Source organism: Cavia porcellus, unplaced genomic scaffold (assembly GCF_034190915.1).
Source record: "Cavia porcellus strain 051 isolate PalLab524CR breed Dunkin Hartley unplaced genomic scaffold, mCavPor4.1 scaffold_6, whole genome shotgun sequence".
NCBI classification, from domain to species: Eukaryota; Metazoa; Chordata; class Mammalia; order Rodentia; family Caviidae; genus Cavia; species Cavia porcellus.
This window is the reverse complement of record NW_026947489.1, coordinates 17,442,217-17,686,009: the sequence shown is the minus strand read 5'-3', so window position 1 is coordinate 17,686,009 and position 243,793 is coordinate 17,442,217. Positions and strand designations below refer to the sequence as shown.

The window sequence follows — 243,793 nt, the reverse complement described above, 5'->3', positions numbered from 1 at the left end:
CACAAGGCAGAGAAGAGGATATTCCAGGCAGAAGGAGCACATGTACAATTCCCAGAGGTGCAGTAGTGAGGTACCTTTAAGGAGTTCAAAGCGTTGCCCAGGCAGAGCTCAGACTTGCAAGCCTCCTGCCTCAGTCTCCCAGAGTGCACCATCACACCCCTTGCAGGGGCTAATCCTTGATCACCCTCTTCTAAGGCCTCGGGCAGGCCAGGGCACTTTCAGGTAGGAAGCAGTCAAGAGCAGACATTTCCTGGTCTTAAAGAAAGGACCCCGAGTTTGAGGAGGTGAAACCTTGCAAGGCGGTGGGTGGTCCAGTGGGGAAGACTCAGCCAGGAAGAGGCCAGGAGCTGGAGAGCAGCTCAAGGGAACAGCCAGGAAGCTGGGAGGCCAGAAGCGCTGGATGGGGAAGAGGGAAGAGAGGTTTCTGCCCTGCGGGGAGAGGAGCACAGTTCAGACCCTGAAAAAGGCCTGCAGTGTTAGGGGCTTCGCCTGCTCCTCCTTTCCTCTTAAAAGGCACCTTAGGCTCCAAAAAGAGGCTTTCAATGCTCCGTGAGCCTTAGCAGCCTGAGTTGCCGAATCCTTTTGAATGGCGTTGGGGGCCCTGGCAGGAAGGGGACAGAAGTGGATCCTGGCTGAAGGCACCAGGTCTCAGTTTTCCGGTTGGTCCCATTGACCACGAAGGCCCCTCTCATTTACTGAGGAGTAAGGACAGAGAAGTTTGCCAGCGTGCATTGCAAAGACACGGTGGGGATGGCACAAGCAGAGGACTCCCTCCCCAGGAGTTAGGGTCTCTTGCTCCGACATCACCAGGTTTGGAGTCGCAGAAGGGATTGTGGCCCCGACAGCACCACCTCGTCCTGGGCAGGGTGGGTGACGATTAGACCTGGATAACCAAGAAGTTTGCAGATGATCGCTCCGCACAACCAGAGAGCTTGGAACTCCTCTGTCCCCGCTTTCCTCTGAGCTACCCCAGACATCTGTTCTCCAGGAAGAAGGGGAGTTAGAAGCACAGACCTGCCGGCAGCCCACACCTTTCATGCCCGGGTTAGGATCGGATCCTGCAGAGTAGAGGCCCCGGAGGCTCCCGCCCCGCCTGCTCCGTGTGTGTGCGTGCGTGTGTGTGCGTGTGTGTGAGTGTGTGTATGCGCGCGCGCGCGGGAGGTGGGAGCCGCTGCGTCTGGACGCGTGGCGGCGGCGTGGGCGCGGCGCTGCAGGTGTGAGTGACACGGCCGGGATCGCCGGGACCCGCAGAGCCCGAGCTGCCTGCGGGCTGCCGAGGAGGACGCCGCTCGGCCGGCGCCGGGTCCCCACCCAGGTAGGAGAGGGCGACGCGCGCTGCGGTGGGCGCAGCCCTGGCCGAAACGCGCTCGCCGGTACCGCGGAGCGGGGTTCCTAGCGCGCGGCACAAAGACCGAGCAGAGTCCGGGAAAGCGCGCAGAGAAGCCAGCGCCTGCCGGCTGCCAGGCTGCGCGCTCCTCGGAAGTGGCCTCCCCAAGGGCCGTTTGTGAAACCATTTGAACTATTAGCGCCCTAAATACTTGTGCAACTTAGCTTCTGACATTTATAGCTCCGTTCCCCTGAGCTTCCCGAGCCACTGCCGTTCTTTTCAGTTCTGTTCCCGTTGGATGGGTTTTGTTGTTGTTGGGCTGTTCTTGAGATTAAAATCATGCTTTGCACCTGGTTGCTCTGAGTCGGGGTTCGTGTGTGTTTCTGGATGTGGAACCCCCTCACCCCCACTCACCCCGCGGGCATGGGAGCAATGGCTTAGGCACGCCGAGGATTTGTTTATAGATGGGTTTTAGCGCATGGAAAACAACACGATTTGTTTTGCAGGGATGGGCGAGCAAATGCGTTTAGCCAGGGAGGAGCGAGGCAGGGCTGTTTCTTCCGCAGACAGACGCGAGCTCTCCGCTGCCCAGCGCTCAGCAGCAGGGCGGTGAAGCGCTACTCTTGATCCAGAAACCGCAGCTGAAAACCAGCTCGGTTTAAAGGTAACTTAACGTCCGCGTCTTGGGCTCTGATGAGAGGAGCCCGGTGAGGCGGGGTGGGGAGGTGAGCGACGCTTGCTGGATTTCTAAGCCTGTTTGGAAGTTGAATGTGAGGGCTCTGGGGGCGCAGGGAGTGGTGGGTGAGCATTAGGCGTTGTCATCAGCTCGGGGGCGCGCTGGTCTGCAGGGTCTCTTCTGGCCTCTACTTTCTGCCCTTTCCAGGGGAGGTGACTGATCCTGTTGGCGTTAGTGCATGCAGTAGGTGCAGCGAGCTTCATTCTGAGTCAGCAGATTCTCAGGCAGCACCTAATATGTGTCAGAGGTGGGATTAATCCTGGGGGTGCAACTGTGATGAGTCCCGGCTCCCCGCAATTTCCCACCTGCTGGGGGGAAGCAGCTGTAGTGATGTATGTGACATGTTCTGTAAGGGAGGTGTGAAAATGGTGCAGTGGTTGTAGAGAGAACCGTTCAAAAAGGAAGCCCCCACTGAGTTCAGCAGGGGTTCGTTTGCTCTCTTGGTCCCTTGGCCTGGGCATGACCCACATCACCTTACCAGGAAGGGCAGAGCAGAGCAGGCATCCTCAGTACTGACCAGAGGGCTGGCACTAAGAGGAGGGCACGCCCATTGCAGGTCACTCTGTAGTTCAGGCTGGCCTTGAACTCACTATGTAGCCCAGCCTGGCCTTGAACTCCTGGTGATCCTCCTGCCTCAGCCTCCCAAGTGCTGGGATTATAAGCATATGCCACCGCGCCCTGGCATGTACTTTTCTATATTTTTAGTAGATGATTTTCTGTGGTTCCAGATGCAGGGGCTCTGGAAAATTCTGAGGGAGTTTCGGAGCAGATAACGTCTGCTTCCTTCTTCCCAGGTCTCTGACCTGTCTGTTCTTGTGCTAGCCTGATTCAAAAAGAAAATTCAGAACTAAGATTTTCCTACATGAGAGGGATAAGGGAAAGCTAATGTTATTACTACCAGTCTGCTCTGGGAGAGGAAAATCCAGTCTCAAGGATGTAACTTCCTGCACAAAAGCTGTGGCAGATGATGCAAAATGATAGAATGGAGATCTGCACATTTGCCAGGTATGTGCGTGTTTGTGCCCCTCACCACCTAAACCATCATGCGGGTGCTTGGAGGGCAACCTGGAGCCCCCCAGGGAGCCCGGGCTTGGATGAGGTGGGTCACCTGATCCGTATACCTGTGACAATGGTAGGGCTGTTCTGATAATGACATAAAAGATACTTGAACTATGTCCGTTGCTGGTGATAATCACGTACACATTGCCTAGTACAAGGGGTTGCCCCTTGGCACCTCTAGCATGAGTTAGGCACGGCTGTATACATAAGGAATGCAGAATTGAACCAAAGAAAGCCCCTACCCTCACGGAGCTTTAGTTAATGTCTGCATATGTATATGTGTGCATATAATGGACGTACAGTAAAGTGCACACATAGCGTATTCACTAAGGAGACACTGTAAGGCAGACAAATAAAGCCGGGTAAGAGGCATGGGGAGTGTTGCCAAAGGGAGGAGAGGAGTGGGGCTTGCTATTTATTTTTATTTATTTATTTTTATGCAGCTCAGCTAGGGTGGTGTGCTGGTAAGTAATATTTGACCAGATCAGAGGAAAAGCAAGAGGAAGCCAGGCATTCTGGGCAGAGGACAAACATCTGCCAGTTCTGAGGTACAAGAAGGGTCTGCTTATAAGAGAGCCGGAAAGGAGGCCAAGGAGGCCATACTGGGTGAGGTGGGGGACAGTGTTAAGAGTGGCAGTCAGAGAGACAACACAGCAAAGTCACTGAGGTAGTCCCTATTATACTTTATGCTTGTCACTAACCTGTATGTACTGAGTTCTCGCTTAATGAATTAGCTGATATCTGAAGCCCCATATTTAGAGGAAGAGCGTTGGGTACCTGTAGACACCCCAGGTACACTCTGCCAGCACACAGGGGGCCCAGGTCTCTGTGAGGCAGTGGGAATGAGGGAGATCACCTGGTGAGCCACAGTGATCAGATCTCCTTCATTGTCGAGGACTGTGATTTTGGGTCCTTTGCTTTCCCCACTGAAGGAAAGGGTCACCTGTAGTGAACAGTTCAGTTGCTTTTGTTCTTGCTAGTTTTTATGCTTTTGTCTTGGAGGATGAGAAGAGTTTCCATGGTTTGGGAAGGTGTTGGGATCGTCTGGAAATAGATTGACCTTCCAGGTACGATAGATGGCATTTACGTAATGCCACATGGCAAGTTTATATGGGGCTTCCGTATTGTAGGCTTAATATAAACATTGCCATTTGCTGTTCCGTCCATTGTGACATCAGTCCTCTGGAGAAAGCATTGTTTTGGCACACAGCTGTCCTTGGTGCACTGCAGTGTGTGCCAGGGACAGAGTGGGGCTGGAACCTTGTGGAAGTGTCTGTGAAATAGGATGTGGCTGGGCTGGGTCCAGGTCAGGGTGTTTAGCTGGGTATCCCCCAAGTGACACCTCAGAGGGCACCATTTACTTCTGTAACATTTACTTCTCCCACATCCAAGCTCTGGTTTTGCTGTGTCTGAAACCTGGTCTGGTCTCTGATCTCTGTAGACCATTCTGTTGCTTTGAAATGGCTGAGACACTGTGTGACATGGCCAGCATGTCTTGTTCCTGCAGCACCCAGGCCATGAGACTCAAACCACAAAGAAGAGGGTCCCTGACGCACATTTATGCAGAGCAAAGCAGCTTAGTAGCCCCACACACATTAGAGGTGATTTTGTCAATGCCGTGTAGAACAAAGCCACACCCAAGCTTTGTGGCTTAAAACTACAACCACTTATTAATTTACTGATTTCTCCCATACCAGAGAGTAGTTTTCTCCCATACCAGTGGGGTGGCTGGACAGTTGTGCATGTTCAGTCTCAGCAGTGCTTGCTCTTGTGGTTTGGGCCTGCCTTCAGAGATGAAGTTGGCTGCTTTAGGATGGTCTGAGCTGGAAGGACTTGGCTCTGGTCCATGGGGTCCCCCACCCTCCCTAAGGTTGACCCAGCATGTTCGATGTAGTAGCAGTGGACCAGGACAAAGGGGTCTAAGCTTGAAACAGCTCGCCATCCATTCATCCTGTTTATTCACAAAAGTAAGATGCAGGCATCCAGAGGGAAAGGGCAAAAACATACTCAACTTTTTTGCTGGGAGGAGTTACATAAACACATTGTAAAAAGAATGAATATAGATATTTTGGATTTTTTTTGCATCTATAATGAGGACCTTGATATTTAAAGTTCCCTTGGCTCAGTTCTTTTTCTCTGTAGTTGTCCTTGTGACTTTTTGCTGTGTTTTCATGGCTGCCCATCTATAGACATACATATCCTTAGAAAACCTAATATTTGAGTGTTTTCTATGTGCCAAGCATGTTAGAGGTAGGGGACATAAGACAAAGAAAACAACCAACCAACCTACTAACTAGCCAACCAACAGACCAGTTAACCAATCACCCAACCAACCGCCCAATCAGCCAACCTCCAACCAACAAGTCAACCAGTCAACCAAGCAGCCAGTCACCCAACCATCCCCCATCCACCAAGATCTTATTTCATGAAGCATTCATCCTAGTTGGGGAGACAAAGTATATATAAATAAATGAGTAAATGTGCAATGTATCAGGTGATTAAGGAACACCGAGCAAGTAAGGGAGGTTGAGTGAACGTGGGAGGGGAGGAGAGAAGGTAAGGATTGGGTTTGTAAGGTGGCAGGGGAGACATGAAGGAAATGTAAGAGTGAGCCAGATGATAACTTGGGAAAGTTCTTTTAGGTAGGAAGAACCGTGAGTGCAAAGACCTTGAGGCCACAGAGCACTGGTGCATTCCAGGAACAGTAAGAAACCTCATGGAGGAGATCTGAATGGCCAGGGTGTGCATGGCAGAAGGTAAGATACAAAAAGTACTAGAAAGCCAGGTAACCTAGGGTGTTGCAGAAGCTTTGGTGGACTTAAGTTTTCACTTTGAGTGGGGTGAGAACCCACTGAAGAATCTTAAGCCCAGGATGTCCGTGCCTGATTTATGTTTTACAGTGATCGCTTGAGCTTGAGAACTTAGAATAGACTCGGATGTGTGTGTTGGGGGGAGTGTTGAACATGGGAGATTGGCCAGGAGGCTACTGAAGCGATTCAGGTGAGAGACGCTGGCAGTCTGGACCAGGTGGGAGACTGGTTGAGACGGAAAAAGTTGCTACATTGTGGATATAGTCGATGGTAGATGTAGACTGGTTGATAGGAGTCAAAGACGACCCCATATTTTGGCTTGAGCAATTGGATGAATCCTTTATTCCTGAAGAAGGAACCATTATGGGTTCAGTTGGATACCCCGACAGAGCTGTTGGGTACATAGCTAAGCATAAGACTGTCAAGTCCAGGGGTGAGGTCCAAGTTTGATATGCTGTGTTATTACTTGTCCTTTTAATGAGCCAAGGAACTCCTGTATCACCAGTGCTCAGAATATTGCCTGGCACATAGTATATGCTCAGTGAATGCTGACAGAATGAGTGCAGGAAGAATTTAATTACCACAGGAGACTGCAAGTGTTTGCTTTGGTGGATCTTGGAATCTCAATTCCTAAAGTTACTCCTTTCTTCCCAAGTCCCAAGCCCTATTGTGAATCTTGTGGAATAAAACCAGATTTTGAATGTGAAGACTCCAATTTATGCCTTACAGAAAGCAATGTGCGGTGACAAGTAAGAAAGAGGAACATGTGGAAACCGAAAAATAGCTTATACTTTCAAAAAAGGAAAAAGATCCTTCGGAGAGAAGTGGCTGAAATTCAGGGGTGCGATGTTCTTGGATTATTATTGTACTGCTTTTAATTTAAGACGAACCAGAGCAAGGAAGGATCCTGAAGAGGGGAGAAATTTATTTAAATCAGTTTATGCTGAGTGAAAGAGTGTCACCAGCTTGCTTGAAAAAAATCTCACTTTTGTAGTATCTTGCATAATGCAATGTTTACAAGGAGAGAGAAAAGCAACAGGGCTGGGCTAAGTTCAGACTCCCACTGGGTGTGCTCCTTCCCTCCCCACAGTGTGAGTGATTATGTGTGCCTGTGAGTTTTGTTTGCATTGAAATTTGGGGTGAGGGCTCACACATATGCACAAAACCACTTTCTAACAAGAAAAAGCAGATACAGTAATTGAAAAGTCCTCTTCTTCCTCCTCCTCTTCCCCCTTTCCTCTTCCTTTTTCCTCCTCCTCCTTTTCCTCTTCTTCTTCTTCTTCTTCTTCTTCTTCTTCTTCTTCTTCTTCTTCTTCTTCTTCTTCTTCTTCTTCTTCTTCTTCTCCTCCTCCTCCTCCTCCTCCTCCTCCTCCTCCTCTTCCTCCTCCTCCTCCTTCTTCTCCTTCTCCTTGTCCTCCTCCTCCTCCTCCTTCTCCTTCTTCTCCTTGTCCTCCTCCTCCTCCTCTTCCTCTTCCTCTTCCTCCTCCTCCTCCTCCTCCTTGTGGTACTTGAGCTCAATCCCAAGGGCATCTAGCCTGAGCTACAGGGTCTCCCTAAGTTGCTCAGGTGGGATTTGAACTCACTCAACCTCTCTGAGTGCCAGGATTACAGGAGTGTGCTACCATACTTGGCTTTGAAAATGGTTTTGTTCATGCATGGTTGTGTGTGTGCATGTGTGTGTGCGTACGTGCGTGTGCGTGTGCGTGTGCGTGTGCGTGTGCGTGTGTGTGTGTGTGTGTGTGTGTGTGTGTGTTGTATTGAAAGAAAAGAACCGGAGCCTTCAATGGTTTGGATTTGGTTTGAGTTTGTCCCCCCAAAGTTCACATTCTTGATTCTCAGCATGGCAGTGTTGAGGTGGAAGAACCTTTTAAAGTTGTGACCCAGTGCAGGACAGTGAGCTCACAAGAGGTCATCAGTCATCCTCATAAGGAATTAATGCTAGTCTTATGGAATAAGTTAGCACTGATGACACAGGACCTTACAGAGTGAGGCTTCCTGCACATGGCTGGTTCCTTTCCTGCTTCTCTCTCTGTGGTGATATAGCCCACAGGTCCTCACTGGAGGGGAACGGATGGTTCACGCAATCTTGGACACTCTGCCTCCCAAACTGTAGGCGAAATCAACCTCGTGTACAAAATACCCAGCCTCAGGTATTTTGTTATAACAACACAGAATGGAAAGATACAAAGCTCAGAAGAAAATATGAGGAAGAGATAGAAGGGTGGCTTTTACTTTTATGTGTGGGTCTAAGCCTGACTATAAGCTGAATAGCCTGGTGCAGTGTGCTGCGGTACCAGACAGAACTGAGTTGGCACTCAATTCACTGTTTTCTAATTGTTGTAATGTGAGCAGGTTACTTAATTTCTTAGGAGTTTTGGTCTTTTCAGCTATTAAATAATAGCTGTGGTGGTCATGATGATGATAATGATGACAATTAATACTGAAGTGCTCTGCAGTTCCCTTCATATTTCTGTACTTGGAAATCTGTTGGTATGAATGTTGATTTAAGGATTACCGTGCTGTCCAAGAGACTTAGAGATTCTGTGATGGGAGAACCTATCAATTAACATTGGCAGTGCAGGTTAGAAGAGTATTTGCATTAGCCCATGATGTCCAAAATTAGACAATGGATAATAATTAACCTTATCAAAGATTTTCAACATGACTCAGAGAGGAAATAACCTTTTATTTTCTGTAGTAAACCAGCTTTCTTAGCTCAGTTCTTCTGGGTCCCATGGTTTGTTGGAATTGTATGATGAAAATTTCTGAGTCACTTGGATTATGTAGAAATGGCCCTCCTATCAGATTTCTCTGAGCTCTGGTGATTCAAATCTGCCCTGCTGGGATACTTCATTTCTCCCTATACGAAGAACACAGTAGGCATGCAGTGTGTACAGTCCTTATTTATTGGGTGCATGAATGAGTTAAATCTGTGGGTGCTTTGTTGGCTGAGGCTTTTCATGGTTGCTCCTTACTGATCTGGGCAAGAAATGAAAGCGTAAGTGGTTGTGATGAGCTCGGTATTTAGTACCTAGTAGGTACTTAGTAGTTTGTAGGTCTCCCTCCATGTCTTTGCTGTCATCCTGGCCTTTTATGGATCAAGTATCACATGCTTAGCTTTTCCTCTGGATTTCCTGATACCGTGAGCAGAGTCCTGACCATTGATTATAGCTTACCCAAGAATGTCTTCTACTCCCCTGTGCTAGTCTGCTTTGTGTTGCTATAACAAAATACCAGAGGCTGGATACTTAAGAAAAAAAAGATTTATTTAGCTCACATTTCTAGCCATCCAACAGTGTGGTCCCAGCATCAACTTTCGATGACAGTATCAGGTAGAAGACAGTATCAGATAACAGGAGTCTCTGGGGTGGGGGGGGGGGAAAGAGAGAGAGAGAGAGAGAGAGATCACTGACAGGAGAGGAAGCAGAGGCGTAAGCCAAGAGAGCAGAACTCACTTTATGACAACCTGTACTTGCAGTAGCTAATGCAGTCCTATGAGACTTCATCAGTCTCAAGAGAACTCATCCAGTTTCTCAAAAAAAAAAAAAAAAAATTAACCCATCATGAGAGTTGATTCTGTGTGTCTCCCAAACCTATTTAAAGGTTTTATCACTTTAGTAGTGCTACTCTGGAGAGTTAAACCTCAAAATAAGTCTTGGTGGGAACAAACTGCGTTCAAACCATAGGCTTCCCAACAGAGATGCACACCGTGGATGTCCCCTTTCAGCTTCATACAGCAGCTTGTGCTCTTCGAGTCTTCCTGTTTTCTATGGAAATTTCTCGCCTGCCCACTTCCCAGCCCCATTAGTCTGTAGTCAGGAAGAGCGCGCAGCATCAGCCCTCTTTCCCCCAGGGAACAAAAAGCAATAAAAACATTCTCCCTTGATTATTGACCGCTTGACCCTTGCTCTTGAAACTGAACTTCTTTTAGGAGTGGAGCTGTTTAGGTCACATTTTTCCTGTGGCATCCATTTTACAGATGAGAAATTTGAGACTGACCTCACAGATAAAAGCATCTTTAGAGAGGTGGACACACCGCGTTTCTTTCTCTGCCAGCTCTGCATAGATGTAAGAAGGGGTGATTTTGTCAGGTGTCTGAATCTTCTTGAATCACAGTTTTGGTTTTCAGTCCGGTTGGTAGCTGGGTGCCATTAAGAGCTTTCTATGTTATCCCCATGTGATGCCTGCATTAGCAGGAACTCTGGGTTTCCAGAGCTGATGTGCATAGAGGTAGGTGGAATGTACAATTCTGTTTTCCTGGATCTTCTGGACAGAATGCTGCAAATGGACATGTTGAGAGGACAGGCCAACGGATCAGTCCACAGATAACTGAGCTGTCCATCGTGAATATTTTATGAGCAAGTTCAGAATAAGTCCAAGTAACTGGAAGACCTAAACTGAGCTGTAGGATCTTTAGTGGTTCAGAATGAAGAGAATTTAGAAAGCAGAAAATCTGAAGTCCTTATTGGACCGTGGAGAGAGTTGCATTTGGATAAGGAAATAACTTATTTCAGGCCACACATTAAGTAAATGATAGAGTTAAGACCAGAGCTCAGATTTAGGCTGGGCAGCATAAGTTAATGTGGAAGGTCCAGAAAGAATGGGAACAAGGGGTTGGGCTGAGTTCATTGTTGTGCTCAGAAACCATCTGGTGTGGTACAGCTCATTTTCTCTGACAGTCTCAGCAGCTTCCTTCAAATTCTTGAATCCTCTGGGAGTTTCCCTATCTGGCTCCCAGAGCTCAGGTCCACCTCGGGCTGCTCTTGCTTTGCCTGCAGCCCCTGCTTGCTTGCCAAGTGCACAATCTGACCCTGGCCTCTTGCCTGATCTGGGGTGCCCAGCTGGCACGTGGGAGGCTCTGAGGAGAGGAAAGGCCCTGTGGGGTGAGGCCCGCTTCAGGCAGAGTCTTGGGGTGGGAGACCGGACTGAAGAGGTCACAGCAATTCAGGAGCTCCTGGCCTTGACCCCCAACCTATGACGGTGATGAACTCAACCCTTATGCTGTGATGAGTGATGAACACATCGCACACAGGTCACCTGATGGTCCACAGATTAAATGTAACCAGTTTCCTTTTTTAAAGCCAGAGCATAAACATTAGCCTCTAAAGAAAGGAAATCTAAAGGAAAGCAATGAGAAAAGAGTAGCTTAAAGCAGTAGACGATAACCTCAGGTAGAACAATGAATGAGAAAGAGAAGCAATGTGAAAATCAGGCTGCGTGCTGGGCCAAGGTCTCCCCTTTCCTTTCCCATGAAGAATGAGTTTTTCATTTTTTAATTTTTTGGTGGTTACGGCTGCACCTCTGGCAGAAAATCTGGGCCGGCCTCTAGCTGTCACATCATAGCGCCTTCAATGGTCCAGTGTACTGAATCTCGGGGTACCAGAGGGCTGCCAGAGCCCAAGGTGGGTCCTCTCAGATTTCTCAGTTTTACTCATGTAACTTCCGGTTAATATCTTGTTACTTCCGGCCTATTTTCTGTAGACAAGGAAGGTCCCGTCTGGTGGCTTTGACTTTCTGCCCATTCCCAGCTTCTTGGGTAATTCTGCTTTTTTTTCATTCTTTGAAATGTGAGTCAAAGAGTCCCAGAGCTAGTCTGCTCAGGTTCTTAGCTGGGACCTGCTTCTTACTAACACAAGTCATTTAACAGCCCTGAGACTCAGTTTCCTGGTCAGTGAAATGCAACTGATGATAAGATTCCGTCTCTGTAGAGTTGTGGGGAAGAAGACAGGAGTTAATTGGCCTAGAACACTGCCTGCCTCCTAGTGAGTGTTCTCTGCAGGTGGTGATATTTAATGTCACATCCTGAGTGAACATTCACACTGGCTGCAGCCCCAGATTACATGTCCTGTCCGCTTTCCTGGAGCACACTCAGGGTGCTGGTCTTTCTCTCTTGCTGTCACCTCGGAGAGATGAGAGGCTATTTTGAACCTGCCCACCTGGAACCTGAGGAAAAGTTACCTTTAGATTATAAGGATCAGCTCCAGCATTTGCTCCGTACTTGTGTCTTTTAAAGTACAAAATTCTCACAACCACCATGGGATAGATATCTTGCCCATCTGTTTTGTTTGCATTTTACAGTAAAACAAGAACAAGAGGAGGTTTAATTTTACAGCAAACATTAATTTCTAGAGACATAGTAGTAATTATTATACAGTATTATAAATAAATACCAGGGACACCATATGCATTAAATATTGTTCATCTAGGTGCTTTCAGTCTAACCAAACAACAATACTAATTATTTTGCATATGCAATTTCATTTAATCTTTACAGTCCCTGTGTAGTAAGATTATCTTTAGAGTGGAGCAAATTGATGTTGAGAGAAATTAAGTAACTTGCCCAAAGCTTAGCATGACCAGATTCCACAGAGAAGGTATCTAAAGCCCTAAAATATGTTCTTTCACTGTTGTTACGTTGTGCCCAAGTCCACTATGGATTTTTAGGTGTGGCTCTAGTCTTCAACTCAGAATTTCTGACTCTAATCTGAGCCACTGCTGGTACTACAACTTGCTGTCTTCCAGAGGGAGTTTGTAGATGTCTATCTAGTACTTAATAGGTTAAACCAGGTACTGGCATCAACCTACTTTCCAGACTCTGGGTCTATTTTTCCACTTTAGCTACAAAAAGGACCAAATATCAAGTATCTTCGAAGGTAGTGGGACCTGACTCAGGGACCCATGTCTTACAAGCAAATTTCCTCTATAACTTTGACGCCAATTCCCTGTCTTGCCCAAGGATAAATAGAAATACCTTCGTGTACCTCTGCTTACTCTGACTTCATTTGTTCCAGACTCTAAGGCTGAGTTGGGGCCACACTCAAACTAAATATTCTGCAAGTATGTGTCGAGCCATGGTGTGATAGTAGGCCTTCTGTGCAGAATTTCAGGCCCTGCTCCAGAGTTGCCGAATCAGGGTCTGCATTTTAAAAAGATCCCCAAGTCATTTGTAAGCACAGTCAAGTAGGACGCAGGTCATGATCTCTTCAGGCTGTTGCCTCTGAGTGTGGGAGCTCACATGGTCACATAGTCTGGGATTCACACCTTTGGCTCAGTTGGGAAGCTGAACCATGGCTGGGACGGGGGCAAACTTCCTTATTGTCCCTGCTCTAATGGGGCCGCAGTGCTTGGGTCCACCCTAGGGGGCTTACTCCTTAGTATTGGACTACAAAGTGAGGCACTATCACAGAAGAATACAGAGTGAGTGTCTAGCTAAAATCAGTTGTACTTCTTGCACCAGAAGACAGAGACCCCAAGTCAGAGCTAGTGGAGGAGATAGGAGTGTTTGTTGTCCACTTGAACCTTGAAGATGATTAAGGAATTTTCTAGTTGGTCAGTGGGAAGAAGAGTATTCCTGACTAAGAAAACAGCTTAAGGAAAAACAGACAGACCTGAACGTGCATGGTTGCCTCCGGAATGGCAGGTGGTCTGCGGTAGTTAAAAGATGGGGTCTGAGGTGGTGTTAGACAGAGACAGGGAAGGAGAAGTCTGGTGAGAAGTCAGCAGCACATCCACTGGGGTCCCTTGTGGGTTTAAAAGTTATCATTAAGCGTGTCTTAGTCACTTTCTTGTCTCTGGAGCGCGATACCTGACACCTGCACCTTAAAGAAGGAGGGATTTATTTCCCTCACACTTCAGTTCATAGTCAGCTGGCTCTGGGACAGGGTAGAGAAAAGCTGCTCACCTCATGGCAAACAGGAAGCTGAGAGGAAAGGGAGGCGTGGGGAAGGAGATGCACTCTCCCAGGCCACATCCCCAGTGACCCAATATGGCCCGGTCTCTAACAGCACATTTACCTATAAACTCATCAATGGACGAATCCACTGATGAACAGATTGCTCTCCCATGCAATTGCCCCCCAAAAGCTCTGCTTATGAATGTGTGAAGCTTTGGGGGTAATAAACTATAAACCATAACAAGGTGTAGGAAGAAAGGAAGAACTTAGGGGCCCTGTGATACACAGAGTCGATCCTCAATCGCCCTGTGACGTGAGGTAGCCACTGGGCTGTACATCAGCCTTGGCTGTGTGTGACTGGAGTTGGTCAGAATTTTTATTTGGCCATGATCACAGATAACCATCTAAATGGAGAAACAGCAGCCTTGGAAAGTGTGATCAATAACCTTTCCAAGCTGTAAGGTATGGAAAAGCCCAAGGCAGTGCAGAAAACATTTGAGAAGAAAAAGAAGCCCTTTGACTACAGCTGCTCAGAATAAATGGAGCAGAAAGTTCTGTGTTTTTCAAAATTGATGAGGGAGGGATGAAAGGAGGGAAGGAGGGAGAGAGAGAGAGAGAGAGGAGAGAGGCAGGTAAGTAGTTCAGGATTATTTCTCAGGCAGTTATCTGAATGACATGGTTCCACCCTAGCTACTCAATGATTTATTAATTAAGGAACCCCTCCTCTAGCCATTTTGGGTTTATTAAAACCATAATATAAGTAATTCAGAAAATCGAGGAAAGGAAAACCTATCTGTAATTCTCAGTCTCCCTGTAAGAATTTTGAATTATTTTATTTAGAAATAACCACAATAAGCATGCAGTTTTGTAGCTGTTCATCAGAATCCTTTCTTTCTCTTCCGGGAATCTCAGACTACATCTCCCAGCCGCCCTTGCAGGTGGGTGTGGCCATGTGACGTCCCCAGTGCGCTGGTTTGGGTGTGAGCTCCATAAAAGCCCTGTGCATCTGCATCTGGACAACATGGTGCTGTCTCCAGTGCTAGAAATAAACTGCAGGTTAAACCATTGGCATCTTGGAGTTTGCTCTGTGGTTAGTTTACCTTCAGTTCAGAGCCTGCGATTGCAGCGAGCGGTTTCTTTCAGTGCAGAGAAGTACAGGGTTGAGCATCCGGTCGGGCATCCAGTGATGACTATTCCAGGAGCACATGCCCTCTTCGGAGACAGAAGCTCAGTATTTTCCCTTTCCTTCCCTTGATGTTTCTGACGGCTACAAACCGATAGGAACATCACCCGGCATTTGTGTCCTTAAGAAAGCAAAAGGCTCATTTTGATACAAGTTGCAATATCTCCAGCAGATTCTTTAACATCTCAGGCCTCAGTTCCCGCCTACGTGTAATGATCATTATAAGATCTACTTTCTGGGATTCTTTAGGGAAATTGAAGGAGATCCGAGTGATCAAGGGCATTGAAGGTTACGTGCACATGATAGGTGCTTTCCTACTGGATTGAGTGCTCCCTGAGAGCCAAGACTCCTGTGGCTCAGGTGTCTAACACAGGCCCTGGCACACAGGTGCTCAGTGGCTGGTTATTTAGAAACTTCAAAAACCTTAAAGAAGCTTGAATATTTCAAAGGAGCAGCAATGGACCCTGGATTGGAGAACTCAGAAAGGCAGTGGAAGGTAGTACTTGGAGAAGGTGCCACCATCTGACATCATAGCCGGGAGGAGCTGCTGGCTTAATCTGCTGGTTCACCATCAGCGTTAGGGGACAAGAGTGTGTGGGAGAAGGTGGGGGCCTGTTAACTCCAGAGTTTGGGGTTGCTCTATATTTGGATGATGGCTCTTTTGTCTGAGGTTAATCCTCTTTGTCTGAATCATCCAGCCAGCAGATTAAGTGCTTTACACTACAGGCCTCACCGGCCCAACAATGTGAGCTCTGTGCTGCTAAGGCCCAGGGATTCCAGGGTCAATTTCTATTGACCCAACATATGAGGCTCCTTTGTGGTCATTTAATCCCAGCCCTTTAATAGTTTGGAGAAAGAGAATGAGGCCCCCAGAGAGGAGGTGACTTATTTCTTGTGGTAGATTTGTGACCAGAGTCTCTGTTTCTCGCTTGGATTTTTCAGCTCTGCTTTGTCCTGGTCTCCAGCAAAGGAGTCAGGAAAAGGACTTATCTAAACGAGGAGGAGGACTTGTGTGGATGTGAATCCTGAACTGGATTTTGGGGCATCCCCAGTCTGTCTGCAAAGTTCAGACTTGCTGTTCGGGCCCTTTGGAAACGTCCTTGTGGGGCTGTGTTTTGGCCTGGTGTGCTCAGCTCAAGATTCAGATTCTAGGAGGTGAGAACTCCCCCCAGCCCAGCTGGGGTCCCTTCTACTTCCCAAAGGAGGCGCCATAATGGTGAATCACAAGATAACATGTAGTTAGGGGAGAGAAATTCCTTACAGGAAAATTGGGGAATTTTTAAAAAATTAATTAAATTTATTGGTACAGTTTCAGTGCACAGAATGATCATATTTGTCATGGGAAATCTCTATGTGTACATGGTCTACCTTGATTTTTTTTTTCCCTATTCCCTTCCCTTCTTCCCCTCCTTATTTACATTTTCATCTTCTCCCTTATTTTCTCATTTTTAAATTTTCTCTTCCTTTCTACCCCCTCCCTCTGCCCTGGGTCCCCTTCCCATTTGAACATTTTCTTCCTATTTTGCAATATCTATCTACATTTTGACCTTCATTTATACTTTCGGTTTCTAATACCAGAGAAACTGCAGTATTCACATGTGTCTGATTTATTTCATTAAAGAATGTAGACTTTTCATTGTTTTTATTCTTTTTCATTTTAAAATTTAAAAAAACAAATGTGGCCTCAAGATTCATCTTCTTACCTAGCAATATCTCAAACTTATCCTTATTTATGGCTGAGTAGTACTTCACGGTGTAAAAGAACCACATTGTCTTTGTCATTCATCAGTTGAGGGCATTTGGACTGTTTCTAAGATTTTGTTATTACAAACTATGCCACCATAAACATGGGTATATGCGTATTGCTGTGGTATGGTGCTTTTAATTCTTTTGGGAAGATACCAAGAAGGGGAGCTGGGCCAAATAGAACCTCTAGCCTAGTTTTTGAGGACTCTCCACCCTGATTTCTACAGTGGTTGTACAAGAAGGTTGGGGGCGATTTTGATGAAAGAAAAGGATATGGTGGTTAGTCATCCATCCGCTGGCTGGATGATTTGGACAAAGAGGATTAATCTCAGACAAGAGAGCCATCATCCAAATATAGAGCAACCCCAAACTCTCGAGTTAACAGGTCCCCCCTTCTCTCTCACACACTTGGTCTGGCTTCTCTTGTTAAAATATAAAGATCACACAGCGTTAGCTTTGTAGGTGACTACTGAAGACAGTGAAAGTCTGACTGTAGGCTGGGGATTTAGCTCAGCGGCGTAAGTGCCTGTCTTGCAAGTATGTGGTCATGAGTTCGATCCCTGGTACCAATAAAAATGAAAGTCTGTTTGTCCATCTGCCTTTCCTTTTCTAAGGCATTCGGATTTTTACCACCATCTCCTTGTTTGCAGTAACTTTGCATCTTAAGAATTAAAATACACAAAATTTAAAGATGGATGTGTCCCCTTTAAATCCTTTTTGCATGGATGGACTTATTGAAAAGTGCTTATTGATTGTCTGTTGTGGCAGGCACTGGAGCTGGTGAGAGGCATGGAAGATACGATCTCCACTCTCAGAAGGGATATGGCCTAGCAATTTGTAAGGGACCCGCATAAGTATATTAATTACACCCAGCCTTAAAGATACAACCGTGCACTTTTATCATGTAGTTTAGAATTGCAGGCTTATTTTTAATGCAAAGACCCAGCAGGTCCCTGCTGCTCATGAGGAATACTAACTTGGTCCAGGTAAAGGGTTCCTCTGCGAGGTGTTTTGCTAAAGTAAATGACTGTGCATTCTCCTTGTGCATAGGACATCTTGCAAGCTGAAGAATAGAAAATCCATCTCGAGACAGAACTGCCTGCTACTCTGTTCCCCCGAGGCTGGGAGGGAGTGGGCGGCCTTCTTTGTGCAGCTTCTGTTTTCAGGCTGTGAATGGGAACTGGCACCACAGGGTGCTTTGTTGTCCTGTGGCGGTGTTTGAACACGGGACAGCATATTGCTGTGCTATTATCAAGCTATTTGTATAACCCCAGCAGCTGGCAATGGCGTAGTGGTTTTTAAGAGAAAAAGCCTGGAGATGTTTGCTTACAGAGAATAAAAATAGGCAGAGAATGAGGTGTGCTGGCTTCCTTGAGCAGAGGACAGGATTGATCCTTGGTTAGAATTCCTCATGGGACTTCCCTTGCCCGGAGTTCAGAGAAGGGTCAGATGTTCTAGGAGGGCTGGCTGTGCTATCCTTTTTGCATGCACTGACGGGATTAGAGAAGTCACCTCTGCCCCTGAAATCTGGTCTGGAGCTCCTACACAGTCATTGTGGCTTTGGGTTCAAGATCAGCACCAGAGCACAGACTGAAACAGTGAAAGGGCACACTTCTTTTGCTCTTTCTTCTACTCTTTTGTTCTGTGGTGGTGAGTCTGGAGTCAGACTAAAGCTTGTTTCCTTTACTTACTAATTGTGCTTCAGTGCTTTGTGCCTGTTTCCTTCCCTGTAAAACAAAGTTAATACTAAAGAATGCTTTATCTCGTGTAGTAGTTAAGGAGAGTGGATTAGAGACAGTACAATGCTCCGTAAAATGTTGAACATACACAAAATGTAGTAGTTAGCTTTTATTATACGGTAATAATGCTGCTTAACAAACATCCCCAATTATCTCAGTGGCTCATCCAACAGTCATTATTTGTATCATTTACAAATTTAGCAGTCAGCTGGGATGGCTTTCTTTTGTTTCAGCTCAAGCTTAGGTCTACTTCATGTATTGTTCATGAAGCTGGATGTTGCTAGTATCTACCAGGGACTTATTTTTCCCATGCTGGATGGGAAAATGGTAGGAAAGACAGAGGCAAACCAAATTATCTTAGGACATTTAAAGTCTCTGCACATGTCATATTTGCTAATATTTCGTTGTCCAAAACAAATGACATGACCAAACCCAAACCTGTATCAGTGACACAGGAAAGGATATACTTCTCACAGTGGAAGATATTGCAAATTTGCATGGCTAATTATGTGAATGGTATTTATATTAAGGGAGAGAAAAGAATTGAGGAATAAAATTTGAAAGCAAGTTACCTATTACGGGACATTGAACCAGACTTTTATCTTGCCTCCAAATGAGTATTCAGAGTTGCAAAGCTGGGGATAAGGACTTTTACGCTGTGTTTGAAAGCACTGGGCTCCTTTGTGATTTTCTAAGAGGTCTTTGTGATTTTCTAAGAGGTCTCACAGCTGGCCTTGATGCCCTGACTCTTGAGTCCTAAGTCTCTCTAAGCATAGAGATGGGAAAGGAAGGCGGAATCTTGGAATGTTGGCCTATAGCAAGTATTGAGATGACAGAAATTTTGCTTCCCACAAAGCCAAGTGAACGGCCTTGGTAGACCCTTATAGAGGCTGAGAGTGTCCCTGTGTGAGTGAGTGTTTGCTGTCCTGTGATACTGGAGAGAACCATGCAAAAGAGCTCCTCAGAGGCCACAAGTCCTCTGGATCCTGGGCCACATGAAGACCTAAGAGTCTACCTCTGAGCATCTGGAGATTTTGGCAGGCAGGAGGCTTGATGGAGAGCCCATGCCGGCGGAGAAAATGGGGATAGCGCAGTGCTAAGATATAAGAGGACATTTTTCTATTGCATTTGATAGGGGCTTGGGAGCCTGCAGGAGGTGCTGCAGGAAAAAAAGCTTGCTAATTTGGGGAGGAGCAGGAGCCCAGGGCCAGCCTTTGCAATAGCTGAGTCACAAGAAGGGGAAATCTGGCTGGAGCTGGCCAACTGTATGGGTAGCTGGTGGGCTTGAAGCAGTACCTTGCTGAGAAGGCTCTTCTGCACCAAGGAGAGGCCGGGCACTGTCCATGGGGAACTACATACACGGAGAGTCCAGTCCAGGCCATGGTGATATCAGCGAGGGGCATCTCGCTGTCAGTCAGAGTTCTTGTTGCTGTTGTTATTACGTCTACCCATGCTCTGGTTTAAATGAATGGGATTCATCTACCGTCTTCTCCACCTCTGGATGCTCTTCACAGCATCTTCCCTCCTCCCTCTAGCTCTGTTTGGGGCCACACACTGTGTTACCCTCTGGCTAATGAGCTCTCTCCTCACAAGAGGCAGCCCCGGGGGCGTGGGCACGCTGACTGATCCGCTTGAGGCTCCCAGCTTTTATTCTTAATCCACGGCTTCTGTCTGGCCTGCAGCAGATGGAATCTGCTGAAGGATGCCTGGCCAGTTGTTCCACTTTTTTGAATACGGTGGAGTCCAAAACCACATAGATAAAAATGCAAGCCGGGGATGTTGCTTTGCAAAGAGCAGAGGGTTGACATTTCTTGGGGAAAGAGATTTTCCCAATGGTAAGAGCTGTCTTTGAACAGATAAATGTGTTCCCAACTTGACAATCTTTCAGCTTTCAAGGGGAGATTAAATGGCTGAAGTGGACAAGGAAGGAATTTAAGATGTGGCTAATGTACTCTGTCATTTGAGATGCGGTTAGGGGGTGGAATTCATTTGGTCTCATGCTTAGGTCTAAGGTTGTTTGGTGACCTGTCTGAATTTAGTTACAGACCCGGGATCTGATTGTTATAATCTAAAGTAATATCCCTACTGTGATTTGTTCCAATTCTTGTGTTTGCAAGGGAATTGCAAATTGCATCTATTGCCAAAATTGGTGAATAATCAAGGTTTTCATCCAGCTAATTGATTTCCTTGTGCTCATGAATATTTTTTCCTGATTAGAAAAGTGATACTTGCTACAGAGTAAGATTCAGAAAATAGGAACACTTATAAAGCTCTTCACTCCCGTGGATAAGCTGCTTTCCAGAAGGGTTGTTTTAATTTACCCTGCAGCTCGCAGCGCATGAGTGCCCCTTGTGCATCCTTGTGGAATGAGTGTGATCATTAAAAGGAAAAGCAAGCACTGTCAGTTTGTTAGATGAGGTAATATCTCAGGCACGTCTTCATTTGCTTGCTTGCTTACGAGAGTAAGTACTTTTGTTTATTGACTGTCCTTCCACTTATACACGTTTTCCCCATATTCTGTGTTCGTTTTAAAAGTGAGTGAGCTGGGCACGGTGCCACATGCCTATCTCCTTCAGGAGACTGAGGGAGGTGGGTCATTGCAAGTTCGAGACCAGCCTGGAAGCTCAAGGCCAGCCTGAACTGCATAGTGAGATCCTGTCTCAAAAAGACAAACAAAACAAAACAAAACAAAACAAAAAAAAAAAACAAAAAAACCAAAAAAACCCCAAAACAAACAAACAAAAAAAACAGAAAAAAAGAAGTAAGTGTTCGTGTTTTTCATGTGTCAGTAATTGCTTTGTGTATTTGAGAACATTGTCAATATTTTCACAATATATTTGACTTTAACGTTGTGTTTCTATGTCCTTTTTACCATTTAAAAATCTCGTTTTTATATATATTCATATTGGGGGCTGGGGATTTAGCTCAGCAGCATAAGCGCCTGACTTGCAAGTGCACGGTTGTGAGTTCGATCCCTGGTACCAAAAAAAGAAAAGAAAAAAATATATATCCATATTACTAATACCAGTGATATATTTATATTAATAATGTGAACTATTTATTGTTTTCTGGAAAACTCTCTTCCTTTCCATGCATTCTTCTTTATCTTAAAGTCAGGAAATTATTTACTGAAAAATTTTGATTATTGTTTAATTTTTTTAGTACTGGGGATTGAGTCAGGGCCTTCACACTGAGCTACGTTCTTAGTGTGTTTTTACTTTTTTGTTTTTTCCTGCATTTTTAATTTTGGAACAGGGTTTTGCTAAATTGCCACACTGATCATACGGGGATGGAACTTGGAATCCTCCTGCCTCAACCTCCCACTGTGCTGGAATTATGAGGGAGCCCCACCAGCCCGGTTTAGTACTTTAATTTTATGTATGATCTTTTAATCTGTTTGTGCTTTATTATGACTTAGCATGAGGTAAGGACTTATATTTTAGTTCATTTTAGCTACTGTTAATCAGTTTTTTCAGTACCACTTAATGAACAGTTCTTTTCTCAGTGAATTGAAAAGCTATTTGTATAATTTTGTTCCATTTATCTGTTGTATCAACACTAGCTTTGTATTTAAAAAATGATAAAAATAATCAATAGAAATGAACCTTATCGAGCGCTTAATATGTACTAAGCTTTAGGCTTTTTAATTTTAGTATTTCATTTAATCCTCTCTATTTACCCCGGATGATTCAGGTAGTGGCTGACAGATCTGGGCACTCACCACAGGCTTTCTGATTCTGAAATCTGAGCTATTAAATTGTGTAGTCTTTCCCTTCTCTACTGACCCCTGCAAACTGCCTCTGTGGGTTGAAGTGAGGGGGAGTCCAGCCTACCAATATGGAAGTTTTGTTCTTATGTGAGTAGCTTATTTTGTTCTTTGTTCCTTGGAACACAGAGTTCCACGGTTGGTCCCAGCCAATCTAGAGGCAGTGGCTGCCGAAGACCGCTGAGAAGATGTTGCAGAGACACGGGCCCTTGTCGTTGCTGTTCGGCCCCCGTGTCGCCCAACAGTGTTTGAGTGAGACTAACTTTGCTTGAGAGTTAGTGAGCATTCTGTATTTAAGAGCCCAAGTGTCCACCACATTAGGTAAGCTTTTATATACTACTCTGGTTCTGGAGCCTATTAAACGATGACCTTAATGACAGCAACCTTCCTAAACCTCTTGAAGATGCTTAATCTAGACTCTAGGCACCGGGATGGGAAACTGCATTTTTAAAGTAAGCTACCCTGTGACCCTAAGGTGCCACTGGGACACAGTGACAGAGTAAATCTTTAATTATGATTTCTGTTTCTATTACTTCTGTTTTCCTTCTAGAGTCACCCATAATTCTTATAGAATCTTGTGCCTTTGCTTTTCATGTCTCTCGTATTTCTTTCTTTTTTTTTTTTTTTTTTTTTTTGCCTTTTTATATATTTCTCTTTTTCTTTTAAAGGTGGGCTCAGAAGTTGGGCAAAACTAAATAGGACACCCACTAGCTGGAAGGGAGGAAAGAGGTGTTAGCTTAGAGAAAAGAGCATGTAAGACCTGAGCTTCAGTCACCGGCCTCATCCCAGTTGGGAGATTGGTTGCTGTCTGTCACTACTTTTTCTTTCTGTGCATACCTCAAAGAGGCATCTATGCATTGTTCATCCTAGTCAGAAAATCTGAATTTCCAAATACTGCAAAATCTGAAGCTTTTTGAACTGCACCATGATATCACCTGATCTCAGGTGTGACAGGCCACAGTCAAAATGCAAGGGCACTAAAAATATGCAGTTATGCAATTGCCATCGGGCTGTGTGTGTGTAAGGTGTGTATGAAACAGAGAATTTTGTATGCTTTTCCCAAGATATCTCATTATGTACACCTCAGTTCGTGAACTTTATTGTTCTGCAATTTTGGGAAAGATGGCCACATTTGTGTCTGTGTGGGAGAGATGACCTTGGTCATGTTTGTCATCTGATACAGAGTTTGCAAACACAACAAAATTTTGACAAATGCTTCACTGTTCATGAACTGTTCATGAACAAAGAAAGGTGCCACTGTACCTGTAAATATTCCAGGACCTGAAAAAAATATTTGAAACTCCTCTGGTCCCAAGCATTTTAGATAAGGGCTGCTCAACCTGTATTTATATTAACAATATTTTGAAAAGAAATGCTTGGCTGTTGATTCCAGGAGTCTGACCCGTGACTGTTCTCCCACAGGGTCCCTCATTTGGTAAGCATCGCTGTTTCCTGTTAACGTGCTGAGTTTGTCCTATAAATCCAGGGTGTTTTGTATACAGATACCATGAGCACAGCATCAGCTTCAAAGATGCCCTCCGATCCATCAAGAGCTGTCATGCTGTGCACAGAGGGGTCCCTGACGTCCTCCCTGGAGCTCAGTCTGGAAAACTGGGGCACCTAAGGTTGGTACCCCTGTCTGAGTCATCTTTAATGGCTCAGCTTTCTCCTGCCGAGTCGGCTCCCTGTGCTGTGGCATTTGGGCACCACTGGCTTCCTCCACTTCTTTGCCAGCACTTGCAGACTTGGCTCCCCAGTTCTGGGTCCCTCTCCATCTTTTCTGTTGCCAGTTTTCTCTCTATGTGTGATTTAGCAAAACTGCACGTCCTAGTTAAGATGCTTTGCACCTGGGGCTCATTTTCTTGAACATTTTGTCTGTTCTCAATCCTCAATTTCCCAAGTTATCTATGAAATAAGAGCCAGGATCTCCTGGAGACCTTAGATTAAGTGAAACAAGCCAGGCCCAGAAAGACAAATACCACACTGCAATTCAACCTGGATACTGAGGTTTTAGGTTAGAAAAATCAACTCATACGTTAATAATCTTTTGTCTTAAAAGAAAAACACAGTAGCACGCATGTCATAGGTTTGCAGCTACTACCGTAGAGCCTGCAGTGGGTGTTCAGAAATAAACAAGAGTGGAGATGTGGTTTGTCCCACGGATTAAATAGTCCTTGGACAGTGTGTTATCTGTAGGACAGGAATGAAGTATACGTGTGTCCAGGGTCTGCATTTTCTCTAATCCAGTTATTTGTGCAGTGTTTCCAAAGAGTTGATCTCTTTTGTTCTTTACAACAAATTTGTGCAAGGAGTGTTACTCCTGCTGGACAGAGAGATTAAGTCACTTTCCACATGGTCACAGTGGTGGGTGGTAGAGCAGTGACCCAGGTCGTGGCACTTTTTGGTGCTGTTGTGAGCAGATCTTCTCGGAGGGTCTCCAGAGATAGCAAGCAGGGACTAACTGGCAAGGCGTGGATTTGATAGTTTGGAGAAAGTAGGAGTGATCTCCAGGAGGGATCATCCTGGGCTCTGAGAACCCTTGGTCTGTGGACCTGCATGCCTGTCTATAAATTCATCTCTTCTTCAAAGTTACCTGGCCTGTGCTGAGGGCTGGTGCCTTGCAGAGGGCACGGGGAGAACTGAGTGCGCTGCATTGCCCTGGATGTCACCCGACTGCGAGGTATTTAAAGGGATGCTGTGAAGCCCTCCAGAAATATTTTGTCCATGTAACCCAGTTGTGCTCCTCCTGGGAAAATTACCCTGTGGTTAATTAGCAGCAGAGGGGCAGGCCGTGTTTTAGCTTGCCATTCTTTTCTCGCCACATTCATTAAGTTATCAAAGTTCTATTAAGATTTAAATGAAAAAATTCCAGCCTCGTGGTCCATCTGTTCACTCTATTTATTCCCCAGGGAAGTCACGATTCTGTCATTTTCGATTTCACAGCTTTTCATCTGCGCGGTGCCAGTGGTGTTTCCTCTGCGAGGCGCTGATGCACGACTCTCCCAGGGGGCCTGGGGGGTGGTCTTGAGGCTCGGCATCTCCTTCCTCAGGAAGTGAAACGCCTTCCCCTAGGGGGAGGGACAGCAGCCAAGCTGGTGAGGAGAGAGTCCTTGCCAGTCGTGGGGTGCCCACTCTGCAAAACAGTTTTAGACCCGGGGGACAGGGATTTCTTGTAAATTGCACTGCAACTTTCTGCCCTCCAGCGATGCAGGGATGGAACCCAGGACTTGAAATGCTAGGCAAGCACTCTTCCATCGTGCTGCAACTGCAGGAGATATTCATTCTTTTTCTTTCTTTCTGCGTTCTTGAAAAGGGGTTTCTTTTGCTGTGGTTTCCATAACAGAAAAACAGTGACTAGGGGCGTTAAACAGTAGCAATCAGTTTTCTCACCAGATCTGTCTCCAAGTCTTCACATGGTCTTCCCGCAGTATCCCTGCATCCGAATCCTCATCTTATGGAGACTGCAGCCACAGATCAGCTTCATTTCAATGACCTCTTTAAGGACCCCCATCTCCTAATCCAATCACAGATCACCATCAGGAGTCCTTGGGTTAGGAATTCATCCCTTGAAGTTCTTTTTTTTTCTTTTTGGAGACAGGATCTCACAATGTAATTCAGGCTGGATTTGTACTCACTATGTAGTCCAGGCTGACCTTGAGTGATTCTCCTGCCTCGGCCTCCGGAGTACTGGAATTACAGGCCTGTCTCACCATGCTCTCCTCAGTGCTTCAATTTTGAGGAAACACAGGCCCTCAGTCCATAACGGGGTGCGTGTATGAGATCAAAACTAAAGTTAGTTTCTGTTCTATGCCAGGCAACATACACTGGTCTTTACAGAGTATTGCTGCTATCACAAGCGTCTTACAGACCATCCAGCCATGATCCTGGGCCTTTATGTGACTATTACTGTGCTGTCTGTGCAAGACAAGAGCTTTCCTGAAGAACTCGTACACTGGAGATCAGGGCAGGAAGAGCAGCATGGGAAAAGGAAGTTACCATAGACAGGAAAGGACTCCCCGTCCCTCTCTACTTGGACATGTTTACAGTGTGTATGTTAATAGCACCCATGGCAATAATAATAATGTCAGTTGACATTTGTTAAGTGATTACTTGAGCCTAAGTTCTTTGAAATATATTACTTTCTTTTTCAGTAATGGGCATGGAACCTGAGGATGCTCTACTACTGAGCTACACCCCTAGTCCTTTTATTTATTTAGCTTTAAACTTTGAGACAGGGTCTCATTAAGTTGCCCATGCAAGACTTGGAGCTTGCAATTCTCCTGCTTCAGCCTCCCTTGGTGCTGGGATTACAGCCATGTGACACCATGTCTGGTTTAGGTTACTTATTTAATAGTCTCAACTCTAGAGAGAGATACATGTAATCCATTTGAAAAGTTGTTCAGCCAAGCTTACTCATAAAAAGAGGCCTCAGATGGCAATCTTGGTGACAACATTCTAAATGCTGCCAATGGAAGAGAATGTTCTAGCCAAGGAGGTCTGGGTTCCTTGGCAAAGCAGTGCTTTCCGTGGGCACAGCAGAGGGCTTAGAGCCAGAGACCTTGGAGGTGGCTCAGCTCTTCTCCTTTCTCCTGTGGTCCTCGCTGTCTTCCCGTGTTGGTGTGATTAGAGTGGGGAAGGTGCTGATCATACCAAGATGAGGGTTCTGTTTTGTATGTAGATCTGTCCTTGCAAATAAGTAGAGTGGCATTCTGGCGGGTGTCGCCATCTGGAATGCTTGGATCATGGGAGAGAGACCTGTGGTTACGGGGCTGATGCATCATGTTTCTGGGGCTGACTTGGGCTTAATGCTGGACCTTAGCTTGGGCTCTTATATTTGTTTACTATAGATACTGTCACAAATGATGATAGGTTTGTTTTATAGTTCTGGGAGTCAGAAGTCTGAATAAGATCATGGGGTGAACAGGACTGTGTTCCTGTGGAGGCTTTGGGAGTGAATCTGATCCTTTGGCTCATCCATCTTCTTGAGGACTAATTCTTGTAGGGTTTTGTTTTCCTCTAGTGTAAATACCTGAGTGTTTCCAAGTGTTTCCAAGTCTCTTTTCCACTTGGCTTCCTCTTTCACTTGCAAGGACCCTTGTGATTGGTCACCCTGGGTTTTTACTACTCAATGTCTTTAACTTAATCATGACTTCAAAGTAACCATACCATGTAAGACAAATATTCACAAGTTCTTGGGTTAAGATGTGGATGTACTTTTGGGTTAAGATGTGGATGTACTTCGGTAGCTGTTATTTTTTCTACCATCACTACCTAGTTACACCAGCATCCTCATCAAAAACTGTCAATAACTAAAGCCAAACACAGGCATCATGAGAAGAAAAATCCATAAATGAACTCCTCTAATGCAGAGATGCAAAAATCACCACAGAGTATCAGCAAACACGTAAAAAGGGTTAGATACTCTGCTTAATGGCATTTATCCTAGGGATGCAAAATTGGCCTACAAGCTAGCAAACAGAATGAAAAAAACTCACAATCATCTCCACTGATAGAGAAAAATACTTTGCTGATATATCCCTTTGTTGATAAAAATACTCAACCTAGGCACACAAGTAAATTTCCTCAATCTGTAAAGGGCATCTATGAAGAACCCACAGTGAAAAGCAGCATAGTTTGGGGCAAGACATGGAATGCTTTTTCTTTAGGATCAGGTTGAGAATGTCTACCCTTGTTATTTCTGTAGGACAATATAACATGGGTTTTGGAATCAAAATCCAAGTCCTCTAGTGCTGGTTCCATTAATTTCTAGCTGTGTGGTTTTGGGCTAGGTGCTTAACCTTACCAAGCTTGCCAGAGTGTCCCCTCCTACACGAGGGATGATGACCATATTTACGTTGGAGGTTCTTGCGAGGACAGGATGAATGTCAAGATTCCAGCTTGAGCTGGACAAGGATATGGCAGATTCTCATAAAATGTTCTTTCTCTACCCCCTCTCACCCTGGGTGCTCAGCTTCATCTCAGTGAGGAGAGAAAGGGGTGGGTGAGAGACTCAGGTGGGTGGGACGTGAGCTAAGCATTTCTCAGATATTCTAGTTCAGGGCAGAGGCCAGGCTGGGAAACGGGTCAGAGGCACCCTTGGTCCAGGTGCTCAGAGCCAGCTCACTGTGCTGAGGAGGCCCGACTTGCTTTGCCAATGGAGTGTCCTGTTCTCCACTTCCATGTCCAGCAGTCTTGGCCGGCAGCTGTCTTGTGTCCCCTGGCAAGAAGGCTCAGTAGGTGTTTGGAAAAGATTGTCCATACTCTGCTGATTTTGAAAAAGAACAACTCCTTCACTGCAGCAAAGAGCTTCTTGGATGAGGAAGTGAAGAACACTCCATGCACACAGGAGTCACAGGCAGCCCCAGTGACAGCCCCAAAGAGGGTTTGCGTGCCTAGGAGCACAGAAACCTGTAGGAGGCCAGGCAGGCACAGGAGTGGAAGGAGCCAGGCGCCTCGCCAGTGTCCTGCTGGGCTGGGCCCTGTGGTCTGCAAAGTTGGAGCTCAGGTTTAACTTCTGGAGATTGGGACACAGAAATAATCCTAGGATCTGCCAGGATCCCCACATCAACTCCCTGAAGCCATGCAGACTCAGGAGTTGTTCTCTGAGCTGCTTCTTTTTCTTTTCCTCATTGTAAGCCTGAAAGTGACATGCATTTTATGGGCCACGGACAGACTTGGGAAGAGACAGTGACTAATGAGTGGCATTTGGTGCTCTGTGGAGAGAAACATCCTGCAGTATCTGTGTCCGATCCTCCTGAGGAAGGGAGGGCAGCCCATCTGTGAAGGCTCTTACCATCTCTGTGGGGTTCACCTCAGGCAGAAGCTGCAGCCCCCACACCCCAGGGATGAACCATCATCATTCCTGCCGTGTGGCTGGCAGAGATTCCCAGCCCCTGTGGGAGCTGTTTGCACCCTCTCCCTCCTGAGTCATGCTGGAAGGCTGCTCTCCAGGGAGAGGATGGTGCAAAGGGAGAGCAGGGGGAGGTGTCAGGATGCAAAGGCTGCTCTGTTCTTTCCTTAAAAATTCTCTTTGCAGCTTGTGACAGAGCTTTTGCTGTAGAGTCAGAACACGTGAATGGACCAGGGACTTACTAGGGTCTGTGGCTGGCGGAGGAGGACTGAACCAGGGGAGGCTCAACCATGAGGTCCTTAGGTTGCCACATGCAAACCTCTTTTCCTCTGTTTTTAAATGGGTAAAATTGTCACAGCGACACTGCATGTGTGAGATCCCCGAACCAATATTTAGCATTCCCCAGCACACATGCTTGGCATATTACAGAACTGACACGAGGGGTCTACTACCCTGAAGAAAGGGAGAGTCCACTCAAAATGACCACCTCCAAAGGCAGAGTGAACTGAAGGCTATACCAAGGAGAGAAGTGAAGTCCTGGTTTGCGCTGGGTGGGAGACATCAAGTGTCCTGAGCTGGAATCAGGGAGGGAGAGAGCTTTCAAATGAGCCAAGTCAGAAGAGGGAGCCAGCAAAGGTGTACCTGGTCTGGGAAAAGCCCCAAACTGGGGTGTGGCCTGAGTGTATGGATGTGGGAGCAAAGGTGAGCAGGACCAAGATGGAAGTGAACCACAGGGGTCTAGCACGGTGAGTCCAGCATAGTCGTGTGCTACATGGCTGCCATGGGTGGCCTCGGGGACCATGCCCAGGAAGTGGGGAGGCAGTGAGGAACCACCCAAGGCCTCTTTGCAGAGGATTTTTTTTTTGTCTGATGTGGTCTGTGGAGGGAGGTAGTTTGACTTCCTGGGTTCTGGCCTGTGTCCTGAGGTCAGAGAGCCTGCCGTTTACTAACCCTGGGACCGTTGGCATGCTTTCCTTCAGCCCCTGCTTCCTCATCTTCAAAATAAAGAAGTGAATCGTGGCCATGCAGGGAACTTGGTTGGGAAGGATAAGAGGAGAAGATGTACAAAGAACCTGTATGTGATGGTAAGGGCTCGGCAGAGGTAGCTCTTGCTAACAGCTATTTTAAGGAGGTGGTTGCCCTGGTGGGGTGGGTGGGTTGGAACGAGAAGGGCTGCTAACTAGTTAGGCCGTGCAAGCAGTTGTTGCTGGTGTTGCAGGCAGATGAGCACTGCCAGTGTCGGCATCTGGACCAGCGAGATTGACAGTGACTCACGATGCTGGGATCGAAGGGCCAGGACTTGGTGAAGGTGGGAAGCGGGGCTGCAAGAAGCAAGAGGAATCAAGTCAGGCAGAGAGGCTCCCCGGCTGGGCAGCTGGGAGGAGGATGGAGGAATATGAATTCCATGTTGAACACTTCCTGAGTGGGCAGGCTCAGGCCTTGGTTTGCAAGTTCAGGGTCAAGGTTGGGGCTGGAGTGATGGACTTGGCTAGGGCAGAGCATGATGTGGTGCAAGTGACTGAAATCATCCAGAGAGACAGAGTAGAGGCGGCAGGGGAAAAAGAGGTGCATGGAATCACGGGGAGGAACAAGGAGAATTGTGAGAGGGCACAGTCACCAAAGTGGGAGATGTCTGACCAAGGAAGGGTCAAGAAAGACGGTGATCAAGGGACAAGGGCAGGGCCAGTGAGCCTCAAGGATGCTGCTGGCAGAGTGGGAGAAGGAGCTGCAGAGCCAGGAACAAAGAAAGGCACAAGCATGTGGGACAACAGGTCTGTGACTTTTTTTAGCTTTTGGTACTGGGGATCGAGCCCAGGGCCTTGGCACTGAGCTACATCCCCAGTCATTTTATTTTGAAAAATTAATTAAAATTAGAGACAAGATCTTCCAAATGCACTAAGTTGCCCAGCTCTGTTCAAACTTATGATCCTCCTGCCTCAGCCTCCTGGAATGCTGGGATTACAGATAGATGGCATTAAATCCGGCCCACCCAGACACTCTTTAAGATGTTTGCTGAAAGGAAGGAGTGATTGTAGAGTGAGGTTGTAAGAGGATTGAAAGAAATATTTGCAGGGCGTGGGTCTCAGAGCAGTAGGAGTGTGAGGAGAAGGGGCCTAAAGATGCAGATGGAGGGGACAGGGCTCAGGAAGGAATGGGAGGGGCTGGGGCTGTGATGCGGGGCGCAGCATAGCCTTGCAAACAAGGAGTCATGCTGTGGAGGTGCAAGCAGGAGGCGAAGAGATCAGAGTGGATGCTAGGTGATGATCTCAGAGAAGGTGTCCAGAGAGCTGGGTTGTAAGGTCAGAAAGTTCAAGAGAGAGCTTTAAAGTGGGGTGAAATTCATGGAAAAGTTTGGACCAGGAGAATAAAGCTAGGCACAGTCTAGGGGCACTGACAAGCGGGATTGGGGCTCAACTGATTTGAATATATTTCCTTTTTGGTTGAGCTCTTGAGCATGCAGATATGTGTGTATGTCTCTCTCTGTGTGTGTGTGTGTGTGTGTGTGTGTGTGTGTGTGTGTGTGTGTGTGTGTGTGTTAGTTTTCCCATGAGTGTTTTGCAGCCCACACAGTAAGAAGAAAGGAGTGGCTTATGTAGAGCTGGAAACTAGTCCTGTCTGTGTCTTCATTTTTATTTTATTTTTATCTTTTTTGAGAAAGAATCTCGCTATGCAGTTCAGGCTGGGCCTTGAGCTCACTTTGTGACTCAGCCTGCTCTCAAACTCCCAACGATCCTCCTACCTCAGCCTCCTGAATACTGGGATTACAGGTGTGTGCCACCCCGCCCAGCTGTATCTGGATCTTTAAAGGGCAAGTTTTACTTAACTCCTGTGTGCAGTAAGGGACCGAAGACAAGAGCCTGTGAAATGTGCATTATTCCTCTAATGTGTTTAATCCTCTAACAGCCTGCGAAGGAGGCCACATTAATACTCACATTTTGCAGATGGAGAAACTGAGTGTCATGAAGGTTAAGTGACTTGAATGCCGTTACACACAGAATAAGGCAGAGGTGGGAGCTCACATCAGTACATTTGTGAGACCCGAGGGTTTTCTCCTGCAGGTCAGGCATGCAGTGCAGACTCAGTCTCAGGACTAATTAAGCAAGAAAGGACAGCGTTGATTGTTGCATTAGATGTGTTCATGAGTAAAGAGTCTCTCTCTCTTTCTCTCTCTCTCTCTCTCTCTCTCACACACACACACACACACACACACATACACACACACACACGGAACACAATCGTGCCACCACCTGTCTCTTCCACTACTCGGAGGTAAGTTGCGTGGGAACTTTCCCTTCCGTTTTCTTTTTTTGAGGTTGCCTGCTCAAATGCATAGGAACTGACAATTTCTAATGAAAGTCTATTTTGGAGATAGTGTTAAATTATTCAGAGGCAGGCACAAATAGACTGTCTCCAGCAGCCCCAGCTTCCTGCTTGAACCTGCAGATGTCAATTTGTGGAGTCCTGGAAGGATGTGCAGACGAGACCCAGGGTCAGGCAGGGGGCAGGTGGCCAGGCTTCTGTCCACGGTCCAGGAAGCAGGTGCCAGCTAGATGCTGTGTGGAGGCGGGAACTCCAAATCCTTCACCCTCTGCATGCCATAGTAACAAAGCCCCTGGCTGGGGCTTCTTCTGATTCCTTTTGTCCATTTTCCTGTGGGTGTCAGCTTTGCATATAGCCCACAGGAAGCTGGAATAACTGCCGTGGTGATGCCAAGCCCAGAAAGGTGCACTTGTGCATGGAGGATGATTAAAAAATTGAGACATGGCTAGGTGTGGTGGTGCATGTCTGTAACCCCAGCATTCTGGAAGGCTGGGGCAGGAGGGTCACAGGTTCAAGTCCACTCTGAGCCACTTAGTGAGACTCTGTCTCAAAATAAAAATGGAAAATGTGCTTTGAATGTAGTTGAATGTGAGAGCCTGGGGTTCAATATTCTGTACAGGAAAAAGTAAAAGGGAGTCATATTAAAATTTTTCAAAACGTGTTTTCCATACCTGTCTGCTACTTTCTTTTCATTGTTCATTCTATTCTCTGCCAGAATCCTTCTTTCCTTGATGAGAATGTTGTTTCCAATTCAATCCAACCAATACAATTCAACACAACTGATCCGGTTGGAGGCTTTCTCTGTTGGAATAGCTTCAAGGGTGGTCAGAACAGCAGGCTGTTGCAGTGTAGTATGAGCTAAACCAGTGCACGTTAGGGAGTGCAAAGGGATGTTCTTTTTTAAATTTATTTTTTGTTTGTGTGTGTTCATAATACACAATTACATTTGTTTTTGGGAGCCAGTACATACACATTTTGCATCTTAGTCATTTTTACTCAGAAGAGCATGTTCTTTCACAAGGATTCCAGAACACCAGGCATTGTCAGGCTCTGTCTGGAGCAATCTGGGAGTAAGGCTGATCTAGAAATAATAAGGCTTTGCAATGGAGTGTTTTGGTTGCTAATTTTTAAAAAATTTAATTAATTGGTACAATCTAGATACATACAATGATCACATTTATCATAGGGGATTTGTACCTGTACATAATATACCTTGATTTGTCTTTTTTTTGGTTGCTAATTCAAAGAATTTGTTTTTTTGTTGGTTAAAATGAAACTTACCCTTCACAATCATACAGCCATGTTGGATCATACGTAAACTGTGCCAAGCACAATTCCTAGCATATCAATGTTCAGTATCTCAATATATATTAGTTCCATTTCTTTCTTTTTTTTCTCTTTCTTTCTTTTTATTTTATTTTAAAGAGAACTAAAGCAAAACAAAACAGAACAAAGCAGATCAGAGCAAAACAGTGAAAGCAATAAAGGATTTCAGAACAAGACAACAGGAAATCAACAGTGACTACCATAATGTCTCTTGTTTTCCTTGAAATAGTTATCCGTATCTCCACATACAATAAATTTAAACAAAACACAATAGTATAAAACCGATGAAGCTGGGCATTTAGCTTAGCGGCACAAGCACCTGCCTGGTAAGCATGAAGTTGTGAGTTCGATCCCTGGTACCAGAAACAAAACAAAACAAAACAAAACCCTCCCACCCCCCCCCCCAAAGCTAGTTAAAACAAAAGAATGAAAGCATTACAGGCCTTTGAAACCAGACAATATGAAAACCAAAACCAAGGTTTGCTACTATAATATCTCTTGTTCTTTTCAAAATAGCTGTCCATACCTCCAATACATATTGAAATCAAATAATAGGAAGTGACAAAACCATTCAAAACAAAGAATAGAAGCATCATTGGACTTCAAAACAAGATGATAGATAATCAGCAATGGCTACCATAATGTGTCGTTTTCTTCAAAGTAGCTGATCATACCATTACACGTAATAAAATCAATTCTTTTTTTTTTTTTGTCTTTTTCGTTTTTATCGGTACCAGGGATTGAACTCACAACTGCCTGCTTGCAAGGCAGGCGCTTATGCCGCTGAGCTAAATCCCCAGCCCCTCTTGTAAATTCTTTAGGAGAAATTCTAGGCATATATAAGCCTATACAAGTACATCTATCCTTTCTGTATTAGAGGGAAAAATGAAATGAAGCAAAACAAAATACAAGAAAAATAAGAAACAAAAGAGATAAATAAATAACAATAATAAAGAGCCCAAAATAATAACAATATAGGCTTTCAAAAAAAGGAACATAGCTAAGCTTGTTATTTTGCATAGTTATCTTCAAAAGAGTTAATTTCACTTATGAGTATGGTCTCAAGTCACATCCATTTACCTATAAAAGTTTCAGTGTGATCATTCTTTATAGCTGAGTAGTTCTCCATTGTATAAAAATACCACATCTATTTATCCATTCCTCATTTGATGGACACTTAGGTTATTTCCAAGATCTGGCTATTACAAATTGTGCTGCTATAAACATGGGTGCACATATATCACAGTGGTATGATGCTTTCAGTTCTTCTGGGAATATGCCCAGAAGTGGACTAGCTGGGTCAAATGGGACTTCCAATCCCAACTTTTTGAGAAATCTCCAGCCTGACCTCCACAATGGTTGCACCAGTCTACACTCCCACCAATAGTGCAGAAGAGTTCCTTTGTTCCCCGCAGCCTCTCCAGCATTTGTTATTGGTGGTTTTCTTGATTCTGGCCATTCTTTCTGGAGTGATGGAATCTCAGTATGGTTTTAATTTGCATTTCTCTACTGACCAATGTTGTTGAACATTTTTTCATGTATTTTATTTACCATTTGTATTTCTTCAGCTGAGAAGTGTATAATATTCATTTCAGATGTCTATTTTTGGGTTGGATCTTTGAATTTTGGGGACATGATTTTTTAAAATTCTTTATATGTTCTAGATAGAGGTCTTTTGTCTGAGGGACTCTTAACTAAGTTTTTTTAAAAATGAATTTGTAAGCTTTCTTTTCACTCTGTTGGAGATTTCTTTTGATATGCAAAAACTTTAACAAGAAAGGATCCCAGTTGTTGATTTTGGGAACTATTTCCCATGCAGTTTGATTTTTGTTCATGAATTCTCTGCCTAGTCCTATGTTTACAAGATTTCTACGTATTTTATCTTCCAGCAGATTTAGTGTTTCTGTTTTAATATTTAGATCTTTGATCCATTTTGACTTTAGTGCATAGTGATAGGTATTGGTCAGTTTTAGATTTTGGCATATGGAAAGCAAGATTTTCCACACCACTTATTATTAAAGAGGCTATCTTTCTTCCAGTGAATATGCTTGATGCCTTTGTCAAAGATAAGGTGGCTGTTGTAGTTCTGGTTATGTCTTCTGATCTATTGCATTGATCATTAGGTCTGTTTTGATTCCAGTACCATGTTGATTTTACTACAGTTGCTTTGTAGTATAACTTCAAGTCAGAGATTGTGATGCCTCCTGCCTTGTCTTTGTTGCCTGGGATTGCCTTTGCTATTCTAGGTCTCTTCTGGTTCCAGATGAATTTTAGGAGTGATTTCTCTAAATCTGTGAGGTATGTTGATGGTATTTTGATTGGAATTGCAGCGAATCTGTATAACAATTTTGGGAGAATAGCCATTTTTACAATGCTCATTCTTCCTATCCACGAACAAGGAATATCTTTCCATTTTCTAAGATCCTCTTCCATTTCACTTTTCAGGGTATTATAATTTTCACTGAATAGAACTTTTACTTCTTTGTTCCTACGTATTGCATTTTTTGGACTATTGTGAAGGGTGTTCTTTTATTTCTCTCTCAGTGAGTTTGTTTGAATATAGGAATGCTATTGATTTTTGAGTGTTGACTTTGTATTGCTGAATTTGTTTGTTACATCTAGAAGTCTTTCAATGAGTTTTAGGGTCTTCTGTGCAGAGTATCATATCATCTGCAAATAATGATAATTTAACTTTTTCCTCTCCTATCCTTATTCCTTTTATTTCTCTCTTGTCTAATTGCTCTGGCTAATCTTTCCAGGACTATATTGAACAGGAGCGGTGATAATGGACATTCTTGTCTTGTTCCCAATTTTAGAGTAAAAACTTGCAGTTTTTGATGATTTTAATATGATACTGACTGTTGGTTTGACATAGAACGATTTTATCAGATTGAGGTAAACACCGTCTTTTCCAATTTTCTGTGATTCTTGATTCTTATCATGAATGAGTGTTGGACTTTATCAAAAGCTTTTGATAATGTGATTCTTATATTTGACTCTATTGATATAGTGTATTACATTTATTGATTTGTGTATGTTGTCCCATTCCTGCATTCCTGGGATGAATCCCACTTGGTTGTGGTGTATAATCTTCTTGATGATTTGCTGCATCTTTTTTGTCAGTATTTTACTGACGATTTTTGTGTTGATGTTCATTAGGGAGATTGGCCTATGGTTCTCTTTTTTTGGTTGGTTCTTTCTCTGGTTTTGGTATTAGGGTGATACTTGCTTCCAGGAATGAGTTAGGGAGAATTGCTTCCCTTTCAATTTCATTGAAGAATATGAAGAGTGTAGACATTAGGTCTTCCTTGAATTTCTTGTAAAATTCAACTATAAATCCATCGGGCCCTGGGCTTTGCTTTGTTAGTAAGGTTCTAATCACATTTTCAATTTCATTAACTGAAAATGGATTATTCAGCAGCTTTACATCATCTTGATTCAGTTTTGGTAATTCGTGTGTTTCTAGGAATCTGTCCATTTTTTTCTGTGTTATCGAACCTATGAGAGTATAGGTTTTCAAAGTAGGTATTGATAATTTTCTGTATTTCCACAGGATCTGTAGTGATTTTGCCCTTTTCATTCCTTATTGTATGAACTTGACTTTTTTCTTTCTTTTTTAAAATAAACTTGGCTAGGTGCTTATCAATTTTATTTATTCTTTCAAAGAACCAACTCTTTGATTCGTTAATTCTTTGTATTGTTTTCTTAGCTCTATTGTGTTAATTTCTGCTCTGATCTTTATAATTTCCTCCCTTCTTTTGGCTTGATTTTGTCTTCTTTTTCTAGATGTTTAAGGTGTGGCATTAGGTTGTTTATTTGTGTTTGTTCTGTTTTCCTGATGTGGGAATTCACAATAAATTTCCCTCTGAGAACCGCTTTCATTGCATCCCACACATTCCAGTAAGATGTATTTGTATTTTTGTTTGTGTGTACATATTGTTTAATTTCTTCTTTAATTTCCTCTGTGACTCATTGATTGTTTGGGAGTGTATTATCTAGTTTCCCTGTGTTTATAGAGTTTTTGCAGGTTTTTTGGCATTAATTTCTAGTTTCATGGCAATATGACCAGATAATATGCTTGGGATAGTTTGATTCTTTTGCATTTACTTAAGCATGTTCTATTGGCTAATATATGGTCTATTTTAGAGAATGTCCCATGTTAAGCTGAGAAGAATGTGTATTCTGATGATGTTGGGTGGAACATTCTGTACATGTCTGCTCAGTCCATTTGTTCACAAGCTTGATTCAGTTCTGTTATTTCTTTGCTGGTTTTCTGTCTAGTTGATATGTCTCTTTGTGTCAGTGGGGTATTAAGGTCTCCCATTATAGTTATGTTATTGCTTATTTGATTTTTTATTTCTATTATTATTTGTTTTATTTAGCTAGGTGCTCCTATATTTGGTGCATGTATATTTAGGATTAGTATCTCTTCCTCTAGAAGTTTTTCTCTAACTAGTAGTGACATTCTTTATCTCTTCTCATCATTCTTGGCTTGAAGTTCACATTGTCTGCAAACAGAATAGCTACCCCTGCTTTTTTTTTGGTTCTTGTTGCATGAAATATTGTTTTCCATCTTCTGACTTTCAGTCTATGAATTTCCTTTTGGGTTAGATGGGTTTCCTGTATACAGCATATGGTTGGATGTTGTTTCTCGATCCATTCTGCCAGTCTGTTACTTTTAATTGGTGAATTGAGGCCATTTACATTAATGGTTATAACTGATACATATTGGCTTATTTTTGTGATATTATCTTTCTGCTGTTGATTCTTTACCTCTGTTTAATTGTTTGCCTTGCTTAGTGGTTTTTTTTGGTTAGTGTTCTTGAAGTCATAGCTATTTTTATGTCTATTTAGAGTATCTTTCGGTATTATTTTCAGGATTGGTTTGGTGGTCATGAAGGTCGTCAGCTGTTTTTTGACATGGAAGTATCTTATTGCTCCATCAATTTTGAAGGACAGTTTTATAGAGTATATCAGTCTGGGTTGGAAGTCATTTTCATTTAGGATTTGAAATATTTCACCCCATGATCTTCTTCACTTCATTGTTTGTATTGAGAAGTCTGCTTTGATTCTGATAGGTTTTCCTTTATAGGTGATCTGTCTCTTTTTTTCTAACAGCTTTTAATATTCCATTCTTATGTTGAATTTCTGGGATGTTGGTTATTATATGTCTGGGTGTAGATTTATTTTGGTTATGGCTAATTTGAGTTCTGTATGCGTCATTTATCTGTATGTCAGTTTCCATTCTCATGTTTGGGAAATTTTTGGCTATTACTTATGTAAATAGTCTTTTTATATCATTTGTGTTGTCACCTTTTTCGCTTATACCTATCAGACTTATATTTTTTTCTTTGTATCATCTTGCAGCTGTTGAATTGTTATTTCCTGATTCCTTGTTATTTTTAAAAGATCTTTCCTTTCTTGTTCACTAGCTGCAATCTTGTCTGAAAGTTTATCTTCACATTCATTGAGGTGTTTTTGCCAGCTTTTGATGGAATTTTTGATTTCCTGAATATATCTTTGAATCTGTTATATGCATTCTATTTCTTTCTTATATTGTTCATTCAAGATTTCCATCTTTTTGCAGTGCTCTTCAATTTTTTTAAACTGTGTGTTCTTTAGATATGTTCAACATTTATTACATTTATCATTTCTTCATTTACCTGGGAGATTATTTCTGATTTGAGTCCTTTACAGCTTCATGGAGTTATTTCTTTACTTCAGGTGCTATCATTGCACAAGGTTCGGGTGTGTGGCTTACACTGTCTTTTGTGTCCATGTCTCCTAGGCTTGTTTGGGATGGGCTGGAGGTCTGAGATTGCAATTTGCTTTTTTGTTTTGTCGTTTTCCTGTATTCCCCTGTGGAAGCTGAATGCGAGGTCTCAGTTGCTTCCTGAGTTGAGGATGTCTGTCTGTACTTTACGGTGTTTCCTTGTTGAGTGGGTGTTGTTAGGTAGTCCTTCCCAGCTCCCTTGTGGTAGTTTGAGGCTCCTGAAATGGGGAAGTACACTGGGTGAGCCTTGAGTACACCCACATGGTACTCTGAAGCTCCCCGGTTGCTTGAGGTGACTGGGCAGGACTCTCCCAGGTTCTGAGTGGTGTGCTAAGGCTGAACAGCTAGATGGAGTATGCAGTACAGGCCAGCTCGTGCCACACAGTACACCAAAGCTCCCCAGCTGTTTGGGGTCTCTAGGTGGGGCCCTACCAGGTTCTGAGCGAGGTGCTGCATTTGCACGGCTAGGTGAGGCCTTCCGCTCCTGCCACTCAGTGCAGGAGGGTCTCCTGCCACTTGGGGTTGCTGGAAAGGGCTTCTTTTTTTATTTAAAAAGCAAAAAGTAAAGCAGACAAAACAACCAACAAAATCTAAGTTAAAAACAAACAAAAAACTGCCGTTTCCCTCACCATTCTTTGTAATCTGGAGGTAAACTATTTCCCTATGGAGTATTTACTTTTCTTTTGTTTTAATTTTTAATTTTTTTTTGAGTATTTACTTTTCTATTCAGATGTTTTTGGGCTCCATAGAGTGTGGATCTCAATCTTGTTTCTTTCTTTATTGCCGTCTAAGAAGCAGTTTTAGACACCTTTCACCCCTAATTGCCAAAAATCTTCCCTATCATAAAATTTTAATTCCTACCTGGGTGTAGGGTGCACACACCTGTAGTCCTGCTCTGGAGACTGAGGCAGAAGGATCACTCGAGCCCAGGCTTCTAGGCTAGCCTGCACAGCATAGTAAGACCCTGTCTCAAAAATAAAACAAAATAAAACAAAACAACACAGGCGTTTTGGTACTATGATCCCCAGAGAAGCCTCAAACCATTGTGATAGATTTTTTTCACTTTACCCCTTGAAGAATCACTTCTCACCCCTCTGAGACTTGACGTGTGCCCAGCCCTCAGCACCGTGTTCTTTGCTCTTGTCCTCTTTCTCAGATTCTCCCACTAGGGGTTGTTGGGTTGCTCAGAGGAGCTGACCTACATGGTGGGGTGGGGAACATGAAAAAGAAGCAGGGCATGGGGACCACACCTGTAATCCCAGCTCTCTGGGAAGTGTAGGAAGGAAGATTTCAAGTTCGAGCCTAGTCTGCAGGTCCCTGTCACAAAATTGAAACAGGACTGAGGATGTATCTCAGTGTGAAGGACTTGAGCTTAATTGTCAGCATGGGAACGAGAGAGAGAGAGAGAGAGAGAGAGAGAGAGAGAGAGAGAGAGAGAGAGAGAGAAGAAATACAGTAAAATCTTTTATTCTGTTGAGCAAATGCTTGATGGTCTGTTCTTTCTAATCTTCACAGTATCCCTGAAAGAAACTTTTTCACTTGAGAAAGCTTAGGCTTGGAGATGATCCTGGGGGAGTTGAAGACCACACCTGGTATGGAAATCAGAGCCTCAGGGCTCTCCCTCCATGCTTCTTCCTCACCAGGGTGAGGGCGAGGCAGTGGGGGAAGGAGGTTGTGTTCCTGAGCTTCTTTCTGTCTGCCTGTCACCAAGTGCTTTATCTCCTTACCTCATTTAATTTGTACCCTTGCTGTGTGACAGGGAGGGGATGTCCCTAGTTTCAGAAACGAAAGATGGGTTTGCAGCGATTCTCTTGTCAATGTTTACAAGGCCAGCAGTTCATAAAGTCTGGATTATAACCGCAGGCTGCCTCTCCTGAAGCACCTCTGTCCATTAATAGGCTCCTGGCTTCCCCTTGCTAGAGAGAGTGGGGAGGCTCCTAACTGCAGTTTTCTCTTATCGTGTTTGTTGTGCACTAACACCCCTTCCTCTTTTGATTAGTATTTGTTAATTGTACATAGTATTGGGGTTTACTGGACATTTTGGTACATTTGATCAAATCTAGCCTTTATCACTCTCCGTGTTCTTTGTGTTTTCTTCACAGGTATGATGGTAAATAGAAACCACAATGTTTTGAAAACTTTGGGCAGATTACTGTCTTCACCCATTACTGTCTTCACAAACTCCTAGGCATCTGGGAGCCCCAAGTTAGATGCCAGTGGTTTCTGAAATGCCAAGGAGTGACCTGCATTCCCTGGAGATGACTCAGTAGGGTGCCTTTCAGGCAGTCACCCTGGGCATAGTGTAGCTTAGGTATAAGCCTAGGGGGAGAAGGAAAGGATGGGGCTGGTGCAGGCTGCTGGGAGGATCAGTACAGGGTGACAGCATCTGACAGCAGAGCACAGGAGTCAGGTTGTGGGTGGTTCATTCCTCAGGGGCCTTCTTTTCCTGGGGAGAGAACCTTTGTAGTTGTGCTGATCCCAGCCAGCAAAGCACAGTGGGAGGGCCCCACCTCCAGCATGCTTGTCCCAGGCACAGAATGGTGCAGTGGAGCTAAGACCTTGGGAGAAGCTGTCACTGGGTCCCTTATATCTTCCATAATCCCTGACCTGAGAGCCTAGGGCTGGCCCTTCTTTACTTTCCCTGGAGGAAGGATGGTTTGGCTCCAGTGAGAGAATTGCAAACCACTGCTTCGGTTGTCAGCACATCTGTCTCTCAGGAGCAGGAAGGGGTGCTTCCTTCCCCAGGAGAGGCAGGGGTGGTGACAGCTAGGGTTGGCTTGCTTCCTGCCCTGCCAGAGGCATCTAGAGGTTGGCACCTGGGATCTGTGGAGGCCGCAATGGAACAGAGGGCAGTGGCTCTGGCTGAAGAAGCTCCAGGGCTCTGAGAGACCTGTTCCTTCCTCCTCCCTTGTTCTCAGGCTCCTCACCTTGCCTGGGGTTAGCAGATAAAGGAAGAATTCTCTGCTTCTGAAGGAAAAATGCAGAAGACAAAGGCAAAGCAGAAATGCCTGGGAGGATTATGTGTGACCCAACTCAGAAACCAGTAGTTGGGGTGACTTAGGAAAGTCAGGCAGTCACTGAGCCCCAGTTTCCTCAGCTGGGAGATGAGAGGATTGAGACTTATAACCTCCAAATCCCATTAAAAATTCCCCCCTGGGCCTATCAGTCTTAAGATGGTTTTATCAAAAACTTGAACCTGTCCATGGGACGCCCTTCCAGATTCCAGCCACTAAACAGCTCACTTACTAATCAGTGTTTAAGCCATTCTCATAATAGAACTCAGCCAGTTCCGTCTTTTGAAAATTTTATGCTTCTGAATATGAGGTTGGCATGCCATATGAAGGTTACAAAGAAGCTGTAGAAGCTATTATTTATTTTTAGTGTATAATTATATTTATGATGAATAAAGCAGTCAGCAAATAACCAATAACCAACTGTGGGTCAGGCATGAGTTGGTGAAAAAATTACATATGTACTTACGTTTAGGCTCAGAACGCTCACTTCTAAGATTTTATTTCCCAAATTATATTGATAAGGTAGATACACACACATTCATGCAGAGTTATTAATTATTGCTAGTTTCTTCATTGGAACATATCAACTATGTTTAAATTCACAGTGGTATTCAGAATAAAACACATCACTGGTCACATCTAGATTTATTACTTTGAAAACTGATAAATGAGAAAAGATCAGGTGTTTACTTTGCCTTTCTTATAAAACTATATCTCAGGATAACCAAAGAATAGATGAGAGGAAGTTTCTCATTATATAGATATTCAAGCTGATAGAGGAAGGAGTGATACTCAGATTTTTACAATCTAAATTACAGAGTCTAGAAAATGTTTATAATAGCTGTTAACATCACCAGAAGAATGACAATGAGTTTCTGTGCCTTTTGATATAAATACCATAATACTACCTAGTAAGGAGCATGGAACACAACAGAAACAACAACAGCAACCAAAACCTAGCCTGAATCCTAGCAAGACTGTGTTCAGTAAAACTTCCTATAGTGATACAGTGCTCTGTATGTGCGCAGAACATACATACAATCCAATATGGTGGCCACTAGCTAAACATATATTTGTCAGACAGTTGAAATAAGACTTGAGTAGCTTTGGAACTGAGTTTTAAATTTTATTAACTTTTAATTAATTTAAATTTAAATAGACATATGTGGCTGTGGCCTTCAGCATCGCACAGCATAGGCCTAGTGCTACCTGGAAGCCACTGGAGACAAAAGAACATGTTAGATGACACCATAGAAACGCAAATGACAAAATGTAGTCTGTGGAAATTGTGGGGCGAATCATTTGGCTCATCAATAAATAAAACACAATGATAAAAGAGTGTCTGGAGAATATATGAGTTATTGAAGACTAGTGATATCTACTAGTTACAAGGTACAGGAGTCATTTGGGTCCTGATTTGAATAATAATAAAAAAAAAAACCTAAAAACTTAGTGCAGTTGGAAAATCTAAATCCTGACTATAGATTTAAAGGTGCTTCAAAATTATTTTTAGGTGTGATAATGGTACAGTTATTTTGAAAGAATCCTACTCATTTAGACGTTGATTTTTTATACATAAAACCATAGGATGTTGGAATTTGCGTCAGAATTATCCAGTGACTCTGTAAGAGGGCAGGAGGTTGGACAGTTGGGAGAGGGAACAGATGATATAAGATTGGAAAAATTGCTGAAGTTGGTGGGTGGGTATATGGGAGCTCGTTATAAATTATTTTCTATTTGTACAATAAAGTGTGAGCAATAAAAAGTAGTAAGCAAAACTTCCAAGGAACTTTCCAAATAACAGTGTCCATTATAGCAACAGCAGTAAAATCACCATCCTAGAGCCAAAATCGGAGCTGGGATGTGGGGGCAAGGGGCGGTGTGTAATGGTGTCTGAGAGATAAAAGCAGATTCTCCAAGAGCAAGTACTGCTCTTGGCCTGCAATAAGGTAAAAAAAGCCTTAGCCAAAGGTTCAGCTGGGAGCAAGGCTAGGGGTTCTCCATTAGCTGCACCTCCAGTTGAAGTTATCCCATGTCCTTTCCCTCCGATAAAGCAAAAGCAAATTCTCTGGAGGACAGTACCCTCCCTTTAGGCATATGGGGTTCTACAGATGAAGATTAAGCGAAGATGAACAGATAGGATGACTCTAAGAATCGTCATATAAACTGAGACACTTTTTCGGATGAAAGGGAATGCCAGGGTAATTAAAGGAATAAACTGATTGTAAAAGACATAAACTAGACTGCTCTGGAGGACTCAAGCTACGTGGTTTCCCTGACAGACAGGGAGGAAGGAAGATCTGGTCTCTTCAGACTTCAGTACAAAGAGTCTTGTTTCACTCCAGGTCACCTGAAAGTTGATCATGCTCTGGGCCAGTGATTCTCAAAGTGTGAACCAGCAGCATTAGAATCACCTGCAAGGAAACTTGTTAGAGAGTGGAAGGTGTACGATCTACAAGTTGCTTCTGATGCATCAAGTTTGAGAGCCACTTGTGAAAGAAAACATATCTGAAACTACTGAATTCCAGCTAGTGGTCTACCAGAGTCAGGAAACACTTTTGAATTGGTGTCCAACCATTTATTAATGGACCATGATGCCAATGACATTTCTCTTAAAAGTAATAGTGGTAGGAGAACGTTACATCTTTCCAACCACATTTTGATTGTACCAGATAATGTAAAGATACTGTAGTAAAAATCATTTATCAATGAGCCATTAAGAAAGATTTTCAACCAATATACATATCGGTTAGCATTTGATGTAGACATCTTTAATTCCAAAGGTCTTACTGTAATTCCCCCAGAGACATAGAACAGAAGTATCATCTTCTCCAAGGAGGCTTAATTAGGTGTATGTCTGTTCTGTGTGTTAACTGGTGGAGTTCCTGCAGTTGAGTTCTCATGCACTTTTGACTGGAACTGGTCCTGTGCTGGCTGGCAGTAGCTCATTGATTAGGCAGCTCTTGCTCACTGGACTCTGAGAAGAAGTGTGCTACCTACTGTCTGTTCTCTTTAGTTTCCTCCAACAATACAGGGAGCAGGCTGAGATACACCTTCTTTTTGTACAGCAAGCTCCCTGGACCATCCAGGATTGGGTTTGGGCACATGCTGGATATTTTTGTGCTCAAAACACTATCTTCTGCCAAAGGCACACTTGTGCTCATCCCGAGAAGCTCCCGGCAGGCCTCAGTGGCTGTTTATCACTTCTGTATTAAGCGTAATAGGACGGTCCCTTCATTAATCATAGGCTTGCTGAGAGTTGATAAACATACGGAGAGATAGAAGTCTCTCTGCTTTCTGATGGCTGCAGGCACTGAACAAAAAGCTGTATTGCTCAAATGAGCATATGTTAACACTGAGATTCTCCACACTTTCCCCAGCTTCTTTTAAAATAGAACTGTTATTATGATAGAAGCTAAAAGGACTAAGCACTGGGTTGATAGGATTTGTAGCTAGGAGTGGCATATAATCACCATTTTTTTAAAGCCCTACATCTGGAACAGACTACATTATTTGAGGACTTTAAAAAAAGAATTGTAGATTTTTTGCAACCTGCTCCCAAAGAATTTGCTTTCTTAGGTCTGCACTGATGTCTAAAAACCCCAATTTTGGAAGGGTTCTTAGGGGATTCTGATGCCTGAGTTTGGGATTGCAAGAGATGTTAAGTTTGAGCGGTTCTAGCCAGAGCTTGACGTTTTTACAGTTCTTTTGCTGGCATCAGCCAAGGTCTTTTGTGAGGAAGAGCGTGCTTTTCTTCTGGAAGACTTGGAATTTCAGGAGCATTTTTGCAGTTTGCTGTTCCAGCCCCAATCGGTGTGACAAGCAAGTCTGTTAAGGTGGCCAGGTTGAGTACAGACAGGTCCTACTATGAGGAATGTCTGCCACTTAACATCTTGGAGAGACAGACAGCATTGTCAAATTCCTGTGAGCCTCACTTTGCTTATGTTAACTATCCAAGGAGGCTCCAGCTTAGTGCTTGACACACTGTGGATGCTCAATATGGAGATGATGTTACAGTATTATTATTTTTTCCCTGAAGGTTCAAGTGGGCAAATAGTTTTCTTTCAGTGACCAAAGGCCATATTTCGTTAACACTTTTTCTGCTGAAAGAGATTATAGAAAATTCCATTTAATAAGATAGAAGCCTACAAGCATAAGCATGTGTATAAGACTGATACTTTCCTGCAGAAATTTTCAGTAAAGAGCCAAGTGTCCAACAGTGCAAGGGTCCCTCAAATCTCCTGGGCTGAGGAATAGCAGAGATGAAATGTCAGGTGGCTTTTGTAGGAATCCCAGTGCAGGTTAGATGGTAGCTGGTCACTGCAGAGCTGGGTATGATTGAATCCCACACCACGTATAGACCGTGGAAGAGTCTGGTATTTCTCACAGATGCCTTCAAAAGTCCCCTCTGTCTTCCTGCTTCTGCTGGTTCTCCACTGTTTCTCTTCCTGCTGGGACACCCTTCTTCCTGCCTGTTACCCATCGCCTTGCTGTTCTGTGTTTTCTCTCCCTTTCTCTTCCTTTTTATGCTTGGTATATTCAGTTTATTTCAAGTGAAGAGCGGTTTACCTGTCTTGCTTGCTACTTTTTCTCTTGCCGAATCATGTTCTTGGGGTATGTGTTACTCTGTGTGGCATTTCAAGGTATTTTCTAAAGCAGAGACCATAAGTTTCTGCAAGGAATTATGTTGCTCGATCTTAAAGTGGTATTTATTTGCTCTCTCTTTGCAAGCCTAATATTCAAGTAATGAGATGCTGAGCAAATATAGGCATGATAACGTGGGTGGTGATGGCGATGTCAGTAGTAAAATACTAAGTGGATCCAAAAGACGTTTAGAAATGTTGAGAGCCCATGACAAATTGATCATAGAAGAAAAACAAAAGGAAGGAGACAGAAAGGAACCAACATTTATTAAACGCTAGAATCGCATATATTCTCAATAACAACCCTATTCAATTGCTTTTATCCCAATTTTCCTAGAAACTGAAGTTTCAGAGGGGATAATATGCCTAAGACCACTCCGTCAGGATATACGGGTGATCCAGTATCCAAGCCTGTTGTGTTTTAAAAACTCATGTTCTTTGCATGTGTGTTTAACTACTTAATGCCTTTACCATAGAGGACAGTGATGTCCATTCCAAAACTCTTTAGTCCAACTTTTATCTGAATCTCTGAGCAACATAATTTTTGATAAAGTTTCGGATATAATCTTACCGGGGATCGAACTCATGACCTTGTGCTTACCAGGCAAGGACTTGAGCCACTGAGCTAAATCCTCAGCTCATAATCTTATCTTCTTACAGGTTGCACTTTAGATCTCGGTATAAATTCTTGTTTATATGGTTTCTTGGGTGCAGGCAGCAAAAACCTGCTGCGTTTACTGCAAATGAGGCTTCTATTACATGTCAGATCAGGGCCAATGGCTGGAAGATCAGGGAGATTGATGTCCTCAGAGCAGGTGCTGTCCAGGGACACACTGGGCAGCCTTACTTACTTACTCCTGTGGGAGGCATTTAAGCAAGGACTATGGGATGGGTTTGATTGGGATGTTGTTGTGTTCCAAAGCAGACTGGCAGAATCACTTGGGGGAGGCATGAACACAATACAGATGCCTGGGTCTTATTAGAGATGGCTCTGTTTATCAGGGATATTTGAAACAGATTCCCCATTTGATTTTGATGCTTACCTAGCTAGGCCTAAGGACTACTGAACATGTTGCCATTGAGATCCTTGAGTTCTGTCTTCTGTTATGGCAGCAAGACTCTGGGATCCTTCATAGCACAATATCCCACACATTTGGAAAAGAATAAGTGGCCAAACATTTCTGTTTTTCTTTTTTTTTCTGCAGTAGGGTCTCCTTTACATAGGTTAGGTTGGCCCTGAGCTTACTATGTAGACCAGACTGACCTTGAATTCCCAGTGATCCTCCCACTTCAGCCTCCTGAATTCTGGGATTAGAAATACATGCTATCATGCCTGGGTCAAACATTATTTCTATTTGATTTTTGAAGAAGATAGAGTACTGAGCTTCCTTAATCTGTCTGGGTTATACACTCTGTAATAAAAATTTTTATTTACTCTAGTAGTGCTTGTTGCTGACATTAGCAGACCATCTATATTTTACTTTTAAGAAGCTGAATAATGTTTATACACCTGCAGCAACTAGCTAGAGGAATTGAGATTCTTAGCTGATACCATATTTCTTTAAAAAAACATGAAAGAGTAAACACAAGATGATGAGGTTTGGTGACTGCAGCATGGTTGATATACTTTTCCTTGGGGTGATTGGAGCAGAATTTAATAGCAAACATGTTTTTTTTGGCCTTTGGTAGATATGCTGTTCCATATCTCTCTGGCTCTTGAGTTGATGTGTTCACACATTTTTAAGCATTGGTTTATTCTTCCTCAAATAGATAGAGGTTTGTAACATTAATGAAAAAATATTGAAAATTAGAAAATGACATGCAGTTTTTCCTTCCTCTTTGATATAAGCCTTCTTAATAATTCATGCGTACATTTTTTCTAGTAGCTAAGGGCTTTTCTTTAAAAGGAGATAAACATGCGTGAAACTGAGACTTCTTGAGACTTTCTATGGTCAGCGCCGCAGCCTTGATCTGCAGCCTGATTCCCAGCAGAAGGTCAGCTCTCACACAAAGACACACTTCTTTCACCTGACTCTGCTGTAGCCGAGCTTTCTTTGGCTGCTGGTTTCTGTCTTTGTCTGTCTCTCTTTCTCTCCCAACTGGGAAGGTTCCATGATTAACTCCAGCCTATTTCCGCTGTAAATGAGGTTGCTGGTTTTTTAAAGATGTGAACAGCACTGGCTCTCATGGGACACTTAAAGCTTAAAGCAAATGTTGCAGTTGGCTTTGGGAAGCATCCATAGTGAATAGCAAACCTCAGCTACTTCTACTTATGAAGTCTACTTGGAACTAGTGTATAATGTGTCACCCAAAGACCCCAGCTGGGCACTGGAGGATGATGAGCACAGTGGAAATAGTCTGCTAATTTACATTTGTCAGTCTTGAGTCTGATCCTGAATGCCACCTGATGCTTGAGCTCTCTGAATTTACAAGTGGGGCAGAGGATGCTTTTTTTGGTCAGAGTTGACCTCTACTACTATGCCTGGGAAACTTCTGAGGCTTATAACTCAGTTCATGCACCTACGATTTAGCCACGAGCTGTCATTTCATTAGACTGTAAACCCCTTAGGAGGAGACACTGTGCCTTATTTGATTTGTGTCTCCAATGCCTAGCAATAGTAGGACCTTAATTTATTGAAAGAATGAAAAGAGAATTGGCCTCATTTGATCTGTAATCTTTGTAACAGTGCAGTATGGCCAGTGCTGATGCAGACAACATTGTAGCCCTGTCCTGCCTGATCAGGGCTCCCCCAGTGCTGAGGTTACAGGTGCGGGCCACCAGGCCCAGCTTCTTTCCACACTAAAGACACTCAGTGTGTCATTTCTTCCAGAAGGTTATCAGCTTGGGAATGCATAAACCCGAAACATTGTCAGGTGATTTATTTTCCGATTAGTCAGAAACCTTTCCTGGATGTCAACATGAATAACTCACTACTTTATGAAATGGGGGCAGGGAGACTTAATGTCTTTCTTAATATAAAAACAAAGAGAATAAAAGCAATTATACAGAGTTGCAAAACAAAACAATAGATTAACACTTCTTAATATATTGCATATTGTTGTCTTCAAAGTAGTTGTTAAGATTATGAGATAGAAGCAGAAAAATGATCAACAATCTAACAACGCCAGCACAAACTGTGCTTTTTGATAAACTAACAGATTAGTAGTATATTATGAATCTTGTGTATATATATACATATGCACACACATATATATATATAAATATAATTTTCCCTTCTTTCTTTTCTTCTTTCCCCTATCCCAGTTGTTCTTTCCTTTTGAGCAGTTTCTTTCCCTTTCGCAAGATCTATTGCACATTTTGGATCTTATTTACAGTTTTAGTTTTTTATACTAGGGAGACAATATGATATTTACACATGCAAGTCTGAGTTATTTCACTTATGAGTATGGTCTCGAGTCGCAACCATTTACTTATAAAAGCCTCAAGTTGATCCTTCTTTATAATACTCCATTGTATAAAGGTACCATATTTTTCTTTTATCAGTTCCTAGGTTGATGGGCATTTGGATTGTTTCCAAGGTTTAGCTTTTACAAATTGTGCTGGATACACATACATTTCTGGGGCATGATATTTTCAAGTCTCCTGGGGAGATACCCAGGAGAAAAGCTAGATTGAATGGGACTTCCAATGCTAGTTTTTTTGAGAAATCTCCACACTAATTTCCACAGTATTTGTACCAGTCTGCACTCCCACCTGCAGTGGAGAGGGGTTCCTTTATACCCACAGCCTCGTCAGTATTTGATATTGGTTGATTTGTTGATGATAACCATTCTTTCTGGAGTGAGATGGAATCTCAGTGTTGTTTTAATTTACATTTCTTGCGTAATCAGTGATGTTGAATATTTCTTCACATATTTATTCCTCATTTGTGTATTTCACCTGAGAAACACATGTTCATCTCAGATGCCCATTTTTGGATTGGGTCTTTGAATTTGGGAGGCCCGATATTTTTTAGTTTCTTGTATGTCATATATGGAAGTCCTTTGTCTGAGGGAGTGTTGACTTAAAATGTTTTCCCATTCTGTGGGTTTTCTTTTCATTGTTGGTGATTTCTTTTGATGTGCAAACACTTTTTAACAAGATGAAATCCCAGATTCTTTAAGTAGTTTCTGTGCAGTTTGTGTTTTGTTTATGAACTCTTCGCTTAACCCTATGTCTTCAAGATTTTTACCTACCCTTGGGAGACTTACTATCTTAAAATGTTCTATTCATAGAGCCTAGGAGGAAATAGTTGGATTATTGAAGACTGGTCATACCAGGGGTAGCAGATCTTACCAGATTTTAGGGATATTATTTCTTCGGAGTTGTAGGATGATGAAATTCTAGTATCATTACAGCATCAAAGATAGGAGGCATAGAAGGGCAAGAGATTTCCTTTTGTACACCACCCTATGTACATGAAGTAAAAAAGCACTTTAGAGCCTCTTTCCCTCCCATTGGACTTCTTTTTTCAGAATCCCTGTCCAGGATGGCGTCCTGTGGCCACCTCAGCCTGCTCAAGAAGATGGCAAAAATACGTGTTGGGGTTCAGCTTTAGTCCTGGGGACGCAGCAGGGAGAGACAGCTGGCAGTGCTCTGGCCTGAGGCTGGCACCTTAGAGCAGATCCTGAGACAAAGATTCAAATGCAAACAGTTTATTTGGGGGGTGAAGTAAACTTGGTAGAGTAGCAAAATTATGTGTTGCTTCTCCAGAGTCATAGGACCTGTAGGAGACAGATCCATAGTGTATATGATTTAAACATGATATACATGATTTAACATATACACGATTTACGACATCTACATGATTTAAACACATGACATATATAATGAAACCTGTCATTACTATAAGGAATTTGCTCACATAACATTGGAGGCTGACGAACCTGAGATCTGCAGTAGGCAGGCTGGAGACCCAAGAGAGCCTGTGGTGTGGTGAAAGGACTAATCCGAGTCCAAGTCTGCAGGCAGGGAGACTGATGTCCCATTTTGAAAATCATCAGGCAGAGACAGAAAAGTCTCTCCTCTTTTATTTTGTTTTTCTTTTAGACAAGGTCGCTGTATGTTATCCAAACTGGCCTCAAACTCCTGGACTCAAAGGACCTTCCTGCTTCAGCTTCTTGAGTAGCTGGGACAACCGGCATGCACCACTTCATCTAGGCAGAGGGAATCCTTTCTTTCAGTATTTTGTTCTACTCAAGGCTCCAACGGGTTGGGTGAAGTGTACCCACATGGGGTAGGGGAGGGCAATCTGCTTTACTCCATCTACTCATCAAAATGCTAATCTCATTCAGAAACTCCTTCAGAGATATGTCTAGAATGTTTGACCCAATATCTGGGCACCCCAAGGCCTGACCCCACTACCATGAGAAGAGCATGGTCCAGTTCGTTATCAGTGTGGGCAGTTGGAGCTGAGTCCTGTTGGGTGACTCTGGGAGCCAGTGTGAAACACCGTGGTTGGTTCCACTTCCACTGTCTCTGATTGAGGGCTGCTGGGGACTTCTAGTCTTTTATGTTTCTGTGTTGCCCAGCCTGGCAGAGGGGCTTTGGCCAAAGAAAACTTCAGGCAAAGCAGCGCAGGTGCTGGCAGTGGGGAGTCCAGCCCAGGAGTGGGACGGTGAGGCCATAACGTAGATGCTGTTGGCATCATCTCAAGCCCAAAAGGTCTGGTTTCCAGGGTGCGGGTGATGCACTTGCAAGTTCAGTGTATGCTTTTGTATCCTCAGTAATTTTAAAGCTGGAGTTTGTTCTTTGAGACATGATATGTTGACACTGAAGACTTGGTCTCAGAAAAGAACCTGTGCTCTTCTGACATTTTCTCTGGGGATGACCTACAAGAAAAGAATGAGGACCCTGTAAAGAGGATCTCAAGTGACTGAGCTGTTAACATGACAACCCAGAGCCTCTGGCAGCTGAGGCTTTCAGTCTCTCCCAGATCTGAGATGTGGTTTGGAGCCAAGAAAGAAGGAGAAGTCTCACTGCCATATTCAAGTTCAGCCTTGGGCTGCATGTGTGAGCCATTGTTTGTGAGGAAACCAAGGACCCATGTTACAAAGTGGAAAAATAGAGTTGGACACAGGGCCCTGTGGTCATAAAACCAGCGCTCTTTCCTTGATAGCTGATGGGTCTTTGCAGGAAGGTTACCTTTCAATGTGCACATGAATTAATAATGGTATTATATGCTTGAACTAACTTACCCAGCCTCAGCCAGAAGTTGTTTTCTTATGGGGGGATATTTCATACTGACACACTGCATCACCGCTGCTCATCTCATGCAGTATTGCTGTGGTCCTGATCCTACCAAGCCAGTGCCTGCTGGGCTGACCCATACTCTTGATCAGTTGGTGTTTCCCCCTGAAGCACAAAGAAGTCAACTGTAAACATCTGAGTTAGAAAACAAATTGTGAACAAAACGTGGCTCTCTCTTATCCCTTTGTTATTAAAGTTAATACGCAAAGAGAAGTGCAGTGCTTTGGAATCATTTCAGATCCATAGCCCTGCTGAAGGGAGGAATAACTCTCAGTGTGTGCACAGGGATGGACACTTGACCAAAAGGGAACAAATCTGATTATATTTTCTATACTGAGCTTTTAGTTTTGATGTTCTGAGAGGCTGGAATAGTCATGCTGTGGTAAAACGTTCTGCAAAATTAGGTCTGAACCTGAGATATGGGGGCACAGGGGAGCCTGAAGCATGTGGTGAGCAGACAGATGCAGGGAAAAAAGATGAGAAACCAGATGGCTCAGTGGGGCAGCGACTTGGATCCTGCATCCTCATCCCTCTACTCTATGGTTAGACAGTCACAGGTTCATGCTGAAAGACCCCTGCCTTCAACTGGCTTGGGAGGGGATGTGGGTTCCTTTTCATGCACCTGCTCCTCATAAGGATGACTTGGGAGGAGCCTGTGGCTCTGACCAGAAGTGCTGCCTCAGCATGGGCAGGGAACTGCCCAACACCAACGTGAAGCACTAACAGTTAAGCACACCTGGGGAAATCCAAGCCTCACCACTTGATCAGGCCCAGACTCCCAATCGAGCTAAAAGAGAGTCACAACCATGAAAAGGGAGGAACATTAATGGTGGCACAGAAAAGCGGATTCCAATTACCAGGTGGTTTCTGCAGAAGAGACAAGTTGCAGTTTGGTAATTTGGCTCTGATATCCTTAGGGAATTGTGATTTATTTGCTTATTTGAAAAGACAGCACCCCCAAAGCCTTAACGCAATCAGCCTAAATACCAAGGGCAAATCTGTGGCTCAGTCAGATTTATTGGTCTATTTCTGTGATGGAGATGCAACCAGAACTGTGGAGCATCTAACCAAACACAGGACAAGACAGAATTATTGTGGAAATTTTGGGACGGATGAAATACAGGTAAAATGAAAATCAAGTTACAAAGCAAAGCAATGCAGGGTGTAAGGGGCCAATGTCAGTTCCAGTCTACAAACTGAACTCAGCTTTTTGTTTCCTTGGAAACAATGAAGTCAAGATCAGGCAAATGTTGTCTTCAGTTTCAGAAGCCCCATTCTTGAAAGTGTAGTCTTCCTGAATTGAAAATTGAGGCTGCTGCTTTGTGCTAAAGTGACTTAAATCTACTGGGGAAGAGTGAAATGTTTCATTCTTAGCAATAAAATTTCCAACAGAAATGCTGCAGGATGCAGGAAAACAGTAGTTACTCAAACAGGCAATCGTGCAGTGTGTTCTTGGGAGAAATACTGTTTCCTCTTACCTTGCAGTCCATTTTTTCTATGCCTGTTACCCCAGCCTGAAGAATGTCTGGGTGATTTTCCTTTTTTCGGTCTGAACTAATATTTGGTTTCTAAACTGGTGGTGGGGGCTCTTTGGAGGAGAATATGGAGTAAATATTCTTCACTTCTCCAAAACTTATGAAAATTTGCAACTTTCTAAATAAACGTAAGCCATTATCAGTGTTTGGAGGGAAGCTGAAGAGCTGTTGATATTGTGTCCGAGATTTCCCAGTCTTGAGAGGAAACATTTCACAGGGCACGGTCCCTGCCTTTGAGTCTCTTGTGTTCCACTTTCCTGATTTTTTTGTTTTGCTTAATTTACTTAAATTTTAACAAGCATATTCACATCTAGCACTGAAATAAGTTTATTGTATGAAACCTGTGGTCACTATCATAAAAGGGAAAATAGTTTACCTTGCATAATTTCAAAGTAATCACAGAAAACACATAAATCTCACCAGGTTCAGTTTTCTTTCTAGACTATTGCCTGTCAAAATGTCTAAGCTTTGCATCAAAAAAAGGGGCAGGGTATGGAGATTACTAGCCAAAGTCAGGAAAGTGTTATACCATACACCAGCACCAAACCCAGACTTGCTCCATCATACAGTCAGAAAGATGAAAGAGAGTTTAAAAAGCAGCCTCACTCCGGTGTCGTAGTCCATTAGTGCTGCTATAATAAAATGCTTGTTCCTGGGTAATTTATAAGCAATGGAAACTTGTTTTTCCGAGTTCTGGAGGCTGGGAAGTCCAAGATCACAGAGCCGGCAGGTTTAGTGTCTGGTGAGGGATCTCTGCTTCCAAGCTGCTGCCTTGTTTCTGTGTCTTCATGTGACAGAAATAGCAAACCCTGTATCATCTTGTGAAGGGGGACAGATGGAAGTACCAGGCAGGTCTTCTAAGCCTCCTTTATGAGGATATCAGTTCCCTTCCTGAGGATGACTTTAGCATTTTTTCAGAGGACATGTCTTACCTTAGGGGCTAACACGTGTGTTTTGGAGGAGTCCATACATTCAAGCCAGAACATCAGGATTCAGGATTAAGCCTGTTGTGTATTTCCCCAAATCACCTCCAAGGCCCACAGGACTGAGTGTTCCACTCTTGGAAATCAACATTATGGTTCAAGGGTGCTGGCTGTGCAGTGAGCAGCTCAGGATGGAATTAAATGACACCACTGTAGAGCTGTGTGGTCCTGGGGCAGGTAGGTAGGTATTAAGGCTCGCTTTCCCTCAGCCTTACAACAGGGACAGTAATTGTTGCTGTCTCTCATTGTTATTCTCAGGACTTAAAGAATTGATCCATGGGACACCATTAGCCTAAGACCTGTCAGACATGGTTTCCACAGATATAAGCTAGGCTGCCGAGACAAGCTGTGTCATGTCTGTCCCATTGTAAATAAAGGGCATCCATAGCCTTGCTTCCTTCTCTGGAGTGACAGGAGAAGCCTATTGACTCCATGGAGAGAAGTTTTCTTGGATGAGGTCAGAGTGAACGTGCACCTCTGAGAAAGGCTGATGAGACTTGGGACTTCCAATGCCAGAGGAATACGGATCAGTCAGTAGTAAAGGTCCAGAGTTAAAGCCCTTATTCCTTGCTTTTCCAGTGATGTTTCTTAGGGGCTGAGGATGGGTCTGCAGGGATTTTACTCCCCATCGGTTGTAGAGGTTGTACTCAAGACACCCAAAGCCAAATGAACTCTGGAGTTGAAAGTGGGCAAAACATTATAAACATCAGTAAATTAAGAAGAGAAAAATCAAACTAGAAGCTCAAAAAAAAAAACAAAAATGGCAGGCGGGGACTCAGGAGCTGAAACCATGTGGGGAAACAGTGGCAGAATGGGGGAGGTTAGTGATCAAAGGCTGTGCCAGAGACTGGAGCTCATGGCCGCTGGCCTGGCTCAGACCAGCTTTCATCCCTTCCCGGAAGTCTGTGGTTGAGTCAAGGTCAGGCAGGTGGATCAATTCAGAGTGAAAACCAAAACCCCCAGAGTATCTCAGTATCACCTGCGTCAAATCCAGCCTGGAAAACCTCCAGGAGGTAACATCTGTCAGCCCTTTGTTCTCGAGTATCCACTGCCCTGGTGTGTGAGCCACATGGAGAGTTCCCTAGTCCTTCTAGTGGGCTGCAAATTGCAATCTGTATGTTTACATAGAGTGTGGGGACAGATGCAGTATGTGGGAATTAAAGCTTCAGATTAGCAGGCTTACTGCTCAGGGCTCTCTGTGGGCTGTACTTGACCTCAGCTGTAGGCTCAGCTCACATATAGTTAAGTCCTTGTACTCTTCAAAGACTGAACTTGTAAGAGAACATTGGAGACAGAGGAAGTGGGCTTGGAGATGCAGAGTAGGATTCCGAGATTTTTTTCTTTTTTCTCATTTTCATCTCCTTCAAAGTCTGAAAGCATGTCTTAGGGGAGCTGGGTGTAAAATCACTTGGGATGCAGGGAGATGAGTGGTTTTGAGTTTGCTCATCGTTTGAGCATCAAGAAAAAGGCAAGAAACCAAGAGAGACGTGCTAGGTCCTGGAGGGTTGGATTCCGAACCTTGTGGGAGGCCCCATCATTCTGTTCTGTTTTCCTTTTCTCCTCTTCCTGCCTGTCCCACCCGAAGGAAAATGTTAACATTTTCCTCATTTATCCCTGGTTCCAGCATGATTTTGGCCAGAATACCAATCTTAAAAGTTTTCCTTGTGACTTTTATCTTGATTAAAAAAAAAAATTAAAGAAACAGACATTTTGATGCCAGCAATGTGTTAGGCACTGTTCTAGCTCACTTCATTCCTCCTGACAGGCAGCACTGTGATACAGACTCTGTTGTCTTTTTCATCCTACATGGCAGGAACAGCTGTGGGGGAGTTATCCAATGTAATGCTTGATACATCATGTCTACTTGAGAAGTTTAGAAGCTTAACTGGGTGACTCAGCAGTGGGCCAGGTCCTCACTTTGTAAACATCCTCAGTCTGTGCAGGAGGGCTTCGGGGAGATGGTGTGAATGCTTGCAATATAAGGGAGGAAAAGAGGGTTGCTCTCCTCCATTTTTTTGCTGTTGTTGCTTTTGCTGTTTTGTGTCACCATGAGCTGTTGCCTCTCTGCAAATCCACCTTGCCTTGGAACAAGCAGATAATGAACTGAAACCTCCACAGACTGTGAGCTAAATTTGCTCCTTTAATTTTGGGCATCAGGTGTTTTGTCTCAACAACAAGAGAAAAGTAACCAAGATGCTAAATTTGTACCAAGTCATGGAGCTGAGTAGTAGAGGAAGGATTTGAACCAAGAATCTAGATGAACATTCTCAGCTCTCATCCACTCTGCTTGTAGGATGAAGGACAAGTCTTCAATCTAGAATTCAGGGTCATCTACCACCTGGGTGCTATATACCTGGTTCCCAGGGCCTATTTCAGAATATTCTGTGTGCCTTCAACAGACTCAGTGCTTTCTTAAGTATGTTTGGGGTGTCCCTGCTGGCCCTCTAGGTCTGACCAGCTGTGAGAGTACAGGTGGGGAACACTGGTCTCAGATTAGAAGATCCAGTTGAGTTTTCAGTGTGTTGTGACCTCTGTGTGCTCAGGAGTGAATTAACACCCTTCTCTGGCCCGTGATTTAAAAAATTTTTCACCTACGAAAGGTTAAGATTGGACTCTGGTCTTTCTGCTTCTGTGTAGCTCAGACTGGGATCCTATGATACCTGTACAGCACAGTGCGATCTAGGTAAATGGAGAGAAATGACTCTTTTGCCTGACATCCCAGGGCAGCTTGTGTGTGTCGAGTTGTTTCTGAGGAGAGCCTCTGATTGAGTTTGTTGTCATCACTACATGGAGATGGTGCTTGCACTATCATCCTGTGGCAGTTGAGCTCTCTTACGTCTATCTGATGGACCAGATGGTTGCTGGCATAGGCACAGCCCATCGCTGCCCCAGACAACTATGGTCAGCAACACATGTTAAGTTCACCTAATGCATGTGTGCAGCATCTCGAGTGGTGATTTAGAAAAGACTTTTCTTATAAAAGGGTTCTGAGGTTTCAGAGACACTCTCGGCAGCCTGTCCAAAAACAACTGTGTCTCCCTGATTGGATGTGATTGCCTGTGACTTATGAGCACAGACTTGGAGTCAGAGACATGAGTGTGGGCACCTGTCTTCTCCTTTCCAGGTGGGGACTAGTTATTTAGCTCTCCTAATGCAAATTCCACTCTTGAATCTGGGCTGGTAGAGTTCCAGTGGAATTGGGAAACCTTAAATGATCTTTGCTTGGAGAGATCACTTTGGGGTAGAGTCAAGGAAGGTCTGGAAGGAAGCAGTGTTGGAGCAGGGTGGGAAGCAGTGAGGATGCTGTTTAGACACAGTGCATAACGTGGATCTGTAGTCAGTGACCTGCACAGGGTGTTTGGCTGGGCTGGCAAGTGAGTGTGTGTGTCTGTGTGTGTGTTGGGAGTGAAATAGGGTAGTGATTACGGCCTGGAGAGAGGACTTCCTATCTTCCTTCTCTCCTTTCTCTATCTTTCCTTTCCTTTCCCTCCCTCCCTTCCTCCCTGCGTTTTTTCTTGTTCCCTCCTGTTCCCTTCTATCCCTTATCTTCAGATACCTTATGATACCTAATACAATGTAAAAGCTATGTAAATAGTTGTTATGCTGTATTCATGGGATAAAGACAAGAAAAAGTCTGTTCAGCACAGATGCAACCCCTGCGCCCCATGTTTTCCATCCATGGCTGGTTGAAGCAGGATATGCAGATCTGGAGGCAGACTGTACATCTTATCAACAAAAGGGACCTGTGTCACAGCAACGTAGGTGAGCTTCAAAAGAGCGTGCTAAACAAAACCAGCCAAATACAAATGGCTCCAGACTGTCTAGAGAAAGCTCATCCTCTAGAGGTGAGTGGCTTCTTGAGGGCTGGAATGGGAGCCGACAGGAACTGCTGTAGGCTGGGGGAGAGTTTGGGGGTGACTGTTTTAAATCTGGATGATGGCGATGGTTGCACAGTGATGTGAATTTACTACAACTTGTCAAGTCTAGAACTGACTTCGGTGAACTTTTTGAGTCTAAGTTACACCTCAATAAAACTATTTTCAGTTTAGAGTTTTAAAAAGGGAAAGTGCAAAAAATATTGGTGTGATGTCTTTAAAGGTTTTCTTAAGCAAGTTATGAAAAACAAATTAAGAAAAACATATATGACACAGAAATTTTAAAAATTCATGATTTAAGACATTTAGAGTGTAGAAAATTCAAATAATAGACTTGAGAAGCATTTGAGTCCATCTGTGAGCAATTTTAGAATCCATTATGCAGAAACCTCACAAAAACTATAGAAGCCAAAATCTCACCTCAAATTAGCCAAGATATTCACAGACAACAATACAAATAGAAAACAAAGTGAGAAAATTTGCTCATGTAGCTATAGAAATGAAAACTTAAATACAAGATTACCTTATTTGGGGAAAATTCTGATATTTGCACATTGTAGGGGTATGAAGAAATGACCAGTCTGTTTTGGGGCCTGAAAAATCAACCTTTTTGGAGATCCGACTGGATAATAGTTGTTAAAATTAGAAGTGTGCATGCTGTTAGTGAGAGTTCCTCTTTGGACAATCTGTCTTATGGGGGAAAACAGCATAGATACATCAAGGCAAGTGCATCAGGATAGTTTCTGAATTATTTGAAAATAACAAGAAATAGGAGCCGGATGGGTTTCTATAAATAGGAATACGTTTGAATAAATTTTGGTACATTAAAATAATAACAAAGTAAGATAATATTATGCAGTCTTAAAAAAGAATTAGAAATATTTATCTGCATGGCTTTGGAAAGCTGTATGTTATTTATTGAATTCGTTTTCTACTGCTGTGTAACAACTTACCACAAATTTAGGAATTTGAAATAACACCCAGTCATTATTCATGTATCAGAGCTGAGAAGTCTGGAGTGGCATGGTTCTCTGTTCAGGGCATCACCAAGCATGCAACGAGGTGCGGGCTGCACCCAGTTCTCATCTGGAGGCTGAATGCGCTGAGTCTCCATGGTTGGAAGGCGAGGGCCCCATTTCCTGCCCAGCTATCATTAGGTGCTGCCCTCAGCATCTAGAGGCCACTTACCCTTCTAGCTCTCCCTTCTGTCTTTAAGCCAGAATAGTGCATCAGATCCTTCTCATATGTCGACTCTCTGATTTCCTTTGTCTCTGACCTCTAGACCCAAACTAAAAGAGTTGATGGGATTATGTCATTTTTAGTGGAACTGAATTTAGATCTTAATTACACCTGCAAAAGCCTTTCACAGTAACACATTTATTTTCTGTATGATTGTATGAAATTTTATATATGTCTTTGATTTTTAGCAGTTATCATATCTGAGCATAGTTTAAATTTATCTTGTTTGAGGTTCACTGAATCTTTGTGCACATTTATGTGATACAGTAAATTTGGTGAGTGTCTAGTCATTACGGTTTAAATTCTTTTTTCTGTATCAATTTCTTTCTTCAGCCCCTTTGAGACTTCAATGATTGGAATTTTATAATTTTTGATAATTGTGCCACGGGTCCCCAAATCTCTTTAACTTCCCCCCAATTTTTATTACCTCTATTGTTCAGATTAGCTAATTTCCATTGACCTATCTTCAGGTTTATTTGTTCTTTTTTGAATCATCTTTATTCTGTTGTTGAGCCTGTGGGAATTTTAAATTTCGGTTGTTGGAATCTCTAGTTCAAAAATTTTGTTTCTTTTTGTAGCTTCTGTCCTTGTTCTGAGAAGCTCTCTCTTTTCATTCTTTTGTTTACCTTTATTTCATGGAGTATAGGTTGAGGTACTGTTTTGAAATCTTTGACAATCTTAATATCCAAGTTGTATTTGTTTGCTTTTAGCTATTCTAATGAAATGATTGAGTCTGAATGCTTTATAAGGAAAAGAGGTGTTTGTGATTTACAGGTGTGGAGACTAGCGTTGGTCTGGCACTGGCATCGACTTGGCTCTGGAGAGGTCCTGATGGCAGATGGCAGTGTGGAAGAAGGTGTTGTGCAGATGGTGTTTTGGCAGAGTCTTCTGCCCTCCCAGCGTGCTTTCCCTCATGAAGGTTCCACCACTTCCCAGCATCCCCCTTCTAGGACCAAGCTTCCAGCGCATGCACATCTAAACCATCGCATGGATCACCTCAAGGTTGCCATCTCTTGTCTTTTCCCTTGAGAGTTAATGAGATTTTTCCCACTTTTTCTGTTTGAGTAATTTGTAAGAATGACCACAAACATAGTGGTCTAAAACAAATTTACTTATCTCTGGGTCTGGTGGTCAGGGTCTAACATCAAGTGCTGGAAGTCCTGTGCTCTTTCAAGAATCTATGTCTTGAGTTTTCCACTTACATTCTTTGATCTGAGGCTCCTTTCTCTTTCTTCAAAACACATAGCCATCACATCTCCACCTGTCTGATCTGGATCCTCTGTTCCTATTCCCAGTGTGATTTCATTGGGCCCACTTGGACAATCTGGGAATCTCCCCATCTAGAGATCCTTGACAGTGTCACATTTGCAAAGTTCCTTCTACCACATAAGGTAGCATATTCACGGGCTCTGGGAATCAGGTAGTGGATACCTTTGGGGAGGTTATTTTTCAGCCTACTATAGGTTGCATGTTGAACATTTTGAATGTTATATAAATAAGACTTCTAAACTCCATTAAAGTGCTCTGGAGAGAATGGATTTGTTTGTTAAGGAAGTAACCAATTCAGTGATGTTCAGATAGTCCACGTTATGTGGGTTGTAGTTCGGATGGCAATTTAGTTTTCAAGGGTTTTGCAGTGCTCTTTGGGTCTTCTCCCTGGATGTGACCCCTAGAGCCAATGTGGAGGTTGGGGGATGGTATGTCTACTGTAGTTTGGTTCTGAGAGGTTTTACTGTGCTGTGCTGGGTTCACCCTGCAAATGTGCACCTTGAGAGTGGGTCTAGAATTCCATGCTAGGATCCTGGGACAACTTTTGCCTGCACTTTCTAATTTTGTAGTTGTCCCCCAAATTCTTAGTCTTCTGACTAGAAATTTGAGGTTTAACTTTCCTGTGCAGTTCTACACTGTATGTGAATTGATCTGTCTTGAGGCAAAACAGTAAGATAAAAGAAAAAGAAAAATAAAGGGATATCTCTTGTAGCTTGGAACCAATCCTATGGTCAGAAAGCAGAGTTTTCTTTCAGGGTTTTGATGGCTGCATGGCTGACACTGCTGTGGAGATGCAGGGTCATGGCTGGGCTCATCCAGGATGCACTAAGAAGAGATTAAAAAGGGGAAAATTGCAGAGACCACCCACATGCTCTGCTCCCTAGGCATCGGTTTCCAGTGTTTTGAACAGAAGAAGGAAATTTCTCTGGGAGATTTCTCCGTCAGTGCCTGCTGTGCAGTTTTGGGATTTGGGCCCACCCGGAATCTAAGCTGAGAGAATTAAAAGCTAAAGAAAACTGAATCAGGAAGCTGCGATACTGGTTATTATTCTTTGTGTTGTGACTTTTTTTCTCTCCCTAGCACGACCATAATTATTTATTTTTCAAGACTGTCCTATAGTTGCTTTATCTAGTTTGTCTAGAGATTTTAGTTATAATTACCTAGGAGAGAAAGAGAGCAGAGTGTACTCATTCATCCCCCTATTCTAAGCACCACGTAGTGTATTAATGATATAAATGACAGCCAGGCTGTGGCTTTAGATATTAAAGTAAAAGACATCACCAGTTTTGACTTTGGTGATTTTTCTAACCTGTGAAATCCTTAGCTAGAGTGGGGGCAGCTTATTGATAACTTCCTAAGTGATGCCTGCTAATATTTATTCCTTATTTAGTGTCTAGGAGGTTACTTTATCCATCTGAATACAAAGTACTAATCATCATGATCACTGTATTTCTCCTCCTCTTTCTTTTCCGCCGTTATGGGAGTCACTGGCTGCTTCTGTGTCATTAAGTATGGCTGCCTTGGTGCCCTAAATTGATTAGGAACCCTTTTATGGTCATTTTGACTTTGGGGAAGAGCCAGAAGTCACATGCTTTCCAGGTCCAGTGAACCAGGTGGATGAGGACACACTTAGTTTTGGGGAGCTCACCTTTCTATTGAATGGTACTTGACAGCAGCATTCCATATTTTTGATTACATCTCATAAAGATACTTACAGAAGAAGACTTTTGGACTGCTGGGATAATGGGATAAATGTGTTTGACATGAGGGCAAATATCTGGAAGAAGATTAATGCCAGTGTGTCTTTTATTATAATAAGGTTTTTATTTGTTTAATTTAAAGATGATAAAACAGAATAAAATCAATCAAAACAAACCAGTGTGATACAGGACTTCAAAATATTATGAAATCAACAATAGTTACCATAATGCTTTTTGGTGTCTTCAAAATAGCAGCAGATAATTTTGGACACAGTAAAAATCAAACAGAACAGAACAGAATAGAAACAATAAAAACAAAACAATGAATGCAATAAAGGACTTGAAAATAAGCTAATAGCAAATCCAAAATTGCTACCATAATATGTCTTGCTATCTTTGAAACAGCTGCTCCTGACATCAGATTTAACATAATCAAACAAAACAAAGAGAATAAAACCCAACCCATCAAAACAATGGAAATGATGTAGGACTTCAAAACAAGACCATAAGGAATCAACAATGGCTGCAGCCCTCAGAAGGAGCTCCCCCTAGATGTCACACTGCATACTGCTGTCCTCTGAACCTATGATCAGGCCACTGGCCCAAGACCTGCAAGGTCAGTGAAACACCAAACCATCATAGGCATCCAATTGCATTTCACCTTGATAGCTATCATCACAACCTGTGTTTCTCAGGATAAGCTGGTTGCTTGGGGGTGGGGGACTGGTACTTCTTGTTTGCCAGCCTGCACATCAGAAGGGATTGGGGTCTGGCTCTTCCAGTCTGGCGGCAACCCGTGAATGGTGCTGGTTCCCAGACTGGACTTGCTTCCTGGTGTGGCCTTGTTCTCTGTCCCTCCAGTCCGCAAATGATACTATAGTAAGGTATTAAAAATTTAAACAACTACTGTGTATTTGATCATACCTTATGTATCTTTGCAGTAACTTTATCAGGGAATGCTTTGCAGAAGTTCGGGACTTGTGTTTGTGTACAAATAAATGTCTTCTTTCAGAACCTGTGCTAGGTCTATTTCACTCTCTTGCATCGACTCAGCACCTGGCTGGGCACTTGATCCATAGTATACACTTAGTCAACATGTGTTCAATGAATGAATAGAGACCATCTCCACGCCTGTCCTGCTTTGCAGGCTATTTAGGGAGAACCCGGTAGAATGCACCTGCCTCTTTCTTGACTTCAGCTGAAGGAGGAGACCCTGTCACAGGAATGCACCAGCTCTGCTGCCCATTCACCCACGTGGACAGCCACAAGGACAGGCAGTATTTTGGCTGCTGGGGAAACTGTGTGGGAAGACAAATGAGACCCTAGCCCCAAGCAGTTTCATTCCAATGTGAGAGACAGACAAGAAGCAAGTTATTTACAAACGTCTGACATAACTTCAGGTGGTGGTGTTACCTGCAGCTCAGGTCCCTATGCTCAGGTCCATTTGTTTGCTGCTGTCCAAACCAAAGGAGGACTTTTATTTTTGATGAAAAGGCTAAAGGCTTTATGCAAAGAGCCTCAAATTACCATCTGGCCTTGTCCAGATGTGCAGGTCTTTTATAGCACAGAACAGAGAGGAGCAGGAGTGTACGGAGAGCCAGACCTGCTTCATCACTGCCAGCCTCTTCAGCTCGCTCCCTTTCCTGTGGGAAGAAAACTGGGCCCCAGCTCCTGGGGTTTACATCGATATATTGTTTTTTGTTTATCTAGGCTAGGTGAGGAGGGGTATTGGTTATGTGTGGGGGCACAAGGAAGTTTGGAGGAACTGTTATCCCTAAAAGATAAGCTCCCTCCAAAGCAAAGAAAAAAAGCAAACCCCAAAAGCAACATCAACAAGAAACTCCCAAGGAAACAAAACAAAGCAAATACCCCCAAAACCTCAGCTTTAAAGTTCCATGTTGCCATTCTGGCTACTGGGCTGCATGATCTATGGATGGAGAAAAGAAATAGGGTGTATAACAGAGAAAGAGTGGGGGCAAAGGGGCTGCTAAGCAGTTGGTATGATTTTGGTTGAAAGACACAGATACTTGATTTTTTTAAGGTTATTTATAGATTTTTGTTAGAGGCAAACATGCTGTTTTACTACAGTTTTCAAAATTAAAAGGAGCTGTGTGCAAATTTGATTAAAGATTCATTAAAAAAAAAACCCCTAACTATCCCTACTCTGAGATCAGGAATTTTCCTCTTGGGTTTACCATCATACTTTGAGAAACTAGAACAGAGCTTGGCACCAAACAAACACTTAATATTTGTGAAATGAACGAGTGCTTTTAGGGAAGTTTTTTATTCTGATCTCATAAAGTAATAAAGATGTAATTTAAGCCAACAAACTTGTTTAGTGCTCAGCTTTTTGAAGATGGTCGTTTGACGGTGAAGTTTGAATAATGTGTGTTCTGGAATCAGCGGAATTAGTCAGCTGCCTAATAGTATCACATCCATTCTTCACTGGGGATTACTCTGCGCCAAACTTTTTTTGCATGTTTAGATCTTCATATCAGCATTGCCCGTTTTGCAGAGGAGAGCACTGTGGGTCAGGAAAGCTAAGTTCAAGGTCACGCCACTGGCTGCTGACAACACTAGAATGTGGCTCTCCTTCAGAGCCTGTCTCCTGTGACGCTATGAGAAGGCAGCAGGTGACTAGGAGTGGGTCTCTGGAACTGGGTTTCCTAGGCTTTCCACCATAGTTCTGCTGTGTGACCCCAGGCAAATGGCTAGACCTTTCTGCACCTCGGTTTCATTACTCTAAAATGGAGACGTGGATAGTACTTACCTGCTAATAGAGCTGCTAATACGATTAAAGAGATTAATTTATGTAAAGCATGAGGTGTGTAGCTCACAGGAATAACTTCCTGCAAGGCTTCCTAAGCAGAAAGCATTTGGGTTTTTGACCATAAAGCTAGTGGGAGTAGATAGTTGGTGGCATCTGTGCCCTTGGGTGCCTGGGCCAGGCTGCCTTCCTGCAGCAGCAGTGATTCAGAGTGTAGCTGGTGTCACACACTTCACACCTGCCGGGTCTGTTGGCTTGGGTCGTGTGTCAAGTTGGCAGCTAATTTTCTTGGCGCTGTGAGGTCAGTGCGGATCTCAGAGCCTGAGCCCACAGCCATAAAGCACCCGGCTCCGGGGCAGTCGTGGCTGCTTGTGAGCGCGGACCGCTGCAGCTTATGGATCTGGCAGCAGCAGCCTCTTTCTCTCACAGAAACCTTGTCCTTCCCCCACACAAACCAGGCCAGCTTTGCTGCTTCGTGCTCTTTTCTTTGGCATTTTGACAAAGTGTGAATTCACAACGTTCCGGGAGTGTAGGGAAAGTGATCGCTGATGAATCTGTCTTGCCCCGTGAATCATGAGCAGAGATGATTGAAGTTATCACCCCCTCCTCTCCATCCTCCGCCCTTGGCACGCTGTCTGCACGAAGCACCCATCTGATGATGGTGATGCTCTGTGGGTGAAAAATCTCAAGTGACAAGGGTGCTTTTCAGGGTGCTTGTGATTTCACTGAACCTGGCTGCGGTGGTGGATACGTGGATGGTTATGTTTGTCAGCACACATCAAGCACATACTCTGATTTGGTGCACAAAAGTTACACCTGCACAGAATATGCAGAATCAGAAGTTGGGAGGGGCCGGACTCTTGCTGGCCACAGTATCTTCCCAGCCTCTCTTCCCCAACTCTGTGCTCCTGCCCCGTGCACCTCTGCCACACAGTTCTCCTCACACCTTAGCATAGGTGGTGCATCCTGCAGAAAAGTGCTCCAGCCACTTGCAGGGAGGAAGCCTCTGCTTTCTCCCTTTTGAAGTCCCTCCTGGAGCAGAGTCAGTGCTACGTCCTGGAGCTACGAAGATGTAGAAGCCACCGCTCAGCCTCTCGGGATGCCGATGAGCAGCCCCTTTCCTCCCATATGCATCATGTCTGTCCTGGAGAGCTTCTTCCTCTTCTGGCACATGAAATTCTTAAAATAGCGAGAGAGGGAAGGTGTGAGTGTGTAGCAGGGAAGGCAGGGTGATTGTTATCGATTAAAAACTGGTTATCAGCACCAGCTGAATCAAACCAGCATGGTGCTGAGTGTAGATGGCCCACCTGAGGAAAGTTGCCAGCAAAAACAGAAATGTGGAGAGGAAGAGTGGGGCACTGTGGATTCTCCTGAGCGTTGCTGTTTTGAGTCCTTGGTTCTCCTGCAGGAGCTTGTTATAGTTAGCTTCCCCAGTATGCATTCAGCCGTTCTCACTGGAGGAGCTTGGGACCTCATCCGTGAGAGTGGCTGTGGTTCACTTTAGGGGAGCTCTGGTCCTTAGGTTGAGCATCACTTCTTGGCTCTAGAGGGGAATATGTGTTTAATCTACAGGAGAAGTTGTCACAGTGGCTTCCTGACATGTACTCAACTGTTCTCATTGTCAACTTGGGACCTCATTGTCACTGAGGATGGCTGTGGCACTTCTCCAGGGAGCCCTGGTCCTTATCTTTAGTGTCACTTTTTGGCTCCAGAGTAGAACCCTCAACCTACTGGCACAGATCCTTCACCCCACTGGCATAGACTTTGTGGCTTCCACTGATGACTTTTAGACCTTCCTAGCGCAGATCCATAAAACAGCCTTTCATGAGCCATTGTCATGGGCTCTGGGCCTCCAGATGGACTTGTGAAAGGCATTGTCATGCGCTCTAGGTCTTCAGCTGGACTCATGCAGGAAATTGCTGTGGGATCCAGGCCGCTGGCTGAATTTTCTAGGTCTGTAGTGTTGTGGACAGATTTACTGCACTTTTTTGAGTTTAACTCTGGGTGATCATTATAAAATAATATTATAAATTGTGTCCTCTATATAATTTTTTCCTCACAACCTCTGACTACAACAGTGATGTAAGTATAATTCTGACTTTGGGTGTGGTGATGCACACACAGAATCCAGCAGAGTGCTAGGCTGAGGCAGGAGCACTGTGGTTTGAGTCCTGCATGGGCAGCTGAGTGAGTGAGTAGAGTTTCTCTCACAGTGAGTACTGAAGAGCTGCAGATGAAGCTCTGTAGGAAGCTCTTGAGTTTAATACCCAGTATTACGAGAGAAAATCCCAGAATCCCCAAAGTCTCCTTTTGTGCTTTCCTTTAAGCTCCAAGAAGTCTCCTGTGCTCCCTCCAAGTAAAAGCAAGAGCAGTGAAAAGTTTCTGCTTCAGAGACAACTTGTCTGGTTTTCCAGCTCTGGTTCATACTGACCGTGCATCTTAGGGCAAGTTACTTAACCTCTCTGTACTTTAGTTTCATATTATTAAGGAGATGAGGCGAAGAGCAGTTCCTACTCCAAAGGATGAAGTTAAGTATCATGTGTAGTGAACTGAAAATAATATAATGCATAAAACTCATAAAAGTATTGCCACCACCATCATCATCACTTGTCAACTACACTTAGTGAGTAACAGCCAGCTTTCAAAAAGTGTTTTTTCCCTAGTGGAAAGATTCAGACTATAAATAAGTGAATAAATCGATGATGAACTACTGTGAAAGACACCAGAGAATTTTCTGGGATTATTTTGGAGGGAAGAACCTTTTTGGTTGGTGTGGTTGGGTGGACCCGAGGAAACGTAAAGAGAGGCATGCAGACGGGCTGGAGCAGAGGTGGTGAACTTAGGACATGCGTGCCACTGTGGGCTGTGTGTTATCATGGAGAGCTCTAAAAGGTTCGCCATCACTGGGCTAGTGGAAGGGAGAGGATGGGTTTCAGGATTGGAGGGTGAGCGGGATTCTGCAGCTGTGGGAAGAAGCTGGAATTTTACCCCAACTGCTTTGGAGGACCCTGGATACTCTCAGCCAGGACATTGAATGTGTTGCTGTTTCTAATGGAAGCCAAAGCATGAACATTGTCTTCTGGATTGTCACCTGTAAAGGCCCTCCCATGACTGTATTTTGACACTTCTCTTCCATCCAGGGAAGAAGACCGCCCAGGCTTGCCTTGTTCTCAGAGTCTTCTCAGTTTGCTTGTCTGGCTCCATCTCAGCCTACCTGTCCTACGTCCACACACACTCACAGCCTCCCTAAGTGATCCCTTAACTCCACCATGGGAGAAAATATTTCCAGTCTGTTACAAAAGGGTGGAAGTTCTTGGTCAGGAAGCCCCACAGATGGAATGGAGGTTTGTACAGGTGCATATTTCCAGTGTCAGAACTAAAGCCACCTGGCTAATAAGCTGGGGAAAATGCTGGGCAAACGGAACCTTTCCTTGTGATATCTCAGATCTACCTGAGACCTCAATGTCAGTGTGGACATCTCTTTCATTGATCGTATTTCCAGCGCTTTGAAGTGGATTTGCCTTTGTCGAATCCATTTGAGGGCTGCCATGTCATACTTGAAATCTTGGTTTCCATGCATTTTGGAGGTCACTTGCAAAGACCTTCAAATCAAGCCAGCAAGTATCTGAGAAAATACACCTATTCATCATTTCTCCCTATCATTCTGAGCACTCGCCTAAAAGGGCTAATGCTGAACATATTTCAGCAAAGCCAGCGGGTCACTCTAGAGATACAGCCTGTAGCAACTGCAGGCAATGCACCAATGACAGATGAAAAGAACAAGAGCATGAAAAACAGAAGCTTCCTTGGTTAACAAAGCTCACTTGGGAGACAAGAAATCTGACTTTGATTCTAAGCTTCGCTGACTGTCTTTGTGGCTGTATGCAAGTTATTTCAATTCTTTGTGCTTCATTGAGGTTGATAATTAAACTATCACGAATGCGACAGTTCTGCCTGCAATAGTTATGTAAAGTGTTTGAGATGCATAATAGGTACTCTACATATTTTAGGTCCGGTTTTATTTAGGAATTGAATGTTGACTGCTGTGTTATCTGATTTTAGGGGGAAAAGGATTTAACTGGATGCCAAGGATCACTTCTGTTCATAGTTTAGGCCCACTGTACAGTCCTATTCTACTATACTGTGTCTTCACCATTCAATAATTGTCTTCATTCTGGGGGTCCCGCATAAAGGAAGATGCTGGAAAGCTCAGGTGGTTTATGCTTTTGGAAAGAGCCCAGCAAGAGGACTGTAGTTAGGGGACAAGTGGAATCCAGTGTAGCGATGGTAAAGGAAAGCTTTTTCTATAATAGCTCTGGGAATCTGTGACATTTCTATGTAGTTCATTAAAAGATCAGGCTCCTCATGGATGGCACTGTCTCTCAGCACTGAGCTCTCTGAGCCTGGCGGGGTCCCCCTTGGGACTCAGCTTGAACTGTGGGCACTGAATAGAGTGGAAGTGAGCTCAGATTCATCCATCTTGATCTGGGAGTGGGAGAATTTTCCATCTTGATGGTCATAAGAGAGTTGCTGTTTTAATCGGTTTTGTGTTACTGTAATAAAGTACTGAAAACTGGAAAACGTTACAAGACAAGAGCTTTATTTCGGCTCTTGGTTCTGGTGTAAGTTTGAAGGGTTGCATCTGGCAGTCACCTGCTTGCTGGTAGGGACCAAGATGGTGCAGGGCACCAGAGGGCAAGAAGCAGAGATACGTGAATGTATCCCTTGGGTTCTCTCCCTTGTCTCATAAAACCACTGGCATTCAGCTGTGGTGACTCCACTCTGATGACCTCATGTAATCCTAATCACCTCCCAAAGACCCCCCTGTAAATATTATAGTGAGATTAAGTTTCTACCCTCTTAATGCTGCACAATGGAGATTAAATTTCCGCACATTAACCCTTGGAGGGTATTCAGACCATATCTTGCCCATAGCTGGTGCCAAGGGGAAGAGGGACTGCTAGGAGTCGTCAAAGAGTGTAGATATGTAGAGTTCTCTGTCTTAGCCCTTTGCTCAAATAATCAAAGAAAACAAAAAATGTCACAAGCTGATTATGTGGGTGTTTTAAAGGAAAATAAAAGAACAGGAACAAACATTTATTTTCTATACTGTGTTTGCTTGATTAGATTTGCTTCTCATCTTATCCTTGTAGTGTAAATGATCATGATCTCCACTTGATAAAATAATGCATGGTTTAGAAAATATAAGCCATTTTTCAAGGTTATATAGTTGGCAAATAGAGGTCAGAATTCAAAAACCACATCTGTCTTAACTCCAAAGGATTTCCACTTTATGTGTTACCTATCCAAGGAAGATGGGAGCTTTAATTTCATGCTTCAAGGGCTCAGGGGGTCCTGTTTAATAAAGTTTATGCCAGCCTGTGGTAGGAACAGGTGAATGAGATATATATTTTTCAAGTCTTTCCCATGCATGGAATTCATATTGGGAATATTAAATGCTCTAGATATTTCATAAAAAATGAAAGTGCATACAGTGTCTTCATAACAATTCTAGAAATTAAGTAACTCTTGATGATAATGCAGTTGTTATAATTTTTTTGGGCCAAGGCAATTATTTAGAGTGCTACATAAGTTGTGAAAATAAGACACATAGAAATGATGAGCAGATGAAAATGTCAACATTTTCAAAGGCCAAGAAGAAAATTCAATTTATGTTCCATTCTGTCCTTGGCAAATAATCAGTTCCCTTCCTCTCTGTTTTCCTGTTAATCACAAATGAATGTGGATCTGACTTGTTTACTTCTTTGATCTGTTTGCTTATGACATTCACCCAGCTTGGGAAGTGGGATTTTTATTGCCTTTGTCATCTTGATAAATGCCTAGGCAATTATGTCTCAAAATCACTGTATCAATAAAACCAATTCCAGAGTGGAACTTTGTTTAGGGGGAAGTCCAGATGACTTCTTACAATCAAGAAAATAGCCTAGTATGGAGCCAGTGTGCTGTGTGCATGGTGTGGGAGAAATATGCCTCAGAGCTTTAGTTATACAAAGTCATACATCTTAAACTACATGCAAGGGAAGTGGAGAACCCAAGCAGTTGTATGTGCAGTTCCTGTCAAAACTACTTTTCATGAAGTGTCTGTGTAATTAAGGCAGAAATATTTTCGGATCCATTGGCCAATCACTGATTCTCCACTGGGTATTTCAATCGCATACCAAAGACAGTCACATGGCAGAATCCAGGGAATTCAAAAGAAGACTAACTTTCCCTGTAATTCCCTGGGTATTTTAATCCTAATTGATATGTGATCTGGCTTACATGGTAGTCATAATTATTATTTTTTGCTAATTATTCATTCTGTACCTCTCAACTCTAAGACTACCTTATTGGGAAAGTCTCTCTATTTCCCAGACGAGGTAGTCTCATGTTAATTACTCCAAATGATGCCTTCTGCTTTTGCTTTATAGGGTCATCTATTGACAGTGTTAGTCTTTCTCTTGGAATGTGCCATCCATGAAGATGGGACTGACAACTGATTTCTCTAGTTTTGTCACAGTGCCCAGTGCATGCTAGGTGCTCAAAAGAAGCTGTGAACCTGAGCAAATAATAAAAATCCTAAGCACTCCTCGATGTATGGATATATGAAATTCTCTGTAATAGTTTTCAAGCTTGACACTTGTATATACATCTGTGTGCATTTGAGCTTGGTTTATGGGTCACTAACATCCACAGAATCATGAATTCCTTTCACCTCACAAGAAGCATTTTGGAAGGTGATAGGAAAAAGAAAACTTAGTTGAAATCTTCATAATGGAAGATCTACACAGGTGCGCCTGACCTCCACCATGAGAATAGACACTTGGGAGGGCTAGGTGCTTTTTTTCTGGATATAATTTGATCCTGACCCATCTTAGATGTTCCCATGGGCAGTGGCACACATTTGAGAAGTGACCGGCTGGGCCTCCATGATAGTGCCGGGGCTCAGAGTTGCCAGAGCTGCCTGGCTGCTGGGAGGATCAAGGTTGCAAGCTTGGCCGGAGTAGAACCATCGGACAGTCCTCTTCTTGGAACCACACTCGGGGCCATAAACTTATGTCAGAGACTGCATACAGGAATGTCTACATTTTGAGCTTTTTGAACTACTCTTTTCTCCTGTACTAGGGGTTGAACTCAGGGCTTTTGTACTGTGCCACCTCCTCAGAACTTTTCGTATTTTTAAAATTTTTTCTTTAAACAAGATCTTGCTAAATTGTTAAGTTGCCTGGGCTGGGCTTCTACATGTGATTCTCTTGCTTCAGCCTCCCAGCATACTGGAATTACAGGCATGTACCACCATGCCCTGCTCTGAGCTACTTTTTATTTATGTTATTTATTTGTTCATGCATTCCGAAAATATTAGTTGATCACTTGCTGTGTGTCAGCCACCACGTGAAGCTGTACTTCAGTGAAAGCCTGTGGCAGAGCGGGTGCTCAGTCACAGTGCCAGATAGATGGTTACAGGTTAGGCCTTGAGAGGTTTCCAGAAAGGAGAGCAGCATTCCTGCTGGAGTTGGCCTTTGCGTTAAATCAATACAGGGCAAACATGTCTCTCCCCCCGCCCCCACTCTCTGCTCCTTGAGTTTATTTTGAAGTGTCAGTATGCTTTAAATTTGGATGAGCTGAGTGTGGTGGTGCACATCTATAATCCCAGCACTTGGGAGGCTGAGGTGTGAGAATTGCCACAAGTTCAAAATCAAGCCTGGGCCACATAATGAGTTCAAGACTAGCCTGGACTATGTAACAACATTGATGAGGTGACGGTAAGTTCTAAAGTATGACTTGGCTTTGGTTAGACTCTGTAAAGTATTCCCTCCCGCTCGGAGTGTTCCCCAAGGTGGCCTGGGCTGCCTTCTGATTCATCGCCTTGGAACCTTTCTGCTTCCCAGTGTCTTTCTTTTTCAGTTCGTTTTTTTCCATTGCTTGTCAGCTGCTTCTTCCTTTGTGATCTTGAAAAATGCCTACTCATGACTTATCTGTTACATCAAAGCCATATGTTTCATTTTCTCTTTGGCATCCGACTTATTTGTGTGACCTTCCCTACATTATTCAGAACTCAAGCAGTCAGATGGCAATTTCTCTGCACCTCTTCAAATGTCATTTAAAAGCTCTAAGCCCAGGTGTCATCTCAGCGTTTGAAGACTTTTTAGACTATTTTTTCATAAATGTACATAAGAGAATTTATATAAATAATCTACTACTGTTAGTGTGATAAAATTATTATGAATATGCTTCAAGCAAGATAAATATTTATAAAAGTTTCTTTCATTTGTAAAGAGGCATAATGTTGGAAATTACTCCATCCTGTCACCCAGGCTTTTTTCTGAAACAGATGTTCTGTCTCTCCAATTGAATATCAATTAAGAAACACATAAGAAAAACATTAACCCTTCAAAATCAAAAAAATTTTTTTAACTTTTTATCAGTACCTGGGATTGAACTTACCACCGCCTGCTTGCAAGGCAGGTGCTTATGCCACTGAGCTAAATCCCCTGCCCCTCAAAATTAAATTTATTTTAGTTCCTAGTTCACAGAAAGGTGAAGCATATTTCTGTTTTTTTCGTGTTTGTACCTATTTGGAGTTTTGCATATAATTTTTTGACATGATATAGATGGAGTTTTCCTTGCATTTAAATAATTACCAAAGGATATTGTTTTCTGTGTAACCCGGAAAATATGAATCTGTCTCCAGCACATTGATAATAAGGGTCTTAGTCTTGCTGGTCCAGAGCTCACAGCTACATCAGAAACTATTTTGTTTTTCCCAGAAAAGCTTAAGAAGACAAATGGGACAGATGTGTGTCTAGTCTCCCACATCCATAGTCCGTGTCCTTTGGGCTTAGAGGACAGTAGACTGAACAATTTCAAACTGCTGAGTCAGAAAAGTGACATTATGGTGGTTAGGGGAATGATAACAGCTAGGTTAGCATTTATTCAACCATTACTTTGTGCCAAGTAACTCATTAAACTGTTGTAATATCCTGCAAGGAAGATTCCATTATCTCCTTTTTCCAGATCAAAGAATTTAAAGATCAGACGCTAAAGTAACTTGTTCAAAGTCATGACCTGGCTCTGTATCTGAGCTTCAGCAGTCCATGGAGCCACCCAGGGAGCTGAAGCCCCAGTGGGGTGTGATTAGACCCCTCCTTAGAAGTGCTCTGAGGTGGTCTCTGGTCACCTGCTCTTTCTCTCTTTAGTGCTCTTTCTCTCTTTAGAATCTTCATCACTGCAGACAGGAAGATTCTTTACAGATCATTACACCATGCTATTTTTCTTCTCTGAACAAGGGTGAGAAATTTGGCACAGAATTACTTAGGAACTTGCTCCTGATGAAAATAGGCCCTGGTTCATCTGGATGTTTATCAGTGAGCTGGGGAATGAAAAGAAGGCTGAGACTGATTTATTTGACACTTAAAACTGATAATGTCAAGGTTTTGGGGGGGTCTTTTTGGCAGCTCAGTCATAAACATGTTTTATTTTATGTAAATGAAATCAGTGATACAGTTTAATTTTTTTTTGTTTTGCAGAGACATGAATTAGCACATGATAAATAGAAGGTGTTATGCATGAAGTTGACCAAGCTAGTTTCAAAGTTTGCTCTTTAATTTGCTGCTGTGTATTCTCAGCAAGTCCTTTGACCCCTCTGAAACTTGGTTTTCTAATATTTACAAGGAGGCTGTCCTGTCTACCATTAGGATACTTGAACAAATAGCATAAATGTGAGGTGATCCCAGGGGCTTAATGAGCTTTAAAAAGAATAAAAGAGTGTCCCTGTGTTTCTTAGATGTTTCACTTGGAAGCATGATGTTTCAACCGAATACACAAAAAAATTCATATTTAGGACTTATTTATCTTTTAAATACCACATTTTTCCATAATAAAGAGACGATGGTTTCAATATGCTTAGTGTAATCAGTGCAGGCAGTGTTTTGAGTCACTCTAAGAAAAACTGACAAGCAACATTTTATAAACATTTGTCCCTGAATTCATGAACACTGTATTTAAAAAAATTATTGGAATTTGTGGTCTATTGTTGGTGAATAATTTATCTGGTGTGACTATTTGAGGAAATATTTCTCCCTACTTACAAGTGGATTCTTTCTTGTTACTTAGTAGATTTATTGCATGGACCAAATGAATCCTATACTGCTCTTAAATATTTCTCTGTAAGAGATGAATTTCAGAGCCTCAACTTTGATCAATAATTTTCTACTTGACAGCAGAATAGGAGAAGATTCCAGCCAGCCTGCTCACCATCCTCAGAACAGCAGGTAAAGGTCACTGTCAAATGTACCAAAAGTGTACGAAATCAAGTGTGCTTAAGGAATCAGTGGTCTTGGATTTGTTTTCTGGAAGGTATTGCAATTGAAGACATAACCTCATGTTTAAAAATTCTTCAGCACAGAAAGCTTCCTGTGGCTCGTAGGTTAACATCTGTCAAATGATGCTTTGATACCTAGAAAAATAGTGCTAATCCTGAAATCACTTGATTTTAGGTTTTTCTCTTTTGGCAGCATATCAAAATTTTTGTCTTTGCTGCAGAGATAGGAAAATTTGTTAATTTTATTGAGCATAGTTTGAGGCTCATTTTCAGGTCTTTGCTATGCCGGGCAAGTGTTTTACCACTGAGGTAAACGCTCAGTCTTGTTAGTTTAAGTTATGATTAATTTAATAGTTTTTGTATTCATTTATTGGGAAGCAGCATTTGGGATTTGAGGTTTTCAGATGCTGGATATATTTTTCTTAATCATGGTGTTTTGATGCTTAGAGCTTCTGATGAATAACTAAACCACATACTTGAGAATTAATCTAGCCTTGACTCATTACATTTAGATTGTATTTAAAACTGAAATGCCATGGTAAGCAATGATGGTATATTGTATTCATAAAACACCCACGTACATATAACTAAGAAGTTTGGGTTGAAAGCTAAATATATTGCATTAAAACTATATATGAGCTTTCACTGAAGTATTTTGTTAATATTTTCTTACATTCAGCTTTTTTGGTTTAAAGTTAAACTTGAACTTGCTGCATGCTGAGCGCTATGCTGAACCCACTCAAAAGCAGCCTCCCTCTGTGGCTTCACAGGTCCCCAGCTCTGCGGAGCTGGTGGTTTGAACACCGTTGGCTTCGTGTCTCAGTTCCTGCACTGTGCCTTGAGGCCGATGCACCTGTGTGGATCAAGCGTAGATTTTTATTCTTACCATTATTCCCTAAACAATATAACACAACAACTACTTTCCTTTCGTTTACTTTGTGTTACGTATTATAAATAATTTAAATGTGATTTAAAGTATATGGGAAGGTGCACAGAAGTTCAATGTAAAAACTGTACAATTTTAAATAGGAGATTTGGGCAGCTGTGGATTTGGTATCTGCAGTGGTTCTGAAACTAAGCCCTGATTGTTGTTCCTGAGGGATCAGTGTGTGTGTGTGTGTGTGTGTGTGTGTGTATTTCAGTGCTTCTGCATTTATAAAGAAGTCAATTTTATCTGAAAGAACTTGCCAACCCAATTTAATTGTAAGAAAATTCCTCCTTTTCAATGAAGTCATTCCTTCTATGAATATGGTATTTTTTTTTATATGTTTGGGCCACTTAAGTGTTTTTTGACAGAGTTTTAGTTTTTTTTTGGTGCTGGGAATTGAACTCATTACCTTGTGCCTGGCAGGTGCTTTGCCACTGACCTATATCCCTGTGTGTGTGTGTGTTTTTTAAAGGAGTCCTGATAATGTAGCTAGAGTTTTTTTCTGTAAAGGTATTTTATGGTCCTTTAAAAGTAATAACTCTTTGACATTTTAAAGATTTTATGGTTATTGCATATTTTATCTGATTTTACTTTATATTTTGTTTTTAGTTATTGCTGGTAATGGGAGATGCTATTGATTTATACTGATCTTTTATCCATGTATATTGGATTATTATAACTATATAATTGTTATAACATGGTCTATATGGTCATGTCATTCATCAATACTGGTAGTTATGACTTTTTACTTCACATTCTTTCTTAATTTGCCCAATTTTTCTTGCCTAATTGCCTTGGTGAGGACATTATGTTGCACAGTTGTGGTAAGTTACGTTCTTTTCTGGGGGTTCACGTTCTTAAAGTGAATGCATATGCAGTTTCACAGGTATGATGCTTGCTAGAGGCTTTTAGTAGTTAGTATTTATCTGTAGTCATAAATACATGCTTTTCAATTCCTTTATTTTCTAATAACAAAAGCTGGAGTGCCTTTTTTGGTCAACAGCTCCAAGTACCTTCAAATTTCCATTTTCATTTCTTCTTTCTCCCAAAGACAGAATATATCTTGGTTTTCTGACATATGATGTTGATTTCTAAGGTTATTGTTTTATGGTTGGGAACATAATCTTTATAAAGCTTCTCTTGTGGACCAGGAAGTTGTAAATCTTGCAGATAGTTCCTGTGTGTCAATACAGTGATACACACAGACTTTTAGGTTGTCTACAGTATAAATTTTCGGTTTGATTTACCTTCTTGCTGGAAAGCAAGTACTAAAATCTTCAACTATTGTGATTCTGTACTTTTTTTTTAGGGTTTTTTTTTTTTTTTTTTTTTTTTTTTTTTGTACTGGGGATCGAACTTAGGACCTTGCGCTTGCCAGGCGGGTGCTTGTGTCACTGAGCTCAATCCTCGGCTCTCTTTTTAGTTTTATCAGTGATGTTTCCTATGTTTGACATTGTATTATGGAGAGCATTAAGTTCATGATTACTATCTCCATCTAATATACCTTCTACCTGTATATATCATACCTCTCTGCCCTCATGACAATTTTGATTTCAAATTTGACTTTGTCTTACTTAGTCTTTTTTTTTTATTAAGAAGGTTACTGTGGCTTTTATTCTTGTTCATAGTTTTCAATCCTTTATTTTCAAATGACAAAACTTTCTTCTTTCTTCTTGGCCAGACTTTGGTTAGGCCCCTCTTAGCCCTTTTCTTGACTAGGTCTTGACCTTGGCCCGCTGAAACCAGTTCTCACCAAGGTCCTGCTAAGTCACTTCAGCGAAGATCCTCCCGAGTGGCATCAAGCTCTTTGTCTCCCACCATGGGTCCTAGGCCTCCTTTGGCATGAATCCAACTAAGTCAGTTTTAGCAAAAATCCCCCTGCCTTGGATATCTGAGCAAGTTCATCTTGGTAATTTTTCATCCATTAACTTCTTATTCTATTTCTGGGCTATAAAGTCTGTCTTTGCTGTATTTGAAGTTCAGCTTAGGTGAGCATCAAGGTCTTCTTCGTCTCCTGCAGTGGCTCAAATAAAATCATTTTGCCATTTTTACTCAGTGTTTGGTGCAGCCTTTTTTTCCCTAAGACCTTTCTGTGTACTTTCAATTTATAGAAATCTCTTATAGGCGCTGGATTGCTGGATATTTTTTTCAAGATATAGTGTAAAAATATTATTTTTTAGTCTAGTTTAAATTTTTACATTAATTTTTAGCTATTATTTTGTGACTTGTTGCTCAATTAGTTTTGTTTTTAAAAATTTGAGTACCCTTTGGGAGTCGTTTTTCTCTCTCTCCCTGTGAATATTTTGAATTTTATTTTATATATTTTAAACTTACAGTTTTGTTTTCCAGCTAGTTTTCTTTAGATGTTAAAGCTATGCTTATGTTTCCAAAACTTGTGCCAGTTAAAGCAAGTGAAGTGTAACCTGCTGGTCTCAAGCTGGCCTAGTTATGTTCTGCCCACCGCCAGGCCTGTATTTGTCTTTCCTTCTAAGTTTGAGCACACATTTTAAGCGATCGCTTATTTAGAAAATAGGCTTTGTTAACACGCTTACTCACCTTTTCTCCCCTATCTAGTGGTGTCCTTCTGGAATTTAGTTTCTCTTTTTGCAGCACTATTCTTCCTAAAAATAATTTTCAAAGAGTCTTTGTGTATAATAAACCTCCTGGGGGCCTTGAATGTCTCTTGCAAAATTGAAAGTTTCAGTGGCATAAAATCCTAGGCTTTCTTGAATTTGCTTCAGTGTCTAGGCTTTCTGATTCTTTCCTTAATTCTTTCGAAGTTGAAATTTTTGTTTGGTTTGCAGTACTGGGGATCCAACCTAGGGCCTTTGCACTGTGTTCCTCCCCAGCATTGTATGTGTATATGTATGTGTTTATTTTTGAGGCAGGGTCTCTCTAAGTTGTTAAGGTAGCCAGGCTTGACTCAAGTTGGCAGTCTTCTTGCTTCAGCCTCTCAGAGTGCTGAAATTATAGGTATGTCACTGTGCCCAGCTGGAAATTTGAATTCTTGGGTCTAGAGTTTCCACTGCAAAGTCTGAGGTCTGTTTTGGATGCGACCTTTGGCTTCTTTGAATGTTCAGTTCCTCATCTGTACAGTGATTTGATATCAGCATGTATTCCACAAGGGAAATAAATGAAGAACACAGGATATTGTTGATGTATTTGTGGACTAGAGACTAGTTCCCTTTACTATGGCTTTAAAATTTTTGACAAAATTCTTCCTTTTATAAGGATGGAGAAGAAAAGAGAACAAATAACATCAGTGACTTCTACTTTGCAAGGTCGGGGAAATCACTTCAATTTTTCAGATTTTAAAAGCCACAGAAAGTGTTTCTTTCTCTGGAAAGCCTAATGACTTTCAGCAGCTTCTGTGTACTAGGGAGGCCTACAGGGACGGCTGTGTGACTCATAGCTTGACACCAGGCTGTGCCGTTTGCCAGGCACCTGCTGTGCTGGACCTGGGAGCTGGGCAGCTCTGGGCAGTGCGCCCCAGTCACGCCCAGCTTTGTGATGCTCTTGGGCAGGGATCACTTTTCCTTCATTTTTCATTTCTAAAGTGAAACAAAAGCAAATGCGAGCAAACAAACAAACAGTGCCAGAAGAAGGAGAGAAAGGAGAAGGAAGAAAAGGAGGAAGAGGAGAAGGGGAAGAAGAGGAGGATAAATGAACTGATTGCCAACTTGATTTTTGCTAATAGAAGGTATGGTCTAAATATGTTCACCAAAAAATACGGTGAACATACCAATTTTTGAAAATTGTTATGGTAAATGACACATTGCCATTAATTGTCCTTGAAATAGTCCCATTTCGCATCATTCTTGTTACCTTCTGAAGTAGCTCTCGAAGTCCTCTTTTGTGTAGTTGTACTGTTCTGGCTGCCTTGATGTTCCTGAATCAATTCAAAACATTTACCTTGCATGGTTGCTTTGATTTTGGGAAAGAACCAGAAGTCACGTGGTGCCGGGTCCTGTGGGTGAGGCAGATGCAAATACTGTATTTATGAACCTGCCTTTCTTTGGATGACACTTTGCACATCAATCAATCACTGAAGTTTTAATTGTACCTTGTGAAAGAAAAAGGCCTCCAGAACTGCTTCACGAAGGGGCAAGAATGGTGGCGTATGTGCGTTCGAAGTGTGCGTGAAGGTGTTTTGAGGGGATTACTGGCAATGTATCTTTCAATATAATAAAATTTTAATGTAACCATTTACCTTATATTTCAACCACACTTCATGCCTAGTGGTCCCTTTTGCTCAGTGAGGCACTTATTTCTCAGCAATCTGTGTTTGCTCAGTGTCCTGCTCTTGTATCTCCCAGGAATGAATGAGTGGGGGGTATCAGGAAGGGGAGTCCAAGAGAGCACCAGATGGAGAGGGGCCTGGGTGATGTCAGGTGCTGAAGAAGACAAACTTCACAGAAGCGTTTGGCACCAGCCTTTGTGCCCCGGCACATGGCGCTATCTCAGTAAATGTGTTGAAAATGTACCTTGTGGACCTGATCTCTCTGCTGACTCTGTGCTTGGTTCTTGTTTCCAGTAACAAGGGATTGGGGGGCTGCCTTTTCTTGGCCTCAGTATTTTCCCACCTTGCATATTTAAAACAAGAGCAATAAAAACAAAATCAGAGCTAGGAAACCCCATTTGGAAGACGCAGAAGCCTACGTTTCCCCTCCTCTGTTGAGCAGATGGTGACTGCTCTTGCCAGGTCTCAGCAAGAGACAGATCTCAGAGTGGACACACTCCATGCATTTTTAAAATTCTGAGGCCTTTGAAGGCTTCCAAATCTGAGAGAAAAGCACAAGGACGTTTTGCCAATGTAGAATGAAAGCACCTTTCATCTTCTCAATATTGCTTCGCATTCTAGAAAGCACTCAGCCTTCCCATCTGCCCATTTATATTACTACAAGGACTAATTGTCAAGTGAAGTGCTTATAAAATGACCACGGCTATAAGTGATATGAATGTATTTATTTTCTCAAGGACAACAGTGTATAAAATTATTTCCTCATAGTTTTCTCCATATTCCAGCATGTTGAGGGATATCAAATTACATTTTTTTACCCCAAGGACCCTCAAACCCTCCCTCTGCTGCAGTGCAAATGTGAGAATTATAAATCTATGTTTGCATTTGCTAGCTAATCATCAAGGTTGATGAGCGCTTTCTTCTTTTAGGAACCTAGCCAGGACACAGAGGTTTTTGGAGATGGTGGCTGGTGCAAGAGAAAATTGAATTTAGGTGATGTCAACTGACACCAGTCAAGGGCAGCTTGCCTCAGTGTCTTGCACTGGGAAACTGGAGAGAAGGAGATGGTGATTCAGTTAAGCAAAAGTGGTGGGACAGGCATAGAAACAGGGAGCTCAGGCTCTGGTGGCATGGAGTGGGGTGGACAGAGTAAAGGACATGGCACGGGAATGCATGACTCTGCCCTTGGCCTTGCCTTGTGAAGCTGTGACTTTGGGCCAGCCTGCTCATATCTCTGGCCTTCTTGATCTTCATTTCCCTTTTTAATAAAGTTGGGATAGTGTCTTGGGCAGTTAATTTGCTCCCAGTTCGGGACAACTATGATAGAGCAACTGAGAGCATTCTCATACATATCTTTTGGTAGATGCAGGTACTCCTATTTCTTGGGTAAATATCAGGAGTGGATTTGCAGAGTCATAAGTATACACACATTTAGCTTCACTAGCCTTCTATCTGGGGCTGTGCAGAATATACCAGGAATATATTTATGATTGGTATAGAAATCTTGATGAAGTATGCTGGGGTTCTGGAGAATTCATGAGTTAAAGATTCAATCATTCAAGAGAAATTCTGTATTCTGGCAAGTTTCACTGACCTGAAGGGAGGCAGCATGTTTTGGTTCAGGTCCTGGTGTTGATGTTACTCCTTGTTTTTTTTTTTTATTTAAAGAAAGACAAAACAAAATAGAAAACGGGCAGAAATAGTACATACTTTCAAAGAAAAGAAATGAACAATAATAAATCACTAGCTAATGTATACATACTGTCCCCCTATAAATAGTTGTTCAAGGTACACAAGTGGAACATATAAATGGGAATTCAACCAGGGAGACTGCAAACAGTTCTGTTCAACTATCCACCAAAAACTTAAGTATTATGGCTATCAATCCGATACACTTAAACATGTACACATTTATCTATATCTTCATTTATGTTGAGACCTAACACAATTTATTAGATTAAAATCCTTCTGAACAGAGATTAATAATATTGCTGGATTTTACATCATAATACTCTGGAATCAGGATTGGCTACTGCAGTGCCACTTTCTTTCAAAGTTATTGTTCATTTCATCATGTGTCATAAGATCAGTTTTCATAAACTGTTATAGGTTTTACGTACGCATGAGTCTTAACATGTATTTCTATCCTTTCTATATTACAGGGAGAAACAGAACAAAGCAGGACAGAACTAAACTTTTTCCTATAGACATATAAAACTAAAAAGACATCTGAATCTGCTGTATAAGGAGTTCTACCATGGTCACTGTACTGTTTCTTGTTATCAACAGAATTGGCTATATCATCAGATAAAGTATAATTGAACATATCAGTACATAACAAGATTAACAGAAATACAACTTTGTAGATAGTGTAGAGCTACAAAAACAGGTAGTAATCAAATCAAAATGGATATCATAGTGAATCATTGTCATTTTCAGTATAGTTGTCTATATTCCTCAACTTGATGCTAGCAACCTTACAGTTTTCAATAAAATCTGTCAATAAGAAGCAGCAATCAAACAAGTCATTTAACTAAGATCAGTCATGATACAACAGTATAAGTCATACATGGATCCTGATTGAGTTAATAGGAAATTAAAGATGTCCACTGTGCTATGGACAGCTCTCTGTGCCCCTCAGGTCCAGTGCTTGTATACAAACACAGGATGGAACAAGTTCCAACCAAGCAGAGTGGTGCGAGTAATAGGGGTTTTAATTCCTGATACACTATTAGCTACATCTTCTGTTGTTTTTTTTTTTTTTGAAGACTATTCCTCCCCTTTACTCCCCTAGAGTGAACTGTGTATTTTTGGGTCTCCTCAACACTCACGGTTTTGTATCGGGGGGGCCAACCTGCTATTTACCTGTTTCCGAACTTTCTCACTCCTGTGTTGGATTTCTAGTTATATTTCTTCATTTATTAAAGCCTTCATTTATTAAAGCAACCTATCCATAAATACTGGTCTGGTTACCCCTATTACTCTCTGATTCCCTATCACATCAAGTTCTGTTTTCTCAAGTTTGATTTTGGTCCATATTACCTTCTTCAGTCTAATTATATTTCCTTAAAGAGCCTCTCGGTGGACCCTATCTCTTGACCCACTCTGCCTGCAATTCTCTCTTTTTTCCCTTAAGTTAGTGTATCTAGGCCATCCATATTAGAAATTATATCCAACCTTCTCTGCCTTATTTCTGTTGAGCTCTTTTTCTGTCATTAGTTGTCAGTTTGTCTTCTTCATTTTGCTTTCTGCTTCATTCATTGTGACCTCTCTGCCACTGTTTCTGGAATTCTGGTACTTTTCTCTTTTAGAATGTCCTGCAGTATTCTCTGTAGGTTGAATTGGTGGTTGCAAATTCCCCAGTTCCTCTTTATCCTGGAAGCCGCTTATTTCTCCATTAATTTCTAGGGACAGTTGTGCAGGATATATAAAGCTTGGCTGGAGGTTATTGTCTTTCAAAGCTTGGATTATTTTGTCCCACGCTCTTCAAGATTTGATGATTTGTGCTGAGAAGTCTGCTGTAATTTTGATGGGTGTTCCCTTGTAAGTGATCTGTTTCTTGTCTCTGACAGCTTTTAATATTCTGTTCTTATATTGTGTTTCTGGAATTTTAATTATTATATGCCAAGGTGTAGTTCTGTTTGGATTGTAGGTGGCTGGAGTTCTGTATGCCTCATACATCTGAGCATCTTTACCTTTTCCTATATTTGGGAAGTTCTCCTTGATTATTTCTGTGAATAGCCTTTGTAGTTCATTTGTTTGTATCCTTGCTTCTTCCTTTATATTCTTAATTCTTAAGTTATAGATCCTTTTATCATCTTCTAGCCTTTGTATTGTTACTGCTTGTTTCCATATTATTTTTAAGAAGTTTTTCCTTTCATGCTTCCACATTGCAAACCTGTCCTCCAGTTCAGATAATCTATCCTTAGTTTCTTTCAAGCTGTTATGCCAGCTTTCAGTAGAGTTTTTAGTTTCCTAGTGATCTCTTTGAACCTGTTTCATGTATTCTCTGTTTTGTCTATTTTCTCCATCAAATAATTCTCCCCCCTTTTTTTGTTCTTCCATTCTACCCTCTGTTTTTTCTTGAGTGGTGTTTAGCATTTCTTTGACTATTCTACTTATACCTTGCTTTACTTGGTTAAATACTTCACTTTTGAACTTGACTATGAGGTCCCTAAGATATCACTTTATGTCTATTGGTGCCATGTCTGATACTGCATGTTTTCTGTCCTCATTCTCCTTTGCATTTTCCTTTCTTGGATCAATGTTCTCAGGATTGGGGACCGAGGATCCTTTCCTGTTGCCTCCTCTTGTCATATTTTTTGTTCCTTCCATACAGGCGTATGAAAGTTTCTTTCTTTGTCAGTTTCAGTTTGTCTGAAGTGCACTGACTAGGTGGTCCCACCCATTGCAGTATACTAGGAAGTACAGACCTGGGCAGCCTATGCTGGGCCCACCCCTCCAGGTCAACCTACTAAAGGCTTCACTTATTAGGTTGCACTGCCAGGTGCAGGGACTTGGTTAGGGCTAGCCTATTGGGCCTCAGTCCATGGCATCACCCATGTCAAACGTGCCCCACCAATCCCACTTGAGAGGGGAATATGTGACTGAAGTCACTGCAGCGCCCTGTTCTGGCCACTCTGCCCAGTCTCAGAATGTCCTTTGTTGGAGCCGCTTTGACTATGGGAGGGCCCCAGTCCCTCTTATCCACCGGAGGTCAATGCAGGTTCCTCTCACCCACCACAGGTAGATGTAGGGCTCCCTGCCAATTCTGCTCCCAGTTCGGTTTGCTGATTCCTGCTCTTAGAGCGTTCGCGTCTCAGTGAGTTGCAACTAGCAGGCTATCCCAGCTGTGCCAATTCAGGCGCGGCAACCACAGAGTATTCAAACTGTGAGTTTTTTAGGTGTCCCAATCATAGCACTGGGATTGCATTTCCAATCGGTTTCTCTCAGCTTAGTTCATTTCTGGGTCGAGAAAAGATGGCAGATAGATTATGGCTTTGAACCGATGTTACTCCTTGTGCTGGGCTATCCTACTTGGTGCCCTGCTCTGTGGGAGGATCCTGGAGGATTATTCATCTTCCCAAGTTGAATTCAAGCATGGCCATGTGACTAGAACTGGCCAATGAAGTGTGCATGAGAATGACCCATGTCCATGTGGTTGTGGGTTTTTTCCTCAGTACTAAGGATTGATCCCAGGGCCCTTACACTGAGCTACCTTCTCAGCCATGTATCTGTCTGTAACTATCTGTCTATCTCGTAGATCCCTAGTTGCCTAGGCTGTGTTCAGTGCGGGGGTTACAGATGTGCTCCACTACATCTGGCTCATGTGGTTATGATTTTAAGAATGAGCATACAGTTTTCCATGCCTTTGTTCCCCTCTGCTGTGATGACTGACAACATTCAAGATCGAGGCTGCTCCTGCCGTGCTGTGTGAATCTCAGCATGAAGGAGCATGACACAGCCATGAGGATCCCTGGTAGACATGTCATGTGAGGGAAAAATAAGCAATTACAGTTTCAAATCAAGATTTGCAGCCAGGCATAGTGGTGTATGCTTGCAATCCCAGCACTCAGGAGGCTGAGGCAGGGAGATCACTGCGAGTTCAAGGCCAGCTTGGGTTACAAAAGGGAATTTTAGGCCAGTGAAAACTGCATAGTGAAACCCTGTCTCAAAAAGACCAAAAAAAAAGGGGGGGGGGTGTTTGTTACCACCATATGGCCTACCCTATCCTGACTGATACAGCACTATCCAACCACGAGTGTGTTATGTAAATTCTTTGACCTGCAGCTGCTTAACCTTTAAGATGGGGAGATGAGCATCTTTCTTGGCTGATGCAACCAAGAAAGGGGTGGTTGTGAGAGGACTGAAATAAGCCATAGACTGTGAAGTTTGTGTTGCTGCAGTGAAGTACAATGGGGTAAGCAGGTAAAGGTGCAGGCTCTGGAGTTACACAGCTGGGTCCCTTATTAGCTGTGTGACTGCATGAGTTACTTATCTACCCTAATTTCCATTAGCACTAAAACATGGTCTAAGTAGCAGTATCTGCCTTACAGGGTGGTATGCAGATTGATGAACGAAGTACAGTGAAAATATAATATGGAGCCCAGTTAGCAGCCCCTGGCTGAGGCCTGCAATGGTTGTTTCATTGTGTTGTTATTGTTCTCACCTTAGTGTGTCTTCTGTTACCCCACGATCAGAAAATTCCAAAAGGGCTAAGTCCTGGAATTCTATTCTATAGCATATAACCAGAGCAAAATATGTCTGTCTCTTTTAAAAAAAATCTGCAGGTGAGGAAAGCACCCAGGTAGGGAAGCTATTTAAATGCTTTAGATTTTATCTTCATAATAATTTATTAAAGATCTGCTGCTAAAAGAATCTTCTTTCAAAAATAAGCCAATAGTTCACGCAGAGGCCAAGGTACTAAATTCCTTTCTTCTTGCTAGAAGTTAGTCATGGGGGAAAAATTACATTTGATGTATTTGAGGAAAATTTATTTACTCTGTGCAGGGCAAAATTTGGGGAGGATAATACGTAAAACAGGGCCTCATAGTCTAGCAAGGAGAAAGACATCTCTGTGTATAATTAAAATCAGGTACTGTAAAGGTTCTTGATTACAGAGCTATGTAGCAAAGGTGATAGGAACATAGCTGTGGGAGTCATGTGTTGTGTCTAGGTATGTCCTGGCCAAAGCTTTGGAAAGGAAGTGACATTTGAATTGGGTTAGTTAGGCTAACTGGGTTTCTCTATTTCTGATCCGAGTGCTCCTACCTACTTTTATTGAGATGAAATTGAGCTAAAATGAGAAGGTGGCAATTCTAGTCTCTTAATGAGCAGGAGTGTCACTAAAGGGAAGACCCAAAGTACCAACCTCATGGGAAGTCGGGCAGATGATGGTGATTATAATGACTCCTGTATTCAGGTCCTCAGCAGCAGACTCTTTACAAATGGCGCTACGGCAGGAAATGTTTTAGTTAATCCAGGGCCATGGGGTTTTGCCCATCTTTTGCTCAGCCTATTGGCTGTGGCAGCCTTCAGCCAACAGATGTTGATCTGAGGAAGAGAAGTCAGAAAGACCTGTGTGCCCTATTGCTGATGGATGTAGGAGTGAGGCTACTGTACATCTTCCCAGACTATCAATATCTGTTAACATAAAATCACTATTTTTTAATAGAAAAAAACTGAATAACCCCAAAGGAGTGAATGACTAAATAAAGAGAGGTTTACATAAAAATATTGCATGGCAGTTTGTCTCAGTTACTTTCCTCATTGCTCAGGCAAAATACTTGACACCCACAAGTTAAGGGAAGAAAGAGTTTTTGTTCTTGTTTTTTGACTTACAGTTTGTAGAGGTTTCAGTTTGTCATTGGCTGGCTTCAAGGCAGGGTGGCAAGGCAAGGCAAATAGTCCATGGCAGGGTAGGCAGGAGGCAGCCAGCAGGGACCCTTCCTGTCTCTTTTACTCCATTCAGGTTACAAGTCTATTGGTTGGTGTCCCACACCCAGGGTGGGCCTTATCCACAGCCAGAATTATGCTAACCTAGTCAGTGGAATAATCCAGTTATCATGCACTCATAGTCTATATGTTCACACTTACAATCCAACTACCTCCAAAAAGGCCTACCTATGAGTGCATGAGGCTTTAGGGAAACATATAAGCCATGGCACAGTTCAAGTAACTAATCAGAATTGCATATATGTTATGGCTAAATCTCTAAAAAAATGTGCTAAAAAAGCAAGGTTACTTGATGAATGATATTACCAATATAAAATTTAAAGGCAGGTTTAATCCAAGCACTCTGGGAGGCTGAGGTTGTAAAACCACAAGTTCTAGCCCAGTCTCAGCAACTTGGAGATCTAAGGTGATAGTGTCTAAAAATTTAAAAAGTTTTGAAAAAGGCTGGGATGGTAGCATGGCGCTAAAGTCCTGGGTTCAAGCCCTAGTATCACCAGCAAACAAAAACACCAAAGAAAAACAAACCAACAAAACAAAATCTCACACACACACACACAAACATGGCACATTTGACAGATATACTGATATATGGGAAAATATAAAAACTAGTGAATCTCCAGGGAGGAGGAGAGAGGAGTATAATACAAAAGGTTTACACAGGGCCTTCCATTTTATCTGCAGTGTTGACTTTGTTTTGCAAGCAAAAAGGCAAATGTAAAGATTAGATAAAGATGGGCAACGAGTTCATGATGGTTTATTATTTTGTCTTTCTGCATCTGAAATATTTCACAGTAATCTAAAATTTTCAATGGAAGTGCTCCAACAGGACACTCAGACCTATTAGAGCAAACGTACTGTTGGCATTGAATGGATTTTCTAATTGCTTTTTCTTTCCCTGAACAGCATTTGATTTTTATTCACAATGCATGCATATGTGTAGGTGGGTGTTTAGGGGGGACCCGTGCAGTGCATGGCAGAAAGAAAGAACAAGAGCCAAAATGCTGAAGCAGTGGGGATCTGGGTTGGCCAGCTGTTCATGGGGGTCAAAGGAGCACGAGGCAGCCAGCACCTCAGTATTTACTGATCACCTTCAAATTAGGAAAATGGTGGGGCGATTACAGCTCGATGGAAAGTAGGTTGCTAGGTAGGCAAGGCTCGTGAAAGAGGAAGCAAAGTTTCTTGTGAAGGAACCAGAGCAGCCGGATTCAGGTTGTGGTTATCGAACCCGTTTTGTAGTCAGTTTTGAGAAGGGATTTTCTTTGGAGTCACACGGGCCTCAGCGGAGACATTATCCCAGCCTCTCTGCCCCAGGCTCACTGCCTGCTTCTCTGGGCTCAACTACGGCCGTTGGCAGGGAGCAGTGCTAACCCAACATGCCACATGCCTGCTTCCTGAAGACGTGCACACCAGACTCACTATTCAAACCAAAAGTCAGTCTAGGGAGTCACCTCCATACAGCCTGTACTGCTCGGAGGTAAGCACAGTCACACTTGGGGAGGGTGACGCGGTGGTTTCCACAGGTGGTTGGGGGATTTGCCGGAGCTAAGAGAGAGCACATTGGTCAAAACGGAGTGCTTTGTTTGTAGTAGAACTTAAAAGCATATTTTCTGTAAATGAAATGCAAAATGTTACCCTCATGAGTAGAAGGGTTTCTGCTATGGATAACCCCAACCTGGGCCACAAAAGATGAGGTTTGCACAGACTCTGTGGGGTGTGTGAAGGATTTAACTGTAACTTGCAGGGCTGCCTGGCACACTTGGGGCTGAATCAGGCTCGTGTTTCCTTAGGCTCACAGTCAGACCCGGTGGGTGGAGGCGCCACCCCCAGCAGTGACACCCAGTTGTGCAGAGATGGAGATACCTCTGGGGAACTGGCAGAATCTCCTGCGGATTTTAAATGCATATTTAAAGTTTGAAGCAGCATATTCATGAATACAATATGCATTTTTGGTTTTGAATATAAAATCTTTTCTTAAAAAAGCCACGGAACTATCTAGAGTTAACCTCAGCAAATCTCAGGGAATGAAGTTTTGGAATTAATGTGACTCCTCACTGGACTCGTCTCTCCCTGGGGTAACAATGAGGGTGGGAGCAAATGGCCATGAAATTTGTTAAACAGGGCAGATCAGAAAGCTCAGGGGCCCCCTTTTCTTAAAAGCAGTACTCGAGATTGAATCCAGGGCCTTCAACACAAAGCTACATCCCCAATTCAACTTATTTTTATTTTGCTAAATTCCAAAGACTGGATTCCATCTTGCAATCCTCCTTGTTCAGCCTCCAGAGTGACTGGGATTATGGGGTGTGGACCACTGTGCCCGACGTTAATCTTGGTGGGTTCGCTGGGGGTTTTGCAAATAATGTGATGTTTTGCTCCTTGAGATTCCCACTTTCTGGGGCAGAGGTGAGCAGGTCTTGGATTCTGATTGTTAACTGAGCCATACGTCCCTGCAAGTTGTTAGGCCGTATGCTCATGTGGGTTAGGACAAACACTCTGAGAACTCCCATTTGGGGCAGTGGTGTTGAATCATTGAAGCAGAGCCACAGGTAGCAGGAGTGAGAGGAATCACCAAGGGAAATGGAACGGAGGCCCAGGGAACATCTCTGAACATGTCCCTGGGTGTGAGGGCTGCTGAGTTATTGTGGCCCAAAGCGTCTTTATTTCCGGCCTGCCTGATGGGTGGGAAGTGGCACTGAACGCATTACAGTCAGGGTGGTTGGCATCCTGGGTGGTTAAGGTCATTCTTATTGATGGGGGCCACCTGTGACTGAGTCTTTACTGGACTGAAGGCTTTTATTTATTTTTAATTTTAAAAAATTTTATTTGTGCATGTTTGCAGTTCATGTGGTTTACAGTCACCTTGGGGAGTGGTCACATGCACATCTCCCAGCATGCTTTGTGCTTTTTATTTAAACTCCCTTCCCCTTCCCTTCTGCCTCCCTCCTCCTCAGTTCCCCATCCCAGTTTGTGTTCTTGTCAATGTTATTTGTCTTACTCATGCTAAGGTCCATACTGCTCACACTCATTGGGGTTATTAGGGTCCTGTACACAGCGTGTATTCATTCTTCTTATTTCCGCTTCCCCTCCTCCTTACCCCTCTTCTTTTTCCCTTGGACCACTGCCCTATTGCAAGAGATCTATCCCCTAGTCCTTTTCTACCCATCTTTTATCATTTTGTATTTGTACTTGGCCTTTATCAAATGAGTGGTACCGTGTGGTATTTAACCATGTGTGTCTGTTATATTTTCCAGGTGCATCCATTTTTTCCTACTTTGCAGAGTGTCAAATTTGTCACTCTTTGCAGCCTAGTAGTATTCCATTGTGTATGGATACCACATTTTCTTTATTCAGTCATCTGTTGATGGGTGTGTTGGTTGCTTCTAGGATTTAGCTATTGCAAATCATGCTGCTATGAACTTTGGTGTGCAGGTATTCCTGAAGTATGATGACTTAAATTATTTGGGGAAGATACCTAGCAGGGGGATAGCTAGATCATATGAAATTTGTTTTTTTTTTAAATTTTATTTTAAAGAGGGTAAAATTAAACAGAACAAAACAGATCATAAGAAAACAATGTAAGAGACACAGATTTCAAAGCAAGACAACCAGAGATTTTCACTGTCTGTCACATTGTCTGTTGTTTTCTTCCAAATAGTCGTCCATATCTTCATGTACAGTGAATTCATACAAAGCAAAATAGTATAAAACTGATCAGAACAGAATGATGAAGGCATTTTAGGTCTTCAAGATCAGACAATAGGGAAGTCAACAATGGTTGTCATAATGTCTCTCATTCTCTTCAAATTAGCTGTCCATACCTTCACGTATGTTGAAATTAAACAAAACAAAACAGATTAAAATCACTCTGAACAAAGAATAGTAGTATTGCTGGATTTCACAGCATAATGCTATGGAATCAACACTGGATACCTTAGTGTCTCTTTTTCTTCAAAGTGGCTGTTCATTTCATCATGCGTTATATAATAGATTCTCATAAACTGTTTAGAAGTTCTACGCATGCATGAGTCTCTACATGTATACCTATTCTTTCTATATTAGAGGAAAAAACAGAACAAATCAAGGCACAAAACAAATTCCTAGAAAAACTGGAAATGAAAAAGACATATAAACAACAATACCAAAGAGGCCAGAACACTGACACTATGGGGCTTAAAACAAGGTGCTGTGAGCATAACTAGACCTATTTAATCACACGAAATTTCCAATTTCTGTTCTTTCAAAAATCCCCATACTTATTCCATAGTGGTTGTACTAGTTTACATTCCCACCAGCAGTGGCGGACAGTTTGAGCTCTTGATGATGGCCATTCTTCCTGGAATAAGATGGAATCTTAGTGTCGTTTTAATTTGCATTTCTCTAATGGCTAGAGATGTTGAACCGTTTTTCATATATTTGTTGACTATTTGTATTTCTTCCTCGTGATGTGTCTGTTCATTTCTTTTGCTTATTGTGTGCCTGAGTCTTTAGTTTTAGATGTCTTAATTTTTTTGAGTTTTTATATATTCTAGATACTAGTTTTCTGTCTGAGCAGTAGCTGCCAACATTTTTTCCCCATTTTGTAGCTGTCTCTTTACTGATTGATTCCTTTGCTGTACAGGAATTTCTTAGCCTGGTATAATCCAATTTATTGATTCTTGCTGCTATTTCTTATGGGATTGAGGTTCAGTTTAGAAAATCCTTTCCTACACCTCTATCTTGAAGTATTTGACTTATTTTACCTTCTAGTAGGTTTAATGATTGCATTTTAATGTTTAGATCTTTGATCATTTTGGTTTTAGTTTAGTATGTGGTGAGAGATAAGGGTCCAGTTTCATGCTGTTGCAAAGAGATGACTGGTTTCCTCAGCATCACTGGTTGACTAGGTTACCTTTCCTCCAAATATGCTTTGGCTCCTTTGTCAAAGATCAAATGATCCAGGGTGTCCGGGGAGGGTTCTGAGTCCTCAGTTCTTCTCTGCTGACCCATGTAGCTGTTTTTGTCCCTCTATCATGCCAATTTTATCCCCCTTGCTCTGTAGTACAGCTTGAAGTCAGGTATTTCTAGGCCTCCTGCTTTGTTTTTTTGCCCAAAATTACTTTTGCTATTCTGGGTCTCTTTAGGTTCCATATGAACTTTAGGATTGTTTTTTTCTAGATCTATAAAATATGCCGTTGGTGTTTTGATTGGGGCTGTATTGAATCTGTATAACAGTTTTGGAAGTAGCTGAAGGCTTTTAGAAAGACACCCTGGCCAGAGAGGCCTTATCGCTCCAGTAGCTCAGCATCTGCCTCTTTGCTGAACCATCTGTCACTATTGGTGAAATCTTTCTGTATTTAGATATCCAAGGTGCATTTAAAAAAATCCAGGAAGTGCTTTGATCCTCCACAAACTCTAGCCTCTCTGATTGTTTATGTTCAGACACTTGATCATTTACTAAGGGATAAAGTTTCTGTGGAGGGAATCTGATGCTTTATGCAGGGTCTGTCTTTGTACACGGTTTCACGGAGGTTCAGGCAGAATTGCTGTGCTGGAAGCAAGCTCTTTGACCTTTGAAATGTTATTTCTTCAGCAGACCCATTAAGAATGGTAAGACACCATGAGTTTAGGGATGTTTATCAGACCATATGGCCTTGACACACGTTCAAATGTAATTAGAGGAAAGGCAAATGCCAAGTTCCTGGTGGTTACCTTTGAACACACTTACCTGAGGGATGAGAAAGGAAGCCTCAGGGTGCCAGCAGGGGCCACAGAGTGGCAGCTGTAGGAAGCCCCAGTGTGTCTCTGTGGGTTTACTCATGGTTGTAGTCAGCGGTGGTGGCTATGGTCCAATTCAGTGAAGACAAGTGTGTGCAAAGGTCAGGTAGACTGTGCTAGGGCTAATGTATTTTGAATAAATAAATTGAAAACCATGCTCACTGTCTTTGGATACCAAGTGGGTTTAACATTGAAGAGAAGGACTAACGCAAGTGTTCTGAGACAACCGTTTTATGTTTGGTTTTTGTGGCCTTTTGACTATACTGTATTATCAGGAAAAAGACACACTGTTCCCTCTGTCTCAAATGTCCGCCTACCCCTTCCACTTCTCATCCATCTGGCTGCCTCCTGTCCGTCTTTCAAACTGGAGCTTAGCTTTCCCCTCCTCCAGGAAGCAAGTCTTCAGGGACGGTGACTCACCTTTCCTGGGTGTCTCTGGGACCATGTACAAATTCTCAAGTTTCAGGTTGATTGACAGCCTTGTTTTAATTTTTAAATACTAATATGAGACTTGTGTGTGTTCTAAGTGTACACACACACACACACACACACACACACACATTCACTTAAGCTTCACAATAACACTATGAGGTGAGTACAAATGTCCTTCGTATTTTATAGACGTGAATAATGAAGTCCAGCGAGGTGCACCTAGTCTTGCCTAAGGTCACAAAGCTCAGAGTCGTAGAGCTGAGAGTCCCCACTGGTGCACTGGCTGTGGGATCTGTGTTCACACAGCGCGCTCTACCGAACCTCTCTAAGCTCCAAAGGCTGGCACCAGCCGAGTTGCATTTCTCCCCCATCCCATGCCATCTTTTTGCTCCTCCTGCAGGTCTTTTTATCTCAGCCCATGACTCTCCTCTTGCTGCCACACCCTATGTCAGATCCCCGTGCAGATCTGGATGGTTTACCCCAGTGGGGATCTGACAGTTCTCACTACTTCCTCGCTGGCATCTTGGTGTAAACTATTGCCATTGCTGGCCTGGATTACGGCAAAAGGTTCCTATTTGATTTCCCTGCTTCCCTCCTTGCTTCTCACTGGCCCCTTCCCAGGCCATTCTCAACATAGCAGTCTGCAAAATGACCCTGTTACAACTTGCTGGATCACGTGGTAGCTCCGTTTGGTATTTTTCCTTGTTTTTAACACAGAGGGTGCTGGCCTTCTTTGCTGATAGCCTTTTCTCAAATATCTGCATACTTGGTCCCTAATTTTGTTTCATTCTTTACTCAAATGTTGCCTTGTCATTGGGGTCTTCCTGTGCTTCTCTATATACAACACATCCCAGTTACTCTTGTCTCCCTTAATCACTTGATGTTCCCGCCCAGTGCTCAGGTAGCATACATAGTTGCTTGTTTATTTGTGTATTTGTCTGTCAGCTTTTGAGAGCAGGAACTGTGATTTTTTGCTCATTGTTTTATTTAATGCTGAGAATAGTGCTTAGTATGTAGTGGATGCTCAGAAATATTTGTAGAATAAGAAACATGTTAAAGTCGTACTCTGTGTGAGTTGCTATTTTATTTTTGTCTTCACAAACTTAGGTTACTTGGGTGTCTTTGGAAAAGTTATTCGTCTCTATTTAACTTCAGTTTTGTTATTTTCACAGTGAAGATAGCCGTGGTACTTGCTTCTAAAAGGAGGCACATGTGAAAAGCTGAGAGCAGTGCCTGCTACATCCTGCCTGTCTCGGGAAGCAGAGGGAGATTAGCAGCAGGATTAGTGCTTTTGGGATCAGCTCTGCCAGCAGGGGGCTGCAGCAGGATTGTCCAGAGGGAAAGGTGGCTACACATATCACTCCAGGGAATGTGGAGGTGGAAAGGTCTGAAATGGGGCAAGCAGGCTTGGCCTCACTAGCTCCACAGTGGCCAGTGGCTCTCTGATCTCTGAGAGGACACGACCTTTGCCCAGGCAACTCCTGGAAAGCACTGACAGTCATCCTCACTTTGGGCAACTGGGTAGTGACCTTTGATCCAGGGTGTGTAAGTGTGGATGTGTGTGGGTGGTGGTGAACCACTGTAGTGCTCATCAGAGTAAACACTCAGGAGATGATTGGGACAACAACCTACTTCCCAGATTGCCAAAACCCAGCAGGTAGCAGGTAGGTCCCTGCCCAAGAGCCTCTCATAATCCCAGTGCCTGCTGAGTACAGAGCAAATGCATTCTTTAGTGTCTTGACTTCCTGTAAAGGTTTTGATTGGATTTGATCTACAAAACTTTCTCCCCATAGATTTCCACAATTGGAAGCCTTTTCGGGTGCCCAACCACTTAGCTCAGAGCTCAGCATATCCTAAGTCATCCTCTGTGGTCAAGGTGATTCAGAGTAAACTAGGGGGAGCCTCTGGAGTAGTCTAAATGGGCAAGAACGAGTCTTGTACCTTTAGGGATTTCACCTGCCACCTGGAACTCTACCCTTAGAGTACCATTGGGCTCTGGATTGAAGCATTTACAAAAGCACCTGGAGTGTTCTATTTAAATGCAAATAACTAACCACAGCTTAAACCTTTGTGATATAATGCCTTTATATCTCCATTCAAAAGCACTACTAAGTTTTCTATTTTAAAATATTCTAAGTGTGGCAATATTGTTATGGCTTAGCTTGAGTTTCATAGAGTTTAATGAAAATAATCCATCTGAATTCGTTCACTTGGGTATTTCCTTTCCAAAGAGTTGGTGTGTCAGAGGGAGACCTCGAATCTAGTATATGACCTGTCCTGACAAATGAGGACTTCTTCTGGCATAATCTTGGTGCTCCTTTTTCTTTTGGAGGAGGCCAAATCTATACTGGCCCTATCCACCACCAGCCTTCTGTGACTATTTGTTTATAAGTCCAAATTAATTGAAATTCAGTTAGATTCCTCTGTTGCTTTAGCCACAGTTTAAATTCTCAGTAGCTAGGTGGGTTAGTTTGCCATGACAAGTCCCAAAGAAAGTTCTACTGGGTAGCACGTGAAGATGATGCCATCATTTCTTTTGATTTCCACTATTTTAAGATTTTTAACATTTTATTTTGTTTGAGGTGGATCTTGCTTTATTGCCCAAGATGGTCTCAAACTCCTGAATTTAAGTGATTTTTCCTGTCTCCTGATCACCTGGGACTATGGTTGCCCACCAACAAGCTTTATTTCTCTCTGTCTCAAAAGAGTCTCACTAAATTGCCTAGGAAGTTGTGAGCCTCCTGGCTTGGGCTCCAGAGTGCTGGAGTTATAGGCACCATCACACTGGCTGATTTCTAGTATTTTAAGTTTTGGGTAGGGATATTCAGAAGACAAATTAGTCCACATTTGTGATGTATTAAGAGTTAATGTTAGGTAATACTTACTGCAAATTACACACATCCCCCCATGCTCATTTACCTATCTCCTTCCATTTCTGATTACTACTCCATGACCTAATTTTTACAGATGGGAAAACAGAACCTAAGATTGGTTAGTCAAATAATATGCATGAGATCTTCCCTTGGATTCAAACCCAGGGGGTCTGACATGGAAGGTTTTGTTTCCTAAACTAAGCCCATGCTAAAGGTTGTTGACTTACTTTTCTTTAGAAGGAAGTTTGTGGATGCTTTGTGGCCTCTCCGCTTCCCTCTGATTCCTCTTGTAGAACACATTACTAATCTGCCACAGTGCACACAATTCCTCTGTCCTGGAGATGATCAGTATTAACATTCTTGTTCAGCATTTCTTCCTCTGGAAGGTTCTCTATACATACAGCATGTGCGTGCCATTTTCCCGCCGTGGTACACATAGGACTGTAACATATGTAACATATATAGGGGAGGGGGCAGCAGCGACCACCAGGCTTGTGCAAAGGTAACATGGCATCGAATTTGTTGTGCCTGGGTGCTGGCAGGCAGAGAGCACATTACTACCATCTGCCTCCAAACAAAGGGAAGAGAAGCTTGTCTCTTTTCTAGGGATGGAGAGAAGGGGCAGGGGACATTAGGTAGCGTCATGGTTCTTGTCAGGGCTCATGTGTTAGGAAAAGGCAGTATTGGTGAAATCCTAGCATGGACTTTCTGCTGACATCCAGAGGTTACCTGTGCAGTGCCACGTGAAGAGTTAGTATTTTTTTTACTCATTTTTGATAAATAAAAGTGGCCTCCAGGTTACTGAAAAACTGCTTAAACAGTTGTTACCACTGTAACCTCACATCAGCAATGTTACTCATAGCAGAGCCAATGCAGGGTGTTGCTTAGCTACCTGACCTCTAAAATGGGCAGTACAAGCAAGCAGAGGTGGTAAATTCAGGTTTGTCTTTAGTTTCACCTGAGAAAGTCGGTCCAACTGTGCACTTTGCAGGCAATGTTGTCTCAAGAGCTAATAGTCAAAAAATGTTTAGAGTGAGCTTGTGTGTATGTATGTGTGTGTGTGTGTGTGTGTGTGTGTGTGTGTATGTGCATGCATCCATTCTTGCTACTTAAGAAGATAGTATGTTGTCTTCTGATCTTTCAGTTTGTCAACTGACATGCTCATATGTGTATGGATATTAGATCTAGTGCCTGGTATATATCTTCTTGACTTTACATTTTGCAATAGAAAAAGAGCCCATTTAAAGTCAGTGCTATGCAGAGGACAGAAAATGGGTCCTCTGTAGAAGTGTCATAGGCTGGCATTCTGAGGTTAAGAGCTCTTGTTCAAACACATCATCCCAGATAGGGAGCAGACTGTGATCCAACCCTGCATCTCCCAGATAGGATGTGCCTGTGAGGATGAGAAGGGAACATTTTGGTCAAGATCAAGGGCAAAACTCTATGTGAAATTGGATATCAGTCATTTTCTTTATAATATTCTTCTGTTGGAAATTTAAAAAGGTGTGACTGAAAGGGACTTTGTGAAAAGCATCTTGTGTCAAAGGCACAGCACTGCTTCCAGAAGGAACCTTTCTAGTCACTATAACTGGACACATCCCATGCGGTCAGTGTGGTGCCCAGTGAGGAAAGGACTCATCTAGCTCATACAGCTGAAAGGGTCATATCCAGTAGGCCTCTGTGACTGGCTGGATGCTGAATGAGAGAAAAGTGATTTCTTTTTCTCACACTTTTCAAGCTTCATAGCTGAGATACCTTCAACAAAAGACAGATTAACAAGAGAAAAATCTATGCAGTTATTTAATAGAAGGTGACACCGAAGCCTTCAGAAATGGAAGCCCAAAGACCTGGGGAGTCTGCACAATTTTACAGACACTGTTAGAAGACAGAAGGGTGTAATCTCATGGTGGTAAACTTGGGTAGGTGGAGAGCTTAGCCCGTTCTCTCAGTTTCTTCTTGGCATCCTTGAATGTTCCTTTCTGCCAGGTGTAGGGCAGGACGCTATCGCATGAGGTATCAAAGAAAAGGGAAGGAAAAAGTCCTGGCTTTAGGAGTGGCTTCAGAAAAGAAGGAAGAAGAGGAATTTTAATTTCTGTGGCTTACTTCAGGGGAAAATAAGGCAGGAGAAGGTCACAGAACCTTTCCTCCTTCTGCTCTTTCCTCAATTTCCCAGAGTCCATATTTTGGGGCAGTGTTTTCTGTACCCCGTCCACATCCACAGTCTACCCTTGGTTTTGGCCTGGTGGAAGCATCTGGAACTAGTTCAATATAACAGAAACTAGCTGATGTCTAAGCATCTGGTTTCAAATTCCCCAGCAGAGATCACTATGTCTTCCCCCTTTGAAAGCTCCCCGTGCCTGTGCTCCTATTTATATGTACAACAGCTTGCAGTGACCTCTTTTCCCTTTTATTTCCAGAAGGAGTCATGACTGGGTGGTTTATGATGAAGAATAAAATATTTTTTCCCTTTTGAAAAGGAAGCACCATGTTGTTAGTTGATTTCAGAAGTGAAAGTGACTAAAGATCATTTTGCAAATGACAGCCTCATATTTGTGGATCACAGAAAGGCATCGTGTATTTGGTTTCAAGTCTCCCAGCAACAGCAGCAGGCAGCTCTGTGGGTGGACCCTGATGATGCCCAGTGCGGGAATTTTCCTTCATGAGCTTGTTAAAGTGATGAGCCATCTGCTTCCTGGATGATTCCAGTAGCTGCTGAGGAGCCTACAAAAAATAGTCCTGATCAAAGTTCTCTATACCATAAGGCAATTCAGGAATAGGAAGGCAATGAAGATGCATCTTTTAAAAAATCTGCTTTTTGTCACCTAGTTTGGTGGCTCTCTCAGTTTCTGTCTTCTCCTTCTGCTGCCCCCTGAATCCCAGATCGCAGCAATGTCAGCTGTGTTAGTGCCCAAGGACACACTTTGAAGGGTACTGTGATGGGCGTTTGGGTTTTTGCTGCCCTGGGCTTCATCAGGCAAGAGTCTAGTGTTCTATTTTGTAGTAATCTATTTGTTATGTGCCTGTCATTGGTAAGTCCTGCTACCTGCTACATGGGAGACACAGACGAACCTACCCTCAAGATGCTTACCATCTAGCAGTGACTGAAAGATGATTGGCTGGCAGGACTTCTGGTGGCTTTTAGAGTTTTTAAAAATGTTGACATCTTCAGAGACTTTTCCTTGCCAAATATGTAGGAGTCGTTTGAACAGGAAAGTCGAACAGTATAAAGAGACATGCTGAGGAATTGTATCACCCAGTTAGCTGAGCCTGTCAGGTGCCAGACTGAGATCATGTGTGATACTGTGAGATAAAATGGGGGAGCCCCCAGCTTCACAGCCAACTCAGCAAGATGTGGACCTGGCTGTGACTCGGCTCTGCCTCTCTCCAGGTTTGTGATCTGGGGCAAATCTCCTGGCTCTCTGACCCCTTGTTACCTACACCAAATCCCTAGCTCTTTGAAATGATTAATAGATTTTGTGAGAGAAAGCTCCTGATACAGACTATAAACTCTTGAAGGGCTTTCTTTCCCCAACTTTCTTTGTTCCTATAGGGTTTGGAGTGGAGCCTCAAGTGCTAGATTCTAGCATTAACAATGCTTGCATTTTTGACAACATTTTAGCCCTTTCTAATCACAAAGGTTACACATTGCCAAGGATGCATTAAGGTGAGGTTGGAGAGAAGGGGGGACTAATTACTGAGAAGTGGCACACTGGAGTGGGGTGTGTTTCAGGGCAGAAGAGAGCCTCAAGGCCAGTAATACTCAGAGGCTGAGTCCTTTCAGGATGAGTAGGAGATGGAGATGGATTGGGAGGTGTGGAGGTAAGTTTAAAAAATATTATTTCAGGAAAATACATGAGATTATAAGACCAATTGTGAGACCTCTGCTAATAATTTCACTGAGAAATGTGGGGAGGGTTCTAGAGGTCGAGGGGCTTCAGGTTGATGTCTATAGCTACATCTGGGCAGCAGAGATGTGGGACCCTAACCAAGCAGAGGGCAGGAAGCCAGCAGTTCTGAATGCAGAGGGTATCAGTGAGATCATCCTAGAAAAAGGGACATTTCCAGGGCTGGGTAAAGGCAAGGCAGTAGCAAAGGACTGGTTAGTTTCAAGACAGGAAAAAGTAAATGAAGGCTGGGAACCACCCACTGCCCTCAGTCCTGCACTTCCGGTATGCAGGGGACTGATGCTGAGGACCCGTTGGTATCAACGCTGGTCTTCCAGGCTTCTTTCTCCATGACCCATAGATCTGTAGCCACAGAGTCTCTTAAGTCTTTTTAAGAAGAGATCCACCTTTTCAGCCAGTGCCCCCAATGGGACAATAAATCTTTGTGCTACCTCTGGATTTTTGCTTTTGGGAGCATGCTTCTAATATTCCAGCAACTGCGATGATAGAATATATGTTGTCTGCAGAGAGCATCCTTTCCCTACAGAAAGGCTGTCATCCTTTGGTCAGTAAAATTTGTATTCATTAAGGGATATAACAGAGGGAGCTAGTTACATTCTCTTGGGTGTCCCCAGTGCTGGCACAGGCCCTACATGTGCTTCTCAAAATATTGGCAAAACAGATAAATGCTTGCAGTGGTGGAAACCGAAGCAGACCACTGCCCTGAGGAAGGGCTCCCAGAAAAGGAGACCGTGTGGGCTGTTCTGCCAGGACCCTTCATGGCAAGATCAAAACAGTGGCTGGAGGGTTTTGAGCAGCCTTTAAAATAAACAGTCAGGCCCTGTGAATGGGGCTGATGGTATTGGACGATAGTTGCATGAAAGCATTGGTAGATTACATAGATAGCTTGTCCCCAGACCTAACTTCCTGGGCATCACTCAGAATTTAAAAGTGAGAGGCAACAGCAGGCAAAAATCTGCCAGCCACAGGAGAAGGGAATCTCCTTCCTGATCATTTGGTGATAGTCATGGCACTCTTCAAGGTCACATTGAACTGGGGAGTATCTCAGCGACACAGAGCCTGCCTGGTAAGCACCAGGTCCTGACTTCAAGTCCCAGTTCAAAGAAAAAAATTCAAGATCACACTGAATTCTATTATTGGCTTATTAGTTTCAACTATTTGTGCCTTAGGTTTGAGGCTTGACTTTCTACCTGTAGAACTGGCTTTGAATCATCTCTATTTGAGGAAAGAAGAAAAACCTCTATATCTGAAATTCCCAAAAGTTATAATATCTTTTCTTTGCTTGGGGAGATTGAAGTCCACTGGAAATGAGACCTGCTTACCATGACATTGTAGATAAGCCCTGTTGGGTCAGAGGAACGTGCAGGTGGTTTTGTGTAGCAGCAGAGGCTTCCATTTCAGCAGCTCTTAGTTTTCTTTCTAAAGGCTTTTGCAAGCAGCTCTGGATGAGTCTGCTATCTGCTGTGCTGATTTCATCCTCCAGCACTAATCTGTCAATTGGTTGACACCTTCTCTTTTCATTCAAGGCCCTTCCCAGCCAGGGCCTCACTTCTGTGTTTCAAGTGCATTTGGCCATCTTCCCCATGTGAGTCTGGCCCCTGCTGGCCTCACAGCCCCTTTGGTAGATAATTTGGCATCACCCAACTTTGCTAAGATTCACTGTATAGTTCTGTCACTCTAAGAGCTTCCCTATGGTGTAGATGTTCCTAAGTGATGACACAGAGATCTGTTCAGTTGTTGTTCAAGGTGAGTACACCTTGCTGGGCATACTTGATTATTAGGTACAGTGGGGTTGTAGGAGTGTTTTGGTAGAGAGGGAAGGCCAAGATCTTGAGGCTGGGGGCACCAAGCTGTCTGGCAGGCCCTTATGCACATGTAGTGTTTTCTCTACTTCTTGTTAGCATCCAAGAGGTATCTGTCTAGCAGTAAGGATGCCAGGGTGGCATCTTGGTATAGGAGAAGAGTTTGAATCTTAACTGTTGAATTTACTACCTACATGACCTGGCAAGAGAATTAACTTCTCTGACTCTAGTTATCTCATCTATAAAACAGAAATAAAGGCACGAATCTGCTAGTGTGGTAAAACTGAAATTAGAAATTCAACTCTGCTCAGAAAATGTTTTCTGTCCATCTTGATGGCAGCATTTCTTGCCTGGGTGGTGTCTGCAAATTATAACCCATGGATGCTCAAGATTTTTACCTTGTTTCTGACAAAGGTCACTTATCACATGTATTCTTCTTAATTAATTACTTTAAAAAATACAAAGTCACTTTTATTAACTGAGGGTCTTAAGTTAGGAAAGAAAGTATATCATTCCCATAAAGCAAATACAGTGGAGGGTCGGTGTTTGGCAGCATGCCTGTAATCCCTAAAAGAATCACAGGGACTTTGAGGCCAACCTGGCCTCATAGTGAGTTCCAGACCAACCTGAATGCATATTCACAGCAAGACTATCTCCAAAACTCCAGCAAGTGAACAAGCATAGCAACATAACAGCAGCAACAGCAACAAAAACAAACCCAAATACAGAAGAAAGAGTCCATCCAATATTTTGCTACTGTCTCTAAGCTAGACATTGTTTCTTTTAAAGGCTGTGAACCTTTAAATGTTTCCACTTCATTAAAAAGGATGGTTAGCAAATTAGGAAGGAGGTGCAGCTCCTCACTAGCCCTGCAAAGAGACTTTGTCCTTAAATTGTAAGGGATTGAAAGAACATTCAACCAGCAATGACTTCCTCTTTGTTATTTGGTGTTATTTAATGGTGCATTCAAATTCCTTTTGAAATCATGTCAGGTATCATGAAAGGCAGCATCTTCCCTTTGGGAAACATTCACCTTAGGAAACAGTCATTTGGGAACAAAGTATCAGTAGGTGACTGCAGGACAGGGCCACTGAATAAAAAAGCTGGCAGAGGTTGGTGGAGGAAGCTGGAGGTGGATATTCAGGGCAGGCTCCTGAGGCCTGTTGGTGCTAAAAACCCAAAGGGTTTCTTTGGGAGGGCTGCAGATTTGCAGCTGATGGGTAGAAGTTTAGGCTGTTATTGTTGCTTTGGCTCAAGAACGCGATGCTGTAGGGGTTAGTGAATGTATAGAAAGGTGTATCATTATGTGTAGGTTTATAGAATAATAGCTATTTTTGTTGAGTGCTTTCTTGATGACAGGAAGTGTACCAAGCATTTAAAAAACATTAACTTATTTAATTCTCATAGCAACTCAGTGAATAGAAACCATGTTCTTATTTTATGAAGAAAGCGAAGCTTCACAGGTTATCAAGGGCTAAGACTCACAGAACTTGTGAATCTATGGGTGTTCTCTACCTCTCCACATCCAGAGTGTCGTGGGCAGGAGGGGCAGGCTCTGCCTGCTCTCAGGGGCTCACATTCCTCCTTCTGTGGTTCCTCTCTGTGACTGGGCATCTCTATACAGCTAAGCACCAGTCCCTGTTCCCTCCTGCCTTGCTCCTAGCAGGACCTGACTGTCTGCAGACCTGGGTGTCACTCTAGCCCTGCTTTTGAATCCCAAAGAAACTACCATTTGCTTCCTGCAGTAAGAGAATTGGGTTAGAGACGCTTCACTTTAAATGAGCACAAGAATGGCGCAGGGAGCTTGCTAATAAAGCAAATTTCTCTCCTCCTGTTTTAACAAAATTGGAATGGGGTACAGGAGTCATCACTGAAGAGGCACCAAGTGATTGTACTGGAGTTTGAGGACCAGACATGCAAAACACTGACCTGGCTTGAAAACATAGAGGAGCAGAGAGGGAGAAAATTAACTTTGCAAGGAGTATAAAGCAAACATCTAAGATCATCTTGCCAGAAATATTTGCATAAATTACACACATACATATTTATATAATATTATGGATAGCATTGGAGTAACAATATGAATACCACTTACCTGGGATTATAGTGTGATCATTTTTTTCCCCAAAAAAGTCCTTAGCAACAATTATAGCACTATAATATTTAACTGTGTAAATATGTCAAGATTTAATTATCTGGTCCCTGTTGAGCATATGGGTTGTTTTCAAGGTTTGATGTTAAAAACAAAGTTATGGGGACATACTTCTACATGAATTGTTGTCCTATTTTTTTATTTTAAAAATAGCATCGTTCTGAAAATTCAAACTGAGGCTGACATTACTTTCATAGATTTGCTATTACTTACTTGTTTTTTATCTACACTCCCTTAAAACTAGGTATTTGGTTCTTGTCTAACAACCAATTGTTTCTCACACCTTGGAAACTGGCTTTCTGTTTTTAACACAGTAGAAAATAGATGGGTGATTTAGCTAAGAACAAAGAAATGCTTTTAATAAAATACTAATGAATCAACCCTGTTGTAAGTGGGGCAAGTGCAGAAGTGGCTGTTGGAAACCTCAATGAATGTAGCTTCCGTCACCAGGCAGATGAGTCCTGGTATTTTCAGCCCATGATGGACGCAATTTACCCCAGAAACATCAAGTGGTGTATTTCAGGAAGCATCACAGGTGGTTAAACATATTTTCAAGTGAGAAAATTGGTAACACATAATTCAAGCCTTTCTTGGAACACAGCAACCTGGCAGTCTCAGCTGGAAAGATTGGTGTTAAGAGAAAGGCAGAGAGTAAATGTCGCCCGGTGAATGGTCCTTCTTCAAGATGCCAGTTCATCTGACCTTTTTGTATTATTTTTTAATTTTTTAAACAAAAGTAAAGTATGGCATTGAACCAGCTGGTCTGCTTACAGTAAGACAGGGACGTGCTGGCTGGTGGATCCTTTTAGACTTGCTTTCAATTGGGCACCAGGTAACTGTTAACCCTGTTAACCTCCTTTACTGAGCAGCGTGGGTTTGAAATACTGAGATTGGTGCTGGAGACTCAAAAGTAAGTAAAATGCAGTGCTTTATCTATCCTGGATTTGCTTAGAATCTTTTGGCACACAGAGAGGGAAAGAGACAGACAGACAGACAGACAGACACAGAGTGAAAGACACACACAGAGAGAAACAAAGAGACATCCATGATTATAGTATAGAGATGTATACAATTACTTGGAACAATCCTAAATATTTACGAATAAAGAACAATTTTTTTTTCAAAAAAAGTTATTTACTTGGTAAATATTGCTCTTGCTTCCAAAGAACACTATCCTAAATATTAAAATAATCATATTACTAGGCATTTCTTAGATGGTTTCAAATATTTTCACAGATACATAAGAAAGAAAGTTTTGATTCAGATGGCTGCATGGGGCTTTAGAAGAGAGGATGGGTTGGAGCCTCAGAAGACAAATGACTCATCCGAGCCCCACAGTGGCTTAGGTCAAGCTGGATTAGGACTAGAGTTAGGTCCTCCAGTCAGTGGTCCAGTGGTCTTTCTCTTGTCTCCTGGCTTTCTGTGAATACTCACTATAGACATGACATCTCAGTTAAGATGGAACTCATGCAAGAGGTGGCATAGGGGGTCTGAGATCTGTCACTCACTGCCAGGTTCGTGGATGGGACCTCTACAGTAAAAGACAGATTAACACATAATTTGTATGACCTAAGAGCCTTCAGAAAGGCAAAATCAATGAAGTAAGTGATCTGTATATTTTAATAAATAATTGTGCAGAAGTATGAATGGCAAACGAAAGAGCATGATCTATGGTGACAGATCCATACCGAGATTCTTTTCTGTATCCTCGTGTCTTCAGAGATAAGGACATTCCATGCTTCTGGTCATAGTGTGGACACCTATGCAATGCAGACTTTTATAACCTACTGTAAAGTGAGGTCTGAGGATTCTGCTGTGGCTTGCTTTGGGGGAGACTGGTAAAAGAAAGGCTAGAGAGATTTTCTTGCTTCTGCTGTTTTTTTCTCAAGTGCTAAGGTGCCATATTTCAGGCAGTCTTGCCAAGGAGGACCTCACCAGTGCTCAGCTCTGCAGGGCTGAGTGCCGTGGACACTGCTAATGTTGAGGGGGCCCACCTTCTGCTGTCTCATGCACCAAGGTCACTGCATTCTGGGCTCTTGATGTACCATCAAGATTTGACTGAGTCTGGTGAAAAGCTTCACAACTTCCCGCTTCCCAGCTATGACCCACTGGGCCATGCCCAGGCTGTGTTCCTAAATTCTGTCTTCCAGCAGGCAGCTCTTGGTCTTGCATGCAAATAGATGTTAGGTTTTTTGCTAAAGGGATTCTCCAGACAGGAAAGTTCTGGGATGAATAAAACACATACTCCAGGTACAGACCAGCACTGAGCCATACACAAGCACCTACATTCATGCACCTTAACAGGCTGCCAAGGAAAAAGAGGCCCATGATTGTGAGAATGCTGATTTTTAACAAATAATTTTGATGGAAGTGAGGCTGCAGCTTTATTGATGTATTATTTACATATCAAAAAATCAGTTCATTTAAAGCATACAGTTAAATAATTTTTAGTAAATGTACTGGGTTATAGTCATCACTCGAATCTAATTTTAGACCATTCTCATTATTTGCTAATCCCCCAAATTCCCTTAAGTTTCTTTGTAGTGTATATTTATTCCTATCAGTTGTCTTATGCAATCACTAGCCTATTTTCTCTCATCCTGGGTTGCTTATTCTGGACACTTCATATAAGTGGACTCATGTATGTTTTTTGTGTTTAGTTTAATATTAATGCAAGTTGTAGTGTATATCAGTACTTTGTTCCTTTTCATTGCCAGTTAATATTTCATCACTGCATAGATATACCATAGATATTTGGTCTATACATTCACTGATTGAAGGATCTCTGTACCATTCCTAGTTTGGGGATAATGTTGCTGTTAATATTGGTGTACAAGTTTTTGTCTGGGTGAATGTTTTGTTTATCTTAGGTAGATTTTTGGAATGGAATTTCTGGGTTATTTGTTAAGTATATGATTACCATTTTAAGAAGCTGTCAAACTGTTTTCCAAAGAGGCCGATCCATTCTACACTCCCACAGTAGTTTCTGACTGTTCTAGTTCATCACATCCCACCCAACGCTTCCTACTGTCTGTTAATTATGGTTGTTCTAATGGGTGTGTGGTAATATCTCATTATAGTTTTAAATGGGATTTGTTCAGGTCTTCTCACAGCTGTTAATATAATAATGTGCTTCGTGAATTGCCAAGAGAACGGTAAATAAAGTATGCAATTTTCCCCAATTTATTTGCTCTTGGAATCCTTTTTTCTCTTAACTCAGTTGTATTCAAGGTCTAGCATTAGGCAGAACTAATTCTGGGCTGCATTATATCATTTGATTATAGTATTACTTTTAACTGTGTTCTCGATATTTAACTATGAATGGTGTTTACTTCACAATGACTCTGAAAATTGAGCAGCGATGCGAAAGTTAATAGGTTGTAGAAGTTAAAGCAAAACACTTAAGAGATTAGCGGGACATTTTTGAGAGGCAGCAGTTTTCATGAGAAACTAAATGTCAGTTTGTTCTTCTCTGTACTTGGTTCCCCAGCTCGGCCCAGATGGGCCCCAGATCTCATGGGGAGTGAAGCTGAGCTCAAGCTGAGATCCTGTCTACATCTTAATTGCCAATACTGAGATAATAATCATAATGACAGTGATATGAGTAAAATCAAATAAATTCATATTGATCGTATCTGTGCCTGCTGGGCACCATGCTGATTATCTCACTGAATCCTCATAAAAACTCTATGGCATGGAAACTATTATTACAGTAGATTAAGATTATTGCCATCTTAAATTTGGGGAACTTGAGGCATGGAGTGATTAACAGCACACACCTAGTTATAGAAAATGTCAGAATCAGTATTGGAACCTGGAACCCTGTAACACCAAGGTCTTCTTTACATAGCCCCATCAACCAAAAGGGTCAATCTGAGAAAAAATATTTTGTGTCTTAATTATGCAGAAATTGTAAGGTTGTGAGATGATTTGCAGTTTAGAATTTGGCTACTTGGAGTACTGATTGTTTTGGTCACCCTGGTCACCTCCCTATCAAATGACAGCAATGTCCTCTGGCTCCCCATGTGTCTGTCCTAGTCCCATACTCTCCAGCCTGCGGTACCCTCTCTGTTGTCTGCTTCTCTTGGCCCTGGCCCTTTTCTACTCTTGGATGCCCCCCTTCTTGTAGGATGCTCTCAGCAGACCCCTCTGCGGAGTGGTCCCTCACTCCTCTGAAACTCCCCAGAGGCCACCTGTGTAACTTCATCTGCCACAGTCTTGTTTCCTTAGACATGGGGTAATGATGGTCCAGCCTCAAGGATTGTTGTGCAGATTTAAAAGAGGTCACAAGATAAACTTGGCCTAGAATCTGGCAAAAAGACACAAGGCAAGTACAGCACTCAGGAGATGAAAGATGAGAACATAGTAATAATTCAGATTATAAATTTATTGCTACATGATGCTTTGCGTTATTTTAATCTGACATTCTCATGAGAGGTAAACTCTTTTTTTTGTTTGTTTGTTTGCTTTTGGTACCAGGGATTGGACTCACGATCTCGCGCTTACCAGGCAAGCACTTGAGCCACTGAGCTAAATCCCCAGGAAGAGGTAGATTCTCGAGGATGGAGATCAAACCATGTGATATTTACTACAATGCTTTAACCACCTAAAATCCTGGGAAGTGTTTGATGAGGGTGTGCAAACAACCTGAATCTGAGTGTTGGAAGCCCCGTAGCGAGCTTAGCTCTGGTGGCCACTCAGGATGTGACCTTGCTTTACTTCCTTGCAGTCTCAGTCTCTGTAGTGGTCATCAAGTTCAGTTTGCACAGGTCTCCAGAGCCAAGCCCTGGTATTGACTTTGTGTCAATTTGGGCATGACCATGTCTCCTCCTGTCCTCAATTTCTCTGTCTGTGAAATGGAAAGAATAACCTTACAAGAATGAATGAGGCAGGCTTGTGAAGTTCTTCCCTTAGTGATTAGGTAATGTGGTAGTTGTTCTTTTGGTTGTTTATCATTGCTGTTTCGTTGATTAACTGTAGACTTGTTTTATGTTTTCATTTTCTGGGGCTGCTGTATCAAATGCTACACACTGTGTAGTGTAAACAACAGAATTCTGCTTTTTCTTAGGTCTGGAGGTTAAAAGTCCATAATCAAGGTGTTAGCAGGTGAGTTCTTTCTGAGGACTCTGAGAAAGAATCTGTTCCGGTTCTGTCTTCCAGCTGCTGATCACCTTAAACTTTCCTTGGCTTGCAGATGACATTCTCCTGGGGTTTCTCCATGTCTTCCCTCTATGCCCACATTTCTCCTTTGTGGAAGGATACTGTCAAACTGAATTAGCGACAGCCATAACCACATTGCGTTAACTGTCTCACCTCTAAAGATCCCATTTCCTAACAAGACTACATTCTAAGGTCCCAGGGCTTAGGGCTTCAACACACCTTTTTGGAGGGACCCATTTCAACCTATAGGATTATAAGTGATTAATCCTTGTGTTTCTCTACAAAATGCCTTGCTGAAAAAATAACTTGGTATTTCTCAATAAAATAGAAATAAAAAAAGTAAAAACACTTGACAGTGATGCCCCTTTACTCCACTGAACTGGACATTGATGGCAGTTCATTTAACTGGATCAGTAGAGTGGGATTAGTTTTGACAAGGATAAGCTTCTTTCCATAGAGCAAATCCCAGAGACTTTGCCCAAAGTGGTATTTCCCACATGTGCTTTGGGAATTGCAAATCTATCATTTCTGGCTCATGACATTTTTGCAGGGCCCCTTGAATGGAAATAACCCAGCAGATCTCAGGCAGTTGGCATTTTTTCTCCATTTTTTTTTTATAGCACTGAAAACTCTCATGCTGTTCACGTGTGATTTATATTCCTCCTGTGGTCCCTAAATGCATATAATAAAAACAGATTTAGAATATTAATCTGACATGGCTCAAGCCAGCATGGTCTAATATAAATTTATTTACTAAAGATGATGAAGAATCAGAAAGAGAATTATTCTCAGCAAATATTTCTTGCTGGCTCCTATAGCGATGGTGCAGTCCCCTGGATTCCCTGTGGTATTTATGGAAGAAGCATATTTCAAGTCCTGCTCCTACTCTGCAGGTTCAGTGTCTGCAGAAGGAGTCCTGGATTTGCATTTTTTGTGAGTCTCACATCTTAAGTGGTCTGGTCCACCTTTTGTTTGAGAATGGCTACTGTCTGGTACCCTCTCAGAAGGAAAACAGGATATTGTAGAGGTCAGATGATTCCCAGAACTGGCATCTATTCAAGATGGAGGGTGAGGAGAACCAGATGTCATGTGCAGGGCAGAGGATTCAGCAGCCTAGGCAAGGACATATGTGTCCAGTGACACAGATGTGAGCTGACATCTGCTGAGTGCAGGAAAAAGGACAGTGGCTTTCAAATGCACCAGAGAAGCCTGCAAGGGTTGCTGGCATATGTACACATTGGCAGGTGGGTGGAGCTGGGTGGTAGGGTTCTGTCCATTCTTGTGGGAGTCCTGACACCTGGACTCCTGGGATAAGCCTGGTCTCTACCCTAGAGGGGCTGCTCAGCAAGGGAGGTGGAGCCTCAGGGCCACTTGGGGAGTGATTTCAGATTCCTAAACTCCAACCAGCCCTGTTGTTAATGCTCTCAGGTGACAGAAGATGACAGTCTCTTGGGACAGCATTTGGGAAGGACAGCGCCTGGAAAGGACTGTCCTTAGGATTAATGGACCTGGCTGGGTAGCCTTGATTGCATTGCTGATCCATTCCAAGCCACAGAATGTATGCACACACATTTTTTCTTTTTTTCCTTCCCCTTCCTTTCCGTTTCCCTTCTTTCTTTCCTTTCTTCTTCTTTTCTGTCTTTCTGCTCCTCCCACCCTCCCTCCCTCCCTCCCCTTTCCTTCCTCGCTCCCTTCCTTCCCTTCCCTGTCTTTCTTGATCTGAAACTTATGAAGGAGGAATGTGACACATTCAGCACACTTTCTGGAACATAGCAGACATCATTAAAGGGACAGCTCCAATCCTTGTGAGCTTTGAGATTCTAGGAAGATAATTAAGGCAGGGCATCAATCCTTTGAGTGTTGGACTGAACAGAGGGAACCAGGGATTAGAATTGGATTCTAGGACAGGGGCTTGGCCCTTACCACTCTGTCTCCACAGCTGAGGGAAGTAACAGCGGCAATGTTTTTGTGTACTACCTTGTGAGTTAAGTGCTATTGTCTTCCACATCTTACAGATGAGAAAATTGAGGCCTGCAAAGACATTGGTGTGGGCATCTGGCCATTATGCAGCAGAATCGAATTTCAAGCAATTTGTTTCTGGATTTTTAATCCTTTGTAGTTGCCAGTATAAACCATGTGCAGTACAATGTCAGAGTAGCCCCTGAACCACAATCCTCAGTCTCAAAAGCAAGTTGGGCTTCAGGAACCACCAACCTGAATATTTCTTTGTGGTACATATCTGGATGTCAAATTATACAGCCACTTCCTAATAGAGTTTGAAAGGCTAGCATTTTCATAACAAAAATTGAATATGATAAACCTCCACAGTAAGGTTGACTAAGTTCTAAGAGGAAATCTATGACACCACAATTCCTTCCTTCAAAATTCCCTTGACCACTTAATGTTTCATTCAAGCCTCTGATTTGACCCCTTCCTTTGGTGAATTACGGCTCAGAGGCCCTGTCTGACGTGGTTGTTCCTCGCTCTCACATCATTCAACTGCTGTTCACCTGCCCTGAATCTGAATATCTAATCAAGATTTCTTCCATCGTACAAATGGAGCAATGGGTTTGCTAAATATGTTGGTTTACTTCTGAAGTATTTCTCCAGAATTTCAGCTTTCTGTAACATTCTTTTTTCTTCTCTACTTTTAGGTGTAACCTTCAGTAGCAGAACAAATCAGTCCTGCAAGCAAGCTGCCAAGTCTGCTTGTGCCTTGTCAAAGAGAGCAGCTGGACTCATTTTTAATTAGTGCTTCCTAACACAACATCTCTGAGTCACTGAAGGAGACCAGATAGACCAGAGTTTAAAAATTTCCAGAAACTTTGATAGACATTGAATGCAAAAGGAAAGGATACCCAGGTTGTCTTTGCATAAATCTGGTTGATTTAAGAAAAAAAAAAGGAGAAAATAAGTGTAACTTTCACTAAGGAAGCCACATGAATGTATACTGCCCTGAGAGTGTATAATGGATAATGGTTATCGAAACAGCCCAAACCTCTATCACGGAGCAAGAGATATAGCTCGAGAGGTGACCAGGCAGTCCCGGAACCAAGGAATGGATGACTACAAGTATCAGGACAACTATGAGGGCTACGCCACCAGTGATGGCTATTACCGGGGCAACGAGTCCAACCCAGAGGAAGATGCTCAGAGTGATGTTACAGAAGGCCATGATGAGGAGGATGAGATCTATGAGGGCGAGTACCAGGGCATCCCCCATCCAGATGACATCAAAGCCAAACAGACCAAGATGGCACCGTCCAGGGCAGATGGCCTTCGGGGCCAGGCAGACCTGATGGCTGAGAGGATGGAAGATGAGGAGCAGCTGGCACACCAGTATGAGACCATCATTGATGAGTGTGGTCATGGGCGCTTCCAGTGGATTCTCTTCTTTGTCTTGGGTTTGGCCCTGATGGCCGATGGAGTGGAGGTGTTCGTGGTGAGTTTTGCCCTGCCCAGTGCAGAGAAGGACATGTGTCTGTCCAGTTCCAAGAAAGGAATGCTTGGTAAGTAGAAATTTCCATAGTTTGTTCTCCTGTGGCATTAAAAACATGAAAGGGAAGGAGAAATATAAAAATGGTCTTTCATGTTAGACACTTTATATATTCCAGAGTATTTCTGCAAAGTTCTCTTTTATAATCATTTTGCCATTAAGGTATATATTTTTATTTTTAAAAAGAAAAATAGAAAAAAGGATAGAAATAATACAGAATTTAAAAAAAACAGTAAGAAATCAGCACTAGTTAATACATTACATATTGTTATTTTAGAAATAGTTGTTCAGGTTACAAAATCTGAGCATAAAAACTCAACGACAGCACAAACTATTCTTTTTGATGAACTAATAGTGAATTAGTAGTATGGTTATCTATCTTGCACACTTACATACACAGTTATAGGTATATATCTACAAGTTGTTCTTTCATTTTGAACACTTTCTTTCCCTTTATTATTATAATATCTATTGTGCATTTTAGATCTTATTACTATTTCAGTTTATTATTATTATTTTTTACACTAGGAAGACAATATTTTTTATACTAGGAAAACAATATGATATTTACAAATGTGAGTGTGATTTATTTCACTTATGAGGATAGTCTCAAGTTGCTTCCATTTACCTATGAAAACTTCAAGATCATCCTTTTTATGGCTGGGTAATATTCCATTGTGTAACAATACCGTATCATTTTCATCTGTTCCGCAGATGATGGGAATTTTGGTTGTTTCCAAGATTTAGCTATTACAAATTGTACTGTTATAAGTATGGGTGCACATATACTGCTGTGACATCACTTTCAATTTTTCTAGGAAATACCCAGGAGGAGACTAGCTGGATTGAATAGAATTTACAATCCTAGTTTTTGAGGAATCTCCACACTGATTTCTGCAGTAGTTGCAGCAGTCTACACACCCACCAACAGTGGAGAAGTGTTCCTTTTTCTCTGCACCCTCGCCAGCTAACATTTGTTATCAGTTGATTTCTTGATGGCAGCTATTCTTTCCAGAGTGCGATGAAATCTCAATGCTGTTTTAATTTGCATTTCTCGAATGACAAGTGATGGTGAACATTTCTTCATGTATTTATTTGCTATTTGTTTATCTTCATCTGAGAAATGTGTCTTCATCTCAGATGCCCATTTTGGGAGACAGTCTTTGAATTTGGGGGGCTTGATGTTTTTCAATTCTTTATATGTTCTGGATATAGTCTTTTGTCTGAGGGGTTGCTGGCTAAAATTCTTTCCCATGCTGTGGGTTTTCTCTTCACTCTGTTGGTGATTTTTTTGAAGTGAAAAAATGTTTTAATAAGATGAGATCCCAGTTGTTGATTTTTTGAAGTGCTTCCCATGCGGTTTGTATTTTGTTCATGAGCTCTTTGCCTACCCACCCCTATGTCTTCAAGATTTTTACCTACCTTGTCTTCCACAGATTTAGTGTTTCTATTTTAATATTTAGATCTTTGATCCATTTTGACTTTAGTGCATGCTGATAGACGTGGATCTAGTTTCAGTCTTTGGCATATGGAGAGCCAATTTCTCCAGCACTATTTATTAAAGAGGCTAAGAGACTGTCCTTCTTCCAGTGAATATGTTTAGCCCCTTTGTCAAAGATAAGGTGGCTGAATGTCTTTGCAGTTGTGTTTGCATCTTCTAATCTGTTTGATTGATTCTCACATGAAGGTTTTTGTCTTACTGGCATTCAGTGAATTGGCTTAAATTTACATGGCTATTAAGCACAAGAGCTTTTGGTTTTCTACCAGGTACGTTAGACTCTTAATTCTATTTTCCAGATCTTGTTGCATTCTTGAGAGTCTGATTTCTGTCTTCACATTAAACAGTCTTCCATTTCTAAATACAAATACATCTTGGGAGTGGAAAGCCAGAGTCTCTTCTGTGTCTTTCCGGGATCCAGTGGCATCTGTTCCTGGCTTCCCTTGTATCTAAGTGCTGGTGGCTGAGTGCCATGTGACTTGGGGATGAGTGATGGGCTGGAGCCACTAGGGAGCCCCGAAGGCTGTTGGGCACCACGCTGTGAAGCACAGATGGATTCCGCATGATAGAGGACCAGCTTTGCAAGTCAATTATGAGACTAGCGCCATCAGAGCCAAGCGTCCAACACAAAGGCTTAAGTCAGAGAGGACTGTGTAAAGTTAGAAAGAAGATGGTCACAAATTATGTGCTGTAGAAGAGATGTGGCAACATACAGATGTGTGGTCAATGATGACCCAATGTCCTGAAAAACACTATTAGTCTAAGTTTGGAGCTGAGTTCAGCAAACATGAAGTTTTGATGTGTCGATGAATCTCAGATTCTCACTGTGACCAGGCATACTTTTGGCCCTTCAGAGCTCAAAATCTATCTAGGAACTTAACTCTTTCATTCATCAAATAGATACTCACTTCTTGTCTACACTGTGCTCAGGCCCTTGGGAGAAAACAACCCTTGTTTCTCAAGGAATTTATAGCAGATCCAACAGGTATTCACAAACACAGAGAATTATTTAATTACTGTGGGGATAAGCAGTGTGAAATACCTTGTGGGAGTCTTAGCTCAGTATTTGTTTAGAACAGGAGTTGGCAAACATTTCTGCCAAGGTTTGTGTAGTAAATATTTAGATTTTTTTGGGCTCAGCTACTCAAGTCTTCAGTAACTACTCAATTCTGCCTCTGTAGCACAGATGATCCACAGACAATATGTAAAGAAGTGCATGGGATGTTTTCAATAAAACTTTTTACAAAAACAAGTAGTTGTTTTCCAGCCTGTGATTTAGAGCCATTATAAATAAGATTGGGATGTGAATTTTCCCCACAGTCTTTGAAAATTGTATTTTATACATTCATGATTGACTAAAGGACCATTTAAAGTGATTAGATCCATGTTAGATATGCCCAAAAGAGATTGAATACATGCAGGAGGGGTGATTTGAGAATCTGAGAAGCAAAGATATCAAACAGAGGGCTTTTAAATTTATTATTTCTATTATTATTATTTCATTTTATTTTTGGTAATGGAGATTGAAACCAAGGAGCAATAACGCCAATCCTTTTTATACTTTTTATTTTGGGAATGGGTGTCCCTAAGTCGCTAAGTTACTGAGTCTGGGCTCACACTTGTGATCCTCCTGCCTCAGTGTGCCACAGCGCTGGGATTAAGGATCCTACTCTTGTACTTAACTACAGTTTTGTAAACACTAGCATATGAAGACTACTTGCTAATCAGCTTTAAAGCTGAAGAGGGGATTTTTTTGAAAAGGACAAACAGATCTTTAAAACTAAACCAAATTGCTCCTAATTGATGATCTAAGCGTTTCTAAGATACTAATTTGTTTTATAGCATTCCCGACTAAACTTGAGTCTCTCAGTTAGCCCAAACTGGCAGTGTCAGTAATGATTTCATGCCCTGCTGGTCTCTGGCACTGTTGTGCCTGGCAGCCTCATTAACAGAACTGCAGTATAGCTGCATCTCCTGCCAGTTCCCAAGACGAATGCTGGGAGTCGAGGGATTGTGGTCCTCACCTAGAAAGCCTACATTTTGTGCAATTTTGTCCTCGGTGTTTAATAAAAAGATGCTATGACTCAGCGCAAGAAGGGCAGACAGACTTCTGGAGCAGACAAATGTCCTGTGCATGTGAAGCACCGCTTTGTGTGCTTCACATGCACACAAATGTGTGCACACAGAAAATGTGTCTTTAAGTGCATCCAGGGAGATGGATGATTTGATGGGCTCTGAGGCCAGAATTACCAGATATTGTACCCTACAAGCTTCAGAGCCACCTTGGGGTTAGACAAGTGATGTAACAGCTGCATACATCCTTGTCTAGGGTCACAGATAAAGGTGTCAAGCAAGGGCAGGATCCCAGGTCTGTCTGACTTTCCTTCTGCTACACTACACGCCCTTTCTCTCATGCCGACTCAGTGGAAACGAGGTCACATGCTCAGGCTTCACCCATGTCATCAAGCAGACGGCTGGAATACTACAGATTGCTTACAGGAGAAAGGCAGTGTGGCACAGAGAGTAATAATTTGGGCCCTGGAGTTTGACCACTGGGGCTTGGCAGCTGGCTATGTCATTTTTCAGCCAGTGACCTTGATCAAGTTAGAATGCCTCTAATTTTCAGTTTTCCCATGTGTGGAATCAGAAGAAGGTAATGATGCGTTTGCTATGAGGGCAAAACGAAGGAACCATGATTCTGTACAGCAAGCAGGACTCAGTGCTTTCTGACTACTTCTCTGTAGGTCTTTGTACTTGGTATCATAACATTCCCCCTCAAACATTTGCAAAGAATTCTACCTGCCGTCAGGTGAGGGGTCAGCATGGGTGCTGGAACCAGGTTGCTTGGTGAAATCCTTGCTTTGCCAATTCTTAGAAGGGCGACTTTAAGAAAGTTGCTTAGCTTCTCTGTGTCATGGTTCCTGTATCTGTGAAGGAGGGATGATGATATGTTTCATGAGGATATGTGAGGATTTAGAGATTTAGTGTATCTAAATGCCTAAAACAGTGCTGATGCATAATAGGTGCACAGGGGATCTTATTAGCATTATGTTGGTTGATTGAAGTAGTTATTATGACCCACCTGATTGCTTGGTAATGGTGAACCACCCAAATTCTGACTGAATTTGGTCTGATCACACAGGCTATCTTTAGGCCAATATTACATATTTTAGTTTTTAAGGTCATCTACTGGACCTTAGCTGGTGATAAGGCCCTTTCTGCAATGCTAATCCAGTTCATTTTCTCCTTCTTTTCTTCTTGTTTTAAAAAGAGATTCTCTGAACTGACGTCCTTAGGCTTGATTTCATCTCGTCAATGACTCAGGAAAAAGACAGTAAGAGGACTTCTACCCCACGTTCAGGCCTCAGTTGATAAGACATCTTATTTTCTTTCTGGAAAGCAATGAATCAGTTCAGAAAATGAAAGACACATCCCATAGCCAGGTAACAAAGATACCTGGGTGTGCTGGGCCAGTTTTCTGAGCTTTTGGAAGGGTCATTTGTCTTGTGTGTTATGTTTTAGGGGGTCCTTTGTCCGTAACTGTCTCATTTGAGGATAAAGAAAGGAGTATGAGCTGGTTTTTAGCATGGAAGACTCAGCCATGCTCAGTGTCAGCTGCTGGTTCCCTTTAAGACAGGGAGAGCATGTTCATTTATTAAATTAAAGTCTTCCTTCTTTCTTTAAAAGAATTATTATTGGATATAACCATGGGCCTGGTGGGTCTGTGGTCTACAGCAATTCAAAGGCAAATCAAGACCCAGCATTCAGGGAGTTTTATTCTGATTGCAGAAACAGGCACAAGAAATATACAATATAAAACTGTGCAACTCGATCTTAGCACCTTTGCTCACATGGGAAAGAAACAAAGACAGCATAAGCGATAGAGTCTCCTGAAGGGCATTTTTAGAGTTAGATGCTTTATTTTGGCAATTAGTCAACTGTTGGGTGTTCAGGTATGACCTTGGTCTGATCTGAAGTCTATTTTTCTTTCTGAAATATTGTCATTTTAGGTGTTTGATGAGTTCACATTTCTTTTCACCTCCTTTTGGGCTATACTTCTGCATTAACTGAATGTTTGTAAAAAAAGAAACAAAAATGAAACGATCTTAAAGACATTCTGGGCTGCCTGGCATGATAAACTGTTTGGTTCTTTCTGATGACACTGATTTATTGGCAACTCAGAGGTTTGTTTCTTTTAGTTAGGATGACACTTAATATGAATGACACTTAAGAAAAATCAACAGCCTGTTCCCCCATTTATACTTGAGAAATTGGTACTGTTTCCATGATTATAGAAATGCTCCTTACCCTGTAGCTATGGAATATCCCCATCTGACCACACAAGAGCCCCATATTCAGGCAAGACTTTCATACTTTCCTGTAGAGTTTTGATTTTCTGGAAGGGCCCTGTCCGTAGGTGTGTATTTTATCGGCTGTTAGTTTTTCTTAAGCATCTGCAGCATAACACTCAGGGAGTCCTACATGTCAGGCCATGATTTGAAGCTTGGGACTTGGGGCCTGTGCCAGCGCCAGTGAGTTTAAAGAGCAGTGTCAGATAGGGCTAATTTATTAATATAAACTGTGAGTTGGGTTTAATGGCGTCTCAGAGATAGATATATTACTTACTCTGTTATCATGAAAGATTATCTTTTAATTGTTTTGTATGCAAATTCTAGTTGAGCAGCAGGACAGACTATTTGATCTATGAGCCACTTTTCCTTAGTCCTGGATTCAGCATGTTAGTTCTGAAAAGAGAGGCTGCTGTATGTTCCAAGGCTTGGCACAAAGTATGTACTTAATAAATATTTACTTGTCATGGAGAAATCCACCACTAGGAATTTTCAAATATTCCTTTTTGTGTTTGATTTATTTTAGTTGTTCTTATTTATCTTTAAGGTCACAGAATACTTTAGAACAGAGTGAAAGTTACAGGATCTCTTACTGCCAAAGATAAGAAGATGTACTTAATTCCGCAGGCAGTGGCGAGCTGTTGCATGAAGCTGTTAAGTGTTTTTGAGGAAAGGAGAAGACAAGGTGGAGCCTGTGGTAGGATGATCATGGTGATATGGGTACTGGAAGTGGTTCTTGAAGAACAGGACCTTTTTTTTAATATATTGGGAATTGAACCCAGAGACTTTACACTGAGCTAACTCCCCGGCCCTTTTTGTATTTTATTTTGAGACCAGGTCTCAAGTTGCTAAGCTGCTCAGGCTGGGCTCCAATTTGCCATCCTCTGGTCAGTCTTCCAGAGTGCTGGGATTACGATGTGAGCCACCATACTCAGTTTAGAGGAATAGAATCATATGTATGAGCTAGTAAGACGAAGAACTTTATTCTCACTGAAATAATACATTGGAAAATTTTTGAACATTGCATTTGTTATATATATGTCAGGCCTCAGTATTTGTAGTGTTGCTTATAAGGCTTCTAAGGATCTAAAATCCACAGACGCTCAAATCCTTTATATAAAATTGAACTGCATTAGATTCAATCTGTGTTCATCTTCCTATACACTTTAAATCATCTCTACATCACATACAATATTTAGTGCAATGTAAGTCTTGTGTAAATGGCTGTTATACTATATTGTTTAGAGAATAGGATAGTATAAAAAAAAGTTTGTACACATTCAGCACCAACTCAGTGTTTGCTTCTTAGTATTTCCAATCTGTGATTGATTGAATACATAGATTCAGGACCTGTGGTTATAAGGGCTGACTGTAGATGGTAGAAAACACTGTGATTAAAATACCAAAGAAATTAAAGTTTATAATACAGACATCACAGTAAGTGGTAAAATATTTTACCATTACCTCCTACTTTGGAATGAATTATCTTTTTCCTCCTTGTTTTAGACAAGAGTAATTTTTTAAAAAAAATTACGATGTTTGCAATACATAATGAATAAATTTATCATGGGGAACTGTTAAAGATGCAAATCATATTTTCTAATAATTTAGTTTTTGTTTTGCTCTTTAAATTACTTATACTTTGGGTTTCTTATATAAGAGAAACCATACGCTAGTTAACCTTAGCATTGTGGTTTTAAGGTGCATCCATTTCCCTAAAAGTGACTCAAATCTGTCTCTATCTCTGTCTCTGACTCTATATCTCTGTCCTTTTCTTGATTCATTCATCTGTTGGTAGGCGTATGAGCTCCTGAGTATGCATAGATCACTGTAATATAATGTCTTTAACTCCTATCTAAGAGAAGAGCGAGGTAGGATGGAATTTCTATTTTTAGTTTTCTAGGAAATTTCTATACTAATTTTCATAGTGATTACATCAGTTTACATTCATAACAACATTGTAGAAGAATTTCTTCTTCCCCACAGTCTTGCAGATTTTGTTGTTTTTAAAATCCTTGTTCATAGTCATTTTTTTCTGGAGTAAGATGTAAACTCAGTGCTGTTCTGATTTGCATTTCTCTAATGGCTAAAGATGCTGGACTTTGTCCATGTGTTTATTGGCCATTTGTGTTTCTTCTTTTGAGAAGTTTCTATTTATTTCCATTGCTGACTTTTTGTCTGGGCCTTTTAATTTTGAGGGGTTGAATTTTTTTGAATTCTTTATATATTCTAGATATTAATCCTCATCTGAGGGGTATCTGGTTATTTTTTCCCATTCTTTAGGTTGTCTGTTGGTTGTTTCCTTTGCTGTGGAAAACCTGTTTAATTTAATGTAATCCTATTTGTTGATTATTGGTATTATTTCTTGTACAATTCGTGTTCTATTCAGAAAGTCTTTGCCTCTGCCCATGTCTTAGTGTTTTACCTATTTTATCTTCCAAAAGATTAAGTGTTTCTGTTTTAGTATCTAGGGCTTGTATCTTATTTTAGTACATGGTGAGAGACTGGAGTCCAGATTCAGTCTTCTGCACGTGAATAGCCAGCTGTCCCTGCAACATTTGCTGAAGAGACTGTCTTTCCTGTGTATGCTTTTGGCTTTTTACTCCAAGATTAGACGGCTGATGTGCCTGTGGTTTTTTCTGTCCCTTCTATTCTGTTCCATTGAGCTGCATGTCTGGTTTTGTGCCAGTATCATGCTGTTTTTATGACTGTGGCTTTGTATTATAACTTGAAATCCAGGATTACAGTGCCTCCTCATTGCTTTTGTGACCCAGGATTGGTATTGCTATTTTGGTATTATTTGGTTCCATATGAATTTTAGGATTACTTTTTTCTAGTTTTGTGAAGGATGCTGTTGATATTTCTATTGGGTTTACATTAAAGCTATAAACAAGTTTTGGCAGTATGGCCATTTTGACAATATTGGTCTTACTTATCCAGAGACAAGGAATGTGTTTCCATTTTCTGATGTCTTCTTTGATCTCCTTTTTCAGATTGGCCAGTAGTTTTTGTTTTCAGAATACTATAGTTTTCATTATAGAGGTCTTTTACTTCTTTGGTTAGGATTTCTAAGTATTTAGTATTTTGGAGTTATAGTGAATGGATTGGTTTCCTAGTTTTTCTTGATGGATTCATTGTTCATATACAGGACTGCTATTGATTTTTGTGTGTTGATTTTGTAGCCTGCTATTTTGCTGAATTTGTTGAATTTAGTTCTAGGAATCTATTTTAGTTACTTTTCTTTCATTGCTGAGACAAAATACCTGGCACCCAAAATTAAGGAAGGAAAGATTTATTTAATTCACAGTTTGTGGAGGTTTCAGTCTGTAATAACCTGGCTTCAGGGCACGTGGCGTGGCTCAGGGGCAACAGGTCAAGGAAGCAGAAGACAGCAAAAGCAGTAAGAGCCAAAATAGGGAAACAAACCTCTTTTCCTCCTTTTTGTTGTAAACAGGCTACCCGCTCCCCAGGGTGGATGTAGCACTCACACCATCTCCACTGCCCTCCTCTTGCAGTAGATGAGGAAGTTTACAAAGTGAGGACTTGTTTTTCTGCTGGGTTAAACTTCTAAAGTTCTCAAGAGTCTCTGGGGTCTTCATGTCATCTTCAAGTAATGATAATTTCACTTATTTCTTAAATGAGTCCTTTTTCTTTCTTTCTCTTGCCTGATTGCTCTGGCTAGAGTCTTGAGTACTATGTTGAACGGCAGTGGTTGGAGAATGAACACCCTTGTCTGATTCCTGATTTTGGAGAAATAGATTGCAGTTTTGCTCCATTTAGTATGATGTTGGCATTGAGTTTGTCATAAACGGGTTTATAATTTGAAGCTAAGGTGTTCCATATTCATCTTCATGAGAGGTTTTATCAAGAGTAAATTTTGTCAGTCTTTTTCTGTGTCTGCTGAGATGATCTTATGATTTTTGTCCCTGCTTCTGTTTATGTGATGCATAACATTTATTGATTTGCATGTGTTGACCCATATGAGATGAAAACAACTTGATCATTGTGCATGATCTTTTGATAATTTGCTGCCTTCTCTTTGTCAGTATCTTATTGAGGATTATTGTGTATATGTTCATTAAGGAGATTGGCCAGTAGGTTTTGTTGTTGTTGTTATGTGCTTTTCTGGTTTTGGTATCAGAGTAATGGTAGCTTCCCGGAATGAATTTGACAGGATTTGTTCCCTTTCAATTTCCTCAAAGAGTTTGAGGAGTTTTGGTGTTAGATCTTCTCTGAAATAGTGCTAGAATTCTATGGTAAATATACTGGGCCTTGAGCTTTTCTTTGTGGGCAGAGTTTTTATTTTTACTTCTGTTTTTTTTTTATATCTTATAATTTAGAATTTTTATATCTTCTCAGTTCAAGTTTCTAATACATATATGTCTAGGAATTTCTCTATTTCTCTAGGCTATCCAATTTATTGAAATATATGTTTTTGAAGATGTATCTTATAAGCCTCTGGATTTTGGTAGTGTCAATTGTGATTTTGCCTTTATAATTTCTAATTATATTGATACAGGTTTTTTCTTTCCTTTTTCGGTAAGTTTAGACAAAGGTTTTTCAATCATGCTTATTTTTCAAAAACCAACTCTTTGATTCCTTTATCCTTCTTTGTGTCATCTTTTTGTTTCAATTTCATTAATTTTTATTCTGATCTTTATAATTGTTTTTTTCTATTAATTTTGGATTGTTCTTCTTTTTCTGGGACCTTGAGATGTATTGTTAGGTTATTTATTTGGGATTGCTAAATTATTTTTAATGTGTGCATTCACAGGTATAAACTTCCTTCTTAGAATCACTTTTATTATGTTCCATAGGTTTTGAAATGTGCTTCCACTCTCATTTGATTCTAGTAACTTTTTTTATTTCTTCCCTGATTTCGTCTGTGATCCATTGATTATTCAGTAATATATTACTTGATAACCGTGTGTTTGTATAGTTTCTGTTGCTGTTGATATCTAATTTCATTCCACTATGATCTGATAGTAAGCAAGGAATTATTGAAATTATTTTTTAGATATGTTTTATGGCTAAGATACATTCTATTTTGGAAATAATTCCTTGTACTACTGAGAAAAATGTGTACCCTGCTGTTGGATGAAATATTCTGCAGAGATCTATTAAGCCCATTTTTTCAATTGTGGGGCTTAATTCTGATAGTTTTTCAATATTTTTTTTTGCCTGATTTACTTGTCTAATTACAGTGATACCTCATTTCATAAACTTAATTTATTCCATGATTCTGGAAACCATAGCCACATTCTAGTTCATGCAGGAAAGAAGGCCATAGTTATGTTAGTCATTTGATACTGAGTTTGAAAACAAGAGTATTCATGAACCAAGGTGCACTGCATGAGGGTGGGGTTTTGAAATTTCCTGCTATGATTTTATTGGTGTCCATCTGTCCTTTTAAATCTAGTAGTTTTTGTTTTATGAAGTTGGATGTGCCAACGTTTGGTGTGGAAAAATTTACAGTTGTTAACTCTTCCTGTTGAATTGTTCCTCTTACCAATATTTAGTGACCATCTTTATCTCTTTTATCAGTTTTGTCTTGAAGTCTGTTGAGTCCAAAAATAAGATAGCTATTCCTGCTTGCTTTCAGGCTTCAGCTGTGCAGAGTATCACTTTCCATCCTCTCATCCACGAGCCTTTTAAATGAAGTGGGTCTTCTGTAGGCAATATGTGTTTGAATTAAAAAAAATTTAATCCAAGCTTCAAGCATATATCTTGATCAGGGAGTTACTGTCATTGGCACTGACATTTTTGTAAGGTGTTTGCTTAACCCTGTCATTGTGTTATTTTTCTATTACTGATTCCTTTGGATTTTTATTTTTCTTTAGCTGGTTATATGTATAGCTTTCTCTGAACCCTTTGGTGCTTTCTGTCCCTGTCTGTGATATTTTGAGTATTTTCTGCAGTGGGACTTTAGGGGCCATGTGGTTCTTTGGTATTTCTTTATCATGGAAAGTGTTTGCAGCTCTATCTGTTTCGAAGGTAATTTTGCAGAATATAGAAGTCTGAGGTTGATAATTGTTTTCTTTTAGGGATTGAACAATTTCATCCAAAACTTTTCTAGTCTTTAAGATTTGTGCTGAGAAACCTGTGTAATTCTGAGAATTTTATCTTTATGAGTAAAACACTTTTTTTCTCTAAAAGCTTTCAGTGTTTTCTCCTTTTTTTGGAATTTTTGAAATTTTGATAATGATATGTTGTGGAGAGGTTCTTTTCTGGTTGTATCTATTTGGGGTTCTATATGCCTATTGTACTGAATATTGAACCTCTTTCTCAAGATTTGGAAAGTTTTCTGCTGTGATTTCAGTAATAAGCTTTTTAAAAAGTTTTATAATTTTTTAAAATTTTATTTAAGGAGAAAAAGAAAAAAAGCAGAGAAAGGGTACAAATTACAGAAAAAGTTACATATACAGATTTACAGAAAAAAATAAACAGTAGGAAATCACTAGTTAATGGATTACATATTGTCATCTTAGAAATAGTTGTTCAAGTTACAAAATTAAGGCTTATAAAGTGGACATTCCAACAGTGAGACTGCAAACAATTCTGTTCAATGATCCAACAAAACTCAGTAATATCATTATCTATCTTATACACTTAAATACACATGCAGTTATATCATTTAGAGCACTTTCTTTTCCTCTCTTTTGTACAATGACAGTTACACATTTTGGGTTTTGTTGCTCCCACAGTTCTTATTACTTCTTTTGAAGAGAGTAGAACCAAATGTGACAGAACAGAGTCAGTCAAATCAAAAGGGTGGAATAATAGATAATGTAAAAGCATAATACAAGGTGATCAACAATGGTTACCATAATGCCTCTAGCTATCTCTAATAGAATTGCCTATATCATCAGTTATAATAAAATTGAACAAAACAGTAAAGAGCAAAACTGGCAAAACCAAAACATTGGAGACATTACAGGTCTTCAAAAGTAAATAATAGTCAACCAGAATGGGCGTCATAATGAATCCCACTATCTTCACAGCTGTTGCCTAAACTTTTGAACCTGGTACTATCAAGCAAAACAGAATAGAGGGACACCAGTCAAAACAAGATGGTGAGAGCTATACGCTATACAGGGCTTTAAATTAAGATAATGGAAAGTCAAAGTAGGTTACTATAATATATCCTGCTATTTTTTTATTTATTTTTTCCTTAATTAAAAGGATAAAAATAAAGTAAATAATAAAATGGAGATTGAGATAAAAGAGGGCATAACAGCAAAACAGCGCAGATCAAAACATAACCATTTAAGCAAAATAGTGTTTCACCACAAGATAATCCTGACATAAAAGTAGTTACCATATTGTCTCTTTCCTTGAAATCTTTGTATACTGTATACTGAAGTAAACTTCGTATACTGTAGCATCAAATGTATCAAAACAATGTAAAACCATTTAAGAGAATGACAGTATTACAGGGTATTTAGAATCAACTAACAGAAAATGAACAATGGTTTCTGTATAATCTCCTTGTCTGTAAAAGTTTTTGCTTATACTATCATACATAATAAAATCCAATAAGATAAAACCTGTTTAGACCAATGGAGACAGAAGAACAAAAGCTTGATGAGACTTCAAAACAAGATGATACTAAATCAGTATTACCTATTAAGATGTCATTTTCTCCAAAATAACTGTTCCTATCATCCAATCTTCTCTACCTCATTTCTGTTGAGCTCTTTTTCTGTCATTAGTTGTCAGTTTGTCTTCTTCATTTTGTTTTCTGCTCCATTCATTGTGGCTTCTCTGCCACTATTTCTGGATTCTTCATATTTTTCTTTTTTAGAATATCCTGCAGTATTCTCTGTAGAGTTGAATTGGTGGTTGCATATTCTCCTAGTTCCTCTTTATCCTGGAAGCACCTTGTTTTTCCATCAATTTCCGGGGAGAGTTGTGCAAGATATATCAATCTTGGCTGGAGATTATTATCTTTCAAAGCTTGAATTATTTCCCCCCATGCTCTTCGTGATTTGATGGTTTGTGCCAAGAAATCTGCTGTAATTCTGATGGGTGTTCCCTTGTAAGTGATCTATTTCTTGTCTCTGACGGCTTTTAATATTCTTTTCTTGTATTGGACTTCTGGAATTTTAATTATTATATGCCTGGGTGTAGCTCTGTTTGGGTTGTAGGTGGCTGGGGTCCTGTATGCTTCATACAACTGAGTATCTTTACCTTTTGCGAAAGTAGGAAAATTCTCCTGGATTATTTCTGTGAGTAGCTTTTGTAGTTCATTTGTTTGTGTCCCTACTTCTTCTTTTATGTTCTTAATTCTTAAGTTATAGATCCTCTTATCATCTTCTAGTCTTTGTATTATTGCTGTTTGTTTCTTTGTTTTTTTTAAGAAGTTTTTCATTTCATGCTCTCATATTACAAATCTGCCCTCCAGTTCAGATAATCTGTCCTTAGTTTCTTTCAAGCTGTTATGCCAGTTTTTGATAGAGTTTTTAGTTTCCTGGTAAACTCTTTGAACCTGCTTCACGTATTCTATGCTTTCTCTATTTTCTCCATCAAACAATTCTCCCCTCTTTTTCTGTTCTTCCATTCCACCACCCGTTTTTTCTTGGGTGGTGCTTAGCATTTCTCTAACTATTCTGCTTATGTCTAGCTTCAGGTCATTAATAACTTCATTCCTGAACTTGTCTATGAGGCTCTCTAGATAGCGCTTTATATCTATTGGTGCTGTGTCTGCTAATGCCTCTTTCTCAGGATTGGGGCCGAGGACCCTTTCTTGTTGCTCCCTCTTCCCATATTCTTTATTCCTTATATATGCAAGCGCATATAGGAGGCCCAGCTTCCTTCCCTGTCGGCCACAGTCTGATTGAATTGTGCCGGCTAGGTGTTCCCGTCCACCGCAGCGCACCACGAATTTGCAGACCAGGCAGCCTATGCAGGGCCCGCCCCTCTAGGTCACCTTCAGGCACTGGGATCTGGGTTGTGCTAGCCTACTGAGTCTCAGCCAGCAGCGTCACGTAGGCTAGGCACTGCTCACCAATCCCACTTGAGAGGGGGATACGTGACTCAAGTCACTGCAGCGCCCGCAAGTCTGCTCAGTTCCAGAATGTCCTCTGTTGGAGTCTCCTAGACCGTGGAAGAGTCCCAGTTTCTCTCACTCACCACAGGTCAATGCACAGCTCCCTGCCAGTCCTGCTTTCAACTCCATTCACTGATTCCCATTCTCAGAGCTTTCGCGCATCTCTCTCCCTGCCAAGCGGATGTAGACACAACAGCGGCCGCGGGAAACCCAAATCGCGGCTTCCAATGGTGTGGGCTTTTCTGTTCCTGTTATAGCACCAGGATTGCATTCCCAGTTGGTTTCTCTCAGCTCAGTTCGTTCTTGGGTCAGCAGGGCATATCTCCACTTGCTTATGATTCCTTACTCTGCACCATTCCTGAATTCTAAGATGGGTCTTTCAGAGAGCCTCCGTAGCTGCTGTTATCTGTCCGCCATGTTCTCCTGGAAGATTTTATAATTTTTATAAATTTAAGATTTTAAAATAGGTTTAAGAGGGTCAAGGATATGGCTCAGTGGCATAGCACCTGCCTGGCAAGTGTGAGGACCTTAGTTGGATTCATGGTATCAAAAAAAAAAAAAAAAGGTTTAAGAACCTGTATCCCCCACCTGATTTTTCTTTTCAGTGCTTTACATTTGCCTTCTCAGTAATAAGCTTTTTATATTTCCTGAATCATCTTCTTATTTTCTTTTATTTTTGTAGTTCAAATGGCAATTTTCACTGAGTACTGTAGCAGATGTTGGATCCAGCTTGGATGTTTATCAATTTCAGAGTATCACTGAGTTTATCATTTGCTATATCCACTTTGTTTTTAATTTCTGATACTCTGTCCCCTTGTTGGTCAAATCTGCTATTAGTGCTTTCTGCTGAATTTTTCATGTCTTGTATTTCTGCTTGCTTTCTGCTCGTAATTTCTAATTCTTTCCCAAACTGGCCATTCATGTCTTGGATTGTCTTATTTAACTCAATTAGTTTATTGTTTGTTTCCTCTTCAAGCTCATTGAAAATTTTATTAGTAAAATCCTTTATTAGTTTAATAAAATCCTCTTTAAGTTTGCTAAGCAACTGTTGCTTATGTATTTGTTATGTGATGCTTATGTTTCTTCTTCAAGCTCTTCAAACATTTTGACAATTTTTTTTTAATTCTTTGCTTGTGACTTCCTTCACTTTAGCATCTGTGAGTTTTGGAAAATATCTTAGTGATTTGTTTTCTCATATTTCTATTGCTTTTGTATTGCAGGTTGGAGAGCATTTAGGACAAAAATACTCTGTCTCTACTGTGGAGATATCTTTTGTTAGAATTTATCTCCTCTTCATGTGTCTTTGTATTTGATTATATTTTGGTATTTGCAACCCTCTTTCATCTACTGAGTAATGCGTAAGGGTCATCTTAGTGTTGTTCATCCCTCTTTTGGGGGCTCATGTTTGTGGAGATGGGTCTTCCTGCCTGAGTTCTAAGGTTAGCATTCTGGACTATTTGTCTTTTTTCTCTGTGTTGTCTTCAGCTTCTCCAGCTTCTCCCTAATTTCTAGTTTTCCTGTTGGCTCCTTCTCAGTCATTTCCAAGATCTAAGCCAGTGTATAGTCCCAGAACTCTTTGAATGAATGGGCTTCTGTTTTCCCTTGAGAAAGGATTTCAGTACATTGCCCCAAAGTTATCCTATTATTATTTCTCCCTGTGGTCTCCAAAGAGACCTGCAGCATTTTTATCAGGGTGCATTGGGGATTGGTAATAACAGAATCTTTCAGAAATGTCTGAGCACTGAGTTTAAACTGACTGTAATTCCAGGAGACCTAAAACTTCACTCTGGCACACCAGTCAGAGTGAGGAATATGGATAACTGATGACTTAAAAGGGTCAGCTCAGGACCATCTCATCTTGGGCTTAGTGGGTTTGGGGCCTGTTAAGGTTTGTGTTTGGATGCCTCTCCAAGCCTCATGCAATGATGGAAGTGGCTGAATCTAGCATTTGTGATTGGTTCATTGTCTAGTGCTGGGATTGGCAGTGTGAGTGCTGCATCCGCCCAGGGATGGATAGCCAGCATTCAATACAAGAGAAAGAAAGAGGCATGCTTTCCCCCCTTTTGCTCTTTTATTTCTTGTGCTTGTGGACGTCATGAATGGCTACCCCTTAGCCTCACCACTCTGCCTTGGAGCCAGCTGAGTGTGGACTGAAATCTCCAAAAACAGTAAGATAAATAAACCTTTCCTTTTTTCATTTTGGGTGTCACTATTTCATCTCAGTAAGAGAGAAAAGAAACCAAGACAGGGCCTTGTGGCTATTTCCTCCATTCCAGAAAGTGTAATTTGAATAGATACACTTAGCAGCTTGCAGAGTTCCCACACTGATGAAGAATGAATTGTTAGGTACAGACAATTGGGAGGGAGGAGATCTGACAGAAGATTATTTGGAAAGCTATTTGAGCATTTTGAAAAATTAAAGTTTGTATATAGGGTTTAAAATAAATATATGAAAAGCATCCTTATTTTCTTGTCTAATTTTTGCAAGGAAGAAAACTCCTCTTAACATTGAGAAATTTGCATCTTTACACAGCAGTTGTGTTTGTTATAAAATCAGTAAATTCGCAATAAGAGGGTTGACTATGAAAAATCTGATGATTAAATTGTTTGTAATTTACATAAGTGAATAGAAAATTTTACCAAGAACCAGCTAACCCGCAAACAAACAAACAAAAAAACCCCAAACATAGTGGTCTGAAAATTAAGAATTAGCTCACAACTAACTACTGGAGTTTTAAAAAACACCTCAAAAGAAGCTTTTTGTATAAACAAAACACTTTTATGGCATAAGATAAAAGATTAAATATGGATTTAGTTTGGAGTGATATGCTTTTCTACAGTTACTTTGCATTTGTGCCTTCTGACTTATTCCTATACCAAAGCATAGAACCCATTACCTCTCTAAAGAGTGTGCTAGCCCATTACTGAAGCATGCAGTGTCTGTGTTATTACCCAGATTTTGGTCATGAATGAAAAGAAGATATTTAAGGCTTATGTGTGTAGATTTTAGTTCTACTGGGTGAGAGAGAAAGAATGAGAGAGAGAGAAGCAAGAGCAACAGAAGATGATTAGTGCCCGTGGTTCTTGAGAAAATTTATAAAGCTGATGATTACTGTTCTGCACAGGATCTGTACACAGTAGGTGCTCACATAATACCCATCCAGCTTCTCTGATTCAGCTATAAAACTTGATGCTTTAGTTTCCTCTCTCTCTCTCTCTCTCTCTCTCTCTCTCTCTCTCTCTCTCTCTCTCTCTGTGTGTGTGTGTGTGTGTCTGACACAGGATCTCACTGTGCAGTCCAGGCTAGCCTTGATCCATTTATGTAGCCTGAGTTGACCTTGAACTCCCTGCAATCCTCCTGCCTCAAACTCCTGACTGCTGGGATTACAAGTGTGTACCCCTAGTCAGTTTCACCTTTATTTTAACTTCATAGAGAGCAAGGATGTCTTAGACAATTGTATTTTGTGTGCAGAACATCTCTTTGGCAATTGGACCTTCAAAGATTTCAAAGAATTATTTTCCCCTCCACGGTGACATGTATGCCCCTAGAAGATTTTGTGAGTAATGGTATTTGTTAACTATTGATTTATCATTAGAATAAAAATGTGTGATTTATGTGTATTGATTGCTCTATATTTGTATTTATTCTCCCATGGAAAATTTCCCCCATTGAAACTCATAGTCTACATGTTTGAAAATATGACCTTTAGAAAATACAACAGACATGAAGGGAAAGGATCCTGAGTCATCGGGCATATGAGTGTGTGGAGGGGAAAGAGCGGGGCTTAGTGGAGGCTGGAAATGTGAGCCTGACTGTGCAGGTGTCTGTGTGTGATTTTAGAGGCCCAGTTAACGGGGTTCATACATGGATCTTCTACAGAATCATAATGAATTTGCCTCGGGGTTCATCATGCAACCAAATATGTACTCCTGGTAGAACCCAAACCTGTACCCCATTACTTTGCTCATTACTCTGCAGCCTGGAGGGACTTGTGGCTTCTGTTCTGCTTGGCATTACCTGGGGCAGCTGGGCCCTCTAAAGTTTCACTCACATGGTGTCCACACTGAGAAGACATGTGCAGAGGGGACTCTGAGGAGCAGCATTCTATCTGCGTGGCCTTTGCAGGTGAGCTTTGCAGCATGGCGTCTTCAGGGTGGCCAGACTTCATACATGTCAGGTCTTTTAAGATGCATATCCCAAAGGAAAAAGACAAGCCAAAGCCAGACTGCCATGTGACTTAGCCTCAGGTGTCAAACACTAGTGTTTCATTGCATTATATATTTTTTTTCAGGCAGTCATAAAGATCTGTCCAACTTGAAGGACAGGACAGAATGGAAGAGGAGCAGATGGACCAACAATATTGCAGAGCCATTTTTTTTTCTGTAGTAGAATCAGTTACTGGCTTTCCTCTGAAGCAGTCTTCTGACATTTGAGGATACATAGCTGCATCCACGGCCTCCAAGCACCAGATGCCCATAGCAGCCTGCTTTCAGTTGTGACAATCAAAAATTACTTTCCAATAATTTCAGTGTCGGCTGGGCAACAAAGTCACTTCCAATAAAGAAATGCTACTCCAGAGGGGTGGCCTTGATTACCCATTAGAATCACTTGAGACACTGTTAAAAATTGTAGATCTGGCAGGGTGTGGTAGAGTATTTCTGTAATTCTGGCAAAGAAAGCTGAGGTTGGAGGATCACAAGTTTGAACACGACCTGAGCAGTTTAGACAAGTTTCAGCATTTTAAAAAAGAGAGGACTTGACACATAGCTCAGTAGTAGGGTGCTCCTGGACTTGATTCCCAGTACTACAGAAAGCAAACAACCTTCTCCCTCCTCCCAAAACAGAACTAGCTCCAGAATAAATTCAGATATATGGGCATAACAGTGATGCTTGTGCGCAGTCAGGATAGAGAGTGGGTAGTTTATACAGAGATTGTGTCCGAAGGAGCTACAGAGATGCAGGGTTTCACCTTTCGTTTATTGTGCTACGAAAGGCATAGAAACTACCCCCAGCCACTTCCTTCTTGCGTTTGCAATGATGGTATGTTTGAATATTTTTGTCATCATGATTGTCAGTAGTTTTCCTGGGCAATCTTATTTGATCTTTAAATGATCCTATGAGATGGGCAGAATGGTAATCCCCAGTTCCCACAGTGAAGGAAGCGTTGCTTGGAGACTGATTCATGATAAATGCCGGCCTCCAGTCTCTAACGAAGTTTTCTTGCCCTGTCCATTCATTGCTATTTGTCTTCACCATGGGTTACTTTATACTAAGGAGGTTGGAAGGTTTATTTGATCATGTACAGATTTCTTCCCAGAAAGCAAAAGGAGCTGATGCTGAAGAGTCAGCGACTTTCCAGTGCCTGGTATAAAACCTCTGTTACCTTTCTTCTAATGTAAGATGAAATTATAATAATGACACCAACACTGCCAAGCATTATAATTAGATACACTCTCTCCTTGCATCCTGGCTACTTTGCATATGAGATTTCCAATCTGTATGAAACCCTGCAAGATAAACATTATTTTTACCATTTTGTGGGTGAGAAAAGGTAGGGTTTAAAAAGTTAGAAAAACTTATCCAAATGCATTGATGACACATCTAGGGTTTGCAATAGGTTGTGTCTGGCTTCAATGCTTCTCCTTTACTTTCCTGAACAATCCATGGGAGCTTTTCTAGTATGCAGGGCACATGTAAAGTGTACTATTCCAGTGAGTTATGGGGGCAAAGAGGTGCTAGGCCTCAGCAGGTGCTGGCTTTAGTGGCAGCCCATCTCTGGAGAAGGGAAGATGCCTCAGTGGCTGCATCATCAAGGCCTGGGAAGCAGTGGGGGTCTACAGTGATCTTTAAGGCATCCATGTCTCCAGGGCAGCCCAGAATAAGCCATCTAGGGAGCTGAGAAGCAATGCTGCCATCCTCCTGAGTTAGGCATGAAAAGTACACCATGGTGGGATCTGTCACCACGGCAGCAAAGATACGAAGGATTTCTCCATGTGCCCTTCTACCAGCAAGCATATCTACAGAGAATGCTCACATCCTCTGTGAAGTTCATGACTGCACAGCTAGATTGGCCCTTTGTAGGCCAGTGAGTATAAAATCGCTTTATATTTATAAATCTTAAGTGGCACAAACCCACATGAGCTGATTTTCACTTTGCAGAGTATTGATTTAGTTTCTGCATAAGGAAGTTTGGAAGTCACAGATATTAGCAGAAGAGGGGAGAGAGTGGGGGAAATGGTCTTGAAATGGAATAGCATTCGACATGTCCCAGAAGCCAACTGTGACGCCCTCCCTTCCACATGGGCCAGCCCAGACTGCTCAGATGTTCAGAGTGAGCATTTTCTGTTTCACTACTGGAGCTTCTGCTGACTCAGAGGCACACCTTAATCTCCACTGGGGATGTGCAGAAAATAGTCCAAAGAGCTTTCACCCTTTCCTTAGCCTCTCTGGCTTACCTCTCCATGGGTCTTAGAAAGGGAAGTCTTATCCTTGAAAGGAGATGTGATAACAGATGGAGAACTTCTAGCCACCCTCTCTTTCCAACTTCAGGAAAATAAGTATCAAAGAGGAGGTGACCTGATCCAAGGACATGTGCTCTGAAACCAGAACCTAGGTCTCCTAACTATAGCACAGAGCTCTTTCCACTATACCAAGTCTTTTTGGTTTTTGCTCTTAAGGAACAACTGTATAAATCAATCAGGTGATCTGTCATTTATCTGATTTCTTTTTTTGTGCATAGTATACATGTGGCCACTGGCAACAATGACTTTGAATCATAAAGACATTTATTATTTATTGATTGATGTTTCTCAAAGTCAGTGGCTCCATGGTTGGTTTAATGATTCTCTGATGTCACGGTATGATATTGGCATCTTTGGTGATTTTTCTTTGCCTTTTCCTTTGGCAATCCACAAGATTGACAACATAGCTCTGTGTTGTACTTTCCCCCATAATGGGGTTCTAAATAGGCAGAAAGAGGGGTGGTAGCAAGAACCCCTTCCCCATACTGGGAATTGAACCCTGGGCTTCAAGATCTTACTACCTTGCCCAGCCTGGCCTTGAACTTGTGATTATCTGGGGTTACAGGTATGTGCCACCATACCCAGTCCAATGCTCCTCTTTTGTTAGGCCTGGAAATACTGAGCGGAAGCTTATGGACAGTGTCTTCACATGTCTTACTACCTTCCATGGCAAGATCAGTCAGTTGAAAATGATTACTTTCGGGGCTGGGGATTTAGCTCAGCGGCATAAGCGCCTGCCTTGCAAGCAGGCAGTCATGAGTTCGATCCCTGGTACTGATAAAAAAAGGAAAAGAAAATGATCACTTTCTGTCAACTATGACTCAATCCCGAGGGTGGAGTACATATAGAAGGCATTTATTCACAATGTCTTTTAATACCTGAACTAAAATCAAGGTTCCCTTAACAAGAAAGAAATGAGAGAAAAGGCTTCTGGGAATGTGACCATCAGAATTGAGCATATACAAAAAAGTTTTAAAAATAGATTTGATTTCATAGTTTGGCTTTATCCCTAAAAATCTCTGTAACCTTAGCCAAGTCTCTTAAACTCCCTGAATTTTGTTTTCTTAACCGATAAAGTTAAGATATTATTGATACCTATGCTGCAAAACCATTGTGGGGTTAAATAAGATAATGCACAAAGTAAAGATCCAATAACTGTGTGTTAGTGTTTGTATAATTTTCATTTATTCCTTGACCAGCGCAGCCCCAATGAAACAGGAGACAGGCGATGCTCTTGTGGACGACAGTTAACTGCTAGTTTATTTACGCAGGCTCTGGTTTATATATTTGGCCGTGACCAATCACAGGCTGCCACAAGGAAGCAGGGCGGGAATGGGATGCAGGCTCTGGCTACTATATCCAGCTGTGGCCAATCAGGCCACATCCAGTGTTGCCACAGAGTACGGAGTGAGCGCGGGGTGCGCACGGGTTGGCTAATTTAAAGAGGAACGTAGCGCATTGCGGAAGCTGGCATGGTCCTTAGTCCCAGCTGGGGTATGGTATGTTGAGCGCCTGCGCCCAACATCTCCCCCTTTATTTATAACTGACGCAGGGTCTCCAGAGGTCGGTGCCCCTCGTGAGGCGTCATGCTGCGCAGTCATGACAGTGCCTCACTACTTGTTGGTGCTCTTTTGGAGGGGGCGGGAGTATTGTTTTATGAGCCCAACCCGCATGCTCACCAACATGGGGACCGGGGTGTCTCCTGGCCAAGGACGACACCCCCTGCGATGCTTTGCTCCACACCTGCGTCACAGCATGGCGAGCCATGCTGCCGGGCTTTGACCAGATTCCATGATCAGCAATGCTTGTTTGATACTTTGTCCCTATTCCTTTGTCTGCGAATCCGACAGAGCAGAAGTAGACTGCCGAATGTGGCAAGTGTAGTCATGGTAGCCAGAGCCCCTGTTCCTGCCCATTCCTTTATGAAAGCCAATTGGAGAGTTGGCCCGAGCTGGATCACAGGAAACTCGTCTGAGTCCGCCATAACTGGAACCGGTGCGAACTGGAGTACCTGTAACATATAACAGGTTGCGGTGGAGCAATTTAGAAAAGTCATTGGCTGCAAGGACCGTACGAGATGCAAGAAGGAGGGGAAAAGGAGGCTACTAACCAGGGGAGTTGGCCAAGGTGCCGTGGTTAATGGGAGTTGTGGGTGTACTTGCTTGGTCTGGCTTGTGAGGCTCCTGTTGATTCCCCTGTTCTGTGGTTGATGTTTCCTCTGGGTCGGGGTCTGGTGGTTTGCAGGGGCGTATCAGGCCTTCCGGGACCCAGACAAGTTCGCTGCCTTCTTCCTGCGGGAAGATACAGACCGCCCCTCTCGCCCAACTAAGTACTGGGCTGGGGCCTCTCCACACCCCATGCAGGAGGTCTTTCCAGCGTACCCAACCATGTTTGGGTGCGACAGGGTTGGCATGTAGCTGTGCTGGCGTGGATCCTTGTGGGTTGATGTTTACAAAATTGCAAGTGAAGAGGGCGAGATTTAGTCTGGCCCTAGGTGTCATGCCCTGGGCAATACCCTCCTTTTGTTTAAACAGAATAGACTTGAGGGTTTGATATGGCCTAACTTTAATTGCTCTTGAATAAGTTTGGATGCGGCTTCTGCTTTGTCTCGTGGTAGGGCCGTCAACAATGGCAAGCCCCGACTCCTGCCAAGTTAACGAACTACACCTGGTGCAGACCCAGAGCAGCTGTGAGCTGCTTAATGAGCAGCATGGCTGTCTCTGCGTCCCCAAAAACTCTCCCTGCCGCCTCCATCATGCGGGCCACAAAATCTGAAAAAGGCTCGCTCGGGCCCTGCAAAATTTTTGTCAAGTGGCCTGAGACTTCTCCCCTAGCCGAGACCCATTTCCATGCTTGTATGGCTATTCTATTTATCTGTGCATATACCTCTTGTGGAAATAATCAGCTGGTTATTGAGATACTGCCCTTGTCCTAATAACATATCCGCGTTCCAGGCGGCCTGATTGTTCTGGGCATTAGCTTGGGCCTGTTCTGTGGCAAGTTCAACATTCCAAGCTTTCCAATCAAGAAATTGGCCTGGGCTGAGCACTGCCTTGCACAAACTGGCCCAATCAGCAGGTGTCATGGCATTTCCTGCCAGGGCTTCTACTAGGGACAGGGTATACGCCCCGTTAACACCCTACATGGTGCTGGCCTCCTTAAGATGCTTTATCGCCTTTATATCTATAGGCAGGTGGGCTCTGTTTCCCTGAGCATCTACAGCAACCGGAAAAGCCTGGAGAAAACGGCCCAGGCCTCCTGGGTCCTCTCTTTTGACTTGATGCCAAAGGTCTTCCTGGAATGTCCCAGGGGACGTCTGGACCCGTTGCGGACAGCTACATAGCTGATGGCAGGGTCTCTGATGGGCATGATAATCTGGCGGGTCGGGAGGTAGAGCCGTAGGTCTTATACGGGGTGGCCCTGGGATCCCATACTCGCTTTCATTGACCCATTTACTCTGAGAAATCCTGCGTTGCAGCTCATTTATGGCCTCAGAGTAGGGCCCTCTCGACTGCGTGTGTGTGACTTCCCCTTTTTCGGTGGTGTCTGCATCCGCCATTTTGTATACTTCTTCTTCCTCCCCCTCATTATCTGACGAGTCTTTTGTTTCTGGGTTGGGTGGGGTCACCTCGCCTGCGGCACTGAGCTCATGAGATTGCTCGTGGGAGGATTCTGCCTGATGGTAATCAAGCGCCATGGCGCCAGCCCTTATATGGTCACGACAAGAGGTGTCTGCGAGGCAGCTTCTCACTACGGCCCAAAGGGGTCTGACTCCTGGCTCCAAGAGGCCATTTTCTGCTGCAAAGTCAAGATCTCTCCCTAATTTATCCCAGCTGGGGATGGTAACGGACCCCGTGGGACCAAACCAAGGTGCTACCTTATCGACCTGATCGAGGAAGTTTTGAATTTGTTCTTGTTTCATTTGTAATCCCTTTTCTCTCAGTAAGTCACTTAAGGCGACTGACAGTGGCTGAGTAGCCGTGTTACCCATGTTAACCGGAATTTCAAGAGTTTCTTTTTATTTTATATTTTTCTTTTTCTTTTTTTTTTTTTTATACAGGGACAGCTTAGTCCCCGCACCCCTTTACGGCGCCCCCAAAACTGGCCTCTTTACGGTCCCCGGAACTCTGTTTACAAGTTCCTGACCCTTGCGACGCGTCCGCCCAAGGTTGCCCGATAGCCCCCGCTATCCGGCCCTGTTGCATAGCACCCGCTACCAACGGTGAGCAGTTTAACCTGTCAGCCCCCGCTCGCCAAGTAGCCCCCGCTATTGGCGCTTGACGGTTTTACCTGTTAACGTCTCTGTTCCGTCGGAGAGAGAGGTTGGTTCCCCGTACTGTCGGAGAGAGGGTCTCAGTGTTCCGGGCTCCCCGTACGGGCCACCAGTTGACCGGCGCAGCCCCAATGAAACAGGAGACAGGCGATGCTCTTGTGGACGACAGTTAACTGCTAGTTTATTTACGCAGGCTCTGGTTTATATATTTGGCCGTGACCAATCACAGGCTGCCACAAGGAAGCAGGGCGGGAATGGGATGCAGGCTCTGGCTACTATATCCAGCTGTGGCCAATCAGGCCACATCCAGTGTTGCCACAGAGTACGGAGTGAGCGCAGGGTGCGCACGGGTTGGCTAATTTAAAGAGGAACGTAGCACATTGCGGAAGCTGGCGTGGTCCTTAGTCCCGGCTGGGGTATGGTATGTTGAGCGCCTGCGCCCAACAATTCCTTTATTCAGTTACTCTTTAAGGAGCCAGTTCTTCAAACACTGGTTCTATCATGAATAATGGATAGGAATCTCTCCCTGCATGGAGTAACATTTTAATGGAGAATATAGCCCAGTCCCCAATCCATGTCTCCAATCTCTACTCCTTCACTGCCAAGAAAGACAATTCAGAATTCTAGGTCTTCTTGATAGGACCCCCAGTATTCCTTTTTTTCCATAAAACCATCAGCCTTGCCACCAAAACCAGGCCCAATGTCATCATGAACTTTACCCCTGGATATGTCAGTCAGCACCAGAGGCCCAAGTCTCCTGGATTCATCTGCATATAGCTGTAAATATTCACCCCAAATTTTTCCCCTTCAGCTTTTTTTCTGATGCATTTACCTTGCTGTAACTGAAACCTGTTCTCCTCTGATGGTATTATTTAGCCCTTCTGGTCTTAGATGAGGGCTATTTTCTTGCTTTCTTTCCTTTCAAGGACTATTGGTCTTTGCTTCTTCATGACTTTTCCAGAACATTCTCTCCTTCTTACGAGAACACATTGCATTTGAATCAAAGCTTATGGCTTCCCATACCTCTTGCAGACTCCTGGATTGTGCTCTTTCATTCCTCAAAGACTTTATCCTCAGTTCACTTTCACATTCCATCTACATTTCCTTTATAATTCTTGGTGACTTCAATAATTACATTCCAATATCCTGGCCTCCTCGTTCCTTGAATCCTCTCTCTTTTCACCTCCTGACCTCCCCGAACTCTTCACCGAGCTTCAGTTTCATAGTCTGCAATCATGACTGCTCCCCGTATGCACCTTCTGTGTCCCAGGGCCTCTCTTACTTTGCTCTGTTCCCCAGCCCTGGGCTGTACCCGTCTCTTCACCAGTCTGTCCCTGAGCCCTGTGGCTCATTGTGGCTGGTGAGATGCTCTGGGCTTTGCTCACTGGCCCCACTAAATTCATGATAAAGAACCTCAAGGGACACTTGATGCTGCTGGCTGTCAGCCCTCATTTCCCTTTCCCATCTGGCCTCCCACTCCTCCATGACTGTTTTATGCCTTTTTTATTTAATATTCTCCATTTCTCAGCACCTCAGCCTCATCTAGACTCTCAGGCTGCTGAGCTCAGTTCCTCTTCTGCTGAGCACAGCAGAAGTGACCAGCATAGAATTTCCCCAGCTCCTCCCAGTATTCCCACCTTCCTAACTGCCTCTGTGCTTCCCTGCAGAGGTCACCTCTCCATTCCATACCTCCTGGGATGTTGCATTTAGATTGGCACCTTCTGCTCATTGCCAGGCTTCCCTCTGTCTATGGAATCAATCCCATCAGCACACAGCACAGTGCAGTTTCTTCAGCCTCCTCCTTGCCTACATCTTTCTATCCTCTTTTCAGTAAATCCTGTGAATCCAATCCCTCTCTTCCCATTCTCGTAGGAACCCACACTGAGCAGGAGTCAGTGTCTACCATGTTAGAAACCTGTTTTTGTCTAGATCACTAGCAGCCCCATTGCTCAGTTTAGTGGTCCGATCTCAGCTCTCCGTTGTGTTGAGCTGTCCATTGCTATAGTGTTCACAGCAGCTAGAGCGGTTGCCCACTGTTCCTTCTTGATATGGTTCCTGCTGTCCTACTGGCAGCTCTTTTATACTTCATGCCAGGTACCTGTCTGTGTCTGCCTATCCATCTATCTGTCTGTCTGTCTGTCTATTATTTAAGTTTATTAGAACATGTGTGTAATGTTTACATTCTTTGTGGGAAGTTGGTACATGTGCATAACACGTTTTAATCCCTTTTTTCACCGTACCCATCTTTTGATTTCCTTCCCTTTTTGTATGTTCGCAGTACATGTTTGCATTCCTCATGTAGAACTGATACACACATTAGATTATTTTAGTGCTCAGTTCTTGAATTTCTTCTTTATTGCCTCTACTCCTTTGAAAAGCACCTTCAGTCACTGCTGTAAATACTGTGTTTCCCTTTTGATGTTGTTCTTAAATACATTCAGAATTCAACCACTTCATATCACTTCTACTGCTGGCACCTTGGCCAAAGTTGCCAACATCACTTGTGAGGAAACTGTGTAGTGGCTGTAATTGGGCTTTGACTTCCTTTTATTGGGCAAAAGGGTCATTGAGGATAGATGCTCAGGAAAAGATATCAGAATTTGGGCGTGGCTATGCAAAAGAGCCAGCCATGCAAAGATCAGGACAGGGAACACAGAAGAAGCAGGGAGGATCGGTGTGAAGACTGAGGCAGGAAAGAACATAAAATACCAGTAAAGGACTACTGAATATCTGATTTTTAAAAGGAGGACTAGGAAAATAAGAGTAACTGTCATAGGAATAAAAGATTAAGAAATCTGAAAAAAAAGAAAAAAAAAAAAGAGATCTGATCCACAAGCTACATTTATTTCAAAATGATAAATGATCATTTTCCTAACATCCCAAAACTGCATGAATAAAAGGATGTACGGGTTCTCAAAAAATAGTGGATGAAAATGATTGCTTGGCTAGTAGAATTTTGTTTAGCAACCCAAATTTAGACCTGTTTTTGAAATTATAAGAATAAGGTCTGTCTTGTATGAGGCAGGAATTGGCTTAGTTGGATGGTGCCTGGTCCCGCCGTACATGGTGTGTTCCCTGGTTCTTTGGTTCCCACTTCTCCCTATTTTGTGCCTGGTCAGCTTCGCCTGTTTGAATTGTATACTTGATTTGCTCCTGTGGGCATCTGATTTTTTCATCCTGGAGTGCAAAGATTTCATCAATGTAGATGTTTGGAAAGACTGACAGTCTCCACTGAACATATTCATGGGAGATTTTTATATAAAGGCAGAGAATACGGTGGGGCAAAGAGAGAAAGTGTAGGTCCTGGAGCTCGAGGAGACATCCACATGAGCTCCCTGTGTGTCTTCTATTTGCTCACAGACCTGTCTCCAGATTGAGCTTCTGAGATCTGTGTGAGAAATCTTAACTTTGAAAGAGCTCAAGGCAGAAGTGCCCAAAGGGGTTCTCATGGTTAAGCCAGGTTGTCTAATCTGTTAGGTGTGGTCAAGCCAGGTAAGTTAGCCATTTGTACTACTGAAAACCATCGCTGGGGTGTACCCAGTGGAGTTTCAGGTTTTAAACAACATATTATAGATCCCTCTGCCTTTATCTTGGCCAAGAGGCAAATCAAGTATGCAATTGTTCCCAGAAAAAAAGACGGAGTTTTTGAGCTGATATGTAAGTCAGCTTTACCTTAACATGGGAGATTATGCCCTGGGAAGACAAGGTGGCCCCTTCAGAGTCATTGTTCCCAGAAGGCTTCTCTGATCTGGAAGGATTGACATGACACAGGTTGTGAGTCTGACTCCTGCCAGCAGCCTACATCATCACCTTCTGAACCTTTTTGGTGGTGCCCAGTCCTGCCCTCTCCTCCTCCCACCCCACCCTACAGTTATCTGCTTCTTCTAAGACAGCCAAGCTCAGCTCCTACCCTGTTTCCAGTCATCAGATTGCCAGAGTTCCTGCTGTGTCCTATGTCTACCATCTCCATTTTCTCCTACTTTCTGCTAGATTATGAGTTTTCTGAAAGCAGGAAATTGGGACTTATTCATCCCCATGTCCCTACCCCACACTCACTGATATGCAGAGAATAGGACTTAGCAAATTTCAGTGTAAAGACCTTGGTTCTTTTTTGTGTGTCATTATCTATCTTTGAATCACCTTGGGGGTGACAGTGAACTCCATGTTTGAACCTACTATCACCCTCCTGGATTGTTCCTGTATCTCATCAGACACGACTTTCCACCCTCTTATAATGGTCACAGTGGCAGCTACCACTTGGCTTCAAATGAAATGACTAAGGCACTGCAGAGTCACTGGGTAATAATCACATCTGAGATAGCCACAGGAAAGCAGTCAGAGGCATCCCACATCCACCAGCCGTCCACCACGTCCACTAGCCAGATTATTCTGGGTACCAAAAGGGAAACTATGCAAAAAAAGCAATTTCAGTATCTTACAGTGTGTTCAAAGACCACTTTTATTAAGAGGAGCTACAGACAACCCTTTGCTCCAAAGCTAGTGTTAGCTCTGGTCAGAAACCTCTCTCGTGACCTGTCTGCACTTAACAAAGACAAAACCAGAGATCTTGAATCTGGTCTCCTTGCAGTTTGTTGTTTGTCTTAGAATTTGTCCCACGGTTTGAGCATCATCATCTACCTCTTGGGCTGATGAACGCTTCAGGTACCCTTGAATTATCTTCATTTTAACATAAATGTGTGTGGAGGAAGGACCCCTCTCTGATTTAAAGATCTGAAGCAAAGAACTTCTTTCTCTCAGGTTCCCCAACCTGTTTATAGATGGAGTAGCTTGTGGCTCACACTCAGAAGCTTGAGGAAGCACATTCTGCTGTTTTACAGTGCTGTGTCTTGTCCCGAGCTAACAGGCCAGGGGTGAGTGAGAAGGTTGCACACTTAGAGTGACTAATGCTTCACCCTTATCTTTGTCTCCTGGAGTAATATTGATAAATCTTTTCTCATGGGCTACTGCATGAACTGGGGAAGTGGTAACTCCCCCAGTTACAAATCTGGATTCTTCCACGAGATTTTGGAAACTTAAATATTTCAATAGTTAAGATCACAGAGGAAAAATTTTAATCTGAGTTTCCTTGTATGTTAAATGAAGATATAATAGGTACTTGCCTCATAAGGTTGGGATGACAAGTTGAAGTTATATATAAATATATATAATAATACATTAATAATATACCTAACAAAGTACCTAACCATGGCAGAGACTTTACATATCTCTTTGTTCTTTTCTTTCTTCTCTACACCCGTGTTCTTAAATATTGTACATGACATTTAGACAAGAATTTTCACTTATAGTAGACTAGAAAAGAGTCCTAATTTGAAAGATCATTCACTTGAATGTATCAGACATATGAAGGGGTAGACAATTCTAATATGGAATCCAGATTAGTTCTTACTAGACAACACAAGACAGCCAAACTTTATTCTGTGCCAAGTATTCTGAGACCCCAAAGAAAGAGTTTAGTAAGAAGATTCCAAGCATCCACATGCCATATAAGTAAAATACATATCTAATTTACCCTATGCATCTGACTTTGTAGGGTGTGCAGACAGATACCTTGATGTTCTTCTGTGATTTTATACCAAAGTGAGACCTCAGTAGGGAATTCCCTTGTTTATTAACCTCACGGGTCTACGAATCCAAGGTTCTAGTTCAAATGAATATTAGCATTCAGAAAGGTATAATTTGTTAAATAATAAAGAAATGGAAGAGAGTTGTCAGGAATTATTTGTTAGAAATTATAACTGGACTAGAGATAGTTTAGTTGGAAGATGCTGGTTTTTACCCTTGTATGGCTTATACATACAGTCAAATAAATATTTGAATGGTTACAGAAAAGGGGGACTCAGAACTCTCTCAGGATAATGAATGCATTTAATTTCTATGTATTAAGCAAAGAAAAAAGCTGGAAATGACTTCTTTGTCCTTGGTTAATTGCTAAGTAATGATGTTTATTGATGCAGGGCCCCTTTTTTTCACATCACTACTGTGAGCAGTGTATGTCTCCTCCTTCCCCGTGTATGACTGGGAAGAAATAACCCATCTGTATGCAAAGAAAACCACCTAGAGCTGGTGAGAGGTTTGTGATATGTGTCAGGTCCCTGGGGAAGGAAATTTGGCATTTTGTCTCAGGAACCACAAGCTTATTGATCTCATGATTCCATGTCTTAGACTCTATTCTGAGCAAATAACTAGAAACACAGACAAAAAGCTATGGACAAAGATGTCCTTTCCTGAGTTATTTATGGAGAAGAGAAACCAGACTATGAAACTTCTAATACAGAATGGTCACAACCATGTCAATATAGTATGAAATTGTACATATGCAAATATAGAAATAAAACATCCTAACAACAGCTGTCTTTGGTGATGTGATGGATAGATTTTGATTTACCTTTTATATACTCTTTTGATATATTCCAGATTTTCTCTAGCAAGTTTAAATTGTTATATTATTTTTAGATTGATCAAATAGTAACAACCACTTACTGTGTGCCTAACCTGTGCTAAGTGATAGCTGCAGTGAAGAACTCTGGTCAGACTGAACCAGTGCCGGTCTCTCCTACAGGAGCTGATAGTCAAAGGAGTTTGATAAGCATTGAACAGATGCGTATGTGAGCACATAGAGATGTGGGCGATGAAGAGAACAGTGAGGGTCAGCGTGCTGCAGAAATGTGATTAGGGATGTCCGAATTTTGTTTAGAACAGGGTTCATGGATAAGGTGTGATGATAAAACATAGTGAATGTTTAAATAAAAATAAAAAATTGTATTTCCGCAAAGACATGTTGGCACGAATCACCATCAGAATATGTCCCCTCACTTTGACTACACTTATGCCATTGTGCTTGCTATTTTCTGAAGCAATTCCAGAAGTTTTTTTTTAAATGTTTTTTTATAGCTGCCTCTGTGTCCTGAATTGCATGGGAATGTTTTTGGCAGTTTCTGTCGAATAAAACATCAGTGTGTCCTCGTCCACCTTACTCCCCAGGTCTGGCACTTTGAGACTTCCAGATCTTCTCCAATCTCAAAGTGGTCGTGATTCGTAAATGTTTTGAATTGATTCAGGACAAGACAATGCAACTGAAGACACGAAAGAGGATTTCCAGAAAGTGGCGAGAACAGTGGGATAAATTTGATCAAGCTGAGGGAGATTAATGCCAATATGTTTTCACTGTAATAAAAATTTAACAGTTTAAACATTTACCATATGTTTTTATAATACCTCATAACTAGGACCCTCAGGCCTATGACTTGCTTTTAGTGTTATACATCTAAAGGGTTGTAAATATTTTTCTTTTTAAAAATTAATGGTTGTGTGTACTTGTGGTGTGATAATTTGATGCATGTATACAATACTCAGTAATCAAGTCAGGATAATTAGGATTTCTCCTTCAACATTTAGCATATCATTGTATGGGAAGTATGGAACTCCTGTTCTCTAGTTCTTTATAAAATAGCGGTAAACTATAGTCACCCTCCTGTGCTATAGAAACTATAGTTTATTTCCCCCATTTAAGGGTATTTTTATATAGAGTATTGTAAATTAAAAAAGAAGAAGAAAAAATGTGACAGAGATTGTAGGAGGTCTACAAGGTAATTATTTACAAGTAATATATTTTTTGTTTGGTTCTAAACCTAAGAAGTTTGCAGAAACCTAGTTTGGATTGCCAGAGTTGCTCCTTTGAGAAGATGATATTTAATCTGGGAATTTAAGAAATACAAGAGTTAGAAAAAAGTTTTTGCCTTAATGATTTTTAGAGAAAACTTTCAAACTATTTTAGTTATGTGAGGCTTTTCGTTGGAACCTGGCTCCTTCTCCAGGTAGGGAGAGAGGGAGGTCTATTTAAAGGGCATGATACTATAAATAATTTCGCTATTCTCTTTCCTCAGATTCCTTTAATATGTAGCTGGTTTGATCTTAAAGTAGCACCACCTTCTTTTCATTTTTCTGAGCTTGTGACTTTCTAAGGCCACAGACAATTCTGAGCTGTAGTACTAATACCAATAAGAAAAACTTCAATTGATTGTGCATTTCTTTTTTGTGCCATGCACCCTGCTATGTACTTTCCATTCTTCTCATATCACTCTAACAACTTTGCAAGATGAGTACTTTTGTCTGGATTTACAAAATGGTAACAATGATCAGACATGCTGAATGCGTTGCCTGTGGTCACTGCTGGTGGTCACATAGTCAGGAGCCCTGAAACGCTGTCTCTGTCTTAAGACTGAGCTCTTCAAGATGCCTGTCAGTGCTGGCTTCTCCCTCTTCCAAGGAGGGCATTCTGTTTCTTAGGTTGTATGACCACTGATGAAAAGCCTTTCCTATCCCATCCCCATGTCCCTTGTCCCTTCAGCTTCATCCTCTCTACTCTGCAAGTAGCAATCACAGCTTTTAATTTCCTTAAAAATCTCAGTGCATTGGGTGAATGTCCTTAGTACACCACAGAGCCAGATGAGTGGAAATGAAAGATGGTAAACTCCTAACTATTTCCTCATCTGCTTCAGGCTAAAGTAATTTTTGACAACTCTATTGCACTTTAATTTTCCAAATTTATTGCCTTAATTTCTCTGCTAAAGACAATTTTTAATGAGTTTAATATTAGTGCGTAGCTGTTTCAGAGGCATCATTAATTTGACATTTCTTCTCTCTGATGGGATAGGCTCATTTTTCTTCCATTCCTCCTTTTCCTAGCTTCCATGGACATCGTTTGAGAAATTTTTCTCATTTCCTCTAGCACCTGTGTTGCCTTGGGCAGGATGGTTTGCTAGCAAAAGTGCCAGGAGGCCAGGGTTGCGGTGACAGCAGGTCTCTAGCTGTGTCTGGGTTCCGCATGAACCACGGACCTTCGTGGGTTCAGCCTCTTCATCTGGTAAAACAGGAATTTAGGTTTGATACTTAATTTCTAAGACTTGTCAATCTGCCTACATTTCTAGATCAATCAGGGAATAACCAGGAGAAGGAAATTGTCCCAGTTATCTGAAAAGAAACTTTGATATGAAAATGGGTAGGTGAAATGTTTTTAACAAGTACAGTGGAGGTAGTGGAATCAAAGAATAGCTACCAGCCCGAGGGGAGCAGAAACAAAAGGAAATTATTAAAATTTATCTACACATCAGACCTAGGAAGGGGGGTGCTGGCTGTCTTCCGCTGATGTGCGAGAGGAGGGGGCATCGCGTGTCTTCTGCTAATTGGATTTAGCTGCCATCACGGGATGCAATTGCTGCTGCCCGGATGGAGAAGTATTGTTCTGTGAAATTTACTGAACAGAAAGCACAGATCTTTTCCTCCTCCTTTACTCTGGAAGCCTCCCTTTAGTGCCCCCTATTGGCAGAGACTAGCAGGGAGCAGCTAGGGTCTAGAAATAGGATCTAGAAGGGTGCTCTGTTCTCCTCACCCTGCACTGTTTATTAGTGGTTGCCTAAAGGTGTCAAGCTTTTTTTTTTTTTTTGCCTTCTTGGCTTTGCACATGGGTCTGCCACTGTATTTTATGGATTACCTCATAACCAATGGAAACCTGATGACGTTTCATTTGTCCTTCAAGAGCAGTAATAAGAAAATCTCTGAACACAAGACAATCCAGGATGTTATGACTTCCCTGGTGAATCCTACCTAACATTCAAAGAATTAATGCCAGTCTTTCTCAAACTCTTCCAAATAGGATTTAAGCAAGAAAAGGAATTAAAAGCCATTCATATCACAAAGGAAGAAGTAAAACTGTCTATGTTTGCAGATGGCATGATCTTATATATAATACAGAAAACACTAGATTCCACCAAACATAGTTAGAGCTAATGACAAATTCAGTAAAATTGCAGAATAGGAGACCAACATGCAAAAATCAGTCGTGTTTGTATTACTAACAATGAACTCTGAAAAAGAAATCAAGAAAACAGTGCCATTTACAATAGTATCAAAAACCTTAGGAATTTTTTTTATTATTTTTTTAATTAAGGGAACCCCCCTAAAATTAGCAGGATATATTATAGTAACTTTTTTGATTTCCTATTAACTTGATTTGAAATCCTGTATTACTCCCACTATCTTGTTTTGACTGATTAGACTCTGTTCCATTCTGTTTGATAGTATCAAGTTTGAGCGTACAGGCAACTACTTTGAAGGCAATAAGATTCACTATGATGCCCATTCTGGTTTGACTATTATCTTCTTTTGAAGTCCTGTAATGTTAACAATGTTTAGGTTTTATTGATCTTGTTCTGTACTGCTTTGTTCAACTTTATTATACCTAATGATATAGGCAATTCTTTTTAAGGAAGCAAGAGGCATTATGATAACCATTGTTGATAACCTTGTACTCTGTTTTTACATCATGTGCTATGTCTATCTTTTGTTTTGACTGACTGCTTTGGTTTGTCATATTTCGTTTTATTCTCTTCCAAAAAAATGTCATAAGAACTATGGGAGTAATAAAATCCAAAATGTGTAAATTTTGTTGTAAAAAAGAGAGGGAAAAAAAGTGCTCTAAAGGATACAACTGCAAGTATGTTTAGGTGTGTTAGGATAGATGACCATATTACTGAGTTTTTGTTGGGTCACTGAACACAACTGTTTGCAGTCTCACTGTTTGAATGTCCACTTTGTATGCTTTGATCCTGTGAGTTGAGCAACTATTTCTAAGATGACAATGTATAATCTATTAACTGGTAATTTCTTACTGTTTTTTTTTTTTTTTTTGTAGTTCTGTATTGCTTGTACCCTTACACTGTTTTGTTTTGTTTTTTCTTTTTTGCCTTTTAAATAAAATTTAAAAAAACTTAGGAACAAATTGGTCCTAGGAGGTGAAAGAGCTGTCCACTAAGAATTATGAAATACTAATGAAAAAAGGTGAAGAAGATATAATTAAGTGGAAAGCCACAATACATTTATGAATTGGAGGAAAGAACATTGCTAAAAATATCCATACTATCAAAAAAGATCTGTAATGATCCCTAACAAAATTCCAGTGACATTTTTCACAGAAATAGAAAAAAATCTCTAAAATTTATAAGAAGTCACAAAAAACACCAAATGGTCAAAATAATCTTAGCTAAAAAGAGCAAAGCTGATGGTACACCTCTACCAGGTAGGCTACAAACAATTAGCAAAACAATGTGTCCCTGGCATAAAAGTATATAGACCAAAAGAATAGAAGGGAGAGACCAAAAATAAATTCACAAATTTATGGCCATTGATCTTTGACAAAGATAGTAAGAAGACACAATAAGGAAATGATAACTCTTCAAGAAATGATTATCCATGCAGAGAAAAATGAAATTGTATACTTATTTCAGATTGTGTACAAATCATGCTAGATTCTCCTAAAATGTCTGGACACTTACTGCAAAAGGCCCTTCAGGACTGTGGAATGAGACAGCCAGCTCTGGTGGGAATTGCTGAGTTTCAGATACAACATGTGTTTCTGTCCTGGTTTTACATGTTTATCCATGTAGCCACATTTACCCTGGAAATTCTTTCCTTAAGAATCACATCTCAGGTGAAGACATTTTTAGTACCAGCACTTCTCTTGTTTAAAATGATAGCATCTCCCTTGCCTAGAGATTTTATATCTAAAAGAATAATCTCTAAGAAAAGTACAACCATCCTAGTTCTGGTTGACCAATGTGGTAGGTGTACATACATGTAAATCCGGTGATTTTGGAGTAACATTTGTAAAAAGTTCCATTTGAGTAGCGCTGCTGATTTCCTATGAATATCTAGTCATATTCTGTTTTTTATGTCCATGATATGGAATTTCTAGGATGGGGTAAAACTGAAGATCGGATTTTTAAAACATTATATAGTCTAATGTCCTGTTTTCTCTCCCTGTCTCTTTTTCTCTTTCCCTGCATCACAGGGCTGATAGTCTACTTGGGAATGATGGCCGGGGCCTTCGTCCTGGGGGGCCTGGCTGATAAACTGGGAAGGAAGAGAGTCCTCAGCATGTCTCTGGCTGTCAATGCCTCCTTTGCCTCGCTGTCCTCCTTCGTGCAGGGATATGGCGCCTTCCTCTTCTGCAGACTCATCTCAGGCATCGGGTATGACACAGAGACCTTGAGCCCAGTGCTAGACCAGTGGCCCACCCACCCTGGCGTTATCTCCAGAGTCCTTCTGTGGAGTTTCTGAGGGACTTCCAAGACACTATATTACATTTGAACTGTAGAGAGAGAGAAGGTTAGGATTAAACTAAAAGTAGTGAACAAAGGAAAAATAACCCAAGATTTCCTCCCATTTCCAGATGGGAATGGCCTACTGGGCTTTTAGGTTCTTGGGTTATTTCACCACAGAGCCTAAGGGTGACGTTGAAGGTGACATGGTTTCTGCTATGGCCATTTTTATTGTGTAACTCGATTCTCTCTTTCTGGCATTTTTTCTCCGCAGTATTGGGGGTTCTCTGCCAATTGTTTTTGCCTATTTCTCTGAATTCTTATCTCGAGAGAAGCGAGGAGAACACCTCAGCTGGCTGGGCATCTTCTGGATGACTGGGGGCCTCTACGCGGCCGCCATGGCCTGGAGCATCATCCCCCACTATGGTGAGCTGCAGGGTTGAAGTTTCTAGGGTCCTGTACCGAGAAACTTGTGTGACCTCAGTCTGATTCCTGATACATACAGCTGTGGTGTGTGACCTTGTGTTTCTAAAGGACTTCTAATATTGGAGACACATTGTTAATTTCAATACACAGATCCTTTTAGGATGACTAAACCACTATTTCATAAGCTAGAGACAAAAGCCAAGAGAAGTTGGCAACCCACGTCAGACGTCAGGCCCCTGATGTGGGGTGGGGAGGTGTGGAGTAGGGTCCTGGTCCAGGTGATGTCATTTTGCACACTTCCCACTTGTGCTGCTGTCACTCTGGGTTGGCTATTATGATGGCGCAGCCCTTTTAGACAAGGTCATGGTTTCAGCCAGGACAATTTTATTATCCCAGATATTTTAAAAAGTTATATCCTCTGGATGGATTGGCCACATTAACTTTTACTATTGGAATAGAATAAAATGAGGAGAAGCCAGCAGTTTTGAATTTTATTAGGCTTTTCAAGTATACTGATAATGCCAGCAGTACATTTCAACATGACTTTTGGCAAATTGTTGATTATGAATCAACAATCAACAAATTTCTATGATTTAGAATCCTGCAGCCTATGCAGGAAAAGCAGACAAGTGCGCTTGAGGCTGTCTACCCTGTGACTTTGTTTTAAATCAGACTTTTGGGCCATGGGTTTAGCTCAGTGGCACAAGTGCCTGCCTGGCAAGTGCAAGGTTGTGAGTTCCATCCTGGGTACCAAAAAAGAAAATAAATAAATTGAACTCTCTCTGCTGTGTGTCCTGAGCATGGAGGCTCTGTGTATACCTTTTTAAAAGGAAGCTTTGGCATGGACGATACCTGCTATATTAGTTAAGGTGATATTGGTTACATTATACTGATAAACCTATAAACCCTGAAATTGCATTGGCTTAACACAGTGGAATGTAAAGTCTGGCTGGTGTTTCTAATCTGCAGGTGACTCTATTCCATCAGTAATTCTCATATTCTTTCCATTACATAATTCCACCATGGCTCATAAGGTCTCTAGTTTGGGGAAAGAACACAGACAGTCAGAGACTGGTGTTTTTGTGTTTTTAAGAGATAAGATCTTTCTATGTTGCCCAGGCTAGCCCCGAACTCCTAGCCTTGAGCAATTCTGCTGCCTCAGCCTTCTGAATAGCAGGGATGTTGGTGGCTGTGCTGATGGTTTCAGAGGTAAAGCATACCTTCTGTGATCACTGGGGCCCCACCCCCCAAATGTGATATGATCCCACCGTACTGCAATGGATGCTGGAAAACACAGAAAGAGAGGTGTGTGTCCAGAAAGACAGGAAAAGAGTTTGGGGACACCATGTAGTCTTTGTCATATCTAGTATATAAAAACTCATTAGATTTTGGTATCAGAGACAGAGAAGAAACATGAACAGGAATAATAAAATAAAGAGCTGAACAGTTTTCCAGTTACTTCGGTCACTATAGACAGTTCTCTGTAACTTTACATACAAGATTGTCTACTCCTAATGTCAAGGCATTCAGCCCTTTACTTCGATGCACACTGATTTTTTGGGGTGCAAAAGAGAAAGTTAAGAAAATTTTCAACACTGTGCTAGTACTTGGCTAGCTTCCCTTTGGGACACAGAAGCAAGTGTAGGCTTCCTGTTTGCAGACTGCCTTTTGCACAAAGAAAGTGTGCCCTCGCACTCAGCCCAAGAGCAAAGGTCTTTGACTGCTGTCATGGGCCCTCCCCGCTTATCATGTACCTCAGGGGGTGCAGGTGCCCAGGTGCCCGATGGTTTGGACATACCTCCTTCCTCGTCTCTGGAACTAGGGTGGGACGACACTCCCCCAAGCCACACTTTGCCACACAGTGGAGAAGGAGGGGCAGGACAGTGTTACAGAGGGAGACAGCAAAGCATATTAATCACTACACACTGCAGCAATTTTTTTTACTATTTTACAAACCTAGATTTATTGCAACAGCACGTTGAAGAATTAAAAACATTTTTTAGATCATTGTTTCCGAGATATACAAGGACCCAACACAGTGCCCATGCGAGGCAAGCGTGAAGCCCGTCTGCGTAGCTGCCCAGCTGCAGAGCTGGGCCATAGCCAGGAAGACGGACCCGCTGTCACCTCTCCCACAGCCGCGGGCAGCTGACTGCAGACTGTACCGATTTTTAAAACCCCCACTTTACACATATAAACACCTACCCCTGTATCTAAATGTCTGGTTTCTTAGAAAACAATAAAAGAATTCAGGGTGAGATCCTGTTGACTGAAACCATGCGAGAACCCGAGGCAGAGGGTCACACGGCTGCTGGCGGACAGTGGAGCTTGTGGTTAAATATTTTACCTCAAAAGGACAGCACATTTTCCTGTTTGTGTGCCTGTGTGAGACCTCTGACTATTCTGTTACATTCTATTTTAAGACAGAGCCTTAATTAAAACAGACTTTAGCGTGGTGGAGACTCAGTCTAGAAGTATGACAGACTATAATCACGGCATAACAAGAGTGATTATTCTAAGCTCCAGTTTACCAGGGCCAGATGTTTTGTCCACAGTGAACCAGACATTTGATGACATTTTCCAATACGCCTAGGACACTAATCCTCTAACAACTGCAAGGGTGGCTTGCAAAGAGAGTGATGTTTGTGTAACCCATTTAATTGCTTTCGCAAGAATGAATGATGGGAGGTCTCAGCTTCCAAAATTTGGGTGACTGACTCATTGAGAGAGAAAATTATGAAATTCAAAATGTTTTCCTGGGAACTCGTGGGCACAGCCCAGAAAAAAAGGACATATTATAGAAGATTAATTCTCATTTTAGTCAGCATCACCAGATGTTTGTGAAATCCTGACACAGAAAAGTAGGGCAAACTGAAAGATCAGGGAACAGAGCAGTCCCTGCCTCCAAATTAATATTGTTCCAAATATTTGGAAGCAGTTTGCTATATCATTTTATGCAATTTAAGCCCCTAAATGTGCGCCTAATGAGTGCAATAAATGAAAGTTACTGAAATCACCATAAAAATCACAGAGGCATGAGGGGGAGTTTTTGATAATTTACACATATTATCATAAAGAAAATATCTTTTGAGGCAGAATAGTTTGTGTACCCACTTGCTTCTGCCCCTCCTCTCTGATTGTCCATCTGATGTAGCTGCTATTTAGTTTTGATCACTTTTATTTCTAATGATGCTAGAGCAGTTTCTGGGTAACAGTTGAGAATGTATAAATACTGGTAGGGTTTTATCTGCCTCTTTCTGGTGTTACTCCCAGGAGAAAGGACCGGCTCTGTAATTAAAATTAGAGTGAGTAAATAAACCCCAGTGAGGTGGGATCAGGCTATGGAAAAAAGACTTGGTTTTGATGTTCCAGGATGAAGTGTATATTCTGTGTCTTAGGTTAAAGGTTCCCCAGGGACCAAAGTCCCACATTTTGCCACCTGGATTCCTCTGGCCTCACCCTAATTGTTCTGCTACAGTAGGAAAAGCAAATACTTATTAGGAATCTTCTTCAGGTAAATGAGTTGAACCACCATGGCGAATCTGAAAATTTAAGACATAAGCTTCCCACCACTGAAATTAGCCGTCAGATATATTTTTAAGTAAATGCAGTAGAAATTTCATATGCAAATACTTATTATCCTGTAAACCATAGGGATCAGTACATTTGCTTATATAAATACATTGTTTGAATCGCCTTCAGATATATACACTTATATACAGCATCATTTTACCTTATAACCTCAGCCTTTTCTTTTTTTCAGTATGTGTGTTTCTGAAGTGAGTATAAGCCTTTTCTATTAAAAAACCATTTCTTTTGCTGGTCTTTGCTGAGAGTCCTCCATTTTCTTCAACATCCTTAGCAATGAATGTCATGAAGTTATTTCAAAAGAAATCATTTGGCCTCAAAGCAGGGGAGTGATTATGGGTTACCAAAAGCTTTCACAGATAGCAAATCTTTGGTGTGTGATTACTCGCAGTCTATAGCTATGAGGACCCAGGATTGCAATACAGATGTGATAAAGCTGGAACTTGAACTTTGCTCTATGTAATTACAAACATCCAGGACCCTCTTACTGTCTAACTGCTTCATAAAAGACTTTGCCACCCACGAGGGTATTCAAAAATTACCCTGAATGTACCTTCTGCAAAAGAATTTTAGCAATCTTTTGGAAAATGACAGCTGAATAGGACCTGGTCACCTCCACGTTTCAGTGGTGATGAGATTAATTTAAATGGAAAGATTAATTTTTTTAAAAAAATAGTTTTTATGTAGTCATATTAGAGCTTACAGTGTTTTACAGAGTATGATCCTGAATCTTGGCATTGGAAATGTCTGAAATTGGTTCTGCCTTTCTTGGGCAAAAGATGTCCTCAAACCCGGGGCTACATAAGAACTGCTTTGGATGTTCCATAAGACAAGAGTCCCTGAGGTCTTCACCCCACTCTGTTATAGTTTGGATCTAATATGTTCCCTCAAAGTCTTGTGTTCAGCTGTGGGGCTTTTGTAAGGTGATTGGATCATGAGCGTAGTGGATTAGTCTGTGAATGAGGACATATCAGGTTCTGCTGTTTGCATGTGAGGCCTTGGTTGGAAGAGGTGAGTCACTGGGTTGTGTGACCTGGAAGGGTGATTTCTGGCTCCTCTTCTCTTTGACTGCCTAGGGTAAACAGCTTTCTTCCACCATGCCCTTTTACCATTCTTTTTCTCCCTTGGAACCAACCAACCATGACTGAACCCACATGAAACTAAGCCAAAATAAACTTCTCCTCTTTTAAATTGTAGGTGTCAGGCATTTTATTTCAGCAACAAGAAAGCTGACCAATATATGCTCCCAATCAACTCATGCTCCAGGCACCTCAAACCCAGGAATTCCTATTTAACTTGGGGGGTTAGGACAAGTATGCCTCTTCTCATCATAGTTAGTGGTGGGGTTGTGTGTCTACACATGTTGGCCTGGGAGAGGAAGAGAAGGGCATTTAGTAAAAGTAAAAGAAGGTCTGATTCTGGCCCAGGCCTTCTGGGGCATTATTTGGTTAAAAGGTGGATAGAAAGAACATCTTTTATTTAACAGTTCCTACACTTAAAATTCAGTGTCTTTGTAGCAATTTTGGATGCTATTTCTGTTTGCATTCTTATACAAAGATCTGTAAGTGTGAGATCAAGTCTGTGCTTAGGGATGTGTCCCAATACAGATTCTCAGCTCCCATCCCAGACTTATGACTCAGAAGCTTTGTGGTTGCAAATGGGAGCCAGCACCTTAACCAGTGCCTGGGGGAAGTTTAGGTGCCCTGAACTTTGAGAGCTGGTGTTTAGGTGCTTTTCTGCAGTGGGAAAGGCCATGTGCCAGAAATCCTCTTTAATCCTCTTTTTTTTTACCCACAGGCTGGGGCTTCAGCATGGGGACCAATTATCACTTCCACAGTTGGAGAGTATTTGTCATTGTCTGTGCTCTGCCCTGCACTGTGTCCATGGTGGCCTTGAAGTTCATGCCCGAGAGCCCCAGGTTTCTGCTAGAGGTGAGTCTACACCTTCTCACCAGCCGCAGTAGAGTCCTGGCCTTGCTTCCCTCCGTCCTTAGTTCCTCATCTTCTCCTGATTGCTCCTTGCAAACTCTCCCGTGTTGGCTGACCTTACATACCATGAGGTCCGGCTCCCTTCCTGTTGGTGATGGTTGAAGATCATAGGTTCATGGCCTGATGGTGCTAGAGGGTCAGGAGCTCATGGAGTCGCAAGCAAGAGCCCTCTACAAGGCTGGGAAGTGGTTACAGGGCTGTTTCTGAGTTGCCTCATGCTCTCCCCACCCTTGGACTTGGTGCACTGCTTTTCTGTGTTGCAGCAGTGAACTCTAAGGTAAAGCTCACTGTTGCTTCTAGAAGCTCCAGGGATCTTGGCTGTGCAGGGCCCTTGTCCTCTCAGAAAGCTACCTGAGTCCCACGAGATGGATCCTTCAAGCCTCCCACCTTTGGGGGATTGTGGACCTTGCAGTGGTCAGAGACAGGTGAGGCATTGGCAGGAGGGAGACAGGACACAGAGGCTGTCACAGCCCCAGCCACCAGAGTCCACAGATCTGCCACCCTTTTGAGCCCTCTGCAGAGTGATCTTTGGTGTTGAATTTCCTCTTCCTCCCACTCATCAGGCAGGCACAACAGGAAGTTGTCTCAAAATACACCCTTTGTTGTGTGCTTGTTTCTTGGGGCTGCTGTAACAAAGCACTATCAACAAAGTGACCTAAAATACCAAATCTCTCTCACCATTTTAGAGGCTCGAAATTCGGAATCAAGTTTTCAGCAAGGTCATGCTCCCTCTGAGACGTGCTGGAGAGAATCCTTCCTTGTTCTTTGCAAACTGTAGTGGCTTAAAGGCAAATTTTACTTGCAGCTGCATCTGTTAAACTGAGCCTTTGTCATTATATGGAGTTTCCCCTGTGCATCCCTGTGTCTTTATATGTCTGTCATATTACGAGGACAGTAATCATTTTAGATTGGGGGCTCACAATATTCCAGAATGATCTCAGCTTAACTCATTACATTTGCATAACTTTCTTTGCAGATAAGGTCACATGGCTGTACTGAGGGGAAGGACTTTAACGCATAACACCTTGTTACTTCCCTTTATCCCATCAGTGAGGAGCATGGCTCCTTCCCTTGACTCAACTTTATAACTGTAATTACAGTGGCTGATATTTATACCTTAAAGGCACAACCCTATTCTTCTTCCTGAGCAGCTGGGCATAGAAATGTGTCCTAGTATTTCACAAGCTCTGAACAATGATGAATCCATGTCCAGTCCACCTAGACCCAGGTGTCAGTGTCCTCTTTGGAAGGTTTTCCACCTCAATAAAAGAAACAGTGGTTTTCACATCTTTTTCCTTGGTTTTATTAGATGGGCAAGCATGATGAAGCCTGGATGATTCTGAAGCAAGTCCATGACACCAACATGAGGGCCAAAGGGACCCCAGAGAAGGTGTTCACGGTGAGTGTGTGATGGCTTCTTTCTACTGTTTGGGGCTTTATATATTAAAAATAATTTTAATAATTCAATAGAAATGCTGTGAAAAGCATAATAAAAACCTACTATTCCAAGTGTTACATCATAATTATCATTTGTATTTTGGTGAATGTCTTTCCTTAGGTAGTGTTCAGAGTGACAATAGGAAAAACCAGCCCTAGTCACATGAGTGTAAGCACCTATACACAAATTTGCATATGCATATTAAGCAGCACTCATAAGCATTTGGTACGTTGTCTCCTAGTATTCATAACCATCATCTTAATGAACACTTATGTGAGGAGCATTAGCACAGTTTGTATGAACATGTCCCTTGCGTCACAGGCTTGTCTACCCTGTTTTTTTACCTTGTTTACCTTGTTTTTATTACCTTGTTTTTATGAATATTTTTGCAGTGAACCACCCCAGGCACATAGAGTGATGGTTCTTTCAAGTTCTGAGTTTATTTTCTAGGAGGAGAGTGCACTTTTGGAAATAGAATTACTGGCTCAGAACACAGGCATTTTTACAGATTCAAGATATATTGCCAGACTACATTTCATCTGAGTTGAGCCACTGCACCATGCCACAAGCACCAGGTTACTCATTTCTCTACATCCTGACTAGTGTTCATGGTTAGCCTAATTTTGTTTCCTTGCTTGTTGAAAAGGCAAGGAACCCATCGTGGCTTCCATGAAGATGTCCTGTTATGGAGCTGTCGTATTCCTGCCTGACCTGTGCTGTGGCCAACCACAGAGCCAGCCTGCTAGAGGCAGCTCTCTGTGGTTTCCATAACTGCTTCTGAGAACTACTTCAAAGTCACTTTCTCCGGGAAGCCTTCTTAGATTAACTCTCATTCAGTAACTCTCATCTTGTGCTTTTTGATTCTTTGGCTTTCATAATTTCAGTTTAAAGTATTTGTCTTTGTTGATCTAATGCTTAAAACCCCTAATTCTCTGGCAGGATCACATGGTACTTAAGAATCTATACCAGGAGCCAGGCAGTCTGGATCTAAATCCTGGTTTTGATACTTTCTAGCTGTGTGTGGTCTTTGGCAGAGTAGGCTCTGTGCCTCGTTTCCCTCCTTGGGGAAAGCGGAATAATGGTACATATCCATAATGACAGCTATTGTAAGGATTAAATAAAGCATCTAAAAGAATGCCTAGCTCGAAATGTCACAGATGTGAACCATTATTAAAAAATGTCATGACTTCTTTGTAATAATTTAACTCAAGTTATAAGCTTAATGGAAAATTGATCAGTGGAATATTTCTCCAATTCCAACATCCCTAAAATATCTAAAATAGACCAGTACTTTTTCACAAACATGTATTAAGATCCATGATTAACAGAAGTCTTTCAAATGAAGGATGCTAAGGGTGCATTTTCTATCTCCTCTGCTTGCTGGGTATTGTAGTGTCACAGCTGGGCTGCAGGTGCAGAAACCAGGGGTCTTTGGGGCTTTCTGCACACGGGAATCTGGGGATCCCTGAACTGGTCCTGCAGCTCCTCCTTTCCTTCCCATTCCATGGCCTGGATAAGTTCAGACTTCTTGTGAAGTTCCTGCTTTCTGAATCCACATCAGCTGGATTAGTTCTTGTACTGCATCATCCTTATATGAAACACACACGCACCCTCACGTCAAGCATTTGTGAATTTCACAGCCTTACCAAAAATCTGAGAATAGGAATTGCATCAGAGCTTTCTCCTTTCCTCTGCCCTCTCTTTTCCTTTAATCTGTTTCTTTTTTTGTCTCTCCTCTTTCCATTGCAATCTTTCTTTCTCCTTTTGGAGTAAAACATCCTCTCTTTGGCCCAAGCCATGGTCTTTCAAGTCTGAGTGTGTCTCTCTGGGATTATCCCGTAGCTTAAGCCATTTACTAACACACAGGGATTCTCCTAAGAGGAGTCCTGATAGACCATTTGTCTGCACCCCAACTTGAGTGTTTGCCCATATCTTCGTGGTAAACTGTTGTCTCTGTCTGACTTTTGTTTCACCCTTGGTCAACGGGCACAATAGTGCCCACACAAGTGGGGCCACCCACTGCTTCCTGCCTGTGGCTCCTGGAAGGACCTTTTCTAAATCAGCCATCTGGTCTCACTGGGGTCACCTTCGTAGATAAGTGATTCCACACCTCCTTTGACAACTTGTGCTAATATGTTAGTAGATAAGTTTGGGAAAATTAATACTTTAGAGAATTCACGTGAGCAGAGAGAAGTTTATGAATTGGAGTCTCCAACACAGAAGTGGCTCAGGGCACCCCCAAAGAAGCAGAGGGAAGTTTTATAGGGCAGATGTGGAGCAGACTGAAGTTTGAGCCATGCAATGGCCTTGTTTGGACTATCTGGTGGGAAACTGAAGATAACTATACTGTGCCAGTGATTGACTGACCTGAAATGTCATTTCTCTTCATCTGAGTTAGGTTCTAATGCCCAGGGAATTAGAGCCACCTCAGTCTGATGGCCTCCCACTTAGTTATTTTTAATAAATCTCAGGAGCCTAACATTGAGGAATAAGCCTGATTAAAAACTCCTATTTCCAAAGGTGAAAGGTAAATCTTTTGTTGCATGACCGGAGTGACGTATGTGAGGAAGGAAGCCCTTTCTGGGAAAAAAAGCCCAGGGAGAAATCAATGAGTAGGGGATATTCAGGGTTGGAATTGTGCATTATCCCAACGCACATGCTGGCTCTTAGATATGAGTTCTGCTTTTAGTAGTTTTTACCAAGTAGGAATTGGAACTAAGGTGATGTGGGTTCAGTATTCCATAGTGACTCGATGATCTATGAATTATGTAGAACTGGTGACATGGTAGGCCAGGAAAAGCAAAGAAAGGAAAGAATGAGGCAGGGAGAGGGAGGGAGGAAAGGAAAAGAAATGGAAGGAAGAAAGGGAAGTGAGGAATGACCTCAGAGAGCTGGCCTGGGATTGGCCGTAGTCAGGTGAATTCTCGGTCCACCTGGATGGAGTTATCTACCTTATCTTATCTGTTCCCATTAGTAAATTTCTCTTAAATTCACTCAGCAGCCCCAGAATGATGGAGAGTGTCAGAATCCCACTCAGGGAATCTGCAGGTAATTCTGTGACCCTCCCTCCTTGCTTTCCCTGATAAGGCCTGGGCTCCAGCAGCTCCACTCACTGTCCAGCTTGTAAACAGCCATCTGGCAGGTATCCTGGACAAACCTTTAGAAGGGAGGGCACTGAAGCCTTCTGCTGAGCACCTGTGTTTTGCAGAGCTTGGGGGAGGGGACAGGACATATGCTAATCTAGATGGAATCAAAAACAAGCTCTCTAATTAATTGTAAATTAGAGTGTGCCAGAAGTTGTCAACACACCCACTCCCAAATCCCTGGGGAATGGGGTGCTATTTTACTAAGGAGCAAAGAATGTAATTTGCATTTGAGTAGTTTGGAGTGTGACTTTCAAGGGGCTCTGTGGGTTGGTGTCAGCCTTTGCCCCCGGCAGCTGGGATGTGAGGTGTCTGTGGGATAGATGGGAGCCCAGGCTCCTGGCTTGCCCTCAGGTTCCCTTGTCCAGTCTCAGGCGAAAGAGGCTCTGCAAACCTTGGTCCCAGGAGTGGCAGGACAAGCCCAGGGGACTCACAACAAATGCAACTTCAGGGAAAAAGCCTCTGCTTTGACCACATCCTTTATGGGTGGCATTCCCTCCCGATTCTCGGGACTCCATGGGCAGGGAGGGGAGATGCGTAGCTCAACTCTTTCAGATCTGCTATTCAAACAACAGTGAGTCAGGAACCGTGCCCCCGTATCCAGGACTGGTTTTCTCCCTGTGTGTTACCTGACCCCATCTTTATTTCTCTTCCTTTGTGTCCTCATTGTCCCAATCCCTTGGTGAAGAAGGAGAGGCTTAGCTGACTTGTTGTTTTATCCCTGGATGGAAGGTTTCTTGCAGGCAATGCTGGATTCTGTGTCTGAAATTTTCTGAGAACTCTTTTCTATCGGTCTGTGACTTAGAGGAGATGCCGACAAGCACGGGCCTTGGTAACTTGCCTACAGGAGCCTGTGCGCTCAGGAATGTCATTAAAACAGCGATCAGTTATGCAATTCAATGGCTGCTGTAAACATGGAATTGATTTGGAAATCAGTGTCTTAGTGAAGCTGCTCACATGAGCACTCAGCTTTCCTCAGCCATTTAGGGAACTGGAGACCTACCGCTGTGTGATTTCTGCTAGAGGAACCAGTCCGTGATTTCTCTTACTCTATTGCTTTTCTTACTCTGTTGTGTTCTACTCTAAGAACAGAGTTACATTCATGACTCTAAATGTTGAGACATTTAGAAATGTCTTGAGTAGTAACATCCCTTCTTTCCACTGTTGCCTGGCTGGGTCCTTGACCTCTGTGATGTTCATACTGACAATAATATTGTGAATTTTAATGTGACATCAATTTTACTATGGGTAAAGCAGATATAATGGGAAACCAGTACATTATGGAGCCACTAAAGACAATTTCCCAAAGGCATGATTTGGAAAAAAATTCATTTTTTCCCAGTGGGACATATCCATCTGAGAAAGATGTGTAGGAGTTGCTATGCACGTCTGTGGTTGAAGTCATAGAATGAGGTAACCAGAGCCTCCCCTTGCCTAAAAAAAGTTTTTAAATAGTCAATTATAGTAAACGAAATATTGAAGATTCTGCAGACAAAGTGGAATTGAGATTCCCTAGTTCAGGGGTTCCCTGCTGGTTGTGGCCATGGACTGATACCTGTCCTTGTCCTGTCAAGAATTGGGTCACATAGCAGGAGAGAGTGTGTAGCAAGCACTCAAAGCTTTATCTGTATTTATAGCCACCAGGGCTTCACCCCCTGTTAGGTCAGTGGTGGCATTAGATTCTGATAGGAGTGTAAACCTACTAGGAGCTACGGGTAGGATCTAGGTTCTTTGTTTGTTATGAGAATCTAACATAATGATAAAAGAAATAAAATGGACAATGAATGTAATGCTCCTGAATCAAACTGAAATTATCTTGTAAAACATGTTCATGTAAAAAATTCAGTAAAACCAGTCACTTATGCCAAAAAGATTGGGGACCCCAACTCTAGCCCATCTTTGCTTTTCAGGTTTCCCACATCAAAACTCCCAAGCAGATGGATGAATTCATTGAGATCCAAAGTTCGACAGGAACTTGGTACCAGCGCTGGCTGGTCAGATTCAAGACCACTTTTAAGCAGGTATGATTCGGGAGGGTGGCTCTATGGGTGTCTATAACTTTAGCAGGTGAATTACCCTCATTAAGTACCCCCAAAGTACCCTCAAGCATCATCAAGTCCCCTCATCAGGCTAAGGCAGGTAAGAAGCAGCTCTGGTCAGGGATGTTTGGGTCCCAGTCCCTGTCTGCCTGTATCTTTCTGAGCATCTCTGAGGTTTACACACTCTAAACTCTGTGTGCTGCCTTTGGTTTTCTTTCTTAAGGCAAGGCTGTTGACTAACCGGAGGAAACATCCTTCTCTCTAGTGACTTATTAAGTGACCTACAGGAAGGAAGAAGGGAGTGAAATAAATCAATAGATCCTTAGGATTTGTTAATGATTTGGGGGGAAGACTCTTTACAGCCGGTGATGCCTTTTCTCCAGAGCACTGGCTCTTGCAAGAAAGGAGCAAGGCAGCTCTGAGATGAGAGGTGTTCGTGACGTGCTGTTAATAAACATTTGGATATCAACCCCACCCATGGACGGGAGAACTCACCACTCCAGTTCACTTTGGTTCTATTCGTGAAATATCATGATCACAGGGGAAAAGCCATAGGACTGTTGGAATATGGGGCAAGCAGGAGGTGATGGGCTTCTTAGGGGCTGCTCTGGGAGATGATGGGTTGCCCATCTCTCCACTGGATCCTAGACAGCTTCTTCGAAAATCTGAAGAATCTGAGTTCTTCCAAGACACATACTCTTTCCTTTAACCATTCTTCTCTGGTCTGGCTTTCAGGTTTGGGATAACGCTCTGTACTGCGTGATGGGGCCCTACAGAATGAACACCCTGATTCTGGCCGTCGTCTGGTTCACTATGGCTCTCAGGTGAGTTCCATCCTGCTCGAACCCCTTAGTTTTTCTGTGTCTCAGTTGCCCTGTTTCCGCGCGGAGGATTCATAGAGCCTGTGTCAGTGTGGGCGCCACTGGCTGTAAATATTGGGCAACATCCTCTGGTGGCTTCTCTAAGAGGAGTGTTTGCATTGCAACAAGAATTTCTAGTAAAGCAGGCTGTAGGAAGAGTTCCAGACTCAGGCTAGTTCTCATAGTGACTGCAAGGCACTAGGCATCCTGTGAGAAGAGGTGCCATGTCTTAAAGAGAACAAGGCTTCCTCTCTCACCCAAATTGAAGTATAATTGGAAGATAAAAATTGTATGCATTTAAGGTGTGCAACTTAATGTTTCGATACACAAATACATTATGAAGAAATGGCCATCCTGAGCTAGAGAACATGTCCATTGTCTTGCATAGTTACCATTTATCTGGGTGGTCAGGACACTTAGGACCTCCCCCTCTTGGCAGAAGTTAAGCAAAAGCAGAGGCTGGGGATTTAGCTCAGCAGCATAAGCGCCTGCCTTGCAAGCAGGCAGTCGTGAGTTTGATCCCTGGTACTGATAAAAAGGAAAAAGACAAAAAAAAAAAAAAAAAAAAAAAAAAGTTAAGCAAAAGTACAGCTTGGTTAATGATCGCTGATTGGTAATCATTAGCTAGTTGCTTTTGTGAGCCAATGTTAATGTTGAGCTTTCTTTTTAACACCAGCTGAAGTTTTCTCAGCTCCCTCCAGCCAGCTTTCCTTCCTGTTGCAGTAGTTGGAAGTGGGTCATGAGCCCCTGGTTAACTCTTCTCAGACAAAGGAGATGGGATTTCCCAGTGGTTTTAGACTAATCAGGATTTACCTCCAAGCTGAAGATACTGGTACTTTTCTTAAGGGCTGATACCTAAATAGATTGAAGTTTCTGTTTGCAAGAAGAAAGCTGGGAGTGAGTGCCTTGTAGGCAGTCACCAGCGTTGAGAGAATATGAGACGGATAGAACAGTGAGTCTTTGCAATACAGTGTCCTAAAATACAGAAAGAAACTGTAATTCAGTGTGTGATTAGCTTCCTCCTCTCGGAAGCTGCAGGCTCATACCCAGCCACCATGTTAATCTCCACATAATAGGATCTTTCTTTCTATATGAATTTTGGAGCCTGTTTATAGTGTTGCATGGCTGCTTTACTGTGTATATAAAGTTCTTAAAATAGTTTCTGACACATAAGAAGTGTTCAGTAAGTTGTAATTACCAACCAGGAAGCACTAACAAGATTTTAAACTTCCATCTGTGAAATTACTTTGCTCACCACTGCCTGTGTCTAAAACCTACCCTCCCTCACCCCAGGAAGGTTAATGGGCTGTAAAGACCTCTGGGATTATGGGGGGGATGTGGGAGACCTCATGTGCTCTAGTGCCTGTGCGTGGAGACCTGGCCTTCTAGCCCCGGGCAGGTGAAAGTCTTGTACTTGCTACTAACTTGTTCTCTTTAAGTCACTCAAGCCCAGCTAACAGAGAACATTCCAGAAGCCAGAAATGACCAACATTAGCATTCAACTCACTGCAGTTTTAAAATGTTTTACTTACGTGTAATTACATTTAATTTCATTTTGTGGAGTAGGTAATACATTTCCAGTGTTGAAACAACAGAGAAATCACGTGTTTGTCCCTTCTCCCTCTGCCCACTCCCTTCTGCCTCCCATGTGTAATTACTTTTTATTTTTCTATTTATCATTCCTGTGATTTCTTTTTGCAAAAGTAACCAAATAATTACATAGATATGTAATTATATGTGTAATATATGCACATATTTATATATATGTTTATATATACATTCTTGTATCTTCTTCCTTTTCTTCTTCGAAGGGACACATTTCCATTTAACTTTTGTGCTTAATGATCTAACCTGAAGTCTCCTCATGCCAGTACATTGAGGTGTCTTTATTCTTCTTACAGTGGCCAAGTGCCAGAACCTAGTGTCACATTGCATCTCCTGCTCCCGGGGTGTCCTTGCTAGTCTCCTGGGAGGATTTCTGGTTTCTGGACCTTTGCTGCTCAAACAGTGTCACAATGAGTCACTGTGAATGTGGGCTACTTTAGATTTGGGCTGATTTATCAGTGCAATAGATTCTTGGAAGTGGACTTGAAGGGTAAAAAGAGGTAAATGAGAACGTGATATTTTTAGGCAGGGATGCATTCTTCTCCATATGGTGTTATACAATTGTGTCCTTTCCCCAGCAGTTTCTGAAAACACCTGTTAGTCTACAGACTCCCCAGCAGAGTGTTTTAACAAACTTTGGGTTTTTGACAATCTGGTAGCTGAGAATGGTATATTTTTAATTCATATTTTCCTGATTCTAAGTAGGACTAAGTGTCTTTTTTATATGTTTAATGTCTGGTTTTTTGGAATGAGTTATCTTGAGTTTTCCAGGTACAAAATCATATCACCTGCAAAGAGAGATAGTTTATCTGTTGTGCTGCAAGTTTATATGGCTGCTCCTTTCTCTTGTCTGAGTTAGCTAAGACCTATAAGGTGGTGTTAGATAGTCATGATGATGATGGATATCTGCCTTCTCTTGGTCCTAGTGGGAATACCCTTAGTGTTTCTCTGTTCACAAAGATTCTGGTCTTTGAGTGAGACATGTACTTGTATGTGGTGAGGAAGTGTTGACAATCCATAGGACTGAGGATGGAACCCAGGGCCTCCTGCATGTAGGAGGTCGCTCTGCCATTGAGCTGCACCCAGAGCCCAGCAGTGAATTATTTTGAATCAAAGGCCTTTTCAGCATCTATGGAGATGTTCACATTTTTTCTTAGCTATATTACTATGATCAGTGGTTGTATTTCCTGACAGTGAACCCAATGAATATGTTAAAGAGTCTGATCCATAGCCAGCTGGGAGTGCAGGCTCTGGTTGTGAAGGAATCCATAATGGAGCTCAGCCACCGTCTTCTCCTCTGTTCCAGCTATTACGGTCTGATAGTGTGGTTCCCTGACATGATCCGGTACTTTCAAGACGAAGAATACAAGTCTAAAATGAAGGTGTTTTTCGGTGAGCACGTGTATGGTGCCACCATCAACTTCACGATGGAAAACCAGATTCACCAACATGGAAAACTCATAAATGACAAGTAAGTGTGTGACCCTGGGCATCCTTCAGAGCAGGGTGGCAGCTCGGGGACCGTTCTTGGGAGAGACAGAGATTCCCCATGGTGGGCTGAGTGCTGCCGCTGTCACCGCATCCTGTCTGGGGGTGACACAGTCGTTCCCCAGGTAGTTGCTCTGTTTTGTGCTGGCCCCTTTTTCCTCCTGCTCTTCTCTCTATGGGAGGTGACACTTGACTGAGGACAGTCAGTGGGACCATCTTTCCTGAGACCTTGACTCTTTTGTGGAGAGGAACAGAAAGCTGTATTCCATTGATGTCACTCAGCTGCACACAGGCGCCTCTGCAGACGCCTTCTGCTGTCTTAGAGACTGAACCCAAGGAGATGCTCACACTGAGCTACAATCCCCAGCCGTTTTTAAGGTTTTATTTTTGTTTTTATAATTTTGAGACAGGAACTCACTAAGTTGCTAAATTGCCCAGGCTGGGATCAAACTTACTATGCTCCTGCCTCAGCCTCCCAGAGTGCTGGGTTTACAGCTGTATTTCACCATGCCCGCCCCTGGTCACCCCGTTAACTCTACTTGGCAAGCTTTCTGAGTTGTGAGTTGTGAGTGACCACAGGCCATGTGGTGGAACCAGAAATTAAAGGACTCAGAGCTCTTACTTCAGAGGTCCCTGAAAGTCTGTGACCAACTGTTGAGCTTTTTCTTTAACTCAAGGGACATTTCCATGCAGTGACTGTTTGGGTTCCACCCTTTGTTATTCTGCCATCATGCTGCAGGGTGAATCAGTCTTCTGTTGTCAGCCAGCAGCTGTTGTCTAAAGGAGGAAGCCAGGGTGTATTAGAAGAGTCCTCACACTGTTGTGGGGCTGCCTTTGAAGTCTATTTTATTCCTCCTCTTCCTAGACCTGGGAACAATCACTTGGGTGGTCTGATCTGTCGGGCTTGAAGAATGCCAGTGCCACAGTGGGTCAGGGAGGACATCAGCCTCGTTTACTCCGGGCCACATTATTTTTCTTCCCCTGGTGCCTGATGTCTCAGGGAAGTCCCTGCTCATGTGTTGTGACGGCCAACAACAGCGAGAAGGGGATGCATGGCTGAAGGAGGCCCAGGAGCCCCTCTCCCATCTGTCTTTCTCGGGCAGGCCACACCATGGCAGAGGCTCCCTGTGGTTTGGGGAGAGAGTGAAATCAAAGGATCACATTCAGACTTTCAAGGATGAGACCTTTGGGAAGGAAGGAAGCTTTAGGACCAAGTATCATTGGACACAGAGTCTTCATTTTCAGAATGATTTACTTATTTATTTATTCATTCACAGTAAAAGGACTTTTAATGTTTTATTCGAGCAAAATAAAACAGCAACAAAAAAGGGAATAACAACAACCAAAAACCCCACAGAAACAAAAGTCATCCACTTTTTAAAAAATGCAGAACCTCAGTGGCAAACATCTATGCATTTGTCCAGACTTCCACAAATCTTGTGAATAGATGCTCAGAGTCCCTGTAACCTGCCGAGGTACCTCCCCAGGGCTGGCAGCCCCCTTGCTAGAGTGGTGGGAGGGAAGGGGGTTTCATCCTTGGAGGTCTTTAGTATTAGGTCAGGAGATCGGGCGCTGGCATGCCAAGGAACAATGGCTCTTCCTTATGGCTCTTCCTTTGCCAGGTCACTTTGGAAATGTTGAAAATTAAGGGACACCAATCCCTGCAGAGATTAATTCACTAAGGGAGACTTCATTTATGAAGCTCCAATGTTCAGTCATACTCTATTACAATATGGAAAATAATGACAGTAACAACAATACCCACGATGCCGGGAATCAAAACTGCAGAAGCCAGCATTATTTAGCCTCTGTGTGCCAGCCACTGCTTTAAGAGCCTCACATAAATCATCCCATGTTATCCACCAAAATATGGCAAGAAGTCGGGAATATGCTGCTTTACAGGTGGGGAAACAGAGACTGAGTAACTTGTTCAAGGTCGCATAGATAATAGAATAGAAACGTCTGCAAACAATGTCCTGCACATATTGTCACTGCAGATGTTGTCTCCCTGGGAAGCTTTCCATTCCCACAGAGGCGCTGACGTGCCCCATGTTTTCTGGGTTTGGAAAACTCATCCCAGTGTTCGCATCCTTGTAATTTATAACAGGGTGTTTAGAGTTCTAAGACTCAATTAAGAAGAAACAGGGACTTTTGGTCCACTCTGTGTCCTTTTACCTTTTCTCAGTGTTCCCAAGCTGCCAGCACCCCTCTGGGTAGAAATGGGGTGGGCAGCAAAGGCTGATGAGAGCAGGGGTCACAACTCATGGATGCAGGACCCCGAGACTACAGTATCATCACCAAGGATCTGGGAATATGCAGGCACCCGAGGTCACCTGAGACTAGGTGTTAATATTCTTCTCACACTTGTGCTACCCTGCTGTGTTTCCAATACATGTAGGTGGTTTTGTGTGATTATTAAAATGTGAATCCCTTCAAAGTTACACTGAATTAATTGTAACTTTTGTTACTTGTGTTTTTATATAATGGGTACTAAAAGTATACTCTACCCACTCTAACTTGGAGCTCATGATTTTTCCACCTAGTAAAATGAACAAAAAGAGTGTTTTTTTTCCTTGAATGGAGTAGGCTTGAAATTTAAGAACTGTACTTTGCTTCTTCTCTTGGGTTGTCCTGCCATCTGCTGGTCATGAGTGGACAACACTTTGTTTTGGAAAGACGCAAGCCTGAGGTCAAACAAGAATAACCAGCTATGCTTTAGCCTCCTTAGGGTATTTCTCTGTGTCAATAGTTTTCCTTAACATCTCCCATATTTTGCTCCTTTAAAATTTAGATGAAAATTACGCATTATATTGAGAAGGATGTCTGTGTAGACAGAGCTTTAGATTTCACTGATTTGTCAATAAAGGGAAGCCTATGGAAACCATAGTCTCATCCCATTGTAAACTGATTACTTTGCTCTCAGGAAGGAACAAAAGTGCACAGACTGGTTCTGACCTGTTCCCAAAGCATCACCTGCCTCCTCCTGCTGTCTCTCTTGGGAACCTGGTGGTTCTGAGTTTCCATACACTTTTTGTTTCATAATTTGTGAGTTTTTTTTTTTTTTTTTTTTTTTTTTTTTTTTTTAAGAATGTACAAGACAGGGAGAAGAGTAAGTTCATGTTTTATACCCTGAGCCAAATGTCAGGTCAGGTTTTACTTTTGATTAAAATCAGGGTCAGTTTTCATCTCCAAGTTTGTACCAATTAATTAACATACCGTCTCCTGCTGGGAAAAAATCTGTTTGGCAGGGCTGGCTTCTGCGAGGATTAAAATGAGGGAAGAGTACTTTCTGTCTTAGATCTCTTTGGATGTCAGGAGATGTGCCTAATTCCTGTCTGAGATAGGTCATGACCCGGAAGTAATGCCCTAATCCTTGGGTTTCCTTACACCTAAAAGGAAGTGGATGTGTTTTGAGCATTCCCAGTTGGAACTTCTAGTGGGAAAGCATTACTGTCTACACAGATGATTTGTCAGTGAAGATAAAAGAGCTTTCCTGAGTTCCTATGAAAAGCTGGAGGTAAGTAGCTCAGAACAAAAATAAAATTTACAAGATTTAGCTTTAAAATAGGATCCATAGGGTAGCAGGAAGCTGGATGAGTGCAGAGAGAAAACAAATAAAATATAGCTGGAAAAAAGAAGGTTGACTTCACATTGAAATGTTACCTTTAGGGTGTTTGAATAACTGACAGTTTTCTTTGATTTAAAAGTAATGCTACAAAATCTGATTATGAAAGATTTTTTGTAGTTTATATACCTACACATAGAATCACTGAGTGAAGGGTCCTTTAGTGAGGTAAAAATAAGACTACATATTTTTTTTGCAACTTACTGCATAATGAATTTGCTTAAGAATACCAAGCATTAGCAATGAGCAAAGTTATCTCTGGCTTCTAGAGCTGAGAAGGCAGAGCTGAGTTCCAGCCGGAGGGTCAGTTACTCACTGAGCTCCTCTGAGCAAATCTCTCAACTGCTTAAGCCCTGGATCTCACATTTGAAAGTGACAATATTGATATGGAATGTTATTTCACATGGGAATTTTTCCATAAAAATTATAGCTTTCATAAGTCCTGTATGTTCTTGTTGAGAGTCTTCCTGGGTATTTTATACCTCATTTGGCCACTGAAAATGGATTGCTTTTATTCTGTCAACCATTTGCATGTGAAAATTGCACATATTATTTGCATATGAAAATAAACAGAAACCCTACTGATTTTTGATTCTTTTGTGTTCAGCTGAACTCTTTTGTTTGTTTCAATAGGCTTTTTTTTGGTTATTGTTATGTAATCCTATTGTTACCAGGAAAGCAGGTCCTGAGCAGGGAGGAACCAGACTCTCATTTTCTTGATCCTTGGTTCTTCAGGGCCTTGGTGAAAGAATTCATCAGGACATACAGAAGTATACATAGAGTTTATTTTAAAGAACATGGAGAGTCACAATTTCAAGTGAGCAGGCGGGCAGTGCTACTGAGGCATTTATCCCCAGCATGAGTTTGGATGCAATTTTATGCACTCAGGAGTTTCTCTGGGGAGCTGGGATAATTATGATGCTTGTCACTATTTTACTTAGAAGTTATTTAGGAATTGCAGAATGTCTTGTGTCCTTTTTTATATGGTCATCATTTGCTCAGGAGCTACCATCATGTAAGAAACTTAGAAAAGCTAAATTCTTAATTTAAAACAGGCCCCAGCCTAAGGCAGGAAGTCTTTAAAAGACATCTGCTTTCCTGATAGCATTGGGTCTATGAGCTCTGGCAGCTGGGAATGTAGGGTGCCTTGATCGGGAGTTACATGCCAGGTGACTGGGAGGCAGAAGGAAGGTGTACAAAATGTGACCCTCCCACGTCGTTGTGCTCTGGGGATGGCTTTGGACCTGGGCCGTAAGCAGTGGTTGTAAACGCATTCCACACTGATGTCTTTATTTCTTTTCTTAACTGGCAATGGATGCTGTTTGGATTCCCTTCTGTCCCTCAGGCCCACTGATGTCTAAGGACATGCCTAACACTGCCATTTGCAAATAACTTTTGCTTTTGCTTCCTTTCGTTTCTATTTTTAGTGCAAAATATTTCAAATTTGCAGAGATTAGATGAATAGTATAAACAACCACATTCAGAGCATTTACTTTGTATAGTAAACTATGGTATATTTTAAAATCATTTTACTGTGTTAAAACTGCCTTCTTCCTTCTTTTCTTCCTTCCTTCCTTCTTTGTGTTCCTTTTTCCTCCTAGCTGTCTGTTCCTTTTTTTCCTACTTTTGGTGCTGGGAGTGGATCCCAGGACCTCATGCACCCCAGCCCCTTGTGTTAACATTCTTTTTGGTACTAGGAGTCGAACTCATGACCTTGTGCTTGCCAGGAAGGTGCTTATGCCATTGAATTAAATCCCCAGCCCTGTGTTAACAGCCTTGATACTGTTCCTCTCTCTCTGCAGAGAAAACGATTACCACTACCATGAGTTGTTGCTTTACATTCGCGCATATTTTTGTATCTTTCCCTAAACTTAGATATCTATAAATACTGCACAGTTTTTAAAAAATTTTAGATAAATGCTACATTCCACTATATATAGATATATTAATTAATGTACTATGTATTCTACAGCTTGTTCTTGTATAAAATTAGGATTTTGAGAATTCTCCATGTTGATTAGCATAGTTATTTAATTCATCTAATTTAATTTAAATTTCATTAGATGTCTACTTCAAAATTCTTTTGTTTTCCTCTTGACGGATATTAAATGGCTGATTTTTCTGCTATTAAAAATAGTGCTACAAAAATATTCTTATAAAAGAATTTTTGTAGCCTGTGTGCCTAGAAGTGGAATCACCAAGTAAAGGGCCTCCTGGCTTGCACAGTTCTCATGAGATACTCGTATGTAATGTGGGTCTTTTCCTGCTCCTGTAGACATTTTTCTTTTACATTTGTTGTCCAGCTGTTTACATATCATGCATTTTGTCCCTTTCCTTGTCCTCCTCCTTTTTATCCTCATTCTCTTTTTCCTTCTGGTGTTTATTCTGCTGCAGATTCTCTGAATTTCTTGGACTTATGGTTTGCTCTGTCTCATTACTTTAAGAAATATTTTTGCCATAATTTATTTAAGTATATCTTCTGTCAAATTCTCTCTTTCCCTCTTTAAGTTCCCCTTTTGATATTTTCCTCTGGCCCTTAGATGCTCTTACAGGTTCTTTTCTGTCCTCTCATTTTTTTTCTGTTTGTGTTTCAGGTTTGGTTATTGCTCTTGAGTTACGTGGAATTTCAGTAATTCCTTCTTTTTGAACAACAGTTCTAACAATGAGTATCAAATGCATTCTCAGCCTCTGTTACTGTATTTAAAAACTGTTCTAGAATTTTCATGACTCAGTCTCACAGTGTTCGCCTCTCTATTGAATCCCCCAACTACTCTAACAAGTATATTAAATTCCCGCCTGATACTGTTCATATTTACATCATAGTTCATTTTGTAAATTACTATGGTTTGATATGTTTCATTCTTGCTTTTTTGTGTGTCTTGTAATTTTTGGTCGCAAGTCAGACATCTAAGACTTAGAAATGATTTTCCTTTTGTTTTATGGTATGTGGAGATGTGGAGTCAAACTAGTCAGTCATTAAATTTGGCTTGAATTTTGTTGTAACTATAATTACCTTAGAAATCTCTTGGACTTCTATTTTTTTAATCAAGGTATAATTTACAATAAAATTCACCCTTGTGGTGTACACTTCTGTGAGTTTTGACAAATACATGCAATCATATAACCATATAATCATAAAGATGCACAACAATTACATTGCTCGCTGAATCTCCTCATGCCATTTTTTTTTTTTTGTCTTTTTGAGACAGGCTCTCACTATGCAGTTCAGGCTGGCCTTGAGCTCACTTTGTAGCCCAGGCTGGTCTTGAACTCGCAGCCATCCTCCCACCTCAGCCTCCCACCTCAGCCTCCCACCTCAGCCTCCCAGGGGCTAGGATTACAGGCGTGAGCCACCACGCCTGGCTTCTCATGCCATTTTGTAGCCTTCCTCCTCTGGTGTGTCAGTTCCCCTCCACTCTCCTTTCTTCTCTTCCTTCTTTCTCTTTTCTCTTTTCCTCTTACTCCCCTCAACTTTTTTGGGGTACTAAGGCTTGAAGCCAGGGTTTCACACTGAGTTATATCCCTGGACAGTTTTTAAAAAAGTTTGAGACAACCTCTTGCTAAGTTGCTAAATTGCCTAGGCTGGACTCAAACTTTCAATCCTCTTGCCTCAACCTCCCAGCGTGCAAGGGTTACAGCTGTGTACCACCATGCCAGGCTGCCTGTGATCTTTTTGTATCCTGTAAATGGTATCCTGTAACATGAAGCCCTTGGAACTTGATTCTTTTACTTAGTGTAATGCATTGGGCTTTATCTATATTGCTTCATGGATAACAGTTATGTATTTTTATTGTGGAGTTGTTTCATTTCCATATTGTGAATGCACCACTGTATTTGGTTTATCAGTTGAAGGGATTTTGGTTCATTTCCAGATTTTAGCAATTAGCGTTTTATTTAGGATGTGTATGACTATATTTATATACGAATCCTAATTTTCCATTGTTCATTTAGTAAATGGTTTTATCTTTATTAGTTCTCTTTTTGCCTTATGCTCTGTTCTTTAGATTCTACTTCAGTTTATAACCCAAAATGCAGTAATGTGGTAGAATTTTTGTGAAGGTGATGACATGAGCTATTGTGGTTTTTACACTTGGGAAACCTGAGTGTAAAAGAGAAAAAGAAGCTGGGATTACTGGCAGGCTCACTGTGCCCTTAGAGACAGTATTTGACTGACATTGGCACTAGGGGAGAACATTCTGTGGTTCTCCATGAAGTTAATAGTTCAGTAGAGAGGAAAGAGCCATTTCCTAAGGCCACTCATTTATTTCTTCCTTGGGGATATGGACAGTGAAGGTACTCTATATTTATAGAGCCATATACTACGGCTGGGAAAGTCCATCTCCTCAGTACCCCTATTTTATGGATTTTAAATGCAGGCCTGGGGAGCAGAGCAGACTTGCCTGAAATTGCTCGGATCCATTGTGGGTTAAAAGCTGCAAGGTGATCTCTGCATTTTGTGGAAGTGCTGTCAGAGTTGGGTACAGGCCTGAAGCGTAATTGTGGAGAATGTGGCAAGTGATGCAGAGCACCAGGAAATGAGTTTACTTCCTCTATTCTTTTTCCTTTTATTTATTTTTTGGTACCTGAAGACCAAACTCATGACCTTGCACGTGCCAGGCAGGTGCTTATTACAGCTGAGCTAAATCCCCAGCCTCTACTTCTTCTATTCTTTAAGCAAATTACTCCCAAGTATTTCTTCTCTAAGTGAACGATTCTCTTTGTTTTTTTTGCTGGAGCTTGGAGCTGATACGTTAACATGTCAGAAGTGGGGTTGCCACCCCTTTTCTGAAGGCCTTTATCTCATTTCACTGTGCTTTATCTCATTGTAGCAGGGCTTGTAAGGGTGTAAGGTTTGGGAAATGTATCTTTAGTTATTTTCTCTCTGCAAGAGAATTCTGTACTTAACAAAAAGTTAATTAACTGGTACCCAGCACCTGGAATGCCCTACTCCGTGAGATCCTCTTGTCCTATAGGATACCCATCTCATTGGTCTCAAGTGTGCCCCTGGAGGTGATGGGATTTGCGTACCTCCGTCCTGATCATCATCTTGCTATATTTTAATGGTTGATTTTCTTTATTATCTCTTTAATTAGACTAAGTTTCTTGCAGGTTATACCAGGAAACCTAGATCATGATACCTATGAACCTAGATCATGACTTGATAAAGGTGACTTTGCTGTACTTCAGGTCACTTGGTAAAGTAAGAACTAAGTTTGGGAGTAACTTAAATGAAGTACTTGTAATAATAATAATTCTGCCCTAGGCCTTGGATCACTGTTGATTTCTCATTCTTGAAGGGAAAATTTCTGCAAGACTCATACTTCTGACATGAATTTCAGTCTCTGAATATTCTGGTATAAGAATTTCAGTCTCTGAACTCTCCTGATTAAAGAATCTTGGACCACTTTAGTATATAAGTTAGAGAGTGAAGGAGATATTTATGTAAAGATTTATAAAAAATGTGTTGGCCCTTTCTCCTTTTATCTCTTTCCTTATAATTTTGGCTTTTTATAACTCACTTAGAGATACATTTGAAGGTCTGCCTGTGTCAGGCTCATTTATGATTTATGGCTCAGATTTCTCACCCACCCTTGGAAGAATATTAAAATATCACTGAAGGCCAAATTGCCAGCTTATTATTATTATATTAAAGAGAAAGATATATTAAGAAAGGCAAAGGCCTGAGAGAGTCTCCAGGAATAGCTCTCCTGAGTAAATATATCTGGCATGCAAATTTTGAAATCATAAGCATCTTCCTGTAATAAAAGGCTTACCAATTAGTTTCTTAATGGAAACCAGAAGAGTTCACAGCGGATTTTAGAAGCTTCTACTGCATTTAAAAATCTGTAGTAAAATGATCCCTGAATATTCTAAAATATTTTGATTTCTAGAGTGATGATTCTCAAATTTTTAGAAGTATTATAATCTGAGGTCTGCTTTGGTGATTGTGGTTCAAGAAATCTAGATTAAAGTGAAGAACACTGAATCTTTTTTGCTTGGTTGTTTTTATTTTTGTTTTGGGGATAGGGTCTTGCTATGTAGCTCAGAGTGGCTTTGAACTCTTTACATAGTAACCTAGGCTGGCTTCCAAATGGCGATCCTTCTGCCACAGCCTCCTGAGTGCTGGGAAAGTGCATCTGTGTGGAGAGTTTCCTGTTTCATTCTGGGATCTCCCTTTGATGAGCGCTTGTCAACCTTGTAGGCTGGGAGGTCTTTTGCAGAAGTTAATGACAGGTGGTTCTAGGTGAAGGCTTGAGCAGGACACATTATGGCATGAGAGCTGCTGATCAGTGGCTGTGAAATATGGTCAGGAGCAAATTATCTCAGGTCTCTGAAGGGGAACGGTGACCCTGAGCACGCCGTGCCATCTCCAACCCTGTGAGTCCCATTGTTTTATAGCTTCATTTACCCAATGAGACTGGAGGGCTGGAGCTGTGGCTTTCCTCTCTGTACTCATAGCACCTCGTTCAGTAGGTGTTTGCTGAAGACTGGATCCATCAGTGAATGAGTGAACGGACTGTGATTACTCACAAATGAAAACACGGCCAAAATCACAGGCTAGAAGTTCGACCAACAGCAGAGAATGATGTTAATGTGTGTGAGTTAGATTTGAAGTGCATAATCTTTTTCTTCCTCTCTCAGTTAATGTAGGAGTTGGGTAGTGCTGGTGGCTTCCAAACGTGGCTGCACTTCCTAGCCGTGTAGCTGCCTTTCCCTCTTTTTCAGTGAATTTTTAAGCAAAAAACGCAATGCACACACTTGTTATAATATTGTAAAGAAAGTTAATCTCACTCGTACTTCTTCTGCGTCTCCTCAGAACACACTACTCCCAGTTGCTTGTGTAACTCTACTGATATATTTGGAATTGCATGTACATTGCCTTTTCTCAAGAATGGTCGCATGCTTATACTTTATACTACATCTCCACCTGACAATACATACTAACTTGTATGAGTCTACCTCAAGTGCTGTAATGGATACGTGAAATTTTATTGTATGGCTTAGTATGTATGCATGTGTGTATGTATGTGTGTATTTACCTATGTAGGAATGCATGTGTTACTATTGCAAGCTGTGTTGTAGGGAAGATGAGTGAACGTGTCTCTTTGAATATGTGAACAAATCCATGTGGGACAAATTCCTTGAGATGGTATTCCTAGGCCACAGGAAATGTGTGCATTTTAAATTTTGCAGAGTTGTTCCCCAGAGTCTGCATGGTTTAAGTTCTACCCTTGGGGTGGATGAAAGTGTTCATTTCCCAACATCAGTGCTGAGGCACTTTAAAAAACGAACAGTTTAGGCCTTCAACTCTGTGTTGCTTCCAGACCCAGGAGGAGCCTAGGGACCCACATGTGTTTTAAGGCTCCTGAAAAAGGGCGGTGTTGTCTTATATTTTCTTCTCACATAATTTCACACTTCTGTGATTCTGATGTAGATGATCCATGGACCTACATTTGGGAACCACCAAGTTAGTGCGGAGTCCCTTGTACATGCCTGGACTGGATGCTGGTTTCTAAACTCCTGATGTAGTAACAAATAAACGGCTAAGAAATGGGGAGCTAGTCTTGGTTGAAAATAACGTTTCAGTGCATTTTGTGATGTGGAATTCCTTGTTTTTGCCCCTGTGTATTTCCTGCTTTAGTTTCAAATCTCTTTTTTTGTGTCTGGAATGAATCACTCAGGGGCTAACATTTTTCCCACAGGTTCACAAAGATGTACTTTAAACACGTACTCTTTGAGGACACCTTTTTTGACGAGTGCTACTTTGAAGATGTCACATCTACTGATACCTATTTCAAAAACTGCACCATTGAGTCAACTGTCTTTTACAACACAGGTAAGAGCATTGATAGGATGAGGCTAGAATGGTGTCTAAGTTCCAAAACAGTCACAAGTTTCAAAAGGAGGAAAATATTTGTAGATACAGTGCCAAGCCTTTGGGTGGAGAAACAGGTCTAGCCTGAGGGGTGACACATACAAAGTGCTCAACAATTGCCAAGGGATTTAATTTGTCTGTGTCTCAGTTTTCATCACTTATCAAGTAGAAACAAAAGTTCTGGCATCTTCTGTCTAGATGAGACTGATGCGTGTACTAAGTGTCTTTGGTAGGCCAGTTAAAGGCCAACATTCCTGGAGCGCTGCATTTTGTGCATGGAAATGCATTCTTGAAAAGGTTGCATAATTTGAAATTTCATCTCATATTTTCACAATAATAAATGAAAAGGGGAACTTATCCATGTTCAAATTCTGTGCATAAAGCAAGCTGCTAAGAATATTTTAGGAATTTCAGATTTTTGTGACTTAAAACGTCACAACATTGCACTACTCCACCATGCCTTGTTAGCTGTGCTACTCTCATCAGAGGTTAAGACATGCTGAGTAAAGTTGAGATGTAAGGAAACAGAATGAATTTTATGAAGAGCCTTAGCTAACGTGATCTCAGCTAAGAAGCATACTATGACCATCCCCACCTTATCCAGAAGGAACTGAGACTTAACTGACTTGCTCAGAGGCACAGCTGGCAGGGTGAGGGGGGCAGAGTTTGGAAATACTCCTCAATTGTTTGGCTGTACAGTCTGTGCTCCTTCCATCGAACTACTTACATTATATCTGGATTTATGCTCTGTCCCCAGTATTGGTACCAAGGGATAGTTTATATGAGAGCATCCTTATCCTCTGTGATAACAGCCACAAAAGATTCAATACCTGGTGTCTAAATGTCCCTCAGTCTCTTAATGATCTGTTACAAGATTTACCTTTCTGAATTTGGGTTTATTTTGGCCTCAATTAAAAAAAAATAAGCTCTAGAAATTTACTCCTTGTCATTAAAAACTAGTCCATTCTTTTTTTCTTTCAAGTTTTAATGGTTCCTCTTCATTTGCATATTGTTAACACAGAATGTTTTTGCAAACACAGTTGGGCACTGTCAGAGGTAGGAGAAACAATGGGGATAATCAGGCCCATGCCTCCAGTTTTATAAGCAGAGACTCAGGGATGTTTAAGAGAGTCAGTTCCCCAAATACAAGTTCCCAGTTTAGCCTTCTGACTCCTAGGATAGCAGGTCTTAGTGTCAGAAGGTGTGCAAACAGCTGGATGTGGTGGTGCATGTAATTCCAACACTCAGGTGGCTGAGGCAGGAGGGTTGCCATGAGCTGGAGGCCAGTGTAGCTGGGGGCTACATGGTGTGTTCCAGGCCAGGTTGAACTACATAGTGAGATTCTAGCTCAAGAAACAAAAGCAAAAAGTAAAATAAAAAAGGTGTGAAAAATAGGATCTTTTTGTTAAGGAAGCTTCTGCACAGATTGGCTTCTTCTGGATCTGATTCTCTTGAATCCTGTTATACTAAGCCAGGTAGCCTCAGGACAGTGGCCCAGCCACTGTGACTCTTACTATTACGTGACTGATACAGACAGAACTTTCATGCAGTTGGAGAGATGATATATTTTAAAGTGTTCCTTGAATTCATCTTAATTTTATTTCTCTTTGTTACGGTAATTGGAAGAGATCATTGTATACTTGGAAGTGCCTCTATCCATCCATGCCTGGCCATGGATGGATGGCCACTTTGAGTCATAGCTTGCCCATGGGAGGGAGTGTAATTCTGCCCCTGCCTCTGCCCTACTGTCCCCCATCCCCTCCACTCATAGGACCCAAAGCTTTCTTTCTCTCCACAGACCTCTACAAGCATAAGTTCATCAACTGTCACTTCATCAATACCACCTTTCTGGAGCAGAAGGAGGGCTGCCACATGGATTTTGAGGAGGACAATGACTTCCTGATTTACCTTGTCAGCTTCCTGGGCAGCCTGTCTGTCTTACCTGGGAACATCATTTCTGCCCTGCTCATGGATAGGATCGGAAGGCTCAAGATGATTGGTGAGTTGTTGGCAGTATTCCACTGACTTCCATGGCTAGGGAGTGGCTTTCAAGGACAATAAAGCAATGGAGTGTTTCTTTTAAGAAAATCTTGTAGAGTAACCCTAGCAGGTAAGACTGAGTCTACTGTTATAGACCCAACAAAACACGTCTAGGGAAGCTTGGCGCTCCATGGCAAGAGTTTTAGAAGATGGACTCTTTGCCTCTTCTAGACTTGTTCTGTTTTCACTTCCATAAGGATCATGAATATGTTCAACCTACCTGCTTCATAGTATTATTATGAAAAAGTGTAAAATGCTCTTAAATGATGGTTTGATTATTATTATTATTATTTTGGTACTGGGGATCAAACTCACAACCTTGTACTTGCCAGGCAGGTGCTTATGCCACTGAGCTAAATCCCCAGCCTGATGGTTTGATTCTTTAAGATGCAGCATATTGCCTTTATTGTTTGCTAGTAGCAGTGTTTTGCGCTTTGGAGTTGAACAGGCCCTTGCTGAAGTCCTACTGCATAATAATTATTTGACTTTGGAAGTGTTCCTTTTCTTATCTGGCTTTCACTTCTGTTTCTAAGATTAGGATGCCTATAGATAATAGATGAAATATTGTTAAGAACTGAGCAAACCGTGGCCCCAGTATCTTGTAAAGCGTGATGTGTTGTAGACTCTTAAAGCTGGTAGTCATATTCATATAGGGCTGCTCCATTTCTCCAGGATCAGCAGCATTTGCCACAGAAACACAGTGCCATGCAAAGTAAGAAACGAAATGTCTGTATTTAGGATCATGTTTTAGAATTTGAGTCAAGGTGGAGAAACAGGAAACACATTTAAAAAAATTCCATTAAGGATCTGCTCTGGGGATATAGTTGATTAGGACAATTAATATGAAGCTTTCTATTAGCCAAGTTTGAAGGGAAACAAAATAAATCATAGACATTTTGTTGGAAATGAGACCGTTGATCAGGTCTGTGTAGGTGAGTTTGACTCATATTGAATATTACTATTATAACTGGGACCATGAATATTCAGCACATGAAGTGCAGGTGATTTGGGCTTTTTAATCTTGTGCGGAGGAAGGAGAGTCTGCTTGTAGGTACAGCAGACTGAACTGTCTCTGTTAGAGGCAGTGTCCTGGTTTGTCCTGAAGTCCTGTGAGAGAAGGAACAGAGCTTTTAATTTCTGTAATGCCCATTCCCAGCACAGTGTCTGCCTACAGCTGACACTTGGTGCTGGCACTTGGTACAGCCACAGAATTGACTAGAACCAATGAGGATGGCCACTTTCCTGTGTGAGCCGAAAGCCCCAAGACATCAGAAGAGGGTGTGCTGTAAATTAGGCTGCCATCTTGGTCAAAATTAATTTCCTGAGTCGTCCAAGTTCCTTCACTTCCAGGAGATTCCATTTCCTAAAAATCATTAAAATAATATCTCTGCTTAAATGACAAAGAGAGTGGATTGGTAACACTTCTGCTACTTGGCCTTCTGAGTTGAGAGTTCTGACAGCATATTTAGTGCTCTATAAATAGAGCCAGGGAAGGTCTGGGGAGGCATGGTCTGCAGAGTTGGGGTAAGTGCAAATGTGTGCCCCTCCCAGGCAGGGAGCAGGCAGGACGGTGGGACAGCCAGCGCCATTCTCCTTGCCGTGGAAGCCACTCTTGTCATCACGGATGCATCCCCGATCGCAGCTGACCTCTGTCGTGCTGCGCGAAGGTGTGCTCCCAAACTAGAGATCCAGACCTACGAGTTACTCATTCTTCACACACTGGTCTCTGATTACCGCCTCTGTTTTGTTTCTGAACCAGATCACAAGCTCCTTGAGGGTTTTGATGCTTCCTTCTGGGTCTCTGAACCCTCAGCCTTTAGAAAAAGGCTGGCCATCCGGTAGGCCAGATCCTGTATTCTCAGCACAGAGGAAATGCTAGGTGCTCAGTCAGGATACATCCCACACTGTCACAGTGGAAAGTGGGGAACCCCTTTGAAATGGCCTGTTCTCCAGCCACAGACCAACCCCGTTGGAGGACCTGCTAGAGCAGCTTTGTTTTGGTTTCTCTGTGGAGTTTTTGGCTGGGTGCAAGTCCTTTCTTATTAGCGTCAGAGTAGATGTTTTCCTAATGAGGCTATTACTCACTCATGTATTCACTCAATAAACATTTTTGTATGCAGCAGCTATTCTCTGCCACACTGTGGGAAGCAATGGGAATGGAGCAGTAATTGAGCCAGTCAGTAACCCTGTGCTCAAAGAGCAAATGATCTATTGGGAGGGACAGACATAAGCTAGAAATCCATTTAACTAAGGTTATGAAGTGCTTATTATGTGTCAGGCTGTGTTTCAAGCAACTTGTAAGAATTAACACGTTGAATCCGCATCATAATCCTTTCAGCTAGGTACTGTTTTTATCACCGTTTTACAGATGGGCAAGTGTGATAGTGCAGAGTGACCCATCCGAGGTCCCATGGGTATTAGGTGGTGAAGCTAGACCACACTGGCCATTCCTTTGTTCATATTCTGAGTAACAGCCATTTATCAGCATTTATTGTAAGCTGAGTTTCTTGCTGACCCTTTTGCTTGCAGGTACAGGGTACTGCTGTTCTCAGGGCACTTGTGATCCCCAGAGGATCCCCTTCCCTTCAAACTGTTTCCTGGATGTTTCAAAGAGGTTGCTGGGCACCTGGCATGGACTTACCGCTGTCCAGAGTCCACAGAGTCCATTACAGTTACCATTTCCCAGCTCATCAGCAGGCTGTGGTACCAGTTTTGCAGCCCCTGGTCTGAGAGTGAGTTCAGGATGGGAGTGCCTCCATGGAGACATTTCCTATTAAGGCCACACCAGCCTTCCAGTTTCTTGGGAACCAGCTTTCCTCACTTCCCATGGCCTTGATGCCTAGCTGGTTCTTCCGGGCCTGCTTTCTGACCTCCTTCCTGCTGACCCCGGGCCCACCGCTTTTCCTGTGCGGTTCCTGTAGTTTGTTCTATCACAGGCCACACCCACTTGGGATTTCCTGAACTCCCCTGATGGAGCTACTGGGCTGGGGTCAAATTTGGCAGTCTTCCCTTGAGAGATTCTCTTATCATTCCTCTATTAGGACTCATTATCCTCACTATTAGGACTGAGTCCTAATAGAGTGGAAAAAGAATTCACACCAGGAGGTTCCAGTGAAGAGATTATATTGAGGGAATAAGTTTAGAGGCATGGACGGGGTTTTGAGAACAGGTGAGGTGGACGAGACACCCAGACACTAGCAAATGTGGGTTTCTGTCACTCCTCAATGGCTGCAGGGTCAGCCAGTGAAAAGAGCATTAGCAGAGGTCGGGGTGGGGGGGTGGTGGTGGGCTGGGGTGGGGAGGTGGGGGGTGGGGGGTGGGGGGGTGGGGGGTGGGGGGGAGCTGCCTGGGAGGAGCTCAGGGAGGAGCCTGTGGCAAAAGAGGGCGAAATACTTCAACCTCTTTCTCCTCCCAATGGGTAAGGGTGTCCATGGCTCAGCTTGCCCAGGGGGCGCAGCAGGAATGAAAGGGCAGAGATTTCTGAGTGGAGATGGGGTAAATGGTGGAGAGGAGTGCAGCCTTTCTTGAGGTTGCTCCTGGGCAGCTCATGGAGGAACATGTTCTCACTGGAAGGTGAGCTTGATGAAAATGCTTATGTTTTTAAGTGTGTTATTAATTAATTAACTAATGTTTACATTAAGTTTTAAGTGTAATTAATGTTTACATTTCTTTAAAATGTTTAATATTTTTTATCTCTATTGATAAATTATAATTGTATATATATATATATGGTATATGGTGACGTTACAATATATACATGTAATGTGGGATGGATAAATCAAGTGAATTAACCTATTCATTACCTTACATATTTATTATTTTTGTGATGAGACATTTAAAATGTCTTTCAAAACTTCTGAAATGTATAATGTATTGTTATTAACTACAGTCACTCAACTGTGCAATAGGTTTGTGCTGGTTGCTTTTTTATTGCTATGACGAAAATACTTGTGATAATCAACTTAAATGGGTGAAAGGTTTATTTTGGCTCATGGTTTCAGTACATTATCACTCGGGCTCATTGCTTTGATCCTGTGGTGAGGCTGAAGGTTATGTCAAGGCATGTGTGGCAGAGCAAAGCTACTCACCTTGTAGCAACCAGGAAGCAGAAAAAGAGAGAGGAAGGGGCCATCGCCACATTGTCCCTTTCAAGGTCACACCCCAGTGCCACCAACTGGCACCAAGATTTCTTTCTTTCTTTTTTTTTTTTTTTGTCTTTTTCCTTTTTATCGGTACCAGGGGCACCAAGCTTTCAATGCCCAAGCTCTTGGGGGACACTGCAGATCCAAACCATAACATGATCTCAGAAATGTGTTTCTCCTAATCAAAACCTTGTCTCCTTTAACCACCATCTCCCCAGTCCACCCCAGCTGCTGGGATAACCACTCTTCTGTTTTCTACTTCTCCGTCCTACTATTTAGATTCCATGGATAAGTAAGATTGCGAAATATTTGTTTCTGTGTCTGTCTTATTGTGTCCTTTAGTTCTAACCATCTGACAGCAAACAGTAGGATATCGCTGTTTGTTAAATGGCTCCATAATATTTCCTCGTGTGTATACCACACTTTCCTTATTCATCTGTTGGTAGGTGTTTGTGTTGACTGTCTCTGCTGTTGTGAATGGTGCATCAGTGAACACAGGAATGAAGGTGGCTCTTTGATATACTGATTTCAATGCCAGAATAGGTTTTTAAAAATTGATACTGATGCCTCTCAAGCACCTAGAACAATGTCAGGCACATCATAAATTCTTGACAGATACCTCCATCTGCCTCATTCTCTGGTTTTGGGCTGAGCAGTGCCACAGAGTGGTGATTTCAAAACGCTCTCTGAGATACCTGTGCACGTTCTGTCCAGAGGAACCAGGTGCTTCACAGATCACCTGATCCTTCAGGTGCGCCTCTGGGGAAGGGAGATGAGGTGAGATGTGGGCGCAAGCCTTGTCCAGGACACAGCCTTCACGCTTCTCTCTGCCTTGACTTCCCTCACAGGTGGCTCCATGTTGATTTCGGCCGTTTGCTGCTTCTTCCTGTTTTTTGGCAACAGTGAGTCTGCGATGATTGGTTGGCAGTGCCTGTTCTGCGGGACCAGCATCGCTGCCTGGAATGCTCTGGATGTGATCACAGTGGAGCTGTATCCCACCAACCAGAGGTCAGTTCTTCCCTTGGCTTGTCTCTCTAGGACTGCTGGACTTCTGTGGACAGAAGGCTACCTGTCTGCTAAATCCTGGGTCCTGCATGGCCATCTTGTTTTTCTGGTGTTCCATGCACCAAATATTTCATAGGTAGTTGAACTTTTCCCCTATGAAGCCTAACCTAGGCTCAGAAGAGGGCAGGCCTGTGTATGATAGGATGTGGTGGGTAGCAAGGACCACAGGAAGAGAGCTGTTATGTCTAGGAGAGAGGAATAAGAGTATTGGGCAAAAGCTTTTGTGTCAGGCAGTTACAAATAGGTGAAGACAGACTTTCCCATGGGAGATAAAAGAGGAAAACGGGTGGCTAGAACCACCCAGGGCTGAGACAACGGGAGAGAAATAAGGTGGGAATGAGCCGGGAAGATCAGGCATCTGCAGAAAGCATGGCCGGGATGCCCAGGGTTCACTTTTATTCTGTACAGGCCATCTGGGAAAAGGCTTACTTTAAAGGCATAGGGTGGAGGTCATTACCAATAGTTATTTCTCCTCACGGAGAGGGAACTGTAAATTTAAAAAATAGCAGGTTAAGTGACCTTGTGGTCAGAAAGAAATGCCAGGTGTTAAAGAGGTGAACAAAATTCTGAATAATGCTATGATAATTCTCTTAACATTAGTGACACAGCTGCTGAGATTTGTGTAGCTGTGGAAGACCACAACATACATTTTTGGAGCCCCTGTCCCTGACCCAGAAAATGTTAACTTTTACAAAAAAATATGTGGAGAAAAAATGATTACTCTCAGAAACTTAGGAGAGTGAAATAAAGACACAGATAGAATCTGAAATAATTTGATCAAGTGGAGAATAGTAAAATTTAAGTTTTAAAATGTGTCATAGGCTTAATAACATGGGTTTCTGAATCTATAAGAAAGTGTAACTGAAGTCCATTGGTAACATAAAATACTAGGAATCATATTTGAGACACTCTATAAATAAAACCATACAGGTCTCTATACTACAAGATATAAAAGAAGATTCAAATATGTCAAGATATACCTCATTTTAGATAGGATAGTTCAGTCTTACAAGAATGTCAAATTTTATTTAAATTTACTCTGACAAGAATATGTTCAAAATTCAATAAAATTACTCCCCTGGCAACTTGTAAAATTTATTTTAAGTTTATTTGGAAAAGCACACATATGAAAATATGTAAGAAAATACTGAAAACAAAAAGTTTAGGGTTAGGGGCTCATGACTGTAAAGGTATAGGGTGGTCTATTCATAGCCAGAAATATTGGAAGAATTTTGGTTACAAAGCTGTGCCCCCATTCTTAATAAACCTGGTATGAAAAGAAATTACTTTACTTTAGTTGGGGAGGCAGTGTTGGAATATTGTTTCTGTGTAAAAATGAGGTCATGACAAGATAAGTGGCCAGGAACAGTTTTCTCTGATTGAGGGTTAGATTCTGCCATGGATTTAGAAACTCTATGTAGCCATTCCTTTAGAAGTACCATTTCATTATTCTCTTCTGTGGAAGTCTACAACAGACTCTTTTTTTAAAAAAAATTAATTTTGTTGGTACAATTTCAATATACATAATGATCACATTCATCAAAGGGGATTTGTACATATACATGGTAGATCCTGGTTCCTCTTTCTTTTTAAAGTCTCCTCCCTTCCCTTTAACCCTTCTTGTCCTCCTGATTTGCAAAGCTTTGTTTCCATTTCATCTACCTTTTATCATGTTTTTCTTTTCCCTTTTTTCCTTTCCCTCTCGTCCTCCCTAGTTTCCCTTTCTTTTGAACAATTTCTTCCTATCTCACAATACCAATTGGACAGTTTGGTCCATATTTACCCCTTCTGTGTCTCACACTCCAGAAGCAATGTGATATTTACATATGTGTACCTGATTTAAGTGAACTTAAGAGTATGGTCTCGAGGTATATCCAGTTACCTAGGAATGTCTCATGATTTTCCTCCAGAACATAAAACAAAGCAAAACAAAACAAAAAACCCACATCTTCTTTATCCATTTGATGGGCATTTGGGCTGTTTCCAAGATTTAGTTATTACAAACTGTGCTGCCATGAACATGGGTGTGTATATATATATATATATATATATATATATATCACTGTGGTACTATGCTTTTAATTTTAGAGGGAAGATACAAAGGAGAATAGTGGGATCAAATGGAACTTCTAGTTTTAGTTTTTTGAGGAATCTCTACACTGATTTCCACAGTGGTTGTACCAGTCTACACTCCACTAACAGTGGAGAAGGGTTCCTTTTCCCCTATTGCCGAACAAGATTATTGGTTGCATGGGAAATACTACAAAGAATCAACAACTGGGATCTGCTTCTATTAAAAGCCTTTTTTGCACAGCAAAAGACATTTCCAGTAGAGTGAAGAGACAGCCCACAAACTGGGAAAAAATTTGGCCAATTGTCCACATAAAGAATTGAAAAAAATTAGAACCCACTTAAATTCAAAGACCCGAACCAAAAAAGGACATCTGAGATGAATATGCACTTCTCAGAGGAACAAATACAAACAGCAAATAGACATATGAAAAAACGTTCAATATCACTGATCATTCAAGAGATGCAAGTTAAAACAGCACTAATATTCCATCTTAGTCCAGACAGAATGGCCATTGAGATATGAACTTTCAATGTTACTCTCCCTTGCATAGTCTTAGTCGTGTCTGGGATGAGACCATCTGAGTTCCAGTAAGATTGGAGGAAGAAGGATGAAAGAGGAGAGAGCAAAAGGCTCATGGCCTCTCAAAGGAGTTTTTCAGTAGAGGCCACTTGAGTTTATACTGTATTAGTCAAACCTGTCACATGACCACAGTGAGCAGCAAGGGTATCTGGGAAATGTAGTCTTACAGTTGGAGAAATGTGATGCAAATACAACTAATAGTCTCAGCCATGAGGAGATGTTATGAAGGGGAAATACACTTTCTACTTTGGATACTTGATAATTTTTTTGGTATTTCAAATAAGCAAGTACTACCAGCAAACATTTTAAGAAGAGATATATTTGAAAAGCTAAAAAATTTTTGACGATAATAATAATATAGTGGTGATGGCCTTAGACACCCCTATATCTTTGTATTTTTCTGTATTTTCAGATTTGGCTACATGAGAATGTGTTGCTTTTACATTTAGGAAAGAAATACTTCCCACATCTTCTGTTCTTGCCACAAGGAAAAGAAAGAACCCAGTCTCATTCCTCCATGTATTCCAGACATTCAAAATTATTTCTTCTCTTCTTTTGCAGGGCAACAGCCTTTGGCATCCTCAATGGATTATGCAAATTTGGCGCCATCCTGGGAAACACTATCTTTGCTTCTTTTGTTGGGATAACTAAAGTGGTCCCCATCCTTCTGGCTGCTGCTTCTCTGGTTGGGGGTGGCCTGATTGCCCTTCGGCTGCCAGAGACTCGAGAGCAGGTCCTGATGTGAACAGCCTGTGGGGAGAGGACAGATTGAAAGGATCTTGGCCAGGATAATTAACTGCAGCCCCACTTCCTGACTCTCAGTGGCCACAGGAGACCTTGGATAGCTCAGGATAAGAAGTTGATTTTGTGACCTGTAGTTTAGGACCCATTTCAGCTGTCAGTATGTATGTTTCTCAGGTGATTTGGGGGTGCCTTGAGCCAGCCTTAGAACCCCAGAACTGTGTGCTTGGCTTCAGGTCTCCCCAGCTCAAGGTAAGAAGAGAACTCTTTAGTGGGTGCACGTAATAAGCAAAGAGTATGCATTTCCCTAAGTGAAGTGCAAGGGCTCTTATATTTTTCAAAATGAATTTTAGGGTGAGAGACACTCACACTTCTCCAAAAAGCTCTGGGAGCCCAGTGACCTAGCCCAATGACCTGGCTGGAGTTGGAGGCATTACATGAATATTGGGCTTGAAGAATAGGATATGTATATTTTTGCATTTGAAAATATCACTGACATATTTTCCACTTGAAAATTGGCACAATAGCATCAAAGGTACTTTGACATAAAAAAACCAAATATTTGAGCACTGTCTCTAGAGGTGAACTTTTCTCTAGTGTCTTAAGCTTTCTGTAATGACTGGGGACACATGTAAGAATATTTATTCTTGTGCTGCTCTGTTCAAAGAAACACAATGGTCAAGCTATTCTGTAAACTAAGTTTGTATGTAACTTTCTTTGGGTTTTTCTTTCACAAATGGCAGCTGCAAAGATTGTCAGCATTTTAACCATATTTTGGGAGAACTTGGTATTTGGATCCCCAAATTGAGTCTAATGAAATGTAAGCAGTTTCTTAATGCCATTTAACTTGTCATCAGAAGGAGGCACTTAACTAAGTACAGTTTCATTTGAGCCAAGCACTTTTCATTATGTAGGTGGACTGGTTACTTTGTCCTCCTACATAGATCACTTTGAAGGTCAAGCTCATGGTCCTCAGTGCTGGTGTTTGGCTTTGTTGCTCACCCAGAAGCAATATGAGGAGCATCCCATGACCTTGGGCATCTTTGCAGGCAAGAATAAAATGACACAGGGCATGGGAGGAATGGTGAAGCTTAGTAGTTCTTCAAGACGTAAATTTAGCAGTAAAGCACATTTGTCGTGATGGTCGGTTCTCACAAGACACCAGTGCTATGTGTTCCTGTTGTGGGCTTTTAAAACTCTGACCACTGGGAGTGGAGGCATATAATTAGTATCAGATAAAGTTTTTTTTCAGGACTGTAAGAGACCTGAGATGCAGTTTGGAAAATTAAAAGGTCAATGAGTGGGGCAAGGAGCCCAAGACAAACTGCTCTGCTAAGGTTCAGCAGTAGACTGAAGTCTTGACTGGATGCAAAACAAACTTTTTAGCCATCAGAACTTCTAGCAATGAAAGAAGCAGTTAGCTGGGAGTTCCTGCCCTGATGGTGAACTTTCCCACGCCAAGCGAGCATCACTCTGCAAGAACTATTTTGCTGAGTTGTTTTGCAGCGCTCTCAATAGTTGTGCCGTGCTTCTCTTTCCCCATCAGAAATCTCCCAAGATTTGGCACAGAGTAATAATTGCTGAATTGAGTGTTTTCTCAGTCTTGAGGAAATGCTCAAGGCAAGCTATCTTTCTGTAATTCTCTTGATTAGCAAGTGAATAGGGGAAAGAAAAAATGATCTGACACCTTTCCCACCCTCAATTTGAGATCAGTTTTAATGATTAAAGCATTTACTCTGCTGCTCTTGTCTCATTTTTTTCTGTACAGGGGAGGAAGACACATCAACCATGGTTTGACTCCCTGATTCCTCTAATGTATACATTTATGTATATATATAAATATACCACTGTGTATTTATGTTGATCTCAATGTTTTATAGGCATTAACTAACATATTGCTATGCCAATAATGAGAGACTCTGTAATATAGCTGTAATATACTTTCCCTGTTCATGTGATTTGAAATATAGTGGCTAGGTTTGTACAAGAGAGATGTGTGGATCTGGGACCACCAATTCCTTCTTAACATTATTCTCTGATGGGATAATACAATTAATCAAGCAATTACTACTTAAGAAATGTATGAGGCAATCAGGGATTGCATTTCTAGTTAAGATGAATGGTGTGAATTTAAAATCTGGTGAATTTTGAGGCAGGGGTGGCTGGCGTGACTTTGGGTTAACTCCCTTTGGTTTCTAAGCTCGAACTACATCATTATCTTTATGGCTCCTTCAACCAGCTGCCTAACCAACCAAGGGCAGGTCTTGTCTCATCCATCACACGGGCCCGTGGGAAGGGGGCAGCCGTGGCCAGCCTGTGGCCTTCCCTGTGAAGGATTGTCTGGCCCTGGTACCTGCCACTTCTTCTGTGCTATCGCTCCTGCTGAGATGAATGTGTCTTTAAAAATAGTCTCTGTGGCAGGTCACTGGGGGATAATGTACAGCTTTCCTGGCCACCCATACTTTTTCATTTCGTGTTCTACCTCCAGGAACTCCCAGCGGCATCCGTGGAGGGCTAAAGGCTTGAGGTGCTCTTTCGTTGAGCAAGGTTCTGATCTGTGCAAGGTTCATGATGTATTTCTTGATGCCCCATTTTGGAGTAGTTTGTTACTTTTAAGAATCTCAACTGTATTGTGTCATCGCCTGATGCTCCTTTTTGATCTTTTGTTTTATTAAAGGCATCTAGTGAAAGAGATGTGTCTGTTTGTGAAGTTTGTAGCCCATTAGCTTGAGGTTATGTAATAAAGAATTCCATTCCTAGGGTTCTGTGATATCTTATGGGAGTGCATTAAAAAACAATAAAAATGATGTAAGCAAATCTCTACAAACTTGGGTTAAAGATTACTTGCAGGAAGTGAGGTCTCTTTTGTATTCTTAACTGACTGACCTGGCTGGGGTGGCACCCTAGGACTCATTTCCTTCATACAGGGACCTGGAGAGGTTACTATGTGAGCAAGGTGACACATGGCTAGAAGTGGCGCTCTCCTCTTTTCACGGACTCATCCTAAGGCCACTGGTGCCTCTGCAGAACCCACCATCGGGTCTTGTTGGAGTGGGACAAGGTGACCAGCACTTACCCTTCATGCTCCAGGACTGGTGGTGTCATATTCACTTGGTCGTTTTACCTGGAACAATGGGAGGATCAGAATAAACATGAAGAGATGGGCATTTAGTCACCTGTTTATCCCTTCCTTCTCTCCTTCCCTTTATTCTTTCGTTCCCTCCACAAATTCTGGGTAAGCCCCTGCGTGACCTGGGGATAAAATGATGAGACTGCTGGTTGCGGTCCCTGCCTTCCTCCACCTATGGCAAGTGGGCAGGATGGACATTAAATCTGTGCTAATGCCGAGGACAGTGGCCTCACAACAGGTAAAGCACACCTCCTGTATGATGGACTGCTTATCACTTTCCCTGTCCCACTGGACTTCTGACAATGGTCGTTCCTCCACTTTCTCTTTTCTTTAAGGAAAATGTCAGTCTCTTTATCAACCAGGTAAGGGAAAAGATGCGCTTGCTGGTTTTCTACAGATGCCATCAGTTTTGCACTCGGTGTGTGGGGAAGAGCGCAGAGGGCTCAGGCATGCAAGCTGCGTCTGTCTTAGTGGGTGAGGCTCCCTGTAGGCCTGGGAAAGCTTTCTGTCCACACATCCGGCTTTTCAATCTGGCAGCTATGTTAAGGACACTGCAATAATTGGGATTTAGTGAGGATCAGGTGGGATAGCATGTAACTAGAAACCCAAATAAACCCTTTTATAATAAGCTTATAACGAGTTAAAAGGTTTATTTCTCTTTCATATAAGAGGAAACTGAAGGAAAGGTAGCCACGGCTGACTCTGACCACTAGTGCATATTTTCTATCCCTGCGGCTACCTCACAGGCTGAGATGGTTGTTGGAGCACCGGTCTTCACATCCATATTTAGGAAAGGGGTAGAGGACAAGAAATGAAGGACTTGCACCTCTGGCCTGGCCACTCTCCCCCTAAATTGCTCTCTTGGAAGCCCTTCCGAGATGCTTCCAGAGGTATAATTGACCCCTGTCGCAGGGGAGGCTGGGAAATGTGGTATTTACTAGGAACTTGGTCATCTGTTCTCCAAATTGAGGATCTTGGCCCTGAGGGAGGAAGGGTGGGTGAATTAATGTTTACACTCTTGTGTGCGTCAGAAGCACTTGGCAGAGTGTGAACTCACTCCACTGGGCCCCACCTTGAGATTCTGCCTCAGTCTGGGGTGAGGGCTGAGGATCTGCATTTTTAACAAACCCCTGTGTGATGTGGGTGATGTTCATCCTAGATCTGAGTTCTGAGTGGTGCTGACAACCCGCCCATAAGTGGGGGTGGGTTTGGGGGAGGATGTTCTCTTATTCTACTAGCTTAAAATCAGCTCAACCAGAAGTTCACCAAGTTAGCAGCTTGTGAAAAATAATACCTATGTTCCAAGGGTTCAAAGCCTATTGGCTTTGGTGTCAAAAGTGTCAAAGACAGCATTTCCCTACCTCGAGGACACTTGGTTGTACTCCAAGGCCTTGTCCTTATGTGACCATATCTGACTATACAGCTTTGCCATTGCTAACTCAGATCTCTGTTTTGTTTTATTTTTACCTGATCTCTGTTTTATTTTTACCTAGAAGCAAGTTTCATTGACAATTATGTTTATAGACACTTGTAGGCAAATATGTCTATATTTCTTATTTGTGGCACATTCCGTTCATAGGGCTTATAATAGTATTCTGATCCTCAAAGCTTTTCCCCTCCTAGGGGTGCAGAGAGGGACTAATACATGGTGAGAGTGAACTTGGCTCATAGATGGTCAATTTGAACTTACTTGGAAGCACCTTTTGAAGAGGGTCAAAAGCAGAATTGGGTAAATTCCTCCGCACAGACCATAGGGTCAGAATTTCTGATTAAAGTATTGTGCAGTATACGTGGGGGAGCTCTAACATATTGAGACAGAGCCCTTGGGAGTCAACTGCACAGAGCCTTCAGATTTGAGGCATGCTGGAGCACATTTTGTTTAACTTGCAGAGGCATGGTGGGCAATTTATATGCATGTCTTTTATGTTGGCAGAGAGATTTCTCAAAAGATTAATAATGAAATGAAGCTGAGATTAGAGCTATCCACAGATGTTAAATGGAAACATAAAAGTTGTTAGAGACATTGCTAATTACATATCAGGCAGGGAGTCTACCAGCAGTCCCGTTCCACACACTCCAGATGACTTAGTTTGCAAGGAGAGAACATGGGGTCCCCATTGTCTTCCCTCAAAACACACATTTTGTTGTAGACTTCCCTTTGGTCCTACTGGCTTAATATACCTAAACATTTCAGTGGCCAAGAAGATATATTCCTTTAGTAAGCAAAGGTCTTTCAGGAGCTATTCTTTTCCAAAGTTTATGTGCTTGCCACATTTGGTAACTTTGCTAGGAAAGGGATGGTTATTGAATCACAGGAACTGTCATTCAGGAGAGGGATCCATTCAAAAATGACCACTCTGACCTTCACCTCTCCTTCTCCTCCTCCTGTCTTTTTGAGAGAAAGTTTCACTATACAGTTTGGGCTGGCCTTGAACTCACTTTGTAGCCCAGGCTGACCTTGAACTCGCAGTGAGCCTCCTGCCTCAGCTGCCCAAATGCTGGAATTACAGGCGTGAGCTATCTACCTGGCCTGACATTCACTTCTTATGTATAACATATAACCTGAGCAATTCAGATTTTTTCAGATCAACAGCAATGATCTTTTCAATAGGGTCAGGACAAAAACCCTATAAAACTAGCTTTCCATCTCACTACAAAAAGAAAAAAAAAAGGGATATATGTGTGAGGAAATGCATATGGTAATTAGCTGGCTTAGCTACTTCATTCTCTCTGTGTGTGTGTACACTCCCCTGAGTGGGGGAGGCACATTCTGGAAATTGCTGGTGAGACTGTTGTGCACTTACACAAATCTAGATAGTAATGTAGATAGTAATCTAGATAGTAACTAGATAATTCAGTCTTATAGGGTCACAGCTGTATCTGGGGTCCATCTTTATGCAGTGCATGATTTCATATCAATATGTCATGTTGTATACCATAAATAGATTCAATTTTGACCTGTCTATTAAAACATAAAATGGCTTTCCAGGAAAATTACATTTTGGACTTCATCACGAAAAATTACTTAAAAAACAACTGGTAAACACTTGATGAACAAATCATAAGTGACTATTTTATTAAATTATTTCTTCCAAAGAATTGCCAAGTAAATTCCACAGATCCCCAAATTCTAAAAGGGATGAAACTATGCTTCTTGAAAATGTATTCTATGATATAATTACTGCTATCAGCACAAATGCTTATAAAAAGGCTAATTCCTCACAAACCTACTTTTTGTATATTTTACAGTTGAAATATCAACCTTACTATAAGCTTGAGATTTCCACAGCATTTTGGCAGTATATTGCTGATCAGTGAACAGTGAGGCTGAGAAAGGATATTTCATAGCTAACTGAATATATAGATGCTTATCCAGTAGGGCTAATAGATGATTTTGAAAGAAAACCTAGCACTTTAAAATTACATTTTAGGGAACTAAATGGAAAAATAAAAAAGAGGAAAAAATCGTGTGTTTGTGTGTGTGTGTGTGTGTGTTTGTGTACAGCTATTTTTTTGTTTCATAACATGCCATGGATTAGTCTGTTTTGATTCAGGCTACTTTACATTAGAGAATAAAATATGAAAAAAATTTAAAGCTTAAAATACCAACTAGTTAAATATAAATTTGCCAGATTTGCTATATTTCAAATGATCAAACATTAAAATGACTGGTACATGGATTTCAGGTTTCAGAAATGGAGAAACTTAAGGTTATTTTTCTGCATGAAGTTTCATGGCTCTCAAAATCCTGGAGGTCCCCAACACTAATAGACTAAGAGAATGTCCCAATCTCTTGTTGTTATCGCTCTGTTCTTGATGTGATGTGTTAAGTATATAAAAGAGATTAAGGTAATTCACAAGGTCAGGTAAAGTTTGATGGTTCATCTTTCCTCATAACTCATGCTTGTGATTTTTTTTTATTCCTAAGTAGTAGCCTCAATTTGGAAAATTCCAATTAACATTTGGATTCTACTGAGTAAATGTGGAGCATTAACAGGTTTCATTCTCTGTGCTAGGAGATGGTCCTATTTGAGGGAGAGGAAGATGCTCTCAGGTGTGGGTGACTGTTTTAGACTGTTTTGTGTTGCTATCACAGAATGCCTGATGCTTGGTAATGTATAAAGAAATGAGGTTTATTTGGCTCATGTTTTTTTGCTGGAAAATCCAAACAGCAAGGTGCCAGCATCTAACAAGACTGTGTTGACTGTGTTAAACACATGCTAGGCAAGAGCACTGAGAGAATGAGAAGTCACATGGTGGAAAATGAGAGAGTGTGTGTGGGGATGAGGAGTCTTCTTTGATAACAACCTGATTGCTCTCTTTATTGAAAACTAATCTGCACTTCTCTAAGAAGCCATAAAAATGCCTTCATGAAGGCAGACATGGCCCAGTCACTTCCCGTCTGCTCATCTCCTGAAGGCTGCACCACCTTTCAGTCTGGTTTTATTTGGGACCAAGCTTCAGTATGAGTTTTGACTGTGAGAAACCCCACCCCTAACACAGCAGTGACTATGCCTCGTCTCTCAATGCATGTCCAGGGCTTTTGAATCATTCCTCCAATCAGAGGTGCAAAAGAGCCTCCGTTAATCCTTGGACATCTTTTAGTGCGAGTTGTTGAGAAGCAATGTCAGGTACAGTGATACGCTCCTGGAATGGTGATACCCACAGCAAGACAGTTTCTGCAGGCATTCAGGTGTCTCCAGATATACAGTGCTGTGCAGTGTGAAGAATGGTAAAGCATGCTTTGTAGGCGTAGAAGGCCTCAGTGATACTACTGCAGCTACAAAGAGAGGAGTTTCTGGAAGCTTGCCATCTTTTTGTGAAGCATCTTCAAGCTCAAAGTTAGTTACGTTTCAGAGTCTAGTATCGTACTGACCAGTCCTACAGACCCACGTGCTTGAGCCCCAAAAGGTGTGCATCTAAGTGATGGTTAAAAGGACACACTAACCAGTTCACAATGACTCGACAACTGGACAGATCACAACATCTGTCCACTAGAGCGATGCGTATTAATCTGTAAACAGAATCATGTGTAGCAAATGCAGCTCCCAAATGATCAAACGGCTGGGATAAGTAGCTAGCGCCACGTTTGGTTTCTCTTCATATTTTTCATGCTCTAGTTTTCCTCTCCCTTTGAATATTTTTGCATTGCATGGTCCTTGGAAAGTAAAAATGCTGCAGTGACTTACACATTATGTTTGGCTTAGTGACTGGTGAACATTTTTTATCTTTAATACTTTATGATGTAGATTTTAGCAAAATACTTATTATATAACAAGGACTGTGATATAGATCTTTAAAGACTTTCCTTTGCCCCTTGTAATAACCTAATGATGTGTTATTTTCTTCCCTTTGAAAGTGGGGCAGATGAACTACTATATAGGTAATTCGTGGGCCATTTAGCGAGTAAGAGTCCAGACAAGTTCAGAACCTCATCACCAGGTGCATACAATGTACCCACCCCATGGAGCTCTCTCCACGAGGAACTGATTGCTGGGTGGTCGTAGGCTGCAGGTGTCCTTGGGCCTCCAGGCCAGTATTCACCAAACTGCATCCATCTGAAGAGTAGGACTCCACCAATCTGTGGGTACGATCCTTCTTCTCCCCACGCACAGTGAGGAACGCAGAGCTCTGTACACAGGAGGCGTCCATCAGAGAGGAAGGGACAGGCGAATGGGCTAACTGGATGAAGGATGAGGAGCAACCAAAGTGTGATATTCAAAATATTTAATTACTGGGTTGGTTCAAACGCTGATCAAGCACTCTTGGCTTGGTGGCTCTGGCTCAGCGTCACTGGACCCCTGTTTTGCCGAGCCTTAAACTTTAGCAATTGGGTAGCGGTCTGGAGGGTTCAGAGGAGGTGTGGAGATGATGCTGCGTGGGGGTCTGAGCGTGGTAACATTTAGCTAACTGGTCAGGAAGTCTTTCATCTCTTATGGAGGTACCAGGATGAACTGTCTGAATAGCAACCTTGGGAGCCACAGGGGGTCAGTTTTGGCACAGTATCCTCTTCTGGTGGTGTTTTCCAAGTTACCCATTAATGTTTTTGAGACTCACTACTGAGTGATAAACTGTGAGGCGGGATTTATATGATTTTAGATTAGCAAAATGCGCTTACTGCTTTGTTCCTGGGCTAACGCTAGAGGGCAGTAGCTACCTTGAGGATGTGAACCAGGCACCCGTGCCCAGGCTGGTTAGCCCGTCTTCTAGGTTCTGTTCAGTGGAACGGTTCAGCTTTTGTGAAATGTCTAGTATTTCTTCCTCTGTGTTTTGGGATGTGTCTGAATGTGGAGATGATACCAGAAGACATTTTTTGGAGGGTTTGGGTTTTCTCTCAGGTTTATAATGTGTTCAGGTTTGGAACAGGCCTTCCTTTCGACTTTGGGGGAACTATATATTGAGTAATCATTTAGTATTAAACACTGTTGGGGAAACAAAGACCCTGCTCAATCCACGGCTACAGCTGGCTTTTAACCCAGGTTTGTTTAGCTGATCCTTCACCATTTACGCTTGCTGGTTAATTTCATATAGACAAAAACTTGTAGGTGTGCTCGGGAATTTGTGAAGATGATGTGCTCTAGAAGAGAGTGCAGAAGTAAGTCATGGTTTGATATTTATACAAAATATACAAACATCTACTCAAAGATAGACCTCTCTTACCTATGGAGAAAGCACCTGGTTTTAACTAACTATATTAAAAAGAGGCGACCACTGACACAACCATTTCACGGGAGCAAATCTTTCCCTCATAATGGATTCAGGTAAAGAAATGTAACAGTGCAAGAAGCAGCTCACTTTGGGAGCCCTGAGGTTTTTGGTTCCACTCCTGGACTTGACTGAGTGATCTAGGGAAGGGCTTTGCGGTCTTGGGCTAATTGTTTAACCTCAGTCTCTTTATTTTTAACTTAGAAACAGACAACATAGCTATAAAATCCAAGTTTTAACAGTCCATAACAAGAACTATTACTTAGGAGCGCATGTAAAGCAAAACACAGAAACAGAATCTCCTGCCTTGGTAGGATACAGGAGCGTGCACGCAGAATACAGGAGTGTGCACGTAGAATACAGGCGCGTGCACGTAGAATACAGGCGTGTGTACTTAGGATACAAGAGCGTGCACGTAGAATACAGGAGCGTGTACATAGAATACAGGAATGTGCACGTAGGATACAGGAGCGTGCACGTAGGATACAGGAGCGTGCATGTACTGTCAGCAGCATTTCTTTGTGAGACATTTGCCAGGACATACTTGACTTATTCCTCACTGGTGGTTCAGCAGGGAGTGAGCAGCATGTGATCTGTAAGTGTGGTTGGCAGGGAAGTGGGCCCAAGAGTAGTTTAATCCGCTGGAGGTCGCAGGGTAGGTGTTACCTCATAATGTTATGTAAGAAGAATTTGTATCTCTCAAATCAGCAACGACCTATGAAGGTTAAAGAAAAATGAGCATTCACAGAGAGCGAATTCAGTTTTACATTCAGGCCTAAACTGAAATACACATGAAGTAATGAGAAAAAACTGCATTTAGCCACATCAATGGAGATGAAAAATAGAAAGAAGATATCAAATAAAGGCCAAGGAGCCGCCTGCTATGGGGGCAGGGAGAGAGGGAGGGAGGGACGGAGGTTCAATCAGGATTTTCAGGATTTCCAGTTCAGATCTCGGTGCCATCATTTGAAGGTAAGGCTTGGCAAGAGATAGAACTCTCTGAGCCTCCTTTTTCTCATTTGTCTCCATAAATGTTAGCTATCTCTCCTTTGTTGTTCCTTGAACCTGCAGTTCAAAGGAAAAGCACTTCAGGTTTTATCCATTCATTACAAATAAATCTCCCTGGAGCCAAACAAATAGAAAGGACCCTGTGAGTCTGGGCTGCAGGAACCATGCCATTTCCAGAATGTTCTGCAGCTGAAGCTAAGTGTGCAGAGAAAGAGACCAAAAGAGACAGATGGGTGGGGGGCTGGAAATGATCTGGTTGTGTTTCCAAGTGGAGCTTTCTGGTTTTGTTTGAATTGCAGAGTTCTTTTTGGTTGAGAAAGAACAGAGACCAATGTGTGTGTCCTTGAAGGCTGGGGAAGACCCTGTCATCTCAGACGTCAGTCCCTGGCTACCTCCTGGACGTGCCTCAGAGCCCTTGTGAGAGGTGGACCACAAGCTTCCAGTGAACCACAAGCTGTTACGTCCAATAGGCTCGCGGAATTCTCCACTTACAGTGGTGTATTGGAATGTATCTTGTGGAGAGCATCTGTATTAACAGCTTGGAGAAAATCCTAAGGAACACGGGTGATGACTCAAAGTGGAGCTTAGTTTGTGGGAGTCTCAGAAACATGTAAGAAATGTACAGTGACACGCCACACACCACATAAGGAAGGACCAGATGAATGACTGGAGGAAAAAGAGATGTAGGAACACTAGGTGAAGTTTAGCAGAAATTATGTCATTTCCAAAATTGTGGTGCAAAAATTTCTTTGAGTCTGAATGTAATGCCCAAGACACCAATAGAGTAGTTTAGTGGTGACAAACCTATGGCAATCATGCTGCAGGCAGCTGTTTGTTATTATTGAAAGCTCTAAAAAGTTTACTGTCACTGATTTAGAATGATAGGATGGAATGTAGGTAATTAATTCCTTGGGGTTCTAGTAATAAAGACCTGACTGTCTATTTCTGACTCAGGGGTGCAGTTTAATATTTTATTCTCTGCAATATTTATGGTTAGGTCATTATGTATTTAGGTTTTTCAGTCTGCCTCATGTTAAGGAACTTCATAAACTATGTTAAAGGACTTTCAGCAGGCAAAATACTAGACTATCAGCAATTTACAAAATCTTGCATAAAAATCAATAATGTATTTGCATCAAATTCTCAGATCTAATTTACACTGCATATAGGATTTCCCTTAGGGAAATGAAAGATAAATAGGAAGAGGAAGAGAGGGAGAGAGTGAGAGAGGGAGAGAAGGAGAGAGGGAGAGAGGAAGGGAGGGAGGGAGAGAAGGAGAGAGGGAGAGAGGAGAGGAGGGAGGGAGAGGGAGAGAGAGAGTGAGAGAGAGAGAGAGAGAGAGAGAGAGAGAGAGAGAGACCATGAAATCAGGGCAAGTCAGAAATAGGTGGTGGACATAGGACTAAGAAAGAGATCATCAGAGAAATTATAGGAAACAGAAGGACAGTGCTCAGAGATCCGGCTTCTTCCAGCATTCGAAACTGAAAAGGTACAACATCTTGGTTGATGGACTGGGCCAGCATCGTGCATTCCTGTAGGGCTGGGTGACAGGAGATGAATCTGAGGAGTCAGGTGGAGTTTCAGGTGGATGGAAGCCAAGCATCAGGCAATGGTTGGACATGATTTTAGAAAATAAAATAGTAAATTGTGTCCCTGGGTGAGAAACGGACAATCAGATCTTTATTACTCTGACCCCAAGGAATTACCAAGGATTCCAGGACATTAACTACCTATGCTCTGCCCTGATTGTGGTCACCCTTCTGTGGGTATCAGATTCCTTCTTCTCACCACCTCAATTCTTCCTGGCCTGGCCTCTATGTTTATAGCTGCTACTACGGCATTCAATCCACACAGGATTCAAGGAGCTTCCAGCAATGTGGGTCTCTTACTTCCAGGACTGCAGTTGATGTCACCACAGCGTGGTAGGTCCAGGGATTTCCTTAGCATTGACAAATGCTCATTTACCAGCCCTTGGGGAATACTGGATCAGTGGGAGCAGGCGGGTACATGGCTTTCTGTTCCCCAGCTCAGACAAGTGACACAGAGGCACAATTCAGGACCTCACAGGTGATTGTACAGGATGAAGTGGCCCCCGAGTGAAGGCCAGTAGAGAGCACATGAGTATCCTGGGGATCAGCTTTCCTTTTTTGTCTCTGAGTCTTTTCTATTTCCTGATCTCTAGAATTGGACTCTCGGAGAAATTACTGTTATGTAAACCTTCATCTCAGGCTCTACTATGGGTCACCCAGGCTAAGGAAAAAACAAAAACAAGGGACTTTATTGGTGGCATCTTGAACTCACCACATTGCTTGTAGGGAGAAGACAGGGAGGTCTTAGGATAAAGAGCACGACATTGTACTTTCTCCATCCTGCTTTGGAGGGTGGCAAATTCCTGCAGCAGGTACCTTTCTCCCTAATGATGCCACTTTTTGAGAGTTCTGCTCTTCAGAGGTCATTTTATCTATCAAGCTTTGTTTTTAGACAAGGTTGGCAAACTGCCCACACACTGTCTCCTGTTCCCAAATGTGGACCTATTCACTAATGTTTCTCTGATGCTGGCCCTTGGGAACTGGCTGCCCAGCTCAGGTGTGTCCTAACAATGTGCACACGGGAATTCATGCCTCCTGTTGCTAAGATTCAGTTCTTGGTCAAATAATGGGGTCCTGGATTGTAGAATACGAGTCTGCTTTCTTGAAATTCAATTACAGTGTTGAAAGCACTAATCACCTGCCTTAAAAACCAACATTAACATTATTAGCCAAGTGTAATTATTGCTGTAAGGAAAGGGAAAATTATCAGGAAGGAGCACACTTTCAATGTCAATGTCTAGCAGAAAGGGAAGCACATGAGTCCCCCATTTTCTGTTAAAAAGGAAGTCCTCAACCACAAGGCATCTGTCAGCGAGTCCTATCTATATATACTTTGGTGTGAATAGTAATTAAACATAGTGACAAAAACAGAACATGTGGAGGCTCATACAACTTTAGTGCTGGTTATTTTAAGATGTAAATGATAATGGAGTTTGAGTTGTAGCTGGTGAGTGAAGTGTGTGTGTGTGTAGCATGGTCAGGCTGTGGGTTGCCATGACTACATCACACAAATCCCCTGCTACTTGAATAGTGTGTAAGGCCCAAAGAATGGGGAGGGGTTGTAAAAATCATACAAATGAAATCAAAGGGGTTATAAATTCCCAAATTGGAAAACTGTATTTCCTTAAATACCTCTACCATCTGGGCACATTCTCTTTTTAAGATTCTGTACTCCAGATGCATTTTTTGTCTAACAAAGCAGAGTTATCTTTAGTAAAATAAGATGAAAGAGCCATGAATTAATGGAAGAATTCTCAAGAACCCTTGCATGTGACTGTACAGTGACATTTGATTTAGCTGGCATTGGTGGGGTCTCTGTGGCATAGGAATAAAGTACCCTTTGAGTGGGAGCTGCCTGGTTGGACGCAGGTGGAGGGAAGGTTTGCTTTTCAGTCTCCTTTGCGCTGCTTTCAAGAATGTCCCCTACCGGGTCTGTCCTGGGCCTGGCTGGGACTCCAAGCACACCAAGGTTTTGCAGAAAGATAACAAAAGGTAGATGAAAGGTCACCTTGACCACTGTCATTTTTGTTTTGCTCTCTCCTTTTTCCTTTAACACAGGTCTAGTCCATGGGAAATCTGATGGAGGGGGAGAGGGGATCAAATGTAGTCTCTTTTTGCCTTTAGGCTACCAAATTAAAATAACTTCTTGCTTATATTACAGTTTTTGGTTAATTGGCTGCCTTTTCTCCTCTTCTCTATTACTCTACTTTTTTTTTCCAAACTCAAATAAACTCCCATCTCCTATTTTTAAAAAAATGTAATTGAAGTATAAAGTCTACACAGAAAACTACACATCAACTATGTGTGCCTCAGTGACTTGCTGTGGGTAGTTCCATGGGGTTCCCAAGGCTCAGGCCAAAAAGAAATATTGAGACCTCTCCCTGGGGCCCTTCCCACCTCCAGCCCCTTAGCAGAGAATCTGTCATCCTTGGCACACATTCGCATGTCTATGGTTGAGACTTCCATGTATATGGGACCCTGTTGAATGTTCTCTGTTTATGTTTTAGCTACTATGACAAAGATGTAATGATACTTGCATGTGATTTTGATATTTCATTTTGCATCCATTAAGATATCTCTTGTGGGTCTTAAAATGTGGCATGTCACTCTTTTTTTTAAGACAATTTTTTAAGGGCAACTTCACGTTTGCATCAAAATTGAGAGCAAAGCCTAGCATTTTACCTAATAATCTGTCCCCATACATACATTTCCCCCTTTATCAGTATCCTTACCAGAGTGGCACATCGCTGAACCTATACTGACACATAATTATCACCCAAAGTCCATGGTTTGTATTAGGGCTTGCTGCTGACGTTGCAGATTTTATGGGTTTGATAAATGTATAATGGCGTGTATCTATCATTAGGGTAACACCCAGAGTATTTCACTGCCCTAAGAACCCTCTGCATGGTGTAAACTCTCTTTATAATGATCACATCCTCTTTTATCCAGGGCGGACACAAATTTTGTATGCACTATTGAGACACAATTTATTAACTTTAATCTTTCCACCAATTTGGTATAGGCAGTATCTTTGTTACTTTTTACTTGTCACTGAGACAAAATACCTGATGCCCAAAATTGGGAAAGGAAAGGTTTATTTCTTACAGTTTTTGAGGGTTTCAGTCCATACTTAGTTGGCTTCAAGGCAGAGGGGCGTGGCAGGGCCGCAGTTCATGTTGGCTGCAAACAGCAAGGCAGAAACCAGCAAGAGATCGAGACACACCTTCTTCCTGCCATTACATTGTATGCTGGCTCCACCCTAGGTGGGTGTAGCACTGACACCATCAATCCAATCTCTAGACAATGAATCAATCACAAATATATAATGCAAACATATGAGGCCTGGGGGCCACCAACATAACTCATGACAGGCAGGACTGGTATTCTTTGACAAGGACTGAACATTGTTGGGCTTGTTAATTCCCTGTGGCCCCCCTTAGTGAGTATGAAGTAGCAGAAGAGTAATAGGAAACCCCAGGGCCTGTTCTCCAACAGCAAGAGAGGTATATTTTGGTGAGGGGGTCTGGAGTCAGGGAAGGGGGTCAAGAAGTTTGATGTGGCAGTAAATGATCAGGATGGGTAAGAAAAAGAATATTAGCTTTAGTATAAGTGGACATGGGTCTGAACCCTGTTGTTTTCTAACCAAGTCTGACTTTGGGCATCACTTTCTTTGTCTATAACTGTCCAGATTTGGGATTAAAAAGCCTTCTAGATTTTTTGTGTTTTCTATTCATTAATTGCAAAAATTGTATAAGGATAATGATTGGAAATTAATTTTTGGCATAATGACATGAGGAAATCTAGTGTCCCAGGTAAGAATATTTTTTAAAAAATTATTTTGTTATGACATGTGTGTAGTACATAATGTTTTATGTTCCTTGTGGGAAGTTGTTACATGTACACAACGCATCCCAGTTCCTTTTCTTCAATCCTATCCTTACCCTCTTCCTCTCTCCCTCCATGTCTTGATTCCTTTTCCTTTTGAGAAAAATCTCCTCCCCCACTTTCTATTATCTATTTTTTATTTTACTCTGGGCTTCTCATATAAAAGAAACCATGTGATACTTAAGTTTGTGAGTCTGATTTAATTCACTTAACATTATGGTCTCAAGGTGCATGTATTTTCCCTCCTATGACTCAAATTTTCTTCATGGAAGAGCCATGGTTCATGGGTATATCAATATTACATCTTTATCCATTCATCTATTGATGGATGTATAGGTCACTTCCAAAATTTAGCTGTTATGAATTGTGCTGTTATAAACAAGCGTGTGCACACATATCACTGTGATACAGGTCTTTAACTCTTTTGAAAATGTACCTACGAGAGGAACAACTGAATTAAATGAAATTTATAGTTTCAGTTTTTTGAGGAGTCCTCACACTGATTTTAATAGTGGCTGTACTAGTTTGTATCCTCACTAACTATGTAGAAGGGTTCTTTTTTTCTTGCAACTTTTTTAGCATTTGTTGTCATTTGATAAAAGTCCTGAAAACAACAAAACAAAACAAAACAAAACAAAAAACAAAAATGAAAGCCTTCAGAAATGGTTCCAATGGCTAGTAGCAGATGCAAACAAAATTAATCAAGAAAGCCTATGAGCATTCCTCAGGAAAGGGAGGGCCTGTTGAGTCTGAATCAGCTGCTCTTTGCTTGTTCCCCATTGGCTCAGTCAGAATCCCATATCATTCCTGCTCAGCAAAGTACGGTGTCTGCTTCACAGTTCTGCAGTCAGCAGCACAGGACCCTCTCTCCCCTGGCTCCCAGTTTGAGAGTTTTCTTCCTGGGAGAAACAGGTTGCCACTCCTTTCTCATCTGGGCCCATTTGCCTATTGCAGAGGCGGGGTCCCAGCCAAGTGCAGGGTGGTGGTAAGGGTTACCTTTGCCTACCCAGCCTGTATGACAGAACATGATGGATTGAGGACGCTGGGGTCCCTTTAGCCTTTGCCCCAGCTCATGAAGTGATGGTCATGTGCCAGGAGACAAACCAAGATCTCACCCTATTGTACCCTGTTTCCCAAGTACTCAGTTTCTTGAGCAGAGGGGGCTTTCATGGTCTCATGTCAGGCTCTAGAGCTGCTTTTCTGAGATTTTGCCTGGAGAGAAGCAAGCCACAATATAGAGAGCACCTAATATCTTCCCAAAGCAACTGACTTCACTTGCAATGGAGTATGAAAAGTTCAAACCTAAGAACACTTTCAAGAGTAGTGTGGTGAGAGGCAATGGACTCATGAGTTTGATGATGATACATACAAACCAGACTGTTGGTCAGATTGTTTGCAGAAGAGAATCTGGGATAGCCAGAAATTGTACTCCTAGGGTCAGAATAAATCTAAGAACCTTAGGAACTTCCTCCAAAGGATTTGAAACTTGATTGGATGAGTTGATAGAGTAATGTTGTGCTTTGGAAAATTTTAAGTAATAGCACAATCAACAGGCAATTAGGTGGGATGAAGTTCTGGGGAAAGAAGGAGAACCCAGCCCACACCCTTATCATTGTGGGGTGGCTGTGCCTTAACATTGGAATGGGAGGTAGGGGGAGGAGCAGGCTTTCCTTTTTGTAAGAGTGAACTGATGGCATGTTTAACAACAAAATACTTCAAAATAGCCACTGCATCCAATGGAACTTTTTCCTTTAAAGAGAATGGGGTCTTCCTGTGTTTCCTAGGCTGGCCCTGAGCTCTTGGACTCAAACAATCCTACCTCAGACTTTCTAGTAGCAAGTGTTATATAAATATGTTTGTAGGGCTTAAGGGGAACTGTGATTGAAGAAGTAAAGGAAAATAGGATGACAATGTACATCAGATAAAGAATGTTAAAAACATAAATTATATAACAGGAACCAAATGAAAATTGTGGCATTGGAAAGTATATCATTGGCATATTTACTAGAGAGGCTTATGGGTTGATTTGAAGCAGCAGAAAAATGAATTACCAAAATTGAAGTTACATCACTATAGACTATGCAAGATAAAGGCTAGAGAGAAAAAAATGAATTAACCTTGGAAAAGTATGGGAGCCCATGAAACAATCCACATATGGTACTGGGAGTCTCATAAGAAAGGAACGAAAGAGAGAGAAAGAGAAAGAAAACAATCAAAGGAACGATGGATAAGAAGTGATGCAAGATTGCTGTGACAGTAAAGCAACATAAAAGTGTGTAAAACCAATGCCAACAATCTTTCTCACATTCTGGAAAAACCCAGACTAGTCCTAGTGCCTGAGAATTGGCCATACCGTGCCATAAATTGGGAAAAAGAGGCAGACAGAGCCAGGATTACACAGAGTATGATTTGCTGGAGACCTGCTGTTAGAAGTGGTCAAGGGTGGGAGCAAAGCCAGTGGGTGCTAGGATTTGGGTCAAAGAGAGGGGACTTAAACAGTGTCAGGACCAAGGTGACATTCATATCATCTGGATGTCTGTCCCTGCTTTATTTCAAGCTAATAATATCAAAGATGTCAGGCATTTTTCTGGTCCCAAAGGCACGACCATCCTGTCGTGAGGCTCCACACATCAGGCAGTTAGTTCTGTTTATTTGTAGTGTGTTGGGCAACTATATGAGGAATACAGAGCAGAGTTTCTCAGGGACCATCACAGCAGATAATGGCTCCAAATGGCTATGGCCAGGTCAAGGTGGATCCCTAAACCCATGATTGCTCTCCTCCCCCACACCAAGGTCATCAACACAATAGTTCAGTGTATGTTTGATACTTTTCTCTCTGCTTATGCAAAATAAGCAATCATACACATTTCATTTTTGCACATGTGAAATAATATTTTGTTATTTGGATGTATAAAGTGTATTTAGTGATTTTCCTACTCACATCCATTCCCTGCTAAGATCTTTAACAACTATGATTCTGTTTACCTGGCAGCAGACATTATTATGTAGCATTTTTTCCTGACCACAGTGAATCCAATTTTAGAAGGCTACAGCAAAACTTCCCATACATCAGGTGTGGGGTTGAGAAAGTTTTGGATTCTGTAGTAGCATTGCACTGAAAAGAGGCTATGGATTTTAGGGTGCAGGCTTGAATTTGATTTAGTCACTCTTTCAGTTATCCTTGACCATAATAATGCTGATTAACAATCAATCACAAAACTTCAGTGTCTTGTAATCATATGTGTCATCTAAAAAAGCCAGTCTCACAGAAGTGGGATCAGAAGAGTGGTTACCAGACTGAGGAAGGCAGGAAGAAGGGAAGAGCAGGAGAGATTGGTCAGTGACTGCAATGTCCCATTGGACAAGAAGGGTAAGTTCTGGTGATCTATTGCATATTAGGCTGACTACAGTCCACAATTATGCATCGTGTGTTTCTAAACAACCTGAAGAGATGACTTTGCATATTCTTCCCACACAGACATGCTAAACGTTTGAGGTGATGGATCTGGTAATTACACTGATTGGATCATTACACAGGGGACACATGTATTGAAACATCACTGTACTCTATAATATGTATAATTATTTGATGTCAATTAAAGCAAACCTAAACAAACAAAACCTTCCCCAAACTGCAATACAGATTTGTTAGCTCCAGTGTCTCTGTTAGACACCGTGTTGGGTGTGGGCTGATTTAGACATGGCTCAAAAAGGCTGGCTATTTCATGGATCTTTTTGGGTCCAGAAACCTAAACTGGCAGAAGGCAAGAGAACACTTCCCGATGCAAAAACACAGTCTAAACTTCTGCATCCCATCTACCAAGTCACCTGGCTAACCTCAGAGTCACTGCAAATTCATGTGGCCAAGATTACGAATGTATGATCCTAACCCTGGGGAGGGGACAAAGATTTGGAACCATGAAATGGCCTATTGTAGTCGTCTGCTAGCTAGTTACTTTGTGTTATCTGAAAGGAGATAATACTATTTCCACGGTAATTGTGAGGCTTAATTGTAACATTGTAGGTATATCCCTTGATGTCTTACACAGAATCATTGGCTGTTCCTTTACAAAAACTGTCATGGATAATGTGAACATTTGATGTTCAAAGTCTTATTTAAAGTGATTAAATTGATAAAATAAAAGATATGCAGAAATTAAAATAATTTTCTCAATACTGTAGTACGTAATGGATGTCTGCCTAATTATATTCCTTTTATGTTGCTTATGAAGGTTCACTTACTTAAAGACTTGCATTGCTGCATTCAGGGTATATGGCTATTCTGAATTTTGCTATTTTAAATTTTCTTATACCAAAATGTTGTATTATATTTTCACATTCTTTTCCCATTCATCCCTTCTTGTGGTGGGGTAATAGCTTGTACTTTGGCTGGACCATAATGAGGTTTATTAATTTTATAACAAGATTTTGAGGCTCCCAGGTCAAGCATCTTCACACCTTTTGGCCTGTGTCCCACGGCTTTCAGAGTGTTTTGCTCTTGCTGAGTGGGGTAGGGAGGATCTTAGGGCAGGGGCCTCTCCAGTGTATAGGTACACCTTCTCCTCTCAGAGAAGACAAGCAGGAATACTGGGAAAGTGATGAAATCCTCTGTTATCTTCGTGTGACTGTGGGTGTGGCAGGAGACACAGAGCCACCCACAGGCACTGCAATATTGATGACATGGTGCACCAGCATTCGGCCCTCCTGGCCTGACTTGGTGGCCTGAAATGTGTTATCCTGACATAGAGTGGAATCTGTGGATTTTTCAATCTGATGAAGGGGCCATAGAAAGTCATTTGTTAAACTTGAAAATAGTAAGTGAAATGGACCTAGGACTGGCTTAAAGAATATACAGCTACACAAAGAACCTAGTCACAGGAGGCCCTATTACCTGGTCAGGGTTGGTCTAATTTGGGAAGTTTGACATCCCAGTGTGGTCTCTTTGGGTCTCATATAGTAAGTGGCTTTTTACTGAAACTAATTCAATGGCTGGACTCAAGAGGACCCATGTTTGCTAGAGTTTATTTTAGGCAGGAAAAAGAAACTTTTGTTTAGTTGTCTAATAATACTTTCTTGGTGACTTTCCCAGGATCCTGAGCAGGTGAGAACAGCTCTCTGTGTATCTCTAACTCTTTACCACATAATAATCATACTTCCAGAAAGAATTATATCATATCTTATGTTTGCCCAGGAACTTCTTGTTTGGAAATGTCTCAGAGGATGATCTAAGTAGTCATCATATATTTTTCCATAAGCACCTTTCTCTTTTCCTGTGAAAGTTCTTTCTTATCTGCACCCCTGCCTCACTTACACAGCCAGCAGGGGGTCCCCAAGGATGAATAAATCATACCATGGTTAACAGTGCGGGATTTCTTAACCACGACTGGCTGCCCTTTACACCTGGTTGAGCTACTCAGGTATTGTCAGCTTGGGCAGATCCCTTTCTTGTAGTGCATTCATTTTTCTCATCTGAAATATAAGGACAATAAAGGCATCTCCCTCAGTGCACAGTCACAAGGATTAGGGGAGACACGGAGTGGTTGAAGGAGTTCGGGGTGCATAGTGTTACGTAAGTGTGGTCTCATTATTTTAAGACCTTGATGCATACAGGTTAAACAAGAATGTATGAAACCTTGTAGCACAGAGAGGACACTAAATTGTGATTGTTATCAAAACTACTTACTGTTATTGCTGCTGGGAGAGGATGCCTGGGTGGTAACAGGGGCCTCTTGTAGATCGAACCCCAAGCTGCTTTTTCTTCCACTGAGTTTTCTCTGCAGAGGAAAGGGTTCCATGTTTAAATATGTTTGGAAAGTAGTGCAGAGCAGGTGCTGTTTATATGTGTGCACGTGTGTGTTTGTGTATGTGTCTTACACACATTTACACCATACGACTGTTTTGCCTATAAACTTACTTTGAAATTTTTCCACGGCCCATTGAATGACCGAGGATGGGAATCTCAGATGAGGACAATGGTTGGAGAAAAAATTCTGAATCCTTTTCAAATAGCATTAATCAAGAAACTGCCCTTTAGATTTCTGTGGAAAGTGGTTAGATTTATTACTATCTCCTCTGTGCCAGGCATTGATTTTGGCACTTCTGACACATTATCCCTAATAAAAAATATTAATAGCTACCATTTATTGACCACCTGGAATGTGCCATGCATTTTTGTGTAAATTGTCTCCTAATTTCCATGAGATTTTTGCAGAGTAGGTCTGACTGTCTTGGGAAAATTGAGGTTCCTCGGAGGGTCATGTGGCAACACGCAGAGCTCAAGTTGAAGTTCAGGTCTGAAGTCTTTTAAGCTCTGTTTTTTGAAATAGTGATGGGAGAATTCAAGCATTCTTAGTGGCACTTAGGGAGGATCGTGAAGAAGAGAGGAAAGGAAGTAACAGTAAATAGCAGACACATTCATGTTGCAATTCAGGGAGTGCTTCCTAGTGCAGTTTCTCACTTGATTCCAAATGTGCCAGCCTCCTATGGTGCCCTCATCCTCGGGTCTCCTCTTGGAACTCACTTGGCCTTTGTGATTTCCTGCCTTTTTCATGCCAATCCCTTTGTACGGTTGACTGGCTGAGTCTTCCAAGTTCCAATTTGCCTTCCCTGAACAGCCCACCCCAAATCCTCCAGACAGAGTCAACTGCTTCTTCTTTATTTCACTGCTTCTTCTTTATTTTATTTGAGCTCTTTTAATGCAGCCATCATGTTGAGTTATAATTGCTTGTTGAAAAATTATTGAACAGATAAGCATGGAACAGCACCATCTTTCAGGTGGGCATTAATCCTCTCTTGCTTTTTCTTTTTTAAAGTGAGGATAATAAAGCTTAAAAAGATCCACACACTTGTCTAAGACCAGCGATAGGGCGGGGACAATAGTCCTAATTTTAAGAACAAAGGACACAAGAATGCCAGGCCAGAATGATAGTGATGATACTGAAATGTTCAGACTTTCCTGAAGAATTCATTACTTAAAAAAGAGATTTATTAAAATCTCTTCCTTGCCAGGTATTGATCTTGGCCCATTTGATACATTATCCCTAATAAAAATATATCAATAGCTACTATTTACTGAATACTTGGAATGCACCTAACCCTAACATTTATGGGATGAATGAATAAAAAAAGTAACTGTAACCCTCTGTTTGTATATGTTTTAGTTTATAGTCTATTTTACTTACTTTGACAGTTTCTCTGAGGGAACCATGGGTCAAATTTTTCCCCCTACTGATTGAGATAAGCAAATATATTTTCTGGGAGTTCATTGATCTTGAGGACAATTCAGACTACAAACATTTCACCCTTTACTTCTCCTCCATCCACCCTGAAGCTCGCTTCAGTCCGTCTCTCCTTCTCTCATTACTCTGTGGGATATTTTGCACTTTTACACCCTACAGAGGCCAATTAAAAGAAATCAATTAAAGTCGGGCTCGTGAAGGCAGTGATCCAACCAAGAGAGAGAAATGAGCAAGGTTGTTTATCATAATGGAAGCTGAAAGGCTAATGTTAGTCATTTTCAGGCTGCAGGACTGACAGCAAGAGCCCCACCTAGGAGGCCTGATGAGGCCAGAGCTTTGCAGCTCCTGCATTTCCCCCTCTGCAGGCTGGCTCAGGACTCCGGCCTTCAATCAGCTGGGACAGAGAGATGGGGGATATCAGCCAAAGCACATGGGCTGCCCTATTTTCCCTTGGAAAACCGCAGTTGAAAGCCTTATCTTTGACAGCTATAATATTAATTATAACCACAACCTGCATGGTTAGCCTTCCTATTCTTGTTCGATTTTCTTTGGTGATAAGGACGAAACCGTTAAACACACACTGTGGTTTTGCCAGTTCTAGGAAGTGGCTGTTAGGGCAGAATCTAATATGGGTGTAGACAGTAAGGAAATTAGGACAACCATGCCGGCAGAGGGGTTGGTGCCGTGCAAATTGCCACTCATGGGAGCAGTTCTACGCCTGGCCCCCAAGGCCTCCTCATCCATCACTGCCCACCCCTGATTGCTCTGTCCAGATAATGGGAACTTGGCTTGCAATGTCTCAAGTGCATTCCAAAAGAAGCTTTATCTTTTTTATGCATCTTCTTTCCCCCATCAAGGTTGCTTATCATCGAAAGGCTGAGCTCATGGGATGGGCCAGGCCTTGGTCACGCAGAGCTTGTTGAAGGCTGTGATACTTTTTCTTATGTTAAATCCAGAGTCTTAGAGCTGAACTGGTGAATGAGCCTGGTTATCCCTGGGCTCCACCTATCTCTTTAAAAAGTTCTTTCCCTATTAATGATGGGCCTTAAATAAGGTTCAAGCTTTGATCACCTGTAATTTCAAGGAATTTGCATTTTCTTTTGAGAAATGGACTCTTTGGGTCATTACATTTCAGGTGGATACTATACAAGTTGTCTGTTTTTAAAAGTTGGTTATCTCAATTCATCTGAACATTCTGGTTATAACTACAATTACGCCTAATTGAATGATGATCTCAGAATATTTGCCTTGAGTGAATATATTATTTAAGACTCATTTAGGCACAAATGGGAAAAAGTAACACTAAACAGAGCAAAAGGCAGATTTTAAGGAGAGCAGCGTATTTCCTAGAACTCAAGAATATAGATAAGACCAGGTCTGAGAACTCCTGGAGTCAGGAACTTGGAAACTCTCAGAATTGACTTTTGTGTTTCTTTTATCTTTAATTCCATCTACTTGTCAGCTTCTGTCTTTTTTCTTCTTTAAACATAAAGATTCCCTCCATCGCAGGTCATGTCACAAAGGTAAGAATGTAAGTACAGTGAATACAGCCCATTCTACAGTAAACACCCAACAGGGACTTTTCTTGTTTCTAGGTCCAAGATTCCGGGCCATCATTGTGCTTGACCTGCCTCGAGTCAGGGGCCCAACTTACAGGGCTCATGTGGGGTCAGTATGAATTGAGTGGTCAGATGTGGTAGGTGGGGAGAAGCAAACTGCAAGTGTTCAGAAGACAAAAAAACAGGCATGAGAAGAAGACCCTTAACATACGCATAGACCATTCTCTAAGCAAACACTGAATTGATTAGTCTGCTAGGTTAAGTCTATTTATTTTCCTAAGAAGTTATTGTAGATTTTTAGTCTATAAACTATTAACCCCTATTACTATTTGAATTTATATACTTCAAGGAATCAATTTCTTATTAGACAACCATTCATTGAAAAGTGAATGTTTATTTACATTGTTCTTTTCCCTAAGAGGCTTACAATGACAGCAAACACACACAGGGCCTACTACATGTCATATATCTCTCTGTCTCTGCCTGTCTCACTGTCTTTGTCTCTATTTCTCTGTCTTTTCTTTTTGATCCTTAAAACTTCTACATGAGAAAAATGAATTTGTAAACTTTCCCAGGATCAAGAAATAATTAGCAATGGAACTTAGATTCTTATAAAACCAAACTATGAAGAAGAGATATATGAAAATGAACAGATACTATAATAATGTAATACAGAATATGGTATAATGACTGCTTTTCAATCTGTCCCAGAGTTTGGAGAAGCTTGAGAACCACATGAACTAGTCTCAATGCTTCAGTTTTTTTTTTTTCTCCAAAGTTGCTACTGTTAACATGGCCAATTACTACTCTTCCATTATACAAGGAAAACGTTTAAAATTTATAAAATAAAATTTTATGCTAATTTAATCTGCTTAAAAGTGAATATTAAGGGGTAGAGAGGGAGAGGAAATATCTACAAAGATTTGTAGCTCAATAGAAGAGAGAAAACTTTCTCAATATTGCAGCAGAGGGGCAGGACCAACAAAAATGGTGGGGGAGACAGAAGAGGGCACAGGTAGCTTCTCACTAGAAAAACTCGCTAATAAGTCAGCCTGCTTTGAGAGCAGTGTGCCTGTAGAACAATAAACACTCTAAGTGTGGTCCTGGGCCAGTAGCATCGGAACCTCCTGGACTCCAGAGCATAATGTGAAGTTAACTTAAATGGAGGGCACACTCAGGCAGCTGGTGCTGACCTGCTGCAGCACTACCGAGAATGCCACTCAGCTGGGTGCGTTATCAACCCATCACAGGGATAGAAATGCCATCTAGCAACACCTTCTGTAGTTTAACAGGTAAGAAGGTCTACACGTCATGTGCAGGAATCAGAACACAGGCCTCCATAGACTCAATTCAGTTATAGGAGAGTGTGCACTATTGGTTATTGTGGGGAACAGGGAGGAATTCCAAGCTGGTGAGCTGTAGGCCATTGTCATATGCTTCAAAGTCTTCTGAGGTGCGTGAAGTAAGCATAGAAAGGTTGTTTTCATAGTCAAGGGATCTAGCTTTGGTGTACACATCTCTACTTATTAGAGTGTGAATTATTTTGTAGCTGTAAAATCAGAGAATCATAGATTTTTGTCTACTCTAGTTCCACTTACTCATTTTGTAGATAGAAAAAACAAAAGCAAAACCTTGAGAACCAGAAGGCTCAGGGGCGCACAGCTGCATAATGCCAAGCCCCCTGTTTTCAGAATAAGTGAAAGCTGAGCTCTTTCTTTGCTTCATGTTAACATCCACTTCATTTCAGTTTTCTTACTTCTAGAACAGATATAAAGACATTTGTATTCTGACTTAAGATGCACATCAAATGAAAATCATTTTAATAGGTTAAACTGTTTGTGACTATTCAATGCTATTATCTTCTCCACTGATTTTATCACAAGATCTCTCCTCCTGGATATTAGAATAGTCTTCAGGTTAGGGTTTTACTGCTCGGAGAATCCTTAGAGGTCATTTCTTCTGAGCTCTCATTTAACAGATGAGGACACGGAGGTCCAGGGAGGCCTATGTGACTTATAGAAGGTCACACATAATCAAACAAGTTCTCCAATTCTGGACTTGTGTAAGCCTAAACATCTCATGGAATGGCTCCCTTGAAATGCCTGCACGAAACCAGGCTGAGGCTGTTGTCTATTTCACTTGTAATTTCCCCTCTGGTATTTGACATCACAAATGAAAGCACAAGGCCAGATGCTTAATTGCTTCTAAATGGAGGCTGTTTAGTGATAAGCAGCTTTTCCCCATCTTTTCTGTGGGTCACTCTTGTCTCCTCCAAAGTCATCGTGCTTTTGCAGTCAGTTAGCTTATTTTCAAACTGGAAATTATAAAAATGATTTTTAAAGCATTAGAATGACTTATAGAAAATATAACACAGTGTTTTTTGATTTGTCAGGCATTACACTCTGCCTTACAATTCCATTTTGTACGGAATTCAGTGGCCATCATTGGTGTTTTTCTAGTTAACTTTTAGCAAACCAGAGAGCTATAAGTGGAAAGAGAAGGACTGTTCTTGGACAAATTGTCTTTGTAAGTCTGCTTTTCATTTCTTCTCTAAGCAGTAGAGTTTATTCTCAAATTATAAAAACATTTTATTCATTATAGTGAAGTCAGAAAATACTTTAAGAAGTATGAAAAAGAAAAATATCCATAGCCCATCTTTTACAGACAAATCTTTGTTATGTCAGTGCATTTTGTTCCATTCTTTTTGTCTTTACACTTCTATAGTGAAAAAAATACCTGAAACAGTATCTGTTTCTACGTATGGATTAAAACGTAGTAATGAAACTTGAACATTATTAAACCAAATACTTCTTTTTAACATCAATTTCACCTTCATCCAGTAAGAAAATACAGCACTGTAGGTACCCCAGGAAATACAAAAATATGTTCCTTGTGATCACAATCTCCCCCTTTTCTCTTTGGATATTCACTGTATATTAAGTTTCTCTGAATGGTATTTATATATTTAATATATACATATATATTATATATATTTACTTGTTATTGTGTATGTGGTGTAATTAATTAAACCGTATTGATACACTATTAACTAATGCCCAAAGTTTATTTAAATTTTATTTTTTTTTATTTTAAGGCATTTTTCTGCACCAGGATCCCGTTCAGAATAGCATACTACATTTAGTTTCTATCTCCTCTGTCTCTTTTTGGCTGTGACTTTTTAAGACTTACTTTGTTCTTGATGACATTGGTAGTTTTGACCAGCACTGGTCAGCGTTTGTAGACAATTTCTCTGTTGGGATTTGTTGGGTGTTTGTATTGCATGTTGTGTTTGTGGTACTGGAGTCATAGATTTTGGGAGAAAGATCCCAAAGTATCATTTTCATCTCGTCCTCTGGAAGGTAGGTATCATTGCCATGACTTCTGACTTTTGATGGCCTTGATTACCAGGCTAAGGTAGTGTTCATCATGTTTTTCTGCTATAAAGTTACTCTTTCTCTTCCTTCTTATACTATACTTTTTGGAAGAAAGATGATATACTCTTAAAGAGTGAAGAGTCATTCTCTCCCACTCTCAGGGTACATTATTTACATAAATTATTTCTGATTATGGATGGAAGATTTGTCTTTCTCCTCCATTTATTATTTTATTAAATTATTGCATTTATGTTAGTACTGACTCATGGATATTTATTTTATATTTTGGATTATAATCCAATAGCTACTTGATTTTGTTGCTATGTTTTTCCTTGTTTAGCTGTTGGGAGTTTTTCAGCTGACTCCTTCACCCCACCTTTTTGATTTTTTGAGACAAGGTCTCAGGCTGGCTTTGAACTTACTGTGTAGTCCAGGATGGCCCTGAACTCATGGCAATCTCATGGCCTCTCCCTCCCAGGTGATGGGATGATATGCTCACACCACCATTTCTGGCTGGTTCTTATATCACTTTGATATATTCTTAAGAATGTGTGTATACATTTTGAATACTGTCTTTCCTTACGGCTTATCAAAATGCTCTAGGCTCATCTTATATATTGTCTGTCTCAATCATAGAATCATCATTTTTGCCAAGATTTCTTGTTCTTTTTATGGGAGAATGTTTTTTGCAACCACTGTCTAGGTTTTAAATGTGCTTATTATTTGTTTTCTGTCATCTTTGCTAACGGAACAAAGAAATGTTCCGTTAAATTCACTGATATACTCATATCCATAGATATTGTTATCATACAATCATAATATGAATTCTTACTGATTTCCTCCAACTTTCATTTGCTACCACGTGGGGTAGTCTAGCCTCTCTTGTTTGTCTTTAAATTCCCACTTAAACAGTGGGAAAGCTGGTTTTCACCATCTGCTGCAAATTTACTTAACTGTTCAGTTCTTGTTTACATGTGTAGCAGTGCCAGAAATGTTAACCTAGATAAGAGATTTTTTTCTTATATTGTTTCTTTTTGACCATGACAGTAGTTAATATAGAAACAGCAGCATGCATGATATTTTTAAAAACAAAAAATTAATAAAATCGCTTAATTTCCTTCTTGATAATGCTTAAAATATGAGGTGTGATTGGGGAATATAGTGAATGTTTAAATATTTTTTATTAGTTATGTTTGCAGTACTTGCATTTTATAGACATCTTAGGAAGTGGGTACATATACATAATGTAACTTGTTTCTTTTTAAAATTCCCCTTGCCCTTCCTTCCCACATCCTTCCCTCATCCTCTAAAGCCCTTTCCCTCTTTTTACTCTTACTGATATTGATAGAACTGCGGGGGACGGTGGCGGCTGAAAAGATAAGTATGAAATATAAATGACCTTTATTTTGAAAATGTGGGGAGAGACACCTCCAATCCCCTGGGGTGTGGCATCTCCACCACGGGGTCAGCGATCTCTCCATGGAACACGTGGAGTGAGGCATATAAGTAGCCTCGGTTTGGGGTGGAACCTAAGGGGGCACTAGGGATGCACAGGTAGCCCATTGGTCTTTGTTTGGCACCATAGGTAAATTCCTAGGGGTGGGGGAGATGGAGCTCCTTGGTTCCACCTCTAAGGCTTTACCAACTACAGTGTCCTGTCTGGGCCAAAACTCTTTCAGATATTATTGATTTTAGCTCATGCTTGTGACATGTAATGTTTACATTCATTGAGGTTATTATAAGGTTCCTGAAGGTGGTGCATCTCTATTCTTATTTCCCCTCCCTTCCCTCCTCCCCCTTGTTCTCTTAGACCTCTTCCCACTTGTGACAGATTCAGCCCTTTCTCCCCTTCTCTTCATCCTATATCAAGCTCTGTGTTTGAATTTTGCCTCACTCAAATGAGAGACACGATATGGTATTTAAGCTTATGTATCTTATTTATTTCACTCAACATATTTTCCAGGTGCATCCATTTTCCTACAAATGCCTTGAATTTGTCCTTCTTTATAGTCAAGTATTATTCCATTATGTAGAGATATCACATTTTCTTTCTCCAATTGTCTGTTGGTGGGTATACAGGTTGTTTCTAGGGTTTAGCTATTATCAGTAGCACTGCTATAACCACTTGTATGTGTGTTTCACTGTAGTATAATGACCTGAGTTCTTTGGGAAGATCTAGCAGGAGGATGGATGGGTCATATGGACTTTCCAATTTTAGTTCTTTGGGAATTCTTCACACTAATTTTAGTAATGATTGTATTATTTTAGACTCCCAGCAACAGTATAGAAGGGTTCCTTTTTCACCACAGCCTCACTAACATTTGTTAATTTTAGATTTCCTAATGATTGCCATTCTTTCTGATATAAAATAGAATTTCATGCTGTTTTAATTTGCATTTCTGTAATGGCCAGATATGTTATTTGCAGATGACATGATACTTTACATAGCATTCCCAAAGAAATGCCCTCAAAACTCTTAGAATCAGTAAGGAACTTCATCAATGTAGCAGGATACAAAAGTCAACACAGCAAAACCATTAGCATTCATGTATACCAATAATGAGCTTAATGAGAAGGAAATTATAAAAATAAGACCATTCATAATAACATCAAGAAAAATGAAATACCTAGGAGCTAACCCAATCAAGGATGTGAAAGATCTCTTCAAAGAAAACTGCAGTATTCTGAAAAAGGAGACTGGAGAGGAAATCACAAAATGGAAAGATATCCCGTGCTCCTGGATGAACACCCAACATTATAAAATGATTATTTTCTCAAAACTGCTGTACAGATTCAGTGCAGTCTCAATCAAAATACCAGCAGCATACTTTACAGAACTAGAGAAAATAATTCTAAGATTCTTATGGAATCGGAAGAGGTCCAGAATAGCAAAAGTTATATTGGGCAATAGGAGCAAAGCAGGAGGCATCACAAAAACCGCCTTTAAGCAATTCTAAAAAACAATATGATAAAAACTGCATAGTACTGGACAAAATCAAGCATGTAGATCAATGGAACAGAATAGAGGATACAAATACATCCCTAGATACATTCAGCTATTTGATTTTGAGCTTCTTTGAAGAATTATTTCATTCTTCTTGAAAGAAGATTTTGCTGAATACAGAATTTTAGGTTGGCACTAATTTTCTCTTAGCACATTGAAAATACCTTTTTTCTGTATTTTATTATTATGAGTGAAGCCATTCATAGGTCATAGGTCTACCACTATACTTTGAGGGGAATCAGTATTCTTTTTTTAAATAAATTTCCTTTTGATCATTTTGTTTTTTGTCTCAGTTGGCTATAACAGATATGGATTTCTTTTTATTTATTCTGCTCAGACTTATTAAGCCTGAATATATGATTGATTTCATTTATCAGCCCTAAAAATTTCAGATATTATTTCTTCAAAATATTGCCTCTGTTCCATTGTCTCTTTTTCTTATGTCTGAGACTGATCACTTCAGTATTTATGTTTCTTTTTATCTATCTATGTATTATATCTAAAAAACATCTTTTTCCCTAATCTCTTCTTAATTATGCCAAATTTGATATAACTGTTGAGCTCTGAAATCCTTTCATATATTTTATTATTTTCATACTCCATTAAAAATGTATACATACCTTAGCTGTTCACATACTAAAAAACATCCTGATGCTAATGGCCACTACTTTAAGCACCTTTTGTAATTACTGAGACTAAAGATAACTTCTGTTAGTCTCATGGTATCTCAATAAATTTGGTATCAAAATATTTGACAATATGTATTGTATCAACTAGCAATTTTGTGATGCTAATTTTTTTGAATTTTGTGTTCTACGTTTTCCTCGTTTTTCTATTGTCTTTTTTAAAATTTTCTTTTCTTTCTTTAAATAAAATAAAAATTTAAAAACTGTTTATGAAAGTTTTTCTTTTCCTGATGTACACATTTTTTGCGTACTCTGTATTTTATATTTTACTATTTGTCCTTTTATTATATATTTTACATTTAGATGTTCTGTTTGATTTTTTAAGCCTATCACTTTTTGAAGTTTTCTGGAATATTTTCTTCCTTTTATCTCTCTATGGCCAATAATAGTGAGTGTTTTATATAACTATTTTTTACTTGTTTTCTTTTATATTATTTTACTTGTACAGCTGGTACCTTTGATATTTTGCTTGTCATTACCCTGAAAAATTATTTGTTCAAATTCTCCGAGGTCGAGGATGCATGTGCTTTCTGGATTTTCCTCTAGATTACCTTAAAAGTTTGAGGCTTTCTGGCCTATTTCAGGCTACACATATCTGTGGACAGGAGGAACAGATGACTTTTTGTCTGGTTTGTCCCTATTGTTAGTGATCATGCTTATTCAGGGAAAGGACTCATAATAATCCCAGTCCTGGTCAGGATTTGAGCCTTGACTTTTTCCCTTTTGCTCTACAAAGTCTTAGGAACAGAGTTCCATAAGTTAGTAATGGAAAATAGCCTCATGGTTTTATTTATGAATTGTTTAGTATTCTGTAATCTGACATTTTTCTCCTTATATTATAATTATTTTCCAGTCTTATCAAACTGTTTATCCTCAACTATTTTCAACCATGTTGATAACTTGTACTTGCCAATTTCTTATGAGACAAACAGAAGGAAAGCATGTAAGGATCTGCCTAATTCAGAAGGTGGGTCTTGATTTCTGGACTGCTCATCAGGTTATGATTGCCACTCCAGTGAGAAACGTGTAAAAGTCCCCCGGCCATTCCTCCTTCACATCTAAATGTAAATTGCCACAACTGTGCTGACAACCTATTCAGTAATAGTACAATTAAGAGTGCACATGCCCTACTACCCAGCAATTTCACTTCTGAATAGTGTTTCCGGAGAAACACTCACACAGGCAAATGAAGATATGTGTGTGAGAATGTTAGAGCAGAAAATTAGAGACAGCCCAGCTGTTCATCCCTACAAGAATGGAGGAGTAAAATATGACATGTGCATATGACAGAATGTCATATAGCAGCCAGAAGGAGTGAAGCAAATCTACAAATAGTAATGTCTCAGATGCATGATGTTAGATGGGAAAATTAAGAAACAGAATGAGATCTACAGCCTCATCATCATGTATATCTCCTAACAAACCATTTCAAACATACTGCCTTGCAGCATCAGCTTATTAGTTTAACATTTTGGGTGAGGTAAGTTGGGTAATTTTGCTGGTCTCTCCTGCACTGATGCTGCTGAAGTTGGTTGGCAATGTGTGACTTCTATGGCTTCACTTACCCATCTGGGCATTGAGGTTGGCTCCTCAGGTCTGTGATGGTCTCATGTCCACAACAGCTTGGTGATTTGGGGTAGACTAGGTCAGGTTTTCTCATATAATGGTAGACAAGTTGCTAGCAACAAGATCAAGAAAGCCCCGGTGCACAAGATGTCCGTAAGCCTTCCTTGGCTAAATGTCTGCTGATGTCCTATGGTCTACGGCAAGTTACAGACCAAACATGGAGTCCATGCACCAAGGATTGCATGAGGTGGAATGTCCAAAGAGGACTGGATGTGCTGGTGCCATGACTATAAAAATCTGCCACAACAGCAAGATTATTGTGGGACAAATTGTGCCCTCTCCCATCCCTGTTGTCTAAACTCTTATTTTAAAGCTTGACTCCTAGGTCAGAAGGTACTCATATTTAGAGATTCAGTTGTTTAAAAAAGGTAATTAAGTTAAAATGAGGAATTTAGGGTGGATTCGGTATTAGATTTTAATCTAAAAAGTTTGATGTCCTTATATGAAGAGGGAATGGGGAACTCTGCTAAGACATGGGCCTTGGACTTACAGCTTTCCAACTTCAGGAAAATAAATTTATGATTTTTGGGGTATATTTTAAAAATATTCTTGTGGGTACTGGAAATCAAACTCAGGATTTTGCAGCTGCCAGCAGATACTGCATCACTGAACTGTCTCCTTGGCTCCAATTTATGGTGTTTGAGCCCCTCCGTCTATGGCTTTTTATTATGGCAGTCTTAAAAAACTATCCTAGCACTATTTACATGGACTTAAAAAGTTTACCCAGAGACTGTGTTATGTATTTTCCCTAGATACAAGACAGACAAATCAGCATACATGTGTGTAAGAAGTGTGTGCACTAAACCCAGGAATAAAGCTGCTTATGAGAGGAGCAGAATGGGATGGAAGTGGGGAGGGCTAATGTAGACAACACTTCTTCAAAAGGGCCCAGATGGATGAATGGCAGTAGCACACCATCTATGTACCCAAGCTCCAAAGTAGGATAAAGTCAAATAAAAATCTTTTTCCTTAACAGAGGTAGGGTTGCTTTTCTTTCCAGAAATAAGACCAGTTTTCAAAACCTAATACAGTAAAACCTTGGGTAGTAATAGCTTGTTCTGTGAGTGTTCTGTCAAAGGAGCAAATATTTCTATTAAATATTAATGTGATAAGTGAGCAATATCTAGCAGTATGAGTGGTAACTGAACAAAATATTGTACAATCACAACTGAGCCAATGATTCTCTCTCTTTTGCTGTAGGGTTGTGGCTGGTTGTCTACCAATAGCAAGAGCTTATAGAGGAGATCTCTTCTGCAAAGGAGGATGAGAAAAGGTGGAGGGATCCCTCACTTCAAATGAATTTAGGAAGTGTGTAAAATGTAGAAACAGTATGAAATCTTGTGGGAAATACCACTCAACCACAAATGATGAATTTTTGTAATGACAGTACAGTGTCACACTGCCATGAAATCGTTGGAAAGAGGCAAAAATAAGTGACACTTGATAGGTTCCTTGTTAAAACTGCATGCGAAGAAAAAGATTCCACTGAGCCAATAGACACCCAATATTCTATTAGTGATAGTGAAAATCATCTACATGATAACTCTTCTTTCTTGTCTCTCTCACACCAGCTATGAAGATTTTCAGTAAGTGCAGGTTAACTTGTTTATTTTTCTTAGTAGTATTTTCCTTATTATTTTGTATGATATTACTGTATTATAATTTTTATGAATATTTTTGGGTTCTAGAACATATATGAGTGTCCATTATTTTTTATGGGGATATTCACTTTGATATACAAGCACTTTGGATTACAAGCATGTTTCTAGAATGAATTATGCTTTCACACAAAGGCTATATTGTATTATTAAATACCACCAAGAGCTTGATTCTTTTATCTTTTAATCTCTTACATGAAGACATTATTGTCCCATTTATAAGAAGGCAAAGTGAGGCAAAGAGAATTTAAATAAACTCCCCATAGGAGCACAGCAAGGAAAAGGCTGGGCAGAGGGTTGAACTTCAATCTGTCTGCCTCTAGCCATGCCTGGGCAATTCCATTCACTCATCCCATGCTTACACCTGTTCTTTGTGTCTGGACTCAAACTCCACCTTTGCTCCTGGTCCTGTTCCTCAGTGACTGCTCTTACCACACTGCCTTGCTTTCTGCTGTGAGCCTGGCACTGGTTTGCAGACTGGCACCTCCAGCTTGCTTCTGCCTCTCATGGAGATGCTAAAGTTGTATCTACAAGGCCTGAGAAAGTCAAGGAGGTTGGGAGCAAATAAGCGTAGCCAACAATAGGCAGAAAGAGGGATAGGGTCAGCCCTTAACTTCCCCAGCTATGTACTTAATTTTCAAAATAATGGCCAGTGATGGCTGATTGTTAAGTATAGGAAACTTTTTAAAAATTTTATTTAAAAGGAAAAAGAGAAAATACAAAACAAAACAAAACAAAACAAAACAGTGTAAGGGTACAAGTAATACAGAACTACAGAAAAAAAAATACAGTAAGAAATCGCCAGTTAATAGATTACACATTGTCATCTTAGAGATAATTGCTCAAGTCACAGGATCAAAGCATACAAAGTGGACATTCAAACAATGAGACTGCAAACAGTTGTGTTCAATGATCCAACCAAAAACATTAACATGGTCATCTATTTAACACCCCTAAATACACTTGCAGTTGTATTCTTTAGAGTACTTTTTTTCCCTCTCTTTTTTACAACAAAATTTACACATTTTGGGTTTTATTACTTCCATAGTTCTTATTACTTTTTTTTTGGAAGAGAATAAAGTCAAATATGACAAAGCAAATCTGTCAGTCAAAACCAAGGATAGACATAGCACATGATGTAAAAACAGAGTACAAGGTTATCGACAATGGTTACCATAATGCCTCTTGCTTCCTTAAAAAGAATTGTCTATCTCATTAGGTATTATAAAGTTGAACAAAACAATAGAGAACAAGACCAATAAAACCTAAACATTGTAAACATTACAGGACTTCAAAAGAAGATAATAGTCAAGCCAGAATGGGCATCATAGTGAATCTTATTGCCTTCAGAGTAGTTGCCTATACCATCAAAGTTGATACTATCGTACAGAACGGAACAGAGTCTAATCAGTCAAAACAAGATAGCAGGAGTAATACAGGACTTCAAATCAAGTTAATAGGAAATCAAAAAAGTTACAATAATATATCCTGCTAAGTTTTTGATTTTTTCCCCTTAATTAAAAAGTCATAAAAAATAACTAATTTTTTAATGAATAAGGGAGAGATTGAGATAAAAGAGGACATAACAACATAACAATGCAGGTCAAAGCATGACAGTTTCAGCAACCTAGTGCTTCACTACCAAATAACCCGACTTAATAGTAGTTAACATAGTGTCTTTTTCAAGTATAGAAAAATTTTATAAATTATATTTTGGTGGCTTGAAGTCAGCCATATAGACAATATTTGCATCATAAAAAATAAACAAATGTGACAAATTTGGGCTTTTTTTTTTGTCTTTTTGAGACAGTTTCTTGCTCACTTTGTAGCCAAAGCTGGTCTCGAACTTGCAACAATCTTTCTAAGTCTCCTAAGTGCTGGAATTACAGGAGTGTATCACCCTGCCTGGCTAGTCTTAGGTTTTGAAGAGCTAGTTTATCATAATACCAATAGCCAGACTACCCATGAGTTATAAAATTTATGTTCATATAAGACATAACAATACAATGTCATGCAGTCAGAAGACTTGAACTCAAAAACTTCAAAAGTAAAGAACAGTGAGTTATTTTATTTTACTGGAACTTTGACTTTATTAGCTTTTAAAAAGGAATAACAATATCTACCTCACTGAAATTATATGAGGAATAAAAAGCATCCGTGAAAGAAACTAACATTGTGTGTAAAATATTTGAAAACTATTAGGCCCAAGAGCAAAATCTAACATAACAAACCCATCAACAGTTCTTTTGGAAAATACAAATAGCGATGATATTTGCAAATGGTTAGCATGTCAGATATTGTATTTTCCCTGAGATAACCTTTTGAGGCAGGTACTATCATTTTTCACCATTCTAAAGATGATAAACTTACAAGGCTATTTTTTAACTGGGGCTTGCATCTGTTAGATTTCAGAGCTGTCCCACTTGACTGCCACACACTACTGATAAGGACTGATACTTGTTAAATGACAACAATGCACGCAATAAACGTGATTACATATGGTACGTGAGTCTGCATTACTCAATCGGATGTGAGGTCATCTGGAAAATAGCATCCTCTGTACCAATTAATGTGGAAGCACAGCCTGTTGACCCCCCAGGGGCTGCCTGAGATGTTTGCCAGAAAGCGTGCTATAAATCGTGGTTGTGTTCTGTGGCATGTAGTCACTTTCTTCAATTCTATAGGGATTAGAATCTTCCTGGAAGAGGTTCTTATGGTCTTTAGGTACACCAGCTCAGTGTCCAATTCTCCTTGCAAGAGCCTATTAACAGACCTTTGATATGGCACTGATAACTGCCTGTCACTCTGTGATTACTCTCTGCCATGCCCAAGCCCGGCCAACCCTTTAAAGAATATAGAGTGAGGTCACTTATTTCATCTCAGTCTCTACCCTTAATCCATTATGCTGGGTGTGGGCCATTAGAAGATCTCTTTCCCTGCTATTCACACTACATTTCAAGTATAGACAAAGATTTTTTTTTCCCCCTCTGGTGTTGTCTCTCTTGTCTGGTGTCCTGCAGAGCAGAGGCAATAAAAGAAGCTGCTTCATTCCTTTTTATGGAAAAGAAACCTAGAAAATGGATTTTATTTTCCTTGTACTTTGTTTTCTCAGCCGTTATAATAATTCCTATTAAAAAAAGATATCTCCTTTTCATCCCTTCCTCCTTCCCTCTTCCCTTCTCTCCCTGCCTCATCCATTTCCTTTCTTCTCTCCTTTCTCAAACTTTTCTAAAATGATTTAAATAGTAATAAATTGTGTGAAGGCAGTGTCTGACAAACAGGTGTCATCTGTAAGAAGTTACTGAGGTAACTCTGCTTCTAAAGAAAACGAAGCTGATGCAATCTGTTTTTGTAACAGAGTTTATCTTACTGAGAGGAAATTTCAAGTCTCTAGTGGGAGTTAAGCCTTGAAATATTTTTATTATTCTCTAATTACCGAAGACTGTTCCAGATCCTTTTTCAGATCTACACAACCCAGGGGATTCAGATCTTTCTTTCATACATCTTAAATTTGTGTGTGCATGTGTTTGTCTGTGTTTTGTGCACACTTACACTCTGGAAATTCTGAGGACTTATTTAGAATGATTGAGAAGGGTTTCAAGAACTAAAAGGGGTTTTTAAGCAGAAACACACTTTTTTAAAATTAAAGAAAGATTGAAGGAACCAATAGAAAGCCAAGAAAAATGTTCATGCCCATTATTCAAATTAGAGAGGAAGGCAGTCCTGTAACTCCCCAATTGTGGAAGGGTAAATAAGGGTTTCAAGGTGGGTTGAGAATGCGGTTGAAGGAGGGACTTGTAGTGTTGGCCACCTTTCAAGGGTGACACTATGTCCCTTTGCCCCAAAGCTTGCTTTGTCCTTGCTGGGACTTGTTTTGCAAAGAGAATCCATAGTACTTGGGGGAATAACTCATATTTTGACTTTATCTTGTAAGAGGAGGGGACATTTCTGTAGTAAATGCGGGGTTGAGAGTCTGGGAATTAGATAACTGGAATCCAGGTTTTGCTTTTGTTAGCTATGAAAATCCAGGCAAATTCCTTGCCTTGTAAGACTCAGCCTCTTTATTTGAGAAATAACATCTACCTATAGAGGTGGAATGGAAGAGTGCTTGAGAACCCCTTTGTACAAGTAACAGGCATATGTAAACTGTTAGTTTTATCTTAATTATGTTTATATATTCATCTTTTAAAAAGATTTAAGGTATAGGAATTTAAATATTTTACTTAAATATCTGTTCTTACAGTCTTTTCCTGGCCTGGCAAGACAGAGATTAAGCAACACTGATTTCATGTCTCATTCTAGCTTAAAACAATATGGCCTTGCATTTTTACCTGTTTTTCTGTCTGTTGTTTTTAGTATGTGAAAGACTCTTGACCAAAGGAGATGTTGTGAATATTGTTAACCTTGGTATATGGCTAACAAGCACCTGACAAGTCTGTACATTATTGTCTCTATTTATTCATTAGATATTTATGGATGTCAGATACTCTGTAAAAGACTAGGCATAAGATGTTGTACATCTTCAATCTCCAGAAATTCATTGTTGAGGGAGAGATTATAAGTAAAAACCCAGTTAAATATTGTGCAGTCAAAGAGAAGTTTAGATATTAATTTTACATTTAGAAGAAGTCCTAGAGTACTTCCTGGAGGAGGGCATGTACTTGGGTATGTATGATAATTGGATGGCTTTGCTTTGATTTTCCTCCAAATGCCCAAAGGACATAAATATGAGTAGTTTATTTGGAAGATGCTCCCAAGAAGCAATATTAAGAAAGTGGGAGTAGTGAGAGAGGGAAGACAGGAAAACCATAAAAGGGTGCATTATTAAATTGGGTACAACTTTGGACAAATGACATGCAGAGCATCGTTTAGATTTTCCCTTGAAGTGCTAGAGACCGGGACACTTATCTATTGACTGACTCCTGATTTGGACGAGGGGTGCCTCCTGGAGCATTACCTGTCCTGCATCTCTGGCTCCATACAAAGGCTGCGTAAGCTGCATTGGCTTCCGAATCCATGAAAGGCAGAAAGTGGGGAAATGTGCCCTGGAGATAGGAGTGTGCAGGGGGAACTGTCCAGCAGAGCCTCAGCTGAAAACACATCCAACGTGATGATGGGCCATACAGGGGCTTTAGTCATCCTGCCACTGGAGTGAAAAAACAAAAATGCTTTGTTTTTTTGCAGATTTCTTAAAACTATGCAAACCACTTCATAAATTCCTGCAAGTTTTTACAACTGTATGCTCTCTTCCTTCTGTAATTATCTAGCGAATGTAGTTAGAAAAGAAACACTAATTTGGAAAAAAAATGTAATATAGTCATTGAGGGGTGTGTTTGACTCAAAAATTTCTGGAGTAAATTACCGTACTTTGTAAAAACTAAAACTTGATTTATAGACATTCAAAGCCCGATTCACCTCTTACTCTTCCCATGCCTCGCCAAATCATCAAGCCCCTGAAGAAGCAGCTAATACTGCTTCCCGAAAAACTCACCACTTTTTTCTTAGCAAGAGAAAAAGTGCAAGGTGGGGAAGACAGAATGCTTGTCAGTATTTGAAAGATAATGTGATGGACACAGTTTGCTTCTGAGAACAAAGTCGGGAGAAAACTCGCCTCTGAAGATCTATAATGGTTAGATTTTAGGAAAGACAATGTAATCTTTAGTCTGCACATAATTATCTCTGAAAGAATAGCTTACATCCATTACTCCCAAGATTTATAGACTTCTCCAAGTGGCAACTTTTTTTTCAAGCAACTTGTTCAAAAGGACTATGATTCTTTTGTGTGGTGAAGAGTGCTTGAACTTTGGAAGCAGACAAACCTCCAACTTCTGGTTTTCTCAGTGAGAGGATTCATGGCTCCAGACGAGGCATTTTATCTCTCTGAGTCTGCACTTTGTTATCCTCGAAGGAAGAAATACTATTGCTTCACAGTTTTGTTGGAAGGATCACACAAGTTGTTACCCATTAAACTCTGAGTGGAAGGTCAATGTTCAATAAAGCTTGTGCCTTCTGTATTCCCTTAGCTAAAAGAGTATAAAGCAGTGCAGGATTCTCCAGGAAGAGGCCCACGTAACTGAGATATCTCTCACTTACAGTACAGCTACCATTGTTGAGCCCCCAAAGCTTCAAGAAGCGTACACGAACTAATTTTATTTACTTACCAGGTTTTAAAAGTTAATTTACCTACTAGACATATTTGCTACTTATGTATTAGATTTTTCTCACACCACATTGCAGTGGACCATCCTCTCCTAAAATTGCTGGGAATAGACTCTTCTAATGGGCATTCATGAGAAAAAGGAGCAAAGGATATAGACATGAAAGTGATGAAAGGTGAAAAAAAATCACTATATAGAAGACAATCATACAAGTAATCATGTAAATAAAATCAACATTGTGAGATGTCATTTCCATTTATTAACTTATGAAAAAAAGAGACTTTGTAGGAAGTGACTAAATTGAAAGGTTATATATCCTTTAATCAGGTAATTGCAATTCTAGCTACATACTCTGGAGAAGTCCTCACATATGTTCAAAGAAACACAGAAATAGTTAAAGTACAAAACAAAGGGAGGGCAATCTAAATGTTTAACAGTAATCTTGGTTCAATATATTTTGGTTCTATCACTTGCCCAAATGCTCTTTGAGCGCTGACGTTATGAGCAATAACATGCGTGATGCCACAGAGAGATCTCTAGGGTATACTGTTTTATCAAAATCATTTCACAACTGTTTCACATGTGTACAAGAAGCCAAGTCCAAAGATGTTCACTGCATCAGTATTACAGTAGTATAAAACAAGAAATCATTTAAGTACCTACCAGTAGGGAAACTGAACAATATTTGTGGCGGGTACCTAAGGTGGATTGACATGGGTAAATATCAAATGCAGAAGGAAATATATATATTTTTTAAAAAGTTAAAATTGTGGTAAATCATTTTAGTTATATGTATAACTAATCATATATGTATAATACACATGTAATTATATAACTAACTATGTGTAACTAATTATATACATAGTTACATATAACTAACTATACATATATACAATTAAAGTATAGAAACATACATGGGATAATAAATAGCCTTGGATTAATTATCACAAGGATACAGGAAAGGAAGAGGATTTGTCAGGTTGCAACAGAAACATTTTACCTCCCTGAAATATTTCTTAATGAAAAATGGAAAATAAGTATACTCATGGGAGATATATTTGTTTTTTCTCATTTAGATGACATTTCATTTATTAAAATAAATTGTAAAAGTAACTTTTCGCTTGTTTGCTCTTCTGTTAACTACATGGCATAGGCAGAAACTGGCTAACCTGGTGTTTTTCCTTGGACATTCTCAGCTTCTCTGTCCTTGTTTCAATCATGAGAATGTTTAGTGACAAGACAGAGAAATAGGACGAGCCTGTCTGCTCGCTCAAAACGTGCGCGCAAGCTCCTCTTCTGTGTCTGCGCTTGACACCCACTCATCATCTCTCCTCAGCCCCTGCCTTCTCTCTGCAGCCTAAGGACCTTCCCTGGCTCCTTGATCCTTAGGGAAGACTAGGAAATCAGTGAGTTTTATCATCATACTGAGCCCCTGGGATCAGAGTTGAGTGCTGCCCAGCTTGGGAAATGTCCTGCAGTCCTTGTCACCATGATGGATGAGCCTTCTCCCCGTGTGCTTTATTTGAAGCTGTGGTAGATCCAAACACTAGTCTCATGGGTAGAAAAAAGAAAGGCAAATGCATTTACTCTACAGTTTGTTCACAGTCCTTCATAAAACACTGGTTGAAAAAAGATGCTTTAATGAATATAGACTAGGACCGTGCTGAAACCTCAATATACTCGGAATGACCTCTGCTGTGAGAAACTTTGTTTTTAGTCAGGGATTTTCTTCAGGGGGACAAAGTGGAGAGCACCAGCTAGGTCCCTGGTAGGGTTTTCTCCTTGCTTCCTTGACAGTTGTCTTAGTTACTTTTATTGCTGCTGAGATAAAAGTAGCCCAAGTTAAAGGAGGAAAGGTTTACTTGCCTCTGTTTGTAAAGGTTTCAGTTCCTAGCTGGCTGGCTCCAAGGCAGGGTGACATGGCAGAGGACATCACAGAGGAGAAACAGTTCATGACAGACAGAAGGAAGCATGGCAGAAAGCAGTAAGTGTCAAATACCAGCTTTCTTTCTGTTCCTTATGTCAGTTACATCCAGGCTACCCACCTCTAGGGTAGGTAGCACTCGCACCCAGGGTGGGGTAGCCTTTAATTCATGTGAGTCAGTTGTAGCATTACATCCTTGCTGCATTTATTCTAAATCCAGCCACCTCCAAAATGCCCTACGAGTGACCAAATCTGGCTTTGCAGGGTGGGGGTGGGGAGGTTTGGGGGACCTGCAAGCCATAACAACAGTCTACATTATAGTGCTTGCTGGGTATATCCCACTGTGTTGACATCCTGCCTGTGACAAAGTCAAGCAAGAGATGGCTGCACACCTGGGTGTCGAAGATCCCACGGGGTTATCTCTTTCCGTGTTCTGCCATGTTAACAAACCCTCTGGGCGGTTCAAATCTCGGACCAGATTCATCTTTTTACATTGCATTTCAGTCATGGTGCTAGGCATGGGATTCTGATTGAGTCCCTTTCGAGATTTCAAATTACGGTATGGCTTGTTTGGGCCTGTGAGTTACTTTCTGCTCTCAAAGACTGAGAACACAAGAGGCCAGATGGGGAAGTTTGTTTCCGATGGGTCTGGGCACTGTTATTCAGCCTCTTAGATCCTACAGGGGAGGATTCTAGGTTCTGAATCCTGTGTTTTCCAGCTGGTACAATTTTGTTTGAATATTAAAGCTCAGAGGAAAGCTACCAGGAAGAAGAAAAAACCCTGCTGAGTGTGATTTATCATTTTGCTTGATGAAGTGACCCTGTGTGGAATTAGTTTAACTCTCTGAGGTTTGACCATTCTCATGCATGACTCTGGTTTTATAATTCAATCAATTCCTAAAGCATCTAGAATTAAAATGGTGATTTGAACAGGAAAAGAACCAGCTCCTCTAATAACTACATAATAGACCTAATTTATTGAATGTAGCCTTCCGTGCACTCTTCAACATTTGGTGCTAAGGGAAGTCTGTGATGTTCTCATAGAAGATGAATTCAGCCAGGGGAATTGAGGGCAAGGTGGTTGAACTTTCAGGTTGCACTTAACAGTGGTCTAAAATCAACTGCAAAAGTAGGAACATAACTGTGCCCATAGAGAGGTCTCTTTCTCTTTATCTGCCTTTCATGACTTATGTTCAGCCAGGATGCGTCACTAAGGATATTCCAGATGTTTCACAGCTGGCTTCTGTTCTTAATAGTTGTGTCCTTTCTGACTTGTTAGCCACAATTTCCTGTAGGTTGCAAATTAGAGCTAATTGTTACCCTCTTGCTATTGTTCTATGGAAATATCATATTTGATCAGTCCTATATTGATCGATACTTGGCTATTTTCTTCCCAATTGCTTCTTGGCCATGAGGTGAGCAATTTTTCTCCATTGTGCATGCCCCATCATAAATAATGGTTCAGTAAATATCATTGCACATATAACATTTTGCATGCATGCAAGAATGTTCACTGGATAAGTGCGTTATAGTTTTGAAAGCATTACTAAGTTGCTCTCCATACAGGTTGCACAAATCATGAGGCAGAGGGAACAAAAGGGGTCATGGTATGCATCTATATGCAGCAAACCCTTTTGCTGTGCTTGTTGCATTCTTGAGGTCCTCTGTGGGGAGATGCCTGTGCACTGGCCACTGTGCCCTATCTCTTGGGAACTGACAGTCTCTTTCCATGTTCTGCCACAAAGTTTCTTTAAGGCTGGAGGAGCTGGCTTGGCCTGTACACAGAGAAAGCTTGAACTAGGCCTGGGAGTAGCCAGCATTTCTGGGGAAGCTCTTTCCTGGAAGGACAAGAAGCAATGAATAAATGTCCAGGCTCCAGGACTCCGTGTGCTTCTCAGAGCCTAGCTCTGCTGCTTTCTGCTGCAAGTTTAAATTATGCTTGTACTACTGGGATTTCCTCTTGTGTGTAACTCTCTGTTCCTCACTCATGGCTCCTTCACTGCCACCTGTGTTGGTCACCTCCTATCAGTATAACAATATACCCAAGATAGTTAACTTGTACAGAGAAGAAATTGATTTTGGTTCAGAGTTTTGAAGGTTTTAGTTCATTTAGTTCATGATGGGCTGGCTGCATTTCTTTCAGGCCTATGGAAAGGAAGTTTGTTTATTTATTTTTGCAGTACTGGGGAGTGAATATAGGGCTTTTATGCTGAAATATGTCTCCAACCCTTTTTTGGTTTTATTTCAAGGCAGAATATGTTTAAATCACTAAGTAGCCAAGGATAGTTTTGAACATTCAATGTTTCTGCCTCAGGCTCCCAAAGTTCTGGGCTAAGAGGGTTGCATTAGCACACCTGACTTAGGGATGCACTTTTGTGGAGGGGATGCATGATGGAGCAAAACTACTTGCTTTATAGCCTGGAAGCCAAAAGGAGAAAGAAGAAGGAACTGAGTCCCACAATCCCCTGCATGGGCCCACACCCAGTGACCTAAAGGCCTCCTACGAGGGCCTACTTCTTAAAGGTTCTATCACCTCCCAATATCATCACCCTGGAGACTGAGTCTCTACCACATGAATCCTTGGGGGATGCTCAAGAGCCTAACCATAGAACTTTTCAAGTTCTTCCCTCTGGCTTTGTTTCTGGACCAATCCAAATTACAATGCTATTATATATGCAATACTAATCACATGATCACATGCAAAAAAAGATATTATTAAATTTTTTTTACATCTTTTTTTTTTGGGGGGGTCTTTTTTCCTTTTTATCAGTACCGGGGATTGAACTCATGACAGCCTGCTTGCAAGGCAGGTGTTTATGCCACTGAGCTAAATCACCAGCCCCCCAAGATATTATTAAATTTAAAATTTAAAATTTATGTTGGATTAATAAACCAATTGGCAAATACATCCTGCTTCTGTATACTTCAAATTCTTTCTTCATGTGCACTTACAACATAGGACCTTGCTTGTCCTTAGCATTCACAGTTTCAGGGAGGAGATACTTGTTTTAATGGTAATATAAGACCCGTACTTCTCTCGTAGGCTCCTAGCTCTTGATTAAAAAATACTGGGGGAAGCACTTGCAGTGAGAGAGAAGGTCTCTACAAATAGTAATTCAGAAGAAAGAATTAATCCTCAGCTAATCCCTCTCTTCCTTTTTCCTTTGTGAGTGTCTGGTTATCTCCATATATTCTAAACTTCTTATTTTTTTCTAGAATCGCTGTAAACTAAATCGAACAACTTGGACTTTTTCAGAGCAATATATATTTCAGAGCTGTCAAGTTGCACATTTCCTTTTGCACATTCTACTAAGGGAGGTTGTGGAGCTAGAGATTATTTCCTGCGTGATAGAAAACTTCTATGATATGTAGTATTAGCATATTCAAGAACCCTTGAAATTTGTTGGCAAGAAAGTGGATGTTAGGTTAAAAAATAACTTCAAATCAAAATTTATAGCGGAAGAAGAATATATGAGGTTTGGCAATCTGCTTAGGGAAGTTTCTGTGATAAGGATTTGGGACTTGAAATTCTATGTCTCTGATGTTTTTTCAAAATAGTAGACTTTTTTTTTTCTGTGAACTATTAGACCAAGTTGGTTTTTTCTTCTCTAACAGAGTAAGAACTGAAACAAAGGAAGAAAAATAGTCAACAAGAAAGAGGGAAAATAGGAGTAAGACAAGAGACAAAGAAGCTGCTAACTTGGAAGAGAATAGAAACCACATGTGGACGCAAGCTTGTTGGTTTCCTTACAGGGTTTTCTGGGGGAACAATACAAATAGTGGAAGGCTCTGGAAAAGTCACTCAGAAATAAAGATACCTACCCTCTCTCGAAATGAAGTGATTGTGAGGACTTTGACTGGACACACCCAGGAGTGCTGCGGTCAACATTTCTAGAGACAAAACCCCGTTAGCAGGGTTGAGGACCACACAATTTGGGAAGCCCTGATCTTACACTGGAAAGGCCTCAAGCTGCTCTGGATTCTGTTTTTCCTCTGTTGCTGATGCTTTGGATCCATGACCAGGGACAAATGCTCCTACCTTTCCTTCCGTTTATACCTTCTGTTCTACATGTTAGTGACAGTTGTAGGGATACTTTGACAGAAAGCAAGAGGTGTGTCAAGCATTTCCCATTTTAGCAAGAATGCAATTCTATAAGTGTTTGGACGTGTGTTCTGTCTTTGCTCCTGATATTTCTGAAAGCCGTCCTATGACATAGATGGTTGTTAAGTGAGTTGGCTGCAGTTATATTCACATCAAGGTTCTTCTCTTAGGAAACTGGAAGAGAACAAGGTTCACTGGGCCCCAAGGAGAACTTCTGGTTGGGCAACAGATTAGGGTGCTTCCAGTCTTCAAAAATGACATGGTTCAGTAGAAAAGGAAAAAACAGGAAAGTGACCGCTCAGACAGCAAAGGCAGTGCTCTGATGATTCAGATATCCCTCGCAACTCCATCTGAGTGAGAACTGGGACTAAAGCCTGATGGGAGATGGGCATCTCTCTGGGGAAAACCAGGGCGATTTCCACCTAAGGCGCACATTAGACGTTTGCACAGTGTGGTCAGGTTGTTTTTGCTAAGCGTTTTTAGTTTGTTCACCTCACCTTGAGCAGCACTCAAAGTAAGGTGCTGCTTCCTTTAAGGTCCTGTAAAGTAAGCAGCACCTTAGCCCCATTCTACAGGTGAAGACACATGATTGAAAAAGTTAGTTGTATTTATTAAGTAGCTGTCTTACTGCCATGACAGAATACTCAGTACTCACATTTTTTTTTTTTTCACCCAGCTTTTACTGGTGCATGTTTGGAGTACATGACTAATTACTTTCTTATGGGAAGTTAGTATGTGTATGAAACGCATCTGAATTATCTTTTTTCATTTCCTTATCCAACTCTCCCTTCTCCATCTCTTAGTGCCCTGATTTAAAAAAAAAAACTTAAAATGTTAAAAGAATAAAAACAATGATACAGAAATTCAATACAATAATAAGAGATTAATAATGGTTAATGTATTTGCACTGTTATCTTCAAAGTAGTTGTTCAGATTACATAATAGAGGCATGAAAAAATGATCAAACAATCAAACAGTGAAAGCACAAACCACTCTTTCTGATGAACTAACAGAGATTTGTAGTATAATTATCTGTCATATATGTATATATCTAAATAAAATTTCCCTTTCTCAGCTGTTCTTTCCTTTTGAGCAGTTTCTTTCCATTTCTTCTCTTTTTCTAAAAGATCTAGCTCCCTGTTTCCTATTATTTACGTTTTAAAAAACTTTATTTATTTTAAAAAAATTTAATTTATGCTTATTTATGTATTTTTATATTTATTTAAACTTTTAATATTTTAAAATGATTGTGTTTTCTGTTTTAATTTTTTAACATTTATTTATTTATTTACTATTTTAAAAAGCATTTGTTTTTTGATTTACTTTTTGTTTGCTCTTTATTTACATGTTGGTTTTCTCATATAAGAGAAACCATACAATATCTAAGTTTGTGTGGCTGATTTTTTTCTATTAACATTACAGTTTCAAGGACTCAGATTTATCCACTTCGGGGCAGAGTGTATGTGTAAACACCAGAGCTTCTTTAGCCAGTTGTTTGCTGATGGACAGATGGACCACTTCCAGGATTTAGCTATCAGGAATTGTGGTGCATAAACATGGATAAGCATGTATCACTGTAATACGATGTCTCTAACCCTTTTGGGAAGATATTTAGAAGGGGAATAGCTATGTCAAGTGGATTTCTAGTTTTAGTTTTTCGAGGACTCTCTGTACTAATTTTCATAGTGGTTGTACTGATTTATACTCCCACCAAAAATGTAGAAGAGTTCCTTTTTCCTTGTGGCCTCTCTAGCATTTGTTGTTATTTGATTTCTTGATTATAGCCATTCTTCCTGGAGTAAGATGGACTGTCATATATTAATTATTTTAACTTGCAATTTCCTAATGGTCAGAGGTATTAAGCATTTTTCAGGTATTTAGTGGCCATTTCTACTTCTTCTGAGAAGTATCTGCTCATTTTAGTTGTCCATTTTTGATTGGGGCTTTCATTTTGGGAGTCTAATTTTTTGAGTTCTTTATGTATTCTAGATGTTAAGTCCGATGTCTGAGGAATAGCTGGCACATTTTTTTCCCATTCTTTAGGTTGTCTATTCACTGTGTTTGTTCTTTTCTTTGCTGTGCAGAAATGAGATAAGGTCTCATTTGTTGATTGTTGGTCTTATTTCTCATGAAGTTATGATTCTTCTTAGGAAGTCTTGGCCTATATCTTCAGGAATTTTACCTATTTTATCTTCCAGCAGATTTAAGTATTTCAATTTTAACATTTAGATCTTTGATTCATTTTGCTTTTAATTTAGTGCAGGGCCAACACCCACAACTTAAAGGAGGAAAAGTTTAATTTAGTTCATGGTTCCAGGAGTTTCAGTTCAGGATCTTTGGCTTCAAGGCAGAAACATCATAGTATCAGGGCATAGTGAAGCAGAACTGCCTGGTTCATGGTGATAAAGCAGGCACAATAGCATAGAGGAAGGTCAGATGACCAGATGTGCTCTCCAAGGTCATACCTCTGTGAGTCACCCAGACCCACTGAGAAATGTAGAAGTTTACTCCACCAATGCATGGGGTGGCTGTCAAGCCAATCAAATTGATACAGTCAAACTTAACTACACTGGATAGCAAAGGCTTGTTGCCAGATGAACAGAGAAGCTAATACTTTAGCACTAGGCTTTGGCAAAAATGAAGAGCTGTGTTGAAGATCAACAGACAAGGATACAGAAGCATGCTTATGCTCATGCTTACCTGAGAAGGAATTTAAGCAACCTAGGGTTAGAGGAAGTGGAGGACTGACTGTTTGTAACTGGAAGTTTTGGAGGAACCATCAGCACCTGATATGCAGATGCAGGTGGAACTTCTGTATAATTTTCCTCTGCTTGTACCTGGAGACTGCATCCTGGCCTCTAGTCCAGGTCCAGGAGGCCAAATTCCATTTTCTCAGGTTCTGCCCATTGGAGACTTTTGATTACATCAGTCTCTCTAATTACTTTATGATAAACCACATGGTGCTGTGCCTACATCCTGAAAAATAGCTTAAAGAATTCTGGAAATTGTGACATTTCAGTTTTATAGCTCAGTTTCAGTTGCTTTTGCCAAGTTCCTAGGGCACAGTTGTGATCTGGGTGCAAACTCAGTTTTTTTTTTTTATTTTTAAAAGCAACAACAAAAAAGAATAAAAATGATGATACAGAATTTTAAAAAACAATAAAAAATTAACACTAGTTAATATATTGCATATTGTTATCTTCAGCATAGTTGTTCAGATTATAAGATTTAGGAGTGAAAAAATGATCAAGCAATCAAACAGTGAAGGCACAAACTATTCTTTTTGATGAAATAACAGATTAGTAGCATAGTTACCTATCTCATACATATATTCTTTTTCCTTTATTTTCTCCTTTCCTCTTCTCAGTTGTTCTTGCCTTTTGACCACTTTCTTTCCCTTTCATTTTCACAGTATCTATTGTAAATTTTGGATCTTACTTACCCTCTCATTTTTTTTAACACCATGGAGACAATATAATATTTACACATGCAAGTCTGATTTATTTAACTTGCTAGTATGGTCTCAAGTTGCATCCAATTACCTATAAAAGCCCCAATTGTCCTTCTATATAGCTAAGTAATACTCCATCATATAAAAACACCATGTCTCTTTTTATCCATTCCATGGTTGAAGGGCATTTGAATTGTTTCCAAGATCTAGCTATTACAAATTGTACTGCTATAACCATGGGTGCACACATACCACTGTGACATGATGTTTTCAATTCTTCTGGAAAATACTCAGAAGGGGAATAGTTGGATTGAATGGGATCTCCAATCCTAGTTTTTTGACAAATCTCCACACTGATTTCCACAGTGGTTGTACCAGCCTACATTCCCACTAAAACTAGATTTTTGGATGAATCCTTATTGAGGACGTCATTAGATCATGACCACCTTTCCCAAGTTGGCCTGGATATGATTGGAGTAAAGAGAAAAATATTATTAAGAAACTATGCCCGTGTTAAAAATTAGCCCAGTGCTTGAGGATCTAGTTCAGTGGTAGGATGCTTGCCTGGCAATAGAAGAGGCCCTGGGTTCACTCTCCAGCAATACTTTCCTACCCCCTTAAGCCTGAACCTCCAACATGCTACCTATAAATAAAGCTCACAAATATTCCGATGAGTATTTCCTATAACTCAAATAACTGAGTGTCGGACTCATATCGTAGACAGTAGCAACACAACTTTCCCTTCTTTTTCTTCTCATCATTCCCAAATTCTGTGCTCTGGTTGGTGGTGAAGCTGATGCTGCTACCAAATCATTCTGTTGATGCAAAGTAGACTTATTCAATAGTTTGTCTGGTTGTGGAAGTATCACTCTGGTTCTTGGTGAAGGAAGGGTAACATATGCACCATCTGTAAGACTTCTTGAGAAGTAACCATAATCATGCATTCAGAGTGCTCCAGACAGTGCCTGGAATGGAAATAGTAGTTTTTATTAGTCATTATTATTCAATTTTATTACCAGCTCTGATTACACACACATCACTCAGCTTCAAACCTTCTCTAGTAATTGCCAG

General features: G+C 41.5%; 1 protein-coding gene across 2 annotated transcripts; it reads left to right on the top strand.

The window, feature by feature from the left end:
- The first annotated feature begins 876 nt into the window (after positions 1-876).
- On the top strand, positions 877-194,314 carry Sv2b (synaptic vesicle glycoprotein 2B). Of its 2 annotated transcripts, none has more exons than XM_023567428.2 (13): positions 877-1,315; positions 114,257-115,111; positions 152,656-152,836; positions 153,180-153,331; positions 158,717-158,850; positions 160,217-160,306; positions 165,399-165,509; positions 166,263-166,351; positions 169,299-169,463; positions 180,809-180,942; positions 182,780-182,980; positions 188,012-188,171; positions 191,443-194,314. In XM_023567428.2, exons 2-13 carry the CDS (start codon positions 114,571-114,573, stop codon positions 191,624-191,626), a joined length of 2,142 nt encoding a protein of 713 aa, XP_023423196.1. In that variant the 5' UTR covers positions 877-1,315; positions 114,257-114,570; the 3' UTR covers positions 191,627-194,314. The 2 variants fall into 2 exon arrangements, with proteins under 2 accessions (XP_023423196.1, XP_063106065.1); XM_063249995.1 differs by lacking the exon at positions 877-1,315 and adding an exon at positions 1,854-1,991.
- Positions 194,315-243,793: the final 49,479 nt, after the last annotated feature.

Coding starts and splice junctions, on each gene's coding strand:
- Sv2b (XM_023567428.2), top strand. CDS start 114,571: ATGGATAATGGTTATCGAAACAGCCCAAACCTCTATCACGGAGCAAGA. Junction 115,112..152,655: donor TTCCAAGAAAGGAATGCTTG/GTAAGTAGAAAT, acceptor CCTGCATCACAG/GGCTGATAGTCTACTTGGGA. Junction 188,172..191,442: donor CTGTATCCCACCAACCAGAG/GTCAGTTCTTCC, acceptor CTTCTTTTGCAG/GGCAACAGCCTTTGGCATCC.